This window comes from Dipodomys ordii, unplaced genomic scaffold (genome assembly GCF_000151885.1).
Source record: "Dipodomys ordii isolate 6190 unplaced genomic scaffold, Dord_2.0 Scaffold94, whole genome shotgun sequence".
Lineage (NCBI taxonomy): Eukaryota > Metazoa > Chordata > Mammalia > Rodentia > Heteromyidae > Dipodomys > Dipodomys ordii.
This window is the reverse complement of record NW_012267310.1, coordinates 9425764-9650160: the sequence shown is the minus strand read 5'-3', so window position 1 is coordinate 9650160 and position 224397 is coordinate 9425764. Positions and strand designations below refer to the sequence as shown.

The window sequence follows — 224397 nt, the reverse complement described above, 5'->3', positions numbered from 1 at the left end:
AGGGGAAAAAAAGGAGGAGGCTACAATGCTTGATAAGAAATGTACTCATTATCTTGCCCATGTAATTGTAACCCCTCTGTACAGTATTTTCACAATTAAACAAAAACAAAAACATCAAAAAGTTAGAAGTGGAGTGATTGCCTCAAACATTAGATTGCCAACCTTGAGTGAAAAAGTTATGGAAGAGTGTCCAGGCCCTGAGTTCAAGCCTCAGGAAGAGCACACACAAAACATGATGAATTATATGAGTTCATTTTAAAATACAAACTTTATACATGTATTTATCTTATGTTAAAAATACTCTAAAATGAAAGGAAAGAAAAGCAGAATGAGTGGCACTGTTTATTTTCCCCTCAAGTTATAGGAAATTATAAGTCTAAGAAAAGTCCAGAGTCAGGAATAGGGAAAGATAAAATAGTGATACATTTCCATGTTTAAAATTATGTAAGTTGTGTGTGTGTGTGTGTGTGTGTGTGTGTGTGTGTGTGTGTGTGTGTACGTGCTCATGTGCGTGTGCGCACACCTGTGCTGGTTACTGGGGCTTGAACTCAGCCTTGGTGTTGTCCCTTTTTCACTCAAGGCCGATACTGAACAACTTGAGCTACAGCTCCTCTTCCTGATATTGAGATAGCAGTGACTATTTAAGTACCATAAGTCATTTCTCTGATTTAACTCTTAAAATACTTTGTTCATTTTCTGATCCTTTGTCTCCCCATTTATGCTGTAAACTCCTTGAAAATAATTAGGTCTAATTGCTTTTCAACATCCTTAGAACTCATATGTCACATATAGAAATCATTGAAAAATAATTAATTCTTTGATTTTGATGAGCAAGCACTGGAAAATGAGCTGTGGTCCTAAAGGTATTATAAAGGAACAGACACTAACAGATTAGAACAGTTCCATATAATATTTTATCTTAGGTAATGCCATTGGGTTTATAAATGATTAAATTATATATTTTTGAAGCAATTTTCATTCAACAATTTGTTCATTTCATATAGTTTAGTTTGTTGAGAATAGAAAAATTCTTGATGAGATTGGTTGTCTTGGCTTAATTACCGAAGTTACTGTTTGAGAACAAGCATTTTAGGAGAATATATTCTTTTAGCAGCTTCTATTGACATAATTGTTGTCAAGCTTTCTTAGGAAAACATCTTCAAATCCTCTTTGTATTCAGACTCACAGACTACTTTCAAAAGCCAACATTGGATGAGTGAATATACATTTCTATCTATATCTTAATATTAAAATATTTGTAAACAAATTAGAGTAAGGTAGCTGGTTAATATTTGGTGTAGAAATAGATTACATAAAAAGTTAATATTGGTAAAAATAGCCAATTTTTCACATATAGTTTTGTGGGCTTTTTTGTAACTGACACAGTCATCTCATGACATTTTTTAAATAGACTTTGTTATGAAGAACCTTAGAGCTGTTTATCTAACTCATACTTCATGTACTCAGCTACTGAGTCATTTATTTTTACTGTAAGTACTACAGAATAGCAAAAAAAGCCATCCTTACATTGCTCAGGCTCGTTTATCATAAAAATGGCAATTATATTCCACATCCTTGAGTATATCGCTGTAGAAGATGTATAAACTGGAAAGGAGCAACTCAGTGTTGAAGTAGAAGTTTCGTCTTTCTATACTGCCTGGTAGATTTGAAACATACTAATCTTGTTTTCACTTGTAAACTGGAAAAATTTAACATGGATGGATAGAGAAAATGTGTTTTTACTAAAGCCATTTTTCCTGGAAAGTTATGTTACTTTGACTGTAATTATAACTATGAGGAAGCTCGAATGTAGAGTTTTTTTAAATCAGATCTAAAAATCCTGATGTCTAAATAGAATGTATAAAACTAACTACTTCTAAAGTATCTGGGATGAGCATAGACGTACTGAATAATATAATCTAATAGTTTTAGCCATACCTTCATAGTAGTTACTATGGTTTGGAAGATGTAGAATTAATTCAATAAACAATCAGAAAAAAGACAACATAAACATGAACTACTTTAATTTTAAAACACTAAATAAGAATAGGAAAAAAATCACTCAACAAATCAATATTACTTAGGAGAACTTGAATCCCAAACCAGCAATATTTTTATTCAAATACATTCTAGTTCTGTAGTAAACAAATACCTTTATCACCAAGTTTAATGAACAAGAGACTGAAGAAAAGAGTATTTAAGATTGTTAGGTAGATCCAAATTAGGAACTTTATTCATTATTTTATACTTGACTATACCAACTTCTACTGAATTTATTAATAGTATCTTGCCAATTTAGGATTTTTTGTGCTTACTGTACCCTAAATGTATAAATTATGAAATAAAAAATAAAGAAATGGTAGTATAATTACAAAGAATATTAAGTAATGGTGGTAGGTATAGCGAACAAATCATTGCTGTTTTGTAAAAAAAAATGATAGTTCTAAAAAAATCTGTGAGAAATTTAAGGGGAAACAAAAGAGGAGGCAACAATGCTTGATAAGAAATGTACTCATTACTTTGCCCATGTAATTGTAGCCCCTCTGTATGGTATTTTCACAATTAAAAATATAAAAATGCCACGATCAAGAAGGGGTGAAATAAAAAAATAGGAAAATAAGTTTAAGTATAAGGGTCCAACGGTATAAATTCTACAGATATTGTAAAATAATATGTATGTTCTTAAATAATTTTGTTGTACCCTGAACTTCATTACCCTTTGAAGTATGGGGGTGGGGAAATGCCGAACAAAACAGCATCAGTTCTACATATGAACCAATCAAAAGATATATAAATAATTCTTAATTGTGCTACCCTATTATTGTATGTTTTAAAGATCAAATTTAACCCAGATTTTTAATCCTTGAAAACTATTTCTACATAAACCCTCACTGGGAAATTCTCCAGTCTTTAACTTGATTATTATAGTAAATATGTTTTCTAATTTTCCAAGTTTAATGTATTCTTTCCAAAGAAGACAGTCTTTTAAAGTTCTAACTGCCTAGGACTTCCACATTGTCTTTCAATATAATTCAAGTATATAATAACAAGTAATTAAGTAAATAGGTCATTAAGGAAATTAAATAATAACAATCACCATGTTTGGCAAATAATGTTATATTTATATTCATTTTTGATGTTCACAGTGTAAAGTATATGTATTGCAAGATATTACTTTCAATTTTATTAAAAAGTAGCAAAGTATACAAGTGTGTAAAATAATAATTAATAATAATAATAATAATAAAGCCTATTGAAATTCAGTTCTGAATACTCCCAAAACCCCAAAGCGGAAAACCTTTGAGATGTAAATATTGATCTTTCTTTAAGCCCTAGGTAAATTCTGATAGACATTTTGCTTTTATTTTATGCTAGTGCTTTGTTATAGTACAGTTGAAGACCACACATAATTGACTCTTATGAGAAGAATGATCTTGGAGCATGTGAGTTGATTGAAGAAATAGGATGAGTCAAAAGAGAAGCAGGGAGACTAGTAAGATGTGTGATCTAGATAATGACAGCAATGGAGCTCACAGAAGTGATTGCATTTGGGGGATCGATATCATTTGAAAATAATCTACAGAACCAGCTGATGCTTTAGTGATTTGAGGGGCACAGCAAGGGAAATCCTAATGTCTCCTGGGCTTTGGGCTGCAGCAGGTACCTGAAAAGGATCAAGTTTGACAAGGAAAATCATTTTACTGATCTCTTGTATTACATGGTGACCACAGTTAATAATAATGTATATTTTAAGTTTTCTGAAAAAATAGATTGACACTCTTTCCACAAAATATAAGTTGGTATTGTCATAGAAATGTTCATTAGTTTTGTTGATTCTACAATGCATACATTGAACACATCACATTATGTGCCATATATACACAAATATTTGTCAATTAAAAAATAAATGAACACTAGTCATTGTATTTAGGAACTAGTATCTATCTTAGATCATTGAAAGCATGGGGGGGCAGATTGTAGAAATTTGGGGCTCCAGGCATGCTCATTAGCCACTCTTTATCCCCAGTAACAATAGTCAAACATTTGATCTAAATCTAAATATCAGCTTCCCGACTAAATAACCACTCCTCTCTACAGAATTCTTGTAGCTGTCTGGGTTTAGACTGGGGAAACTGGAAGCACCTATTGGTATACAAGTATGTAGCTCAGATTTTCAATCTGGAATTCAGGAAAGAAGATAGACCAAGAGCAATAAAATTTCGAGTCAGCAACATATACAGGATTCTTAGAGTCACAGGATGGGATGCCATCACATTGGAATGGGAGAGAAAATGCTAAAACTTCACAATATTAAGTATGTATCTGCTTTGCAACAGATAACTTTGGTATTTAATGTATTAGACTAACCAAACCACTTATCTGTTGTTACTATGCTAGTTTTTGTATAGTATGAACCAGAAATATGGTAAACATGCCTTCCTAGAATTGTTCCTCCTAACAGAGGAAAGAGACATGAAACAAATAGGGTCTGGGACCTAAAAAGTATCCAAGATGTAGGCAGGTGCTATTAACTTCCCTAATAAAAAAGAAATCATCTATTTCTGTAATGAATAAAACTGGCCAGACACTGGTAGCTCATACCTGTAATACTAGCTACTTAGGGGGCTGAGATCTGAGGAGCAAGGATCAAAGCCAGTCTGGGCAGAAAAGAGTACTTGGCTGAGGTATGGCTCAAGTAGTAGAGTACCACCCATAACAAGGAAGCCCAATGAGCATGAAGCACAGTACTAGCATACAAAGAAAAAAATGAATAAATTGATCATTTAAAATGCTTAATTTGCTTTCTGCAAAATGGAAATAATCTTGACAAAGAACTTAAGCACAAAAAGATGCTAAATGTCAGCAGTCACTCTGAACCAAAACCACAATGAAAGGCTGAGGGGGGATATCTCTTAATGGTAGAGCAAGGCCATGGTAGTCAATCCTTAGGGTGGGGGATGGGGGTGAAGAATCAACCACAATAATATACCATTTTAAAGCCAGTAGGATGCTGTTATGAAAATAAAACAAGAATTATGGAAAATAAGTGTTGATAAGGATGTAAATAAATTTGACTCTTTGTGCATAGCTGGTAGAAATATAAAATGGAACGGACACTGGGGAACTATTTGGTGGTTCTTCACAAAGTTCAATACAGAATTGTCATATGATCCAGCAACTTCATTTAGGTATCCGTTCAAAACAATGGGAAGCATGGATTCAAACAGATATCATTATTCACAATATCTAAAAGCTAGAGACAACCTGCTATCCAACAACAGATGACTTTATAAAACATAATAAATATTATTTACTCTTGAAAAAAAGAATAAAATTCTAACATATGCTATAACATAATTGAAACTTGAAGACATTCTTCCAAGTGAAATCAGCCAGGTACAAAAGGACAAATACTCTATTATTCTACTCATATGGGGGTCCTAAAAAAATCCAGTTCAGATATAGAAAGCAAATTAGTGGTTGCCTAGGGCTAGAATGAGGAGGAAATAGGGAGTTATAAAAGTTTCCATTTCAGATGTCAAAAAGTTTTGAAAGTGGATAATAGAGATGATTGTAAAATCCTACAAATGTACTTTACAGCATAACTGTAAATTTTATGGTTAAAATGGTAAATTTTGCTATGTGTTTTTTGCTATAAAAAATATACCCCCTAGGCTGGGAAGTTGGCTCAGTGATAGAGTGCTTGTCTCACATGCATGAGGCCCTGGGTTCAATTCCTCAGCACCACATAAGCAGAAAAAAGCCAGAAGTGGCACTGTGGCTCAAGTGGTAGGATGCTAGCCTTGAGCTGAAGAGCTGAGGGACAGCACCGAGGCACAGAATTCAGCCCTTACAACTGACAAAAAATTAATATATATACATATATATGTGTATATATACCGCCAATGTATGTGATGGCACATTCCTTTAATCACAGCACTTATGAGGCTGAAACAGGATTAGAAGTTTAAGGCCAGCCTAGGTGCAGAATGAGACTGTCTCAGAAAGACAAAACAAAAGTAAAGAATTGAGTTACAGATGTCGATAGTGTTTAAGTAAACGCTAAATTAATTATTTCTGTTTTATTTTAGTACTGTATTGAAGATGTATTTGGTGTCTATTAAAATGTATATAAGCAAAACCCAGGAAACAGAGTTTTTGCAAGAATTTTCTCTAAGCTTGTTGTGATTTAGATTCTTGAATTGGCCTGTAATAGAAGAAAACATTACCATTGCAGAGATTAATTAGTGTATTTGTGAACTGTTCTCAAATGCTAAAACAAAAGCATAAAACTATAAAATGCATTATTATTCATTGAAGAAACATAGTGTAAGGGTGTCTCTGATCATTGTTGAAGCATAAATGGCCAATTTCACCCATAATTAGCCAATTTAGCATGAAGTTATTTTTTACTTGGTATAGTTTGTTTAACTTCCATTATATTTGTAAAAACAGAAACTGCTTTTGGTTGCTGCTTTCACAATTTCTTACAAATGCTAAAATATTTTTAACTTAATTCACTTAAGATTCTTCTTGGCTAAGAAAATGTTCAAGTAGTTATCTCTTGACTGACAGATGAATTCGTTCTATAAATATTCGTGTATTACAACATGTGCTTGTCATAGGTTAGTAGATGCAGAGGATACATTTAATGAGCAACATGTATGATATCTCCCAAGCAGGCAACAGATAATAGAGTTGACAATAAGGATGAATTAATATCTCCTTACTCTTCCCTCCAAAAAGATCACGTGTCAAGTAATTTAGAAGGAAGAAACTTGTTCATAAAAGGCCATAAAAGGGACTAATATGAGAGTGAGCCTTGTATTTTAGGAAAGAACTCAAGAAAGCCTCCAGATGGTGGAAATAAATTGGATGAGGCCCAGCCCCACTGATCAAACACTTGAAGCTAGGTGAGAGATTGTGGTACTTGAACTAAAATAATGGTAGAATAGAGATGGTGAGAAACAGAAATGAGAGACATTTTATTAATTTTTTATGTATTTATTTATTGGTTGTGGGGCTTGAATTCAAGTCCTTTGCACTGAGCTTTTCTGCTCAAGACTAGTGCTCTACCACTTTGAGCCACAGCACCACTTCCATGGGAGACATTTTGAAGGTAAAAATCTTTAGGGTTTGCAGGTAGGTAACACAGGAAGGAAGGTACAAAGAGAATTTTTTTTAAATGTCAATATCACACCTCAATTTCTGGGCAGTGGACAATTGGTAATTCTTTACAGTGACATACGGGACAAATCTAGGGAAGCAGTTTGAGTTTGAGATGATTTGTGATACCCAAGAATTACTATCAAGTAAACAGATATTATTTGCTTAAAACCCAGAAGAGAGGTAGTTAGTCTGGACTAGATTTATAATTTAGATATCACCTTTGCAGAATTAGCAACTGAAATAATGAGCATTGATAGGGGAATTTTAAGATATATTTGTCTTTGTAGTACAGGCACAGTATTCAAACTAAAAAATGGCTGAAAAAAAAGTTAAAAATTTAAAGTTGAGAAAGCTACACATCACAATTATTATACTATTTATGATGTAGGGGTGGGCTTCAAAAAGAAACTAAGTTTCTATTTTATTTTATTTTTTTTGCCAGTCATGGGGCTCAAACTCAGGGGCCTTGAGCTTCCTTTCTTCAAGGCTAGTGCTCTACCACTTGAGCCACAGTGCCACTTCTGGCTTTTCTGTGTATGTTGTACTGAGGAATCAAACCCAGGGCTTCATGCATGCTAGGCAAGCACTCTACCACTAAGCCACATTCCAAGCCCCCTAACTTTCTTATTAAATATTTATTTATTTTTAAACCCCTCTTAGCAATAATAGGATTTTGCTTTTTTTGCCTCAGGGTCAGCTTTACACCATTATCCTCTCCTTTACAGTTTTCTGTACAGCTATGATCATAGTTTTCACAATGCCTTAGCTTGTTTCTGAGGCTGATCTCAAATTACAGTCTTCCCCACCTTCACCGAGGCTGAGATCCTGAGAATCACAATTTGAAGCCAGACTAGATAGGAAATACTGTGAGACTCTTATCTCCAATGAGCTACCAGAAAGCAGTGGAGCCGGGGCTCAAAGTGGTAGAAACTAGCCTTGAGCAAAAAAGCCCATATACCCCTTATAACAAAAGCAACAAATGTTCGCTGTGGAAAATAGAGAAAAAGATAAAGATTTTAAATCACCCATTACCACCCAAACAACTGCTATAGGCAGGTTGGTAATAGCTTTCTCCCTTTCTTTTCTTTTTTCAATCTCCTAATAAAATACTGAAGATACTGTTTATATAGCTTCACATCTTTTGTTGAGCAATGCAGGTTTAAACTTAAGTATAAAGACGCCCTAACTTCTTACCGTACCATTTCAAAGGTAGATGTCAGATGTCTTCCCAAGCAAAAATACTCTTACTTAATATCAGGAAGACAAGAAAGGCCACCACAGTTCAGCTTTCACCTAAATAACAGAGGTAATTTGATAGTTCTATAGACCCTACTATGTTGTTTGACTCTAGGCTCAGAAAATGATGGGAGTTTTCAAGAACTGCTCTAGAGAATGTGTAGAGTATTGGTGACATTCCTTTCATCATATCTCACCAAAGCCCACAGGTTTGAAACTCCCAAAAGATGATATTGTCTAGTACTGAAAAAATGTGTTTGTGCTCCTTTTTCATCCAATAAAAATACTATTAGTTTTTGGTTGACTGCACTAGTGACAAAAATGACTTCACTGACTAGGAGACAACCCTAAATGAGATTTTAGAGTGTCAAAAATAAAGCCACAAGCTGGTCATGGTGGCTTTACACCTGTCATCCTAGCTACTTGGAAGATCTTGGTTCAGGGCCAGTGGAGATTGGGAGAATGGCAATGCACAAATATTCTCAACCAATAGCTAAGTGGAATACCTGTTATTTCAGCTATAGGTAGAAACGTGAAATAACTATGCATCACACACACACACACACACACACACACACACACACACACACACAGAGCAAATGATGTGAACACAAATTTAAATATGGGATATATCCCTTTCAGTGCATCTTTAGATTTTACCACAAAATTTGTGCAGGTGGCACGTGGGGAAAAAAAAAACTTTGTTTTAAAGTAATACCATCTCTTACCATAGATGAAAATGCAACTATTTTTTATTTCCTTTTATTCCCAGTGGTTTTAAATGTTCTGTTCCCTTATGTGGACATATAAATATATCGAGCATGAAGATATTTGCCATATGTGGCACTTTTTCGTTAGTTATTTTCTAAATATTTAAACAACTTATCTTTGTCATCCCCCAGTTTCCTTTTAAAAATAGCAATTAGTTGGATTCTTTACAGTTCTTACTCAGTTAGAAGTATCTGACCCTTGCTTTTAACTTCTGTTTGGTGCTTCACAGTTTTTAGGCATAATCTAATGAAGATGTTCTCTTTTTTTAATCTTTAAATTTAAAAAGCTGTTGTTAATTCTTTTTTAAGTCAAAGTACAACTATTGTACTGTAAAGCTTCCTTTAAAAAAAATAGAACCAAAACCTCATCCATAGTAATTAATTTTGACAGTGTAGGCTCAGTAGCGATTCACAAACCTGTACTTTATGCATCAGCATTCCTTATTATTCTAATTAAAGTGGAACATTGTGCCCTCGCTAATCATTAATGGGTTTTCATTTTGTAAATGACATTTGCAGAAGTTAAAACAGGGAGTTCATGTGAAGTCCACAGGCAACAGTGTTGAAATTAGCATCACCATAGCAACAGTCTTCCACCATTAGCATTCAGGGCAACAGGAGGTGTTTTGTTGTGTTTTGTTTTCAAGTTAAAAAAAAAGAAAGAAAGAAATTCTTCAAAGGCAAAACCCACTGAAACTCGCTCCAAAGATATTTAGATTTCTTAGGTGAATGTGTACTGTCCTAGATCTCTAAATCGGTATTGAATTTGTTGAATTGCAATGTGGATCATCTGCTGTCCTGATGCGTGTTTTCCCAGTGTACTAGCTACATTTCATGATCTTTCTCCAGCTGTACACGTCTGACCTGCTGAGCAGCATTTACTCACCGCCAACATGCTGCTCACCAATACCATCTCCTACGTTGGTCCACAGAGTCTTTATTCATGAAAATATTTGACTCAATCTAAAAGTCATATGCAGTCATGCTTTTTTTTCATTTAATTCATGGGAAATTGACTTATACTATTAGATCCTTTTATGATTATTCAAATTCATCTTTAGATGAAATTTTAAAATGAGTCAAATAGAGTCCAACATTATCTCAGCTGAATCTCAAACAATGATGCCACTACGGTGAAACCTTAACAGTGACATAGCTAGCATTGTGTTTTTCTTCATACTAAAATACAGAAAAAGAGCACCATATTGACCTACCAGCTGCTTCTAATTCACACCAGTAGTAGGTAATTATGAAATTCAAATGAAGTTTCATTTTCGTTTATTATACAAAAATGTCATAGCTCAAGTCGAGAAGTGTTGCCCCAAGCTTAGCTATAGACTGGTATACATGCACCACTTTTCAAAGTGGATCATAGCTCTCTGCTCCATTACACATGGAAGGACTAGAAATTGTACATTCCACTCAGGTGCCTAAAGGCAGGTCTGTGCCGGCCCATGTTAACAAAACAAAATGGAGCAAGGACAGGACTCTCAGGGATACATGTGCTCTAGCATCAGTTCTTTCTCACAATTCTAAGTTTCTAGATGACTAGAGCTACTCAACCAATGGGCTGTGACTCAGTGATTCTACAGCACTGAAAGGCAGCAACCCCAGAAGCTACATCATCACAATCTGTGTTCCAGGACTGTAGGCCTATAGAACTTAGATGTATGCACACATTCATATGCTTCCCTAACTTCTCCAAATCTACTATCAGCCCATGGTTATGTCATGGCTCATCATCAAATAGCAAATGGTGACCAGAAAATAATTCTCCTCTTTTTTTTTCAGTACTGGGGTTTGCACTCAGGGACATGTACTCTACCACTTGAGCCATATCATACCTCAAGCCTTTTGCTTTAGTTACTTTTCAGCTAAAACCTCACATGTTTCTGCCCCACCTCCCAGGATCAGACCCAGATCATAATTATAGCTTTACTTCCCACATAGCTGGGATTACAGATATGTGCTACCATAACTGGCTTATTCATAAAATAGTCTTGCTCATATTTTTGCAAAGCTGGCCTCAAACTGTGATTCTCTCTATTGATGGGGAATAATACACTATACCCAATTTAGAAAATAATTCTTGTATTAAGTTCTCCATCAGTTAGATCTGGGTGCTTGTGGCTCACTCCTGTAATCCTATTCAGGAGGCTGAGATCTAAGGATCACAGTTCAAAGACAGCCCCAGGCAAGAAAGAACTATGAGACTCACATATCCAACTAACTACCAAAAAGCCAGAAGTGGAGCTGTAGCTCAAGTGGAAGAGTACTAGTCTTGAGCAAAAAAATATAAGGGACAGTGTACAAACCCTGAGATCAAGCCCCAGGACCAGCACTAAAAAAAAAGTTTTCCATCTGTCAGAATACAGTTAACAGAGACTACAGCTAATCAAATGTCTCTATTCATAACATGTACAATGTCTGGGTAACTCAAACCCATTAAGCAGAGATCTATAGCTCAATCTTATGAAAAATCCTTCCGATCTTACACTTCCAGCACCTACTTGCTTTGTTTTTCTGTTACCTAGTAGAAAGACTTCAAAATCAGTTTTCCATTCCAATACATGTTCTTCACAAGCTATAAACTAAATACTATCCTATGTAAATAAACTGTCAAATGTTATATCTTTTCTCTCAATATTCTGATGTTTTCTCTTATAAGTTTAAGCTACAGATATTGAAAGAATCCACACAGCAGATTTCTACCTTTCACTAGCAGTCACTTGTTTATGGTTTTCAGATTGCTTCTCCATTGCTTGCTCTTTCAACCCAGCTCTTCATTTTTAGGCTATGAAGAACTTCAGACATATTTAGTTTACCACAATGTGAAAACTATGATACAAAGTGATACCAATAGACCTGTTTGAGATGTAGTACATAATCATACATTTCGTTTTGAGAGGCATTCCTCACATTTCCTGTCTGTCAATTTCCCATTTGAACCATTCACATTTGTAAGTGATCAGTATACAAACAAGTGTCATCAGGGCAGGAAAGAAAGTACAAACTTTAGAAATGATTAATATTCTGAAGAGTAAATTATTCTGTAAATGCGAAAGCATGTGCTGTGATAGAGAAACTCAAACGATTAACTAGAAATAGTAATTTAGACATTTTTTCATGACGTTGGTTTGAACCAACTTAGAATTGTGCCAATCCATGTGTAGTGTATGAACCATAAATGATAACCAAAAGTCTGGGAATATGATGATTATAAAAAAAGTTTTGACAGTACTGTGAAAAGTGAGAGCATTGATGATTTGGCATCAGGAATCTTACGAGTAAAATTTGTCTGAGCAATGATTTTCCTTATGAGCCCTGTTATTTGATACTACTTGTCCGACAGTAATTCTTCCACTTAGCTCAAAATAGTTCTTTGTAACATTAAGACCCACTCGTCTGCCTTTAGATGGTGTTTCAAAAGATGCCTATAAAATAGTCTGTCCTGGAAATCAGACTCTTGACCCAACTGTAAAGGGAACAGTAAACAGTGTTTTCTCAGGGGAATCTTTCCATGTACTGCAAGTCTCCATAAAAATCTTTGTGACAAAATTGTCTTTGCTGAAGCTATCATCCATTGGGTTTAAAAATAGGTTGCCATTAATTTGTTGAAAATGGAAAAGCATGGGCCTTCTCAATGATAATTTCAGTAGTTTTTTTTACAACCACAAGCCCTTAAGCTATCAATCTTATTTTTAGATGTCATACTTATGGATAGTTATAGAATTTATAGACTATGGTTTAAAGGACTGTTCAATTGTGGTGGCAATCATTCAGTTTATTTCCATGGCAGAGAGAAACTGAAACCAGTCCAGATCAACAAGAACTTATTTTCTTTATTCTCTTCTGATTCTAAAAAGGAAATTTTTCTTATTTTTATGGATAATCTACATTCAATGTTTAATAACTCAGGAAGACCTTCTTTTGTTTTCTTTTTTGTGTCGGTGGTGGGGCTTGAACTCTGGCCCTGGGCACTGTCCCTCAGCTCTTCAGCTCAAGGCTAGCACTCTACTACTAGAGCTACAATGCCACTTCCAGCTTTTTCTGAGATAATCCAACCCAAACTCTTTATCTTACTGATAAGAAAATGGAAGTCCAAACTGGGCAAATGCTTTTAAAAATGTAACTAATGTGGTATAGAAAACCAGGCTTTTTAAAATATGTTTTTATTGTAAAAATACTGTACAGAGGGGTTTACAGTTATATGAGCAAGGTACTGAGTATATTTCCTATCAAGCATTGTTACCTCCTCCTTTGTTTTTCTCCTACCATCCCTTCCCTCCCACCTCCTCAACTACACTCCCCCCTTCTCCCTCCCCCACTCCCCACCTAAATTGTAAAGTTCATTTTTCAACATAGTGTCTTGTACATCTCATTGTTACAATGGGTCAACCTGTATCCCTATTTAAGCATTTTGTTTTTTTTTTCCCTTCCCCTCCCCAAATTAAAAAAGTGTATATACAAGATGCAGGGCACCGACATCAAAAACAGTGAAAACAGGGCTTATACCATGGGGGAGGAACATACAAAGAAACAAAATATCACATGGTACATTATAAATACGTTAGAAACAATAGCAAGAAAGAAAAAACCACTTGTGTCCCTATCTTGGGATTCATTTCACTTACATCATCTTATATGGCCATATGTACATAGCTTTTGACCTTTTCTGCTTGTCCCAGAAACCATGGGACCTATGTTTCTTTGGGCCTGGATTACTTCACTTAATATAATTTTTTCCAAGTCTTTCCATTTCCTAATAAATAAGGCAATGTCATATTTTCTGATGGAGGCATAGAATTCCATTATATATACGTATATATATTCATATATATACATAAATATACATATATACATATAATAATATGTATATATAAAATCTCACATTTTCTTGATCCATTCATCTACTGAGGGACATCTGGGTTGGTTCCATATTGTAGCTATGGTAAATAATGCTGCAATAAACATGGTTGTGTTGGTAGCTTTAGTATGGTCTTGTTCGTGACCATAAGTGGGATTGTTGGGTCATAGGGGAGCTCTATGTGGAGTCTTTTGAGGAACCTCCATACTGGTTTACAAAGTAGAAAACCAGATTTTTATAACTAGTCCTTTGGTTCTCCAATGTCAGGTTGTTGGAGTAGAACAACCCAACAATGCAAAAAGGAAATTTTAAGCAATCCCATGTGGGTAGAGCACTTTGTAAAATACTTTGATTTCCATTATTGTGTTTGTTATACTGTTACATGGAGCTTTTGTGATTATTCTCATTTTTACAGATATGGAAAGTAAAGTATCTTGATTTGCCTAGGATCAGTCACTTTTCTCTAGACTAAGTAATTGTTTAGTTGTGTCATATTGTTCATTCATTTGTGTAAGCAAACCAAAGTAAAACTTTTATAGTCATGTCCCTTTTTGAGACCACCAAAAAAGCCAATCGTTCTACTTTTCACCTAAGCTCTGGAAAATATATCCTTTGTTCTGACCCTCTGAAGATCAGAACAGTATTTTATGTAGTCACTTAACTGGTGGAGCCATATAATATCCACCCCATAATTCTATCAACCCCTGCAACCCTGCCCTGGGTCTCAACTATAACCTAAATAAAATCCTGTACTAAAAACTTCTTTTTAGTTGTATTTGAGAAACTGGGTCTTACTATGTAGCCCCAACTAATATTTCTCCTTCCTCTGATTTCCCAGTGCTGGGATCAAAAGTGTCTATTACCACATGCAGCCTAGATAAATTTTTAAAGCATCAAACATGCAAAACTTTTGATTCCCATATGATACAATAGCAAGTGTAGAGTATAGCTATGGAAGACAACCAGCAGGTGAGGCTGTGACATAATTTTAACCTAAGCCTCATTACCACACTAAGGTAATGTTGTTTAATAAATGAATCACAAAACATGGTAAAGTTTTCCATAAATGCTACCAAAATGACAGTCACAAAAATCTCATTAGGCAATTACAGTAATAAGTTGTATTGAATGCATTGTTTTCAAGGGCATTTTCAAACGAGTATGTTGATCAAATCAGTTTTATTTGAAGAAAAACACCTTTGGAAAGTATACAAATAATAGATGTTCAGCTCAGTGAAATTACCACAAAATGAACATACTCATGTTCACCAGCTAGTATGATAAATAAAACATTATCATTAGCCCTGAAAGAAACAGTAGCTGTATTGTGCTTCATCCTAAAGTTAAATACTGCCCTTCTTTTAACACTGTGGTTTAACTGTACCTGATTGTATTTATTTTTAATTTTTGAATTCAATAAACATGGATGTATATAAGCATTTGTGACTAAGATTGAACATTGGCTGGGTACCGTGGCTCATGTCTACAAGCTTAGCTACTGAGGAGGCTGAGTTCTAAGAGTCTGGATTCAAAGCCAGCCCAGGAGAACAAATCTAGGAGATTTTATCTCAATTAACCAACAAAAAGCTAGAAGTGTAGGTATGGCTCAGATGGTAGAGCACCAGCCCTGAGCAGAAAAAGCTAAGCTAAAATGTGAGGCCCAGAGTTAAAGTCCCAATAACCCTCCCACGAAAAGACCTGAACATTGTGTTAATGAGATTAGTACATTTTGTCACATATGGGTTATGAATTTCCATTACTATATGATATTCTCTTATAAATGTATATCATAATTTATTTATTCAATCCATTGTTGGTAGACTTTTTAGTCTTAGTTTGGAGGCATTGTGAATAATGTTCCTATGAATATTCTTTGGCATACACATGTGCATAGTACATATTTTGGACTTAAATATGTGCTTAGTACATATTTGGAATTAAAAATTAAGAATGTGTTAATATATGCTGATGCTCATCTTTAATAGATATTTTCCAACAGTTCTCCCCAGTTATTGTATCCATCTCCACTAGCAACATAGGAAAGTGCTAGTATCCCCACATCTCAATAATAGCTATCATCAGTCTTTTAAAATTTGGTCATTACATAAAATGATGCTCATTGAAATAAGCTCTAAGAAATGGAAACAAGAGGTTTTAATATTGTACTGTTTGCACTTATTTCTTTTTTCTTTCTTTTTTTCTCCTTTGGTTTATTCCCTTTTGTCACTGTTTTTTTATTTCTGTACCCTTTATCTTGTATATAAGCTTGTCTGATATGGAGAAGGGAAAGGGAATCACAGAAATAGTGGGTCCAAGTGTTAACCAATTCAGCAGTGATACTCACTAGACACTATGCTGGAAATGAGCTTTGCAACTAGGAGCTGGTGGAAGTGGGAGAAAATGAGGGAGGGGATGACACTGTTCAAAATGAAATGCACTCATTATCTGACTTATGTGACTGTTTCCCCCTCTGTACATCACCTTTACAATAAAATTTAAATTAAATAATTGGTCATTGTAATGAGTATATGGTAGAATCTTATTATCCCTGATTACATATGAGTTTGAATAGGTTTTCAATATCCCATTGTGAGCTAGACATGTCTCTTGTCCATTTTTTTAGAAAATGGACCCATCTCTCTTTTTCTTTTTCTTTTTATGCCAGCTCTGGGTCTTTAACTCAGGGTGTGGGTGCTGTCCTTGAACTTTAATGCTCAAGGATAGCACTCTACCACTTGAGCTACAGCTCCGTTTCTCGTTTTCTTTTGAAGTAAGAGTCCCACAGAGTTTCCTGTCTGGGCTCATATGGAACCATAATCCCCAGATCTCAGCCTCCTAGGTAACTTAGGGTTATAAGCATGAGCCATTGGCTCCCAGTGTTCATTTTTTTCTTATTGATCCACAGAGTTTCTTTTGTTTTTGTTTTTATTTTTGAATTGATTAAAATCTTCCACTAATCATGATATATGTCTTTAATATATTACCTGTATGTCACATTTATTGTATAAATAAAATATATAAATCTCTGATCTTAAATAAAAGAATGCAGATGCAGACATTTGCACAACATAACATACCCTTAAATATAAAGAACCATCAAGAATGGCATAAAGGCCATCAAACTAACTTAGAAAGCAGCCCTATTGCAAAAAAAGAAAAATACCTGTATGTGTGCATACTTAAAAGCAGATTTTATACACACACATACACACACATTTATCATCTTGAATTTGGCTAGTTTATATACTTACCATTTTAAGTATCCACAACTATTGGCAATATTGCTTTCTTCTACTAACTCATGTATTTTCTCCTTTAATTGTCTAAACTTTATTCTGGACTTGAAGTGTGACACTGGACACAGGATACCTGATTCAATATGTCCCAAGGGACCCAAAGTTTCTTGATTTTTTTTTTTTTTGCTTATGTGGTGCTGAGGAATCAAACCCTGGGCCTCATGCATGCATGGCAAGTGCTCTACCACTGAGCCACCTTCCCAGCCCCCAAAGTTTCTTTTCTTCACATTTCTTTTCAGATACATTTTGCATGTTATAGCCCTTTGTAAATTATATGTGTTGCAAATATTCTCTCCCATTGTGTAGCTTAACTTTTTGACTCATTCAATTGTATTCTTTGACTTAATCTTAACTTAGTGTAATGCAATATTTTTCCCTTATGCCATCTATAAGAAATGTATACTAACCCAAGATTAATAATATATTCTCTTGTGTTATCTTCTAGAAACTAACATATTTATTTATTTACTTCCTTGTTTGGTCAGTTGATTGGCTCAGTGCTAGAGATGGAACCCAGGGCCTTGAGCATGCTAAAGAAGTATACACCCAACCCAAATTTATTTTTTGAGCCTTCATATTTAGATACTTTTAGATATACAGTACATTTGAAATTGATTTTTCTCTATAATGTGCAATATAGTGACTGAATTACTTTTTAAATATAGGTTGGACTGAGGGCATACCTCAATTGTAGAGTGCGTACTGAGTGCATTCTGAAGCTTTGGGTATGTTCCATAGCATAAGAGAGAAAGAAGAGGGGAGAGGGGGAAGAGGATGGGAAGAGAAACAAACAAAAGGAAGGGCAATCTCAACAATAAAATGTGGAAATCCAGTTGGCCCAGGATTACCTCCCTTCTTGAAATAATCCCTACTTGGTTGTGATAGGTGAACCTAAGCCTTCATTACTTGATTTGATTGGATGGTATTTTCTTTATAATTATTGCACCCAAAAAATTAAAAAAATTATTGCACCCATGTTTATTAGTCATAATTGCCTCTAATGCTTGCCGAAATTGGTATTATCAGCTCTCTGATTTCATTAAAGGAAAGAGGAGAGTATTTCTTCTTCTAGTGACTGGAAGAGTTAAGATTGGCATTTCTGCTAGTGACATGAACCGGTGCTGGAGTTTTCCTTGAAGTTTATAATTAGAGTCCATTTTGTAAACAGTGTAGGGTCATTGTAATTTTCTCTTTCTTTATGTGCTGGTGTTAGTTGACTTAAAGCAGATGCAAATGCACTGAGATTGATATGGTCCAGCCCTGCTTATCTAACCAATATATACTAGATCACAAATGTAAATGAGCAAGGCTGACCACGTGTAGGGTAGGAGATGGTGGAGATTACAGGGTGCATGTCCATTTATCTGATTATTGGCTCTAGCCAATTATTATAAAAATTTTTATAAAGCACAGCAAGACCAAATAATTCCATTTAAGTAAAAAAGCAGAAGTTTGGGTTACTCTGTGAAAATATATCTGTGAATATTTAAATGTTGAGTAATACAAATTAAAAAAAAACTGTGTGGGCTAAACAAAACATGTGTGCATCCCAATTTAGCCTAAAGGCTGCTAGTTTGCAGCTTGTACTCCAAACTAATGAAAAACACAATAGAACAAATATAAATCTGTTTTCAAATAATAGAATCCATTTCTATTTGACATTTATTTATTTAAACCTACACTAGATGTGAGTTTGTTAATTTGTAATTTAATTTACCATATTAGATGGAAAGTTTGCGTTTAAAAATCTAAATCGGTAACAGCTGAAATATTTTATGTTCTTTTTTTTTACATTTGTTCTTTTCCTAGATCATTGATAGTACTTTTGCTGTCTTGTGAGCTTTGCAAAAGATTGACTTAAATGTTGCTATGGCTTGGGTGAAGTTAGTGTGTATCCCCCCCCCACATACACACACACTGTGACTGAAGATTGGTTTTGTAAGGTGGAGCGATTGGAAAGTGGCAGAACCTTTGGAAAATGGGGCCTAGAGGGAAGTCTTTGGATCCAAGAGAATGGGTAATGGGTAATACTCATCTGAGTACCCTACTCTTATCTCTATATTGCTGGCACTTAGAGCCTGAGGCTGGAGGACTGTGAATTCAAAGTCAGCATGGGCTACATTTGAGCAAGTTCTATATCTATTCTGGACTACATAGTAAGACACTATCAAGAAAAGGAAAGGGAAGGGAAGACAAGGCAAAGGAAGGGAAGACAAGGCAAGGTAAACAAGAAAAAAAAGTAATAGTTATTGGTAGTTTTCACAATAAGTATTGGTCTCACTCAACTGTTAATTGCTTCTTGTCTCACCATGTGCTTCTTTTTCTTTTTTTATTGTGAAAATACTGTACAGAGGGGTTACAATTACATGGGCAAGATAATGAGTACATTTCTTATTTTTCTGCACATTTAACATGATTTCCCATCCACCATGGGAACTTTGCTATATAGAATCTGAGCTATGTCATTTGGACTTCAGACTTCCAAAACTGTGACCTAACTAAAGCTCTTCTCTGTAAGTACCCTGTATTAGCTATTTTGTTCATAGTGATAGAAAGCTCACTAATACAAGTATTCTTAGTCCAAACTTTACAGTTATCTAGATCATTATCTGCCTTTCCTCAATCAATATTGGTAGTCTCAGTTTAGGTTACCAGGTTTTTCACCTTCCTGCATTTCAGTGATCTATATAGTAAAGGAATCACAGATTCACTCATAGTGTCTTCAGGAATTTAGATTGCTATTGATAAAGATTTTATGAATAACACAGACCCAGTAGAAGCAACGCCTTAGTATTATTTTCATTCATTAAATATGTATGTAAAGCCATTATACCAGGCAGGTGAGACCATAGAGATATATAAAGATTACTGTCTTCATAGTTTATAGTCTTGTAGTGTAATGAAGTATGTATGAGTATAAAATAGTACACTGAAAATGAAAGAAATTTGAACACTCAAATCATTTTCAAATTGTATTTATTTGGCTTATACCAATTTACATATTGGGTATCAATTTGTACTTAAAGTATTTTTGAGCTAGCTTTAGGATGACGTATTATGTTATTGCCACCACTATCACCAAAGGCATTACCTATTTATCTGCACTGCTAGCAAAAACTAAAGGAGTTAGAATAGAATAATGAAAAATTGCAGAAAAATTTAAAATAAAACATTTACCTGAGTGACTATATTTGATACATAAGCCCGGTCAAATAATGTCTTCATAGACTTTACTAAACTACAAAATAAAACCAATAAATTAATAGTTTTTTTATTTCAAACATATAAATGTTATACTGGGCTGTGGATGGTATTCAATGGCAGAGTGCTTGTTTAGTATGTATGAGTCCCTGGGCTCCACCCCAAGCACTACACAAAATTAATTTTAAAAGTGTAGCTGAGTGCTAGTGGCTCATACCTGTAATCCTAGCTACTCGAGAGGTGAGACCTGAGGATCGCTGTTCAAACCAGATTGGGCAGAAATGTATATGAGACTCTTATCTCCAATTAACCATCAAAAAGTAGAAGTGAGCCAAGCACTGGTGGCTCACGCCTGGTTCAAAGCCAGCCTGGGCAGGAAAGTCTGTGAGACTCTCATCTCCAATAAAAACCACCAGAAAACCGGAAGTGGTGCTATGGTTAAAGTGGTAGAGCACTTGCCTTGAACTGAATCTCTGAGAGACAGTGCCCAGGTCCAGAGTTCAAGCCCCATGACCGGAAAAAAAAAGTAGAAGTGAAGCAGCTGGGCACCCATGGCTCATTCCTGTATCGTAGCTACTGAGGAGGCTGAGATCTGAGGATTGTGGTTTGAAGTCAGCCCTGGAAGAAAAGTCCCCATGAAAGTCTTATCTCCAGTTAACCACTCAAAATCCAGAAGTGGCACTGTGGTTCAAGTGTTAGAGCACAAAAAGGCTCAGGGATAGTGCCCAGACCCTGAGTTCAAGTCCCACAACCCACAAAAAAGAAAAGTAGAAGTGAAGCTGTGGCTCAAGTGATAGAGGGCTAGCCTTGAACAAAAAAGGCCAGGGTCAGTGCCCAAAACCCTGAGTTCAAACCTCAGGATTAGAACCATAAAAAGGGTACATTTAGATGACAATACATATATTCTATTTAATCTTAACGAATACAACAAAATAGGTAGGATAGCTTCCTAGTTAAGAATCCACAATACTTTTAAACAGATTATATCTTGGTCTTAAACTTTAGCATCTAAAATACATCTTATTTTAATAGGTTCTGTTAAACCAATAAAGAAATAAAACATATCTTTAATCAGTCTACTTAATTTTAAAATTTAAGATATAACTAATAGAAACTCAACCTTGTTCTCTAGTTGGAAGTATCGAAACAACCAAATAATCAATATCAGTATTGTCAATTATGATCAACATGGAGTTATTATTATATATGGGAATTTTAAAGTTTTGTGACCTTATATTTCTTTGAGGAAAGCAACACAGTGGGCAAAGAGTGTTACATATCCAAAAAACTTAAATATAATATTTTAAAATTTTTATTACTCATTTGCTTATTTATTTAAATCTTAGACTGTTTGAATAAGAGCAGCATAAATTTGATTATTCCTCCAAAGTTGTCAGGTGTCAGTTAATCTTAACACATGAAATAGGATTTTAGGTAATAAAATTACCTGTCACTTCTGATAAAATGAGCAAACCACAGATAAAATCTCTTGTTCTATCCTATTGTCTCTGTGGCAGAGAATTGACCACATTATTCAGTTCCTTTGTCCTTTGCAGACAAAAGCCACCTCTATATGGCCCTATAAGTCTTCAATTCAAGGGTATAACTGTTATCTTAATGGGATTGTACTTGGTTATCTGATAAATTGTTGACAACCTACCCACATTACTTCCTTTAACTGACGTAAAATTCACTGGGCTGGAGCTGACAATTGACCAGCTTTATCTTGGAAGTGGTGATGAGAAGGACTTTCTTATTCCTGGTGAGTCTAGATTTCAAGCTTTTGAAAAAGATTAAAGATACCAATTGGCCTGCCTGTCCTAAGGAGATGATAGTACAAACTTAACTAGCCCAGTGCTGTCTAAGGTACACAGAATTTTCTATTTAGAAAAGAACAAAAACATTCATGTGTTCTGGTGATGTTCCAATCCGTTTCCAACTTAAGTCCAGGTTGAAATTATTATATGTCTTCTTACTATTTTCCTGTCTCTTACCTCTCATTTCTTTCTCTTTTTTTCTTTTGTTTCCACTATTCCCCCAATTGTTCTAAAGAAATCATTTTTCTCCTTTCAGCCAAGGTTGGGAATAGCATATTCAATTCATTGGTTTTGGAGACTGCTAATTGTTGTTTTTCACGGCAATCCTGACACTAACTTATTTTGAAGACTGCCTGGTTCAGATATTACTCTGTTAAGGAAAATCTTGAATTGGCATCTTTGATTTAAATATTTAAAGGAGTTTTTAAATGGAAATTTTAAGGCATCAGGAAAGCCACTTAGAGACTGACAGAACTCATGCTATGGAAAGGAGAAATATTTACCATTTGTTGTATGGTTAGTTGAAGCCTGATTGTATATGAGAATATATAACCTTAAAAATAAAAACTACAAAGCAACAAAGAAATCATCTTATAAATATGTTAGAAACAATTGCAAGAAAGAAAAAAACATTTGAATACTTATCTTGGGGTTCATTTCACCTAACATCAACTTATCTGACCTTTTCTGCTTGTCTCAGACATATACTAGTTATTGCAAATAAGGGAAACCATGGGACCTATGTTTCTTTGGGCCTGGCTTACTTGCTTTCATTGTATTTGATGTTGGTGTAATTTGTAGAGGGGAAAGGCAAAAACAAACCGTTTAAATAGGAATACAGGTGGACCCCCATTGCAACAATGAGATGTACAAGTCGTTATGTTGAAAAACGAACTTTACAACTTTGGCTGGGTGAGGGAAGGGATGGGAAGGGGAAACAAAGGAGGCAACAATGCTTGATAAGAAATGTACTCATTACCTTGCCCATGTAATTGTAACCCCTCTGTATGGTATTTTCACAATAAAAAATTTAAAAATAAATAAATAAAAATTAAATATCTGTAACTAGCAGAAAAAAGTAATGCTATCTAGGGGTACAGATTTGTTTTCTCTGCTGATTGAAGAATTAACAGGGAAGAAAATGTTCAGAGCAGACAAAGCAAATTTATTTGAAAGTGAAAGGAGAGCAGCAAAAAATCTCCCAAGAGAGGGATCCCAAAAAATGAGTCCAATGGAGTCCTTTCACAAAGCAGTTGTTACAGTTTGGGGCTCCTCCGATATCTCCATTCTTAGCCTTTTCACTGATTGCTTGAGGGCTTGTGCATGCAACTCCCTGGCTTTTTTATTGGTTAAGCAGGTACTTAGGGCATTATGGAAAGAAGTTGAGCAGAAACCCAAGGCACTTTGGGAACAAGAAACATCATGATGAGCCACAAGTTGTCTTCCACAGGTTTTATGTGCTATTTTTTTTAATATTTTAATTGTCAAAGTGATATATAGAGGGATTACAGTTACATTAATAAGGTAATAAGTGCATTTCTTGTCAAACTTGTTACCCCTTCCCTCATTTTTCTCCCACTTTCCCTCCCTCTCCCTTCCCTCTCCAGTTGTACAGATCATTTCCAACATATTGTCTCATGTATATCGCTGTTGCATTGTTTTTTGTCTTAACCATTCTGTCGTTCCCCTGCCCTTCCCTAACTCAAATAAACATATATACAATACCAGGGTACCAGAATCAAATACATGAACAACGGGGGATATGCCATAGGGGAGAAAAACATACAAAGGAAACAAAATATCTTTGAGACCTAACTCTCCCAAAAAGGTCACTAATCTAGCTTTCAATTTCTTTTTAATAGGACCTGGACACATGAGAAAGTGTGGAGAAGGGAGTTATATCTACCCTCCTATTGGTTAGACTTTTCAACCCCTAGTTTATTTAGTTACTTTATTATGTTTTCATTCCCGTTTTGAGGTTCATATTTGGCTTTCTTGTATCAGAGCTTTAATACTGAATCACAAGACTTCTTGGTCTCTCTGCAGTTGCTCCAAGTACATCTTTCAATTAGGGAATCCTCATCAACTTTTTAAGGTGTGCTACCTTGAGTAGATGCTATACAAAATGCCTACTGCCAATTGCTATCACTTCGAATGTGTGCCCTTCCTCTCTCCTTCTCCTTCTTCTCCTTACTCTCCCCTTTTCTGAATTTTACCACTGTGGGAATACAATTCCATTCTCAATTCCTTTCAGCAGACTAAGAAATTTTCAGGTCAGAGTCTAATTTTAAAAAAAGAAAAGAAAAAGCTGTTCCATTATACAGATGTACTGATGTCTTAATGTCATGATTCTTCCTGTAACATATTTATGTGAAACCTCCTCTTTATGTACAATCTATGTGTGGGCTGCACTTATACATAGTAGGCAAACCATAAGTATTAGTTGCTTTAGTGCTCAGACTTCCTAGGCTCTGGTTTATGCTAAAATGTCATATTCAAATTAAAGCCTTTGCAATACAATGTAAGTAAAGAAAGAGATATTCTGATTTAACATAGAGGAACATTGCTTCTTAAATTTTAAAATGTGGATGTATTGCCTAGGAATCCTGTTATATATCCAGATTCTTGCTGAGTGTAGTTTTCTTATAACCCTAACCCTCAGAAGGCTGAACTAGGAGATGTTAAGTTTGAGGCTACTTGCTTCCTAACCAGCCTGGGCTTTATAGCAAGACCCTATCTCAATGTACAAAGCACATGACAACTAACAACACCTAGATTCTGACTCAGTATGTCTCTAATGAGAAGTGATGCTCTGCATTTCTAACATTCTCTCCAGTGGTGATGATGATGCTTATCTGTGAATCATGCTTTAACCTGCAAGACTGCAAATTCTTTTTTACTTTTCATTCATTTGTTACAGTGATAACACTTTTTTTGGAGGGGTAGGGGAAGCTGTGCTCTGAATTCAAACCCAGGTCTCATTCATGCTGAAAACACTTTCTACCACTAAAGCTAAACTCCCATCCCATAATAACTCTTGAAAGAAACTGTTGACTTTAAATCAATTTAGAGCACCAAATACAGTTTATCATATGCCTCAATTCTTAACCTATCACTAAACAAAACTATTTGAAAAACTTTCCAGGTGTCTATTGTCATTTCAAATGATAACACCTGAGGAATAGGCCCAGACAAAACGACTTAATAATTAGGCTTTATTTTGTGTGTGTACCAAGACTAGGGCTTGAACTCGGGGCCTACATGTTCTCACTTGGCTTTTGCTCTGCCACTTGAGCCACACCTCCATTTCTAGCTTTTCTCTGGTCAATTGGTGATAAGAATCTCACAAGGTTTCTACCCGGACTGGCTTCAAATTGCCATCCACAGATCTTTACCTTCTGAGTAGCCACCAGCACTGGCTAATAATTTGGCTTCTTGGGAATTTATATTTCTACTTCTTGTGACAAAATTTATAGGTGCTTAAAGAACACACAGTGAGCCAATGACAGGAAAAGCCAATTACATCTGACATCTGAAGGTTTTTAGGTATAAGAGAGAACTTCTGTTCCTTGGTAACAAGCTATTGGGAATATTGGTGTTCAAAGCTGTATGTTCCCTGAGGTAAAAACAGCATCAAAATATAAAAAGCTTTTTACTGTTGGCATGAGTGATAAAGAGGCAGAACTGAGAAGATGATGAAAAAACTTAGCTGATGCTTCTAACGGCTAATTTTATATAAGTGTTCTTGTCCAGCTGTTCTTGGTAGGTCCAGCTGCTAGTTGAACAGGACAGGTGGTAATCCCTGTTCAGTGGCTCATTATCACCCAGATGCTTTGATCTGGCTAATACATAATCAATCAGGTCTGAATTTTAATATCCTTCCTATTTTCATTTCACTTGTTTTACCTACATTTATTTTCCAAAGTTCCAATGTGATTTTGTTTTTTAATAAGATTATTTTTGATCATTTATTTATTTTGACATAACTAGGCTTATGATATGCCAGCTGGAGTTTATTACACCCCTGAATCATAAACTTTTCTTCCCTCTTTGTCTCCTTACAAGATCCAAATTACAAAGTCTAAGGATAAAGTTTTTAATTTTGGAAGCCCAAAACAATCAAGTAAAAACATTTTAGAGGAAAGCATTCATGAAAATACATTTTTAAAAGTATGACTTTAAGGCTGTGAGCCTGTGGTTTATTCTTTTATAGTCTCTTCAGAGTTCTGATGTGCATAAATGAAGGACTAAGAAACATTTTTTAAGTCACAAATGTGACAGTTAACTTTTCAACTAGTCATGTATTCTATAGTACCTGTTTTGCTTATAAAGATAAAAATTGAGATATTTTCAATGTTTTTTTCTATTCATTATTTTATATAGCTATTAATGTTTATATATCCATCATACATTTTTCTATAGTTTTTTTTTTGCTTTGTTTTGTTTTGATTTTGTCGGTTGTGAGACTTGAACTCAGGGCCTGGGCACTGTCCCTGTACTGTTTTGCTCAAGGCTAGCACTCTATCACTTTGAGCCACAGAATTACTTCTGATTTTCTGGTGATTAATTGGAGATAAGAGTCTCATGGACTTTCCTGCCCTGGCTGGCTTCAAACCATGGTCCTCAGCTCTCAGCCTCCTGAGTAGCTAGGATTACAGGCATGAGCCACCAGCACCCAGCTTTCCCCTATAGTTTTAAACAGAAATATGTTTCTAAAACTGTAAGTATGAGCTATAATTTTTTTAAATTTATTTATTTTTTATTTGTGAACATACTGTACAGAGGGGTTACAATTACATGGGCAGGATAATGCGTACATTTCTTACCAAGCATTGCAGCCTCCTCCTTTGGTTTACCATCCCTTCCCAGCCTCCCCCCTCCCCCCCAATCCCAACCCTTCTCCACCCCCCTTCCCCCCCCCCACCGACGTTGTAAAGCTCGTTTTGGACATGACAACTTGTGCTTCTCGTTGTTGCATCAGGTCCACCTGTATCCTTAAACAACTGTTTTTTCCCTGAGCTATAATTTTTTATCATGTCCCTCCCAAGTATCTACTTGGTTAAGAAATCGCTTATTTTTATACAAATAAGATCTTCATATAAATAGGATCTTCACCTTTGGCACAATTTGGCTGGGGAGGAAGGGCCAGTAAAATACTAAGTCCCTCAAATAGACCAAGACAAAATAGGCCATCTCTAGAAGAAAGTTTACATTATCTCACCACTAACATTCCCTGGGAGCATTCAGTTTGTCTATGTGGGATCTACACTAAAATCGACAATGGTTTAATTCATATCAGCTTTGCACGCTTCCCTGTTATCTCAGAATTGCACCTCCATGGACAATGGAATGGTTGTGACAGCCTAAATATGGTAAGCTTCAAAAGCAGATGGCTTGGAGCCATTCTGCTTATTATATCATTGCTTTCAATAGTATAACTGTTCTTTTCCAATGGCCCTCTTTGTTTTTTTCTTCATTACTGGCACATTTCTTTAATATGTAATCTATAACATTAACATGAAAATGGCTCTCAAATACTATTACTTTCTCCATCTGTGACCCACTACTGTTTATCATCATCTAATGATCATTCTTATTGCAGATGGCCCTCTTTAAATGTTTCAGAACAGCATTTTAAAGACATTGAGGGTGTTTCCTACATAGATTGACAGACTGAATGGTTTCATATCAAAAATCTCTGTTTACAAAATGTGTGATAAATGACTGGAGATGCAAAGCACTAGTCAGTTCCATGGTAAGGTGTGATAGGGGAAAGAAAAGAGTGAGAATATGGGGGGCATTGGTTTTAATCTTTAATGATGCATTATCATTACAGAAGCATTATCTTTAAGCAGGCATGAAGTAGAAAGAACAGAACTTAACCATAAGATACAGTTCTGTACGACAATTCTGGAAGAAAGAGTTCATACTTTCTGACTCTTTACCATGACACTGTTAGAAAAGTAGTGATACCAAGCTGACCATTGAATTCTGTATGGCTTAATAAAAATTAAATATCTAAACTGTTTTCAGGCTCCTGAATCCACAGAGGTTTCTCTGGTTGGCTTCATTTTCCCGAAAGATACAATCCGCAAAGATTTTTTTGTCTTCATCTACTTTTTTTACTCTCTAGATTTCCCTTTGCTGAGAACTATAAAAATCAAGTATCTTAAGACCAACACTGGTGGCTCACACCTGCCATCCCAGCTTCTCAGGAGGCTGAGATCTGAGGATCACAGTGCAAAGCCAACCCAGGCAGAAAAGTCCTTCAGACTCTGATCTCAAAACCTAGAAGCGGAGTGTGGCTCAAGTTAAAGAGCATTAGCCTTAAGCAAAAAGCTCAGTGACTGTACCCAGGCCCTGAGTTCCAGCCCTGGACCAGCACATAAGTACCCGTGCGGCATGTGCACACACACATGCACGCACTTGCACACACACACACACACACACACACACACATACACACACACATCAAATATCTTGCTTACTAACAAAGGAACTTTGAAGCTGTTGTCTCAGATTAGGTGAGGAAAAGCCATTCCTTCTACATGGCTTGCATATCAGTACAGTGACAAGAGGATTCTATTGTAATTGTCACAGGCTGTTAATATATTAAGCATCCCCATAACTTGCTAACTTTTTGTATGAGTATTCTTGCAGTATTAAAAGAAAGATGATTGGAAATTTTTCAAACTTGAATATATGGATTGGAGCAAAAAGTAATGCTAACCATACTTCTGCCGATCAACAAACTAGAAGTCCAGCACATTGATCTTGAACGTGTCCATTTCATGGCTAGCCACTGTATTGGGGAGGAAGGTGTGATGACAATGCTATAAACAATACTTATCATTCCTAGATGAGACTAAGGTTTTCTCTCTCCGCATTATTCTTTAAAATTGTATTTCTTTTCTTTGTATATAAGCTCACCTCAAAATATAGCCCACACATTTTATGAATCGCACCATGATATTTATGGATCTTAACACTACTCTCATATCATAAAATAAGTCATGACTAAGATGAAATGTAGACCAAACCAAAGTAGTTACGAAAAACAATTTATCAATATGTGTGGTAATACAAAATTTTATCATTTAATTTTTATGTTTTTATTTTATTTTATTTTTGCCAGTCCTGGGACTTGAACTCAGGGCCTGGGCACTGTCCCTCAGCTCTTCAGCTCAAGGCTAGCACTCTACCACTTGAGCCACAGCGCCACTTCTGGCTTTTTCTGCCTATGTGGTACTGAGGAATCGAACCCAGGGCCTTATGCATGCAAGGTAAGCACTCTACCACTGAGCCACCTTCCCAGCCTCTTTTTACTTTTTTTTTATGTTTTTATAGAGTCTTTACTCCACTGTGCAGATTATTTGTTTGTTTGTTTGCAGTACTGGAGTTTAAACTCCAAACCCCATGCTTGTTAGGCTGGTACTTTAACACTTGAGCCACACCCACAGCCCTGTTTACCTTATTTGAGTTAATGTATCTGTATGTAGCACACGCTGGCGTAGAATTCACCATCATCCTGGCTCAGTCTCCAGAGTTTTGACATAAACAAGCATGCACCATCACACCTGGCTTAAAATTAAAATTATTTGTAAGTTGTTAGCACTTGCTTATGAGAGCTTACCTTAGAAAACAAAATTCTCTTGGCCTTAAAATATGATTTTAAAAACTAATCATTTAACTCAAAGGAGCAAACCTGGTCGACTGCATTTTGTGCTTTCTTCTTTACTAGGGTATGTTAATTTATATCCTAGGTTAAGTTTGTTGTGTTTATACATCAGTATAAACTTAATCTGTGAAACTGTAACTATTCTTACTGATGTATAGGATTTTTTCTATATTTACATTGTTATGTCTGTTCAATTTTATATAAAGAAATAAAATTATTTATTTCAGTAAGGTATATTGCCTAAAAATTCGTAAAATTTATCATTATTCAAGATGGTTGGAGTTTCTTTAATTTAGACAAGTTTAAAACACATGAGTTGCTAGATGGAGTCATACAGGAAGGTAAGGAATTTAAGAGGTAAACCAGTGAACCAGTTTTATTGAAAATAACTTAAAGATATTATGTACATCTGCCTTCATTTCTCAGAGTAATCTGATTTTTTTATTAAACTTGGAAATATTCTAAAATTAGAAATACGACTTCACTTGATGCAAAGAACATCTTTCTCTAGATAAGCCTTTTAATATAATGATTCAATCCATACCTTAGCACTTAATCCTCATGCATGATATTTTTTTGTTTTTCTCTTTCTCTCCTCTAACTGTCCTTTACAAAGATGAGAAGTTTCCTCTCAATACAAAATTCCCTTGATTATTTATTAGAAAGAAACTGGCACTTTGTAGAAAGGTTTAGGAAATGCTAATTTAAGTAAAACTTCTATGGAAACTGTGTTGCCAAAACATTCTGTATTTACAGATAATTAATAATAGATTTTTCTTTTACTATTTACATTTACTCTTCATTGAAACTCATAAATGACTTTATTAGTCTCCGGCGTCACATTTTATTTGCTGTGGAATAAGATACAGCCTCAGTAAACTGTTTGTTACTATAACATTCAAAATCTTAAAATACAACCAGTATCACCAAAGGGTAGAATAGAGGCAAGGATTAACCATTTCATCTCCCAGTGAATAGTCTAGTGTCAAATTCAATAATCCCATTTAATCTATAATGAGCACTTTGAGCAAATTCTGTCTTTTACATACTTTACACTACATTATATTAAAATTCATAATTATTTTACTTTAGTCACACCTGCCACAATGTAGGACATTTGTGTTTGATATGATGGAAGATTTGCACAGATTTATGGCATGATTTTAAAAAACTGTACTATCTTTGCTCTATGACTTAAAGGCACTAAGTATATTACCTTGTTTGCTCACCAAACCAAAATCCAACTATCAAAAAAAGTAAACTAAATCCTAACCATTTTAAGCCCATTATTGTGATTCTCACAAGTCAGAAACAAGAAACATTTCTATGATGAAGGCTATAAATCCATTTGAGATCTACAGAGAAGTCCAGGAATAACAATATAATCAGAACATTCAGTTTACTTTTTACGAAAATATCTTGAGCCAGGTGCTGGTGGCTCATGCCTATAATTCTGCTGCTACACAATAGACTGAAATCTGAGGTTTGCAGTTCAAAACCAGCCCATGCAGGAAAGTCAGTGCAACTCTTGTCTCCAATTAACCACCAAAAGCTGAAGTGGAGCTGTAGCCCACTTCCAGTATAGATAAATAGATAGACAGACAGATAGACAGACAGACAGACAGGCAGGCAGACAGACAGACAGACAGACAGACAGATAGATAGATAGATACATACATACATACATACATACACACACACACACACACACACACACACACACATACACACACATACACACACACATCCAGTACTACATATAATCAGATAGCTTAAACGCTAGTCCTGGATACTGTCCCTGAGCTTTTTTGCTCAAAACTGGCACTCAACCACTTGAGCTACAACTCCCCTTCCAGCTTTTAGGTGGTTAATTGGAGATTGAAGTCTCACAGACTTTCTTGCTAGGGATGGCTTCTAACCGTGATCCTCAGATCTCAACCTCCAGAATAGCTAAGATTACAAGCGTGAGCTACCAGTGCCTGGCTTAATATCATGGCTTTTAAAATGATGTAAACCCAGTCAAAATTTTATTAAAATTAAATAGGAACAAGAATTAGTCTCTAGACTTAGGAAGTTTTTAACTCATAAATTTTTGTTGTAAAATGAATAAAATCAACTCTGTGATCTAATTCCCTGTGTGATTCTAATGCCCAGCCTCTATTTGGGCTCACAGTCTCTCATTCTACTTAACAGAAGTGTGTTCTCCTTACCCAGTAGCAGTAAAACTTATTCCCGCTGTGAGCCCTGGCTGATAGGCTTAGAAAAAGGGTCACTGATGTGATACAAGAGAATAGGAAGGCACTGGTTTGATATTCAAAAATTTAAGGAGGGGTGGGTGCTGGTGGTTCACACCTGTAATTTTAGCTACTCAGGAGGCTGAGATCTGAGCATCACGGTTCAAAGCCAGCCCAGGGAGGAAAGTCCGTGAGATTCTTATCTCCAATAAACCACTAGAAAACCAGAAGTGGCACTGTGGCTCAAGTGGCTGAGAGCTCACCTTGAGCTGAAGAGCTGAGTTACAGCACCCAGGCCCAGAGTTCAAGCCTCACGATGGACTACTACTACTACTAATAATAATAATGATAATAATAATGAGGAAGAGGTTCAATTTTAAAGTTACAAACCAGTAAGCTATGCTTGATGTTGATGCAGAAGAAAATCCCAGAAAACATCCATTGAACAAATTTGAATAGATATTTCACAATAACATACTGGTTATCAATACAAGGCTCTTGAAATCTGTCATGCCACATTCACCTAATTTCCATTTTTGCTATGACTACTTGGTCATTGGATGTGAAGACTTATAGACTGTGTATGTTGTAAACATTTTTCTAGTTCTCTTTTGACATTCTTGGGTATAAGATGAAGATGCAACTGTGGGCAGGATAATAAGATAAATTTGCAGTTGGTTAAACAAAGACATCGAGAATGTGAATTGATAGATCTGGATTAACATTCACTAGAGTCTCTGTTCTTGGCCCTCCATGGGAAATATCCATGCTTTTGCACAGAGTGGTGTCTCCAGTTGTCTCAGCTTTTCCTCTTTGCCTGAAAGTGTTCAATGAGTAGTTTTTCACCAACATTTACCCACTTACCTAATTGTGATATTTGTTTATACATGCCAGTTGGGGACTTGAACTCAGGGCTTGGGTTTTTTCCCTTCAAAGCTGGTGCTCTACCACTTGAGCCACAGCTCCACTGTTCCAGTCTCTTTACTGTATTTGGCTATATTGGTAGCCTGATCTGCAATGTATTCTTATGTGTTGAAAGAATAAATATAGATATCAGAAGAACTTGAATGTAAAATTGAAAAAGGTTGTTAATGCTTTAAATGATAATAGTGCCAAAATTCTAATAGGTTTAAGTTAGGTACAAAAATGAGTTCTTAGAAGCTGGCTTGTATTTCAGCAATGAACATGCTTCAATGTACAAAGCCCTAGGTTCCATCCTCATTGCTCAGAGAGTAGGGGAAATGAGTTCTTATTACAAGTTGAACTTTCAAAGCATTTTAAAATAAGACATAACGTTCACATTTAGCCTTTAGCAATCAACTGTAAAAACACAGAAGGGAAGAGACCTTTATTAATATGAGATTGTATCTTAAGTCCCTTGGAGTTTTAGTAATCCAAAAATTCAGTATGAGCAAAAACTATGATATGACATTTATAAAATAAAAATGCTACAACCACTATAAACAACATTAAGAGTGGCAAAACTGCCCCACTTACTCAGTTTGGGATATCACATTTTCTGTTTCCCTCCCCCAAAAAATAGGAGGAAATTAAAGTATTTTTATTTAGATTGTGGGTCATTGGAATTAGGGAAAATACAATAGGAAGACCCAGACATTTATACAGTTAGAAGAGATCGATAATGTTTTAGCTGGGTTTTATATTTTGCTTGTTCTTAATGATTTTTCTTGCTTTACCCTGAGAATGGATTCTACTAGATATGTGAAAACTATAGAAGAACAAATGTAAACAGAATATAAAGAATATTTTGTAATTGTATTTTCCAAAAAGTAGAATCAACCTACCTTGAAAGACAGAACACTCTCTGTACTGTAGATATTCAAGACTGAAGTATGGTCTCGCCCCTCTGGGCAATTTCGGTATTAGATGAGAGGATGTAATTCATTAACCTTTAAGGTCACTTCTGAATCTAATGTTTTGATATTTTCTGAATTAATCAGAAGGGAACTGACAGCATGACCTAGATCTGTCCTGTATTTATATAAACATCCTGTGTGCTACATCTCTTTTTCTGTCCAATTGCATATATTTTTGAATGTTAAATTTGATTTTAGGGCAAATGCTTTTTTAAAAAAAACCTTTAAAAATCAACTTCATTAACAACTCATTTACACATAATAAACTGAATCATTCAGTTCACTGATCATTGACAGATACAGACAAGAAGCAACTATTATAATCAGGGTACCATATATATCTCCCCACAAAATTTCTTTGTGTCTCTTTGCAGGCAATATACCCCCTTGACCTGAGGCAACCACTGATCTACTTTCTGTTACTATATTTTTGTTTTCACTTTCTAGAATGTCTATAAATGGAACCATATCGTATTCTTGTTTATATTTGGCTGTTAACACTCACCATAACGATTTTGAATTGTAGGAGGTTGAGTTTGCTTCATATTAATAATAGGGTACTTTCCATTGCACGAATATACTTCCCTTGCTTTATATATTTACCTATTGGCAGACATTTGGGTTATTTATAGTTTGGGAATAGTATTAATGAAGTTGTTTAAAAAACTGCATAACTGTTGTTCTACCTACTCTTTAAAATATGTTTTGAAAGAACACTACAAAAATTAAGTTCAAAGGCTAGAATTTTACTATTCAAAAGTGGGATTGCTGGATGTATGATTTTGTCCTTTTTATTTTTTTCAGCTGTTAACATAGGTAACAAGCAATTAGAGGACAAGTTCCAAGTATAAAGTAACTAGATGTTAACTGAGTTCTATAAGTAAGACCTAGTTTCTAAAATGCTTCCTTGGGGTTAGATATGTATCAATTATCTTTTCCTGTGTCACAAATCACTTCAAAACTTACTCACCTAATACATTGACCAATGAACCTTTTCTATACAGAACCAGAGAGTAAATGTAAAACAAAATGCAAAAGAACTGGGGTTTGAACTCTTGGCCTCATGCTTGCTAGGGAGGTATTCTACTATTTGAGCTACACCTCCAGTCTTTTCCCCCTCTGCTTAGATAGGGTCTCATATTTTGCTTGAGAAGGACCATAATTCTTCCTATTCACTTTTCCTACCATAGTTGGGATGATAGGTGAAAAACACCACTCAGCTTTTTCTGTTGAGATGGGTCATTTATAGATCTTGTCTAGGATGGCCTCAAAACTCCATCCTTTCTGTCTCAACTTCCCAAGTAGTACGAACCATGGTACTAGACTTCTTTTTTAAAAAAAATTTAAAGCTGATTAATAGTATAAAATTTATACTTCACTGTGAGGCTATACAAAAAGAGAGTATAGACTAGATTTCGCCCATGAGCCATAGTTTACTGAACCTGTACAATCACAGCCATTCATTTACCTATTTGATGGGTGGACTGGCCATTTTTGTGGTGTGGATGACTTATATTATTATTTGGTAGTCTTGCTTATACATCTGTGGTCAGCTGGCCACTGGATGGGTTTTAGTGGTGTAACTCACATATCTGATGGTTAACAGGCTGTCATTTAGGAACAGATGCAATTACATGACAGACACATCATTCAGCATTCTAATCCAGCCATCATATGGAGATTTGTTAGCTTTTTGCATAAGTCCTGTTTGATGTTGCCTAGTGGCTGAAGGAAGTTATATCGTAGGGCCATCTCAAATACAAGGAGTAGGGAAAGTCTACACTGCTAGAAGCTAGATATCAGGAAAGGGGACTGTATCACAAGATATTGGAGAAAAGGTATAGGTACATTGTCATACAGACTAAAAAGACTATGGGATATGCTGGTAATATTTTTGGTTTGTTAGTAATCATCACTGGGTTAACAGTTGGTTTGTAGCTTTATAGCCAATGGTAGACATACATATCCGTAGTCTGGTAATTTTAAAATGTAAAAAAATTGATTAAAATATTATTATTAACAATTTATTACTCCAGAGAAGTTACTGAATGGTGTGATTAAATACTGAAGAAAGAATAATTGTGACTTCCTTTCTGGTTACTCTTACAGTTGGGCCCTCTCTTGCAAAGAACGTTTAATCACTGTATTTTAATTCAAAGACATGTGAAGCTAGAGGGGATTTCATTTTGGTATTTCCACACATGCACACAGTGTACTTTACACAAATACACTTCTTCCACTACATTCCCATCCCTCTCCTACTCTCTCCCCCTTTCTTAAAGCTGTTATTTTTGCCCAGGACCTGGGCATACTAGCAAGGGCTTCCAGTTAGGTCTAACTTCAGAGTGAGAGCAGAAGGATTATTTCTCAGTTTATGTTTTGAAGTGTAGTACTTAGACAGACAACATGCAGTTGTGTATAGTAATATGAGCTACTTGTTACTCCTCTTGACAATACTTTTAGCAGCAATGTTTTCTCCTTCTGCAATGTGACAATATTACCATGCCATTTGGAAGAACAAGAAAAGGCAGAGTGATTCCTATTTTACTCCTCAAATAGTCACCCAAACAAACAGCTGGTAGAGGAGACACCCCTGAAATTTGAAATATATTCTAATCCCCTGAAGTACCTCATGTGCCTATGACTTCAGAGTTGACGAACCCCTGCTCTACTTAAATCTTTGATTCCCACTCCAGTTTCTAACACTGCACCAGCCCTAAACAGGAAATCGGACTGGAAGCTGGGTATCCCTCACCTACTTCCAAATCTTAGTCTAGACAAATTATAATATATCTTACTATGTGGCAGGCACAGGGTTATTCATTAAACAATAGATTTTTCTCTCTTTTGACCCATTTACTGTAATGGTATATCTTATATCACTATCAGTACACATGGACGTGCACATGCATTATGTTTTCATATGCCATGTTCTTATGACTGAGTTTCACAAAGTATTGTTTACTCTTGCTATATAATACTCTCTCATATTTTCCATTCAATTCTTTTCCCTGAACAATACTACTAGTGATGATCTCCTCTGTAAAGTTTATGACCTATTAACTATTCATGATCTCCAGCACTGTGGCAGGATGACGGAGTGGTGGAGTCAGAGTAACCTTAGTTATTCAGTTCCCGAATGCCAATGTGCCTATTGTTAGTTTGGGATTCTTCAGAAAGTGTCTTCATTTCTTGATGCTGCAATATTCTCATCTGTATAATCACATCGAATAGAAATGTTATAGGTTTGTGTAAAGCACTGATAGTGTGTACAATGGAAGGGCTCAATAAACAGTAGGCGTTATTGTTACTGTTGTTGATACTAGTGTTAACTAAATTGGTATTGGTTAACTCCTGTCCACTTTATGGATTAAAATTTGCACTAATAAGCATTAAGGAGACAATAAAGTCATATACCTGGACATATTTTATTTTTCAATGTGAGCCATAATCATTTTGTAACTGTGTGATAACCTTCTGATAATTTAGCAAACATGAGTTGCATGTCAACCATGTATAATTTTCTTCTACTAAGTGCTGAGATAGTAGACATTCCCAAATGGACTTGTTACTTAGAAACTCACTATAACAGTACTTTTTTTCTCTACTTTAGTCTGGGCTATCAGGAAGCTACATTCTTGGGCCACTTTGCTTTGGCCCCCATCAAACTGCTTCAGCTTAGTCTATATTTTGTCATCACATCCTCTTCTATGTGAAAGGGTATTGCAAAGACAACTATTGATGGGATTTTGCTAAAAGTTGACATCATGAATTTCCTTTCTGAAAAGATCTCATTTTATTCAGTCTAAGTTATCCAGAACTTAGATTCTCCTTTGCTTTTTTAGACTTTTGCTTTGCTTAAAGAATTATCCTTTTCCCATTACCGACATTCAAAATAATAAAATAAATGATATCTCTATTTGTGTTTTTTTTTGTTTTGACATTCAGAAGGCTCATAGGCAAGTTATAGCATACTTGGCAGCACTGGGGTTGACCTCACACCTCACACTCTCAACCTTTTCAATTCACAGCTAGTACTCTACCACTTGAGTCAAACCTCTACTTTTGCCTTCTGCTGGTTCATTGGAGATGTCTTAGGATTTGTCCGCCTAGGCTGACTTTGAACTATGATCCTGAGATCCTCAGCCTGTTTTGTAGCTAGATGAGAGTCACTGATGCCTGGCTTATATGCTATTTATTTAAAAATCTTTATATTGAAGTATATTAGACCTATAGTAAAGATAGATATTGGCAAAAGGATATATTAAATTAGATAGAAAAATAAGTTTAACAGATGTGTTGTATAATAAGGAGACCATAGTTCATAATAACGTGCTATGTTTCTGAAATTTTCTAAGAGGCTTTGAATGTACTTACTGAAAATGTGTTAAGTATATGAAATATTGTTTATGTGACATTCATATTTCAAAATATTTTGTGCATAAGTATATACAATTATTATTTCCTAATTTAAAATATAAACACTATAAAATCAAAAGCCTTAAACTTCAATATACACTTCAATGAATTTTCTAAATCTGATTATATACATGTAACCAGCATCTAGATCAATAACTAGAACATTCTCAGCCTCCAGAGGTCTCATGACCCCCTTCCAATCATTATCTACCATCCAAGGTAACCACTCAGCTGAATTTGATAACCATGAATTATTTTGCCTATTTGTGTCCTTTACAGAAACAGAATCATAAAACAAATACTTTCTTATGTCTGGCTTCTTTAAAAGACTTCAACTGTACTATTTCATGAGGTAGTGCACTGTTCATTTTCATTGTTATACAATATTCCATTGTGTGAATGTGCTGTAATCTGTTATATCCTCTACTGCCGTTGGGGATGTAGCATGAACAATGATGCTATGGGGCTGGGAAGGTGGCTCAGTGGTAGAGTGCTTGCCTTGCATGCATGAGGCCCTGGGTTCAATTCCTCAGCACCACATATGCAGAAAAAGCCAGGAGTGGCGCTGTGGCTCAAGTGGTAGAGCACTAGCCTTGAGCTAAAGAGCTGAAGGACAGCACCCAGGCCCAGAGTTCAGGCCCACAACTACAAAAAAAAAAGGGATGCTATGAATGTCCTAAAATGTCATCAGTTGAAATACGTGTGTGTGTGTGTGTGTGTGTGTGTGTGTGTGTGTGTGTATCCCCTAGAAACTGTATTAAGGACTCGAATTTCTGGGCCATATGAAAAGCATATGCTCAGTTTTCATACAGTTTCCAAGCAGTTTTTGTCATAGTTGTACCAATATGCACGCCTATCAACAGAGCACGGGAGTTCTAATTGTCCCACATTTGTCCTAGTATTGTGTTGTCTTTCTTCTTCTGGTGGGTGTACATAGAAAAATTTAACACCTATGTCAAGCCCCTATTACTTTTGAATCTGTATTCTTTTTGTAGTTTCTTGAGATTTTATTCTATTTATGTTTATTTAATCCTAGACTTTCATCTGTTACTTTGTGATGTTGCTGAGCAAATGCACTTCCACTAAGCTGTGGCCTCCATTCCATATAGACCATTTCTATTTATTAAGTTTTGTGCTGGTCCTGGAGTTTGAACTCAGGGCCTGAGTGCTGTATCTTAGCTTTTTTGCTCAAGGCTAGCAATCTACCACTTGAGCTACCACTTCTGGCTTTTTTTGGTGGTTAATTGGAGACAAGACTATCATTCATATACATTTCTGTATATGATGTTGAACTGGCAGTCCTCAGATCTCAGCTTCCTGAGTAGCTAGGATTACAGGCCTGAGCCTGTAATTAATTAACTGTTAAATTATATGTTAGCTGTGCACCAGTGATTTATGTCTGAAATCCTAGCTACTCAAGGGGCTGTGATATGAGGATCTCTGTTCAAGGCCAGCCCTGGCAGGAAAGTCTGTGAGACTCTTATCTCCACTAAAACTACCCAAAAAACCAGAAATGGAACTGTGGCTCAAGTGGTAGATTGCTAGCCTTGAGCAAAATGAAGCTCAGGGAGTACACCCAGGCTCTGAGTACAAGCCTCAACACAAGCACTTCAAAAAACATTATACATTGAGTTGCCTAAAGCTCTTATAGAACAACATGAGGTGTAATCACATATTATATAAACAGATGAATCCATAGCTAATGGTGCCATTATCAAATATACTAGACTCTTCCCTTTCCTTCAGCTCTTACATCCAGTTGGTTGGAAAGCATCATTGATTTCATCCCCTAACCTGTCTTGAATTCAGCCTTTTCTTCTATCCTGCGTAATACCCTTTGTTTAAGCATTCATCTTATCTTAACTGTTCTAATACAATAGTGTGGACATACATTCCCATCCATATTGCTATTTTCTTTTTCATCATTGTTTCATCTCATCCCAACTTGAATTCTGTTTAAAGAGAAAGATACCCAGAAGCCTGGTGCCAGTGGCTCAAACTTGTAATGCCAGCTACTCAAGAGGCTGAGATCTGAGGGTCACAGTTCAAAACCAGTGCAGGCAGACAAATCTAAGAGACTCTTATCTCCAATTCACCACCATAAAGCTCCAAGTTGAGCTATGGCTCAAGTAGTCAGTCAGCTTTCAAATGATTACAAATAGGTCAAGATTTGTGGACCTAGATTCTCACACTAAGGTGTCAATATCAACTAAAGACTATGTTTTGAAAGCCATGTGGTGAAATACTATAGTCTCAGCACTCAGGGGGCTAGTACTATATTCCTGTGCCTTAAATCTAGGAGTTCAAGACCAACCCAAGCAACATAGTAAGACTTCACCTCCAAACAAAACAATAACAATACGCAGTGATTTGTTATCCTAATAGGGATGGTTAGTACTTTCTGCTGATTAGCATTCCCAAGATATAAAGCCCAATATTTCCAGATACTTTGACTTCCTAAAAAGCATAAACTAATGTTATAACACAGCAGTGTGTTAACATAAAAAAATCTGTGCCTTGTAAATTATTAATGGGAGAGATTAGCTCACAGAGTCAGTTTAAGAAAATTGCTTTAGTTTGTCATGCACTTACACAAATACAAATAAAGCCTAATGATTTAAGCCTAGTTAAGTCTTAATTGAAATGCATGATCCTTAATCCTAAGAGGTCAAATTAATCACCTTCTCCCTTCAACTTTTTTCTATTTCTGTATTTATTATAATTCCTGTGATATTTGGTTTGTTCACATGTGAATCTATCTCCCCTCTTAAAGACAAGCCTTATTTTCTTTGAATACCCCTACTACATGAACCTGATAAACCTGATAACAATGCAGAAATTCTTACTTATTCCCATGTGAATCTCCTATCATCTCCCAGATCTTACAAACCATAAAGCAAAGTGAGAAGGGTTTGATCTCTGAAGACATATACAAGTATTCCATAAGTGCATGGCAATTCCCACCATTTGAAGAAATTATCATAGTAGAAAATTTAGTGACAAAATTTATTCTGGGGCTAGCACTTGGAAAATATTTCTTTGATATTGTGAATAAGTCAAAATTCATATGTCCTTTTCATACATTAAAAATGCCTTGACAAAAATAAGTCAGGGCTGGACTACAAGATTCAGTCTCTGGTATATAATTAATTGGTAATGATTTTTGTCTCCTTTCCTACCTTTTGCTCATGTTTGTAGTGCTAGGGAGCAAATCCAAGGTCTCATGCATGTTAGGTAAGCACTTTGCAATTGACCTCTACTCTCAGTTTCTGTTTTTCCCCTTTCATGGATGTAAGACTTTGCATGAAATTCTGACCACATTCTGGCTGTTCAAAGCCTGCCACCAAGAGGCCTTCTCCATCAAGGAGAACTTTCTCTCCCACTGCACCCTACAAAATCAGTATTGATTTATTGTGATCTGCTATCTGAAAACATGAACACAAGTATATCTTTTTAAAATGCATGTGAATAATACCCATATATTAAGCACAATCTCAAAGAATAATATCAGATAGTGTGAAGTTTACATGGATCTTAGGCTATTGATTTCGTCTATGAAAAATCTTCCTTTTCCCAACTTGCTTTCCTTCTTAATTGTAAAAGAAAAACACAAAAGAGGAAAGACTGAAACTCTTGGACCTCTCATTTTTACTTGATACAATGATCTAAATCCCTCCCACCCCTCTCCTGGAGATAGGGTCTTGTATGTGGTCCAGGCTGCCCTCATCCCCAGCCTTCTAAGTATTACTATTACAGGTATGTACCACCATGCCTGGTTCTTGCTCTATTCTTAATAGCATTTGTTTCTAAGGACAGACTACTTTGCATTAACACAGTATTCCCTGGCTTTCAAATGCCATTCTGAGTCGTGTGATTCTGACCCATACTATGTCACTGTGCCTTACCATCCTTATTTCACAGATGAGTCAACAAAAGCAGTACCTTAGGAATTAAGCGATTCACCTCTAAGGGCAAAATTGTTGTGGCCCCTCCCCCTCACCTTAAAGCTGGTATATACAGCTATACTTGCTGATGATTAGGAAAGCAGCCTTTGACAGAATGAGTCTTGTTAGATATTCATCTCTGAGGGGAAAAAAACTGGTATCTTATCTGTAGCATTTGAATATTACATTTTTCTTATCTTTTTCCATTTAGGATGACTTCCTTGTTCACTTAATTGACTGGTAATTCCTTTGTTTATTTTTATTTTTTGCTCCGATCTCAAGAACTAAGTCATAAGTACTAATATTTCTTAGATTAGCATTTAACTCTTTTTTTTTAAAAAAAAATTCAAGTATTTTAGAAAGAGGTAATTTAGGCAGTCACATATATGTAGAACTTTGCATTTTAATTAAAAAGGCTCAAAATGAACCTCTGACAGTAACAGATGACTAGTTCTAAACGCTGCATTACTATTTGATATATGTTCAGTATTTTCTCATGGATAATAAGTCCTATGACTTGTTTCAAGAAAAGTGACAGGACTAAAACAATTTAAAAAAGACAAAGCTGTTCTTTTTTAATCATGTGCTCATAAATAAAACTGGGTTGTGAATTATTTCCAGAGAAGCGATTGACAAAGTCTAAGTAAATCACTCTGAGAGCTAGCGCTGTCCCAATTGTTTCGAATGTTCAAACCTCTATCCCTGTTCAATGATGAATTTCCTTTGACAAATAAATATTTACCAGGCATGAAATATAGACTTGTTGTACTTCCTAAGGCCAATGCTGACTGTTTAAACTAAAATTTAATATTTTTCTTCACCTCAAATACACCAAAATAAGAACATAACTTACAAGTAACTCTGGCTGCAGACTGCCCATTAATCATTTTTTAGATAATATTGACATTGTGAGTCTTCAGTTAGAAAGAAAAACTGTAATTTCTGGATTGATCAGAAAAATCTCAGAGCATTTGTGGGTTTGAAGAAAACAACCACATCTGGGGAAATAGGCTTTTCTTTAACTCCTATTATGAAGTCAAGAAAAAGCAGGTTTTCAACATTCTCCCATTGTCCAGTGAAAATTCTTCACTGGGGAAATGAAAGGGTTAATTTACTGGTGATTTGAGAAAAGACTATGACTTACCCTATTTTTTATTTTGGTAAACTATAGTGTGTGGGAGGAAGGTAGAAAGAGGCCCTAGAATGAATTCACTAATTGGGGTTTTCACCTGCTGTGAGTTTAATCGAATACAAAGCCTTATTTGTAGCTGAAGAGGAAGAGAGATTATGCAGAGTGTCAGAATTTCTGCCTAGTTTTGAAATTCCTGCAATTTGGCACAATCGTTTGGGAAAGGCAGACAAATAGTTACAGCTCTAAGCTGTTGTTAAGGTGGACCAGGAATGCTGTAGCTACATGCGCTTGAACTACCTTAACCAATTATCCATTTTTAACAGGAGTTGATGTGGTTCTAGTGGACTAGTAGTGCTGTGTAGCTGGCAGGCTAATAGGCAAGCTGAATTCTTTCCCACGAAGCAACTACTGGCCTGTGAGGTTAATGAAGTGTGGCTTTATTTTAGTGAAGAAGCTAAACTTCACATCTTTTTAGATGTTCAGCTTGATATAGGTGGCTCGGTGAAGCTTTGAGATATGGTATTAAATGAAAACTGCATGAGATTGAAGCAGAGTTCGACTTTATCTGGAACCTGTCTGGTGAAATCTTTGGTTTAAATGGCAGCTGGCTCAGAGAATGTTCCTCAGCCTGGCTTACCCTGCCTCCCTGCAGAGGAAGAGCCTGGAAAAATAGGCTTTTTGTGTGGGTGTGAAATGCTCTGTGTCTGAATGTAGAGGCTTCTTTGGTCGCTGGCTAATGTGAACTGGCTGGCGTTCATCTCCTATCCAGAAGATGTCGGTTTCAGGTTGATCTAGAGGCATTGTTATACATATTTTAATTAACGTGCCACAGTATTTGCCCTAACTGGCAATGATTCACAGTTATTGTAAGCATTTGTTAGATGTCTGATTCACTGTGCATGGCTAGTACTTGTACTATGCAAAGAGAAACATGGAGTTCTTATGTGTTTACCAGATACCCAGATGTTACCATTTTACTATCAAATATGTATCATATTACGTGAAGCAATACCTATACTTGGAATGGATTTTTTAAAATCAGATTATGTAGGTCGTACATAAGATTGTTTAGGGAGCAAAAAGCAATTCCTGTAGATTCTTGGAGCTAAAGGGGCTCTTGAATCCTTAGGGAGTAGGGTAAAATCCCTTGGGACCATCTTCTAGTAAGGGTGCAAACCATCCCTTTTTCTTATGCTGCTCCTTGTTTTTACACTGGTAGCATCAGACCAATATGGAAGCCAGAAGCAGCCTAGAAAGGGAAAAAAAGTGCTTGTGCAAAGTAGAAGCAGTGTGGCCTCTGCTTCTGTCCTTGGCCCTTTACTCCCTGCAGGTGAAGAAGGGCTCGTCCTAAACCAGGACACTTATAATACTGAAATGTCCAATCCATGGCTATAATCTAGACATTTTCCCTTTGAGCTCCACAGTGCCCTATCAATCTGCTTCCTGAATACAGCCACACTAATATCTTCAAGTCATTCGGTTGAAGAGTCAGTTCATCATGTCTTCCATGACCTTATTTTGTTATGCCCTGAAATCCTGGCTTAATGAGTGTTACTCACCCATTTTGGGAAAGTCACTCTGTGACAGTGGCTCAACTTTGGCTGTACATTAGAATTACCTGGGGAGCCTTAAGAATCCCAGAGTCCGAGACCAGTTGAATCAGAATGTCAGAGAGGGGTGGGACTCAGGTGTCTGAACTTTTAATCATTTCCCCGGGCAATTCCAATGTGCAGTAAGGACGATGACCTCAGGTCTTCCTCCTCTTCCATTCTTATAAGTAGTTAGTCGTCTCCTGTAATTACTACCTTATTTTACCCTTTGTACACCCCTCCTGCCACTGCCATAGTTCAGATACTTCTCACAGTACTGCTTTCAGGACTGGTCTCCTAAGTCTAGTCTGTTCTGTTCCAGCTCCCACACAACTATTCTACTGGTTCTTCTAAACACAAATATGGCAGAATCACACTCATGCTTAAGTTTCATCCTCTTCAAAAGGTTCTCCCATAGCATTTAGGATATAGGACACATTCTGAGTTTTCACACTAGATCCTTTTCATTTTGTTATCTTCTCTAATCCTTCCCTTAGTATTTTCTTCTGAAGGCTAAACAGATCACCCAGGCTCTAGGAAAGAACAAGGATCTTTACCATCGCATCTGTGCTTAACACCATTTGTAATTCTATCAGTTTTTTATTTCTTTGGTGGGTTGTGGGGCTTGAACTCAGGGCCTGAAATCTTTTGCTCAAGGCTGGTGTTGTACTACTTTAAGCCAGAGTGCCACTTCTAGTTTTTGAGTGGTTAATTGGATATAAGAGTCTCATAGGGACTTTTTTGGCCAGGCTGGCTTTGGACCACAATCCTCAGCTCTCAACCTCCTGATGACAGGCTTGAGCCAACAGTGCCTGGCAATTATTTTAACTATACTGAGGACTGAACCCAGAGCCTTGCACTTACTAGGCAACCACTTCTGCTACATCCCCCAACCTCTCATTCATGATTTTAATTAGGCTTTACCCCAACAGATCAGAGAAGTTCCGTGTGGCCCTACTGAAGAACCTACTATAAACATTTTTTCAGTGAATGAGTCTAATCTGTTTTCAGCTCTGTTGCCCCAGACGGTGGCTTTGGCTGAATGGGTCCCTGTTTGATGAAGTCTTAGGAGAAATAGATGGCACATTTGAAAGAGGTCCTTCAACAGAGTAGAATGGAAAGACTGTTTTCAAAGGGCTGCACAAATCAAGGGCAAGAATAAGGAGTTGCCAAATATTTATCCAAAAGCTCATGGAGAAGAAATGCTTTGGGGCACCTGCAGAACGTTGGGACTGTAGGAAAGGACTGCTTAATTTGAGTTGTAGCTGCAGGTCAAAGAACTTAACCACTGTCAGGCCAGTGGCCAGCAGGAGAGTGCCTGAGGATTAAATACCCAGCTACCACTGTCCTTCTGCCCTTTCATCTTCTTCTTTGAGCCTTTCATCATGGCCTCCCATTGGTTGAAAGCAAAAGCAAATCAAAGGGCAAGAGAACCTGATTGATGCCCTCCATAGAGGTCTTGCCTCCTGGGGGCTTGCAGCAGAGTAGAGAACAGAGAATAGAAATGGAAGGGACAATTGGGAAATAGAGAGCATAGTTTCTTAGGTCAGAGAAGTCTGTTTTCTTTAAGATTCCCACAAGGTTGAAATAATTTCAAAAGCTGGAATTGGAGCTGTAGGAAAATTTACTAGGTCACCTTTCTTGACCTCATGTCATCTCATTCATTTTTTTTAAAACCCATTTTTATCAAATTTGCTCTCTTAGACTCTTAGGCATCCGTTAGATTGCTTATGAGCACACAGAGAGAAAACAAAGGCTCTTCCCTCATGTGAAGATGCCATATTTTTCCATGGTAGTTTATCTATGTATCTAAGAACATGAGCCATAGAGTCAGACTCTCTAGTTCCAGTCCCTACCACTGTGTTTCAAATGTGATACTGGGGACAGTAGCTCACGATGGGTTCTGGAGTCAGGATTTCAATTTAACTTTGTTAGGATGGCAGAACTCCAAGTGCTTTTCATGTCTGTAATTCACATCAAAACAGTAATAATAACATTGACAATAATGATGGTGATGACAATAAAGGAGGCTTGGGCATGTGGACCAGTAGTAAAGCACCAGCTTAGCATGTGTGATGACATGGGTTCAGTCCCCAGCAGCACCAAAAAGTAATAATAAAGTGAAATAGTTACTATAAATAAGCAATCACTGTGTATATGACATTATTATATAATTTACATGTGAAATGAAGATGTGTCACTTCTATTCATTCTAAATATCTTTCCCTAATAAGCAAGACTCAGAATCTGACTGAAATTGACAACAAAACAGTGTGATGCCCATGTCATTTCTTAATAATACTTTTGGTATTTATTTTCTAAAATGACACCAAGATTTGGGAACAAGTCTTCAAGCCTAAAAAAGAACTTAAAGATGTATTTTTAAGGATTGCCATCTGTCAAATTAAAAAAAAATTCTGAATAGTGATTTCTTATTTTACATTCTTCCCTCCCTTCCCCCTGACAAATCATTCTTAGTAGTTTTCTAACTGAACATTGGGGATATATTTTAGAGAAGAATTTCAAAAACCCTTAAAGCTGGAGCAGGAAGTTTTCTTTTGTCAGCACTGAGATTTGAACATGGGGCCTCAGCTTGCCAGGTGAGCACTCACCCACTTGAGCCATGCCCCCCTCCAGTCCTTGAGGATGTTAAACAGGTAAAATCATCTAAACTACCAACAAAACATATGTTGGAAATTAACTATACAATTTGGGGGGGATTAAGAGGAGAGAAAGTGGGAGAAAAATGGGGGAGGGGGGAACAAGTTGGACAAGAAATGTACTCACTACCTTTCATATGTAACTATAACCCCTCTCTACATCACCTTGACAATAAAATTAAAACAAAGACTAACATCTCACCACACTGGTGTTGCAAATCCTTAGCTGATTGATTTCTAATATTTACAAATGTTTATGTTGTGAGATTCATATCTTTGTATTGAAGGAAAAAATATTTAAGTGATAAACCACATTGACTTAGAGATTGCTGTCATTGGTTAACTGCAAAAGCCAGTACTTCCTCATCACAGAGCACTAAGCCTTATTTTTACTCTAGAGGAAGCTAGGGGCAGACCTAGAATCTACTTTTAGACCAAGGGACACTCTCACTCAAAATGAATCCTAGTGTGCCCCCCTCAGTCGGCAATAGCAGCTGCTTCCATAGCCCACTAGCTCAAGCAAAAGGACAGCACAAGACTCAAGACTCGATTCTCAGGTGAATGTCAGAAGTGCTGTACTTGTTAAAATAGCAACAGCAGTCATACTTATATACACCTATCTTTAGTGGTAACGTTTATATTTTTATCTGGTTTGTCAGAAGAACTGGTATCTCTTTTGCCTTAAAAACACTTTTCTTTTTGCTTCTTTGCTGGGCTGTAGTATACAATAAAAGGGGATTGATGTCTCCGGTACTTTCATCTAGGGGAAAAAATGTTGAGCAAAGAAAAAAAAAAGAAAAGAGTATTTAAAAAGTAAAAAGGGAATGCATTCAAACTGTAGACTGAAATGGAATGAATCAACCAGAAATGAGAATAAGAAGCCAATGGTGGAAAGGAGATAAAAAGAACAAAAACGGGCCAACAAAATAAATAGACAAAGAGAGACAATGGAAACACTAAGGGGAGTTTATTAGAAGATCCCCTTTGTTTTGTATTTTAAGATATTAAGGAGAGATTGTGGCAAATTCTTGTGCTAATGAAGGCTTTCTTCTTTGGGAATATTTCCAAGCTTGAAGTAATTGTGTGTAGTTAACCTGTGTCATCATATTACACCCTCTTAAAGTGAGACACATTGAACTAACCAGGCCCTGGTAACTTCAGGAATAAAATGTTCTATTGGGGAAAAAGTTCCTTTTTGATTCTCCAGTGAAAGAATATTGCAAGACCAAACCATGCAGCACTCTTGGTTGCTATGTCTTATATTACCAGTTTATACTGGTACTTCTCAAACTTTTCTCACCTACTCAAGAGTTTGAGATTCAGGAGGTGTGGACAGAGACCCTGGGGAATTTTCTCTCAGGTGATTCTGAAACTGTTAGTCCAGGGACTACATACTGAGAACCACTGCTGTATCCCAAACATGAATGCTTCTTAAGAATCCTGTTTAATCCAGGAAGAGCCTAAAGCAAATTTCCGGTTCTAACAGCCCTATCGCTTTAATCTTCAATTGAGGTGGAAGGGAACTGGAGTAGGAGGAACTAGATTATGCATGTTTTTTTTTTGTTTCATTTTCTAAAAAACAAAAAAAAAACTCCAAACCTACACACTAATTATCAGAGATGAGGTCATTTGCACCTAGGTCATTTATTTAAGCAACAAGTAGTCTTGTCTGAGGTTTTAAGGAGGTGCTAGCAAAATGGTGTGTGGCTTCCAAGTTCCTAGGTCTACCTTAAATTTCTGTCCTCCTGCTTTCTTTTTTCTTTTTTCATTTGGAAAGCTCTAACTGCCTGGTCCTAGGGAGTCCTGGTTCCCAAGTCCCAAGGTGGGGGCGGAGCCCAGCACGGCCCCGCCCCGTCTGCCCGCAGCCACCCCTCCCCGGGCCAGCCCGCCAGCCCGCCCCGCCAGCCAGCGCCGGCTCCTCCGCAGTGCTTTCAGTGCTTTGAGCTGGGAGCCTGGGCGGCGGCGGCGCTCGACTTTCGGGGAGCCCGGCGGCTCTGGAAAGCTCACTCCTCAGCTCTCACCCGCTCCCTGCCGCGGAACCCTTGCAGCCATGAGGGAACAGCTGAAAGGGTAAGTGGAGTGTGGCCCCGGTTCCCTTCGATCGCCGCAATCGGAGCACTTGTAGCACTAAGCCCAGGGACGAGCTAAGGAAGCCAAAACTTGGACTGGCTCTGTAGCTGGACCCTGGCGGCGGCGGCGGCGGCGGCGGCGTCGAGGAACCTCTCCCGCAGATCCTGGCGGCGCCGCTGCAGGTGCGCCCCCGGGGTTACCACCCTAGCGCTGGCTCTCGGGGCACCCTCTTCCCGGGTGTTGGGACAGACTCAGAAATAAAAGGTTGATGTTTTCGCCCCGGTGCCGGGGGTGGGGGGGGCACAGAGCGAGCGAGTGAGCGGTCCTCACCAGGAGTTAGGGGCCAAGAGAGCTTTTAGCTCCTTTCTGGGCTGCCCGTGTGGACGTGAGCCAGACCGGTTGTTCGGAAATCCGCGCTCGGCCTCGCAGGAGGAAGGGGCGCGAGCGGCATTCCCTTCCATTGCATGGCAAGTGCCAAAAGGTCAACTTTCTGCCTGATTTCTTCCGTGGATTCCAACTGACATTTCCCGTGCTGGGTTTTCTCCAGTGCTTAGTGCATCCCTCCAGACTTGGAGAAATCAGGAAAGAAAATCCAACTAAAGCTTAGAAGTCAAGGATTTGACCGAGAGAATATTCAATGTTTTTTTGTTGTTGTTTGTTTGTTTTTGTTTGTTTGTTGGGTTAGTTGATTACTTGGGCTTCTTTTGCTTTTGGGGTTTCAGAGTGCAGTCATTTGTGTGTGTGTGGGGGTGTCCTCTTGTTTCTCCTGGTGTCTCTCGTCTTCAAGCAAAGTTTGCCATTCGCAATCTTTTAGGGCAATGAAAAGGGCAGGACACTTTGCTTATCTCAGTTAAATTGGAAGTTAAGTGTGCAGCTGAAATTGAAGGGGTTTCATTGCCTGAGGGAAGCCTAGTATTAATTATAACACCATGAAAAAAAAATCCACCCATCCGATGGAAAAATAAAACACCAGAGTTTGAAGTGAAATCTACATTCTTATTCCACCAATAAACTCTTCCTCTTCCTGGTCCCCATGGTACTTCATCCCTGCCAGCCTCTCCTTGTCACTCTCATCATCCTTTCTTTTTCTGCTAGACTTTTTTTATTTCCTGTTTCTACCCTTTTCCGGAGGAGACAGTTGCTCTCAGAGAAGAGAGAGGAGCAAATGCAACAACATGGTTAGAGGAAAGGTCCCTGACCCCTCATCACCATGGAATTGGTTTTAGTCATCATTGTTTGATCTTGGATTGGACACGACCCTGAAGTGAAATTGCTTTGGCCAAAGTTGAGGGTGGCTGGGAAGTAAGGCTTGAAAAGCAAATAGAGCAGAGGACTAGCAACAGCTGCAACAGCCGCAGAGACAGTCATCTTTGCCCTGGCTTGAGTCAAACAGAATAAAATGCTAAATATCTTAGGGAACAAGAAACGAGGAAACTAGAAATAGGATTTCTGATGCCTCATTTAACACTCAGCTCAGCTTCATGCCCTCCCCACAGTAGCAGAAACTTAGAAATATATTTTCCCATCCCACCCTGCTACTATTCCAGCAATGCCAGCCAAGTTCAACAATTGAGTATGCAAAATGCCAAGGTTCCTCTAGAAAAAGTGCCATCCCCACATTAAAGAAAAATCATTTGTGGGGGGAAGGGAGAATCAGGGGGCTCCAGATTATATTGGAAGCCAAAGTAATCCTCTGCAAATCACAAGAGAATGCTACCTTTTTATATCAATACATTGTGATTCGTTTCCTCCATGGAAAGTAGTGAAAAGAATATGCACAGATACTATATATTTATACATATATATTATGTGATATATATATATGTATTGAAAGGCAACTCTTTCGAATATTTCAACACCAAACAACAGAGGTGGCAGAAGAAATTTTATTTAAATTAGGCAAATGCCATTTTCTCAGGGAAAGCAGAGATACTTGTTACTTTTCACAAGTGGTTAATGTTTGTTTTTAACAACTAAAAAACCAGTTCCAATAAGTCTGATTATTCCAACACTGACAGCAAGAAATGCTCTAGGGTAGTTAAAATAACCTTGCACACTACTTGAAACTAAAGAAGGTGAGAGAAAATTTAAATTGTATGGTAGGAAATTAGGTCAGCCCTATGCTCTGTAGAGTAATGCTTTAATTTCTTGTTATTGACAAGTAGGTGTTGCTGAGGTCTTTTGTCATAGTCAGTGATTTTATATTTTAATTTGCATCATGGTCCCAGAAGAAAAAAAAAGAAATTATTGTGGTTTGTACAAATACAAAAAGGGGGGGTGGGTGGGAATCAGCTTGAAAGACTGCTCAAAGAAGCATATTTGATGCCAGGCTTTGGAATCACAAGGGCCAAAATCAATAACATTTTTTTCAAGATTTGAAGAGCCTTTTAAGGATTATTTATGAAGCCAATGTCTGTGTTAATGTACATACGGAATTGTGATCTGTGTTGGATATCATTGTTTTGGAGAATTCTGAACAAAGATGTACCCTCTACCGGGTGAACAGGTTTCAGAATTTGCCTTCTGGTTGCAAATGGTATAGGAAGAGTGTATTTCCAACGTGAAAGTAAAATGCACAGCATATTTTTCCATATTGTCTGCATATTCCAGGTTAATGTGAGCTGTCTGTCACGGAGTTATGGAGTTACTGAGAATTTTCTACAGTTTTGGAAAACAGGCACAGAATAAGAAGTACAGCTATAATACCAGAATTGATCCTACCATCCACCAATCAGTTTGTCTTGAAAGTTAGAATATAGATATGATTTGTTCAGATTTTTGCTTATCAGCCAGCTAGATTCATCTTTCCTGTATATTTGGGGGGTTCAGTATGTCCCAGTAGGGCTTCAGATTCACCACAGGTGAAATTTCCCACATCCAGTGAAATGAATATTTGCCTCGTCCAACAATTTGAACTCCTTTAAGCTATGCTGCCAAACATTTTTAGTACTAAATGGCTAAACATCTATTTTTTTTTCTAGTTTTTGGATTAGTCACACCCTTTTCTGATTTCCACTATGTCACTTCTGTCCTTTAGTGGAGGTTTGCAGTTGAAGTGAAGCTACTTGTTTTGCATTGCTTAAAAAGAAAAGGATTGTGTATTGGAGGGTACAAACATAGGGTGTGGGTAGGCTTTTGGAAGTAATTGACTAGTTCATGTACCTGAATTATTTAAATTCTTCAGAATCCAGGTATTGGGAAAATAGTACCTAATCTTAGCCCTTAAGTAAGGGATAGGATTGGGGCTGATGATTTCATCTTCTAGTAAAGAAAATTAAGGCATTATTGAAGACTGATGTATTAAAGAATAATTTCTAAGCTGGGCATCCTTGGCTCAGGCCTGGAGTCCTAGCTACTCAGGAAGCTGAGATCTGAGGATTGAGGTTGGAAGCCAAGCCCAGGCATAAAAGTCTGTGAGCATTTCATCTCCACTGAAAAACTGGAAGTGGGGTTGTTGCTTAAGTGGTAGGACACTAGCATTGAGTGAAAAACCTGAGGGAAAGAGCCCAGGCCCCGAGTTCAAGTCTCAGTGCTAATGCACACATACAAAAAATAATTTCTAAAATGTTATAAAGGTGGAAATGTAGACGTGTTGGCAGACATGAGATGTTTTTTCAGACAAGGGGAATCTCAAACAATCATTGTGTGAGATTCTCCTGTCCATTGTGTACATTACTGCTCAGTCCTTTTAGAATTACATTTGGTACAAGTTTGTTTCATTCCCAAGTTCCTCTGATTTGAAGTCCATTTCACATGGTATCTTTTCTGGGTGGTTTTCTGTCCCTGTAGAGTCAGGTTTATTAGCTCATCCAGTTCTCTGCAGAGCTGTTGTAGACTCTATAGTCCTACAAATGTCCTAGAGAGAGGGCATTGTTAGTACACACCATGTCTGCTAAGGGCCTATCTATAGGGGGGCAGGTGCCCTTTTCTTTCTTTTCTTCCTGATGTTCACATCTGCCTGGAATGACAGGAGGCCTGAATTTAGGGTGGCCTCACTCGTGTATGGAATTAGTGCATACAGTCAATTTTCCAAGCTCAAAAACATCCGAGAACCAGCAACACTTCTTCCATAAAGCTGCAACTGCAGCCTTCTTGTGCTGTGCATATAAAGTACCAGTCCTGCCCCCCCCCTTCTCCAGATCCTAAACCGGTTTGGTCATGGGGTTTTGTAAACCCCCTAAAGCATGGAGCACATCTCTTGCTCTTTTTACCTGTGAAGACTTCCATGTCACTTGGTTACATAAGCTCAACTGATAACCCCTGTTGGCATTCCTCAAATTCAGATTTTCTCTTTGGAGAAGTAAAACAGAAATGAATATATTTGGAAGAGAGGGAGACAGCCTTTCCCAAGTGAATATTTTCTTGCAAATTGATTTCAGTAGCCTTGACCATTCAATCACTGAAGGGTAAATATCACAGGGATGGTCTTTGAAGTGGTATGGTCTGGGTAATTTCCATATGTCCTTATGAGATTTACGATTATATTTATGAAACTAACTTTAAGTGTCTCTTTGCTTTTTACGTATTTTTCTAAGGCAAGGATAATACACAGGGAGTGTAGCTTTTATTCTCTAGGAAGGTTTTTCTTTTTCTTTTTAAGGTTTGACTAACTGCAGTTAGGTCCACATCAATACTGTAATCAACTCATAAAAGGTTTGCTTTTAATGGCTGGTAATTTGGGAACCACATGATAATAAAAATGAGCCCATATTGAGTATCAAAAGGTGCCCAGTCAATTAATCCTTTATCTAAATTAATCCTTTACCTTTTGCTCAAGTGAGGCGGCCTCTCCCAAATTTCATAGCCAGAGCCCTAACATTTTTTAAATGGACAGATCTAATGTTGTTTTTTTTCAAACTCCTTTTTTGTGTGTAATACCTCCCTTTGTGCTTTCTAATTCCCTGGAAATATCCAAATTTAAGCTATTTCTCCTCTCTCCATTTCCACTCCCCCCAAGATATTATGAATAGGCTCAGCACATGACTACTGAAATATTGTTCCAAGCTGCATTTTACTTATCAAAGCCCGTCATGTAATCCCTGAAAACTGGAAATATGATGCTATGGTGGTTTATGTAAAGGGCCAAAGTAAGGAAAAGTATATGTAGTTATCTTTCCTGGATTAATTCTTGTAATTGAATGAGGAACAAAGGTGTTTTGTTCCTTTCCCTTTTGTGATAGGAGCTGATAGCTGGCAAACATACTTCAAGAAATGGAGGAGAACTGTGAATGATTCATTCAGGTCCAAGTAAATATAGGGAGAAGTGGAGTGTTGTATAGAGTACTGAGTCAAAAAGACATTCTAAAAATAATGGAGAGAGGGAAGATATGATATATTAGTTGAGGGCAGTAGATACTTTAAGTTGAAATGAAATACAGGTGTCACAGATAGGCAATCTGGATATAGAGAAGAAAGAACAATGGAAAAAATAGACTGGGAAGGCAAATGAGAAGCTAGATAATTTATAGTTATGGAACTGTTGTCTGAAATCTCTTTTTGACAGATTGAATAACAATCAGTTGTCAATGTCCTTTCTGTATGTTCCATAATTGGACAGATGAGGGAATCTTGATCTTCAGTTATTGATCTTATAATGAGATCAATTTATTATAACTGAAGTGCAATCAATTTATGGGTGCAGAAAACAAATATTCTAGAACAAAATGATGCTCATATTGCTTTTCCCTTTGAAAATGAAAGCAGGGGCCTCTCTGCTTGCAAGATAAATAGTCTTCACTATTCTATGGAAGTCCTTGGAAGTAAAGATGCCGAATGATTCAAAAGTAAACCATTTTTCTTCCTTCCCCCCCCCCACTGCCCATTGTAAATTCTAAAATGCCTCTTTATGTTTTGTGTTTTAGCCATGAGACGCAAACAACTTGCTGGGACCATCCCAAAATGACAGAGCTCTACCAGTCTTTAGGTAAGGACATGACCATGTTTCCATGCAATTAAGTGACAGATGACATTCAATATAGTTTGTAGTGTACAAATCATTTGTTGTATAAATACATCACTAGGTTGTTTCAAGGCTGAAATCAATGGCACTATCTGGTAAAAATTGACAATCAGCTTGCTTTTTCTTTAGTGATTTCTTAAAAATAACTTTAAGAATTTGACTGATTGCTAAAAATTCAACATATCTAAAGGTCCTTGTTGTACTAGCGGCTGCCTGAAAGGTTAGAAAAACATTTGCAATTTATAGCAGGCCTTTTTTTTCTTACAAAGAAAGAAAACTGTTTCAAGTTATTCTTATTGATTTCTTCTGTGTGAAACCAAGATGACAGTTCTGCCGGACCACAAATGTTGTGTAAAGGTATTTTCTGCCATTTTTCTGGTGTTCACAATTCCCAAGGCCTGTCACATTGTGATCATTTAAATGATAGCTCCACCATGGCTTGCTTGGTGTTTGTGTGAGAATCTGCTACGGTTTTCTCCTCATAACTTGGAATTTTTTGGACAGGCACATAGCATACAAATAAGAGGAAGACACCAATCTCTTTAACACTCGATAGCTCATTCTGCCATTTAGCTTTGTAGGGATTAATCTGCAATGAATTCTCTGCAGTTTTTATATTGCTATTTTGTTTGTTTTTTTTTTTTTTGGTCCAGTCGTGGGCCTGAACTCTGGGCCTGGGAACTGTCCCTCAGCTCTTCAGCTCAAAGCTAGCGCTCTACCACTTGAGCCACAGTGCCACTTCCGCTTTTTTCTTTTTGCTTATGTGGTGCTGAGGAATCGAACCCAGGGCCTCGAGCATGCAAGGCAAGCGCTCTACCACTGAGCCACCTTCCCATCCCCTGCTATTTTGTTTTAATTAAAAAATGGCACTACTTCACTACTTTAAAGTATGCATTTTTGTGGGTGGATATATGTTTATATACTAATGCCCACAACATGATCTCTCGGTTTAAAGCTAATGTGATAAAGGCCAAGGGAATTGAAATGCTTAACCATAAATTTCATGTGTGTGTGTGTGTGTGTGTGTGTGTGTGTGTGTGTCTATTACCTCTTTTCTATTAGTAGGTGCTCATTGATTAAGGAATTGCAGCCATGGGACACTAAGGAAACTGTTAGTAAAAACAAAAAATCATTTTGTTAAACATTTTTCCTAATTATAAATTATATAAATTTCTTTTAGAAACCCTGGAAAATGCAAATATAAATTATGAAAAAGAGAAAAGAGTCAGTTATAATTCTAGTAGCCAGTATAACCAATACATTTCCAGTAATATGTCATTTCAGTTTAGCAGTGTGACAACTTTTAAAACTTTAGATCAGATAATCTCCAAGTACTATATTTTCAGCCCCTGCAGAATTTTTACTTTATATTACTGGACTGTTGATTCTCCAGTTGGCAAATTTGAATGCTTATATTTTGACAAATGAGAGAATGAAGTCTTAGGAAATACATAGCAGCTGTGCGGGGCCAGCTGATGTTTCTAACCCAGCATTCTCAGAACATCTGATTTTTCAAGAAGGAACTAGAAATCTGTCATCAAAGAACTGATTTAAACACTGTGCTTCCTGACTGTAACCTGAGGTTTACACAGGTTACCCATAACTTTTTCTCCACTTCTAGTTGGTATGATGTCAAGTTATGATATTGTAATTATCTTTTCAAGACAAGATCTTGCTATGTAGCCCAGGCTAATTTTAACTTCGTAATCGTTTTGTCCATGCTGTCTTTACAGTGGTCACCATACCTGGCTTATAATTTACCTTTAAAGTCATTATTATAGAATTAACATTTGTTAATTCTTAAGCTTAAAAATATAAATAAGCTAACAAAATAGAAGTAAAGGAAAGCCATCTAGTCAGTGTCTTTAAAAATTTCCTTAAAGAAATTCTTGGATTAGGGATGTAATTTAGTGGTAGAACATTTGTCTGACATTTTCAAGGCCCTGGGTTCCATTGTTAGCACCCCCCCACACACACATAATTTCTTTCTCTATGTACATTTAAATTTTAAGCATTATAATAACATATTTTTCCACTTAAAAGCAATGTACTATGGCCATATTTCCATTCGATTGCATATTGTTTCCTGCCACTTACTTTTAATTAGCCTATAACGAGAAATTATAAACATGGTTAAAGAACAAATTACATATTATCATATAGATGTCTATATCTGCAGCAAGAATTAAATACACATGTAATTATCAAATTTGTAAACTTCTCAGTAGTTTGAGTAGAGTGGTAAACTCAAAGCTAGGAATCTGCCATAGCTTTTGATTTTGGGCAAACGCCATTTTGGAATGTAATGGACTTTTATAGTTACAGGGGATTATACAGCTCCTATTGCAAACTCTCTTTATTAAATCAACTTTATTGATGTATAATTTGCATATAATAAACAGAGGCATGTAAATAAATGTATGATCAATTTCAAACTCCTTTGAAATTCTGTTTCTTTTTAGCCTAATAGCAAATATCTTGGCAAATGAACTAAATATTAAAATTGGCTTTTTAGCTTTTAGAACTGAAATTCCCAGTATGTTTCTTCCAATTAAATATTGATTGGACTAATTTTAATCCAAAATTTTAGTTATGGACTAATATTTTTCCTCCCTCCTTTCCTTTCCTTCCTTCCTTCCTTCCTTCCTTCCTTCCTCCCTCCCTCCCTCCCTCCCTCCCTCTCTCTCTCTCTCTCTCTCTCTCTCTCTCTCTCTCCTTTTTGTGTGTCAATCCTGGGGGCTTGAACTCTGGCCCTGGGCTCTATCTCTGAGTGTTTGTTTTTTTGTTTTACTCAAGGTTAGCACTCTACCATTTAACCCACAGCTCCACTTCTGGTTTGTTTTTTTGCTTTTTGTTTTTTTCTGTAGTTAGTTAGAAATGAGAATATCATGGACTTGCTTCAAACAGAGATTCTCAGATCTCAACCCCTTGAGTAGCTAGGATTACAGGAGTGAACCATTGGTGCCCAGCAGGCTTATCTTTTCTTCTTTGAATGGTGTCCCTTTAGGTCCAAGTTGCTGTTTTGAGCTTGCTGAAGTGGTTAGAAGTCTTCAGAAGCAGTCAGTTCATAAAGCTGTATTAGGCACTGGTATGTCAAGTATTTTAGCTCACATCTAGCTTGCTTTTTTTTGCAATAAAAGTAATAGAGTTGTTGAATGCTTGTAATCCTAGCTAATCCATAGGTTGAGATCTGTGGATCATAGTTTGAAGCTAGCAGGAACAGGAAATCTCTTAAGACTTTTATCTCCTATTAACCAGCAAAATGCTGGAGGTGGAGATGTGGCTCAAGTGGTAGAGCGATCTCCTTGATTGAAAAAGTCAAGTGGGAGCACAAAGGCCTTGAGTTCAAGTGGCCATGAGTTCAAGGCCCAATACCAGCACCAAAAAGTATAAAGATTCATTTGAGGTTATTCCCAATGGCATAATATGGCTTTTTAGAGTAGATTCTTTTAAACCAAATGTTAGTAATATTGATGTTTTCTCCTAAGTTTTAGGATATGTATGTGTATAAAAATTTCCAACTTATAAAATATTGTTAGGCTCCCACACAGTGCAATTACAATAAAGAAATAATTTAAATGCCTCCAATAGCAATCTGGCAGTCATTGGGAATTTGAGACTAGTAACTTTATATAACGTTAACAATGTTGCAAAAAAATGTCTTGGATTTTTACTGGGAAATTATGAGCTCATTTGAATGCATTTTTTGAGCATTTTTCTGTGATTACACATATTAGTTATAGAATAGTGATGGAGGGATGGACAATAGTAGAGTAAATGAGATGAGATATAAAACACAAAGGATCCCATATCTCTTTTTGATTGGCCTTGGTATCTAGTATCTTTATCTTTTTTTGTTTTTGTCTTAGGGCTGGAACTCAGGGCCTGAATGCTATTCCTGAAATTGTTTGCCTAAGGCTAGCAATCTACCACTTTGAGCCAAAGCACCACTTCCAGTTTCTTTCTCTTTAAAAAGAAGAAACTGCATAAAAATATTTGAGAAATTTTGTTTTTCTCTTACTTTGGCCTGAAGGAAGACAGACTATTTCCCTGAACTTGGTGGGATCATATCTTTCCAAGAGAGACATTTTGGCCTGATTTTTCAGATAAGTGGATTTCTAAAAGTTTAATCATTCCTGTTTTTTTTTTAAATGCATGTTCCAGGAAAACAAAAGTCAGGGAAAGATCATGCCATTCATTTTCTACAAGCTGTTATCCCTTTGGGAAGCTTTTGAGATATTTTCTTGTGGAAAATATCCCATTCAGTTGTTGAGAGGGTGTGTTCTTCCTGGTTTTGGAAAAGTAATTATATATTGCATTTGTATAGTGAATTTCAGGTTGCTATTAGCATTTTTTCCAAATGTAAAAGCCTGTTATTCTAATAGATTATCTTGGCAATTTAAAACCTAAAGCTCTGAGGAAACATAAAGGAGAATGATGGGAGGTAGTGAGTCAATGAAGGTACATTGCATGCATGTATGAAAATGTCACAACACGGCTGGATGTAGCTTAGTGGTGGAGTGCTTGCCTAGCATGAATGAAACCTTGGGTTTGATTCCTCAGTATCATGTAAACCAAAAAAAAAAAAAAAACAGAAGTGGAACTGTGCCTCAAGTGGTAGAGTAGTAACCTTGAGCAAGAGAAGCTCAGGGACAGTGCCCAGGCCCTGAGTTCGAGCCCCAGGACTGGCAAAGAAAAAAGAAAGAAAAGAAAATGTCACAACAAACACCCTCCTCCTTGTAAAACTAATGTATGCTAATACAAAAATGCTGGCACACACCCCACCCTTAAAGCTCCCTATGGCCAAAAAATACATATACAAATGCACTAGGTATTAGATGGTAGTGTACTCGAAATTTAAAATGCAAGGTTGTTGAAAGCCTGTCCTTTTCTCACAATTGACATTTAATTTCATTGCTGAAATTGTAAGAAAATATTTTCAAACATTTCCCCTCTCATGTAATAGGTACCACTTAAAATATTTTTAAAATATTTCATAGTTGGCCTTACTGGGAGGTATTTTAATGCTAAACACTAAAACCTGTGTACTGCCCTCAGCATGTTTTCCTAAAAAATACAGTATGAGTTATTTTGCATTAATGATGCCATCAATACAGTAGAGGAACAGCAGTGTACAGGAGACACATCAGTAAAATTAGGATAATATGAAGATAGAATCACTAAGGTTCAGAAAGTTAATTGACTCTATTTCAAACAGTTTAGTAATATCTAGATAGCATGTCTTGATATTACTTAATCCTTTTCCTTCACTGAGTCCTTGGAACCACCAGTGTTTTCTCACTGAGTATTAGGTTCTCTTCGTTTCCTGAAATAATCCAAGGATCTAGCATGTATTTTCTGTTGCCCAAGTTTTGAAACCCACTATCCAGAACGGTGCTCACTTGAATGGTAGGAAAGGCTTTAATGGCCAGAAATACTTATGGATGTTTTAGGAATTCTTACCTTGAGAGCGAGAGAGAACAATTTTAAGATAAAGAGTTAGGAACATTGCCATAGAAATCCCTGTATCTTATCAGTTTCCTCAGGAGGAAGGAATATTGTAAATGTTTGCACACTTTCCTTCTCTTTTGGTAGACTTTCTACATTCCATTAAGTATTCCCACCTGAGGATGCTCTTAGATTAGAAACTGCAGGATTCTGAATGGCTATGAATTCCTTTTATATTAGGCCCCTGTACCAATGCTTTTCTCAGCATATTTTGTAAACCAAACTGTTCTCCACCACATTTTTCAATTTTTAGGTTTCCTAGGCTCTTGTGTCCAGTTCTTTCACTGCTTCTAAGGTTTAAAAACTCAACCTTTAGTTTTTCTATTAACCTAATAGATTGAATTTGTAAGGCTATGTAGATTCACACCCACCCTTTCCTGTGACCTTGGACTGTTCTTTTAGTTTCTCCTGGTCTTAAACTTTCTGGTATACCAAGTTGGGCTTTAGTCTGCCATCTCTAAATGTCTGGTTTTCACTTAACTCCTAGCTTTACTAAAGCTTGGTTGTGGAAGTGGCGCTGTAGCTCAAGTGGTAGAGCGCTCACCTTGAGCTGAAGAGCTGAGGGACAGCGCCCAGGCCCAGAGTTCAAGCCCCACGACCGACCAAAAAAAAAAAAGTCAGAATTACTAAAGCTTGGTTGTATGAATGCTATTGGCATAACCATCCAATTTCTTTGTCATCATCAGCCTGGAGGATATGAATAATAGGATAATCATATTTATAATAATTATACTCTGATTGATGTAGCACTTTACACTTTTCAGAAATGACCATATTTAATATTTATACAGCTGTAATCCAACTGGCATTTCTACCAATAACTGGGTTTTCTAGCAATTTCTTTTAAGGATGTTTTGTCTTATTCTGCAGTATACTTGCTGTTTTTGATTTGGAAAATAATGCTATCATGTCAGTGGATGGAACAATTGGTTTTCCTATTTGGACTTGGGCTGGTTGAGTCCTATGACTTGATTTGAAATACTCACACTGATGTATGGGTAGAAGATAAGTGACCAAATCCAGAATACACATTTTATGGCTCCCAGTTCACTGTTCTCAAAGGAATGAATATCCATTACCCATAGCATGATTTATAAAACTGCTTTATCAGCATAATTAAGCTATGGAATCCCAAATGACATTTCTTTATCACGTAGCTGACAAAGTTAGCACTGGAGATTTACTCAGATTTACAAAATAGAATATATAAGAAATTAAAGCTGTTAAAAATATTCTTTCTTTACTGCTGTTGCCCTAACAAAAGAAAAAAAAAGAAATAATTAGCCCTTTCAGCATCGATTACGAAATTAATTTGCCCCATTTGTAAAATACAAATGGAATTTCCAAATCAAAATTTATGGCATCTTAATGGAAAATTCTATTATAACATTTTTACTTGTTCAAATAACTTGATTTAGAGCTACTAATTGAAGATTATAAACAGATACTTCAGATTTGCATTTCCTAAAACTTATTTTAGAAGGAAACTCAAGAAAGAATGGTCTCCAAAATTTTGACTGGCTTACAGTTTATAAGAGCTGCCAAGTTGGAGCTTAGTTGATCCAAGTAAGAGGAACATTAAGGTTACACCTGCAGCTGGGAGAAAAGTGCTTGATGTGTACAATTTTATGTAGCTGGGTCTGCAAAAGATGATTTTTGCACATGGAGAGAAGGCATCTAACAGACGTGTTTGCTGGTACTCAGACATTTCCAATATTTCTTTTTTAAGCACACAAGTCTGATTACCTCTGTGTCTCTTGGGAGCTGCAATTTTACTGGAAAGAGATGTAGAACAGTCAGAACACTCATCTAAAATGGATAGTGAGTTTTAAAGTCCATGCCCTCTTCAGTAGTAATAAAAAGACCTAAATATATTCTGAAAGACTCTTGTTTGACATAGTGGATGAATCATTAGCTTATTTAAGAATTGATGATATTCAGTGATGGTGTTTTTGAATTTGCCATTCCAATGTCTTGATTGCTTGCATAAATACCTCCAGGGAAGTCCTTTCGCCTCTTTATAAGTTGAAACATATAACTGGTGAAAATGTTGTAGGAGTGTGTGTTTGCATGTGTGCCAGCATGCATGTGCACACATATATTTACCTGTTTTTACTTGGTATTCATTTTGGCAACAGAATGATTGGTTGTACATTTTGCTCTCTGGTCCTCTGAAGAGATTGTCAGCTTTAGATCAATACTTCATAATCTAGTGAAGAGCAGTTTGGTTGTCTTTTAACATATGGCCCACCACAGAACTTTTAGATGGTCCTACTGAAACTGACTAGTGAACACTAGAAGACATATAACTCACTATGCACGTTCAGAATCAGTGGACCTATTTCATATCATCCTATGACGTGTGATGAACCCTTCATGTATTTGGATGTTATAGTGATGAGAAGTTGCTATAAATATGGTTTAATACACTCTCAGTTTTTAAGAAGGACCCTGTTTTTGAGTAGCATTATTCTAAATTTCAAAAGTATAAATGTAAACTCAAGTCAAGTAACGTTTGGACAGGGGTAGCTAACCAAACAAGAGCATAATGTATTTGAAAGACTGTGTTTTGCCCATTTTGCAGGGCAAAGAAGGCAGAACATAGTAATCATGCTTTTATAGGAAATGGCCAAGGATGAAGTGCTCATGATCCTCCTCTTTAGTTTAATGCCTGTACCATATACTATGATTCATTTCAAACACAAGCAAGCATGTTTCTATCTATTATATAAAATATGGTATGTGTGTGTGCACTATATGATGATTCAGTATGGAACTAATTGATTATTCTGTGACTTTCCTGTTGTCGTGTTATGAGTTTGGATTTGGAGGTAATGTTTTGTGACAGCAAGATGGATCATTGACTTAGAAGCTGGAAAGGCATAGACTTCGATTCTCTTCTGTAAGTTCTCTGGAGTCAGAGGAAGCTCTAAAGAGTTTGAGCCTCCGTTTCTTCATGTTTCAAGTAGTTGTCATGATACCTACATTGGGGAGATTATAAGGATTAAAAATAAGACATGTGGGCTGGGAAGGTGGCTCAGTGGTAGAGCGCTTGCCTTGCATGCATGAGGCCCTGGGTTCAATTCCTCAGCACCACATAAGCAAAAAGAAAAAAGCCGGAAGTGGCACTGTGGTTCAAGTGGTAGAGTGCTAGCCGTGAGTTGAAGAGCTGAGGGAGGACAGCACCCAGGCTCAGAGTTCAGGCCCCACGACCAACAACAACAACAAAAAATACATAAATAAAATAAAAATAATACATGTATAGGAACTGCTCAAGAAATAATCACTGCTATTAATGATATCATTTAGCATTATTATTGTCATTATTATATTCTAGTATCTTTTGTCCAAAACTCTGTTGAGTGATAGAGTTGGTAGCGTGCTTGCCTAGCATACCTTAGGTCTGAGATTCCATCCCCAGCACCACAAAACAACAAAAAATATATTGTGTTCCAGGTTTAGATCTTTAATTCTGACACTCAAAGAAGTGATTCACTTTTCTAAACATCACTTGATCACAATTTTTCCTAACTTCACGGTATATATACTAATTCTTATTTAAAATGCAAAATTATATAGGTTTTTAGAATCATAAAATCTAATATTAATTTTCCTTAAAATTTAATAAAATTATACTTATAATAATTATGTTATAAAATGTAAATCTATATTATAAAATTATAAACGAAAGTGCATACCACTTGGAATAGCAATGAATGCATGCCAACACCTTATATATGTGTTTGTCACTTTGTATTTTGTTGGTTCTGAGACAAGATGTCACTATGTAACTGAACCTGGCCTTGAAATAATTTTTCTATCTCAGCCTCACAAATGCTGTATTACAATATGTACCAAGTATTGTTATTTCAGTATGCACAACTCTGCCTGACTGTAACTTTCTATCTCCCTGTCTGCTATCTAAATAAACTAAAAAGTCATATATATATATATATATATATATATATATAAAACTGATAAATATGTTCAGTAATTCATAAGTATAAAGAAGAGAGAAGAATTCCTGACACATAGCACTGATGCCTAATAATAAATGGTGATGGGACTATGATAGTAGTGGAGTGGGCAGAGGAATGGCTCCAAAAGTACGAAGAAGTGAGACCAAAAAAGCCCTTTGTGATATGTTGAGGGTTTTAATGCAAAAACACTTGACTTGGAAACTGTTATTGATCACTGTAGTTACATTGAGCAGAGGGAATTCAGTGAAAGAAATTGCTCCACAGACAGCATGAAGCCTTTGCACACTTAGGGCTACAGAGACAGTGGCAAGGGGTGGTGTCATCAGAGTTCAGATGCCAGGGCCATCCATCTGGAGCTGGGATCACTTAGGGAGGAGATCATGACAGTGAGCTGATACCAGAAAGGAGACACAACTACAGCTAAACCTTTGACGGAACACAGAATGAGAAAAGAGAGAGAGCTTAGCTTCTTTTCACCCTCTAGTCTTCCAGTGAATCTTACTGGCCCAACTTACCTGGTAGCCAACTTTTTTGTAATAAATTATAGATCAGGGAAAGAACAGAGAGTAGATTTGAGAACCACAAAGAAAATGACTAAAATACAAGAGACATCACCAGTGGGGGCAATGTGTGTACAGGGAATAAGAAATGGAATAGCTTTCACAAGTTTTCTGAATTTCAGATAGTTTAGATAAGGCAATGTAGGAAACTGGGTTCAAAGGAACTTGCCTAAACAAAGGAAAAGGAAGTAGTAATAAAAAGTGATTCAGATGCTCAGGATGATCTCCCTGCATTTGTAATTGTTTATGTATAAGACTAAATAATAAAAATCTTTGAAATAGGAACTGTCTTCCTTACATCATGCTTGGTACATGGTAGCCTTGGAATAAATAAATATTCATTGAATGAAGCACAGTAGAACAAGAGAAAATGCTTTTGCTAAGAAAGAAGAGAAGTACTACTCAAGAAGATGGAAAGATATAGATGATGTTTTTCTGAAGCAGATTATTAAACTGGCAAGGTGAAACCAGAGAGAGGTGGAGTTCTCTAGAAAGTAGAAGATAAGGGCCGCCTAATAATAAAAATTGGAAAAATGTATTAATATGAATTTAGAATTAATATGGCAAAGGACAACCTCATTCATGTGTGGATAGCGCTTGCCTTGCATGCCTGAGGCCCTGGGTTCGATTCCTCAGCACCACATAAGCAAAAAGAAAAAAAGCCGGAAGTGGTGCTGTGGCTCAAGTGGTGGAGTGCTAGCCTTGAGCTGAAGAGCTGAGGGACAGCGCCCAGGCCCAGAGTTCAGGCCCCACAACCAGACCCCCTCCCCCCCCAAAAAAACAATTAGGAGTGTGCCAAGCATTGTGACTTCTAAGTTTTAGGGCAACAGGCTGAAAAATGTTAAAGAAAAGGCTTTAAATTATATCTGATCGCATTTTTCTTGAACATTAAAAATGCGTATCCTCATTCCAGAAACTTAAGAAGGAGAGTTATATATAAAATCAAAATGAAAATCACCTCACATTTTGGGCACCCAGAAATAGCCACTATTTTACATTTTAGAAAATTGCAGTCTTTTCTCTTGTGTATTTTTATATAGTTGCTTGAAGACAGTATTATGTTTATAATGATGTATCCTATCTTTTTCACCAAATATTACGTCTTCTCTTATTCTCAACAATAACTTAGGTTGTTATTCTCCCCCAACTTGCATTTTACTGGGGTGCCATTATGGAATAAGAAAAGCCAAAACCGTTTCCTGAGTTTTGACAATTAATTGGTGACAAAGAAACTTCAATTTTTGTTGAATTTATGGAAATAAATCCTTAAGATTTTGGAAGCTTGTTGCCAACAGGCTTCAAGAAGAAAGCCAAGTAAAGTGTTATGATGCCTTCTGTCTTAACAAGCTTCTTATGTATAAGTGATTTTACAGAATGAAGTCAGTATGGTCAAAAATAGCCTGTATCACAAAAGGTGATAAGGAGCATTTATGCTATGATAACTGTAGTTTATACATTTAAATAAACAGTCTTGCATCACTAGCATCTTAATGGATGAAATCTTCATTTATGATTACAAGGTGACAAGGGAGATAACTATGCTTGGAAACTTTCAATAGTATAGGAAAATCTTTACGCTTCTTACTCAGTAACTAGGTTTAGATAGCAACTCAGCTTTATGATGAGTCTTGGTACGTTTTAATTTTTTTTTTTTGATACTTGACAGGTAAATTCCGTTATTTTCAACTTCTCTTTCTAGAATGACAGCTAGTGAAGTGCTTTACATTGTGAAAACATTTGTGCCTGTGGTTTGGATGTTCTTTTCAGGGCTTGATTTTTTTTTTAAAGTTGTACTTGTCCATTAAGACATAGTTTTCAAGTACATTTTCTGGCCAAGTTGCAATTTAAAATTTTGAAGATGATAGTTCTTTCCATAGGGGTTTCCAATTTTTTTCAGTGCCCTCAGACTTGAGGAACGTCTTTGTGCATAGAGCTTTTCCATGTTTGATTCCTAGAAGTGGAACCATTTGAGTCAACAATAATTAATGTGTAAGACTTCTTGGTGTATCTTGCCTGAAGCTCTCTCAAAAGGTTGTACCTATTTACACTCCTAATAAATCATTGATAGTGCCCATTGAACTGTGTCTGTGCCAGCAGAGCATTATTTTTTACCTTTGCTGTGATCATAGTGACCATAAATATTATCTTGGAAATATTTGCTGTTTTTCTTCCTTTGTAGTGTAAACTTTTTTGTTGTTACGCTGAGAGAACCAAATGATGAGAGAATCCTGAGATATACTTTAATTTACTCTTCTTCAAGCTAAATAAGCTTAATGCTTTCATCCATTCCTGTTATCTACTATAATGTTAGATTTCCATATTCTCTAAAAAGTCTTGTTTCTTCACCTTAAAAAAATATAGATAGGGCTGAGTTGAAGCTCAGTGGTGAGCAGTTGCCTAAATGTACAAGACCCTGTGTTTGATACCTGGCATGGAGGGGCAGGGGTCAGGTTGAGTGTTGGATACACATACATATAATACATAAATATATATCCATGTATGTATCTATATATACATACAAATACAAAGCTATAATAGATCTCTTAATATAAGGTCATTCAGGTTGCTTTCTCTCTCCTGACTAATGGATATTCATCCATACCATAGATATGGACAGGTTACTTTTGTAACCCTGTGAAGCACTGGAATGTTGAGAATGTTCAAAGCCATTCTTTGACTACAAAAATCAGGATACCAGAGAAACATCTGACATGATCTCTGTTCATTATACCAGCTGGTGTGACCCTAGTTATGTAACAGACCTTCTGATGTCATAGAAGTCCTTTCCTACCTGGCACTGGTGGCTCATGCATGTAATCCTAGCTACTCAAGAGACTGAGATTTGAGGATCATGGTTCAAACCCAGTCCAGGTAGAAAAGTCCATGAGACTTATCTCCAATTAACCACCAGAAAACCAAAAGTGGAGCTGTGGCTGAAAGTGGTAGAGTACCAGCCTTGAACAGAAAAACGTGGGGACAGTGCCCAGGCCCTGAGTTTAAGCCCCATGACTGACAAAAAAAAAGGAAGTCCTTTCCTAGGAGAGTGGAGCAGATCTGCTTATGGCCAGTGAGGGAATGTTTAAATCATCTTAAAGTCTGTCTCTGGAACTCAGATAGCAACTGTTTTTCTAAACTTGTTTGATTAGCATGTATTAATTGTATAAAGTAACAGGATTTGGTATACTTTTTCTTGCTGGTATAGCTTATGAATGCCAACACACATGCCATACACCTGTTTTGCCTTTCAAAGAAGGCTAATTTGAATGACTGAAGGTTTATATGCATAAACTGCTCATGCCTATAATCCTAGCTACTCAGGAGGCTGAGATCTGAGGACCTTGATTCAAAGCCAGCCCGGGCAGGAACCTCCGTGAGACTTACCTCCAGTTAACCACCAGAAAAAACTGAAAGTGGCGCTGTGGCTCAATTGGTAGAGCGCTCACCTTGAGCTGAAGTGCTCAGGAACAACACCTAGGCCCAGAGTTCAAGCCCCATGACTAACAATAACAACAAAAAAAATTCCTGATAAAAAGCTTATGTGTGCTTTACAAAACACTTGGCTCTTACCATTGAAGAATTTAGTTGAGCTGTTTGAAATATTTAAATGTCAGAAGACTGTTTTTTTCTTGAACTGGGGCTTAAACTCAAGACCTTGCAGACTTAACTTTGCTTGTTTGCTGCATGGCTGTTATTCAGTCTCACCACCCTGGTGTCTTCATTGGAGATGAAATCTTGTGAACATTTTTGTCTGGGCTAATAATCCTTGGATCTTCCTCTCCTGAGTAGCTAGGATTACAGTCTAGATCCACCTCTACCCATTTAGAAGACCCTTTTTACACTAAGTTAAATAAGATTATGGTTAAATTCAGGTTATTTTATAGATAAGCAGAACAATATTGATTAGAGTTTTTTGAAGACGGTTCTTTGGATAACAAAACTTTTTTTTTCTGGAAAGGACTTTTCTAACAAATAAAGTAAAATGTAAAGCCAGGAAACAAAATATTGTTTAGGAGTTAGTGAAGACATTTTTCTGTGAGAGTCTGTTCCACATTTTTTTTGTCAGTTGTGGGGCTTGAACTCTGGGCCTGGGCACTGACCCTGAGCTCTTCAGCTCAAGGCTAATGCTCTACCACTTGAGCCACAGTGCCACTTCTGGCCTTTTCTGTTTATGTGGTGCTGAGGAATCGAACCCAGTGCCTCATGCTTGCAAGGCAAGCACTGTACCACTGAGCCACTTTCCCAGTCCCTATTCCACATTTTTGAAGAAAAAAATTCAGTACCACTAGGGTAAAGTGAGTGACTCAAAGAAATTTAAATGGCATTTGATTGGTACTTGGAAAATGAATTCTCAGAAAAAAAGATGATCAGCGTTGTGTTCTGTATTTAGAAATAGGAATTTGTTGAGATGTTTGAGGATGTGACCCCTTGATTGTGAATTTGCAAGAGTTCAGATTTATGATTCAGGTATGTTAAATTATACATATTCTGTTTTTTTCTCCTTTCTTTTTTTACTGCTGCTTTTGTATTTATTTATTTAACATTCGATATATTCCCCTGTAGTTTATAATAGAATTTTACCTAATAACTTACAGTCTTCAGAAAATCTTATTTAGATATGAACATATGGAGGGAAAGAAAGGGGACTGGTTAGGTAGATAGGGATAAAAGGTAGCAGACGTGGTGAATAATGCTGCAATAAACATAGTTGTGCTGGTAGCTTTAGTATGGCCTTGTTTGTAATTGTTTGGGTAAATGCCTAGAAAAAAAAAAGATAGAACACGGTTACTTTATGTAATTTATTTTATTTTATTTTTATTTTTTGTGGTAACTAAGGTCATAAGGATCTTAGGATAGCAGTGGGGGAAAGAAAAAGCAATAGTGACTCCAAAAGGTTTCTGATGAATGGAGAATTGCGCTCAGTGGTGGTGGCTCACAACTTTAATCCAAGTTTCTCAGGAAGCTGATACCTGGGGATCGCAGTTTGAAGCCAGCCTCAAAATGGAAGTCCATGAGACTCTGATCTCCAATTACCTACCCAAAAGTCACAAGTGTAAAGAAGCTCAGGGATAGCACCTAGGCCCAGAGTTCAAGCTCCAGGAGTAACATATGTGCACACGCGTATGCACGCGCGTGTGCACACACACACACTCACATGTGCACAAGAATTACCAGAAAGTGGTGACATATTGGATCTTTTTAAAAAAGAAATATTAAAGATGCCTTCTAGATTTGAAGGTTGGAGAATGACAGAACAGTAATACCATTGAGCAAAACAGGAAATTGCAAATTGCTGGCAATATGAGCTAGGAATTGTATTGGTTTATGTACATATTTATAGTTCATCTTCTTATAAAAATTTATTTTGGGGAGGAGGTGCTGGGAATGTGGCTCAGTGGTGGAGCACTTGCCCCATATCCCTGAGTCCCTGGGTTCAATTCCTCAGCACCACATACACAGTAAAAGCTGTGCTGTGGCTCAAGTAGTAGAGCTCTAGCCTTGAGCAAAAAGCAGCTCAGGCACAGTGCCCAGGCCCTGAGTTCAAGCCTCAGGACTGGCAAAAATTTTATTTTCGGCAGCTCATATAGATGTAGAAACTTGAATGGTATACTATAATAAGTGTGTATTTTCAGTAGTCTTCTCTGAAGTCCTATGAAGCATATTATTAGCTTAATTGTGCCAAGAAGCTAAGAGAAAATAGGTGATTTGCTCTTATACCATAGCTAGAATTTAAATGAACTTTTAAAACAATGGTTTAGTCCCTGAGGTATATATACTTTCTTCCTTAGGTGACTATCCTAAAGATACTTGAAAAGGGGAACTAAAGAAAGATATCAGAGCCATCAACACCATAAAAAAGATTTACTCTTTTTTAATTGCACTGTAGAATGAAGTACTTTCTTACTTTTCTGTTCTTTCTTACCTTCTGGAAGAAGGTAAGGTTCTTTCTTACCTTTTGTGGAACAAGTATGATATGGATAAGTCCTGCCTTTGAATTTATAAAGACTCTGTTTCTTATTTAGCATTGCGAAATTGACAGGAACAGGGACTGCTATTGTTGCCTTTAAAAATGGAGAAACTGAAACTTTAGGGAAGTTAAGGTCAATTTCTCAAGCATACTGGGAGACTAGAGTGATGAAGAGAAATAGACTTAGGATAATATGACTTTGAGTTTTACTCCTTAAACCTTAGAATGAACTGAAACAACAGTTTCAAAGATGGAGGTAACTACTTGTGGTTTGAATGGAAGGCCTTGAGTGCTTCCTCAGTTTGCTTGCTCACAGCTGGTATTCTGCCACTTGAGCCACACTTTCAGCTCTATCTATTTTGTGCTGATTAATTGGAGATTGAGTTTCACAGGCTTTGCTGCCCAGGCTGGCTTCACACATTGGTCCTCCAGTTCTTAGCCTTCTGATTAACTAGGATTACAGGTATGTAACCACCAGTATCCAGTTTATAAATTTACATACTGCTTACTAATATAGAGGAATGACTTAAGAAGTAATAACTATTATTATTATTATCATGACCAGAGTTTATCAGTTTCTGGTTACTGTGGTTTCTTAGAAAAGGACAAAAGAGGTACCAGCTGGGTCAGAGAAGAAAGTGAAGTTACTTATGCCTGCTTTGCTCGTTGCCTTTATAATATGTGCTGATTTTTTAAACACTCAAACATTAAAAGAAAGTAGCATGCAAACTTTCCTTCTCATCCTTGGTATCACTCCCTCAATTTTACACTTCATATGTTGCCTTTGGTTTGTGTTTTATGTGTAAACTGTTAGTTTTTTCAATACTAGCATTTGTACTCAGAGCTTTATGCTTGATAGACACATACTCTACCACTTGAACCATGCCTCTAGATCTTTTTGCTCTGGTTATTTTTCAGATAAAGTCTCATATTTTGCATATGCAAGCCTTGATATTTATCCTTCTATTTACAATTTCCACCCTTTGCCATTATACTCAGCATGCCCATAGTTTGCTATTTATATGGGGCCTTGTGAAGTTTTTTGCCTAGACTGGCCTATGACCATGATTCCCCAAATATGAGCCTCTTAAGTAGTTCAGATTACAGGTATTTGCCTAGCTATACCTTTTTAATGTTTTGATGGTATACCAGACACAATGTTCTGGTGTTCTGTTCTTTCATGCCATCACCTTTTTATATTATTAAACTGAAGCTTTTTCTTCTCCATTCAGACAGATTGTGAATAAAAACCTGGTCTACAGAAAGTTCTCTTAATATCTTCATTGGACAGAAACCTGGAAATAAATGTAGAAAGTCTAAAGTCTGCAACTAGTGGCCTTTAAATGAAACAGTACAACCAACGCTTTATAAATGGAAACTGGCTCTCATTACTTTAAAAACCAAACAAATCATTATGCAAATGAGAAATTAAAATTATCTAAAGCACAGAAAGGATGAATTATTTTATCTGCTGACACATTTAAGGTAGTGTCTAGGACTTGGCTTCTCAATTCAGAAATAAGCCTGCTTCTATATTTTATTGAATTCAGAAAGTTCACATCTTCCCTTTCTGACATCCTCCTATAACACAGTTTATTTCAAAACACCCATGGTAGGGTGGTTGAGGGAGGAGCTGAATCATAATAACTTAAGAAAATTCCAAGGTCTAGGAGTTACTCTAAGTGGTGGAAGATTAGGTCCTACTTGCTCTGGGAAAATTCTTTTTTCAGTCAGATGCTTGTCAAGGTTAAAGAAATTCCTGGGCTCACTGTTCAAATTGGAGCCCTTAAGCTGAAAGAGTAAGTTTGAAGTCCCGCTTAGAATGAGCCTTTGTATTTTGTTCTCTGGCTCTGTCAAAGGAGGGATGCTGCCCTAGGAGAAAGTCTTGGCTTCTACTCCGTGATTTTTTTTTTCCTTAGCTGATTAGAGAACCCAGAACAAGTTACTAAGAGCTTTTTAGCCTCTGCTTTGCCATTTGGAAGATGAAAATGCAGAATCAGAGATTTTTAGTTTTAAGGCTCTGCATATTCATTTTTTTTGTTTAATAAAAATTATAGATCTTGAAGTTATATGTTACTTATATAACATATACGTTTTACTAATGTAAAATATGTGTAAATTACACACTTAAATATATGAATATACATCTCAAAGAATACTCATGATAATAAAGAGATAACAACAAGTTAAAATACCCTAGGAATTTATGGTCCAGGAATCATTAATTCCCTCATCAGTTAAACAAGAACAACATTTCTTGCCTTAGGACAAGATTTAGGCCTTCTGAACTTACCCTCAGGCTGTGTTCCAAAACTTTAGTTGTGTATTATTATATATGTCATAGATGGTGGTTAGGTCCTCAAGTCAAAGAATTGTATTTAACCCTCAGAGTACCTGAGGTACTGTACCATGATAGAATAAAACTACATGTTTTGGGGCTGGGAAGGTGGCTCAGTGGTAGAGTTCTTGCCTTGCATGCATGAGGCCCTGGGTTCCATTCCTCAGCACCACATAAGCAGAAAAAGCTGGAAGTGGCGCTGTGGCTCAAGTGGTAAAGCACTAGCCTTGAGCTGAATCTCTGAGGGACAGCGCCCAGGCCCAGAGTTCAAGCCCCACGACCAGAATAAAACAAATAAAAATGTTTCTGTGGCAACAAAATACTTTTATATTAGAAATTATACAAACTCAAACTATAGGCATTGATTCTTCTATTGCAAAGTATCTCTGCAAAAGGACTGGATACTCTACTCACCTTGCTAGTCACCCCACCACTCTACTGACCATACATGCTTCTCTCTTTGTAGGATTCTTTGAACTTTTTGCATGTGCAGAGCTTCTTATGATGGCTGTTTTCCCACTATGTCCTTCATCTTTGCCCTCTGCCCTGAATTATGCTTTTTTCTTAGAGTCCTGCTCATCACCCTTCGTGCTCATTAGAATTACCAGCTATTATTAGTTCTCTTCTATAACAGAGTATCCACTATAACAGAATACTTGACTTAGGCTACTTATAAGGTAGAGAGATTGATTTGAGCTCACAGTTCTGAAAGTGCACAATTAGGAGTCTTCATGTATTTGAGCCTCTAGTCAAGGTGGGTCATTATGACTGCCAGAGCAATGATTATGAGGGAGGACAGATGAACTCTCTAATGCCCTTCGAAGGGATGCTTGCAATGACTTGGGCTTCAGCATTTCTAATTGGGCCATCTTGCAGATTAAGCCTTCCATTATGGACCTTTTGATACTACTCATCTAGACCATAGCACCAACATAATAGACAAGGAAAGACACATCTCCTACATCAGAGAAGTGAGGAAAGTTATCAAAAGCATTAGATATCTATGACCTTACATCTAGATTCTGGGTTGTAACTTAGGGAAATTATTCACTATTTCTGGGCCTTGTTTTACTTATCTTTAGTGAATCTAGTATTACAGGATGCAGGCTATTGTGACGACTCAATAGCATCAGGTGCATACACCATGTGCCCTCGTGTGAATGATATCATTCATGACATTGAACTCTTTGGGGATGATAAGAGTCTTGAGCTAGGGGTGCAGCTTAGTGATAGAGCAATTGCCTAGCATGTGCAAGGCCTTGGTTTCCATCCCAGCCCTGCAAAAATAAAGAGACAGGGGAAAGGAAGGAAGAAAAGAAGGAAAGCACATCTTTTTCCCATTAACATTGAGTATCCCATTTCTACGTTAAGTCTATTGTGCATACCTGAAGAAGGACAAACTTAGACACTTCATGTATCTTCGTTATTAAAAGCACCTTGAACTGGGTCAGAGGAAAGGACAGTCTAATATGTAATAAAGAACCATTGATTAATTTTATGGTAACTGGAGCTAAGTGATTGGTCTTTTTTTGTCCAATTTAGGGCCCTTAGCAGGGTCTAATTATTAGTATCTTGTCTCCAAAGAAAAATTCACATAACTCTTCAAAGAAAATATTGTGGTCTGTCACATAGCTCATTTTATAGGTTGGAGCCATTTCTTTCACTTGTTCTCTACCCCCAAAAGAGGACACAAAACACAAATAAGAGCATATTTTACTGTTTCTAGATGCTTACATATGTAGCACGTGTACTATCTTTGACTAATTATTCATACTTAAAGATTAAACAGATTTCCTTTCAACTCTCAACAACAATAATAAAACAAAAACAAAACCATTTATTTTTCTTAATATGACAAAAGTGTAAGTAGCAGCCTAAGGCAGAAATGTTGCAACTTTTTTTTCTTGCAAGGTGGTTAAATTTGTTTTATTTCCATGGGAATTAAGGTCAGATTTCCATTGTTGTTCTCTTGGCATCCATTTTATTCATGAAGATTTTATACAGGATAAAGAAGTAAATTTGAGTTTCAAGACATATCAATAGTTGAAGCTTCCAAAATTTAAAAAAAAAACAAAACTTATTTTGAGAGCTGAGTAAGGAGAGATGCTCCTGGGCCTCAAGGAGATTTTGCAGTAATGAAGAAATGAGTATATGAACATGTCCAAGAATGAACTAAAATTAGTTAACGGTAAGTGTTCTTACAAACCTACACATTAATTTCCAGAAGAAGAATGTACATGCTTTAAAGTTCTAATACTTATATTACATCTGAGCACTGTCAGACATGTGAATATCTTTTTTAAAACAAATGGAGCTCACTGCTAGAGATCCCTCTGCCTGTGTGAGGACCTGGGCCCCATATCTAGCACCACAAAGCAACAAATACGAAAACCAAACCCTCTGTATAGATCTATTCATATCTAGAAGAGTACCTTATCCGGAGAAAGCCTCTTGTTGCAAACATTTAATTAACTGTCATGTTAATCTGTCTCAGTGGTCCCACCTGGTAGCCAGACTGAGGTTACCCTGGGACCCAAGCTCTTCTCACTGCTGACTTCTTTTCTCCACCTCAAGGAGTATTACCGACATAAATGATGCTCCTTCTTCAACCTAATTGGCAGTCTAGAGACAGGCAGTAGACAGTGATGCTGCCAGCAGAGATGTGGGTTGCTGTCAATGCTGCTGTACCATTCATACAAAGTGATTTTTTTCTAGTGATAGAGATGGAATCCAGAGCCTTGTACATCCTCAGCAAGCACTAGGCCTATAAGCTACATCACTAGCCCTAGCAAGTGACTTGTGACCTCTTGGTTTCAGACAACTGAGGGAAAGAGAAAGAACTTGAGGTGGGAAACGTTTCCATTCAAATATCTTTGCAAGTATTAGCCAAAACTCTGTCTATATGGCAGCCTGAAGCGAAATGGGAGAATTGAGATTGCCTTGCCTTTGTAGTTGAGCAAGACCAGGGAATAAGAATTTGGGGAAGGGTATTGAGTGAGTTGACCTATAACATGTGTCACAGTTAATTACACCCGAGCTATTTTTCTTGCTAATTAACATTCTGTTTAGATTCTATTTCCCTTTGTTTATTCTTTTATTCTTTAGGATAGTCTTGATATCTTTCTTAGGTTTGTTTCCAAAAAGAAGCCCCAGTTCAGGCTGTCATGAATAGCCAAGTAAATAACCCTAGCGATTTGTCCATAATAGTGGAAAATTCTATTATGTGAAGAAAAATCAGATGTAAAATTGATGTCATCAACATGCCTTATGACTGGTAAAAGCAAGGAAGTTCATTTCACAGTTTTTTTTATATTCTAAACATGTTGAGTATTACCATTTATTGCCCTAAGTGCCAAGGGTTCAAATTAACCTAAGATAATCTCTTCAGAAGTCTTTATCTCCTTTACTCATACTTATTTTCCCCTCATATAGGAATGAAAGATAAACCTCTTTCTAATTACTTATATCACTTTTATCAGTATTGTTACATATTTAATTTTTATTATGTTTTCAGTATTTAAGCTTGCTTTAGATAAGCCTTTGTGGGCTTAGAAACTAATCATTGTTTTATAAGTAACATGACTTATATGGAAAAGTTTCATTTCCATTAACCTTTAGAATGTTCCCTGGAATATTGCCTACACTGTGGTGAAGACTACTTTTGTGTTTGATAGATTAAAAAGACGCATCAGTCTATTTACATGCTATACTTTTGAATGGATATAAGCGTGCTCATGACAAATATTCTTTGCTTTGTCAAACTTTAGTCAGACTTCTGATCTAAGTCTTCTCCATCCATTGGTGCCTTATAAAAATCTAGTTAAAAAATAAAAATAAAAATCTAGTTTGAGGAAGAATCCTGCAAAGTCAGTTTAGCAAGAATTCCCCATTCTCAGTATCTGATTACCCTCAATAGCCAACCTAGGCTGTCTTTTGCAAGAACTCTGGTAGGTAATTCTAGTAGTATCTAGTATCCTTTTTTATTCCTGGTGTTTCCCAGATAGTAATTTTCCATACTTTCAAAAGATTGCCACATCTTTGTTGTTATTCCAAGCTGAGCTTAGTTTTATCCTGAGGTCTCTTTTTCCCTATCCTAATAAAGTCCAGAATGAAGTATTTTTTAACCCCTTTCATTCCTGCCAGTTTTGATTTCTCTTTGACAGTCATATAAACAGAGTTTTGCATGTGTAGATTGTGTGACTCATCAGAAATATTCAGCTCCTATACTGATTTTATACAAATAAATCTACCTTCTTGGTTCTCCCTGCCCCCCCAGTAATTTAGATACCTGAGTCTTTAATCCATGAATTTAATAATAAACCCATAATAGTGTGTTGAGGATCGGAAATGTGTAATTGTCACTTAATGAAATGAGACTTGACAATGGTTTATTTATCTGCTTGACCATTTATTTTTGTACTGAAGCAGTATTTTGGAACCCAAAGAATTAATAGTTGGAAAGTTTGGGGGAAACCCTGTAACAAACTCTTTCCACAGTGTAATTTGAGTGAAAGCCAGATGATAGTTATTGGAAGAAAGGCACAGTTAAGAACTTTGACCTGCTCTGGAAAAGGTAAAATGTAAAGCTTTGGGGAGAATAAGGGAGTGGTCTGCCTGAGGTTAGAATCTAAAAAGAAAAGTCTCCTGGGGCTTTGCTGGAAATTTAAATCTAAACTGAAGGTGGCTTTTTGGAAACTGGGACAACCGGAAAAGCTCATGTTAGGCTTGAGGCTGATTATTGTCACACAAGAATGTGGGACCTTTCTATCCAGTCCAGAGCTACTAGACTACTAGTAATCACTAGATTTTAACTAATGGCAAATCATTAACACTTAAAAACAATTGGTCAGTTGAGCCTATTCCAGCCAACATCGTCAAAAACAAACAACAACAACAAATGAAATGTGCACACTAACTTCAGCCAGGTTCTCCAATCTGCCAGTTGCTCAGAAGTAAATTGAAAGAGATCAGAATGTTGGGAGAAAGATCCCATATTGAGATCTTGGGAGATAAGTATATAGAAATAACTAAGCTGAGGAAGTCAGGGCAAAGTTGGAATGTTAACATTTAGAAAAATGTAGTTGAAACTTCGTAAAACTAGAAAGGGAAAAAGATGAAGTTAGTATTAAAGGAGAGGCAGACATTTAACTGTTCAGTTTCATCATCAAAAGGTGTGTTTTCCACAAATTCCCCAAGTGTGGACAAAGTCCACATGATTGTGGCCTGTGTGGCTGGCTATACCTTGCCTATCAAAAGAGAAAATAGAAGGAAATTACTGATTTGTGTGGTTTTAAGTAGGACATGGAGGCAGTGACAGATAATGGTGGGGATGTGGTTCAGTAGGATTCCGTTGCTCCCTAGAGCTGTACAACAAAGACAGAAGACAAAAGGTCTAAATGACTAAATATGGAATCCGGGAGCAGGAGTTAAAGAAAAGGAATGATTTAACTTTTCTTTCAGTGTACTGGCTAGTAACTTGGCTCTCTGCTTTCTGTGTGTTTTCCTACACCTTTTTTTTTAAATTTAATTTTACTGGCTAGGTGATCTACAGAGGACTTACAGTTACATACATAAGGTAGTGAGTACATTTCTTGTGGACCATTGTTACCTTCTCCCTCATTTTTCTCCCACTTTCCCTCCTCCATCCTACCATTTTCCTACTCTTCAAGGTCTTTGCCCCTGATGCAAACAAAACTCTCCAGAGCTTAACTACTAGCTTTCTGTCAGGGCCAAGCAGCAAGTGGCTAAGGATGTGCTGCTTGGCATTGAAGAGAAGGAAATGTTCAGAGCTCTGATAACTGCCATCTAGGCTTCAGATTTTTCCCCATGTAGAGGAACCTGGAACAATTGATTTCTGAGACTTCTTAGTTGTTAGCTTCTTCCATTTGCTTGCCCCAACCTCCTTGTGTCTGCCTTCCTGCCCCCATTCATTAACTTGGGTTTCTCTGGTCTCTTCCCTTCATTACCAGCAGATCATTTTCCAAGATTCAGAAGCTCTGGTCTGTTCTCATCTCCTGTTTTATTTCTTTCTTTTGGATAAATGTCATTTTGAATTTCTGTTCTGTCATTGTCGTTTTGGAAATAATGAGAGAGAAATGAGCCTGTTCCATATGCTGTGTTTAACTAGACATTTCAAGACCTTCATTCCTTAATGTGTTGGGCAAGGACCTGACACTAGCTATTCCCTGCATACCTGTTAGACCTTTCCTGTGGCTACTCATCTCAGTCAACATTTCAGTAATATCAGCCTTTTAGGTTTTCTGTTCTCTCCTTCAGAGCTGTTCTTGTACAATCTGAACTCTTATCACTGTGCTTTGCTTACTCTTTAACTGGCTAGTTCCCATCATCCTTCAGCCCTTTGTGTCAACTTCTCAGAGAAACTTTCCATGTGTGTGCATGGCCTCCTTACTTCCAGTGTGTTTTCTTTACCGTTTCCCACAGTACACATGAATATTTGGTTACTAACCATTTCCTTCACTAGACTGTAGACTCAATAAAGGCAGATACCTGTTTTCAATACCTGTGTACTCCATGTATTTGGCATGTTTCTTGGCACAAAGTACATGCTCAGTAAATACTGAAAGGATAAACAAAAGGATTATGGTAGATGAACATCCAAACTGGCCAGCATGATAGTACACGAATATAATCTCAGTCTCCAGAGGCTAAAGCAAGAACACTGTGAGTTCAAGACTAGTCTGGACTATAGAGAGAGACTCTGGCTTAAAAGACAACCAGACATGTAAGTGTATATGTATAGTAAGTGAGTATTTTATGAAATAATTGACAATTGAGAAAGACTAATAGCAAAATTGCTTCTGAGCATTTTAAAAGGCATCCATCTACCCATAATCATCCTTATGGGGTGCATGTGTGTGTGTGTGTGTGTGTGTGTGTGTGTGTTTGTTTGTTTGTTTGTATGTGTATACATTCAAGTGTATATACTACTTGTTTTCTGAGAATTAATACCGTTTTTCCTGTTCCTCTCCTCTTTGCCCCCCCCCATTGTTTGGAGAATACTGTTAGTTTCTGTAATCAAACCCATGGAGATAAGATTTTACATATTTAATACAGTGCATTACCCTATACAAATAGCAAAATAAGTAGTCTCAACATTTCTAGACTAATACATCTATTAATTAATTTCTGTACAATGCCATTTCAACATGGTAAACTAGGATACTTTATTTCCAAAGTTGTCAACACAGCTAAAATTCAAGTTATAGATATCTATACACACACACACTCACGCACACACAGAAAAAAACAATAATGTCAGTATGCTATGGTTCAATAGCAGCAACAGCTTCTCCAGGTTCTACAATATCTGAACAAAACCTAGTTCCTTCTTTATTTGAAGACTGAGCAACAAGAACATGGTATAACACTGTCTCTATGTCAAATAGTCCCAGAAATGACCATAAAGTACAGATTCCCCCTCCCCCAGCAAAAATTATATTGCTGTTTGTTACAGAAGCTGGAACCACAAAGCATTTTATGAGAATGAGCTAACAATGAGCAAAACTCATTTGAATTTCAGCTATTAGTATTGCTCCGAAGTGGTGAGTAAGAGCAGGGAGCCAGAAGGCCTTAAAAACCCACAGCCAGCATTTTATACTAGCTTGTTATTTCAGTTACACTTCTTAAATATTTTGTTTATTTATAACCTATTTTTCTTTCCCTCAATTCTAAGGCTTCTACATTTTATGCTCCACTGGATACTTTCGTAGATGAATTTTGGAAAGTCACTAGAAGCAAATAAGTAATCACGTTTTACATCTGGAAACAACGTGACAATAATTAAACATCCACAGACCGAGGGGTCTGTAGTTCATGCCATTATGAATGCATAATTCCTACTCGCCTATATATGGGATTATTAGTTATTTTTTGCCTTTTAAATAAAGTTCTATGTTGATGATGAAGTTTTAAGGAGTTTAAAATTTAAAAGACCTCATATATAGCTAAAAAATATAGGTGGTGTGATGTGGTAATATTACTCTTTTCTAGTAATTCTTTAAAACTATGTTCTGGGATTCTTGATCTGTTCTTCAAGAGTTTCCCATATTTCTAATTCTGACACTTAGACATGTTGGCTTAATTTGCTTTTCCAAGCCAGACTTGATTTTAAGTTACTCAGTTTATCACAAGCCTTATTAAGATGTAGGTCTTTGTCCAGTCTGGTGAGTTTGACCTTGACTTGGTGAAAATACTATTTATCATGTAAAGAGTCCATTAGAACATTGTAGGAAGAAGGAGGCTGGGGAATCAGATAATTATATTTTAAAGTGTGTCACTTTCCTTTAATAGGAGTGTGGGGTACTCTGCCTTGTTTTGCCTTATTCAGAAAGTTCAGAAAATTATTTCAATAGACATACAGTACTGGTTAGTGCACATTGATTACTTAACATTGTATTTGGAACTCTACCAAAAATGGCATACTTTCTCTCCGTTTTATTTTTTACTCATGATCACCTGGAATATTTGGATAAAATTCATTCTGAGAAATAGAGATGATAGGAAAATACAAAGCCCACATCACTGATTTTTCTGTTGGAATAATCTTTAGCTATATAGTTCTTTCCACTCATTAAATTTATGAGGTCATTACCATTCTTTCTGCCTAAGAGATAAGCATACTGTAACTTTTGACCTTTCCAAAAAGGGTCCACAAGTCATTGGAAAGCAAGCACTCCTTGTTTTAAATTCTGGACTTCAGACTGTCAGAGATAGCTGGCTTTTGGCAGTATTATTAAACGGTGGGAAATAGCAGTACAGTTGAAGAGATTTCAGCTTTTCTTTCTAATACCTTCCATATTTTTCAGTGACTGTACTATGTTTAGATACTTCTAAATATGTTTACATGTTCATATCCCACTTGTGTAGATTTGTAACTAGAACTTAATCAGTTATTTTTCTTTACTGGTGACTTTGAGGGTTTCTACTACTACTTGCCACAGAGTGAAATAAAGAAAAAAAACAACCTAAAACAAATATTTCCCAAAGTCAAGAGAAATACATAGGCTAAACAAGGGGACAAATAAGCCTATTACTAGTTTTCTGTCTCCAAATAAAAGGTGAATGGACCATTTCTTCAATAAATGATGATTCAAGTTGAGAGGGTATATAGTTTGATATTTGCTCTTGTTCCTTAAGTTTCTGGAATATTCTCTATTTCTAGACTAGAACCAGCCATGGATAAAAGAATACAAGTTAGGAAGAGGAATGTGCAGTCCAGCAATTTTTATCCTTCTGAAGTGTGCTTTCTACCAGCTGCCATGGAAACATGGTGTAACTCATTTCTTGGATAGTTTCACTTCTCTCGAGTTCCGGCTGTGAAAGTTAGTGAGCTCATTACAACTTGGATCTGAGTTCTGGAAAGCAGCTCCCCAGGAAAATGGAGGGTAGTCACCCAAGGGAACATGAATATTTTCTCCATGCAGTCATCTCAAGCTTCAGCTGAGGACAGGTCACATTCTTTGCAGCTGCCTCCCCTCATGAGTTTTCTGTGTGCATCCTACACAGTTTCACAAATCCCTCTTAACTCCTTTAGCTGGAAGGGAGAGGGAGAAGAGGATGCTGTAGATTCCTTGCAACACATGCAGACCCAATCAAGGGAAATAGTTAACTCCTCCAGGGCACCAGGATTTGGTTACAATTCATTGATGATTACTGGATATGAACTCATATGACTCCTGGAGCATTGTATTAGAAACTAGCCATTTATCCTGCTTTGTTCTTTTGGTAAGTTTGATGTTGGTGCTTAGAAAAGTGGTAGCAGAAGGTTTGTTCTTTGCAGTGGGTTAGAGATGTGATGTAAGAGTCTCAGGGAGGGTTAACAGGAGGCAGAATATGTCATAATAAGAAGGAATTGGAGAAGAGGAGAAGTTTCAACTCCTTTAGGGAAGCTGAGAGCATTGCTAAGGCAAGAATGTTCCAGATGCTTGTCTCTCAATATTGTTCTCCAGAGATCCACACCCTGATCAAATTTGGATCATCTTTGCCTCTCACTTGGATCTCTCTCTAGTTCCTGGAGTTTGCCAGTCCTTGATTTGAACTGTGAGAGTTAGATGGAGTGTGTGACCTCATTTGGGCCATTTGTTCTGAATTCTGAATAGAACCAGGAAAATTTGAAAGAGGAAAGGAGTTGAAGTCATAAAAGAAGGTCCTTAGTTATACAAAACACGAAAGAGAGGAGGAAACTATGCCAATAAGCTAAGAAGCAGTGCAAACAAGGATTAGAAAGAAAAATGAAAAGAAGAGAAAACTTGAGCCAGTATCTTTTACCAAGATGTTTAGTTGGCATACAGCTCACACTCAATATTTTTGTAAAAGTAAATGAATAAAAGAAAATTTGGGGTTGAAACCTCATACTTCAGAAACTGCTCCTGACTATTGTTAATTGATCTGCATTTTTTTCATCCTAAAAATACATATTTTATCAAGAGCCTATGTGGCCAGGCACTGGTGGTTCGCACCTGTAATCCTAGCTGCTCAGGAGGCTGAGATCTGAGCATCTAGATTTAATGCCAGCCACAAAACCCTCTGAGACTCTTATCTCCAATTAACCAGTAAAAACCCAGAAGTAGAGCTGCAGCTAAAGGAATAGACCACCAATCTTGAGTGAAAAAGTTGAAGGACAGTGCTTAGGCCCTGAGTTCAAGCCCTAGTATTCACACACACTTCACACACACACACACACACACGCACACACACACACACACACACACACACACAGCCTTTGGGACTCAATTAGGAGTGTGAATGAAACATCTCTACACTAGCAGGAACACTGAGTGATTATACCCATCTGGAGAGGAGGACAAGAATTAAAAAAAATTGGTAGATTAATGCCACAAGACAACTTTTACCAGGAATTATTTGAGAGGACCCAACAAAGTTAAGCAGTGATGACTGAAAAAAGAGACAAATCAGGAGATAGCTAAAGTTTAGCTGCTTTCTTACCCCATCTGGGCCACCTGGTTATAGTGAAAGCCAGGCTCAGAATAAAGGTTATCACATACAAACATCTATTTTCCAGTGGGCACAAATAAGAATAGAGCCTAGAGGCACAGGAAAGTCACAGTCTGCCTTTATTTATTTATTTTTTAGTGCTCCATGTAACAAGATCACAATGTATACTTGCCACAGTCCTTTATCACAGTAATTCTCAAAGTTTGGTCCTTAGACCTTGCAGCATCAGTATCATTTGCAAACTTGTTAGAAATGCAGATGCTAAACTTCCTCCCCACCTTCAGAACATTTGGGTCTGGAACCATTTTGGAACTAGCCCTCCAGGTTGATGTCCATGTAGACTCACGTTTTAAAACCATTGATCTTTCCACAAGGATCTGCCGGTCATTTAATTGAATTCTAGCAACTGAGAATCCATTGAAACACAGCTGGCCAGTTTGGATTCCAGCCTAGGGCACCATTTCCAAAGCTATAGGACCTGCTAGAGTCTTCTTAGGCTCTGTTAATGTAAAGGCAAGGAATGTTTCCAAATCTTTTCAACAATCTTCATATTTTGCTAACCACTGATATCACCAACACAAGCCCATCTAACATTAATTAGGATAATTAATGAAACCCCTGGTGTAATACCAGCTAAATATAGCTGCAGTACTTACAGTGGCTGCCTCTGGAGTAAGGCTTTTTGATTAATTGCTAGCCAGCCACCCCTGGAGTGTGCATTCTTGATTAAGACAACTGACCGCCTCTACAGTGTACCTTAAGCTAACACACTCATACATCATATTGTGCTGTCCACGTGAGCATTTTTTTAAACTCTTAGAATCTACTTTATTAAGGCATAATTTAAACACTATAAAAGGCTTCCATTTTAAGTATGTAATTTGAGATTTGGCAAACATATATACTTATGCAACAGCCATACAAATCCAAGTACATATATTCCAGTCACTTAGAAATTACCTTTGTGTTACTTTCTGGTCTGTTATTCTCCCCCAAGCCACTCCGGGTTACCATTTTTCCCATAGATGAGTTTTGCCTGTACTACCATTTCATATAAATGGAATAACTAGATTCGTGATTTTAAAATGTGCTATCAGTGCATATAACCTTTCTTTGCAGAGTAATATTCATTGCATCACTATCACAATTGGTTTATCTATTGCTCTGATAGTTTGTTTCCAGTTTTTTATAATTACAAAAAATTGGTGTGGATGTTTATATACACACCATTTATGGATATGTGTTTTTATTTCTTTTGTGTAAATATTTATGACTTAAATATTTGGGTCATAAGGTAGATATATGTTTAATTTCATAAGAAACTGCTAAACTGAGTTTCCAAAGTTATCACGGTTTGCATTTTTATCAGCAGTGTACAAGAGTTCCAGTTGCTCTATCTTGCCATTATGTAGCATTGCCTCTGTGTGTGTGTGTGTGTGTGTGTGTGTGTGTTTGCACACACGCACACATGTGTGCTTGCCAGTCTTGGGGCATGAACTCAGGGCCTGGGTGCTGTCCCTGCTCTTTTTTGCTCAAGGCTAGTGCTCCATCACTTGAGCCACAGCTCTGCTTCTGAGTTTTTGATGGTTAATAGGTGCTAAGTGTCTCAGGGACTTTCCTGCTCAGGCTGGCTATGAATTGTGATCCTCTGAGCTCAGCCTCCTTGAGAAGATACCATGAGCCATAGGTACCAGCTGGTATTGCCAGTTTTTGAAAACAAAATTTATGCTGAGTAGTTTAAAATAAACAATGCTACACATAGTTTTTCTCTCCCTAATTTAAATCCAGACTTGTATGTTTGGTTTCTGCAAAGCCATAAAGCAAATAATGTTGATCAAGCGACTTGGATATGGATTAAAGTTTTTCTCTTTTTCTAATATAACATTGGGATTGGTCTTATGGGTACCTGTTGATTATATCAGTTGGTTGTGTTTTGTTTCATTCCTTTGTTCATTTATTCATTCTGCTTATCTGTCCCTCACCATATTAGATCTGAATTTTTAGAGAATACTTGTATATTAACTTATTGAGAATTAGGATAGAAGTAGGTGATGGGGCTCTTTAAGGAGCTTAAGGGAGCTGGGTTTCTGAAACATATATACACAGAAACAGAAAAGAAATTCAGCCTGGTGTATATCAAAGTACAGACTTGAATAAAAGCATCATCTAAATATAGCTTCATGCTGACTGACTTGAGTGGAGCCTTGACAGACACATGACTGTAGAAAACAGTTGAATAAACTATGGAGTTATTACACTTTACTGAATATTACAATTGTACCTTTGAATATGAAGCTTAGTTGATCAAAGAATACAAAATTACAGTTAGCAGAAATAAGTTCCAAATATCTATTCTGCAGCATAGTGAGCACAACCAATGATGGTGTATTTTATTCTTGAAAATGCTGAGGGTGGCTGTTAACTGTTCTCACCACAAAATGATCACTGTGCGAGGTAATGTTAATTATCTAGATTTAGCCATTCCTTTATGTATATATAAACCTTAAACATCATGTTGTACTTGCCAAATACATGTAATTTTATGTCCATTAGAAGAAATGTACATTGATTTTTAGATCCAATTGTATTTAAACACACACACATAATGTAAAAAATAAATGCTGACCGCCCTTCATGAATTTGGGAGGCAGAGGCAAAAGGAGGAGGATCCTAAATTCAAGGCCAGCCTGAGCTCCATAATAAGACCTTGTCTCAAAAAGAAAATAAATGTTAACAAGATAGATCTTATAAGATCACTGATGGTTTGTTTACACAATTTTATGTATTTTTTACTTTCTACATTTTCCACAGTGACCATGTATACCTTTTGTAATCAGCAAAGTTGTAATACTACTTACTATTTGAGTGTTTGCTAAGGTCTTAAAGCGATTTCAGTAATGTATCCTTTGTTCTTGTCAATCTTGCGTCGAAAAGATTCACTACAGTAGATCCAGATTGTAGTCTACAGAGAAAAACCGTGCCTGTCTTCCCTTTCCCCTTGAGAACCAGGGCTACATGAATGCCTGCAGGCTCTGCCACTGTAATCCCTTACAGAAGTGAGCTTTCCTGATTGTCAAGGGGCAAAAGGATTTTTTTTGTAACCCTAAATAAACAGTATTTCACCTCCCAAAGTTTGGAGCAAAGACACAAGAATTTTTTCGTAGTCTATTTTTGTGGTTGTTGCATTGGGGATTTTTGTCTGTGCTTTCTGATGAAATAACAAATGATCTTTGTTTCCTTCTTTATTTTTCAGCTGACCTGAATAATGTCAGGTTCTCAGCTTACAGGACTGCCATGAAACTCCGAAGACTACAGAAGGCCCTTTGCTGTAAGTATTAACAAGTACTTGAAGACATTCATAATTTTTCATTGCTTAAAAACCAAAGTTGAGGGGCTGGGAATGTGGCTTAGTGGTAGAGCGCTTGCCTAGCATGCATGAAGCCCTGGGTTTGATTCCTCAGCACCACATACACAGAAAAAGCTGGAAGTGGCACTGTGGCTCAAGTGGTAGAGTGCTAGCCTTGAGCACAGAGAAGCTCGGGGACAGAGCCCAGGCCCTGAGTTCAAGCCCTACGACTGGCAAAAAACAACACCAAAGTGGATTGGAGGTCTTTTCACTTGAATAGCTGTTACAAGTCCTATTGCGACACAGAATTCAGTTTTTAAAGTCTCTTTAGTATCTATCTAGACTATTACACTTAGCAATATAATGTTAATATTCTTTAGTTACTTATGTTAAATTGATAAGATAATGATAATTTTAATTTCCCAAAGAATATCACTGTGGTGTCTATAATTATCTTTATGAAGCTAGAATTATCTCCTCCCCATTCTCTTTGTTTCTTCTTCATATAAAGGATATTTAGTATTAGGAGATGAAGATTATTTTGTCAAAACCAACTTTATAGATGTGTGTGGTTTATTATTTAAATGCTAAGTTCAGATGAGTGAATGCTATAATAAAGAAAAATGACTGGATTGTTGTTGTTTTTTGAAGAAATCAAGTATCTGGGGAAATATTGAAGTGTTGTCAATAAAGTCTATTGTCAATAAAGTGAATTAGAGTATAGTATTGTTTGAGTGTGTCTCTAGGTATTCATGATATGATCATGAAAACATCAGGCATACCCCCTACTACGAAGGAACCCACAATCCAATAAGGGATATAAAACTGGACATGTAGGCAAAATACATACAACATAGTCGATTGGTAAAAACATAAAATGATATTTGTCTTTATGTTTTGGCTGAGGCACTTAGGAAAAGTGAAAAGCATAGTGCAGTGTCATGTATTTAGTTTTATGACAGTGGAAGAATGGGGTGCTGTATGACTATCTTCCTGTGTGGGGTGAGGGTCAAAGAAGGGTTTGCTTGAAGTATAAGCTAGGTGAGTCCAGAAGAGTAAGTAAATTTCCCTCTTGGAAAAGTGCTCCAAGTCACAAGCAAGACTATGATCTGAGGCCCAAATGCCAAAGAAAGCATGATGAACTCTGGAACTGAAAAGACTTCCACGTGGTTAAAGCACAGAATTCCAAGGAGGGCTATTGTGAAATATTAGGCTGGAGAGAGAAGCAGGAGACAGATTGTGAAAGGCTTTTTCAACCCAAGTTAAAGAATTTAGAGGTCAGTGGGGAGCCTTTCAAGAGATTTTGGCAAGGGGATGACATGATCCGATTTTCATTTAGAAAAATCATACTGGCTGTGAAACAAAGCCTGGGTTGAGGGGGGGTTATGTTGCTGACAGGGGAGAGGCCTGTTGCAGAAATCTAAACCAGCAATATGGTGGCCTGAATTAGCAAAATAGAAATAGAGATAAGTGGAGAGGGTTTAGAAATATTCATGAGATGGATTGTGCTATAGCTTGGTGATTAATTTGATGTAGAGGGTGAAGGGAAGTCAAGAAAAACAGACAGGTCCTTGGGGTGGGCTGCCCTGTGAATGGTGGACTTGGCTGGTAGAGTTGGGTTTGAAGCTGTGGTACTCAGGAGAAATATACAGACAGTATTTAGGAACCATCATCATGTAGATGCTGACTGTAATCAACTACAGAGGGGATGGGTGGCTTGGGAGGAGTGCAGATTGAAGAGTTATTTGCAATAGAGCCCAAGCAGCTTACAAAAAGGATTACAAAGGAATGGCCAGTAGGGGAGAGGGCAATTCCCAAGAGGTAGCACCAGTGCATTAGGAGAAAGAAGGACCTCTACTAGGGTCAAGGCCATGTGGGGCAGCAGAAGTTATGAGTTTGGTTGGAAGCCTGATAGTTAGAAGGAAGAGGGATCAAGGAGAGAAATGTTAAAGGGAGTTAGAAGAAGAGAGAGTGAGGGACCTGAAGGCCAAGAGTTGGGGTCAGAGAGAAGCATTGCTGAGAATTATTTCAAAGGTAGCCTGGTTCCAAGTGATCTGGATATGACCATGTAAGTAGGTGGCAAAGTAGATTAGGTGTGAATTTCCATGCAGAAATGATAGGAAGTTAAGCAACAGAGACTAGAGTGTTATATGAAGTATCCAGGTCAATGTAGAAATCACCCTAAAGTTAGGGCCAAACCTGAGGAAGAAAGAAAGTCCATGAACCTTGGCCACCATGTCTTCAGGAATGAAAGAGGTCAACTATGAGGGCTGCAGAGGAAGGTCGTGAGATAGTCAAGGAACCTCTGGTTCTGACACTGAGAAATGTCCTAGTAGTGAAATTATTTGAACGGAGAGAATAGGTCTTTCATCTTATTGATGTGCCCAATGCTTAACACGAAACAGGGCACAGAGTAGTGCTCAATCTGTTTTCATGGAATGAATGTATGAAAGTCAGTTGAGACTCCCATCTGCTTAACTTTATTGCCTGAAGTTATCATTTTTCAGGTATATAGCTGCCAAGTTTAAGTGGTTTATAAAAGGTTCCCCAGGCCTAGGATTTCCTTAGGGACCTGTTAATATACCATAGCCAGCACAAAGCAGTTGGGAGGGGAGGTAGAGTTAGGGGGCTGGATCGAAAGTCTGCTGTTTTTCTTCTCTGGACCATACCCCATCCCAGAAGTACTGCTTTCTTTTGATAAAAGGGGAATTAGGAACTGGTTATTAGAAAGTGCTATAGAATATTCTGATAAGGTCCTAAAAGTTCAGAAGAGAACTCTAGCTATTCTGAGTTATACCATGAAAATGCTCAGAAATAGACTATGTGTAAGGTCTACAATGTCTTGTGATTATAACTGTACCTTTCCATATTGTTTCTTGTAACCCTGGATTGGGGCATTATCTAGTTTTCCTGTTGTAAAAGAATTCTGTTCACTTAGGTGTTTTCTTCCATTTCAACTCATGTTAAAATTTTTGATAAATAATGCGAAAAATGGGGGAATTTGATACTGTGAAAAATGCTGGCCATTCGAAGGGAAAGCTTTGGGATAAAGTTAAGCTCTGAATATCGAGTGATTTCTTTAAATTTTCCCTTTTCAGCGGATTTGAAATTCTCAGCATTTCCTTTTGGAGTATAACTTTTCCCATAGTTGAAAGAAATTCAAGGATAGCAAAATAAGGATGTATTTATCTAAATTAGGCACTGAATTTTCAAGAATTAGAGGATGGTGAGCAGTAAGAATATAAAGTGAGACATTCTGCCAATCCTTTTTATTATTGAAAACCTGTGTGGTCCAATTACTTAGTAACTTCAATAAGTAATTTGAGAATTTCCTCTTAATTTTGTATTTGCTTAGGCTTAGCTTCTGGCATTTTGTTATTTCTGTGCCTGCAAAGCCATGATAAAGGGCTGTTGTTTGTGGTACATGCAAATAAATTTTGTCTTGGCTAGCTTTTCCTACCCAAATCTGCTTCTACTCTTATATTAATGGATATTAATGATGTTATCTCAGAGATTTCATGATGCCAGTGGAGTTTGAATTACAGATGCTTTAGAAAGTATGCACTGCCCCTTAAGCGCTTGATATTATTTTTTACTTTCGTGCCCCAACTTCTAAGATTGTGGAAAATCAGATAACACAATTTTCCAATACAAGAATTTGCTACCTAAGTCAAAAGCATCACCATTGGCCTTTAACAGCTCCAGTTTGTAACTGGTTTAAAGTTACATGACTCCATGGTGCCTTTGAACACATTGTGAATGGAAATTAAGCTTGACAGAAAGGAAAGACAAAAAAAATACCTTGGTAAGAGGGCTTTATAAGTTGGATCTTATGGCTAATACCCAACTGGAGGTTATGCAAATCATCTAAGCCTTTTTTCTCCTTGTGAGGCTCTAATAACATTCCATAAATGTGTGGTTTCAAAAATCCAAAGGATAGCCAACTTTTACAAGTAAAGTTACACTTAAAAATCAAATTAATTTATTACTATGGGGGGATTAGAAAGAGCTCAAGACATGGGGCTAAATTGATTCCAGTTGATAAGTATGATGAGTATTTTACATACAACAAGAAATCGGGAATAATCTGCTTCTGTTCAGCAATGCAATAACATGTTGTAGACATTTGGTATAGCCTAGAGTTGTCTGAATGAATTCAAAATTTCTAAACTAGTTTATTGCTGGTGGCTCACACCTGTAATCCTAGCTATGCAAGAGGCTGAAAACTGCAAGACTGCAGTTCAAACTAGCTTGGGCAAAAAAGTCTGCAAGACTCCATCTCAGTTAACCAGCAAAAAAGCAGAGCTGGAGGCATACCTCAAGTGGTAAAACATTAGCCAAGCAAGCAAGTCAAGCCAGAACTCCAGGACCTTGGGTTCAAGCACGAGTACAGGCACCAAGCCCCCCCCCCCACAAACAACCCAAACTTTTGAACATAACTAATGCTACAACAAAGTAAGTGAAAAACATAATGCCTTTCTTTCTACACAAATAGTGCATTATTAGTGGCTAAAGCAGGCATTAAATTGAATTTGGTTGTCAGTGAAGACTAAGAGGATCCATAAGGTCCCACAATTTCATGCATGGCCCCACAGCCTCAAGCTGCCTCACAAGGACTCCCCAGAGACAGTGTAATTATTTTGCACCTCCCCTCCAAAAATACAAAAAAATCCCTACATTATCTATTAGTTTTCACCATTCATCTTACTTCACAATTAAAATCATCTTGTGGGCACATCTTGAGGCCATTCACTTTTTCAGTTTATATTTATTGACAGATAGTCATGCCTTAAAGATAGGGGTCTTAAAACCCACCTGTCTTCCAGGGGAAATACTGTAGTCATTTAAAATGTCCTCAATGTTCATGAGTTGCACAGGAAGAAAAGAATGGTTGGCTCTCAATCATGATGTTGAGCTGGTAGAGAAAGCACCTTGTAGATTCCATCTTGCAGTAATCATTGATTTCATTTTCTAGCTATTCTGGTCAGCTTGCCATCGTTAACCTACCTTCTGGCATTGGATGCCTGCAAAGTGTGTTCTTCTTGTACTAAAAGGTCTTTTGCATCACTTTATCTTTTCTTGCTCACAGCAAATTCTACCTGGCCACGTATTTCTAGCTCACTTTTTGATTTTGCTAACTGAAGCTTGTTTTATTTCAGGTGGTCCAATGCTCCTTGTCCACCACACATGTGGTTGCTATTTAATATTATTAAGTTTAATATTATTATTATATTGGAAATAAATTTGAGACACAGTGATCTTGTGTTTCAGGATAAAGTCATATGACTAGTAGGCACTCCTAAATGGACTGTGGTTTGGGATGCCATAGAAATTCCCACTACCCTCCACATCAAACTTTGGGCTTTTCAATCTTAGGAAATTAAACTTACTTCTCTCTCAATGATTCATATATTCATCTTCTACCCACTTATGGATTTTCCCATACAGTAATGGGGCAGAAAGCAATTTTTTTACTTAAAATATTATGAAAGAAGAGACACATAAACCCGCTAACATATATCTAAAATTAAATCTTCAATTAGTGGCCACCATGTTCATTTACATTATTATAAATCATTGTTCTCCATAATTGACTAGGTAGACATTCCTATGAAATACTTTCAGCACAGTTGCTTACTAACTTAAATGCTGTGCAACAAGAACCAAAAGGCATAGGCACTTTATTATTGCCTCATGTAGTCGGTCACAGGATTCCCCTTCTCTTCATTCATTGTGCTCCATAGGTTGGCCAGTTGTGTCACTTCTTGCCTCTTTAGAGGGAGAACAGGTATTAACTCACAACATGTGAGTCAAAGCTACAGAAGTATTTTGCTCTTACAGACATTGTGTTCTATTTCCCCTGTGAACCCTACTTGGTGACTACCTTCCCATGAAGATTAACCACACACACCTTACTTCCTCTACTATTAATTTTAATCCAACCCCTTGGGTTCAGCCATTCATTGTTGGTAGCAAAATGGGACATTCCAGGCTTCCCATTAGCGTATTCCCAGTGGTATAAAGGAACAATCTGATTGTCCTATAGAGAAACTGGGCTATTCTGCCTTCTAGGCAACAAAAGGTTTATAATGACCAATTAGGCCAGATTGGGGGGGGCGGGGCACGGAAGGTGACTTAGTACATTGATCCCTGCGGAATTCTTGTGCTAACAAATAACCATAGTTTCTTATTTGGAAATATTGAAATTATAGCCCAGTCTGGGAATGACTAGGTCTTGTACTGACAAAGGAAAATTATAGCAAAGTGGGGAGCACCTGTACGTTTCCCAGTTGAATCTTTTTAATCTTTTCAAGTGTAATTGGTCTCACAGGTGTCCCATTTGTCCCAGTGATAGTTGCTCAGGTTCCTGTGGCTGGAACTCCACCTGCAGGCCAGAGAGGGCGAAGCTCAACAAAAGGAGATTCTGTTACTGGGCACCACCAAGGGATTACATTTTTATCAGCCTTACAATCAGTTTGCAGCTCCTTTCTAGTCCATTTTGGTGGCTTTTTGCATTCAGGTTCTATCATTCCCAGATTCTACTAGGAAGGTATATTATCAGTAACCAACTTCAAAGTCTGTCCTACTTCAAACCATTGGTAGCTTTGGGTGACCAACACCAGCAGTTCATTTTCATCCCTTTTATTAGAATTGTCTTTTTCTTTCTCAGTAATGCAAAGAATGAGTTAGGAGTCATGTAATTGTTTACATTTCTGGTGTTAACTACACTATTAGTGGAAGTTAGACAATTCACTTTCTAAAAATATTTATAGAGCCTAAATAGCAATGCTTATGTATCTACAGTTCATTTCAAGAACAGGATACAGTATTCCAACTACGCTGAAAGCACTGTACGCATGTAGCCACAGGAGACATCACCTTTCTAGAGGCTAAGTGTAAGATTCAATTGCCTTCAGTGTATAAGAACCATGCTATGATGCATTTTGTCTCTTGGCTCAAGAATCACTTGTGTTAGCACAAAAACCTTTGGAAACCAAAGCACAAATTAAAAGTTTCAACTAAACTTTCCCATGCCCAGTTAGAGCAACCTATGCATCTTCTTTCTATGTAGTCATGACCAAAGCCCATGGTATTCATGGGTCTCATCAAGATCAGATACAAATGATCATTGTTACTGTTAACAATAAGCAGTGGTGATAACCTATAAGCCATGGTCATATGTCAACCTAGTAAATCTCTTCATTGTTTTAACCATGGTGCTGTGTAGACATTTGAGCAAAAGTTCTCATATCAATGTCAGACGCTTTGGAATTAACCCTGACAGAACAGATAGCTCCACCCCAGTGCACTGGTCTTTTTAAAGTGCAAAGATTTACTTGGAAAGCCTTTCATCTTTAAGTAAAAGCTGCTCAGAGAATGGTGTGATTTCATTAGTAATCTTATCACACGTACCTTGCTTTCTGGACAGGAAAAATCAGCAGACGAATAGCAGTTCTTTGATCATTACCAGATATTGACACAGTGTCCAAGTTGTAAGCACCATAATCAACTTTACTTGTTTCTGAAGAATGGTATCTTCTGCAACCACTTTTTTTGGTGGTACCAAGGCTTGAACTCAGGACCTTGAGCTCTCTTGACTTGTTTGCTCATTGTTGGCACTCTATCACTTGAGCCACACCTACTCAGGCTTTTTGCTGTTTAACTTGGAAATAGAGTCTTAGGGACTTTTCTGCCCAGGCTGGCTTCAAAACACAGTCTTGAAAATCTCAGCCTCCTGAGTAGCTAGAATTATAGGTGTGATCCACTGCCAGCCAGCTCACCCACCTTTCTATAGACACCTCTATGGGAAAGCAGAAAACCTAGGTATTAGGCCATAATATCCAGAGCAAGTCTCCTTAACTTTGGTCAGGTTCTCAACTACAAACCTGATTTAAAGGTGCTTTCTAGTTCTAAAAGTTTATGGTGCTATAAAGGCCAAAAGAAAACAAAAAACCAAAACCACCTTTCTCAACATATCATTTGTGGCATCCTTATAAAGATCTTGAGTAAATAGAGAGGACAGTAGACACAAATGGCATCTCAGGAAACATTAATGGGATTCTTGTGCTAAGAGGACCTGCCTAGCAAGTGTAAGGCCCTGAGTTCAAATCCTAATTCCATCAAATACCAGAACAGCAAATATTTTAGAAATCAAGAGTATATTTCAGTACTTAGTTTTTAAATATTGCTTTAAAAAATATATCCCTTATTGGAGGAGATTGATGAAAGGGGTAATACCAATCAATATGCATTTTATTTATAAACTGACATGTTAAATGGTAAGCCCTTGTACAGCTACTTAAAGATTATATATGCATAAATATATACTTAAAGATTATATATAAAATATCACTTAGTGAATATATACACACATATGCACACACAATATGAGTTACATGTATTTTAAATGTAAATTCCTAGCTGAGGCAAAAGAATAGTCTCTCAAAACTGTCTACTGGTTGCATGTTGAAACTTCCAGAAAAGCTAATCAATATGTTTAAATTTTCACTTCAAAGTTGTTAACATATATTCTTTCATATGCTCATTTTGAGCAATATATGATCTGTGTCATAATTAAATTATCCCTATTGCTTTTGTCAAATCTTTTCAGGCCTATAGCATGCACTAAGTATAACTAAATAGATCCTTTTGAAAATTGCTCCATGAAAGTACAATTCTGTGTGATATATTTATCTTGAGAAATGTGTTCTTCAGTCTTCAGTGATGGATAGTTGTTGTGTTTAAGTGCATCCAGTTTTAGTGGAGTACACTGCATAGTATCTGTCTCCTGTGTCATCTTCTACTCTTGTTATTTTAGAGCAATTGCCTTGTTCCCCTCTGGAGTTATTTATACTCCAGATTTTCTTTTCTGTGTGTTGCCCATTCACCTGTGCAGAGATAAGAGTAGTCCCAATAAAATGAAATGCATGTAATTTTGCTTTGTTTCCATCACATGGGTATATTAGACTCTTCATAAAAAAGTGAGTCCAAAATTTCACACTTGCTCTTATATCCTTGAATCTAAAGCAAAATAGTTACAATGATTAAAAGGAAAGTAACAAAAAGAAAGTAATAGAAAAAGTTCAAAGTACCCATAACTTTCTTCTATATATTATGTTTGAAAATGTTGGTATATGGAAGAAACCCATCCCTCTCTTCCAATAACAGAACTGTCGTGCTGTATTTCTAAATGTCCTCATGACTTGTACTTGGAAATTTGCCCTCTGAGGAAGTAAGGTACACAGAAGAGAGAATAGAAGTTTCACTCATTTATCCCTATACCCTCTCTAGACTCCCATGCAGTCCCTATTCGACCTTCACCTTATAGCATCCAACCTGCCTACTTACACTGATACTATTTTATTCTTCATTCATTTTGCCACCTGGTTCTCAAATCAGACTCTCTATCTGCCAGTTTAACAATCTCAGCTTCTATGAAAAGAGAATATTTCTTTAGATTACAATCCTGCACTGCATAACAATATTTGGGCCAATAACAGACCATACATATGATACTGGTCCTCATAAGATTTTATCACTTGGTGATGGTACAGCCATCGTCATTTGTGTAAATACACTTTGTGATATTCACACAATGATGGAAATCACCTACTGTCATTTTTTTCTCAGAATATGTTCCCTTCATTAAGCAGCACATGACTGTATTTTAAAACAAAAGAGGCTACGTGTGTAATTTAATGCTACACTGCTTGTCTATCATGTCTGAGACTCTGGGTTCTGCATTAGACAGACAGACAGATACTAGAGCCTTTATTTCCATCAACTGGATGGTAGTCTCGGACATTACAGAGAAACTGGTCAATGGGAATACAGTTTTACTGGGAGAAAGGGGAGATGAGACAAAAGTCCTTGTATCCCTTCTGCTTCCACCACCAGAACTCCTTCATGCCCCCAGGCTCCTCCACCATTCAAAAAAGGGGGAAAAATGTGTACTATAATAGGCACTAACCTACATAGATGTTAGCTAATGTATTTGTGTTATAAAGCAAAATGCTTTATAACCTTAAATGGACATTCTTTATTATTGGGAAAGCTGTTTACTGACTAGAATGACTTTTGTTTATCTGAAGTTGTATTTATAATTGTAGCCCCACTTCCCCCTAATTGTGGAAGAGGGAGGTACTTAATTATCATTGATTCTTTGTCTCAAAGGAAGGAGAATTCTGACCAGAGCTTAGGTGTTTAAGACCATATAAAAGCAATGTTGTTGCATTTCCAATTTGGCTAATAAATTGGCTTTAGAGAAATGCATCTTTTCATGTCACTTGGGAATAAAGTTTGTGATTTGCTGATGTTGGACAAGGTTGAAGTTTCATTATGATTAAATTTGATCTTTTAGCATATGATTAAATGCTATCTCAGATCAAAGGACTCCACCCTGCCCCCAGCTTTAGAAGGTTGGAAAGCTTTGGAGAGTTTGGAAAGTACATTGTAAAATAGAGCTTGAAGGTGAAAGGAGAAATAAATGAGTGTGGAGCCTGGATACTGGATAGATTATGCATTTCTTCTGTTTGCCTATTGAAAATTTTAGGGAAGTTGATTCTTTTCGTTGCCTGTTGTCAAGACAGCAGAGAGATGCTGAGGTCTCTGCTGTTTCAAGGAGAGAAACACTCAGTGACTATAAATGCATAGCCAGAAATTGAGTTTACACAACCCTAGGCATACAGATTAATCTAACTGACCTCTTCTAATTCTAATACAAGAAAGTGTTGTCAGGATCACTTTCCAGATCTACTATAACATTTTTTTTCTTACAGAAGTGAGAGTATTTGCATTCACATAGACCAGATAAGGTTTCCCTTAACTCTCACATACACCAGAGAAGAGAACTGTCTCTGCCCACATCTTTACCCAATGCTATTGAGACTTGGGAACCACATCTCATCCTGACTACTGATCAAATGCACTAGCATAGAGCTGAGAGCAGAAAACCAAAGGCCTTGAGCGAATGTAGAGTGCTGGGTACTGATGGTTCACACTTTGAATCCTAGCTGCTCAGGAGGCTAAGATCTGAAGATCAATGATCCAAAGTCAGCCCAGGCAGATACATCCTTTATCTCCAGTTCAGCTACAGCAAAAAAACTGGAAGTGGAGAAGATGTACCTCAAGTGGTACAGAATCAGCCTTGACTGAAAAAGCCAAGTAAGAGCTTAAGGCCCTGAGTTCAAGCCCTAATACCAGAATAAGAAAAAAAGAAGAAATAAAGATGGTGGAGTTCTAGTTTGCTGTACCCCTAAAGAGCAGGAGATAACCAGGATTCTGGAAGGAAAAGGAAGAATAGTGAAAGGGGATTTTGTGCTTTGAGTCATTTGTGATTTTCTGTTTTTGCAGTGGATCTTTTGAGCCTGTCAGCTGCATGTGATGCATTGGACCAGCACAATCTTAAGCAAAATGATCAGCCCATGGATATACTGCAGATCATTAATTGTTTGACCACTATTTATGATCGCCTGGAGCAAGAGCACAACAATTTGGTCAATGTCCCTCTCTGCGTGGATATGTGTCTTAACTGGCTGCTAAATGTTTATGATACGTAAGTACTGTAGGACTTTGTGTATGTGTGCGTGCTCACATGTATGTGTACAAACACGCATGTGCTATATCAGAGGGAATCTAGCTTACAGAACAGTGACAGTGTGATTAGCATGACAATAGGGCCACAGAAGCTATGGCCCTGTTTAGGTGATAAATCATTTGTGCATTTATGTGATTTGAAAATTCTTTTGATAAGCTAGGAGAGGTAAGAGATAGAACATTCTAAATTTGAAAACAAAACCCTGACATACTCATTTTTCAACTCGTAGAATGAATCAATGGGTATCCATGGTTCTTTCCTTCTCTCACCTGTGTATTTTGGAATTTCTCCATCTACTTTGGAGTGGTCTCTCTCATTGGCAGGAATAACTGTGCTCTTGGAGAGGCTGGCACACCTGTCACCAGATTAGAGTGGTCTTAGCAGATACCTGGTAGAATTTCACAGGAGAGAATGAACTGATAAGCCAAACAAAATGAAAATAAGCCCTTACTGCAGCAAACACATCTCTTCAAACCAAGGAAGATTATTTTGTGCTTTTTTTTTTTAATAAGGTTGTCCAAAGTTTTAGTTTAGCACTTCAGTTTGTATTCTCTCTTAGAGAACAGTTGCTTATTTCCTTTGGATTGCACACAGGAGATAGATCCAGTTCTAATTTTTGTCTTGAGCTTAATGAACACAATTGAGGAAGGAAGCCAATGGAATTGGTGTTGATTTTCACTGAATTCTTCTTAGACCTCAAAATTATTACATGCCTCATTTCACACATCAATGAGAACATATTCCCATTGGAAATCTGGGAAGATTTTACTGAAAGTAATTGCATATCTAGTTTGCCTTTGTTGTAGACTTCTGTCATCTCCTTCATTAAAATTTATGCTGTTTTCTTAGTTATTTTGATAAGGCATTGCTTTTTAAGTTTCAAGATCACCTGGCTATTGAAATGAAAATATGACTTCCATTCTACTTGCCTGAAAAAAATGATTGGGGAATCATTTTAGCTCCTTAAAGACCTGAGTTATTTGAGGGAAGTAGATAAGGAAATCTTATCTATAATGGTAGAATTCTGTTACTGTATTAGGTTCCAAGATCTTTCTTTAATTGAAAGATTTAGTTGTGTGTGTGGGGGGGAATTGTTTTTGTTTTTGTTTTGTTAGTCACTGGGCTTGAACCCCAGGCCTAGCCACTGCCCCTGAACTCTTTTTGCTCAAGGCTAGAGCTCTACCACTTTGAGCCACAGCTCCACTTTCGGTTTTCTGGTGGTTACTTGGAGATAAAAGTGGCAGAGACTTTCTTGCCCAGACTGGCTTTGAATTGTGATCCTCAGATCTCAGACTCCTGAGTAGCTAGGATTACAGGCGTGAGCCACCAATGCCCCCCTTCCCCTTTTGCCACACTTGGGCTTAAACTCAGGGCCTTGTGCTCTCACTTGTCTTTCTCTATTGAAGGTTTAGAGCTCTACCATTTTAGCCATACCTCTACTTCTGGCTTTGCTGATTAATTGGAGGCAAATTTCTCCCAGATTTTTCTGCCCAAGCTGGCTTTGAACCTCAGTCTTTAGATATTAGCTTTTTGAAAAGCTAGGGTAATGGGTGAGAGCCACCAGTGCCTAGCTTAGGATTTAGTAAATTTTACTTTTGAAAACTGAGCATATTGTTCACCCCAAATATCCATATCTAAGGTAAAGTTAATTTCTATAATAAAACAAAAAAACCTGGAGAATTATTGAAAGCCATTTTTCTACCAAATGGGAAGCTTTTCATTCTTATTTTTCCCCATTGGTAAAATAAGCTTGTGAGTAAATTTGTTATATGAAATGCTTGATTTCAGCTTTCTGTATAATAGAACATTGATATAGTAACAGGCTACTTATAAATTTCCCTTTTGGAACATATATTTGATTGTTCTCTAATAGTGTGCCATGAGCTTTTGGGATATAAATCTTTATATTTCATATTTTGTGGCTTATACCAGTGCACATGTACATGGGCACACGTGTACCAGTAGTGGAGCTTAAACTCAGGGTCTTGCACTCTGGATGGGCTTTTTCTGCTCACAGCTGGCACTCTACCACTTGAGCCATACTTCTAGTCCCAATTAATATTCTTAATAAGGGGAAATTTGATGAACATCTGTGAGTGGGTTAAGAGAACAGAGCAGTTTGTTAGTAATTTCAGGGGTTTTGTAACCAAAATAGAGGACTGTGGGCATAGCTCAAGTGGTTAAATGCCAGCTTAGGAAACATGAGGCCCTGAGTTCAAGCCCCAGTACTGCCTAAATAATTATATATTTGGTCAATATTGATTTAATCTAGTTCAAATTTGAAGTCATGAGCCAAATAGATCAACATATTCAGAAAAGTTCTCACTAATCTAACAAACAATGGTCAATTCACTTCCCATATCCAAGCTGTTTATTTCATCCCTCGGTGTTTTTAGCCTCTAGTAGAATGTAATTGTTTTGTTTTGATTCTTCCTAACAGGGGACGAACCGGGAGGATCCGTGTCCTGTCTTTTAAAACTGGCATCATTTCTCTGTGTAAAGCACATTTGGAAGACAAGTACAGATGTAAGTCATGTATATTAACTCTGTATTCTTTTATTGATGTTGGCTAATTACCCTAGTTCTAAACAGGAAATGACATACTGTTCTTGTTTGACAGCAGGTTTCTCATGTTAAGATGTAGAACTGCTTTTAAAGTGTCATAAAATTTGGTTTGTACTGTTCCTGTCACACATTAAATTGCAGGTATTTAAATCGAAAATGCGGATTAGCGTCTCCAGTCCGAGTATTATTTTATATTACATTGACTGTGTCGGAGTAAGACACATGTTTCTGGGGGATAAAGTCTGATTTGCCAACCCCTTTGTGTATGTCAGCTACATAAATGTGAAGGTTTAATCTCTGTATTTGCCTTGTCTTTGGATTCTTCTTTAAAGAATACTATCTGGCATTCATGCTCAAGGAACATTGTTTAGTTTATAATCACCTTACTGCAAGTTCCTTTGAAACATGCAATTCCTTGACGTGACTAACATTGTATTATTGGAGAGAGGGGTAGCTTGCTATGCTTAAATGGTACATACAGCCCTACACAATTTCCTTTTGGTTAGCTATTGGCTTCTTCTGCATAGAGAAGTATAAATCTTAATGAAAGGCAAATACTAGAGGACTAGGGCAGATGGCTTGGCTCAGTTGCCATCCATTCCCATTGTAAAGGGAGTACATTTTTCTCCTTTAAATGATCATAAGAAATATTTTCAGGTGGAACATTAAACAAGTCCAGCCTATCTTGTCTTTTCCTTGTCCCCTAAGGCTTAGCCACACACAGAGATGAGGAGATAAGCTAAGCTTAAGGACAAGCAAGAGACAAAAGAGATTAAATTTCTCCAAAGCCTTTCTGAGCCATAGCTCTCTTTTCTCCTCTAAGAATAAGCCAAAGAATACACAAACCATTTAAACTCTTACTTTTATGGAGTTTTGACTTGAACTTTTTTATCTTAAGAAAACAAAACAACCAAACAGCTTTCATTAACTTTTTAAAACTTATTTTGAATAAAGTGATATTTCTATGAGTTTAAATAGTATATTTACTGATTAGAAGTTACGTTTGTTCAGGAAGTGGCGCTGTAGCTCAAGTGGTAGAGTGCTCGCCTTGAGCTGAAGAGCTGAGGGACAGCGCCCAGGCCTAGAGTTCAAGCCCCACAGCCGACCAAAAAAAAAAAAGTTTGTTCAAAAGCCTGGAGTGCTGCCATGTTGTCCAGGCAGATCTGAAACTCCAAAGCTCCAGCAATCCTTCTGCCTCAGTTTCCCAAAAGTTAGTTTCTGATCAAATCACATCAGTAGCATAATACCATCATATTGTAAATTGACTGGTACTTATTATTTTTACAGTGTTAGTTTTGAGGTATTTCAGGCATTCACTAACAGGTAACATATTTTGAGGTTGGTAAAAACAAAAATAGTTAAATCAAAGCAAGATATGTTAAGGGACTGGGCATGGTAGTTCATGTCTTCTTGCCTGTAATCATAGCTATTGGGAGGCATGGGTAGGAAGATTGAGATCCAGGCCAGCCCTGGCAAAAAACATAAAACTTGATGTGAAAAATAACCAAAGAAGAGATAAGGATGTGGCTCAACAGTAGATTATCTGCCTACCAAGTATGAGTCCTTGATTTCAAAACTCAATACAGGGTAACATTGGCCCGAAAGAATTGTACTCATTACCTCACTTATGGAATGGTAATCCCACTGTACAACACCCTAATAATAACAATACAATTATATTTAAAAATTCAATATAGCTGAAAAAGAAGGGAAAAATTTAGGCATTTAAAAACACTTCATAAATACAAAAAAGCAGTGTGTTTTGGAGGTAAAAAGATGTGCACGTGGTTGCAGTTTTCTTATGACCATCTTAAAATCTTGTTAAAATATTTAAGTTCTTAACATTTGAAGTATGCTCATAGATAGGAAAGGATTTATTGAACTTATTTCTTATTGGCAACTTCCAGGTGAATATGAGGTAAGTTTGGTGATTTACACCTGTAATCTCAGCACTTGGAAAGCTAAGTAGGAGTTCTAGACCAGCCTAGGCTACATAGCTAGACTGTGTCAAACAAGGAAACAAACAAGTAAAAGGACAAGCACATTCCATCAATTACAGGATAATACAATAGAAGCTAGATGTATAAATACATGAATATATAAATAAGAAAAACATCCTGAGTGAGCGAGCACATGAATGGTGTGATCCGATGACTCCTTAAAGAAGTCCCAATTTTGCTACTTTTTTCAATCTCAAGGGATGGTGCTTTTGGCTAGTTGTGTGGCTCTTAGTGCTATAACTTTTATGGTCGTGTTTATAGTGTGTGTGTGTGTGTGTGTGTGTGTGTGTGTGTGTGTGTGTGTGTGTTTGTATATTATTTCCCAAAGGAGTATTTCTGCCTTAGAAAAATCTGTGTTAAGATTACATGTAAACTTGCATTTCCTACAGGGTTGTAGTTTATTTAAAATTTATCATACTTCATATATACATAGTGATGGAACATAGTCTATAAAAATATATCTGGATTAGCATGACTTAGAAATAAAGTCCTCAGTGGGAATGCTGATCACTCCTGAGAAATAGTACTGGAATTGACTTGGAACTTAGGTTCTCGTTGCTGTGATTTGGTGCTGTATTTGATCGTTGCAATTCTCTTCTTCCTTTTGCAGACCTTTTCAAGCAAGTGGCAAGTTCAACAGGATTTTGTGACCAGCGCAGACTGGGCCTCCTTCTGCATGATTCTATCCAAATTCCAAGACAACTGGGTGAAGTTGCATCCTTTGGGGGCAGTAACATTGAACCAAGTGTCAGGAGCTGTTTCCAGTTTGTAAGTTATTTACCTTTTTCTTTCTTTCTATCCAGTGTTACTGGGTGTCAAACCCAGGGTAGTTCCCTTGTTAGGCAAGTGCTCTACCACTGAGCACTTTTGCTTTACATCCCCAGTCTTGGTATTTTTTTGTGGTGAGTGGGACAGAAAGGGATATTTCTGAAGATGGAACTGACAGTCCCAAGCAAGTGCTCTGACCATTGAGCCACCCCTCCCCAGCTTACTCCAAAGTCATAATAATGATATCTTGACTTCTGTATTCTCTTAACAGCTTTTACAACACACTACCACTTAACGTTAGTTACTTTGCTTGTCACTTGGACAAAATTCCTGCGAGAACAACGGAAGGGAGGAATTAACTTATTTTGTTTTATGGTATTTTTGGTTCATGGTGTTAGATGGTTCAGTCCATGGTTGCTTGACCCCATACACTCAGGCAGAACTATCATATTAGTGGAAATGTTTGGCTGAAGAGTTTCTCCATGGCAGATGGGATGTGGAGAGGAATCTAGGAAGGGACCAGTGCAAGATACAGTCCTAATGACACACCTCCTCCATTTCCAGCCAGGTCTATCTCCTAATGTTTCCTAAACATTTTAAAATAGCACTACCAGCTGGAGACTAAGTTTTAACACATGAGCTTGGTGGGGGATATTTGTATTCAAATCCCAATACTGTGCTTGTCTAGTCTGTCTTGTCTTGTTCTGTTGCTTTTTCTCTGTCCTCTCTTTTCTATACCCTCTTCTTTCCAATGCCTGAGCACTCCCACTGATAGCCATTTAGGTTGTTTCTATTTTTTGGTAAGACAGGTAATGCTACAGTGAGCATCTTCGTGCTTTAGATCTTTTCTATGAAGTTTGTTTCTTAGGATAAATTTTCTAGGACTATAAAGTCCAGTCTAAAGGACATACATATTTTCATGGGTTTTGATACCTTTTACCAGATGGCTTTTCTTTAAAAAATTGCTTCTGATTGTAAAGCTGCTTGCCCTAAAAATAAGATATTTGCAGTACCACATTATTCCTAGCATTTTTATGCTTATTTTAAATGCTAAGAGCTTTGCTTCTTTTATAAAGTCCCTCAATCAGGTCTAATCCCATTTATGACTTAAGATTTGCAGAATGGAAGTAGCTATAGAAATGACTGTATTAGACCTGAATCTTTTCCTCAGAACAGAATGAACCATAGGAAGTTTTCTAGGTATAACCTTCTGAATAGATACATGGACAATCTGTTTACTTAATAGTTAATTGGGCAGATTCACTGTATGCAGATAAAATAAGCCCATGCATATACAGAGGTATATATTACTTGAATTATTTTGCCAAAATGATGGCAAATTATCTGCAAATATAAAAAAGATGTAGAGAAATAAATGCATTTCACCTCATATACAACCTGAAGCGTGAATAATACAGACTTTGAGTACCTAGATTTGAACTCACAGCCTTATGCCTGTGTAACTCCCTTGTTCTTGGCTAGCTCTCTATCACTTGCATCAGGTCTCCAGCACAGCTTTTTTCTAGTTGTTTTGGAGATGGGCATCTTGCAGACTTTTCTTCCAAGGTCAGCTTTGAACCTTGATCCTCTAGATCTCAGTCTCCTGAGCAGCTAGGATTACAGGCATGAGCCACCAGTATCTAGTGTGTGGATGAAATTTCTTACATGTTGTTAAATAAATATTGCTACTCCAGAATGTAAGCATAAGCAACTTTCATATTATATATATATGTATATTAATGGCCACAAATAACTGATCAATTTTGCTTTTTATATCTGATTATACAACTTGCAGTGACATGAGATTTGTTTTTTTCATTTACTCAAGTTGTAATTAGAGTTCTAATTGTAAAATATGCACACATATTCATGCATAAGTTTATATATACATATATATGCATGTATATGTGTGTGTATGTGTGTGTTGTATCTTCTAGGGTAAGAGCCAGAACACAAAACTGTTGAAAGTCATCTTAATTCACTGATGATCTCTGCTTCAAAGAACGCTGAGCTGTGTTTACAGCTGTCTAGGATCCTTTGTGACCTCTGATTCTACTGTAGTGATGTGTTAGGCAGCCATTGCCACTTCAGCTTCTGTTCTTGAATTTGGTTGTCAGGACAGGGGGCCTACTGGACACAGGAGGAGATAAATACATTTCACCTTTCCCTATCATAGATGCCCCCTCTTCCCTTACTCCATATCTCCTGCTTGGTTACTTCCTTGTTTCTGTAATAGCAACATTCTTTTCAGTATTAGCTTTGAACCCAGTCCATCTCACATATTTATCAAATTCCTCCCAGCTCTTGGAAATATCTTGTAAGAGACTTAGAAGTTGGTCAAGAGATGAACACTAGTAACAGATGTTTTCTTCTTTTCTTTCTACTGGTTTATATTTTCTGAATTTCCTTCATTGAATATTTATGAGTAGAAAAGAATTGTAAATGGCCATTGTTTTGGTTAAGGAAAAGAAGCATGTTCAATCTGATTCTTTGCCATTGACACTTCACTGGTTTCAGGTCTGCTCATCACATGAATATATCATTGCACTATTTGCCTTAGGATTCCTCCACACTAATACTCTTGCCCTTTTCTTTGCTCTCACTGCCCTGTTACTGGTTTATGTTACTTCCCATGTGACACCATCATTAAACATCTCTAGTTCCTTTCTATCATCTACTAAAGTAATCCCTAGTTTCTCTGGGTAGCCCTCAGACCTTCGCTAATCTGGTTTCATAACCACTTACTTTGAAGTATTACTTCCACTGTCACAAAACAGTTACCATTTACCATGATTATAAAGTCATGCCATTACTATTGTCACTTTCAAAACGTTGCTTTTGTTCACACGAACCCTTGCATTTCTTCCTTACCAATTCTGTGAGAAAAATAGACTTAGGTAGACTTTGAAGGTGGTGGTATTTGAACAATTTATCTTTGCCCTTAACTTCTCTCAGTGGGTGGCATACTTCGATTCACAGTTCACATTGGCCTCCTCAAATCGTTTCTGCTACTTCTACTTCCCAGCCTGGGACTTGGGTCCAGTAAGAGATGCCTTTGCAAAACAAAGAACATAGGACAGACAATAGGAGTTGAGGAAAAGAGACCTAAGTTAGAAGTGGCATCAGATGAGGCTTACATTACTTAGACTTAGGGAGCCTCTCCACCTGTAGTGATTTGCAGTCAGATTGAATGGCTCAGTTGTGAATGCTTACTTTTGAATGCACGTCCTGGCCCTAGTTTGCTTTTCCTTAGCCAGGTGCTCTGGCAGTCACCTTGCCTTTCATTGTGCAACGGGCATGAAAATACAATGTTTGCTGTAGGGAAAGATAACAGCAGTGAAAATGCCCTCTGCCCTCTGTTTGAAGTGTAAGACCTTGGGAATGGACCATACAGACTCAAAAGCAGCTTTTTCTACCAGTCCCAAGAAAGGGCAGTCAAGTACTTACTTTTCCTACAAATGCATTCATGCATTGATGCATTTCACAAGTTGACCTCGCACAATAGGCTTTTTCTTCCTCTGTTTCTCCTCACCAGCCAGGGAAAACTGTTTTTCAAGTTGCTACAGTCACAGAAGTACTGAAGTGTCTGATTCTGACAAGGGCAGGAAGAGAGGTATGTTTTGATGGGCCATGCTCTCAGGCTGATCTTTTCAAAGTTCTCACAATCCATATCCCTCCCCAATAACAACTTTAAAAACGGAATTGGGTAAGCCCAGCTACTTAGGAAGCTAAGATCTGAGGATTGCAGTTCAAAGCCAGTTCAGGCAGGAAAGTCTGTGAGACTCTTATCTCTAATTAACCACCAAAAAGCCACAAGTGGAGCTGTGGCTCAAGTGGTAGAACATTAATCTTGAGCCCAAAAAAGCTCAGGGGTAGCACCCAGGCCCTGAGTTCCTGTGCCTGTTTCTACTGGCACAAAAAAAAAAAAGAGAAAAATTCAAGATAGATTCTTCATTCATTCTACATGAGCCATCAGGCTAAGCAGTGGCATACTGCTGTGAATATGTGCACTGGGTAATCCACTTGTTTTGGTAGTGGCAGAAGAAACATTTTTAAACTTAGTTTGGTTTAGAAATACAGCTTCAACAAATGTTGTTGGTCAAAGGATGTGGGTGCTTTCTTCTTCGTGGCCCATAAAACTAGTACTGCAAAGAGAGTAGATTGATTTCTCTGAGTTCTTTCTGGTAGAAGCCAAACTTGCCCTGGCAATCAGTCACAGTCACATAGACTGCCCAAAGGAGCCTTTGGGATTATCCACATGTTTCCTTTTTCAGATGAGAAAATGAGGTCCAGGGAGACAGAATGAATATATTCTGTACCATGCAACTATACTGTTGTGCCTTTAACCTAACCAGTTCAGATACTACACTGAACTAAGTGTCAATATGTTAATGTCTGAATTTTACATTGAAAAGTGATGAAGTCTCTTCCCCCCAAACACACACACACACACACACACACACTTTTAATTTACAATAAATATTCTAACCTATTGTATAAAAAATATTTGAGGAGGAATATTAGAGGAGGTTTATTCAAAGTACATTAGCTATATCATAGAAATATCACAACGAAACCATTTTGTATACTTAATACATGCTAATAAAAACACTCTAATCCTATTTTCAAGTGTCTGGAATATTTTCAGATAAAACCAAGTAATACTAATGGGTAGAAACTATATTTTTAAGTGACTTCAGAAAAGAGTCATCTATCTGCAAATAGTATTTGGCAGAGCTCTGAGAAGGGTTCTCCCTTTCCACCAAGAGTCTTTCTAGTATTTTCTTCTGTTACCACTTTAAGGGCGTTATTATTTAGATAGAATTGAGTATACCAACTTTATATTCAATATGCTTCACCTACAAGAGCTACAGTGTCAAAATCTGTTTATTCTACATCTGTTTTCTGCCTCCTGTTGTATTCATGCATTCAAAATGAATACGTTGCTTTCATGTCTTCTGAATTTTTCTATTCACATGACAAAAATGAATATCATCTATGTACAGGTGCTATAATGTAGAATGATAGGGAAATGAGAATACATTACAACCTCAGCTGTCGAGAACAAGTATATTTAGATATGTATGTCAAATAAATTATTCCAGAATATCTGCAAGAGTGAGTGGCAGGGTGGTTAAGCACCTAAGCCCTGAAGCCTGACTGACTAAGTCCAATATCCTGCTCTGCTGTTGGCTAGATATGTGAATGGGACTCCATTTCTGAACCTTCCTAGTTCCTAAACTGTATTGTTGGTGGCATTAGGATTAGAGTTGCCTACTTAGTATGATTACTCATAATTAGCTTAAAGTATGGTAATATGAGAAAATCCCTTTGCCTGTAACCAAATATCTGTAGATTCTATGTGAGTCTTCTTCTGATTCTTCTCTACAAGTATTGAGATGACATATTAGGAGACTTTTTTTTTGATGGGGAAACAGTACTGTGGTTTGAACTCAGAGCCTTGTGCTTGCTTTTAGTGTTTGCTCAGCTGGTCCTCCACCACTTTCGCCACTCTTAAGCTTTTGTTGGTTATTTTTAGAGCTGCAGGCTCATGAACCTTGCTTCCTTTCCCAGGCTTGCTTCAAAACATGATTCTCCAGATGTCAGCCTCATGAGTATCTAGGATTGCAACCATGAACTACTGGTGCTTAGCTTGAGGAAACTTTTTAATTTGTTAGACAGCATTACTCAGGCCCAGTTGATCACATTTTACATTCTGAATACAAATAACTCCTAAAAATCTTACTTTACTATAATTTCCTTTGGATACCATAAGACATTCCTTTTACACACCTTTTGGACTATTGGAAACTTCTTAGTAACTAAGTCATTAGCAATAGTTACTACAATTTAGTATTCATACTAGTAACCTTTCTTAGAATTGCCTTCCATAAAGAGGGCAGGATGTTGTAGAAAGCTGTCCTATTGGGCAGTTCTTTAAAATCTTTCAATTTTTAGGAAAGATTTTTTTATCCAACTTATCTGCATTGTCTTGAGTTTGACTACTGGTTTTCAGTTGCTGCTATTTCTTAAAATTATAAGCTACCATGGAGTTAGCTTCATGATTATCTGATTTGTTCTAGTTTCCCTGGTTATCATTTCAATGTGAAGTGGTATATATTTTGTTCACCAGTACTTTGAAAGGTAGGTTTGTGGTGTAGTTAAAACATGCTTTCTTCATATACTTACTGCTAAGGTAAAACACATGGAATTCTGTTTCTAGTCTTCATCTTTCTAAAGTATCACTTTATTGGGTTGGGAGTATAGCTCAATATTATAGAACTGGCTTAGCATTCAGGAGGCTCTGGGTTCAACTCTTAGCACCAACAAATATCTCATAAAAATAAAATAACATATAGCCATGAGAAAAATCCATCTATATATTTTCCTGCTTTCCTACCTTTCCCTTTCTTTCCTAGAAAAATTAAAGTAGAGGTAGTAAAAAAAAAAGTCCACATTTTTTTTGGGGGGGGGTCTGGTTGTGGGGCCTGAACTCTGAGCCTGGGCGCTGTCCCTCAGCTCTTCAGCTCAAGGCTAGCGCTCTACCACTTGAGCCACAGCGCCACTTACGGCTTTTTTCTTTTCGCTTATATGGTGCTGAGGAATCGAACCCAGGGCCTCATGCATGCAAGGCAAGCGCTCTACCGCTGAGCCACTTCCCAGCCCAAGTCCACATTTTTTAATAGGCATGTTTATAGTTGGATGAATACTTCGGGCTCCTATTTATAAGTTCACCATTATTACACATTTATAATGAAACTCTTCCTCTCCCCCCCCAAATTTACATGTGAATGAAAAAAAATGAGTTCAACATGTATTGTCTTCATTAATTCTGTTTATCACTATATATTTAAATGAGGCATTCTTTTTACAAAGATTATTTCTTCATTTAACAGCTAAGGTTTTTTTGTTGTGTTTTGTTTGCATTTCATAAAATAATTTTTTTCTTTTTCTTTATCTTGATTCTTTCTTAAAAGCCTACACTTTGTTATACACAGTAAAATTTATTCTTGGTGTTCAGGTCTATGAGGTTAGACATATACTTGTTCATGGTACTACCCACAGTCAACACATGGAACATTCCTATCACCCCTAAAGTTCTCTCCGGTTTATTGCCATCAGATTCCTCTGCCTTCATTCTTGTCATTTTTCCTTTTCCCTCATTGGATTTTAAACAATTGTAAAAGAAATGGTAGTGGAAGACTTAGCTTTATGTCTTTCTTTTTTCTTTTTTTCCCCTTACTTTTTGGTTGATCATGGGACCTGAGCTCTGGGCTTGGGCACTCTACCAGTTGAGTCACAGCGCCACTTCTGGCCTTTTCTGCTTATGTGGTACTGAGGAATGGAACCCAGGGCCTCATGCATGCAAGGCAAGCACTCTACCACTGAGCCACTTCCCAGCCCTGCATTTTTCTTTTTTGTTTGCATGAAATGTCCTGCTCCATACTTGAGAAAGTATACTGCATGTATCTATAGTACCTACTTTACTATGTGTGTGTAAAAACTTTTCCATTAAATAAGAACTCTGTAGCCAACATTAATAACTTCGAATATACTAAGGGATTTGCATAGATTTAAAATTGTGCTTACATTCCCAAGGGCCAGGGTGTTAATTGGTTTATTAGTCAGGTGGAGTGGAGAGCCTGAGGTCAGGACAGTTGTCCTTGAATATGTAAATGAAGAATAGATAATCACTATGTGTTATTGTTTGGGCTGATTTTATCTTTAATGGCTGATTCAGAGTCCCGATTAATATTTAGAGCACTGACTGTTGGCCTCCAAACCCCTCATTATCTTCAGAACTTTAAATAAAATACTCCATTTCTACCTAAAACTGCAGTTATGGGAAGGAAGCCTTTTACTTCTTGTTTCTTGAAGACAACCTTTGACCTCTCAATCCTTGCTTCAAGAAAAAAATCAGTAGATATGAAGCATCTTAAATTCATTTTCATAATTAGAGATTCACATTAGGATATCAGGAAAGCCAGAGGAAGCAGAAAGTATGAGAGATGCTTTAGGAGCCAAACAAGGGGAAGACAAAGTGTAAGTCAGCTTTGTGAGGTTTTTGTTTTTGTTTTTGTCAATGTTGGAGCTTAGGTGCTGTCCCTGAGCTCTTTTGCTCAAGGCTAATGGTCTACCATTTTGAGCCACAGTGCAACTCCCGCCACTTCCAGTTTTCTGGTGGTTAATTGGAGATGAGTCTCACAGACTTCTCCTGTCTCAGCTGACTTCAAGCTGCAATCCTCAGACCTCAGCCTCCTGAGTAGCTAGGATTGCAGGCTTGAGCCATGAGCGCCTGGCTAGCTTTGTGGATTAAAAAAACACCACCACCTTGAGGAGCTTTTCCTAGTTTATAACATTTCCTCTTCTCCATCACTCTTACTCATGTTCCTTCCTTGCCTTCTCCATATAGGAGTGACTTAAGGGGAAACAATAGTTCCCAAGTAGTCTTTTATTTTAGAAATATGTTAAACATAAAGGAAAGTTGAACAAGTAGTATGATGAAGACCTATGCCACCTCTATCCAGCTCTTTAAAAGCCCTCTCTCCCTTTCCCACCCTCCTAGCCATCAGTGTATATGTACTGTATTCTTTTTTTTTTTGTCAGTCGTGGGGCTTGAACTCTGGGCTTGGGCGCTGTCCCTCAGCTCTTTAGCTCAAGGCGAGCGCTCTACCACTTGAGCTACAGCACCACTTCCGGTTTTCTGGTGGTTTATTGGAGATAGGAGTCTCACGGTCTCTCCTGCCCAGGCTGGCTTTGAACCGCGATCCTCAGATCTCAGCCTCCTGAGTAGCTAGGATTACAGGCGTGAGCCACCAGCGCCCGGCTCTGTACTGTATTCTATGTATACCCATGCAGACATATATTTCACCCTTTACTATTTTAAAGTAAAAAGGCATCACTACCTAAATCCCTAAATAAACACATTTACTATACATATTTTTCTTTTGAGTTTATTCCCTTCCAATAGGAAATAGGAATTGAGTGTTTACCATGTTTAAATCTTTTTCATGTTTATTACTGCATTCAGAATTGTGGTGCTGTCATCCTACAGAATTTCACATCAATTTAGTAATACATCTAATACCCAGTCCACATTGCAAATTTCCCATTGCTTTAGAATGTTCCTTTTAGCTGGCTATTTTCTTCTAGTATCCAACCCAGGGGTTTGTATTGGATTTTCTTTTCATGCCTCTGTACTTTTTTTAGTCTTGGATACTCTCCTTGCATTTTTTTTGTTATTTATGTTCCAGTTTTTTCTTTCAAAAGATTGACATTTTTGAAGAGTCCAAGTCTGTTTTCTTGAAGAATGTCTCATGTTCTGGATTTTTCAGACTGTTTACTCATGATTAAAGTTAAAATTTTTGGCAAGAGGACCATAGAAGTGCCACTGCTGCATTCCTCCCACTGCATCACATTGGGAGGAAAAAAAAATAACAGTTTGCTCTTATTGGCAACACTAATCATGCTAAGGTGGTATCTGTCAGATATTACCATTATGAAAGTACCTTTTTCTCTTTTGTCATTACAAAGTAATTTTTGTGATATATTGAGACCCCGTGGACTTTCTTAACAACTACTGTATGGTAATAGCATCTATTGATGATCCATATCTAATTCAGTTATTATATTGAGGATGGCATATAGCGATTTTCTAATTCTGCCATTCTTTCTGGATGTTTCAGCTATTGGTTTTTTTTTGTTTTGTTTTGTTTTTTGTTTTTTTCCTATGAAGAACAGCACCCAGCTTTGCTCCATGTTTCCTTGAGTATCATTGTGAACATCCCAGGTGGTTTTGAATGTGCAAAATGTAGTACCCCGGTTTCCCCACAAGACACCCCAACACCCAGTCAATTAGGCTGGGAGTCTTTATTGCCACACAGGGTCTGCAGAGCGAAGGAATGCAGTCCCGATATGCAGATCTTCTGGGTACTTAAGGACACAAGCCACACGCAGGTGGCAGGTGGCGTTTTTTTGCAATAGGCCAGAGCAAGCAAGCTGGGAAATTATGCAGTTAGCAGGAATTTGGCACTGGGGATACAGAAGCGAGAATTATGGTTGGATTCCCTCTCACCCATTTCTCGGATTCTGCAGGGATCAGGCTTGATTCCGGTTATTCAGGTCACTGTGCCTTCTGCATCGCCCCTGGCCTGAAGAGTCCCCATAGCGGATACTGATTGTTTTACTACTACCTACTGAATTCCAATAACCTGGTGTTTAACTCACCAATTTACTTCAAGTCTTTATCTTTGGGATTTTTCCTTTTAATGACTATCCTGGAGTTTTTCTCTACAGGGAGATTCTACCCTTCAAGTTGGGCCTTTTCTTAATAATCAATAATTTTGTTCTGTTTCTAATTTCACATTTTATATTCTTGGGGGGGGGAGAAATCATCACACAAAGCATGATACTTCTCCTGTCTGAACCATCTTTTGACATATATTGTTTAAAATAGCAGTACATAATATGGCAGTCCTTTCTCCCCATGGGAACACAAATAGGTCCAATAAGTATATTTCTATATTTACCAACTCTTTTATGGGAAAAGAAAGTTGGTACAGCCAAAATATGTAACAAAGGGTGGGCTAATAAGGATGAAGAAGCCCATAGGTATTTGGGGTTCTATTTTTTCCTTTAGCTACTTTAATATGTTTGGTATTCACCTGTCAGTCTATGTAGCTCAAATATGCCATAGCATCTTATGGTATGAAAGATGTGTAATGCAAAACAAAACAAAACAAAACAGGGAGAAAGGAGGTGATAAGTATGTTTTTTATCAGTGTTTTAGGACATTCACTTGTATTTCAGAAATACTTCTACATGGTTTTCAATTCACTTTAAAGTTTAGTACTTGGGCATTGTATTTATCACTTGCTTTTCAGTATTAGAGAATCAAAGGATTCAAAGGATTTTTGAGTTCAGCATGCTTGTCCTCCTAGGAAATCCCTTTTGTCTTTCCTTCTTAATACTACTTTAAGCATCTGTTGCTACTGTTGAAATGGTGAAGCTGAGTCTAAGAAACTTCTTACAGACTTCCTGGTGCCTCTTGCTGGGTGGAGGGAATTCTTCACCCAGGGCTGAAAAGCCTAGAGGTGAGAGAGGCCATTCATTGAATGCTGATGCTCAAGGTGAGCTAAGAGGGCTCTGCTTCAGAGAAATTCAGATGTTATAGCCTTAGGAAAGCATTGCATAAAGAATGCTCTGACTCTGCCTTGATTACCTCCCTAAATGGCTTGAATCACTCACCTTTGAGTAGAGGCTAAGATTTCCCATATATGGAAGGTTGAGGCATTTTCTTCCCTAAGTATCTGCTTACATACCTGAGCTTGTATCTGAGTATATACAAATATGGTCTGTTTTTGTTAAGGCTTGGTCTCCACCCCAAGCATGTGGTTTTTGTATTTAAAAACTTTGTATAGACTCTGTGCAGGGCTGCTGGTCTTTGAGACTGGAGTCCACCATGAAGTTGCTGGCCTTCTAATAATAAAGACTCCTGATTCAATCTTTCAAAATGTGGCTTCTCTTTTCTCATGCCTGGACTTGTATCTGACTTACTTTACAAGGTGTTAAAAGAATAGATAATGATGAGCTGTTTTCTTAACTTCTCAGGACTCTCATCACTGACATGATATCTTGTTACTTATCCCCAAGTTTCATTTTGATTGTCTAAATGTTATAATGGCAGAAAGGAAAATGGATTATTGCACTTATTTGAAATCTTTGCCATTATCAGGCAAATCTTACATGATCTTCTGTTTAATAACTCTTGTAGCAGAGTTATAAGGTACAGGAAATAGTCTTGTATTGTACATAGATTGTGGCCTTTTGCATGAGACAGACTGTTCTCTCTGAACAGAAGTAGCATAGATTAAGAGCAAGATGTAGAAAAAGTACTGCTTGGCAACTCATATAAATGACCCCTTGTGTCCCTACACTACTTTGCTCAACAACTCAAAGGGAAAACACAAGTATCTGTTTCTAGGAGGATGAAAATGTCACCTTCCTTCTGTTTTATTTGTTACATGCAGGTTTTATAGAGATTTTTTTATCACTCATTTGATTTTCATAAAAATTGGGATTGTTTGGAAGAAGAGTCATTAATATTCTTTACAACTTGTTCTTGTTCTGCCTTTTATGTTCGTTGCTAGTATAGACTTCTCTCTTATGTAAAATATTCCACTGATGCCCTTGGTACATTTAGAGGTTGTTAAAGAAATTGTAATAACAGCTCATGGAACAGTCAAGAAGGAACTGCTTGTCCTATAGTGTCTGACCCTGACTAGCCAATCTCCTTGCAGTTTTGAATCTTTGTGTACAGACTTTAATCCACAAGACAGTTTTTTAAAAATCAATTTAAATTCAGTAAATCTTTCCAGATGCTATGGCTTTTTGGAATCAGGTCCAGAAAAGATGCATTGTTGATTATTCATGCCATTACCTGTTCAAAGTGGCAGTGATGTTTAAATGGTTATTTGGATTTATGAAAGGAACATCTTACGAATGAAAATAACAAATGAAAATGACCAGGAAGAAGAGATTAGCTTTTTTTTTTTAACCCTGCATTTGTTTCTAGTGTCATAAATTCATCCTTTTCTGTCAATAGAAATGCTCGGACATTCTGCTCATATGTATGTAAGCATTCAATTTTTGTGTATTTAGTCATTAGTTTTACTCTAAATGGGTAGTGTAAGGTATATTAAATAGGTAGGTTTCATTAGGTAGCGGATGAAGAGAACACCTCACCAAATTCAGGCAGGAAAAGAATGTTTACTGAACTGCTGCCCAAGCTGAGCTAGGTGGAGAGGCCTGGCCTGAAGAGGTGACCCACCTCTGGGCCAGGACTTATCTAGGCCAGGGACAGAAAGAGGTGTGGCCTGGGTGGGGAGAAGGTGTAGCCACACTGGATCTGGATGTGACCTTAGGGTATGGAACCCTCCTGTGGTCAGATGGGAGGCCCAGGATGTGACCTAGCAGGAGGGGGAGGTGACTGCTTCCAGGTTGTGCCAGTTACCTAGGTAACACAGATATTGGACTACTTGGCAGAAACTTAGCCAAGAGGTAGGGAGGTATCTACACAGGGCCTGCATGGCCCAGGGCAGATCTTATATGAACTCCAATAAATAAAAGGAAGGCCTCTGCTCACATACAAGTCTGTGTGTGTGTGTGTGTGTGTGTGTGTGTGTGTGTGTGTAGAAATATGCACACACAGACACAGACTTGTCCTAGCACATTTGCTTACATTGCATGAGATAATTACATACCATGATTAAATAAATAATCAGGATCTACAACTTTATCATGTTTCTTTGTGACTTCTAGTTTGAGATCTTTTTATTCACTAGCCTTTTCACAATATGAACTGGTGTGGCATTTTTCTTACAGCTACCAATTGAACATATCCATCCCAACTTCCCAGTTTCTATTTTCCAGAAGATAGCTGTCTTCCTGGTAGATACCCTGAGGGACTCCTAGGGAAGTCTGCTGTTCAGTTACTGGTAATGAACAAACAATGTTGCTTTCCTACTTCGGACAATGAGCTATAGTTAGGTAAGATGTTAAGATTAAGAGCAGAGGTTTCTCAGCCTTCACTCTACTGGCACTTTGCCTGGGATACTCACAAACTTTGTTGTAAGGACCTGGCCTGTGCATTATAGGCTGTTTAGCAAGAACCTGGTCCTTGTCTACTAGATGCTAGTAGCACCTTATCCCACCCCAATGTCATGATAACCCAAAATGTCTCCAAACATTGTCATATGTCATCCACCTATCTCCAAACATTGTCATGTCACCCAGGGTACATCATCATCCCTGCTAAAGAACTACTGACATAGAACATTACTTAGCCATTTAACGAGGTTCCTTTTAAGTCAGTCAATGTGAATTTTTAGTATTCCTAATGTGGACATTGGAAAGAGCTGAAATATTGTTTTTATGTGTACATGCTGTGGATGAGGAAAAGGGAGACACTTTTCTTGTCAGTTGTGGGGCTTGAATTCAGGGCCTGGGCACTGTCCCAGAGCTTTCTCACTCAAGGCGAGCACTTTACCATTGAACCACAGCTTCAATTCTGGTTTTTGCCTGGTTAATTGCAGATAAAAGTCTCACAGATTTTCCTGGCTAGGCTGGCTGTGATCCTCAGATTTCAGCCTCACTAGTAGCTAGGATTACAGGCATGACCCACCAGCACCTGGCTAGAGATAATTTTTTTTTTTGTCGGTCATGGGGCAAGTGCTCAAGGCTAGTGCTCTACCGGTTGAGCCACAGCGCCACTTCCGGTTTTCTGGTGGTTACTTGGCGATAAGAGTCTCACAGACTTTCCTGTCCAGGCTGGCTTTGAACTGCAATCCTCAGATCTCAGCTTCCCAAGTAGCTAGGATTACAGGCCTGAGATCTCAGCCTCCTAAGTGGCTAGGATTATAGATGTGAGCCACTGCTACCCCATATCTGCCTGGTTTTTAATTCATCCCTTTATTGCCAGACAAAAGGAGAGGGAATATAGCACTAGGATACAGAAGGAGAGGAATGTAGCACTAGGATACAGAATGGTTTGTCATAAAAATGAAAGATAGAAACACAGTGAGAATGTGAATCCCTGTGTCTTGTCTTCAGTACTGTCAGTGGGCCTAGGCAAGCAGTTTTAAAAGAGCCAAAATGATGGATCTTGCATCTTAGGAACTGGAAAGAAACTTGAAAATTTCCAACCTTGAAGCACAAGACAATCTATAGGATTTTGAAAGAGAACATTCTACAGTGTCCTTTGGTAATTCACACCAATGCTGTAACAACTTTCAGCATCAAGAAATTCTTCCGTATGAGTTACAGCCCAAATTCTTCATGCTGTTTAAGCTTGTTTCTTCTTGTTTTGTCCTCAGTAGAGGGATTGAACAGCTGGTCCCAGGCTCCTATGCAAGAGCCATTCACATAATTGAAAACTGTTATTAAATAGTCCCTTCAGCCACTCTTTTTTGCTCATTCTCTCTCTTCCTCCCCCTCTTTTCTTTTCATGGCTAAATAATCCCAATTCCCTTAAGCTGTCCTCAGGTCTTTCAAACCCCTTAATTATCATTGTGTCTTTCTGCCAAGCCCGCTCTATGTCATGGGTCAGTTGTAGCCATCAGAATTAGACACTGTTCTATAAAGGGTTTAAACAGTGGTGAAGATTAGAGGTAATTTCTTATGCTATACTTTCACAGGCATATTTCTTTCATTTCTTTTTTTTTTATCATTAGTAGCTTTGCCATGGTGGGAAGGAAATCTAGAGCTTTACACAAGCCAAACAAGTGCTATAGCATCGAGTTATATCTGGTTCCTTTCTTTTACTTTTGTTTTTTAATACTGAAATTTGTTGCTGATTCATAGTCTCTTTTTCTCTTCGTTTTGGAATGAACAGACACTTCATTATTATATATTTTGCATTCAGTATGAATTCTTACCCTGCAGCATGTCTTTTAAATGCATCATTAAACATTTTATCATTTAAACGTAAGTCAGAACAAATATATAAGTTCTGATTAAGCACCAATGAATCTATAATTTACATATGCCTGAATTACTGCATTTTTGTTGCGGGTTATCTCCTAGCTAGAAAGGGTTATTTTGCTAAAGTTGGTTTCTAGACCATTGGAGCAGGAGATTGTTACAGGACATGTGGTAGTGAAGCACTTGCAATTCTTTTGACAAAGTCTCTCATTGTGTTTGTACACATGATGGAGGAATGTGCACAAAAGAGACTAGATAGTAATGTCACTGGGAGAATGGTAGTTCATGAACCAGACAGGAAAGAATCCTAGATTTGGATTGATCAGATGTAAGTTATAATGAGTATGGCTCATCTTTGCCCTTGGTCCCAGTGACTTTTTGATATGAAGACAATACATATTTTCAAATGTAACATATAAAAATGGCCTAAAGTCAGGAAGAATGACCAAATATTTGCTAGAAAATCACAATCTTTAAAGCCATGGATAAGAGTTTACAGTGGGCTCCAACTAACATTAGAAGTCCTTGAAAGACATGATATTTCAATTTGACAATCATAGAGTGAAAGTATCAGGAGAAATAGCAATGAACAACATTGTTCATAATGCCCAACATGGTAATAATACCTTTTGGTGTTCATAGGCCTCAGCAACTTTTTAAAAAAAAGGTAATGATCTTAGGATCATTGAATAAGAAATGGGATTCTGAGGTCAAACAAAGTGTAACATGTTTCTTCACTGACAGCCTTCTCAGCTTTTAATATGTTAACACCCATTAAGAATTTTAAAATGCAGATATAATATGCAATGTTTCATTAATTAATTTGACCTTCTTTTTGTGAAGCATTTTGTTGGATGACTGATCTGCAGGATGCACTGGGAAATACTGACTAAAAGATTTTAGTAGAGTAAAAACCTGATGTGAGCCTGTAGTCCAGAGCAAAGAAAAGCAATCTTATTTTACTCAGGGAAATGCAAGTGCCATTTTCAGTAGATGATATTTGGAGAAGAGTTTTCTAATGGACAGTGAGCCATTAGAGGAATAGAGATGGTTAAGACAGGACTGGTTAAAATATTTAAAGGGTTGAGTGAAGGCTGAGAACTTCTGGGTTTCTAGTCAGATGGATGATAGTAATGATGATAACCATGGCAAATACGCTGTGTGCCAAACATTGTTTCAAGTTCCTTTTACTTGTTAACACACCGAGGCTTAGAACAACCCTGTGACGTAGGTGCTGTTAATATTTCCATTTCTTAACAGAGGAAAGTTCAGACACCGAGAGATAACGTTCTTTTCCCGAGGTCACTCAGGCAGTGAGTATGCAAGCTAGGATTTGAACCCTAGTGGTTTGACTCTGGAGTTTCTACTCTTATCCTCTGCTTACTCAGTGTGATTTCAGTTCAGTGCAGTAAAGTGCTTTTGACAGGCCTCTCTGACAAAGATGTCCAAGGTCAGCCTTCAAGGGTGATTGCTCCCTCACCTGGGTGATATTTACATAGTGGCTGTAGCATATGTACAGGCATTGGGAAAGAAGTTTAGACTTAATGAGTGCTAAAGGCTTTAGAGCTCTGCTGCTAGTCTGAAAGAGTGGATTTACTTCCATGGTCCCTTTCATCTTTACATTCTGTAATTCTTTTTAACAAATTCCACATCTACCTCTGTGTTGGCTGTCTACAAAGAGAAAAATGCTCAACAAATGTTTTTAATCAGTAGTTCGATACCATTTTGCAGCTAGAAAATCCAAGGTTAAATAGCTCATTATATAATACTGTTAAATTTATCATCGAGGTAATGATTGAAGTGCACCTGAAGTAGCCAGTGTTACCAGGCAGATGACCTGTCATTTCAAATCCTGCTACCTTCCTGTCTGAGATGAGCATAGATCCTTTATTAGAAAACCACATTCTAAGAGAGGCAATATAGGTTTGCAATTCAAATACACATTACTCATATGAAACTAAAGATCCCATGTCACATATTCAGTTTAAAATTGATCTGGGAATAAGTAATGCCCCTTGGTTCTTGGCAAAAGCAAATGAAAAATAGTCTATGGTGAAGGTACTGTAATTCCAGGGTTCAAAGTATCTCCAGAAAAATATTTTTTTAAGGTCAAGGTAGTACATTGAAAAAACATTAACAATTAATCACACAAGAAATCTGGGAGAGTGAGAACCTGTGAAAATAGCATACTAGAGAAGCATACCCATAATACTTCCATAGTTTAGAATTATTGGACACATTTTTAAAATGATGCCTATGGAAAAACAAAAGACAATATTGAAAAGCACAAGGTATTGCATACTTTATACGTGACCTTAAAAATGACCAAATTTGGGAAGAGGGAAAAGGGGTAGAGAAAGTAATAAGAGCTAGTAAAATTGATTGAGATGCATTGTAAACAATGTGTGGAAATGTAACAATGAAACATTCTTCCCCTCTGTAACTGATATAAGCTAATAAAAATGACCAAAAAGAAATGCTAGATATTTCAAAGTACAATAACCAGAGCTAGGGACATAGCTCAGTGGTAGAGCACTTTAGCATGCTTGAAGCTCATGGTTCCATCTCTAGCACCACAAACAATAAATACAGTAGAATAATTCAAATTGAAAACTTTATGCATTCACAAAAGACTGGATGGAGCCAAGGAGAGAAATAGATATAGTTGTGCAGAAGGAATTATTAGGAATGAATGCACAGAAAGACTACAAAGGGGAGAACAATCTAAGGACAACGTATTCAGAAAGTTGGAAATTGTGCAAGTCTAACATTCATCTAATGGGGTTTTAGAAGCAGAAAAGAGGATTTGGGAAGAAGCACTGTTTGTTGATAATCTTGACTGAGACGATTCCAGAGCCAATTAAAGACTAAGCCATGTGTTCAAGAAGCCCAGTGAATTTTAAGCAATATAAATAAACCCATAAAACCATAGGAATACAACGTGAGACAGGAAAAAGAAAGATTACCTTCAAGGGAATAACAATCAGCTTTACTACCGAAATCCCAGCAGTAGCAATACAGAACATGAGATAAAAGTAGAATAATATTTCATTATAGTAAAGTAAAATAAAAACAAATCCATTAAAAAATTCTATACTGGGACTGGGAAGGTGGCTCAGTGGTAGAGTGCTTGCCTTGAGCTAAAGAGCTGAGGGACAGTGCCCAGGCCCAGAGTTCAGGGCCCATGACCGACACAAAATATATAAATAAATAAAAATTCTATACCCAGAAGATAGCTATGAAGAATATGAATTTTATTTTTCAAATTTTATTGTCAAGGTACAGAGGGTTTATAATTACATACATAAGGTGTGAGTACATTGCTTGTCAAACATTCTTTTTCCCCAACTTTCCCTCCCTCCCAACTCTCAAGAATATGGAATTTGAAAGTAAGTATTCTCAGAAAAACAAAACCTGGAAAATTCTCCACCAACAGACAAAGAAAGAAACTCTAAAGTCTATGGTTTAGACAGAACTGATCCTTAGTGGAATATTTGAGATTAAAGAAAAAATAAAGGCTAAAAAAAATGATGTATGAGTCAATCTGTCTAACAATGTGAGAAATTAAAACCAAATCTTAAATTAAAATGCCTGATTACAGTAACATTGTCAAGTGATGGGCAAATACATCTTGAGCATTTTAAGACAACTGTATTGTTTGCAATGAATGGTATTGATTAAATTTAGTCTTTTAAAAGAAAAACAGAGACCCAATAGGGCACCATGGAAACAGTACTAGACCAGGAGTTTTAGATCCTGAAATTTGCTTTGTGATAACCAGTTACTTGTATGGCCTTTGAAAGCTATTTTTCTGATCCATATCTCAAGGGGTGTGTGTGTGTGTGTGTGTGTGTGTGTGTGTGTGTGTGTGTGTGTGTGTGTGTGTGTGTGTGTGTGTGTGTGCGCGCGCGCGCGTGCATGCACATGTGTGTGTGCGCATGCGCGTGTGTATGTGTGCATGGGCGTGTGCGTACGTGTGTGCTCACGCACCTGCGCACATGTAAAATATGAAGCTTTGATGCCAGCTGAAATTTAAAAGGTCCTCATTATAAGTCTGTAATAAGTATATCTGATTGAAGGAAAAAGGATCAGCAATTGAAGTGGTTTTCTCTTCACCATTGAAATCTGATCAAGAACACTTATTTTAAGTTTGGGCTAATTTTTAAATATCTGTTAAAAATGAGAGGGAAACAGTTTTCTATAGGTGTGGATTTTACCCTGTTTTCCCCATTTGTGGGTTTGTGTTGTAGTCATATAGTAGCCAGAAAGAGGAGTGGCAGTTTACTAAGCCTAGGGGGTGGGTGTTAGGAATATCAAGGGAACATATGCCGAAAGAAGCTGTGAATAGAGTGCCTCACTGTGCAACTATTTTTTTTTCTTTTTGATTTGTTATCTGAACTGACACATCTCCTTTACTTTCTCACTTTCTCTTCTTGTATTCTTTTACCCTCTTTCCTATTCCCTCTTGTCTTTGCAGGCCAATAATAAGCCTGAGATTGAAGCAGCCCTCTTCCTAGACTGGATGCGACTGGAACCCCAGTCCATGGTGTGGCTGCCTGTCCTCCACAGAGTGGCTGCTGCAGAAACTGCCAAGCACCAGGCCAAGTGTAACATCTGCAAGGAGTGTCCAATCATTGGATTCAGGTATTGGGAACAAACAAACAAAAAGTCATCATCGTGTCTCACCTTTTCCTGACTCACTCTTAATCTCTTTTGCTTCTTTCTGTTAGTTTGTTCCTATCTGAACTGGGAGAGAAGGTGATCGAGCTGGAACATTGATCACTCTTGTTACTCCCCTGATTACTGGGTTATTTTGGGGGAAATGACTCATTAGGCAGATGTCTCTTTCTACCTTCACTCTTCAGTTCTTCAAAGCAACAATCTTGGTTGAACAGGACTGACTACCTGTCTCCCCAGAGATATTGGTCTGTCAAGGGCATACAGATTAACTGTAACTCCTTTTTCCTGGAACCAAAACATTTGTATCCTCGCTCTTTTTTGCCAGGCCTTTCTGTTTGTAGCAACTCTCCAAGAATCAGTTATAAAACTAAGAGATGATCTATTCTGGGAAGAACTGAATTATCATGGTAGCTCAGGCTCTTGTTCGCTTGACAGCATTTTTCCCCCTTTAAGTAACAAGAATTGTTTCAGACATCTTAGAATTTATTTTGAGTCTATTTACATTCTTTGCATAGTATCCTAATGAACTTATAAGGGAATAAAAATTATGCAAGTAAATGAAAGATGCACAAAGCAGCTGAACAAAAGAAAACATTCCTTATAAACTTAAGGGCAAAAGAAGTAGAAGCATAGCAGTATTAAAATGTAGTGGGAACTAGAAGCGAGGTTCAAGTGATAGAGCATCAGCCGTGAGTGAAAAAGCCAAGCAGGAACACAAGGCCCTTGAGTTCAAGCCACAGTACTACCACGAAAAAAATATAATAAAATATACTAAAATGTCATGGGAATGATGCTTAAATTTTAAACCTGTTCACCTTTTTCGGGAAAAAAGATTTTAAGAGTTTCTTTATTAGCTTATATTAGTTGTACAAAGGAAGTTTCATTGTGGTATTTCCATATGTGCATACAATGTGCCCAGACCAAACTGACTTCTTCACCATCCTCCCTCCCGCACCCCACTTGAAACAATTGCAACAGATCTCATTGACACGGGATATTTTTAAATGAATTCATCACATTAAACAATCATCTTAAATCCTAATTCTGCAAAGATGATGTAGTTAAACATCTGGAAGAACATCAAGGTTTCCATAACAACAACAAAAAGCTATAAACTTGTAAACTACCTATATAGTCTATGCTCATTCAGAATCCATGTAGATAAATGGATACTTTTTTCCTAGTTAAGGGGTAAAAGCCTACCCATTAACACTTCATAGTATTTTTGTGTTTTTTATTTACAGTGATTTTTTTTTTAGCTATTGGTGTTTATCCTTTATGCTATGTACAAAGAGGTCTGTAGAGGTTGGTTTCTAAATCCTAGCTAGGCAACAGTGAGCAAATACTTCTTATTTACAAAGGATGTCCCTTTCCTTCAGTAAACTTATTCCCAGTAGCTTGGGAAGCTCAGAGAGTGACTGCATTACCTTTTTTCTCTTTCCATCTCAGCTTCCCAAGCTACTGGGATTTGTATACTACAGAGGAAAAGTTTATAAAATAGATAAAGAAAATGTTTTGGAGTATCAAAAAAAGAATAAGTTTACCTTCCATTCTTTTGCATGTATCAAATTAGCTTATTTTGAGAATTAGTCTTTCTCTTTACTTCCCTCCCCTTTCCTTCTCTTGAAAGGTGACTAACTGTATCTAAAAATGTAATATTACTTTTTACTTTCCCCTATCTGACAAAATATAGTATGTTTGAATTGGCTAAGGTTCTTATCTGAGAATATAGAAGATGGGAGGTTTGCAAAGCAGTAAACCTTGGGACCCAGAGGCGGGGGAGGGGGGAGGGGGGATTGGAGGGGGCAGTAAGTACTAACCAGTACTTACAAAGCAGAAATTCATCCAATCCAAATTTTATCTTTTCTTAGGGCTTTACTTACGATTTGTGGGTAATGTGGTAGACTATTGATCAAGAGATTACAGATTGCCCAAGTAACTATGAAGAAGAATCATGACAGCCAATATGAAAATACAATTTAAGCAAGATATAGTTTAATTGGAGTTCTTGTTTAATTTTTCTTATAAGACTTTTTTCCATGTTTTGTTTGTTTTGTTTTTTTAATTTTATTTTATTGTAAAGATGCTGTACAGAGGGGTTACAGTTACATGAGTAAGGTAATAAGTACATTTCTTGTAGAGCATTGTTACACCTTCCCTTATTGTTCTCCCACTATCTAAGACTGTCTTTTTAAGTTTTAGAAAACTATGATTGTTTCAGAAAACTTTGTCCCCTGGATGGAGAGGAGCATGCAATACAGCAACCTTGTCTCTTCTGGATATTCTTTCATATTTCAATATTTGGTGTTTTAAAGACTGGACACTGCCGGTACTATCCTATTTCATCCAAAGATCTCCTAATGGAGTTTAAGTAAAATCTAGGTTTTCCGTTCTGCCATATGTTTCTAGGATAATCTTTCTGCTAGACTGGTTTAATACTGTAGGAGAAGCACCAGAAAAATTAGAGGTAGGAAGTTAATCACTTACCTTGTGGTTCTAATGAACATTTCATTCTGTTCATAGGATTAGGACAATATGGTAGAAGGTTTATTATTTTGTTTTCTCTGGGAATTTGCTTTAATGAAGCACATATGTGTTTGTTTGTTTTTCTTTTCCAGGTACAGAAGTCTAAAGCACTTCAATTATGACATCTGCCAAAGCTGCTTTTTTTCGGGTAGAGTTGCAAAAGGCCATAAGATGCACTATCCTATGGTGGAATATTGTACTCCAGTAAGTGAGAGTCTTCTTGCTGTGAGACAGTTCATCTGTGATAAATTTCACTTTTGTATAATATCTCAGATCATATTTAATGCTGTGATTTATAAGGTCCCCAGATGTTTCCCCAACAAATGTGTATCTAATTACCCTATTCGTAAAGCCTAAGGCAATGACCGACACACATGGAGCACAATAGACACCCAGTGAATATTGTTGGATGAATAAATAGGTTTTCTTCTTTTTGCATGGTTGCAGACAGGACATCTCACATTCCTTTTGCACCGTTTTAGAGATTGTATTGGGAGGTCATGTAGTGATATGCAGATTCCTCAAAATGCACACCTTGTAACTGTTTATCAATATTCATGTTTTATTTCTGAGATATTAACAGCTAATGCTTTTAGTACTGTTATACTAATACTTAAATACTTAGTTAAAGGCCAGGCAGTTCCCTTTTAAACTGCATCATATGAAGTAGGTTTTATTATTTTTATCCTCTTTTGATAGGATGAGGACTCTGAGGTTCTAAGGTCAAATAATTTGCTCGTGGTTCTCTAAGAGGGAGAGACCTCTCCTAATGTATTATGAACATTTTCAGTGGCCAGTAGGTTTGTGAACAGTCCCTGGCAAAATGGCCAGGGCATAAGCCTGGGTATGAAACTTAGGTTCTTTAAACTCTAATACATACCATTCAATGTGTGGCTTGTTTAACACCAATGTTGACATTACCTGGGTGCATATACAAAATCTATCCCCGAAGGCCCTAAACCCCTGACTTTGTACATCAAAATCTGTTTTAGCAAGCTCTTCAGGGTACTCTTAAATATGTCAATGTGAGAAGCTCTCTTTTGGAGCACATCTTTCTTCCATGATCAGACGAGCCAACCCAGGCCTTTGGTTACCTTTCTCATTACCATTTCTCTTACAAAGGTAGTCAGTGATGAAGAACCTAGCATGCCATGAATATTGAATGGATGAAGAGCAATATTAATGTACCTAAAGTAGCTTTTTAATATACTGTAAAGGGTGGTAAATTGTAAGATGAAGTAGCATGCTAGCTTGTATGCTTTATGTTTTCCTCATACAACTTGTTAGTCTTACCATCATTTTATAGATAGTCAAGCGTTTCAGGGAGGCAAGTAACCCATCTAAGTTACTAAACACTGAGATAATTTTTAAGTTCCACTCAAATGATTTCACATTCTTTGGTTATGGATTATAATTAATTGTAAAGCAAGTGCTCTGTGGCTATAGACCAGAGTCATTTTGAAATTGGGCTTTCCTAAGCCTGATCTCACTGATTTCTCTTTCAGACTACATCAGGAGAAGATGTCCGTGATTTTGCCAAGGTACTAAAAAACAAATTTCGAACCAAAAGGTATTTTGCGAAGCATCCCCGCATGGGCTACCTGCCAGTGCAGACTGTTTTAGAGGGGGACAACATGGAAACGTGAGTAGTGGCAGATGTATATTTGAACTTCTCCCAGTTGAATACCTTCTCTCACTCCCAAATGCAAACAGTCTCTTCTGTTTATCTCCTTGAAATTATTTTAGCTGAAAAAAGAACAAAACAAGCTGATGTTCAATTACCATTTTCCAATGTCTCTTGACAATTACTCTCTCCAAAAATTAAACCATTTCACAGGAAAACGAAACAGTGTAGTCACTAATTACCTTTAAGTCTTAAGAAATATGGGACTGTTTACAAATGAGTGATGCCAATATTTCATTTTGATACTCCTCCCTCACAAATCAGTAGATGTGTGTCTTTTTGTATCTGATTGTGTGGTCATATGTACTCATTCCCCCCCCCCCACTGGAGAGAAAATATGGTCACAGGAAATTCCTTCACAGTAAGTAGTGATGATGTTCTTTGATCCAGCTGATGTCTTCTTGACTGCTTTTAAACCTCCTCCTTGTATGTTTCTGTAACTGACAACAAGCACACAACTATGCGTTTTTCTTTTAATTTACTTTCCACCTTTATTTGGCTGTTGCTTTCCATGGTTCATACTTAATTGGTTGAATTTTCTTTATTTTTGACCTCTCAGTAATTTTTGTTGTGGCTGATTTGCTTGTGTCTCTCTTCACCACCTCATTTTTTGTTTTGCAGTCCCGTTACTCTGATCAACTTCTGGCCAGTAGATTCTGCGTGAGTACTTTTGCTGAAGGGCGCTGCTACCACCCACACATTTGCTTGCTTGATTTTTAAAGTTTTTGTTTGTTTCATTCTGCTTTTATTTAAATGCATATTAATTTCCTGTCTTTTCACTTCAGTTTTTTCCCCCTTTCTCTTGATAAAGTTTTGAAAGTCTGATCTACCACAGATCAGGAGAATCACAGTAGAGTGTGCAGGAGCTCTACCTGGTTTCTGATCAACAGAAATTCTGGATTGAGTTCAAATTAAAATCAAAGGGATTGTAGACATTTTAGTTGTCTTCTGGGAGATATGTTTTTATATTTCCTCAAAAGCAAGGAAGAGCTTCCTGGTTATAGAATTACTTTCTTTATAGCCCTTATTTCTGGAGAGTCAATGATTTAGGACTGTCAAAAGGGTGGTGGATTTTTCTTAGGGCCCTTTATAAGCCAACTATTAAAAGATTTACTTTAGAACACGGTGCTGAGTTGGGTTGAATATTTTCAGTGATGCCTATTGACTTTTATCAAGTTCTGTCATGTTGTTTGACCGAGTTTTATATATGTAAATTCTCATGTTTAAACTCATACTCCTCCAAACTAATTATTCAGCTTATAAATAGTTATACATTTTACTGGAAGGAAAGAGTACTGTAGCCTCTGGTGTATATTAATAATACTACTAATAAATGCTAACAGAGTTCACAATTTATAATGTTAGAAACTTCTTTGGGGGCTTGGTGTGATGAAATGCACCTGTAATCCTAGCTACCTGGGATGCTGAAGAGGAAGGATCACTTGAGTCCAGGAGTTTGAGGCCAGCTGCACAACATAGTGAAATTTCGCTTCAAAAAATTATGAGACATAACTTCTAGAAACTTGTGACTTGTGTATTCGCAGGCATGTATGCCTGTTTTAAAATTAGCTGGTGTGAGCTTTTGAAGACAATTCTGGTGTTTCACAGTAGTCTTTGTCAAACTACAGTTAAATACCTCTACTATAGGTAAAGGGGAAATGACCAGATTATAAGAATTAAATTTATTTTTGTTTTAAAAGATTATTCTACTGTGTAATTTGAACTAGATCCTTAAAAATGTCATATAGTGGTAACTATATACTACTACTTAAGATTTACTTTAACTCTTCATTGCCTTAAAAGTAATAGAATGTTTCCCTTAAAAATGCATATTGTGCCCCTTTACCTTTCTATAATGGGGTTGGATTTCAGGGATTATGCTCCTCCACTGGCTTGTTTGCTCAGCTGGTGCTCTACCTCTTGACCCACACATTCAGCCATGCTTTTTGCTGATTATTTTTGGAAATGGAATCTCACATTCCTGTTCATGCTGGCTTTCAAATATGATCTCCTGAGTAGCTAGGATTATAGGCATGAACCATCAGTGCCTGACTATGCCCCTTAATGGTAGCTATAAGTAGTGAGAAGTCTAATTTCTTTAATTTACATGCTTATAAAACTTGAGAGTTACTTATTTAGATTCAGTTACTTTTCCTTCCTATTAGTGATTTGGTTTCCATTGCTTTTGATAAAAGTTAGAACCTTTCATAAATATGAAACCTTACAGCATGTCTTACTAAATCCCCAAGCCTGATTAAATCCTAAGAGAATAGGTTTACTCTGTGTCAGAGTAAGTTTAGCCAAGGAAGATATCCAGGAGACAAGTATGTTGAAGAACAATTTTTTAGAACACACCTAAACATAGTATAAAAATGATAAGCCAAGAGGAACTAACAGTTTTTGAGGGAAAGAAATTACTCATAAGCTAATGAGAAGAAATACAGCAAGCAGTCAGTTTAAAGTAAGTGAAGTAGAGGACATTGTCTTAAACTTTCAAGCACTTTAAAGTTAATACCATTTTATATTAAAAATTCTTTCTAACAACTGAAATATATTCCCAGTTTGCTTTTGCATGAAAAGTTGGTTAGATTATTTAGGAAGTGTGAGAAGTTCTAATTTTAAGAGGAAAAAAACTGCAGTCTGTGTTTTCTTTAATACCATAATTTTATTAAAGTCTTTACTCATAGGATTATAAATAAAATATAAAATCTACTGTAAACCTGTCCAATCAAGCTGAACCAGGTCCTGACATGCTTTATTTAATAAAAATTCTACTTGATGTTATCCAATCTTATGATGATGACAGTGTTTCATCTGTTTAATAAGCATCACAGAATTGGAAAGTTTTTTGAGATACAGACCTTTTGCTTTTCCTTAGTCAAAACCCCTTTGCTTGTGCTTGTCATATTATTTTAAATGGAATCTAGCCATAGACCTTTTATATTATGTGTCTATAGTCAGGCAGTCCAGGGGTGTTCTCTGAACTCTTCTAGTTTGAAATCTTAATGAATGAAGCCCTATGAATGGAGTTTTCATAAAGAGAAAATGGAGGTGGATGAGATGGCATTGGCCAAATGGGTTTTTAGTGCTAATAGGAAGTAATTCTTCTTGGTATATGGCTTTGTATTTGTGAAGTGGGATGTGGGAACTGTATTATTTTCTTCCTTTGGAAATGATTTTGAAGAATTTGCATTTAGTTTTATTTCTGGGTTAAGTAGTTTTGTTATTTTGTTAATTCTTAGCTGTCCAATGAAGTGATTTTTTTTCCCAACCAGCACTTTCTTCTGGCTCATTTTTTTGGTTGAACAAGTATTTATTTTAGTGCACATTTTTAAAAGAATTCTAGCTATTATGAGTTCTTGTACTTATTCATGCTGTGATAGGTGCTATGTACATTAATAAGAAATAACAGAATTATCCTTGGGCTACGAATTAAAGCTCTGTATGATTTTTTTGTATAAGATGTATTAATGTGCTCTAGATTTATATGTCTACTTTCCTTGGGGTACTTTTCTTTCAATATCTCATGTTTTCTTTCTTCTGTGTACTACTACAGAAACAACTATTGTCATGGAAAACACTAGTAACATTTTCATAGTGGGCTTTTAGCTTATAAAACATGTAACTGAAAGACTGATTTGTTCAAGAACATAATGTTTATTTTTTAAAAACTCAAGTATTAAGTTTTTTCAAATCTACGATGAAGATTTCAAAACAAACCATAGCATTTTTCTAATAATGGACTATTCTAAGATTCTAGAAAATAAGCAGAATAACTTTCTAAAACTATACTGAGTATTCACATGGAAACCTTTGGATTACCCACTACATTAAACAGCCTCCTTTTGTTTCCTTGTGAAAATTTAAACATCTTCTATAATTGACCTGGACCACATCATACTGGTTTCATGGTTTCATAAATATAATCCCTCCCCCTCTCCCTCTCCCTCTCCCTTCCCCCTCTCTCTCCCAGATTTCTGGTTCTCTAGTTATTTCATATAGTGTGTTGTAATTATGTTATAATTAATCTTCATTAAGAAATGGGAATACCTGGCACAGTTCCTACATAAACCCAACTATAAGTGCCTTCATTGTTTCTTTTTCTTTTTAATGTAAGAGAAAACAAACATATTCTTTTTAGTATTCAGACCAAATCCTTGAATTCTGCTTGGATATTAGGCTAAAACCAGAGCCTGCACTGGCTATGTCACTGTTGACTTCTAGGTTCATGCATTTACCTAGGGGCTTTCTGGGTCAGGAGAGAAGTGGAAGAGACCTTTTGTCCTATTCCAATTAAAACACAAGTCCAAACTGTTTTTCAGAACAGATTTTCCCCCTAAGGTTAATCTAAAAGATACTACTATAACTTCTAGCATAATTAATAGGCCAAATATGAAAGTACAAAAAATTGGTTAACTCTACCGAGATTCTAGTAAAAAAAGCTAAGACAGAGTATATACTTATATAGCAAAAGTAAGTGGATTTTCCATGCTAATTCTTTCCCATTATCCACCTATATTTGTGAATATGATATCCCTAATAAGAAATATATCTACTATTTTGACATCCTATTGAATTGAGTCATTCTTTTTGAAAAGATAAGATAATCTTAGGCCTTTTGGTTTTTTATTTGTTTCTGTAAAGTACTAGTATAGTCCTGCTGTTAAATTGGTAGACATGTTCCTTCTTTAGAAAATTGCACACACCAAGACATCTTGATACGTGAAATCTTAAGAAGTCTTGGACCTAGAGTAGCCTCTTTGAGGCTAAAATTATTGACAATAAATGTACTACACAAATGTATACTTTCCATTGAATAAAAAGGTGGCTAGAAAATGGCATAGGTATAAACTGTTTGAAAATTTTAAATCATATACTGCTGACACAATTTCCGAACTATGTGAAAAATTACAAGCTAGCAGGACAATAGTCTCTATAGAAAATTTCTCCCTTCACTTTTTCTGTGATTGAAACTCTCCAGAGCAGGTTTGATCTCTATGGCTTTGGAGATAACAAAAAGTGGGAAATCAGCTGTCAGATCTGGATTTAAAATACTTGATGCTCTCTAGGATATAGGAACAGCCAAATATACATTATCCGTAAAATTAGAATAAAATCGTTTTAGGCCATGTATATAACCTAACTGTATGGTGGGTTTTTTTTTTCTCCATTAATGGATGGTGTCTGTAACTAATCACATTTTCTGCCTTATAGGCCTGCCTCGTCCCCTCAACTCTCACACGATGATACTCATTCACGCATTGAACATTATGCTAGCAGGTATGAGACTAGTTGAATGCTAGGCAAATATTGATTGAAATAACTAACCAAGGAAAGCTAACCTATAATAATTTTAAACAAATCTTTTCTTTCTTCCTCAATCTTGTCTGCTTTCTACTAATCAACTTGCCCTCTAACGTGCATGCCTTCCACTGCATGTTGTCTTTGGACACCAATGAGAGCATGGGTCCAGAACAATCTTATTTAACCTTGGCCTTGAAACATTTCTGATAGCCTTGTTGTGACTTGTATACTGAGGACATTTACTAAATTGGCTTACAAGTCTTCCAACTTTCTTTAAAATCTGTTAGACTAGCTACTAATCTGCAAATGATACTGTGTGACATGGAGAATATGAAACTACAAGTTTTCTGTTTGTGTGTTTATTTTACATGATATACTGTAAAGATGGGAATAATTAATTTTCCTAATCCTTGGACCTTTTCTATCCTTCCTTCTTTGTGTTTGAGATCATTTTATACTTAAAAATACAGAATTACTAATTATAAGATATCTTGTGCTTGTTAAATAACTCTGTATAAGCATTTGATTAACTATTTTTAGTTATCAGAAGACTTATTTTCTGAAGTAAAGCTTAAAATTAATGGCAGAACATAGAGCTTACTGTGAATACATCTTTTAACAATATTCTGACTGCTGGGCATGCCTATCAGTTGTGGAGAACATTAACTAGTTTATTTGCATCTGTCATCAGTGGAAGGCATTAATTGTTTTGAAAAGGGGGCAGTATAGAAGGTATGGTGTGCATTTATTGTTAGGGAAACTTTTCTTCTGAAAACAAAGACCTGTTTTCAGTAAAAGGAAGATCAAACTGTGGAACAAAACAAAACAGCAACAATATACAAGTTCCCTTAGAATTTATATCAGAAATGTAAAGCTGCTAAACTAGCTGTGGTCTACCATACAGGGCCTCAAATGGTTAAGCCAACACACACATCCTTTAATTTGAAGGATTCCTTTCTCCTCTTGCCATGATTTATCCTTTAGTTTTCAGGAATGTTCGATTAGGTCTTGAATAGATTCTAAGAAGTCACATAAGTTTTAATGAGCTTTTACGTTTTTTATCAGGCTAGCAGAAATGGAAAACAGCAATGGATCTTATCTAAATGATAGCATCTCTCCTAATGAGAGCATGTAAGTATCCCATCTCTTTTTACAAAATGTTCCTGACAATGAAATTGCTTTGAAGGATTTAGAGGTAGGATAGTACAGGATATAGGAATTAGCATCATATTCATTTGATCTTTCAAAGAGCCATTCATTTGCTTTTTTTCTTTAATTCTTTAACAGCCTGGCACAGAATGAGCTCATCCAAATTCAGACATGATCACTATTCTTAATAACAAAATCATTTTTGCTTTATTCTTACTTAGACCTATTTAATACCATATCATTACAAATTGCTGAGTCCTAAATACTTAACTTCAAATGCTTAATCTTTGACCACACCTACCGACTAGTTAAAGGGATAACATATTATTTTAAAGTAATGGCTAGCTTACATTTTCTCCACTCATACGGAGTGGAAATGAGATCTTGATACAGAACTGTTATCCCCCTTATGCTATATTATTTGGGTATTTTCCTTCAGAAATGAACAGAGTAAGATTTTTTGTGATTTAGCATCTCCTCAAGAAACTAAGCGTAGTCTTGTGGAGGGTTTTCAGAGCAGATAATACAAATACAGGTCTTATTCATCAGTAGGATGAGAAAGTAGCCCTAATAAACTTGAGAGAAGACTGAGTGGTGCTAAAAGTATTCAAGGACCTGGATATGACAGGATCACACAGGCTTAAATCATAGAGTAAGGCAGTTTTCGCAGTATGGAGCTTAGAACATTCCCATGAACTCAATAGGTTATGGAGGAAATATGAAGGAAAAAAATAAGAATCCACCAACCGAATAAAGTGTTGAGAGAAGCGATCTAGCCAAACTACAATGATTCTTTAACTTTGATAAGATATGATATCTTGTCATCTTAGCATGGAGAATACAGGCAAAGGGAAGAATGGTAAATTTATCCAACATAGTAGGTATAGCAACCCAAAGTCTTGTACAGATGAAGAAAGGACTTCATAGAGATTAAATGTAAGGAAACGGTGCCATCCTGATATTTATATATAACTAGTTCTTGATTATACAAGAATAAATCATCTCATCTAGTCCATAAAAGAGATCAAGGTATTAATAATCAAGCCAACAGTCAGTCATTTGTTTATGACTTTGTTACTTCAAACAGTTTTCCCAATCATAACTGTCATATATTCTTCTTCATAGTTATGGGGAAATACATTAATGATATCCATGCATAAAAATTTTGATACGAAAATAAATGGCAAAAGAATCAGTCAAATGTAAATGGCTTGAATGATGTGCTTCTTTGGCTCACTGGTGCTATAACACATTCAAATTAATTCAAATTGTATCCAGATGACAGTGACTGCCATCCATGAACTGGCTAGGAGAACAGTAAGAAAAACTTAATTACAACTATATTTTGCTTAAAACAAATAGAAGGCTTAGCAGTAAAATATTAGAATTTGAGAAGAATAACAAATAGGTGGCAAAACCACTTGTTTTTAAGCAAGACCGCTTTAGCTCATTCTGAGGACATGTACTCCATTTTCACTCAGTGTTATGTGATTCAAGAATCCTGGTATTTATGGGCAGGTTGGGGAAGAGATTTAGTGATTTGTTTGCTTCACTTAAGTGTTTCTTTTTAATATACAATTATTATTATTATTACTATTTTTGTGGTCCCCAGGACCACACATATGCTAGGAAAATACTATACCACTGAGCTATGCCTCCAAATACTTATTTTTAGTTGACTAGACATATCTCTACTAGTTATTTGACTTGATGGACCAAAAAAATTTAAACCAGGAAGACATTTTCCTAAATATTAGCTTTTTTTCAACTTAAAACTAAGTACTTATTAGCTGGGTGCTGGTGGCTCACACCTGTAATCCTAGGTACTCATGAGGCTAAGATATGAGGATTGCGGTTCAAAGCCAGCCTGGGCAGGAAAGTCTGTGAGACTCTTATCTCCATTTAACCACCAGAAAACTGGAACTGGATCTGTGGCTCAAAGTGGTAGAGTGCTAGCCTTGAGCAAGAGAGCTCAGGGACAGCGCCCAGGCCCTCAGGTCAAGCCTCATGATTGACAAAACAAAATTAAGTAGGTATAGGGTGCTGGACATGATGGTATATGCAGGTAATACCAACCCTTGGGAAGCTGAGGCAGGAAGATCATAAGCTTGAGAGCATCCTGGGCTATCCAACAAGATTCTTTCTCAAGAAAAAAAAAATGTGGAGAGCTGGTTGCCTGTAATCCTAGCTACTCAGGAGGCTGAGATCTAAGGATCATGTTTCAAAGGCAGCCCAGGCAGGAAAGTCTGTGAGACTCTTTATCTCCAGTTAGCCACCAGAAAGCCAGAAGTGGCACTGTGTCTCTACCGGTAGAGCGTTCACCTTGAGCTGAAGAGTGCAGGGACAGCGCCCAAGCCCAGAGTTCAAGCCCCACAACTGACAAAAGAAAAAAAATGTGGGTATGGTGAAAGGAATATGAAAGTATCATCTTAATGATATCTAACCAGAAACAAAGAGCTTTCACATCTCATTAAGAACAGAATGAAATTCTTATAACTTAGAGTTATAGGTTTTTCAGGAACCAAGAGCAATTTATTCTGAAAATAATTTCTCCTGGGTATTAGAAATTTCCTAGTTTCCAGGAAAGATTGCAGCTGGCTCCCCAAATATGCTTTTTACCTCTTTTTCCTCCAAGATTAGTCCTTAAGACCTGCTCTTAGGAGCACATTGGTCTGTCTTCTTTAATCATTCACCTGAGTGACTGACTTTTCCCCCTCACTTTTGTGTTTCTGTCTAAACAGTAATTGCGTGAAACAATCATTTATCTCTAGTTTAATTATTTTTTTACCATCTTGCCTTCATGACTTTTAGAAGTTAAAATTAACTGACCAAGCAATACTTTTGGTTAAGTTGCCTTCCACTTAAGAATTATTCACTAAAATATTTTAAGGACTGCTGTGGGGTTTTTTCCCCTAAATATTATCCACAATAGCATGGGTTAGTGAACAGATTATCTTGACAGGCTTAGTAGTGAAAGCATAGAACAGCCATCAGCATGCCTTTTAATATTTATTAACTATTGGCTACCCTGTAGCTTTAGAGTCCCAATATTTTTGTGATTTGGGTTTTTTTAAATTACTCCATGTAAATAGGCCAATCAATTTCATCTGAAAATTTGATTTAAAAAAACCTCTGAATTGTCATCAGTAGGATGGTACACCACAACCTCCACAGTATCTAAATGTCTTAGAAGCCAAAAAAAATTGTCTAGTTAATTGTTAAGAGCAAGTAAATGTTTCTATTTTCAAATACACACCGAATCCTTCACCCCCAAAGCCAAATAAGGGGGGAGCCAAAACCAAAACCTTTGATTTTATTTTCCAGAGATGATGAACATTTGTTAATCCAGCATTACTGCCAAAGTTTGAACCAGGACTCCCCCTTGAGCCAGCCTCGTAGTCCTGCCCAGATCTTGATTTCCTTAGAGAGTGAGGAAAGAGGGGAGCTAGAGAGAATCCTAGCAGATCTTGAGGAAGAAAACAGGTGAGTTTTCTCTCTAGCTTTGTCATTGTTAAGCAGAGTGCATACAATTGCACACACAGAAAAGCGTCAGGAATCTTCACTTAGAGTCATTCTATGTCTAATTGTTTGCTAAAATAATCTGTTTAGCTCCTTTTGCAGATTTTCTTTCTTTTTTTTGTTACTGAAAGAAGAAAATGAATGTAATCAAATGATTAAGAATTTCACTTTTAGGCACGAAAGGATTAATGCTGATTTAGTGCATGTGCTTTTGGAGGCTTTGATTTTATATTTGAGAATAGAATTTAAGGGGAAAAGGCAGGTCATTTGTTTTTCTGCTTATATAATTTTTACATGTGTTTGGCTATATTATCTCAAACATTTAAGGAAGTAGGTTTATCCGCTTGCTCATATTGGGGAACAAATTATTTCTTCTTATTTTTTCACCATCAAATACACTACTTAAGCTCACTGTCATAGCAGACTAGGGGCACAATTTCAATTAGCCATCACCTGTTAATGGTGTTCACAGAAAAAGAGCCGAAACTAAACCAAAAAAAGGCTAAAGAAAATTCCCAATGACTGCAGGGAGAATCAAGTTGGAAAAGTCTCTCGTATTGTGTGGTGTCAGGATAATGCAAATCATTGGCCTTTTACTTTTGTATTAAATTTATTATATCTCAGGTCCCTTGGTTAAGAAAGCCTTTACACATAATCATTTCTCACAGTGTGCCTTCTTTTGACAAATGCCACTAGGCAAGTCTTTAAAGGAGAAATTGCTCAAATTTGTCACACTTAAGTACTTTCATCTCCTTGGTTTAGCCCAAGGCACCCAGACCTCTTAATCAAGGCAACACACTGTGTCTGAGAACCAGTGCCCTCAGGGAGGATGTCACCTCCAGATGAAAAAGCAAACTGCCATTCATCCAGTCCTTTCTCTGCTACTACCTGCCTTCTAGCTCTTAAGACCTCTCTGACCTCTGGGCATAGTTCCTTATCTAGTTGTTTTCCCTTTAGTTTCTTTCCCACCCTTAAAATAAATCCTACATATAGTATCTTCCCAGAACCAAGACCCATCATGACGTTCTTCCTTTATTGGATTTCTATGTCTTCTAGTTTCTCTGCTGGGCATTAAAACCTTCCACAATTTTCTCTTGACCTGCTTTTTTAACTTCAGCTTCTTTTGTGCTTCCTGGGTTCTGGCCATGCTGGTATTTCAGAATACATCCTGCTATCATCCACTTTGTAAATCAAGTTCAATCTTGCTTCTCAGCCTTGCTGCTAAACCCTAACCCTCAACAATCTAGTCTGACAAAGGAATCCTGCCCACCCTTCCTAACCTTGTTCAAAATAGCTTTCCCTGCCTAGAGCCCTGCAGTTGGATGTAATCTGTCTTTTGCTATTATTACTGGAACACCTTGGACTTTTCTCTAAGAACTCCTTGACAGTTGGCCTTTTTATCAATTACTATTAGCACCTCCCTTTAATGAAATAGCTGAATTGCCTTTGAGGCAAGGCCTATGCCTTAATCATCTTCATGCTCCCCATAGTACCTATAGTGTGAAAATTAAATGAATACTTAAGAAACATTTGGTTAAATAAAACTGGAGAATACAGCAGGCATTTCACATCTAGGGGGGGTAATATCAAATATTTTCAGACGAAAGAAGTTCAAAGATACTTTGTTTTTAGTCTTGTATATAAGATTATCTATGAACAAAAGCTATGGTTGATGAAACATTTGCCTCTATGTTTGAGAATAGCCATTAGTTATGATTAGTGGTAATAATAATTGGCAATGACCATTAGTATTTATTTGTGTTCAATCTTTAACCAAGTCAGATAGGAAGAAAAAGTCAGGATTGACATTGTAAATAGAATTTGGTATTATTAAGGAGTAATTTTTTTTCTACTATATGATTTTTGCCATTATACAATGTAACTTTTTAAGCTAATTGATCATGAATTCTACCTTGTTTGTTGTTAGCATACTCACCAACCATCCCATGACAACCAGGACAAAGAGTTTTAGTAAAGATTACTGGTAGCTATCATTCGTATATCACTTTCAGAGCCCTTTGGAGGAGAGGGTGTCTGAGAATGGAACCCAGGACCTGTTACTAAGCTCCAAACCCAGTACTTCCTTTTCAGAGTACCTTGAATCTGAAAATAAAGAGGAGTCTTTCTATGTATGGAAATAAGGAAGAAGCATTCTATGAAAATATCGCTTACATAAAATTGTGTCTTATTCCCCAGAACGTAACTTAACTTGAGAGATTTGTAAAGAACAAATGTCCCTGAATGGACTAGTTTGTCTGTTTGTGGTATAGTGACAGCCACTTTACCCTGAAAGATACTGAAAGATATCCAAGATCACTCTTCAATAAGAGGATGGTTTGTTCTCTGAAAGAAAGAAGAGAATTGTACAAGGGATTCACCGAGCTCCAAAATGAGGAATCGGGTGTTGGTACAAGTCTTTCTGTAAGTTATCTTGACATTCAAGAAAAGGTCAAGATGAAACTCTTCCTTTCTCCCTCCACTTTTCACCTCTTACAAATTCACATTTGTCACTTTTCAGCTCTTACCAAATCCAGAGCCACCATCCCTCCAGATCTCCTCCCATTCTGAAAACAACTGTACAGTTTTCTTTGTTCTCTCCTCCTTTAGCTTCTTGCAGTTCTCAAGAAACTTCCGAGCCATCCCTCCTGACCTCTGAATTCAGTGTTGTTTAAGAAGCCTTTAATTGACATTTCCTGTCCTTCCCTAAGAAAACCCAGGAAGTGATTAGATGTCCTCCCAGTGTGCCTGGCAGCTGCTATTTCCCAAGTCAGAATTAGGCTATATCATTGACAAATATGAGATACATTTAGAGAAAATGAGAAAACATATTTGAAATTCAGTGGTAGTCTCAAGTGTTTTGGCTGTGGACTTAGTATATCACTTTGTGTTGTGTTTCTTTATTCTACAGTTATAACTTATTTCCAAATAAAAACATAGGAGAAAGACATAGAGACTCCATTCCTGACTAGATATATTAATTCTCTTAATTATCCTTATTCATGACACTTCCCCACAAGCTTCCAGGAAAACAAGATGGCTATGTTAGAAGGGTCTCGGGGGTGTCTTATCTCTGTCATTAGATTTCCTTTTTCTTCTGATTATTGCATATAACATTCAGTAAATATTTGTAGAGTAAATGAATTACAATGAAGCTGAATCTATTTTGGTTGTAACACACATGCATGTGCATTTGATGAAAATTCATCCACAAACCAAATTTTACAAAGAAACACCATTCATAGGCTTTTTTCCCCTGCTCACTTTTCAAAATACTTCCTTTATACAACTGTCTTGATTAGCAGTAAACATTGCTTTGTCATAAACTTAGAATGTTAAAAATCCATTTTCCAAATCCCAGGTGCTAAATGTCTTTCCCATTAGCATCCTGTAATTCTTGGTTTATACTACAAAAATAAAGATAAAGCTCACTCTGACTGAATTTTTCTGAGTGTCTCTCATACGTTTGGGGGACTAGTGACATTAGTGAGATACTTAATCTTTAATGTTTTATTTCTGTGTAATATCTCTCATGACCACAGATAATTCAGATTCATCTTTATTTGGTAGAGGCCAGTTCAGGGGTAAAATTTCACTTTCATGTGTATCCCTAAAGTTGTAAACTCAAAGTTTACTTTGACTGTAATCTTTTATCTGATTTAATCTGTAGTGTTTAAACCCCAACATGTTTTTTTTTATTCTGCACTGTCTCCGAGGCTTGCTCTGAAATACAAGGTATGATCCTACCAATATAAAGTAGCCTTTACAGGAAACATTCATTGTCATCCATGGACAATTAATTAGATTGTTCCTCAGTCTAAAAGGTGGGTAAATACTGACCTGAGTCACTGTGAAGCCTAAAGTTAAAGTTATTAATATCATATGACAATAGGGAACTATGGATTCTTAGGACCTACTCAGTACTTTTCAGATGCCTTATTAGGTAACCATTACCTCATTAGGTAGCCTAAATTTGACTTTTTCACTTGATCCTTTTCATTCCTCCCCATGATCACACAAGATTATTTATGTTATTTTCGAAGAAATTTTACAGATTGGTCACTCATATCACTGAATTTGAAGTAACTAAAATCATGCACCTGTCCCTTGCCCTATAAGTGACTTGATCATGGCAGGCCCTGTTCTAGAAGTTAGCAGTCTTCTTTGACTCCAACATCTGCATCTCATGTTCTTTTGGTCTTTGTGTGAGTCTGAAATGGTGGTGAGATGGCAAGCTAAAGGAGCTGAAAGGGATCAGGAGTAAGCATTTCCAGCCAGGGATGCATTTCGTGTCCAGATAAATAGCAGAATATATTTGGATAAGGAGGTAAAGAATGGCAGGTGATAGTTCTGGCCATTTGGTCAAGGCCATGTGGAGAACTATATGGTGCCATACTGAAGAGTTTATTATATTCCCCTGAAAAAGGATAGAGAGCCCCTTCAGGGTATCAGCCAGGAGCAAGGCCCTAGATGACCGCTTATTAACATCTCTCTTGTACAACAAGCAGCATATGTGCGTATACAGATTCATATAGCTGTGTGCAGAGTGACTTTTTGAAAAGAACTATCTGGAAGTAGAAAACCAGGTTTGGAGCCCAAGCAAGAGATCGTTAGAGTCTCAAGTAAGGTAGCTGAAATCAAGAGAACAGACCAAACCTGAATTCTACTTGAAGGAGAAAGGAGAGTGGTTAGATTTGGTGGTTTGTTGGGTCTGGAAAAAGTAAGGATGTTTCTCAGGTCTGGTGGGTATGCAGCAAGTTATTTGCATCTGAAGCTGACATTTCCGGGAGAATAGTCTGCCCTTTAATTCAGCAGTATTTATAGAGGTCCTTCCTCAAGGGCTCAGTCGCTAGAAGGTGATGTATAGGGAATGGGAAAGGTTGTGTTGAGGTCCTGATGACCTCCCCATATGTAAATGTCTAGGAGTCTATAAGAAATAAAACTTGGAAGCTTACAGGACAGATGTAGGACTAACAATTAAAGCCTGTGAGTCACTAGCAGAAAGATATCACTGAGTTTGGTAGACCTCTGCAAGATGTGGATATTATTTATTTAATGTTTTATTCTTTGAAAAGAAAATGTATGCATTTACACAAAACCCACAGGGTTTAGCAAGAAAAAAACAGTCATTTTCTAACCTTACCTTTGTATTGTGGTCTTTTCTGTTCCTTCATTGTTTTCTTGTGTGCACTAAAGAGTTTCTATACATGCAAGTATTTGAAAATGTATTTGAGGTCATTGGGATTATTTCACAGTCTGTTGTGTTCACTCAGGTCTTGTCTTTTTTATTTAAAACTCCTACTTTCCAATAGGGTGGAAAATTTTTCCATAGGTGAGGAGGAAAGCTTGGGAATAATAATTTGCCCAGGGGCTGGGCAAATGTGGCTCAGTGGTAAGAGTGCTTGCCTAGCATGCATGAAGCCTGTGTTTGATTCCTCAGTACCACATAAACAGAAAAGGTCAGAAGTGGCACTGTGGTTCAAGTGGTAGAATGCTAGCCTTGAGCACAAAAGAAGCTCAGGGACAGTGGTCAGGCCCTGAGTTCAAGCCCCAGGACTGGCAATAAAAATAAAAAAATAAAAATACTAATTTTCCCAGAAGAGGCAAGAAGGAGAGGGGTTAAGGGCACATAGGCATAAGAAGAGACTTGGCCTTGAATTGGAGGACTAACTCTGAAGACAATACGATACATAAGGAATTTAGGGTGAGGAGAAAGGGGAGGGAAGTCAATGAAATGAATGCTAAAATGTCTAGTAGAGCCAGACACTGTCTGTAATCCTACTTACCCAGGAAACTGAGATCCAGAGGGTCATAAATTCAAAGCTAGTCCAGGCAGAAAAATCTATGAGCATATAGGCATATCTCAAGTGGTAGAGTGCCAGCCAAGCAAGGAAGCGGAGTGTGAGAACCAGAGTTCAAAAATTCAGGACCAGCAAAAAATAATGTCCAGTAGAGATCACTAGAAATTAAGAGAGACTGATTGCTGCATTTGTTTAAATTAGAAATGGTATATGAGAAAGCTAATGAAACTAGACATTCATGTTACTTGGCAATATGAGCCCCAAAACAAAGGGCTACAGAGCTGTTTTTAGATAAAAGAAGCTAGTCTGACCACATATTTAGACAGCTAAGACCTTTTATGGCAAGGATAAAGAAGGGCTGAAAAGTATACATGATATATTGTAAAAGCGGTATAAAAAATTGGGTCAGCCATCTCAACTCTACTGAGGAAGCATCAGCACATGTTGGGGAGGTAGAGCCCCCATAATTCAGAGGTTCAATTTCTCAAAAGCAGGTCCAGTATCACTGCATGTTCTGTAGTTTATCCTGAGGTAATTGAAGTCTGAGCGGACTGAGTTTTGTGACATCTAGTTTCTGGAAGTGAATGGATAAACCCAGAATGACAATTTATTTCTCCCTTTCTCTAATTAGCTTTTTAATTGGCTTGTAATAATAGTACTAAGGTTGCTTTAAAGATTTTTGTTGTCGCTGTTTAACAGTGTGGAGTTTAAATACAAATACCAGATCTAATCAAATGGAGTACTCCAGAGACTGGGGTTGACACACTAGAATAGTTGACATACTAGAATAGTATGCTGGGTCTTAAAATCTGACATCCTAGAAATCAGAATGAAAATCAAATTGGACAAGTCATGAAGATTGTTTTCATACTACTAAAAAGCTGAAATAACCCTCTAATGATTAGAATGTTCACATCTTATAGGTCTTGCTATTATCTCCTCAGGATAGGATTTGTAAAGGTTGATGTTCATACAATTCACTATTCTGCTTGAAATTTTCCATGAAGACCCTTCTGCTTGTGGCCTTCATAACCAGATCATGCTGTTACAAAGAATCACTTATAGTCCTGACTTCAGTAACTTTCCACACCTGAAGATATAATTACATTTAATTCCACAGATACTGAATGTTTGATATTTTTTAAACTACAGGAGACTACAAAGATGAATAAGCCTTGGTTCTTACTTTCCTGGAACTCAAAATGTAATAAAATATATTAAAATGTAAACTAATTAATAACCTCGTGAACAAGTGTGTGCTGGGAGGCACAGGTGTGAGTGAATAATTCTGACTGAGAGGTGGAGAGTTCTTCACAAAGCAAGGTTAAGGTTGAAAACTGTAGTTTCCCAGGCTGAGAGAGGAGGAGATGATGAATTTTCCCCACTGATGGAGAAGTGAGAAATGTGTAGCCTGGTATTAGGGAAGAGAGCATGGAGTGCTAGGCAGAGACTGCTCTTTAAAGAATTTTGACACCATACTAAGAAGTTTAGGTTTATTCTATCAGGAGTTGAACAGTGAAGAGTGTTTGGGTTTTTTTTAAGAAAGGAAAGATTGTAAACAACTGTAAACAGGAATCTAAAGCCTTGGAGATTGGTAGAAACACAGTGGTACAGCCTGTTGGAATAGGATCAGCTTCTGAACTAAGAATGTCTTAGATGAGTGAAAAAGAAATAGAGAAATTGGAAGGTCACCGAAAGAATAAAGCTGGGGGAGAAGGCAGAGGGAAGAATTAGGTAATAAGGAATTTCTAAACTACAGGACTTGAAAATGCTCATTAAAATAAAAAAAAATATACTACATGCTGGTAAAAAAAAACCTACTAATGTGCAGAAACTCAATAGAAGAAAAGCAAAGATGTATATATGAAAATTGTTAAGTTATATTTGCCCAAGGATATTCAAGTGGAAATTTCCTGTGTTGACTTTTATGGGTTCACTTTCCCAACAGAATTTTTTAAAGAAAAGATAACAATAAGATTCTTGCAGTATACATAATAGATCCATGAGCCTAGTAGGGATTAGCAGGGTGGAGCTTCAAATTTAGTTACAATTTTCTTGTAGCCTGGGAGATAAGAAGAAACGAAGATTTATCTATTTTTCTCACATTTTAAATTTGCATCAATTAGTTGTACAAGGGGATGTTATTTGCTATTGCCTTATATATACAATGTACCTTGATCAAACTCACTGTCCATCACTCTCCCTCTTCTCCCTGCCCCCTTCCCAAACCACTCTCAAGCTTTATTGTTCCATTTGTTCACATGCACATAAAGTATTTTGACCATAGTTAGCCTCCTTCACTCTTTATGCTCTTCCACTGGTACCCACTTCCCAGATAGGACCTATTTTACATTCCTGGTATTCATTTTTGTCATGTATAATAATTCTTTAAAAGCTTTTCACCTTGGTATTTCACACATCCATGCAAAATATTTTAACCAGAATGACCTCATCTGCTTTCACTTTCCCTCTCTATGCAATAGCTGTCAGTGAGTTTCATTTATTTTCTCTCTCTTCTCACTCTCTTTTCTCCCTCTCCCACTCCCTGGGTTGGAAATTGAGGCCACAAATCCAACCTTGTTTTTACTTGCTACTGTGGATATGGAGTCTAGCAAACTTTTGTCCCCTGACTGGCTTTGAACTGTGATTCTTCTCGTCTTAGTTTCCTAACTAGCTAGGATTACAGGCACGAGTCACTAGCACCCAGCTTTCATTTTGCTATATCTTAAAATTGGATAGAGGAAACATGCAACATTCTAATTTCCTAATTTGCCTGATGCTTCAGAAGACCACCACCAAAAATGAGTGACAGTCCTTTGAGTGCTTGTTAGGAGCAGGAACTCTTCTTAGTACATGTAATATCAAATTTAATTCTTAAAACCAGAAGTGGCGCTGTGGCTCAAGTGGTAGAGTGCTAGCCTTGAGCTGAAGAGCTGAGGGACAACACCCAGGCTCAGAGTTCAAGCCCCATGACTGAAAAAAATAATAATAATTCTTAGAACAATCATGAAAAGTAGAGGCTATATCTAAAAAAATATGGCAACACAGTATCTGAAGGACAACCCACAAAGCTAGCATGTAGATGCAAACTCAAACATTTAACCAGTGTTACACTGATGCCATTATTAGTTAGTGTCCTTACCAACATTTTTATACCCAAACCCAAGGAGAATGTTAAGTGGCTTTTTGATGGTGACTTTTGATAATTATAGGAACCTAAAACTTGGAAGACCAAAGAAATGATGACAGTTTTCAGAGAATAAAGGTTACTGTTGCTCAATTGTGCATCCCACAGAATGCCTTTGAAATACTGTGATGAAAAAAAAAGAATTCCAAAGACAAATACCCTTTGGAAACGGTTATCCTAAAGAAACCTGATTCACTTTATTTAACCCAATGACACTATACATATTTGACCTTAAGCCCAATTTTAATGTTACATGGAATATAATGTGGCAAAGAAATTCAAGTCTTTCCTAAACTGTGAAACCAGCCAAAGGGACAGGATAATTGGCTTTCCACTGTATGTGTTGAGAAGTCTAACCATTGACTTTTTAAGGATAACAAAGGACATAGCTATAAAAGATATCTGTGGATGAAGACTAAATTTTTCTCACTCCAGTAACTTTTGATGTGTTGCAGTAGTGAAGCAATTGCCCTGTAGACCCAGAAATATGTGGTCTGTAAAAAACCAAAGATAGCTGTTAAATGATCTTCCATGACCATAGAAAATCCTTTGCACCGTTTTTGTGCAGTGTCTCACTGAATAACCTGGCTTTTCAGTAGAACCAGCAACAAGAATTTCCACTGATATTTGACACGCTGAACTTCTTGTTTGGAGTTCTTCACTGATTGACCTTCCAAAGATGCTTACCAGAGATGGATATTTCTGTTTCTATCACAGTTACTTACAAATCTTTGAAAGCAAGGGCCAGCTGTTTGAGACAGCTCCTAAATCTTGATTTGAAGGTGTATTATCACAGGAGTGGCAGATATTTCTTCCTCTTTATCTTATAACAGAAATGCAGGTATGTCTTTCAACTCCAAGGGAGATTTGTATATAGTTTAAACAATGTATAGGTATTATATTACTCCTGTGCTACTTAATGAATAGTTTCCCTTCCTAGGTCAGGTTTTGTTTTGCTTTGCTTTGCTTTTTGGTAGTATTGGGGTTTGAATTCAGTCCTTACTGGAAGGATCTCTTCTACTCAAGCCATGTTTCCAGACCAAGGGATGACAATGTTAAAGAAAATGATCAATGTATAAATCTTGTTTGACTTGGTGCTTAGCAAGTTCCAGTTCACAGATCCCATGGCTAACAAGTCATACAGGCAAACACATGGAAGATAGCTCTGGAGTTTAAAAGAAACGTCTGGATTGAGGAGCAATTCATTGTAGTAGAAGATCATCATAGTCTTAGGGAGAGAGGATAGAGTCTTTTTGGGTAGAAATCCTCTTATATAAGAGGAAAAATACCAAAGACCTCTTGCTGTACTTGCTTGTGGTTGAGGATACCCTCTTCCCCCAAGTAAGTATTAGAAGTGGTTTCCTGGTATGTATCCATCATATAGACAGATGGATGGCTTCTGTCAATGGCTAACCTCATCCATTTTACCTTTACTGTTTTAATAATTTAAAAACTGACTTCCCTGTGTCCTCAAATTCTGGGTTATTTTGTGGCACCATTCAGTTTGCTGTATGTATAGGTCATAAGTAAATCCATATGATCCGGGGCAGGGAAGGTGGCTCAGTGGTAGAGCGCTTGCCTTGCATGCATGAGGCCCTGGGTTCGATTCCTCAGCACCACATAAGAAAAAAGAAAAAAGCCGGAAATGGCTCTGTGGCTCAGGTGGTAGAGCGCTAGCCTTGAGCTGAAGAGCTGAGGGACAGCGCCCAGGCCCAGAGTTCAGGCCCCACAACCGGATCCCCCCCAAAAAAAATCCATTTATTTTATTTTATTTTTTTGGGTTCAGTCGTGGGGCCTGAACTCTGGGCCTGGGCGCTGTCCCTCAGCTCTTCAGCTCAAGGTTAGCACTCTACCACTTGAGCCACAGCACCACTTCCAGATTTTTCTTTTTGCTTATGTGGTGCTTGAGGAATCGAACCCAGGGCCTCAAGGATGCAAGGCAAGTGCTCTACCACTGAGCCACCTTCTCAGCCCTGATCCTTTATTTTCTATACTTTTCCTAGTAACTCAATGTGACAATTTCAAGGACGGAAATAAGCTGTATTTTTTTAGCTTTAGCAGTAAACATATTTCACAGCTGTTCTGCATTCACTTAAAGGTTTATTATTATGGTGGAACTAAAGAATATTCCACAAAATGCCTCTTTAAGGGTAAGGAACAATACCTTATGTATCCTTATCTCCACAGTCCTGGGTGAATGAAATGTGTTTATTTAACAGTGAAATGTGTTCTATAAATGAGTGGATGAATATCCTTTGAAGTATTCATGTTACCTGATAGCTTGGGTGGGGGTTGATTTTCAGCTATCTTCCTTATTGTACTTCTTTCTTAAATTATTATTTCCCAGTTTCCTTATTATACCTATCTAGGTTGTGTTATCACATTCCATTAGGCTGAAAATATCTAAGTTGTTTAGGTTAGCCAAGACCTGGGCCTTTTCAGGCTCATTTGGGGGCTTTTTAAAATTCATCAGTATTGTGTTTGCATAAATAATTTTACAGGTATATACACACCATTTTTATTTTAGGTACATGGATTAAAGCTTGGTCCTCCTTAAAAATTACTGTCTCACTAAGGAATTCTCTTCTGTGCTATGACAAATAGGACATTGAATCCAGAACTTAATTTTCATAAGAGCTTTATTGAGGCATCTTTCATATGTCATGCAATTGTCTGTACACATTGAATATATAAAATTTATTGGTTGTTATAATGTTCACATGAATTGTACAGCCATCATCACCCGTTCAACTTTAGAATATTTTTCTTACCCCCCCAAATAAGGCCTTCCTTTCTCCAGAAACTATCCATCATCCCTTGCCACAATTGCTAATTTACTTTTTGTCTCTGTGGATTTGCTCATTCTGTACCTCTCATGTAAATAGACTCACACACTCCTATCATAAAGTGATATCAATGGTGAAACATATAGCCGTACTTTAGTTTTTCTTACACTGAATAATATTCCATTGTATGACTATACTCTTCTTTTTTCTTTTTTAAAGATGTCTTAAATAAGCATATGTTAATTGCACAAAGGGCATTTCATTGTGACATCTCCATATATGGATACTCCATCAAACCCCTTCTACCACTCTCTTCTCCTTAAAAAATAATAGTCCATTGTAAGATGTACCACTTGTTAAAATCCATTCATTGATTGGTAGACATTTGGGCTATTTCCACGTATTGGCTACTGTGGATAATGCTACTATGAATATTCATGTTCAAATACTAGGATTTATTTTAAAGAAATGATTCTGCAGTTTCTGTCCTAATAGAGGAGGCCCTAGCATCAGATATGGCAAGAGTGTTTAGCACTGCAGGCCAAGAAGTGAAAAATAGCCCATCATGTTGAATTTATTGGGAGAACTTAACACCAAGTCTAACTATACATGAGGGACTCAAGTTTGAACACACAAAGCTTAAAATTATGATTCTCCTAGAGGCTGTTATAGCTTTTTGCTGACCACAGACAATGGAAGTTTTATCTTTTGCTATATTTGGCTGAAATTGAAACATACTTTTTTCCCCTAGTGATACTATTCCTATGAACTGGACTAACTTACCTCTACCATCTCTCTAATCTAGTTAGCCTTTGGAATGGCAAAGCCCAGCTACTGCCATCTTTTTTTTCTTTTGGCTTGGTTTTGTTTTATTCCCTGGTAAAATAGGATTTCTTTTCTGTTTTTTTTTTCTTTGTGTGCAGGTACTGGGGCCTGGGTGCTGTCCCTTAGCTTTTTTGCCATTTGAGCCACAGATGTACTTCTAACTTTTTGCTACTTAATTAGAGATAAGCATCTCATGAAGTTTCCTGGCTGGGATAATTTTTAACGGTGATCCTCAGATCCCATCTGAGGAGCTGAGATTACAAGTGTCACACACTGGCACCTGACTAATTAGAATTTCTCTCTCTTTTTTTTTTGTTGGTCATGGGGCCTGAACTCTGGGCCTGGGCACTGTCCCTCAGCTCTTCAACTCAAGGCTAACACTCTACCACTTGAGCCACAGCGCCACTTCCGGCTTTTTCTGCTTGTATGGTGCTGAGGAATGGAACCCAGGGCCTCGTGCATGCAAGGCAAGCACTCTACCACTGAGCCACCTTCCAAACCCCTAATTAGGATTTCTTATGACTTCTCTTGGCTGAACTTTCGATTAGTAACTTTCTGCTACAGACAATAACATGTTAGTCCATCAAACAGGAATTTTTGAAAGATATCTGAGTCAGTGAAGTTTTCTCTTTTGGAATTTGAGCAAGATGTGTTATCAAGAGCATTTACAGAAAACAGAGCATACCCAGAAACATTGATCCAGTTGACTTGGTTCAAACATTTTATTCTAGCAGAAATCTGGAGTTGGCAATTACACCATGTGCCTAGTACATTTATTAAAATCTAAGGAAAATTCATTGTAATGATTTTAACTCAGTCATTTCATTTTGCCCAGATGCTCAGCTGTGAAAAATTTACTGATCTACAGCTGATGGGAGATATATAATAATTCCAAAATTTGAGGGGAGCTACAACATGGCTAGAGGCCAGAACTCAAGGACATATAGGGTAAATTTTAAATGATGAATCACTTTCCAGGCAATATGTATGTATATTTTTGGCCAAGCTCAGTAAGTCTTAATAGATTGCTTTCATTTCACATAATTGAAGTATTGTCAATAGGGAATTTTCAACAATCTGATGTTCCAAATGTGAAGTTAAAAAAAATGGAAGAAATAAGAATAGCAACCACAACAATATTAGTAACTAACACTTATTGAACAACAATATTAGGAAGAAGTATTGAATATATAATATGGGCTAAGCTTGCTTCTAAGTAAGTTTTACATACAGAATATAGACCATACTACTCATTAATCCTCATAATGGGATTAGCTCGTAAATCAGTTGCCTAGTCTCAGCAAGGATTAAGTCAAGGTCTGTCTGAATTCCAAGATCATCTCTCAAACCTTGCTTTAATTCCTTAGAACAGGTATGGGTGGTAGAAAGCATCGAAAAGGTGATGTGACAAAAAAAAAACTATTACTCAGTATTTTTCCTGGGACAAAGGGTTGTTCCCCCTTTGCACACTTTGACATCCTTTTTTACAATGCAGATATCACTGGGAGAAATAGCACATTTTTATAAAATCCCAGTAATTTAAAAATGTCTGATGCAAGCTTTTATACTAATCAAGTTTCAATAGAAAGGGGTTGGAATTGAGAGCTCTCAGTGGTTGAAAGAGGGGACAGTGTTAAGAAAAAAAGATTAGAAAAAAAGAGCTTGGGGGGTTCCTGCCATTTTTACTGTTTTGCTTAGGGCAGATCTAAAATATGCATACCCTTACTTCCCATTCTGTGCAATTCTCTTTAATTAACACTGGTAATGCCAAAGCACATGAATATCTTTTCCTACCTAACTGAGGGATATTTTTGACTTGGTGCCCAAGGAAGTTTTTCATTATAGCTTTAAATATTTTCATTGTTATCACAAAGGTTCTGTGCACTTTCTAAGTATTAAAATATACCATGCTGACAGAATAATTTGTCTTTTTCTAAAAGAAATGGTAAATTGCTAAGTGTATAGTTACTAGAATAGTTTTACTACGTTTGCCTGAATTTAGATTTGGGTGGATATGATTTTATTACTTTTGATTTTATATCAGAGTAAAGCTGGATTTCTCTGGTCCTATTCCTTTTAGATGCAGACTTCTGTACTTGTTCCACTTTGTGAAACAGACTGCATGTGCTTATTCTTTTTTTATTTTAATTTTATTGTCAAGGTGATATACAGAGGGTTACAGTTACATAAGTAAGGTAGTGAGTACATTTTGCTTATTCTTTTATATAAAGTTTGACACGTAATTGCAGTTTAAGAAGCATTGATCATAAAAAAAACCATTGATCACTGAAAAGTGACCTTCATTTCTTTATGAGATTTTCAAAAATACCATGTTACTACTACGGAATTATTCATAGTAGGGAAGTTCCATTTAATGAGGAGGTGACCTAGGTTGAAATCACTTGATTTCTGTGCATGAAATTACAAAATGATTTTTGTCAGTTCTATATCATACATTGTCATTATGATTGTCATAACTACAATGACAAGCATAAGTCATTGCTAAAAGGGTCACGTGCTTCCACATTTTTATCAGGAAGCAGTAAAGTAATAAGCTTTACAAATGTGATTTATCTCTTCTGTCCATTAGTTGGTTGGAAATTTGTTAAAATGTAAATTTGTATCTGGACAACTACGTTTATGTACTTTATGATATAAAATTAATCAGATATAGCTACATAGTTATAGAATGGAAGGATGTTTTAGCTCTATGGAGAATAAGAAATTAATAATGGATGGAACACTTTTTTTAGGATGACTGGCTGCAGGAAGAAATTGTAGTGACAGAAGCCACGTGCAGTGAATTTGAATTAGTGTTCCTTAGGGAGCTACCAGAGAAATATAATTTACAAGATAATCAAGAATGTAAATAGATTCTCTGTGGAGTCATTGTCTGATCTCTGACATACATTTATCTGTATTGAAATGAACTCTGTAGCTACATTCTAGCAATTAGAGAATCAGTAGGGGTGAGATGTGCAACTTCAAGGAAAGCAAAATATATATTGGTTAACAACTTGAATTGATAGCCAATTGTTCAAATGGGTAAATTATGTACTTGTGTCTGAACTTTTAAACAACTTTTTTTGAAACAGTGGTAGTGGTATCTTATCAATCACTTATAAAACTGATAAACCCTTACAAGCCCTGTAAATATTGGAACTAAAAAAAATCTAGAATCATATTATATTTAGAGAGGTACTTGCAGATTTCTTATATTAAGGGAAAAACTAGATTTTTAACTATAAGAAAAGAGCTTAATTTATAAAATACAAAACAAAATGAGCCCATTTCCCAAGGTAACAAAATAATATCCTAGCACAGCTCTATGACTACATTTATTAGATGTTTAGTGAAACTCATTTGCAGATCAGTCCCTGAGCATCAGATTCTCTTAGTAATCCTCATGAACATTTATAAATACCCCAAAAGAGAATTTAAACTCATATAAATGAACTTTGTGATTTACTTGGTTGTTGGCCAAGATACTTTTCTTGAGCCATTTCTAGCTTTCACACTTTGGCATAGCAACTTGTCTTCCTGCAGAGCCTCAGGAGAGAAAACTAGTCCCTCACAGTCAAGCTGGTTACTGAGCTTACTAGAAAGCTTATGTTTGTCACATGTTTGTTTACAAGAAAATTATTTCCTGGTCTCATTTCACCCTGGGCTAGTGAAGTAAAGTTTGAATTAATACTGAGGAAACCTTGGCAATACATCTACAAAATCAATGTATCCTGGTAGCCTCTGATTAAGATAAGATTACCTCTTGCTTTAAGGCATCTGCTTCTGCTTCTGTCATTTATCTAGTGGTAGATAATATGTACAATGGAAAACATGCAGGTGGACTTTAAAATGAGATGAACAATTTCTGTGGGGACTGGAGCAAATAAGTCATGGCGATTAATAAGTGTGCTAACATTGTGGCTTTGGGCTCCTAGTATCATAAGAAAGATTAAAAGTATCTGTGTAACATGGTAGGGGTGGGACTCAGAGCAAGGATTATTATTTGAAATCTGGGTCCCACAAAAAAAACATGTCTGAGAGATCCATACAAAAAATACATGAACAAGAGTAATTTTGACTGCTGGGTTAACCTTGAGCCTAATGCATAGAGTCTGGGAGAAAGAGAGCATCATTACCTTGAAACTAGGATCTATGCCAGTCTGCCTATTGCCCAGTGGTGAAATTTGTGTTAACTTCCGCATCACTAAGTGTAGAAGATGAAAATGACCAACTCAAGATCTAGTTCTAGGCTATAGGCTCTGAGTGATGAGTGGGAGCAATTACAAAACCACTACAGAAATAAAGGCAATGTAAAGGAAACCACACACACACACACACACACACACACACACACACACTCTTTCAAAATGAAACCACACACACACAAACACACACTCTCTCTCTCTCTCTCTTTCAAAATGTATCTCCAAACCAGAATCCATAGCTCTAAAGAACTGAGATTATGCCTGTCCTTCAAAAGTCAACATCAGAAAAAAATTAAGTCTAGCTGAAAGTAAAACAATAGAACACCACCATAAAGACTGTTTTGTTTGAGTATGTTCAGAATGCTCAAAAACAAATAAAGGAGCACTATTCACTAAAATAACAAGAACTAATTAACTTTGCAAATAAAACTTTAATCATTGAAGTTCCTAAATTTAATATAGACAGGATAAATTATAGACTAATAGTTAAAGAAGGTAAGGGAATCTGAAAGATGAAGTCAAGGTCTTTACTATGCGTAGCATTAAAAGCAAAAGGAAATATGTATGTATATATACATACACATATATGTACATATATTTAACAAGAGAAATGGAGAAATGACCATAAAGTTTTAAAATATGCATACTAGGTATACTTTGAGGATCTGTTTAGAGACATATTTGAGGGGGCTTCAGAAAAGAATGGAGGAAGTGGCAGAGAAGCAATATGCAAAGCTATAATAGCTTAGAATCTTCCCAAATTGATGAAGGATGTGAGTCTTTTAAGGAAATGGTCTCCCAAGAGAAATTTTGAACATCTGGAAAGGAAAAAAAGGCCTACATAGAGATATTGGTATTCTTTATAGCTCAGCGTTAAGAAGCCCTGCCTGATTAAAATGAGCCTTTTCTGTTTTTTCACTGGAAAACACAAAAACAGAAATATAATGTGTTGTATATACTAAACCATGTTTTCTGAAGAAAGACACTTCTTATAAATCACTCATAGAAGGAGAGCTTCCTGGACAACTAGACCCATAGGATCAGAATGCCAAGAAAAATTTCTCTAAAAAAAGGCAGTCTCCTCTCAGTGCCTTACTGATGAGTAAGGTGAGAAGACAGTAATGGTTTGTTGTACTATCCTGAAGTCTGAAACACTATTTTCAAAAGGAAGTGCATAAATAACCCAATGTAGTAGAAAGAAGAGACTTGGGTTGACAGAACGTTTCAGTGAAGGTAGTTTTCTTTTAGCTAATTTCTGCAAGGGGAAAAAAATAGAAGGTACTTCTTGTGGAATGAGCCTCTGTGAGTTTTGGATGTCTCTTCATGTTCACAGAAACAGCTGATTGCTTGTTAAGTGGTCACAAATTAGACTTAATTAATGTGGACAACTGCATACATTGGTTCAGACCCAGAGGACAAATGTGTAGTCTGGAGAAAGGTAAACTTATTGAAATAAATCTCTTTTGTCAGAGATTTTTTTTGTCAAAAAAAATCTGTTTTGTCAAAGCAGATTGCTATGAAACAAAGTAGACAAATAGTTGTCCTTAAAGATTGATAACAATAGAAATTCAGTAAGCACTGATTGGAGATTGTGTTTCTTATACATCAACAAGCCTATACATGGATTTCCTGCATGACTTGAAATAAGTTCTTATGTTGCTTGTAATATTAGGTACAGGGTAAAACCAGTAATAAACAAAGAGTGTATACAATTTCATTTCTGCTTCAGTGTAGACACGTGGAACCTGAAAGTTCACCTTTTGGAAGAAATATCAACCCTTCCAGATAAGGAAAAACAGAAAATAGCTCTGTAATGGAAACATAGTCAGGAGATTATTTTACTTTTTCATAATGGACATTGAAAAAACTTTTGCCTCCTTATTTCTCAAGACTCATGTCTTTGCTCATAAATATAAATCTTTCATATTTGTGGAGAGGTTTTTTTCCCACTTGATCAAGTATCATCTAGGAACAACTGAAATCTGTCATCTTATTTGGTATTTATTACAACTGGGTATCAAGTATCAGAAGTATACTCAATTGGAATTGTATTTTCAGTAAATCTTATAGCATCTTGAACCTTTGTTGGCTAATGCTGCTTATATTTTTGGGGCAATAATCAACTATAGCCAGAGGAAGTAGAATGGTCATAGAAATATGAAATGAAATTCATGGCAGTAAACAATATTGGGAACAAAATTGTATATTATATAAGAATACTTTTTATAATATTTCTTATATAAGAAAAAGTGCAAAAGCAATCAAGGTTTATTACTGAATCTCACCAGCATTGACACCCTTTCAAACAAAGTGAATTAGAACAGAATTAAAAGGAGAAACTAAAAAATCCATTCTATTTCAACATTCCTCTAAAATAAGTTGAAGGATATGAGGAATAAAAAATAAGTAAACATACAGGCAATTCAAACTTAATTAGCACACTAGATATGTATTTTGAGATTGCCTTTCACATGTAAAAATACATATATTTCTAAGGTTCATTTTTAGAAAGTAACTATGAATGAGATAACAAAAAATAAGTATTAGTAAATTTCAAAGTATCATTATCATACAGATATTCTCTCATTACAAGGCAAAGAAGTTAGATGAGTAAAACAAAAATGATAGTGAAAAAATGTTTGTAAATTAAAAATTGCACTTCTAATGACTGTCTTAATTTTTTAAAATCTCAATACAGATTATAAAACATAAACAACTGAATTCAATCAAGTGATATCTATCCAAACTTGTGATACATAAAGTGACACCAGGAAGGAAAACTAAAATCCATCATATGCTCATTTTTAAAAGTACAGATATTCAATAATTTAAGCATCCATTTTGAAAATCATCAAGAACAAAATAGTAAAATACAAAATATATTGGTAGACATAAAATGATACAGAATAGGTGAGTAATTCCACTCCATTCCTAGAGATCCAGACTCAATATGAACTCAGTTCTTCACCATTTAATCACTAAATTTAATATATTTTCATTAAAAAATTCAAGAAGCATTTTCATAATATATAAAAATTTGATTCTAAAGTCACAGAGAAAATCAAAGAGAGGGGCTGGGGAGGTGGCTCAGTGGTAGAGCACTTGCCTTGCATGCCTGAGTCCCTGGGTTCGATTCTTCAGTACCACATAAGCAAAAAGAAAAAAGCCGGAAGTGGCGCTGTGGCTCAAGTGGTAGAGTGCTAGCCTTGAGCTGAAGAGCTGAGGGACAGCGCCCAGGCCCAGAGTTCAGGCCCCATGACCAGACCCCCCCCCAAAAAAATCAAAGAAATCAGAATAGCACAGACAGTTTTGAGGAAAAAGAAAAAACCCCATCAGACACCTATTGATTAAAAGCTACACAGACAATCACAATCAGAAGAGAAGAGAGAGCTTAGAAGTACAGCTGTTTATTTCTGGACACTTGCTGGATTGCAGAGACATCAAAATTACTAGGAAAATAAATGAACTAGCAATAAATGGGTTTGGCTTAATTGTTTATAAAGGAAATGTAAAATTAGTTTAGATGTTTGTATCAACAATAAAAGCAGACTTGGGAAAAGTTAGAGCCTTAAATATGAAAAGCAAAATTTTCAACTTTAAAATGTATGTGGAAACAAGATTGTCTTTAACAAAACATAAAAGTAGAAAACACAAAGAAATATGTTGAAATTTAAATTTGAATAATATGTAATGATGGACATGAGATTCATGAACAAAGTTAAGGAAAGGCAGGAAATATTTTCCATGAGCATAGCTGACAAAGGATAAACATCTAGAATATATAAACAATTTTCATAGGAAGAAGACAAACACAGCAGGAAAATGGGTTAGGAAAACATGAAAAGCAAGTTAACTTGAAAGAAACTTTGAGTCCCCAGTAATTATGGTTATATAGATTGGCAAAAATGTGAATGTCCAATACCACCCAAGTTTTGATAAGAATGAATCCAGATAGAACACTCCATTCATTACTGATGAGAGAATAAATTAGTAAAAGCCACTAAGGAGAGTATTTGGTGATATGTAAGGAGATTGAAGATGTTACTAGAACCTAACAATTCCACATGAAGATGTATTCTGAGGGGCTGGGAAGGTGTGGCTCAGTGGTAGAGTGCTTGCCTTGCATGCATGAGGCCCTGGGTTCAATTCCTCAGCACAACATAAGCCAAAAGTGGTGCTGTGGCTCAAGTGGTAGAGCGCCAGCCTTGCTCTGAAGAGCTGAGGGACAGAGCCCAGGTCCAGAGTTCAGGCCTCACCACCGACAAAAAAAAAAAGATGTATTCTGAATATTATGTTAAATGCAATGTTAGGCTCAGCGAGGAAAATGATGCATGTTTTCTCTCATGTGGAAGTTAGATCTAAAATACAAACATACATGAAAACATACAGAGTTATATGCATACACACACATTGATTAAAGGATGGTATACTTAGGGGAGGAGTCCAATGGTGTAACTCCTGAACAACTAACAAACCCTTTCACAAAAAATAAATATCAAGAAGTTGAAACTTGCTTTGTTGGGGGTGGGGAGAGTGGAATCACATGGAGGGAGGAAGGAAGGGTGAGCAAATGCATTCAATGTACATTATGTGAAAATTGAACTACATAACTTGAGGGTAGAGATGGGATGGGGGAAAGGGGAAGAATGGAAGAGGTAACAACATTGATTAAGATGTATTCTACTCATAACCTCATTCTGGAATTGAAATGTATAACTACTTAATAAGTAATAGTAAGAATGTGATAAGGTTAATTAAAAAAAGAATGTATTCTATTACAGAATGTCTTAAGCAAGTTCTCCAAAAGGCAATTTATTCCATCATGATTTGTCATAGAAAGATGTCGTTGGCATATTAAAGCAGCAAAATAATAATACCTTATAATAGTAAAGTAGCAACCCCTTATGTCCTAACATGGATATGTCTTCAAAAGCAATGTTGAAGGCAAAGGGAAGCTCTTAGGATTGTATGTACATTCTTACACATAAGAGTCTTAAATATGAACATGCAAAATAACGCTGTTAGATTGAATTACAGAAGTGGCTACTTTTGTAAATAAAAAAGCATCTTTATTAAGTTCAAGGTAACGTGTGGATACATGCATGGTAATGATGGATTTGGGGTTCAATATGGCATCGCCTTGGGAGTTATGGTGAGAAGGCATGTATTGAGCAGGGCATGTTGGTGGGGAGAGCTTCAGCTTTAGCTGCCATACTTTGTTTCTTTTTAAAAAAAAAAAAAACAGGAGCTGGGGGTTTAGCCCAGCAGAAGGGCAGCCACCCGGCATGCGCAAGGCCCTGGGTTCGGTCCTCAGCCCTGAGCGGGGGTCAGGAAGCAGGGGCTGGAAGATAAAGAGATATTAAAGAGATAATTAGGAGCAGGACTCCAGGGAAGCCCGAAGGGGGGGGGGCGAGGGGAGGGGGGGGAAACAGTTGGAACATGCAAGGTCCTGGGTTTGATCACCAGCACCAAAAATATTTTTTTTAATGATGGCAAATATTTATTAAGACAAGGTGGTGGGGATATGAGTATAGTTTTTGTATATTCCTATACATTTGTGTTAAATTTGTTTGATTTTTTTTTAGAAAACACACCTAAGTGTTAATAGAGGTATAAAAATTTTTATCTCACAAAATTATAAAGAAGTATTTACAAAATGTTTAAATCTTTTGATGCTTACTTACGGGAACATAGCACTCATGAGGTTTTTAATATAACATAAAAATTAAAAAGTATTTCCCTTACACTCCAGTCACAGCTTCACATTTTTTTTTGTTCTTTTAACATTGGTAAGATCACCATCATCATCAACACCATTCATTAATGCATCGCTTGCTTGCTCTTGTTTGGTATGATGGTCAGATTCATTTATCTGCAGTGTTATTTGAAATCTGGCAATGATATTAAATGTTCTTGTTTTTTTTTCCTCTTTCTTTCTTTACACCTTTGCTATCAATAGGAATCTGCAAGCAGAATATGACCGTCTAAAGCAGCAGCATGAACATAAAGGCCTGTCCCCACTGCCATCTCCTCCTGAAATGATGCCCACTTCACCTCAGAGTCCACGGGATGCTGAGCTCATTGCGGAGGCCAAGCTATTGCGTCAACACAAAGGCCGCCTGGAAGCCAGGATGCAAATCCTGGAAGATCATAATAAACAGCTGGAGTCACAGTTACACAGGCTTAGGCAGCTGCTGGAACAAGTGAGGCTTGCATCTCTCAAATGCATGATAGTTGCAAATGTTCACTTTCACCCCCTTAAACAAAACCAAAATACTAAAGTCATAGAGTCCTTACCAGGACTACCACAAACTTCAATTCATATGTGCTATGCATCAGTAGGTATATAATAGGAGAAAATGGAGTGTACCTTTTTATATCTGCTCAATTGTTTTCCCACCAATTTTTTTTTTGACCCATTTGAAATGTACCTGGGGCAAAAATGCCAAAAGATTTTAGTAGTTTCCTGTAAGGGAAAATTTTACCACTTGTAATGAACTTCTTTTGTCTGAAATTACTGATGTGTTCTGGTATACTTTTGGGCTTTTTCTTCTAATCCTTAGCCCATAATGTTTAAACCTCCAATGGAAATGTAGCAAGATAATAAGTTGTAATAGATCTGATCTGGACATTGTCCTACAGTTCCGGGAATTTTAAGTTTTGAGATTCATTCTCTCAATCACATAACATAATACTTCCCCAACATATAAATTATCCATTACATTTTGAGGTTTCATGTGGTCTCACCATTCCTACCTGGCCTTCTGCAATTTTCAGTCTTTTAGTCTAATGATTTGTATATTTTGTCCCACAAAAGTTCTGATTTCTTTCTGATTTTTATATGGGGACATAATTAAGATATAAAGATAATATCCATGGATTCTTTCAACAGTAAAATATCCCCAATTCATAATCTCTAGATGGATTCAAAGGAGAGAAGGTCCTTATTTCTCAGTCCTTGAGTGTCTATAATATTTTTATTTTTATATAATTTTTGAATGTGTTTTGTGGAAAAGTAATTCTGTTTTCTTTCGCGTGCCTTAGCCCCAGGCAGAGGCCAAAGTGAATGGTACCACCTTGTCCTCGCCTTCTACCTCTCTGCAGAGGTCAGACAGCAGTCAGCCTATGCTACTCAGAGTGGTTGGCAGTCAAACTTCAGAATCTATGGGTAAGTTTCTTAACTACTCTTAGATTCTACTTTTAGGGTATGGAAAATGTGTAATGGTTGCTAGCAATCTGAATCATTAGCTAAATTGTCTAATATCAATTTTAGACAGAGTTACCATCACAAGTGCCTTAGGGGATATACAGTGACCCAAGTCTGCAGCTATCCTATTCAGGATAGAGAAAAATGGTTATATATTTTCCTTCAATTTGGAAGCCAGATATTTTACTGATATTTGTGAAGACTTCCAAAAGATGGAGTTAGGATTCAAAATACCCTGCATTAAGAAAACAGAACTGAACATATAGAGATGACGAACTTGGACCGAGGGTAGGAAACAGTTGTCCAAGGTGGAGACAGAAGACAGGAAGGTTGTAGAGGAAGGTGGGAGTCACACTGTAGTGATATGAAAATTGGACAGAGGCGATTGAATCATTTTGATAAGTGTTAGGGAGCTACTGAAAATCACATTTATGTGGGAGTATCTGAAAAGAAATTATCTTAAAGGGTATATGCTGACATCTATATATGGCCCAAAGTAAAACTTGTATAGAAAATTTTAATTACACACTAGAAGGCAGTTACAAAGGCCAAGAGGCCTTGAGTTCTGTACCCTGTATTTGAGAAATGTGGGAAGAGATGACCATGAGATGATTTCATGAAAATAGTTTTCTGAAGACAGAGCAAGATGTGTGAGGGAAGGAAAGAAGAAAAGGGAGGGTGTGACTGGAAAGAGAGACTAAAACTTTGGATTTAGGACATAATGTGCTTGAGGAACTGGCAGGTTTTCTAAGCCATGTTCAAAAAGAAATTAAGGTACAATTCTATCCCTAAGTAAGAGAGTAGTCTGTGGAATATTTAAGATCGGGTTCTGTAGAATTGATTACTGAAGAATTTGAGATGAGAAACAGCTAACAAAGTTGCTTGGATAGGGCCTCAGGGAATGCGGTGGTAAAAGACTGAGTAGTAATGGGTTCATAGAAGGTGTAGTGGTCGAAGGTCAAATGCTAAGTAGAGCTTAATGGAAATGAAAAGAAATCACAGCCTATTGGATCACTGTAAATGCACTGGCCATTTCAGAGAAATCATTTTCTGAGAAAAAAAGTTGGAACACTTGTGACCCCTTTCAATGAAATAAAAGGCCACATGGTCTATAAAATGAGTGAGAATTAAAGTGAAGACACTTTTAGAACAATACCAAGTGAGAATGAGGGCTCAGGTTAAAAAGGAGATGAATGTGTTAAGGAAATGGTTGCTATAATCTGATGTCATTCTTCAGAAAGGTTCTCTGCCTAGGCCTGTGTTCTAACAAAGCTACAGTTGATGAGGCATACATGATCAAAGCAGGTCAAAATTAGCATTTTACAGTGCTTGTGAATGGTTGGGACAGGAGGTGCCAGCCAGGTGCTCATTGGTTTCCTGCTGTGATAAGTTAGGCAATAGTGTTTTATGAAGATCACAAATATTTGGCCCATCCTCTCCACTTCCACTCTTTGAAAACCAAGTAAACATGAGTCATCCCCATGACTCCATCCCTCTTTTTCCTTGAGTACTGAATTGGTTATACTTGACTCAGTGTTACTGTACAAAGCCCAGCTCAGTGGTACACAATTGTAGTCCTAGATAGTCTGGAAACTAGGCCAGAGGATCACACAAGCCCAAGAATTCAGGAGTACTCAAGAAGCTGAGATCCACAGAATTACAGTTGGAAACCAACCCCAAAATAAAAGTCCTATAAAGACACTATCTCCAAAATAACCAGCAAAAAGCTAGGCTAGAAATGTGGCTGAGGTGGTAGCATGTAGCTAGGTAAGCAAGCTGAGAAAGCATGAAACTCTTAAGTTCAAACACCAACACCAAGTAGATAAACACAAAAGCACTATTACCTCACAAAAATGTAGAGACTGGTGGTTCACATTCGAAATTCTGTTGGCTTTTAATATGTGGTGGTCAGGAATCCATTTTATACCTGGCATCATTCATGAAGTAGAATAAAGAGAAGCCAAGTGGCTACCCCTAATCAATAGGACAGAAAGGAAAGATCACAAGTGAGCATGAGTTTTATGGCAGAAGGTGAGGAACTCAAGGTCCAAAACGTTCACAAGCTGGACATCATGCAAATAAATGCTTTCAAGTAACTTCCCAGTGCCCTGCAGAAGAAGAGATCATTGAGGAATTAAGGGAAATGTTCCTTGATTGCTAAGTCTAGAGTTGCGGGCTCATCCACAGGTTGGTGAAGTCCTTGGGATGAGAATGCTAGCTGACCAAGCTAAGGAAGTTATTGAAAAGGACTCTGAGGAGATGACCAACTCTGATATGGTTAAAGTACATATGATGATATTCAAGAATCTACCGCACTGAGGAGGAATACAGCCTCTTCTCGAGCAGTCCAAACCATGTAAGAAAGTCAAGTTTCAATTGCTTGGAGAAGGAAAAGGATATGTGTGAGATTGTTTTCCTGGTTTTACTATACCTCAGTGATTTCAGGCAATCTCTGTGTCAGCTTCTCTTTCTTCACACGAGAAAGAGAATACAGCTGAATACAGCTAATGGACTGTTGGGACTGTCAATGATAGCGTATCACATGAAAAAAATAGGGCATGCCTTTGAAAAGCCTATAAATTCTGAAAATAACTGAGCTTTAGTACCTCTGTTGTTGTTTGCAACTTCGGGGTTTTCTTTCTTTTCTTTTTTGAAGTAAGTAAAGCATGTGAAATAAAGTTGCATATTTTCACAGTGAGATTCAGAGCCCTAGGTGTTTAGAGGCATTAATTATTTAGGTTGTCAACATTGGTGAAAAGGCAGAAACGTGCCTGGTAAAGCACCCAAATCAAAGTATTCATCAGGCTATGGTCCTGATGATTTGTGGAAACAAGAAGATTGTGGCCAAACCAAATATATGGACAAAAGTCTGTATTTCTGTGGCTGAGTGAGACTCAGATAACTTGCCTGTGTGAAATGGATAGGCTATGTTGTTATTTTTTCCTCTGAAAGATATGCATGGATTCAAAGATCCTTTTTTTTATTTGAACTGCATAAGCCAAGTTCATTTCAAAAAGGAAGAAAAGCACTGTGTTCTTTTGAAGGCTGTTCACAGGTGTGTTTAAATAACTTGCAGTATGTGCCCTTGTGTGTTGAAGATTTTTGATGTGATAAGGCTAGGATTTGCTTGAACCACAGTCTACATAAAGAGTGGTATTCTTTAAATATGCAACCCCGGTGATTTTAAGAGAAATGTGGAAGCAGTTATACACGGTGATCTGTCTAAAGACATGGATTGCACTTGACCCTCCATCCCTGAGGTTTTGTATCATTGGATTCAGTCAACCACAGTTGGAAATTATTCCAGGCAGAAAGTAGGAGGGCAGGGTTCATTCATACTGAGCATATAACAGACTTTTTCTTGCCATTATTCCCTAAATACATTCCAGCAACTATTGACATAGTATCCACACAATATTAAGTATTATACGTAAGCAGAGGTAATTTAAAGCATATGGAAGGATTATGTTGATTCTATACAAATACTACACCAGTTTACATAAGAGATTTTGGACATCCATAGACTTCGGTATCTGAGGATCCTGGAACCAATTCCCCACAGATGCGGCAAGTGTACTGTTCTTCCTCAAACCATGAAGTACTTAAAACTGATAAGTCTCTGGGTACCACATGTGTTCTTTACATCTTTTACTGGGACAGTGTGCTAAGGAAGCTTACGTTTTATTGGAGAAGACAGAAATAGAATGTCTCTTCATCTTCCACTTAACTCATTCTGACCTTCTTTGATCTACTCCCCCAGTCTTTACATCTTTCTTGACACTGATGCTTTACAAGAAGTCAGAGTGGATGCATACTATTGGTGTATTACTGGATTGAGGTCTCAAAGTATACAAGTCAGCTATATTATTATTTATTTTTGTGGTGCCAGTACTGGGGCTTGAACTTGGTGCTTTGTGCTCTTGCTTGGCTTTTTCCCCCAAGGCTAGTGTTCTAACCACTTGAGCCACACTTCCACTTCCACCTTTTTTGGGGGGGGGCAGTTAATTGGAGATATGAGGTTCACAGACCTATCTTCCTATGCTGGCTTTGTGAACTGTGTTCCACAGATCTCAGCCTCAGTAGCTAGGATTACAGCTATCAGTGTCCAGCTTAATTTTTATTATAAAGATACAATATATTTTTTCCACAGTATAAGTAATGCACACGTACAATGTGGAATGATCAAGTTGAGTTATTAGCACTTATGTCCCCTTCGAACCCTCTGTCATGTGTTGATGTGTTATAAATAACTACAAAATTGTCCCTTGCTCCTCCTCTAACAATGTTTATCAGCACTGATATAGCTGTGTCCTTGTTTATTTGTTTAATATGTGTACCCCAAGAAGCATGAGGAGTTACATAGAGACAGGGTAATTTATAGCTGTACCACCAGTACTTTAAACAATACCTGGCATGAAATTGAATTATTATTTCTGAGAATGCTAGAGTATCAGCGGTTGCTTGACTTGCTCTTTGTCACTGAGTCATGCCTCCAGCAAGGATTTTTGCTAGTTGTCTTCTGAGATGTACCTGTGAGAACTTTTCTGACCAGACTTGCTTTAAGCTATAATCCTCTGGCTCTTATCCTCCTGGGTATAGCGAGATTTACAGGCATGAGCCATTGCACCCAGCTAATTTATCTCCTGAATGAATAAATTAATCTTATTGTTTTAAATTGTTATTTTTTAAAGGACATTAAAAAATCTAGTCCATTATCTAATAGCACAGTGGTGTCACTTTAAGGGTTTTTTGTTGTTGTTTGGTTGGTTGGGTTTTTGTCAGTTGTAGGGCTTGAACTCTGGGCCTGGACGCTGTCTCTGAGCTCTTCAGCTCAAGGCAAGCACTCTACCACTTGAGCTACAGCACCACTTCCGGTCTTCTGGTGAGTTTATTGGAGATAAATCTCACCGACTTTCCTGACTGGGCTGGTTTTCAACCTGGACCCTCAGCTCTCAGCTTCCTGAATAGCTAGGAATACAGGCATGAGCCACTAGCGCCCGGCTTAAATTCAGTTTGTAATGTAATTTTTAACTTTTTCAGTATAATCTGACATTAGAAATATTGCACCTCAACGCATCTTTCAGTCATACTCAGTCATATGTGATAAATCTGATTTCTGTTCTTAGAAAGAGATAAGTTAAAGCTGTCTTGAGAAATCTAGAGAATATTGACAAAAGAAAAAAAAACAAGATTATACTTGTTTATGTACTACCTAGGATGTATTAGATACAAAAAATATTTGATCAAGACCTGGTGGTATAGCTGGGTGTTAGTATGGCTTAGCCAGTGTGAGACCCTGTATTTAAATCTTAGTACCCCTAAAGAAATTTGAATGGATATAGTACAGTTATCACTACCATGAAAGTTTTATATTAAACTTGAGGAAAGTGGCTTGCACCTGTAATCCTAGCTACATAGAAGGTGCTGATAGAAGGCTTGAAGTTGAAGGTCATCCTGGGAAAAACAAGTTAACGAACCCCTACCTCAGCTAAAAAGTCAGACATGGTGGTGCATGGCTGTAATACCAGCAATGAAGCAATGAAGATCTGAGGCCTGCCTAGGTAAGAAAAGACAAAAATAAAGCAAAAATGACCAGAGGTTTAAGCACACTTGCCTAGGAAGCATATGGTCCTCACTTCAAAATCCTAATACTTCCACAAATAGAAAGCCTTCACTTAAAACAAGCCATTTTACATCTGTATTTATACATGCAGCCAATTTTGCATCTGTACTTGGATGCCCCTATTTGAGACACATAGATGATAAATTATCTGTAAAGATGAACTTGGTTGACATCATTTTCTTTATACTTTATAATTTGATCCTTGAAATTTCAAGGATAGGAGTGCCAATCACATAACTAACTGATTGTGTACCTGAGTCTTAACACAGCACAATTGAGTTCCTAGAGCTCTAGTGTGGTGTAATTAAACTGTCAGAAATATTAACATCACTGTTCATGAATGTCTCTGTGGGCTCTGATTTATTCTATAAAACACAGTGTCATGAAAGTGGACTTGCTGCCATTAAAATTGACTTGTGTTTCTCCATTCAGCAAAAATTTCCATCAGTAATAGAATGAAGAGATGTAATGGGCCCTGCAGTTGTCAAAATCCTGTAGTATTTCATTCATATCATCTTTGCTAGATAATGGCTAAAAACTGCAAGAAAAGAGAAACTAAAAATATCAAGCATCCTTTTTTATTTCTTTTCTGAAGGCATAAATTTAAGCAAATCGTGTGTGTGTGTGTGTGTGTGTGTGAGCATGAGCGTCTGAGTGTATATATAGAGAGAAAGTTCTGCTTTGTGATCTTACTTCTTTACCTGTACTTAGTATTTCCGTGGTTTCCAATGCTATGATATGGATGTTACCATGAGACTCACAGAGTCACACTTTATCTCCCTTAGTTTCTTAGCCCTCCATTCTAACAACGACATTCACCTAGGATATGATTGTATGTTAATGGTTAGCACTGGCAATAATTCTTTTTGCTTCTTTAAAAAAAAAACCAAGGATGAGAATGCAGGAATGAATGCAGGCTTATAATCTTACATGAAAATCCAGGTGACATACACCACAGATATATAGAATTCATTTTATCACTAATTGGCCATCATTCCTAAGTCACTTGGGAACCTGAGCTTGTCCTTTGGCATGCTCACTATTGTCCACTGGAAGTGACAAGTTGCTGAAAAAATAGTGCTTTCAAAGAACTTCTTTTCTTGACTGGAGATGACTGCTATGAGGGAAGATATGTTTCAAAGAATCTTCAAAATTCAAGTGAATCTGGTTTGTAGCTAAGAAACTTGTCCCTTACTGCAAACGTTGATTGAGGTATATTTTTTAAATAAATGAATACACAATGGACACTGATTCATGAAATCTACAAGGAGACTCCCTTGCCCAGCCCAGCCGATATAGTCCTAAAACTGTTTTTTTGTTGTTTTCTTCAAATAGTTGTACAAAAGGGTTTCAACTTAACATGTCAATTTTATGTGTACAGTGTATCTTGGTTAGTCACCCCTTGTATAATTCTCCCCACCCCCATCTGTCCCAGCCCCAGACATCTCGTTTCCTAATTCAGTATCCATATATGAATTGAGTATTATGGATATATTAACCCATCATTGCTCTTTTAATCCATCTATTCTCCTCCTTTTAACCCCCACTCCAATCAAGGCATCCTAACAATGCCTTTACTTCCTAGCCATCGTTTTCTCCTTACATTAATTCTCAGAATTACAAAAAAAAAAATTCCTCTCTAAGCTGGGCATTAATGGCTCACTTCTGTAATGCTAGCTACTCAAGAATTCAGACCTGGAGGTTCTTGGTACAAAGTGAGCCTATGCAAAAATGTCTGTAAAACTCCATGTATGGTTAATCAACAAAAATCTGGATTGGAGGGGTAGTCCAAGTGGTTGAATACCAGCCATGAGCAAGCAAGCTAAATGAGAGAACAAGTCCTTGAGTTTAAACCCTGATAGTAGCACAAAAAAAGAATTCCTCTCCATAAAGTATTTAAATATTCTGATAATGTAGTCCCAAGTAATAAACAGGAAAGGCACCTAATGTCCAAGTATACCCTATATCTATACTGTCCTTAGAAATAGTAATTTAGTCCCGATATAGATAATGTACATATTTTTTTGTCAGTCATGGGCTTGAACTTGGGGCCTGGGCACTGGCTCTGAGCTCTTTTGCTGAAGACTACTGCTCTACCACTTGGAAACACTGCTCCACTTCCAGTTTTTCAATGGTTAATTGGAGATAAGTCTCATAGACTTTCCTGCCCCAGCTGGCTTCAAACTATGATCCTCAGAGCTCAGCCTCCTAACTAGCTAGGATTACAGGCATGAGCCACTGGTACCTAGCTAATGTATATCCTTTTTTTTTCATCTCTCTTACACTGCACTTTAAAGGTACTTGAGTTTTGTTTGTAATTTTGGCTAAATATGAAATAAAAGAGTGAAAAAAGGAACTCTCTTGCCTTCATGAATTAAATACATATAGGCACATTCTTATTTCTTATCTTGAGATTTCATAAGAATTTAATTAATTGTTTAATTAATCACATTTGCTAATGGACCGTAAGAAAAGAGGTTTGTCAATTTTATCTTCACTTCTAAATAGTTTTTTTCTCAAGGAGAGTAACAAAGATAAATTACCACATGGAATTCTTCACTTTAAAGGATTTTAAAGAATTGTTCCAGCTGGGTACAGTTGGTCACACCTATCTATAATCCTAGCTGTTCAGGAGGCTGAGGTCAAAATTATGGTCCAAAGCTAGCCCAAGCAGATTCTTTTTCTTTTCTTTTTTTTTCTTTTTTTTTGGGGGGGGGGTCAGTCATGGGGCTTAAACTCTGGGCCTGGGCGCTGTCCCTCAGCTCTTCAGCTCATGGTGAACACTCCACTGCTTGAGCAACAGCACCACTTCTGGTTTTCTGATGGTTATTCGGAGATAAGAATCTCACGGACCTTCCTGCCTGAGCTGGCTTTGAACCAGAATCCTCAAATCTCAGCCTCCTGAGTAGCTAGGATTACAGGCTTGAGCCATCTAAGCTACTGGCACCCAGTGCCTAGCGATGAGATTCTTATCTCTAATTAACCACCAAAAGACAAATCTGGAAATGGAGCTGTGGTTCAAATGGCAGTGCTTTAGCCTTGAGCAAAAGAAGCTCATGGACAGTGCAAAGGCCCTGAGTTCAAGCTCCAGGCCCTGCAACAACAACAACAAAAAAGAATTGTTCCTTAATTATCAAGCTAGTGATGTTTATGGTGCTATTTATGAGCAAGTAAGATGAGTTGATAATGCATTTGAAAATGTGATCCTGGCCTTTTGCTCTAGAGCCTCTACATTTTGCTACAATTAATTAGCCATTTTTTTTTTTTGCTTCCACTAAGGTGAGGAAGATCTTCTGAGTCCTCCCCAGGACACAAGCACAGGGTTAGAAGAAGTGATGGAGCAACTCAACAACTCCTTTCCAAGTTCGAGAGGTAAGTGCCAGTGCCCAGGAGAGACTCAGACCTCCAGGAAGCAGGCCACTTACTTCCATATCCAGCTGAGGTGTGTTTGTCCATCTGGAAAGCAACATATGCTGTCAGAATGGGAATCTGGATCCATGGTGACTAGGTTTTATTTTTAGTATGAATTTTAGCATGGTTTAGAGTATGCTACATTCCAATATCTATGTAATGATGAGATTTCTTGTGAAATAAGGGTGCTACCATATGTGTATCAAATATTGTACTTCTTTCACACATCTGGAGTGCCTTTTTTCTTGAGATGGATTATTATGGAAGTTTTATATGTGAGAAAATCCATGTCCTTGGAACATCTTTGCCAGGGACACATGGCTCTATGATGATACAGTCTAGAACACGTCTTGCAAGGGGTGGTTGGGGGCATTCAGATTTATAAGCTTATGCCCTTCATATTTAAAAGTTGTATTATACTCCATCATTTAAACATAGGCATAATGAGATCTTCATAGATAAGTTTGCTAATATTTTTTTCACTTTCATAATTACACTAAAGCTTTGCAGAGTGGTATCATTATTTTTCTTTTTCTCCATCACTTTCACTTATATGGTTGACCTCTTATTCAAACGTAGCATTTTAGCTCACAGAATCTTCCCACGGCCCTTATGAGCTTCAGCTTTCTTGCTCCATCCAAAGAGCTCTTTTGCCCCTGTTGTTAGTTTCTGAGGATGTTTGTTTTGGTTTATTGCCCTGATGTAAAACAAAGTCATTGACCCATCTCCCTTCAACAAATAAAAAGAATAAGAATGTTAGCAGTCACCTGTGATGAATAAGATGTAAAAACTAGAACAGCAGAAAACACAAGATTTTTATGGCTAGTGCTTGATACTCTAAATGGGCAACCTGGGAAGAAAGAAAGGATGGAAGATGACAGAAAATCTGGACTATTTGTTTCTCTCCATATGTATAATGAAGAGGATGTTTTGAATAGTATGTTTTTCCTATCTTTTCACTCAGTGTCAGTTAACAATGGTCATTTCCTAGCTATTGGATGTGCAAATGAGCATTGTGTGTGCACATTAAAAGCAATCATGTTCTGGTAGACCGTTGCTAAGGAACACTCAGGGGAAGCTAATTTTGAATGTCTGTAGCAGCCATCTTTTTACTGCTGAGCACCACTAATGGATAAAGATCTTATCTGTCTTCCACTCACCCCAACACTCCCATACTAAGTCTATTAGGTATCTCTTTTTCCAAGATGTCATGATGTGTAAGAAGACCATACACAGGCTTGGTAGAAGCCAAATATCACCTCTATTCTCATTATTTTGCCCAATATATTAAACTACTAGGGATTCAGAAAAGAAATAGAAAGTTCCTTGCCCTCGAGGAACTGTAGTCCAATAGAGACTCAGAATTCCAAAGAAGTTCAAATCCTAATGCCATGATTTGATTGCCTGGAATGGGCCACAGTGGGGTATCTTTTGACACAAAGGAATCACTGAAACACCCTGATAGGAAGGAATTACTCTAGGTAGACATTTTCTTTTTCAAGGTTACATGGAAGCTAATGGATCTGGATTTTGGCCCCAAGTCTAGCACACATTTTATCAGTGCCAAGTTTTCCTTGAAGGTCATAGACATTCGTCTTATCTCAGTGCCTTAAACTGGTGTTTTATTTGCCTGATCTGTATGAACTTGATAAGATGCTCTATTGGTACCCTTGGGCATTTCTTCCAGGCAGCAGTGAGGCTTACCTTCCTTTTTATACCCAGGGCCCTGGTCCACCTAATTAGCTTTCAAGTAAAATCCTTTGTACCATCTCTTTGCATTCTCTTTTTAAAATTCTTGAATCTAGACAGTACAGAAGAAGCCACCTGAGAAGCTAAAAATGCACCTCCTCTACAAAGATATTTACAGTTAGCATCTCTGTTATTGGATTTCCTTCTGTGATAGTGAGTTACTTATATGAGACCCTGGGAAATTGTGTTGAGGCTGTCTGGATAGAATTTCCTAAATTAGTGCTTAAGGAAGAATGCCATCCCCTACGTGTTCATTCAAGTCCTCAAATGTGGGAAAAGGAGACCTTATCTGATACCAGTTTTGTTTACTATGTTTTTGCCTGCTTTGTCATGATAACCTGATGGTCTGAAAAAATTAATTCATATTCTTAAAAAATATACAACAAGAGAATCATTAAGGTTGTGGGGGATTTGGCTGGTCTTTCTGTGTAGCTATGACTTTGGTATTATTGGTGGTTGTAGTTGTCTGTTTTCTGCTAAACCAAACATTGTAGGCACATTTCTCCTCATTCAAATGGATAAATGTTGCATCATTGTAAAAAAATAAGCGGATTGCTGATATACCGTACAAAGAATTTGGGGATGCTTTATTGATAACTGAAAGTCCTTTAGCATTTTTTGAATAGAGGTCATCTACACATGTATGTGGAAGGAAGGAGAGAGGGAGAAAGAGAGAGAGAGAGGGAGAGAGAAGAGAAGAGAATATATAATGGGTTAGATAGGAACATCTTACAAGTAGGTTGATACTACATAGAAGTTCTCAGACTTCTAGGCTCTCCCAAATGGCAGGGCCTTAATAGGTCCTATAAACATCCTTGATGTTTAGAACAGTGCTCACCAATGTGATTCAATGATTCCTGTATGCTAGAGAAATAGTTTATATCACATATCACATTGGGATAAAGATACATGTATTTACATACTGTATACCATATGTATACACACATATGTGTATAGTCATATGTATAATATACAAAGATCAGAAACAAAAATTTCATAAAGCAGTACCTTCCATACTACATATAATGAATTCTATTTATGTTTTATTTAAAAATAAAGGTTTTAAACTCTCTAAATTGATTTCTGGATCCAGTGGTTAAAAGAAAAACATTATAACTGATCTCAGATATTGTTTCCAAGAAAAATTAACAAAAATTTTTGCCGTGAAGGTTTCTGTCAAGAACTGGCTAATATCCTGGAGGAAATTTTAGCTTTATTCTAAATCTTCCATCCTCTTTTCTATTGTTATGTTGCAAAAAAAATGTTCATGGCTGCTACAGCTGTTTCAGACAGCTGTTTGAGTAACTCAAAACAGATGCCAGAGCCAGAGGTCTGACATTTAATGGAAATGTACTATTAAATACCACCTCATGGCTTATTTAACCCTACTAGTTAATTGCCTACTGAGGAAAACCATTTTTAATTTTTTTATAAATATGTAAGGTAGAGAGATGAGTTATTGCATATTTTCAGTTTGCAAGCTTTTTTTTTTTACCCTCTTGCCACAGTTTTGACTTCAAATTGAACCCTAAGGTAACCAGCTCATCTTTATCTTTCAGTGACAGAATATCTAGAAGTACAAAGAAGTTAGATTCCAGCAAATGGCCATTCAGCAAGTTAAATTAGGTTTCTGATTTTATCTCAATGGCCTTACTAAACTGTTATCCAAATTAATAAAGGGCTACATGCTTCTTCACATAGTGACAAACCACCACTATCCCCCATAATAGGTAATATAAACTTCAGAGTGTCCAAACTGTGAATGTGTGCACATTTAGCCTTGGTGATCTTATCTTTCCTGATTAATTTCTTGATATACTTAATTGTTCACTAGTCACTTGGGGGCACAGTGTATATTTAGATATGAAACATTACCCAATTTCTAGCCATTCAGTCTACCTATAGCCTTTTCTTCTTTCAGTAAATACATGTGCAAGTTGACTTGTAATGTAATGAAAAGGCCGTATGTATTTTTAACACATTTTCTAAAACCCCAGCATTATTCTATAGTAGCATTATATAGGTAGAACAACCAGTAAGCATAATTTGGGAATAAACTAAGCAAATAATACCAGAGTCTCTGATCATTTAGCAGTGTACATGTATATTTTTATATGTATAATATGTGCATTGATTAAAGAAATGCTTTCCTAGTTAGTCATGTGGTATTGGGCTCACTAAAAGGAAGCACCACTTTATATAGATGTTTAATGAATAGTAAGATCCAAGATAAGCTCTTAGTGTATTAAGGCAATCTAGAAAGCAGTGGGCAGTGCTGTGTGAGGATTTCTGCTGCCCATACAATGTCTTGCCTATTGACCTGTGTCATAGAATTTTTCTCTCCAACAGTCTATTCCCTCCTGCCTCTCTTATATCATCACCTCCCAAATAAGCTCACACACATTCTGCCAAATGTCCCTAAACTACCAACCTAACAGCTTTGTAAACCCTACCATCTTTTAAAATTCAATCCTTGTCCCCTGGTTCATCTATGGAAGAATAACATAAGAACAAAGACAGGGCTGAGGCTGTAACTCAGTGCTAGAACATGTGCTTAGCATGCATGAGGCCCTGGGTTTCATCCCCAGTACCAGAATAAAAATGAGACAGATGAATCACGTACCTCTTTCAGACACCATCCTGTTTTCCATCTGCTTCCGCAAAGGATGTGCTCAATTACCATTTATACAAGGGACCAGCAAACTAAAATCCAGGGGCCAAACCTACCCTTAATCCATTTATAGAAATAGTTTGATTAGAACACAGCCGCACCCACTCATTTACATGTTGCCCAAGGTTACTTTCTTACTACAAGGGCAGAGTAGTTGCTATGGATACTGTGTGGCTCACAACCCTTAAAATATATACTTCCTGGTCCTTTATTAGAACATTTGCCAGTCCCTGCTTTGGACTATTATTTTGTGTCTATTCAGATTCATTCCATGTATACAGTCATAGGCTTCAGTGCTGTTCAATTGGTCACCAACACTGAATTGATTTGGACATTTATATCCATGTTCACCAAAGAGCTTAAATGTTCAGTATTTAAAGTGTAGCCATCAGAATCATGTTTAGCTTGTAATGAAACAATCCCTAAAAGAGAACATACCCTCTTCTAAATTTTAAACCATTAGTGAACTAAGAGAGTTAAAGGCACCTGGAAAACAGTCAGGTCCTACAATTGAGAGTCTGAAATAGTGAATTACAATTTAACTGAAAATCTCAAACTTTTGCTGCCTCAGGAAACTAGACTTCTCCAGACTTGGCCAGGCCCTTTATTTTCACTCTACACTGCTCCACACACTTCCCTTTTCTCTTGATTCACTTCCTGACAGGATATTACATTTCCAGGTGCACAGCCCCATTGAAAGTCTGAAGAAATTCATTTCCAAAGAATGTATTTATGAAATAAAATTTTCATCTGGCACTTCATTTAACTTATCAGCCAAGGACTTCTGAAAATATTGCAACCAAGTAGCTTCTTTTTCAGTGTAGAACTATTAACACAATAGAAAACATTAGGTGGTTTGGGGAACTTTTTTTTTTAGAGGAGAAAAGACCTACATTTTTGTACTATGTTTTTTTGCACTTGGGACCCAAGTAACAATACTCTTCTGCCTAAAATTGGGATGTTTGTTTTGTTTCTTTCTTTCTTTTTTGTCAGTTGTGGGGCTTGATCTCTGGGCCTGGGCACTGTCCCTCAGCTCTTCAGCTCAAGGCCAGCGTTCTACCATTTGAGCCACAGTGCCACTTCAGGTTTTCTGGTGTGTTTATTGAAGATAATATAGTCTCATGGAGTTTCCTGGCCAGGCTGGCTTTGAACTGTGATCCTCCTGAGTAGCTAGGATTACTGATATGAGCCACTGGCACCTGGCTTGTTTCATTTTTTTAAAGACCAAAATTGCAAGTTACAAACCATTACAAGTTAACATCTGTTGGTATCCAAGCTAAAGGGTAGTACTCAAACCAGGTTGCTTGTAACACACACACACACACACACACACACACACACAGAGTCTCTTAGCCATAGTCTGTTACTTCACCAATTTAGTTCAGCCAGCATTTATCAAGTACCAACGGTGTCTAGACACAGCACAAAGAGATGAAATGGAGAGATGGGTGAGAAACATGTGGGCTTGCCAAATACTGGTAGCTCCTGCCTGTAATCCTAGCAACTAACAAAGCTGAGACTTGAGGATTCCAATTCAAAGCAGATAAGGCAGGGAAGTCCCTGAGACTCTCCAGTTGATCAGCAAAAGCTGGATGGAGGTAGAGCTGTGGTTCAAGTGGTAGAGTGTTAGATTTGAGCAGAAAAACTAATGGACAGCGCCCAGCCCAGGTCCTGAGTTCAAGCGCTAGTAATGGCACCAAAAAAGAGAGAAAGAAATGTGTAGGTTCTACCCTCAAAGAGCCTATGGGCAAGAGGTCTGGTATCAAACAGTTTAGCCATGAATTTAGAGAGAAATCATAGACTTACTTTTAAAGAATTAAAACAAACAAAAAAACTTACCTTGCCAAAGGAATTCAGAGGAAAAGGTGAGTAATTCTTATTGGGTGTATATTTGAGCTAATAAGGATAAGGTGACATTCTCTTCCCCTTCGCTTAGAGACCATCATAAATACACAATCCTTCCCAGCGTCAAGCTGCAGTTTTGCACTTTTAAGAAATCACAGAATTGCTTAGGAAAATTCTGAAGGAAGAAGACCAGAAGAGAAGGGTGGAAAAGTTATACTTAGTAAATCTTTAAGATGGTTCTAGAAGTTTGAGCCTTAAACTTGAGTAGAGAAAGGTTTCTTTTGTAGTTTTATAACTTTTCATTCTAGACTGGTACTTCTGAGATTGTTTCAAGCAATTTGGGTCTTCTTGGAACCCTGGAGCATAGTGGAGAGAAGGGAGTGATAATGTACAGGCTCACTTACAACTAGTTCTGCTTTTTTAAAAATCAGTTGTGGGGGTTGAACTCTGGGCCTGGGCACTATCCCTGAGCTCTTCAGCTCAAGGTGAGCACCCTACCACTTGAGCCACTGCATCACTTCTGGTCTTCTGGTGGTTAATTGGAGATAAGAGTCTCACAGACTTTCCTGCCTGAGCTGGCTTTGAACCATGATCCTCAGATCTCAGTTTCCTGAGTAGCTAGGATCACAGGTGTGAGCCCAGCTCAGCTCTGCTTTTATCCACTCAAAATGTTGGAATTCTCTGGAAGATTGTGTTAGGAAATGTCCCATTGCTAAAGTCAAATGGTTTGAAAGTCAGTATTTTACTTTTGAAGGACCCATAGATAAGAGGAAACCTTTCCCCCTTTCTGCCTGCTCACACATTCCCAGGCCTATCCTATACATGCATACCTTCTGCCTTGTTGAACTAAATATCCCAAGAGAATGGAGTCCATTGTTAATGTGCAGATTTGAAGACTATCGAACCTAAAGCTTGAGATTCTACAGTATTTGAAAACCATGCTCAACTTGTCCAATTTTTATTCTGTGCCAGTTTTCATTGAGTTGAATGTGTGAACTCTATTGGATTCTATAAATGATGTCTTTAGGGTCATGTTATTTGTTTACACTGAATTTTAAGTGTATGTAAAGATGATTTGACTAGGTATGTCTTGGATTCTTTTTTTGTTTTTTCTTTCTGTTTCTGGTTTGTTGGGGGGGTACTTTTGTTTGCTTGTTTGTCCCCCTCCCCCCCCGCCAGAAAGAAGTAAATGAATTGTTATCTCAATATGTGTTTGATAAAAGAAGCAAATTGGTATAATACTGTATATTTATGCATGTTTTTTTTTCCTTTCTGATATCTCTGCCTCTTCCTCTCTCTATTATTAAAGGAAGAAATACCTCTGGAAAGCCAATGAGAGAGGTTAGTGAGACTCAGGCTCACAGCCATGGCTTCTGTCTGTCTCATCCTGCTTTCTATGTTTGCCCTTTGTGTTAAGAATTGTGTGTGCACGCGCATATGTGTATTACACATTGTGTCATCATGGAAGGATGGTAGTCACCTTTCCACTTTCAGCTCATGAGGAACATTCCTAATGTTTGCTGCAGTTGTCATCACCACGACGACAAGACCAGGGGCTGGGGGAGCAGGAATCTCTAAAACATGGCAATCCTTTCTAGCTCTTAGGTCGGAGTCCTGCAGCTCATCATCAGTTGCCATTTGCAACACAAAATCTTCAAAAGAAATTCACCTTTGAAATATAATTAACAAATCATAAAGCTTCCTTCCACTTCCAGGACTTTAGCATTTTATGTGAATGCCCTTAGTTTTTATTTTTCTGCGATGACTTCATTTTGTTTTTATTTTCTTTTTACCTGGTTCCTACACTGTTTCCATCCACATTTTATCTAACATTTTTGAGCAATGTGCCAAGCACTGTTCTGAACACTTACCATTTTTTTCATCATATAATCTTCATGATACACCTATGAGGTAGGTATTTTTCTCAACCCCATTTTATCGATAAAGAAACTGAGTCAAGAGTCACAGAGCCAGAATTGACTCTTGAACCACACTCTAACTCTTGTGCTATACTGATGCCTCAGAAAAGCATTGAAAGGTATACATGATTTCAGCTTGCCCTTTAAAAGACACACTCTTTCATTTGGCAGTTTAAACTAAATAGAATAATGGGCAACAGAATAATAACTAATTAGGTTATATATGTGTGTGTGTATATATATATATGTATGTATATACATGCATATATATGTATATATATGTATGAATATACATACATACATATATATATATGAATGTTGGAGTATTAGGGATATTTAATGCCTCTTTATGGTTTGAAAGAGGTAAAGTGTAGCATTATCACTGAATGTGGTTTGAGGTTTTACAATGAAGGATGCTTGCTACTCCTATTACCAAGAATATTATCTAAACGTTGAATTACCTAATGAAGTGATTATTGGGTGACAGAGTATGGAATGAATGACAGCATAAGTGAAACAAGAGCGAAGTGAAAGAAGGGAGAAGAAATAAATGGTTTTCCAAAGGATGATACTAGTACGTACTGTTCAGGAAGACAGGCTGGATGGGTACGGAGTTTTTATGAGAAGATCTTGGATCCTTAGCAAGGGATGAATGGCCCCTGACTCATTTAAACACAAAAGTCAAACTAGAAATTCTGCTATCTCCATGCCTTATAAGTGTAATGAACTTAATGACCTGCAGTGTATATGTATTCATGCTCCCTTCCATGGCTTTGGGACAGTGGAGTCCAGGGGAGGGATCAATAGACTGGGAGAGAAAGAAATTTGAATCACTGATGCATTGAATACTCCTGTCTCATGTACTTTGCCTGTGAGATTTTTTGGGTTCATTCTTATGGTAAGTGCCTCGTAAAATTTACTTTAACGTCTTGTGAAAAAAAATCTCATCATAATTTTGAGCCCCTCAGACATGATTCACTCATGAATGGAGTTTGTAAAGGCCAGAACATGTAATTGAATCAAAGAGTATTACCTGAGGTGTATTATAGACAGATAAGTTTCCAGAAGCCAGAGAATCAAAACAATGACTTTTAACGCTATGAAAAAATATACCCTAAATGCATACTAGACCGGATATTTTTTCAGCGATTAAATTATAGAGAAGAAAAGATAAACACACTTCACTGCTGTATTCTGGCTTTGCTTTGGACAAGTGAGTGCTAACCATTTATTTGGAAATTGTATTTTTTAAAAAAATAGAGTGCCAGATTGCTATTGAGGTCTTGGATCATTGCCAGAAAGTCTCAATTCCAATCACTGCAGAAAACAACTCCCTTAGGCAGTGGTGGCGTGTGAGACTAAATGTGTTGCAGTGAGTGCCAACTTGGAAAAACATAAAACTGCCCTAATGTTCAATGCATGGTGCCTTTGTGTTCAATAATCCTTGCTTTAAGAATGGATTAAATTAATACTTTCTGTAGACATATTTTTGTGTCAAATTTTGCCTGAAGCTGATTGCAAATGCCTGAATCCTGGCTGCTTTACAGTGCCTCTTGCATTTAAAGTATGAGATTTAAATTTTGACGTTAGAAGATTCTATCAGGTAAAATTAAAGACCTCCCTAACATTCTTTCTTAATAAAACTATGATACAAATCTGTTTTCTGTGTCCATCCATAGTTTTTCCCATCTCCTGGATCTTTGGGGGCAGTATTTTGTCAAAGGGAGAAAACTTCTTTTAGATTTCACTCAAAGCTCCATGAAAAAAAAATTGCAATGATTGTTCTGGTGAAATAGGGATTTATAAACAAGGTAATCAAAAATATGATGTAGAGGGGCTGGGAAGGTGGCTCAGTGGTAGAACGCTTGCCTTGCATGCATGAGGCCCTGGGTTCGATTCTTCAGCACCACATAAGCAAAAGGAAAAAAAGCCGGAAGTGGCGCTGTGGCTCAAGTGGTAGAGCGCTAGCCTTGAGCTGAAGAGCTGAGGGACAGTGCCCAGGCCCAGAGTTCAGGCCCCGCGACCGGACCCAAAAAAAAAAAAAAAACCTTGTGTTTGTTGTAGCATACAATAAATGTTATTTTTCAAAACTGAAAAAAAAATATGATGTAGACACATTTTTATAGCCTAATGGTGGCTGTGGAATCATTTGTGAATGTCAGATGGTCTAATCAGGTTAAAGCCCCTAACATTTTGTGGACGTAGGTATCGTATGTTAAAAATAGTGAACCTTTATTTTCCCCAGCTGATTTTTAAACAGGAGATAATCCCTAGAACTTACACCTTTTGAGACACTCCAGATTTTTCCTTCTATGTGAGAACTAAACATTTCAAAATATAGAAGGACCACTTGCATATCTAATTTATAAATGTCATTCCTTCTTTTACTATCTTTTGAATTGTATTCATGTCCCCTTAGTCCACAGTCTGAAAGGCATCTTTGATTATGAATAAGTTAACAGGAAAAATTGAGCCCTTCCCTTTGTTGCTTATGTTTTATAATGCATGCTGTAGCTATCAGGGAATTGATCTATATTGATGAATTATATTCATATATCAGATTATAAGAGGGATGTGTTCTGTTTTTACTGGCTTTGCCAAGAGCTGTTAAAATTGCTAGTAATTCATAACTTGCAGTTAGTCTATTCAATTTTATACATGAATGATTTGCACATTTCTTGGGATGCTGTACATTTAAAATAAATATAGCAAGGTTGGAGGGCATAGCGCAGGTGGTAGAGCACCAGCCAGTGAGCATAAGTGTCAGATACCCAGTTCAATTCCCAGTCTCAGACAAAAATCATACATATAGTGAAGACCCTCAACCTGGTGGTCGTTAATAAGTGCTGTGAGCTCTAATGAATAGCAAAGGATACACTGTGTCTTCCTGTGTATATGTTTATGTTGGCTTTTTTCTTTTCTTTCTCTTGTTTTTAATCAGGGTCTTATCATATAGACCCAAGCTGACCAGAAACTTGTGATCCTTCTTGTGTCCACCTCCTGAGTGCTAGGGTTACAGGCATGTACGAAACACCTAGCCTTCCTTATGGCATAGAAAAGCCAAAGATGACTCCAGTTCTTCAGTGAGGTTGCTTGTGGCCCATTTTATGAATAGTACATATGTCCTGTTAAAAAATTGTTAAGTTTTGCCTGGCACCGGTGGCTCACGCCTGTAATCCTAGCTACTCAGGAGGCTGAGATCTGAGGATCGCAGTTCTAAGCCAACCCGGGAAGGAAAGACCGTGAAACTCTTATCTCCAATAAACCACCAGAAAACCAAAGTGGCGCTGTAGCTCAAGTGGTAGAGCGCTAGCCTTGAGCTGAAGAGCTGAGGGACAGCGCCCAGGCCCAGAGTTCAAGCCCCATGACTGACCAAAAAAAAATTGTTAAGTTTTTGTATTTGCAGTCTCAACCACAATCTAACGTAATTTTTAATGTCATTAGCTCTCACTGAAACCCTTTGTGCTAATAAAGCCTGGAAAGATTTATAAATTTGATCACTTTAATATATGTACCTAAATAGCATTACACTTTTAATAAGTCTTAAATTGATCTAATGTCATCACTGTGTAAGTGGCTGCCCATGAATCCTATTCCAATCCTCATAAAACAAGGAAGATGTCTCTTCAAAGAAGTATTAGGGCAGAATAGTTGCTCTGGCCTGTCTTTAATTTTCAAATAATTATGTGTGGGTGTGTGTGTGTGAGAGAGAGAGAGACAGAGACAGAGATAACCATCCTGGGGCTTGAACTCATGGCCTGGGTGATGTCCCAGAGCTTTATTGCTCAGGGCTGGCACTCTATAGAGCCACAGCTCTACTTCTGGCTCTTCAGTAATTAATGGAATACCAGAGTCTCATCAATTTTCCTGCCTGGGCTGTCTTCAAAGCACAATCCTCAGATCTCAGCCTCCTGAGTAGCTAGAATTACAGGCAATTCCATAATGCTGATACATGGCAAGTTAGTAATGACACAGTAAAATTTTCAATTCCAAAAGAAGTACTTGGAGAGTAGGAGGACTTACTAATGTCCAAGAATGAAAATATGGGGCCTAATGAAAAGGAAGAGGGACATTGTGCTGCTCCTGTGTTCCATGGTAAAGGATTAGTGGTAGGCTATACCACATATTGATCAAAAGGCAGTTCTCTTAGTGAAACTTACTTAGAAAGGAAGCAAAAGTGGAGGTCACAGGATCCCCAATCTATACTTTACGTGTGGGTCCTGTTATAATTAGGTTCTGGAGTAATTTGGAATGAAGAATGGTCATTATTCTGTAACTTTGTAATTCAAATAGTGTATACAAAATAGTCACTTTCACAGTTTATTTTTTCACCCAATTACAAGCAGAGAGAACATGGTCAGCTTCACCATAGTACCACTCACCTTCACAAATTGAAACAGCCTGGCAATGGAGATTTCATATAGTGGTCATGGCAGCCATGATGTGATGATAAAGGTGGTGGTGGTAGAAGTTGTAAGATTAGTAGTGGTTTGTTAGTTGATAGATAGATACATACATACATACATACATCATAGATACATACATAGATGATAGATAGATAGATCATCCCATCATGAAATGCTTCATGTTATGACAGGAAATCTGTGCATATCCGTGAGATCCTCTTCAAATCTAATCATTATATTGGGAAGATGAATGCAGCATTTGACTTTTTTTTTTTGTTGGTCTGGGGCTTGAACTCTGGGCCTGGGTCCTGTCCCTCAGCTCTTCAACTCAAGGCTAGCACTCTACCACTTGAGCCACAGCACCACTTCTGGCTTTTTCCGTTTATGTGGCGCTGAGAAACCAAACCCAGGGCTTCATGCATGTGAGGCAAGCACTGTACCACTGAGCCACCTTCCCAGCCCTTGACTTTTTCATTTAAATGATACCTATGGTATAATAGACTCTATGGAGAGCTCAAATTGTATAATCTTTTTTAAAAGACTGTTGAGTCAAAGCCCAGCAAAATCAACACCAGGAAAGGGTATATCCAACAGGAGGGGGGCCAAGGGGGAAGAATAGATAGATAAAAGTGGGGAAGGGAGGGAGAATACAGTCAAGAATTCCCTGTATATACCACACAATTTAGCAAAGTAAGGCAAGGGGTAGGTTGAAGTAAGGGCTGAGAAGGTTGAAGGCTCAAGATACACTGTATTCAGAAACTGCTTTGGCACCTAAAAATATTTAAAAAATATAAATAATACCTGTAGCCTGATTCAATATTAAGCTGCTACTAACAACATGTAATGCTTCATTAACAAGGCTTTGCTTCTTCCTGGAAGCTGGTGAAAACCAAACACCGTTGTGTACACTTTCAATGCAGCTTCTGTCTTGTCTTCACCCAAATTGGGGAATGGTTTCCACCATGGCAAGGAATCAGGATGATGATAAACTGTGCCTTTTGTAAAGTCTGCTTTCTCTTTGTTTTCCAGGACCCAATGTAGGAAGCCTGTTCCACATGGCCGATGATCTGGGCAGAGCGATGGAGTCCTTAGTTTCAGTCATGACAGATGAAGAAGTGGCAGAATAAATGTTTTACAACTCCTGATTCCCGCATGGTTTTTATAATATTCATACAACAAAGAGGATTAGACAGTAAGAGTTTACAAGAAATAAAAATCTATATTTTTGTGAAGGGTAGTGGTACTATAATGTAGATTTCAGTAGTTTCTAAGTCTGTTATTGTTTTGTTAACAATGGCAGGTTTTACACGTCTATGCAATTGTACAAAAAAAAGTTATAAGAAAACTACATGTAAAATCTTGATAGCTAAATAACTTGCCATTTCTTTATATGGAACGCATTTTGGGTTGTTTAAAAATTTATAACAGTTATAAAGAAAGATTGTAAACTAAAGTGTGCTTTATAAAAAAAAGTTGTTTATAAAATCCCCCTAAAAACAAACACATACACATACTAGACACACACACACGCACACGCACACACACACACACACTAACTGAGGCAGCACATCATTTTGCATTGTTTTAGTGTGATATTCATATGAAATTCATGGCTTTTTATTTTCTTGCATATTAAAATTAGGACTTCTAACACCACCAAGTGACTACTTCATGTTGCTATTTTGGGAATTGTTGACTACGTGGGGCTAGCTACAGGCTTTCGTTTCATACATCTATATATCTATAAGTATACAAATACTATAGATGTATAGTAGATAGATACGAATTTCTACAGACTTTTAAATTTCTTCTTCAAATGTTCCTGCCATTTCCTAACAGGAAAAAAAAATACTTCTAGTTATTCAGGCTTACCTGCTTGGGCAAGAATGAATTTTCACTGGAGCCTGAAGCCAGGAGGAAAGTACCACACTAAAATATTGTCTAGGCTTCCAGATGTTTCTCATTTTAAACTTTCCACTGACAACTAGAGTATTGAATTTTTTTAAAGGTGCATGTGAATGAATACACAGGACTTATTAGATCAGAGTAATCTGTCAGTTGATATATTCAGCTTCCTGCTTCTGGCTATGGCCACAATTTCGATTTAATGATGCTTCTGTGATGAAGCAGTCTACTCTTGAAGCAAAGGGTTGGATGAATGAATGTTCATAACTATACAAACATAATCTTTATTACTACAAGAAAATTATACTGCCCTGTTCTCACAGTCAAACTGAAGTGGGTGGTTTTGTTGTTCTTGTTGTTTCTTTTTTTTAAATTTTTTTTCCCAATTGTGATGGTTTTTCAATGCTACAGACTTAGTTTAAAATAACCTGTAGGAAAATGTGTAAGACAGTAGCCCCATCCCATTGTGATACTGGTAAATATCTATCTAGAAGCTCATGAACTGTGTTTGCCTCCTTTGCATTTCTCTGTAAGTAATTCCACACAGGATTATAAGGGGGATGGCACATTAACTCAAATGTTCCAAAAGCAAAAGCTTCTCCAACCCCTTTTGGTGAATTGGGCATGTTAAATATATAAATAAACACAAATTGTTCAAAAGAGGAGAAACAAAATGAAGAGGAAAAGCTAAGGACTCATAGGGAAAAGCTTTACTCTTTCATGTCATTTTATTACTCTTTCATTTGAAGAAATCATTTGTTCAATAGAAATCACTATGTGTCCTATTATTTTGCAAATCTGTTACCTCTGACATCAAGTGTAATTAACTTTTGGAGAATGAGTTTGTCTATTGTTTTATTAATGATAATTAACATCAAACACAGCTTCTCATGCTATTTCTACCTCACTTTGGTTTTGGGGTGTTCCTGGTAATTGTGCACACCTGATTTCACAGCTTCACCACTTGTCTGTTGTGTGAACATTTTTCTTCATTTTCTTTTTCCTTTATAATTTTCAACAGAAAACTCAAAGTTCTAAGGTAACAAACTCCATGGAGATTTGAGTTTAGTCTTGCATTTTGGCCTTTATGTGACGCTGGATTTTTTTTTCTTTATTCAAGGATTTGTTTTAACCAAGATTTAAAATTAAGAGTTAATTTACATCCTACTAAGAGGTTTTAAGTTTCATTCTAAAATCAGAGGTAGATAGAATGCATAATTTTGATTTAATCTTTTTGTTTTATCTTTTAGACATTAGTTCTGGAGTGAGTCTATCAAAATATTTGAATAAAAACTGAGAGCTTTATTGCTGAGTTTAAGCATAATTTGGACATTATTTCTTGTTCTTTATAACCACTAAGTATTAAACTGTAAATCATAATCAATGTAACTGAAGCATAAACATCATATGGCATGTTATGTCATTTGTTTTCAGGTACTGGGTTCTTACTTGAGTATCATAATCTATTGTGTTTTAACACCCAACACTGTAACATTTACTAACTATTTTTTTAAACTTCAGTTTTACTTCATTTTCACAACATATCAGACTTCACCAAATATATGCCTTACTATTGTATTATATTACTGCTTTACTGTGTATCTCAATAAAGCACGCAGTTATGTTACAAAAAGTGTAACTGGCCTTATACTTTTGAATTCTTTCATTTATAATTTTGAGATCGAGTGTCACTATGTTGCCCAGGCTGGATTTTTTTGTTCTTCTGATTAAGCCATCTTCCTATCTCAGCCTCCCAAGGAGTTGGGACACTGTCATTGCTGAATATGTCATACACACATAGGGCTGAAGAAAGAATATCTAGAAAGGTAAAAGTGAAGTCTTCTAACCAACATAGGTCTGATCCTACATCATCCTCACTGCCTTCTGAGTAAACACTTTTAAAGTGTCTTTGGAAACATGTAAGCATTTTCAAACAGATGACCCCACCTTTTTCTTTTTATTTCACAGAAGATAACAGTGTCTGTATCCAATTACATATCTTGCTTTTTTATACTTAAAAATTCATTCAGGGGATCATTCCATTTCAAAATATAAAATGTTTTCTCCCTTTTCATAAATGTAATATGTGATATGTAGCTCATTTCATGGGATATGTAGGTTTTCATCCATTGTTATGACAAATAATATTGCACACCTTTTATTTCATTATTTCACTTGGGCATAAATATATCTGTGGCCCATTTGTAGAAATAAGAATGCTGGGTCAAAGAGTAACTGACCATTTGTAATCTTGTAGAGGGATACTCAGAGATTGTTTTGTTTGAAAATACATGGGTTCAACCAATTTGCAATTTGTACTTTGCTTCCCATATGACTTCTCATTGCTGGAGGTATCAGACCTCAGAGTCTGATGTGTGAGCAGGAGGAAAGGGACCAAAAACAATGCTTCAGAGCCAGTTCTGGTGTGGGCTCCCCAACTAGTTTTAAGCTATCACCATAGAAGAAGACCTTCCAGCTGGGTGCCAGTGCCTCACCCCTGTAATCCTAGCTACTCAGAAGGTTAGATCTGAGGATTATGGTTCAAAGCAAGCCCAGGCCAGAAAGACCTTGAGGCTCATCTTCAATAAACCACCAGAAAACCGAAGTGGTGCTGTGGCTTAAATAGTAGAGTGCTTAACTTGGGCTGAAGAGCTGAGGGACAGCAACCAGGCCCAGAGTTCAAGCCCCACGACCAACAAAAAAGAAAATGAAGACCATCCATTCCCATTGTATTTCTTGCTCTGGCAGTGGAGGCAGGGAGGATGTGTCATCCTATCAGCTACATTTGCAACCAACCAGTCAGGTAGAGGGTTCTCCAATAGGGGTCAGATGCTTGTGAGCAAATAAATAACAAAAGTCTACTAGGAACTGCCTATACTACTGATTTGGAAATAACAGGAGATGATGGAGTACAAGAGTACAGTTCATGGGTATAGCATTTCTGATAAAAATTAGCATTGCTAATTTTTTGAGAGTAGGGTGATGATGTCCATGTTTTATGAAAATCTATAGTGAAAAAGTATCCTGACATCTACATATACAAAGAACAATTGCCTATTTCAGTAAATAAATTATGTATCCCTCTCACCATTTCCTAACATGGCCTTCATTAAAACACTCAGATTGGCCATTTTGACAGCATTTAACTTGCTAACAGGATTCTTCAACCCTTTACCACATGTGAAACGACTGTTCTGATGACTCTGAGGAGGGCAATTGACATTTTGTTCCATATTTGGCACATGCTTGAGGGGACAGAATAAAGTTAAGAATTCAAATGCATCAAGCTGTATGGGTGTTGATTGTGTGCCAGCAAGCAACGTGTGTTTGGGAAAAGCACCAAGACGAATGGGTGTGTTCAATGGAATTTCCCTCCATTTGTAATGGTCTAATAATGGAATGAATACAAAGTTAGGTGCTGGCACACATGGACAATTTTGCCTTCAGATTAAGCAAAGGAAATACAGGAATCGAATTATTTGTAACAGTAGCTACTAGAGTAGGAACCACAAACAAATTCTACATCACTGTTTGGAATTAAGGGTTCTGCCATCTCCCTGACTACTTGACAATATGAGAGCAACAACATGACAGGCATCTCATAACATAAATACCCAATGTCTACTGTGTGAGTGTGTGAAGTTGGGGATGTCTGGAAGTTGCATTTGTCTGTAGAAACCATTGTATAGTAACTTGAGACTTACATACTATACATACAAACAGGCTTTTATATGCATTTAGGATATGTTTTGAGTGCTCCTGTAACTTTATTTTTAAATGAGTCAAACTTTAGAGGAAAAAAAATTTAAGTGCCAAGAACTCCTAGATACCCTTTTGTCAAGATGAACCAATTGTTTCCATTTGTCTCATTGACAGTCTGGATGATAGATAATGGGGTTTTGCTGAGCCATTTTGAAAATACGTTACAGATAACCTGCCCCTTTACATTTAAATACGTCATGTATATTTATAATTAATAGGAATTCCCTTGTACACTCCCAGAATTGTTAAAGAAATTGCCAAGCATTGGTGGCTCACACCTATAATCCTAGCTACTGAGGTGGCTGAGATCTAAGGATAGCAATTCCAAGCCAGCTCAGGTAAGAAAGTCACTAAGACTCATATCTCCATTTTGCCAGCCAAAGGCTAGAAGTGGAGACGTGGCTTAAGTGGTAGGGTGCCAGCCTTGAATGAAAAAGCCAAGTGAAAGCATAAGGCCGAGTTCAAATCCCAGTACTGACACCAAAAAAGGTTTATATATAAAAAGATCACTTCTCCACAGCCCATACTCAAATGCCAATTGTGCCAATATCTTATTCTATGTGTTTCCTTAGTCTAGCATCTAATTGACAGTTTGATAACATTTAGCTGTTGTATCTCTTCACTCTCCTTTGATCTGGAACAGTATCTCTGTCTTACCCTGCCTTCAAAGACCTGGACATTTTTAAGAGTACAAGCCAGCTACTTTCTAAGATGTGCCTAATATGGGTTTATCTGATTGGTCCCCAGAATTAGATTTGGGGTGTTCATTCTTGGCAGTAACATTACACAAGCAGTGGTCTAATCTCACCTCCTCACACTAGGAGGCATGTAACCGGTCTGGCCTGTTTTGACTGTCGTTAACTTTGATCTCTTGATAAAGGTGAAGATGTTTGCCAGCTTTCTTTATTTGGTGTATATTTTACAACCTACTTTTTCCCTTAGAAATGTTATTCTCCTGTGTATAAATAGAGAAAGTTGAGATAAATCTCCTTCAGTGACTAGACATCCAAATTGAGCAGTCTGAATTCTCCTGTGGTAAAGTGCATTTACACATGTAATGTACTTTATATCCAAGCCTGTCTTCCAGGGAAGAGCAATAATACCAACCAACAAAATGTGCCTATATCTTAAATCACATATATCTAAACTAAGCTATAAATATAGCAAAGTTCAAGTCTGTGAAATGCCCCTAGAACCAATATATTATAAGGACTGAGTCCAATTTTCTTAAACCATTCTTTTGAAATCACATATAACAGGACACAGACTCAAATCTAAGACAGATCTCTCCAATTTGTTAGTGGGCCAATTTGCCACAAACATTTGAAATCTTTAAGTGAACACAAATTACTTGTAAATTCAATATCAAAGTATTAAAACCATGGATTTGGGCTAGAGGTGTAGCTTGGTGGTAGAGTACTTGCTGGTCATACACAAGGCCCTGGGTTCTATCTCTGGCTTCACACAATTTAATTAATTTTTAATTTAGGAATCATGGCTTATGTTTATTTCAGTATCACTTAGAATCCTAAAATTTCCTAGGTTTTCAAGACATAATTGCTAAGGCAGGGGTTTCCCCATGGTAGAGTCCCAGTACATCCCAAGACTGCTGACATATTAGAATCTTGGAGTCTTGGGAGTGGCCTGTCACTTTCAGCCTCCCCCAGTTAACCAAAAATGTCCCAGAAATGACTAATTTTTTTCTGTGCCAAGCCATGTAAACTTTTGGGTAGTAGCACGGCACCAAAGAAATAAATGTAGTACCACCAGGGTTGAGATCAGTGATAGAACAGTTTCTATCCATGGTAAAATGAAACATGCTAGGCTTGTTGATGACAACCATCTCACCCCTCCTTTTAAAGTGAACATGACATGACAATTGGGGGAATCCAAACCTTCATGTTTCAGACAGGATTCATATCACACCCTTGTGCCTGGGTTTCATTTGCTGCTTCACCTGTGTGGGTAGCTGCAAACCTGTCTGCTAGGGCGTCCATTAGCCCTAGCTTTGCCTGTATCATTCATGCTTTATACCTGTTCTTCTTCGCATCATTATTAATAGCATCCTTTCCTTCTCAAAATGGAAGTAAGCACCTAACTTCTCCCATTCACAGTGTTTCTCAATAGAGTTATTTGCATTTGGGTTGGGACAGTTCTTCATTATGCACAACCATCCCTCACTTTGTAGTTCTCCCAGTCATTGTGGTGACAAAGCAGCCTCAACACATTTCCAAATGCTTCCTAGGAAAGCAGTAGAAAATTACTCATTCTCTTTATTGCCTGAATGCAGGCTGTATTCTTTTCATAGTTTCCCTAACTGGCTGGCTTCAGTTCTTTCAAGAGATTTTAATAACATTACTTCTTGCATACTCTTCCTAATTTGTTCAGCCCTCTGGTCACTTTTTTTAAAGTAATTTAAGGTCTATCAAAGTGGAAAATGTTGACCATGTGATAAAAGGCAGCAAATAAAGGGATGAGTTTTCCCAGAGGGGCGAAAGAAGCTATTCCCATTTATTTGCATTCATTTCAATGCAACATCAAGCCTCAATGCATTTGCAGTTTGCAGATGCTGGTAGTGGATACTGAAGCACCCTGACCACACCCTCTCTTGTCTTCAGGGTAGCCACACTTCAGCTGCTGGACTAAAGCCTGCTGATGGTTCACAGCTGTGTCCCTGAGTCCCTCTCTGGCATTGCCTTCAGCCTCAGAGAACAGACTTGCCAGAAGTAAACAATAACGCCTCTTCCAGGGGAACAGCCTGGGCCAATGACTGGCAGATGATGTAGCAAAACAAACCACCAACCTTGCTTCAATTTGAGACAATTCTGAAGGCCTTCCTGGTGCCAAAGCACCCTGTGGGGCTCAGTGATGCCTTAGTATTACAGCACAGTTGTTTCTCTCCTGCCCAACTGGTCTGTTATGAACAGTCTGGAGTCAATGTACTGCCCCTCCGTACTGTGACTGTGGAACCTGCCTATTCTAAAGCCTTGCCTTTAGTTTCATTAGAAAATAAAGCTAGGAAACAAGAGAAAGGAAGCCTGAACTATCTCTCCATCCAGCTTAGCAACCAGCCTAATTGTTTTCACTTACTGCTGTATTAACCACCATCAAGGTCTTATCTTAAAGGTCATTTTCCACGCAGATGCAAGCTTTCCTTCCTCAACACTCCTCTCCAAAGTTTACTAGCTCATGCTTGCTTCCACCAAAATGTCTAAGTGTGATATTTGCATATATGTTGGGATTTTTTTTTTTTACAAACGATTCACCCACAGACCTTTTAACACTAGTGTTCTCCAAGGCTTATCTCTTGGAATGCTTTCCTTTGGCCACATGTGCTATGGATTAGATCACTATCTCCCAAACATACAGGTGTTCAAGGCTTGGTCTCTGATCAATGACTATGCGGACATAGTGGATCCTTTATGAGAGAGGGCCCACCTGGAGGAAGTAAGATTATTATGGGTGTTACTTGAAGGGTATTTAAGGACCCTGGACCCGCCCTCTATCTTTGCTTCCTGGCTGCCTGACAGAAGCAGCTCTCTGTACTCCGACTATGATGTATTGCCTGGATTCTTCCCCAAAGCAGACTACCTATGGGCTGTGAGACCTCTTAAACTGTGAGGCAAAACATTTCCTCTTTAAATGGTGATTATCTCAGGTATCTTGTTACACTAAATTGAAATCTAACAAAACCACCTAGGTAGAAAGTTTTGTTACTGTGCAAACCTATAAGTACACACACCTTCTATATCGTGGCAACTCTGGGATTTAAATCTATAGCCAGGATTTTGCCCATGAACTCCAGACTTGTAGATCTAGAGCTGTGTCCTCACCCTGTTCATGTGTAGGCCTAATGGCCTTCTCTAACATGTCTAAGAGGAAGCAGTGTTTCTACCTGATGCTATTACCCTGTCACTAAAATGTTAACTGCCTCCCCCACTGTGAATGGGAACTATGTCATTCCAGTTGCTTGAACCCCAATCCTTGAAGTGACTCAAGAGTCCTTTTCTTTCACATCTCAAGTCATTTTATTCTATTAGCAAATTTCATTCGCTTGAAAATATATCTGAACCCTGATCCTTTTCCCCAATCTCTACTTCTACTGTCCAAGATAAGCACAATCACTCACGCTGCTTCTTCATTACAGTGGGCTTCAGCCGGTCTCTCACCTTCTCCACTTGCTCCTCTAAAAATCCTTCACACAGCAGCCAGGATTCTCTTATTAAGGCACAATCAAGATCTTATCATTCCTGGGCTTAAAAACCTACAAATGATTTCTCATGCCCAAGTAAAAGCCAAAGTCCATCAAGAGGCCTACCAGGCCCTACACTACCTAACTTGCACCCATCTGCCTTTATGCCTGGTCTCCTTTCCTTCCCCTTTACTTTGCTCCACTCATTTTTCTGTTATTTCTCATCACATCCTCTTGCAGTTTGCCCAATATGCTCTGCCCTAGCTGTATATTTTGGCAACTTCAATTCCTTGAGGTCTTTATGAAAGCATAAGCTTTCTAGTCAAACTCTCAACCATTAGCTTTCTGTTACCCTGTTTGATTTTTTTTCTACTTTACATTTACTATCAGCCGGCAGATTATGATTTTTCTATTTAGTTTCGTATCATTTTCTCCCCTGAATAGAAGGTAAATTTGTGAGGGTATATATGTGGGTCAATTTTTGTTTGCTACAATATCCCAGAGCATCTAGGGACTCCTGGTGCCAAGAATGTTCTCAGAGTGAATAAATGAATGAGGGAGAAGACAGACAATAAAGTGCATAAGTGGAATTTAGGGATTTCATAGAGAAGCTTTTCTTTCCTGGGCATTCATCATTTTCTTTATACAAGTGGTGGTGTTCAGCTCCAGGATGAAAGAGAAAGCCCGGCAACATTCCAGCAGAGAGTCATGAGTATTTAAGAAAGAAAAACATAGGACAGAATTTTCACAGAGAAGGAAAAGATAAAAATGACAGGTGATTTAACATGGTACAAAGAAAGTGATAATCAGCTATTCTCATTTCATTAAAAGGAGAACTAAAGAACAGGGGTTTAAATAATAGCTTCAAGAATTTGGGATGATATACAAGGAGGGATTCAGTAATCACTACTGTGGCTAAATATTGATGGTAGTAGCTTCATCTTACTCTGGAAGTTGTTTGTTGGTCGTGGTTTTTTTAAGGAGGATAGATTTCCCCCTTAAAGTCTGGTCAGATTTGGTAGCAGTGTAGACAAAAAAAAAGGCTATCATAAATATTTCTTCCTCCTGACTCTCTGGCTTATCTTTTTTTTTAATTTTTTTATTGTAAAGATACTATACAGAGGGTTACAGTTACATGAGTGAGGTAATGAGTACACTTCCTCTTGAACATTGTTACCCCCTCCATTGTTTTCCCCCTACCATCCCCTCCCTCCCTTCCCCGAGGTTCTTTTTTTTTTTTGATTGTGATTAAGTGATTACATAATTTCCGGAAATTCACAGTATTGTGGAATAATGATGCTCATTTAAAGTCACAAGTTCATTCTAACTTTCCTGGAGCAAATTGTCTATCACAGTCTGTAATATATAACAGTGCTCACATGTTATATACCATATATGTGATCAACAGCATGGGGATATTTAGTAGTGGTTCAACCAGAAGAGTGGGAGTTCTTTGTTTCTTAAGTCCTGTTAGTTTTGTCATATCACCTAACATTTTGGATTTAGCATCCACTTATCAGGGAGACCATGTACCGTTTGTCTCTTCGCTCTTGGCTTACCTCGCTCAACATGATTCCTTCTAGCTCCATCCATTTCCCTGCAAATGCCATTATTTTGTCATTTCTAATGGCTGCATAATATTCCATTGTGTATAGATACCACAATTTTTGGATCCATTCATCTGTGGTGGGGCATCTGGGTTGTTTCCATATCCTAGCTATTGTGAACAGTGCTACAATAAACATGGAGGTGCACGTGTCCTTGTATATTGGTTCCTGTTGTTCAGGGTAGATGCCTAGAAGTGGTATGACTGGGTCGTAAGGGAGGTCAATCTTTAGCTTTCTAAGAACCCTCCAGAATGCTTTCCAAAGTGGTTGTATAAGTGTACATTCCCACCAGCAGTGTAATAGGGTTCCTCTTTCTCCACATCCCCTCCAGCATTTGTCGTTGGCTGATTTGTGGATGTGGGACATTCTGACTGGGGTAAGGTGGTATCTCAGGGTTGTCTTTATATGCATTTCCTTCACCACCAGGGATGATGAACATTTCCTCATGTGTTTCTTTGCTATTTGTATTTCTTCATTTGAGAAGTCCCTCTTTAGTTCCCTTGCCCATTTAGTAATTGGTTTGTTAGGTTTGGGAGGGATTAGTTTCTTGAGTTCCCTGTATATACAGGATGTTAACCCCTTGTCTGATATATTGCTGGTAAATATTTTTTCCCAATTAGTTGGTTGTCTTCTAGCTTGGTTGCGATAGCTTTATCTGTGCAGAAGCTTTTTATTTTAAGGTAGTCCCATTTGTCGAGTCTCTCTCCAACTTGTTGTGACCCTGGGACTCTGTTCAGGAAGTTCCTTCCTGTGCCTATTAGTTCAAGTGTCTCTCCTACTCTGTCCTGCAGTAGTTTCAGAGATTCAGGTTTAATGTTAAGGTCTTTAATCCATTTTGAGTTGATGTTGGTGCATGGTGATAGGCTGGGGTCCACTTTTAGTTTTCTGCATGTGGCTGCCCAGTTTTCCCAGCACCAGCGGTTGAAGAGGCTGTGTTTCTTCCATTGTATGTCTTTGGCTCCTTTGTCGAATATCAGCTGGCTGTAGGCCTGTGGATTTATTTCTGGATCTTCTATTCTGTTCCATTGGTCTTCGGGTCTGTTTTTGTGCCAGTACCATGCTGTCTTTGTTATTATAGCTCTGTAGTAGAGTTTGAAGTTCGGCATGGATAGCCCTCCCATATTGTCTTTATCCCCTAGAATTGTTTTGGCTATTCTAGGTCTTTTGTTGTTCCATATGAATTTTTGGACTGTTTTCTGTATTTCAGTGATGTACGTCATTGGGATTTTAATAGGAATTGCATTGAATTTGTATATTAGTTTTGGAAGTATTACCATCTTTACTATATTAAGTCGGCCTATCCAGGAGCATGGGAGGTCTTTCCATTTCCTAGTGTCTTCTGCAATTTCTTTCTTTAACTTTTTATAGTTCTCATTAAATAGTTCTTTTACATCTTTGGTTAGGTTAATTCCTAAATATTTTATTTTGGGGGAGGTTATTGTGAATGGGGTTGCTCCCTTTATTTCCCTCTCTTCCTGTACATTATCAGTGTATAGGAAGGCAACTGATTTTTGTGGGTTTATTTTGTATCCTGCTATTTTGCCCAAGTGATTTATGATTTCTAAGAGTTTGGGGATGGAGTTTTTGGGATCGTGGAGGTATAGTATCATGTCGTCTGCAAAAAGGGATAGTTTAACTTCTTCTTTCCCTATGCAGATCCCTTTAATGTCTTTTTCTTGCCTTATTCTCTGGCTTATCTTTTGCTGACTAGTTTGGCTGAATATCTCATTTAAGCCTGACTTTTGTTACACAGGCCCTCCTGCACTAGGTTACATAATAAATAGTACCCAATGGCTTGTTCTGGCATTTTGCTCAAATACAGGTCAAAATGTATACTCTTCTAAAGTGATGTGTCTTCCTTAAAGCTGTCCTTGGGCTGGGAATGTGGCTTAGTGGTAGGGTGTTTGCCTAGCATTCCTGAATCCCTGGGTTCAAATCCTCAGTACCACATACACAGAAAAAGCCAGAAGTGGTGCTGTAGCTCAAATGGTGGAGTGATAGCCTTGAGCAAGGAATTCAGGGACAATGCCCAGGCCCTGAGTTCAAGCACCAGGGCTGGCAAAAAAAAAAAAAGCCTGTCCTCTACTCCCCCACTCTCATACCAGATTTTTCTCAAACATCTTTAACATCCTAAAATGCAACACAATACCCTGCCATAGTGACATAAAATGTAACCTATTTATATATGTATGGCATGTACAATTCATTTAAAATTATAACTGCAAAATAGCTATGTTTAACGAGTTATCTAAGTCTAAAATCACATCTATACAATAGTATTAATATTTATAATACAAATATATACTAGGATCCAACTTTAGGCCAAGCACTTAGGATATGAAGTTAAGAGGAGGATGAAAGAGAGGGTCTATGCATGCTAGAAGACATCCTAAAGTCTGCTAGAGAAGCTACTGAGAGATACTTATGAGTGATCACAACACAAGGCTCTTACAAACTAAAGTGATAGCACAAAGAGGATAAATTAATCAAATAGGGGGAAATCAGGCAAACTTTCAAGGAGAAGATTCCCTACCTACACTGGATCAAATACATTTGCAAGCACTACTTTGATATTCTTTCATGTATTTTGTTTGGAAAAGGCCTTTCCCATTAATTTGATCTTCAGAATAAATTAATTTTCCCCATCGTATATGATGGTCATGAAAAGACCCTATATGGATTTGGCAGCCAGATGTCTAATAAAGCAATATTGAGCCCAAGGATTATAATTGCCAATAAAAAATTCCACATTTCTGGTCATATTTAGGAAAGATTATTTAACAGATGAACATTATTACAAGCCAAATGACTCCACCAACATCCCTACCTGAATACAAACCAAAACCAGCATTGAAAATATAACAAAACATACATAGTCCTAATTAATTTTTGGTTGGATTTAATTCATACCTAAAAGAATCAACAAATTAAACATATATTCATGTGCTTGAAAGATTTGTGTAATCCCACTTTTTAATCAAGACAGTGGATCTGAGCTTTCTATTAAATGTAGCAGATTGCTAAACTATAAAAAAACAAGAAATGAAAGATTCATATTAATAGTAAGAATTGTTATGCTAATTGTGAGTCATTTGTGCTCTGTACTATTTTTGCTTTCTACTGAATAGTCATTATCTTACTCCATGTTTCTCTTTCAAATCATTTGGAAAATACAAAATGAAGAAGCTGAATAAGGAGATATGCTTCAACATCTGCATTCTGGAGTGTCAAAATGACCATGGAAATCCTGTCCAATTCAAAGCTAAGCAGACTTAAAAAGTTTCTTTGGAAGATGATGCACCCAGGAGAAGCTAAGCTGTGCAGTAATAACCACAGACCACAACATTTCAATCACTAAGCCCAATACCAACCAGTTTATATCTCATCCATATCACATATCAGGGCCAGCCTCCTCTTGTCTGTTATTTCCATCAATTCAAAGGCCTTTACATTCAGCCACATGGATCAGAATGAGAATATATAGAAAGAGCACTGGTAAGAAGGAAAGATCAATTCTAAGTCATCCCACCAGAAAGAATTTAGCCATAATGTTCTAACCTAATGAGAGGAAGGCTATAGAATATACTATCTTTCTAGATGCCTAGGAAAAAGAAATAGACATGCCCATAGAGCTAGTTTTTGACACCTTTAAAATTCAAACCAGGTTGCATATTATAATTGCTTTCCTTCCTCAACTCGCCCCAAATGCAACTGAAGAACTGTGTTAGTAGCTTTAACATCTCAATGAATTTAATGTCACCTTTCTGGCTATTGTAAACAGTTAACAGTTAGAATAGAACCTTTGCATTCCAGCTATTCATTCATCTTTCACTTAGCAAATGTTTTGCCTGCCAGTGGTAAACACCATCCTGGGCACCTAGAAACAAAGATAAGATCTAGTTCTTGGATCTTATCAATGACAATGATAAGACTCTTAACTGGACCAAAATAAAAACCAAGCCAGCCAGGCACTGGTAATTTGCACCTGTAATCCTACCTACTTAGGAGGCTGAGATTTGAGGATCATGGGTCAAAGCCAGCTGGGATAGAAAAGTCCCCATTTATCTCGAATTAACCACTCAAAATCCAGAAGTGGAGCTTTGGCTCAAGTGATAGAGTACACTAGACTTGAGCAAAATGGCTCAGAGACCGCACCCAGGCCCTGAGTTCGAGCCCCAGGAAGAGGACAAATACAATAAAAAACGTAAAATGGAGGCCAAGGAGCTTCCACAAAGTGTCAATAGCTATGCTGTAAATTTAGCAAAACATATACAGGGTCCAAGGACCAATATACATGGTGGAGAGTAGATCCCAAAAGGCCCATGTGCCATTATAATAAGTAGGCCTTAAATGGAAGCACACTGAAAATATTTAAGCCAAAGAGCATTGAGGCTAGATGGATGTCTTTGGAATATTATTCAGACTGCCTACTGCATGGGAAATGAAGTAATAAGACCAAAGGAGAAAGCTGAGGTGGTTAAAAGACTGCCATTGTTTTGCCATCAAGAACATTTTGATGTAGCCACTTTAACCTGGACACTTTGGCATAGGGTGATTATGAGACAATCTGAAAAAGCAAATGATTCCCTTCTCATTTTCAAAACAAGGTGTCTTATTTTTCTTCTTCTCATTTTATGCTCATTGCTAGATATTAAAAAATACATGGAGATAAAAGAAAAGTAAAAATTACCCATAAGCATTGTGAAAAATGCTATTAGCACATTCTGTATACACTGCCATAACTTTCCTTTTGCTTACTTTTTCTAAGCAAAATATAATACCATAACTGCAGGTGTAACCTGCTTTATTTAGCAATACATTCTGAACATTTTTCTCACAAGCAGTGCATATAGCTTGGCATTACAACATATCTTTTTTTGTCAGTTGTGGGACTTGAACTCTCAGCTCCTCAGCTCAAGACAAGCGCTCTACCACTTGAGCCAAAGCAACACTTCTGGTTTTCTGGTGGCTTATTGGAGGTAAGTGTCTCATGGACTTTCCTGCCTAGGCTGGCTTTGAACCTTGATCCTCAGATCCTCGCCTCCTAAGTAGCTAGGATTACAGATGTGCACCACTGGCGCCCATCTTAGAACATTTTTTCTACCAATCCTGGTACTTGAATGTATGGCCTGGGTGCTGTCCCTTAGCTTTTTCACTCAAGGATGTATTAGGTAAACTAAATAGGTAGGTTTAATTAGGTAGCTGATTATGAGAACACCAAGTGGTATTCAGGCAGGAAGAGGAGTTTATTCAGAACTGCCTGCTCCCACGCTGTCGTGCATGGTGGAGAAGAATGGCTGAAAGGGCCCAGTGCTGCTTTTCCCAGTCTTAACTAGGGAAGGGTTGGGGGAGAAGGTGTGGCCAGGTAAGGGAAGGTGTGGTACCACGGAATGCCTATGTGACCTGCGAGCCTGGGACCCTCCCACCATCCAATGGAAGGTGTGGGGCGGGGAGTGGCCCAGGATGTGACTTCAGAGGAGGGGGAGGTGCCTGCCTCCAGGTGTGCCAATCACCTAGGTGACACAGGTACTGGACAGAGACTTAACCAAGTAGAGGGAGGAGTCTGCCTTGCCTTCCCAGGGCTTACAGGCTGGTGCTCTACTTGTGAACCACATTTCCATCTCTAGATGTCTGCTGGTTAATTGGAAATAAGGGTCTCATGGACTTTCCTGCCCAGGCTAGCTTCAAACAGAGATCCTCACATCTCAGCCTTCTATGTAGCTAGGATTGTAGGTGTGAACCCCTGACACTCAGGTCTGGTCCTATAACTGTTAACACACACAGAATATTTCTTTGATTGGATGTTTCATGAGATATTATAGGTTAGTGGTCAAGAGCTTAAGCTCTAAATTCAAATTGGATCCATGATTCAAACTGGATTCATGATTCAAATTAGATTCATAGCCAGGGTTCAACACACTTTTTTTTTTCCTGAAAGGTGAAATAAGAAATGCTTTAGACTTGTAGGCTACATGTCAGGATTTTTCATAGAAACGAAACCAACTTTGTAGGGAGAGAGGTTTGGGAAGACTGAGATTAAGGAATTCAATTTTGTGATTGAAGAGGCTAGAAAAATCCAGCATCCACAGAGTGGGCTGACAGGGTGGAGACCTAATGAAGAGTTGCAAGTCAAGTCTAAAATCAGTCTTCTGGCAGAATTTCCTCTTTCTCTGGGGGAGGTCAGTCTTTTTCTCTTAAGACCTTCATGTGATTGAATAAGAACTCTACATACCATGCTTTACTCAAAGTCAACTAATTTAATGACAATCTCACCTAGAAACGACCTTCATAGAAATATCAATATTTGACCCTATCTGAAAAAATGAAAGAGTTTTTTTTAGGGGGGGGGCTGCAGTCAGTCATGGGACTTGAACTGTGGACCTGAGCACTGTCCTTAGCTCAAGGTGAGCACTATACCACTTGAGCCACAACACCACTTTTGGTTTTCTGGTGGCTTATTGTCAATAAGAGTCTCAAGGGCTTTTCTACTCCAGCTGGCTTTGAAGCACCATCCTCAGATCTCAGCCTCCTAAGTAGCTAGGATTACAGGTGTGAGCCACTGGTGCCCAGCTTGTAGAGTGCTTTTATAGCAAGCACAAGGCCCTGAATTTGAACCCTAGAACCACCAAAACAAAATCCTTTTATTAGTATTTATTTATCTATTGACAAAACTGTTTTAATCTACCACATTAAAGTATAATTCACACACAACAAATTGCATATACTTCAAGTGTATAATTCAAAGTGGTTTCACATATCTTGCCATGAAATCATCACTACAAACAGTGAATATATTTATCACACAAAGATTTCCTGTTGGCTCTCTGTAAACCTGCCCTCCATCCCTTCTACCCCTCCCCAATACCTACCTCTCCCACCTCTAAGCAACCACAGATCTGTTTTATGTCATTATTCTATCAACAGAATTCTGATTGTTTTGCAACTCTGTACTATTAAAAAAGATGCAGCCATGTATGCACACGATCTTTTCATATGTGTTCAATTACTTAGGACAAGATGTCACAAGTGAGACTTTGATCTGTACATGTGAGACTGATTTTGAGAAAGGTGCCAATGTGTGATGGCTGTTTCTTCACACTTCTTTTTGGCTGTTGTATTGACAGCATGGTAACTGTGTGCTCCAGTTATGAGTGTGAGTGGTTTCACGGTTGAAGTATTACAAGACAGTTAAATGCATTTGATGGGTCCTAACCGAGACAACTTCAGTGGTCCTGACCTAGCACTTAAAATAGGAACAAAAAGAAAGCCATTTACTGGTGGGATAAGTGGTACTGAAGGGAGATGACTGGCTAGGAAAGACAAATAGGCTCTACCACACTTGTATAAACAAGGTATTAGATGCCAGCACAGGAACCTAGTTTCACGGAAGCAGTGTTCTGGCTCTAGACTCCTATTGAGCCTACCAGATCAACAAGACACTGTCATCCAATTCATTTACCAAACCAGTACCAAGAATAGAGAAGTATCTACCACAGAATAATCTTTCTTCCTATTTTGTACTTGCTTACTAATAAATGTTTGTATGCTTGAGAGAAATTTGGAGAATTGGTCCGGCCTTTCATTTTAGAGTAATAAAGTAACCACTAGCAAGGTTGTGGTTGTATTATAACTACCACCCAGCTTTAACATGTTCACTAAAAGATCTTGACATTGGCTAGACTACCAAATTAGATTATTTGTTTGCTAGTCTAAAAGGGAGGTAAGCATGCCATATTGCTTTTATTTGCATTGTAATTGATAGGGTGGTTGAATGTTTTCACAAAGCCTTTGAACACTTGTCTTTCTTCCTTGATGAATTAACTTGTTGCTAGATTATGTCTGTCTTTCTACTTACAATTTTTGCTTGTCTGTGAGATATCTTGTTATATGTAACAATATTAATCTTTTGTCATATGAGTGGCAACATCTTCCTATTTTTGTAGTGTTACTTTCCTGATGTAGTAAAGATTGTTAACATTTTTCTTTATGGTTCTGGCTTTGAAATCATACTTAGAAAGTTGTCTCCTAAGATTCTATAAATAATCACCTAAGATTTCTTCTAACAGTAGCTATCTGTTCTACCTTCTTCAGGGGGAAATAGGTTTAACTGAAAGTTTAATAGTTTGTAAAATGCACTTGAAGGGTCTACAGTTACCTCTCTGGTGAGATAATAAAGAAGTAAATGGTGGGCTGGGAAAGTGGTTTAGTCGTAGAATGCTTGCCTAGCATATGTGAGGCCCTGGATTTGATTCCTCAGCACCACATAAACAGAAAAAGCCACAAGTGCCGCTGTGGCTCAAGTGGTAGAGTGCTAGCCTGGAGCAAAAGAAGCTCAGGGACAATTCCCAAGCCCTGAATTCAAGCCCCAGGACTGGCAAAACAAAAAGCAAAAAAAAAAATCCCAAAAAACACAAACTGAAGTAAATGGTTTGGGTTGTAATTTCTGAAATTTGATCACGTTGATTTTCTCTCCCTTTCTCCCTACCTCCTCTTCTTCCTCTTTTTTCTCATCTTCTTTCCTCCTTAATTCTTCTCAACTCCCAATTCAAAATAGAAGGGGAGATGAGTTCATAGGCTAAGAAAAGACAAGGGCACAAGGATATAGACAAGATTAATCTTCACACTTAATCTTCACACTTATATCACCTTCTGAAGCAGAAAGTAACCACTCTAGAGAGTAAGTGAGGATAGTTGATGTAACTTATTTGCATGTATAAAACCAGAACAATAAAATCTATTTGGAATTTTTTTTTAATTTTTTATCTATATTTTGTCCGTTGTGGGGCTTGACCTCTGGGCCTGTGTGCGGTTCCTGAGCTCTTCAGCTCTCTGCCACTTGAGCCACAGCATCACTTCTGGTTTTCTGGTGATTAATTGGAGATAAGAGTCTCAAGGACTTTCCTGCCCTGGCTGGCTTTGAACTGCGATCCTCAGATCTCAGCCTCCTGAGTAGCTAGGATTACAGGCGTGAGCCACTGGTAACCAGCTGGAATTATTTTAATAAGGGGAAGTAGGATGGGAGAGTGACAGAGGGCGTGAGATAGATTAGGATATATTGTATACATTTGTGGAAATATTATAACTAAACTCCTCTGTATGACTACTAGATGGTAGTAAAACAAAAAAAAAAAGAAATTAATGACTTGAAGAAGCTGGCAATGCCTGGTCTCCATTGCTTAATGGGCAGCAGCAAATATCCCCGGTTTCCAGAGGCATTACAAGAAGAGTTCTTAGCAGTTGTGTTCAGTGCCTGGCATCCATGAGTTGATCGATGCTACTTATCAAGGAACAGTAAAAGTATTGTGTCTGCTAGCCTAGGTCTGCTGGAATAGCCAAGCTCCACTGATAATCATGTGGACTTTCTCATATGCCTGAGAGAATTTCTTTTTCTACTTCAACTAGCAAGAGGGGTTGGGCGCTGCTGTTTGTAACTAAGAAATGTGACTAACAGAGAAATGGCACCAAAAATGGCTATGGAAAATAATAACCTCAATGTAAAGGGTATCTGGGTTTGATTTTGCTGGCCTGGTAAACTTGAAAGTAGCCCTTGTTTAAGAGGGTTTTTTTTGTTTGTTTGTTTTTTGCCAGTCCTGGGGCTTGAACTCAGGGCCCGGGCATGGTCCCTGAGCTTTTTTTTGCTCAAGGCTAGCACTCTACCACTTGAGCCACAGTGCCACTTCTGACTTTTTCTGTGTATGTGGTACTGAGGACTCAAACCCAGTGCTTCATGCATGCTGGGCAAGCACTCTACCACTAAGCCACATTCTTAGCCCTAAGAGCTTTCAAATAGTGGTCTTTATTGTGTTTGATAGCAAAAACAGCTAAATCTCACCTTTAAAGCCATACCTTTAATCCTCCAAAACAGATCCATGTATAAATGGTCCAATACAATGAAGCTTATTAGTTACATGTTAGGAGAAGGAGAAATTAGCATATTTTGTCAAAGTTGAAGTTGCAGCAGCAGTCAGAATAGCAGGAATTGTGTGTCTTTGTACCTGAGTAAGAAAAAAAGTCAAATACATGGTTTCTTTTACATTAGAACATTCCATACATTTCTAAAAATGACTTGGGGTTCCTGCCTCTAAACCTGCATTTTGCCTGTGATCGTGGAAGACATTGAGGCCACTTGTATCCAGGGAACTGGGATTCAAATATAAAACTTGCCAGAACATGCTCACACAATAGAAAATTAAGACATCTGTTTTCCTTATGTTGAAACTATGACTTATCCTTTCAGCCTCAGTGTATTCCTTTAACTAGGGCTTGTTCCAAAGTGCAATTTGTTAGCAGAGAAATTTCTTAAAAGGTAGTAAGGGAACATTTATGAAAAACATGTGAAAATTAATGATTTTGTCTCAACAGGCAGACTTTGCCTATTCACAGCTAATCACAATACATATTAGATGTTGGGGAAAAACTCTTGAGAAGGTTCTTTTCTAATGGAAGCTGTATTTAGCCTCTCCTATCTCTAGGAAATTGAGGTAATACCTTGGGTAAACAACTTAGGAAGTCTCTCCAAATTGCTCAAAAGTGCTTTGCAGACATGAGCTAATTCAGCCTCGTAAATAAGTTTGTGTAATTGGATTCATGTCCACTATTCCCTTTGAAACCATCCCATGGGAGACAGTTGGCTAAGGAAAAGGTGTCTGTGGATAATGCAGGCCGATCCCCAACCTCAGGGCACCTTTGGAGACTTTTCTCTTGCCAGACCTTCTGGTTTTCTCATAACATCTGCCTGTGTCAGCCTCCTGGGGCTCCAAAATGAGGAAACAGCTGTGGAGGAAGGCATGTGGGAGAAACACCTCAAGGGAAAGGAGGAGGAGGATTATTATGGTTCTTTTACAAACATCCTGAGACCACCCAAATTTTGGTGATATCAGCCTTTTGCCTCCTTTGAACTTCAGCACTCCTGAGTAACACTAGGTATTAAGCTAAGTGGAGATGATTGCTTCAACTAGGTCCTCTCAGGACAACTCCAGTCTATTCTCATAGCATCTCACTTTGAGATGACTGCTAGCCCCTGTGGTAGGCAGTCATCCTTCCAGCTACTAGCAGTGTTGGTTCATGCTGATAGACACCTCAGACTCTCTTTGGAAATTACACTCATTCAATGACTGGTCAATGAGGAGTAGATAATAGGCCCAGACCCTCACTCCAATTCAAAATGATCCTGAAGGGCCATCTGAGCCCTAGATCTCATTGTGAAATCAGCCCAGAGGTCTGTGTTACAGTTCAATCTCACCCTCCATCCAGCCCTGCTTCCTTCAGTCCCTCATAGGACTGTCTAGAGTATACTCCTTAGTGAACTTCCTGCACACTCTTTTCCATCTCCCAGTCTGTTTCCAGGGAACCCAACCTAAGAAACACCCACTTTAATATAAGGCTGCTTCTGAAGGAGTCAGAATGAAAATTGTACAGGCTTACCTAATTTAATTCTTTTAACATTTTATTACCTGTAATTAAGTCCCTTTGAGGGGAGTACTGACTTGCCTTGGCCTTTGACTCATGATTATAGCAGACTAGGCCTGATGCCAAAATGAAGTATCAGGGATAGCCATTATCTAACGAAAGCAAGGCCAGCAGGTTTAGAATAGAACACAAAGGTTTGTTCATGCATTAACTCCCATGGTAATTAATAACAAATGAAACATGAAGGAGGAGAAATGCAAAGAAAACGATGGATAGATAATTCATGAATTCATATTGAGCACCTACAGTGTAAACAGAACGGAGAAAATGAGAATAAAACAGAATAAAACAGTATGGCTGCTCCCTCATGGAACCCACAAGTCTAGCTGAGAAAAGGAAGTATGGTAAGTTAAAGTGGGGAAAATATAGAATGCCATGACAGTAAACAGCAGGAATCCTTAAACTTGACAAGTATAAGGTTGAGACAGAAGGGATAACAAAGATATTTGTACAAGGATTAGAATAAACGAGTAATGGACAGGAAAAATGAGTCATTAAGGAAGTTAATCCAAGGCAGTTATAATCTACAAGGCAAAAGAAGGAATTTGCAGAGAGATGTTCTATTTATAATGCTGGAAAACTGGAAATAACCCAAATGTTCAACAATAGGGGAATGATAATAATAGGACATTACAAAGTAGTTAAAAGAATGACGATCACATCCATTTGTGGAAATGTGATGTGAAATCACATTAAATGAGAAAAGCAGAAATAGTACACATTCACTGGGTTATAAGAATATGAAAATATGAGTCTTTGTAAACAATGATTTTTAAAAGTATGCACCAAAAAGAACAGGAATTGAATGTCTCATGTTTCCATTCTCTTTCTGTCTCTTTGGTTGATTATGTCACCTTTTTGGCCTGATTTCTGTAAAGCCTTTTTTTTCTGTTAGAAAAGCCTTATATGTGCAAGCACCAATCTAAAACACTTTAAAAATATTTCAGATATACTCAGATATCTTTGCTTTTTATTCCAATGGCAAAAATGGCAATATTAGCTGAGGGAAAGAACACCACCTTAGAATGTATATCTTTTATTTGAAAATACTATAAACAATATATATATAGGTATATATATGTTAATAAAACAGTTACAACCTTTTTGGAAAGTCTTTTTGTTAATGGCTTTTGTCACTGGCTTTCAAAAATATATATAGTTTTTTATTCACTAACTCCACTTCTAAGGTTTCTCTAGGGTTGCGGTAGAAAAACTAGATACCTGGGGAATGGGGTATGTCTTGAATTAGTACTACTTGCCAATTAGCATGATGCAAATACTCCCATCGTGGGCAATTCCAGGTTAACATTGGGACCTCCAGAAACATGAAAACAGAGCTGGGAAGGTGGCTCAGTGGTAGAGTGCTTGCCTTGAATGCATGAGTCCCTGGGTTCCATTCCTCAGCATAAACAGAAAAGGCAGGAAGTGGTGCTGTGGCTCAAGTGGTAGAGCTCTAGCCTTGAGCTGAAGAGCTCAGGGACAGTGCCCAGGCCCAGAGTTTAAGCCCCATGACCGACCAAAAAAAAATACAAAAGAAACATGGAAGCAAGTTAAGGTGTGGATCAGTGGCAGCACACCTGTCTATAGCAAATGTGAGGCCCTGAATTTAGACCCCAGTACTGACAAAAAGATACATGAAAACAACAGCCACACAAAGACTTGTATGCAAATGCTCATAGAAGTGTTATTTAAAGTCGCCCTAAAGTAGAAATTATTCAAATGTCCATCCTCCAGAGAATGGCTAAACAATGGAATTATTCCCAGAAATAAAAGTGGGTGAACTGCTGATACACTAAACAACATCGATGGATCTCAAAATAATCATGTTGAAGGAGAGAATGAGACAAAATTACATCATATATAATATGATTCTCTTTATATGCAATTCTAGAAGATGTGAGTTACTGTGACAGAAGGCTGATCAGTGGTTGCTTAGGGATGCAAGGGCACAGATGGAGAATTACAAAAGGGCAGGAGAAAACTGTTGGAAGCCATAGTTATGTTCATTTCTTTTTGCCTTTCCTCTTCCTTTTATTTATTTATTTTTGATGTGGGGGGAGGGAAGTCTCACTATGTAGTCTAGGCTCACCCTAACTTTGAAATCTTCCTGCCTTGGTCCCCAAGTGCTGGAATTATAGTTGTATACTATCACACCCAGTTATAGTTTTTTCTTGATTGGGGTGATGGATTCATAGCTACATTCATATTTTTAAACTTATAAAATTGTACCTTTTAAAATGTTCAGCTTTTTAGGTCACCTATATCTCAGTAAGGCTTATTTTTAACAAAGCGAGTCAGTATGTTCTGCTCATATCCCCTCCAACCTTAAATTTTTACTACACTCAGCCTAATTTCCAATGTCTAACACCCCCATCTTTCCTTTTTTAAAATTTTTTGCCAGTATATGGGCTTGAACTCAGGGCCTAGGCACTGTGCCTGAGTGTCTTTTGCTCAAGGCTAGTGTTCTACCCCTTGAGCCATAGCACCACTTCTAGCATTTTCTTCTTTATGTAGTACTGAAGAATCGAATCCATGCATGCAAGGCAAGCACTCTACCACTGAGCTACCTTCCCAACCTCCGCATCTTTCTTAGCTTGCCCTTGGGTTGCCAAAACTCATGTCCTACAAGCTGGGGGAATACCTAAGACTCAACAACTTTCACCTCTCCTGCTCCCACTCCGTCCCTGGAAAGCCTTTAGTGATTGACACCATAGTTTCTGAAACCAGCTATTAATACTTGTGTGATTCAATTCTAGCTGACCCTGATGGTAACTAGTCTAATAATGAATATATCAATGGACTCTTTCCTTTATCATTTCTCCATTTCTTCAGCTATGTTTTTATGCTTTATTCCTTGTCCTGAAGTCAGCTTCTAGGGGAAGCTAATCCACATAGTATCAAAGCTTTGGTGAGAGTTTTGTCTAGAAATTGGAAGAGCTTGTTCTAAGGATTTGAGCGCACAGGCACTTGCTTCTTCTAAATTTAACATCTTATATAAGAGATGTTTCACAAAGATGGACAGGTCATTAAAAGCAGGCATTAAACTATGATCATCCTGTTGCCTTAAGAGTGGGAGAGATGGACAAGTTACAGGAAGAAGAAATGTCCAGATGGCTGTGTAGGTTGAAACAGAACTTCTCATATTGCTTCTTCCTGTACTGATATGCAGCAAACAACTGGTTTTATCAGTCATTTCAGCCAGAAACTCTTCTCTATCTTTGGAAAATGGAATTGGAGGTAGATAGCATCTTTGGTCATACAGAACGTAGACTTTAATAGAAGGAAACAAGTGATTATAGTAAGCACAGAGAGTTATTTTCAGACAGTTAAAATTGGATGAAATGAAAATAAGGGCTAATATTGTGGCTACTTCAGTTTGGATGGATAGTATGGTGGATTCATTTGTTCAGGGAAAGTGCCGTTCCTCTTCCCATTCATGTGAACTTAATTTGGTCACTGCATGTGTGTGGGGGGGAGGGGGAATGAAGGGTGGAGAAGTGGATGAAAGAACAGTGAATGTCTTAATTCTCACTTTTGGCCTGAAGGGAACTATGAATTTTCTTTTTCTTTTTTTTTTTTGTCTTTGCCAGTCCTGGGGCTTGAACTCAGGGCCCAGGCACTGTCCCTGAGCTTCTTTTGTTCAAAGCTAATACTCTACCACTTGAAACACAGCACCACTTCTGGCCTTTTCTGTGTATGTGGTACTGAGGAATCAAACCCAGGGCTTCATGCATACTAGGCAAGCACTCTACCACTGAGCCACATTCCCAGCCCCAGCTGAGGATTTTCATTTGCTCATCTGGGAGGTAATTCTGATCTTCAACTGATATGCAAGAAGGACTGACCAAGAAACCATTCTGCAGGCATATGCATATAGGAGCAAATACATATTGCTTTAAGCTCCTGGACTGTGCGGTAGCTTATTATGAAACATTATCACAATATCTGGCTGATCCACATAGTCAGGGAAGTCTCTCTGAGGAGATGATATTTAAGTTGAGACCTGAATGATAAGAAGCCAGTCCTATGAAGATCATTCCAGTCATAAAGAACAACCCAGATTTCTTTAATGCAAAGACAAGAATTGGCTTGATATCTTACTGGACCTGAAAGACAATCTATGAAGCTGTGAAGCTATGTAAGTGACTGAATGAGTGAATAATATTAGCTGAGAATTTAGGGGGACTCGAGAAGAGGCTAGTGTATGTATATGTATATATATATACACTATATATATATTTTATATACACTATGTATATACTATGCATATATGTGTGAACTTAATTTGGTCACTGCAGGTTTAGGAGGAAGAGGATGAAAGTACAGTGAATGTCTCAATTTTCACTTTCCCTTGAGGCCAAAAGTGAAAATTGAGACATTCACTGTACTTTCATATATATATATATATATATATATATATATATATATATATATAATACATGCATATACTATATAATATATATAAACTATACTATATATATCCTACATATTATATATACTATATATACATGGTATTTTGAGTATATATAGAGGGGTTTGTAAAATAGAATAAGGAGTTTTAAAGATAGCACTGGATGCTGTGTGGAAAATAGATTAAATAAGGGACATGCATACTTTTCTGCTAAACCAGATGTGGCAGTCTGAGAATTCTCCTCAGCAGAGTTCCTGGAGTTTGAAACAGATCTAAAACCAATAGGTCAATGGAAACCCCTTTGTACAAATACTTAAAGAATAATAAAAAATATAATTAAAATTGGTTTAAAATAAAAGAATAAAACCTAGATGCCACATTAAATTAGGGAGATAGTAGACAACTAGAAAAATATACCCACAAATATAACTGTGGTCCTGTTTCAGTCATATGTAACAATCTATCCCAATGCTTAATGATGTAAAACAATAACACTTCATTTGCAGATAAAATTTCCAGTTTGTTCCAATCTTGGTGGGGACACTTTGTCTCTGTCCCATGGGCATCATCAGAGGAAGCTCAATTAGTAATTCAAGGCTTCACTTGAATGAGATACCCTCATTCGTAAGGTAGCTGGTAAGGCAAAGCTAGCTGGCTGTTGGACAGGTTCCTTGCTGTCATATCGACTCCACACATGGCTCTTTGCATTTTTCTCAGTTTGAGGACAAATCCTAATGTGCAAGCCATATTAAAATCCACTGATTTTAAGAAAAATGCTTGTAACTATTAACAGGAAGAAGGTCTTTATATTCTTAATATGTTCATTTTGTCAAAATCACTGAGTTTTAAATAACTACACACTTTTTTTGCACCTGTGACATCTACTTTTTAAAGTAGATTACATTCCTAGTTATATGTATATATGATGTAAATACTCATCATGATATAAATGAGAAACAGGGTATAAGAGTGATTCATTTTCAAAAAGTTGGAAAAAAGGAAGATATAAGCCAGGCATGAATGGCTCATGCCTCTATTCCTAGCTACTCAGGAGACTGAGATCTGAGGTTTAAAGCCAGCCAGAGCAAACAAATCTGAGAGACTCTTAGCTCCAATTAACCAGAAAAAAGCTACAAGTGAGGGAAACCATGCAACTTACATTTCTTTGAGTCTGTCTTACTTCACTTAATATAATTTTTCCCAGTCTTTCCATATTCTTATGAATGGTACAATATCATTATTCTTTCTGGTGGATGAGTAGAATTCCATTTGGTATATATTCCACATTTTCTTATAAACACACTGAATATATATAATTTACATATACATATATACATACACTGCATTGTGATAAATCATATAGGTCTCTGGATATTCACACACCGAGGTCAAAGGAAGATTTGCAGAGGAGCAGATGACAAAGGCTCAATAGCTATGTTCAGATGATCATATAAAATAATAGTTTATGACATGACCTCCAAGAAAAGGAAACAAGGGATTTAAAAAAAAAACTACGAGTGTATGTGTGGTTCAAGTAGTGGAGCACCAGCCTTAAACAAAATAGCTAAGAGCACAAGACACTAAGTTTAAACCCCAGTAAAGTTGGGACACTTAGGATCAATTTCCTCTGAAACAACTGCCCAAGATAGTTAGATTTATAAATCTAATATCTTGCATTTAGTCTTTGTTTTTTAAAGTTAAAAATATTTGCATATTCCAAAGCATAGATTTAAATTTACAGCTTCTCTCTCTCTCTCTCTCTCTCTCTCTCTCTCTCTCTCTCTCTCTGTGCGCGTATGTGTGTGCATGCTTGTGCTTGTGCTTGTATGTGTTTGTGCCACTCCTAGGGCTTGAACTGAGGTCCTGGGTGCTGTCCCTGAGCTTTCTTGCTCTGCCACTTGACTTTTCTGCTCAGGCTGGCTTTGAACCACATGAGTCAGCTTGACGACTTTTAATTTCACTAAAACCATCATACCAAGCAAATCATAGAATGTTTCCTTCACCTTAGTAGGTTCCTTTGTATCTCTTTCTAGTCTGTTCTACACTCAGAGGTAACCATTTGCTGACTTCTATCACCATAGATAACCTTAGCAAGTTCTCAAACTTGATACAAATGGAATTGTAATTTTCTATGTTTGCCTCAGCCTTCTTTCTCTCAATATATTATTTTTAAGATTCCTGCATGTTACTGAGTATATCAATGGCTCATTCCCATTTTACCAGGCAATAAAATAATCACCTTCCATTTTAGTTTTATTTTGAATGGACAATAATTATAGGTGTTTCTATACATATATACATAATGGTACGAACAAACTAATCTGTATATCTGTCCCCCTCAACTATTATTTGTGATGAGAATGTTAAAAAGTTTTCCTTATAGCTATTTTAAAATATACATTACTAACTATACACTTTGTGCAGCACAACAGAATATAGGAACTTATCTAACAAACATTCTACCCATTGTACCCATTGACCAACCTCTTACCTTTCCCATTACCTCCACCACATCATACCCCAGGTTCTAGGAGTCACCATTCCACTCCTCTATTTTTCAAATGAATTCAACTTTTTGGGACTCTGAATTCAAGTGGGGTAATACATTTTTTGTATCTTTGGGCCAGCCTTATTTTATTTTTTAATGTTTTTATTGTAAAAATACTGTACAGAGGGGTTACAGTTACATGAGTAAGGTAATGAGTACATTTCCTATTGAGCATTGTTACCTCCTCCCTTGTTTTTCCCCTACCATCCCTTCCCTCTCTGCCTCCCCACAGCATTATTTTATTAACATAATTTTCTCTGGATGTATCCATGATGTCACCAATAAATTTCCTGAATAACTTTTAATTTTTTTTGTAGTGTTGGAGATCAAGCCAGGGAGACATGCATGGTAGGCAAACACTGCACTATTGCGCTGTTTCCTAAACACTTCCATTATTTTCAAAGGGCGAATAGCATTCCATTGTGTATACTTACCACATTTTCAGTATATTTATATATTTATGTATTTTTGCTATTGTGAATATTGATGCAATTAACATAGGAGCGCAGATGTCTCTTTGGCAAACTTCTTTCCTTTTTATTGCTAAGTGATATTCAATTATATGAATACACTAGAAGTTGTCCATTTATTTTCACATTAGGGCCATAGTAAGGTTTTATGAGTGAAGTTTTCATGAAAACTCATGTATAAATCATTTTATATATTTGCATTCTGTTTCCACATAATTAAAGTGAGATTTTGGACCATAAAATCCATATTAAACCTATCCTTATTGTTTCCAAAGTAACTATACCATTTTCTATTTTCATTACATCCTAGCAAATGCTTCCCATTGTATTTTAGTCATTATAAAGCTACAATCCTGTCTCACTGAGGATACACTGCATCTTTACCTGAAAAAAGTCCATGTAGACAAGATGTTGGAAGCAAAAAAGAATGCCAGTCCAAACTCTTTCCATTTAACCTGGACATGGATACAGACCCACAGATATACTAAACTCACTGAACCAGCATCACCATGATATTCCATTAAGGAAACACTATGGAAAATTCATATCAAACTATAAGCTGAATAACTGAGGTACATCACATGATAAAATCTCTTCTACACTAAATGTTGAAGCAAATATTTATCTACATATATGCAACTAATAAATAATCAGAGCCTAAATGATATTTGTCGGTCATGGGACTTGAACTCAGGGCCCGGGTGGTGTCCCTGAGCTTTTGTGCTCAAGACTAGTGCTTTAACACATTAAGCCACAGCACCACTTCTGATGAAAGCAATTTCAGAGTATTGTCCACAACAGCAACAACAACACCAACACAACACTGCAAAGTAATTACTGACATGCAATCCACAGAGTTAACACTACAAGAAAAGCTACTGCTCAGGTGAAAACTACCAAAGACTGGTGCAACTTGGTCCTCATTATATCAGCCACTCATTGTATCCAAACCTCTTAATCAGCCAATGCTCTTGTGCTCATCTATAAAAAGGGGTATGCTAAATCTGAGAAGAAGTATTTAGTGAGAACTAATTAAGAATGAAAATGATCAAAACTTCCATGAAAAAGATTTACTATAAAATAGAAGCCTGTTATTATTTTTAATTGGTTTACAATGGTGTTTTGAGTTCTTTTAAAACAAGCAGAGACCACTGATTCTGCCTTTTCATTCCATAGTTTTCCATTTTTGTCTAGATGCTATTTCAGGATGCTACAAGCTAATAATAATATCCATTGACTAAGTGTCTTCATTCCTCTCTTAAGTGATGACACTGAATAGGATAGCATCTTCTTTGCAAGATATATCCCAAAGTTTCCTGGAGCCAAATAGTAAATAACAGAAAAGAGAGAAATTGAGAAGTGGAGAAAAGAGTTGTACTTTTTTTTCAGGTGAGATTTGACAAGTCTTGGTAAGTAGAATTGCTCATATGGCTATACTAGGAAGAGGTCAACTTTGCTGTAGGGCTAGTAGTCTCTTACTATTGTGAAAGACCTATTCTCAGCTGAGTATGTGAGGTGAAAGAAGCACTTCCTTTCTAAGAAGTCTCCTATCCACCTATAAGCAGTTATAACCCACTAGTTACCTATCTCCAGAATTCATTACAATTACAGGTTGTGAGACCTGTGGCATAGTACTATAAGCTCAGTGTTCCACAGACTTCTGTGCTAGCAAACTTGGAAATGTAGAAATGCAAATAATCTGAGGTTTTCACCAAATACCTTCAGCTCTCCACTTTCCAAACACACGATGAGATTGTAGTTCTCCATCCACTTGAAGTTAAGTCACATATTTCTTGGAACAATATTATGAAATATTATGTATCCCTTCTAGTGGAAACTTAAAAAAACGGCATACAATTTGCTAAATTAAGTCTCATTGTTTCAATGAGCAGGAAGTATGAGTGGAGAGAATGTCCTATCCATTTGGATTAATACTGATAGTGTTAATGCTGGTCAATACTGTCAATAATGAATACACTTACTGATACACATAAGCAAGACCTGTGTTTTTATAGCCATGAGAATGGGTGCCTCCTTAAATTTTGTGCCCTAGGCATTTCATTGGCCTCACCCTAGTTGTGGTCCTCAGAAATAACTGAGAAATAACTAGGCTGCAGTTACAAGGAGACACTGAGATGTTGGAAGAGTTGTTATGCTTTAGCCCATTCTCCATTGGACCATGCGAAGAGAACAGAAAAACTATAGCCATAATGGTTCTAATGGGTCTGAGCTTTCCCTGATCTGGAGACTCCAGCTCTGAAATCACTTCTTTTGTTTTTGAGTAAGCCGAGACATTTGGGGAAAATATAATCCTATTAAGAAATACAATTAAGTAAACTTGAAAATATGACTGTGCTTGATTGCAACGGTCAGAACACAAAAAAGTGAGCATGTTAATGAAGTAATTGAGTTACGTCCCAGAGTAGAGTGATTGTACATAAATGGAAAATAGTAGGTTAAACAGACTGCTCAAGATTCAAATCAAATGGGGGCTGCCTTTCTCAGATCCCATTAAAAGTAGTAAAATACCAGTTACTACATACACAAATTACCTGCTGGGGTCAAATCAAACTTTCCTTATACAGAGTAATGCATATAAGCAACTCTGTCATCATAACACAGAAAACCTGTAAAACTCCTTATTGTAGTCCTTTAGATAACTGCTTAAAAGTACTCCCATTTGTCTTTGAAATAATTACCAAGTTAAGTATTATGTGGTACCAAGTTGGATTCTTTGCCATCCCTTCCTCCTGATGAGCTGTCAAGCCTTTACTAGAAAATCAAAATAATTTCCCGTTGCTACAAACCTTTGGATGCCTCACTTTATTAGGATCATGGAGCTTGATGCTGGGAGATTACTCAGGGGCTTAGAGAATGGGTGTAATGAAGCTAAGCTAGAGATAAAGCCCATGTGGGCCTGTTAGGTTCATGCAGAGAAAAAAAAATCTTTCATAGCCATGAACTATACCCACAATTGTAATCTGTAACATTAGCCACAAAGGAACCAGAATAAGCATATAGATAGCTACTTATGACACATTACTGGTAATGGGAAAACAAGTCCTAATACCACCTCTTCTGGTTACATCATCTCTCCAGGGACCTGACTACTTACATGACATCTTTCAGACATGCTCTTCCCTAATCTATTACTTTGCAATGAAATAAATGTGTACAAAGGAGATTCATTTTTCCCACACGTTCTCGACAACTTTCTTGAAATTAATCAAGCTCTCTCCCCTGAATTCTGAACCCACTAGTCACTTTTCTATAAGGTATCTTTTCTTGAATGACCCAGGACACAAAGCCTCGATTATTATATTCTTCTCCCTATCTGCTTGGCCTTCCGCATTGCCAGTGTCAAAGAATGGCAAAGTAAAGCCTGAGTTGTGAGAACCCAGGATTTTTCTCTTTCCTTCATTACCCACAGCTGTCTTCAACTTTTGTTTTGCACCTCAATGAGACTTGTACCAATTCTTCCTCTGCCTTGCCCTTACCACACCCTATTCTTCATATCCCATCTTCTCTCCCTGGATTATTGCAGAAGTCTCCTGACTACTATTTCGCTCTTCAGCCCCTCTAATCTGTTTCTCATTTGTGGGAGAATTGACAGAAATCTTTTGTGCTCTAATTTAGAAAGACTCAAGTGCCCCTACTGGTTAAGAACTAAATCTCAGGATTGGGCTCCTGAGTTTTCAGATTTTTTTCTGAAGACAGTTGACCTCTCCCTTTAATCACATACCATTCATCCCAAACTGTATACATGCCTCATACTTTTACACCACTATTTTTCTTCATGTAGGATCACTCACTGAAAGCTTTTCTTCACCCTTCTCCCTCCCCTAGTTGTGACAGGAGAATGATATACTCATCAGTTCAATGTCACCTCTTTCAGGGGATTCCTGACTTCTTCATCCATTTCCTTCCTTTGTGGGACCATTATACTGATAAAAATGTAGAGTTGAGTTTCAATGACCTTTGGCTGCCTAGCAACCCCTTCCCCTCACAAAACTTACTAGTTTAAAACAAACACCATTTTATTAGTCATAATCATATGCTAGCATCACATCAGTGGGTATTTTCTCTTTGTGGTATTAGATGGGGCTGCAGTCATTTCACATGGCTGGCAGTTGGTATTGCCTATTGTCTAAGTACTTCTTCCCTGTTTGTTTTTCTCATTGCTATTTCATGTGGTTTGATCTCACAGTATGGTAACTAGATTCAAATGAGAAGGGGCCCAGGAGAAAAACTTCTAAATAGGATTTAGAAGTTTTCCTCTTGGAAATCCCAGACTGCTACTTCTATCACTTTTTATTAGCAAGGCAGTCACTGTTAGGCAAAATCAGTAAAAAATACAGAAATAATAAAGGAGCATTCCTACACAGGTAGACAAAGGCTGAGCATGATGCTACTCACTTGTAATTACAGCATTCAGGAAGCTGAAACAGTAAGATTATGAGTTCTATTCCAGCCTGGGCTACATAATAAGGCATAAAGACAGGTAAAATAAAACAAAACAAAATCAAGAAGGGAGGAAATGTGGGTCATCTCTAGAGACTGGCTTGCTATGTAGCCTAAACTGGTATCAAACTTACAATCTTCCCACCTGTCTACCAAGTGCTGAGATTATACATGTGGGTAATTACACATAGCTCTAGAGAGGAACATGTTTTCATTTCATTGTGGTTTTTTTTTTTCCTCCGTGGGCTTGCAGTTAGAACCTTGAACTCTCACTTGGCTTTTTCTCTCAAGGCTGGTTGTTTACTACTTGAGCCACAGCTCCACTTCTAACTTTTTGGTGATTAATTGGAAATAAGAAGCACAAGGACTTCTCTGCTCAGGGGGCTTTTGAACTGTGATCCTCAGATCTCAGCTTCCTGAGTTCCCAAGATTACATTTGTAAGCCACTGGTGCCTGGCTTGTTTTATTTTTAATGTTCTGGAAATGGTGCTGCCAGGTTTGCTGTGGAAACTCAGCCCTCATGTCTGACCCATAGCCTTTGACTCTTCCCTCAGAAGGATTGTTGGTATAGAAGTTGAAGTCACTGAAAACTGCTATTCAAATAATGCTTTATGATATTTTAAATTCGACACCACGAAAGCACTGCCTTTAATGAAAAATCACATGTTGACAGTTTGATAACTTACTAAAAGAAACCAAGCAGGTGATTAACTTTTAAAAAAAATGTGTATTTTGCCTTATTTACTTATGTTGCTGGTACTAGGACTTGATGAGGCTTCTTGCTCTTGAGTTTTTCCACTCAAGGTTGATGCTCTATCACTTGAGCCACCACTCAATTTCCAGCCAGCTTTTTAGATAGTTAATTAGAGATAAGGGTCTCATTCAGTTTGTTGCCTGGGCTGGCTTTGAACAATGATCCTCAAATTTCAGTCCACCAAGTGGCTAAGATTACAAGCATGAGCCATGGGGCACTCTGCAGAAAAGGTTTGTATTTTATTTATTTATAACTTTGACAATATCATGTAGGTCAAACAGTGGTGTCAGTCACTTGGATTGTGCCAGAAACTTAGCATTCAGGATTTGCCCTTTGACCTTCTTCCCTCAGCCAAATTCCTTGAAGCCCACCATTGCCTACTTCCGGTCTGCAATTGTTATTTCCTACCTCTATTGTCCACTTCCGGTGACGCAACAGAGTTACTCTAGGGCAACGGGCCCAGAGTCCACAGGCGTTCGTTGTCCATTGGGTCGCCATGGCTTTCCCAAGAGGACGGAGGCGGCGCCGGCGCCATCGCTGCCCACCCCGAAGCCCGAGGATGCTTCCTGTCTTCGCCTTTGTGCTCGCACCTGTTCCCATCATTGCCTTGCCGCCGCCGCCGGCGCAGGTCCGGCAGAATTACCACCGTGACTGCGAGATCGCAGTCAATAACCTGATCCAACTGCAGCTGTACGCCTCCTACGTGTACCTGTCTTTGGCCTTCTACTGCGATCGTCACGATGTGAACTTGAAAAACTTCTCCCGTTTCTTCCTGCGCCGCTCCCACGAGTGGACCGATGCCACCGAAAAGCTTCTGTGGATGCAGAACGAGCGTGGAGGCCGCTTTGCCCTTCGCCGCATTACCAAGCCAGACCGTGATGACTGGCACTGCGGCCTCATGGCCATGGAGTGCTCCTTGTACCTGGAGATGACCATCACTGAGAGCTTCGTGGAGCTGTACCAACTGGCCATCAGCAAGAGCGACCCGCACCTGTACAACTTCGTGAAACGCCACTGCCTGCGGCCGCAGATGAAGAACGTGGAGCAGGCGGCTAACTTCCTAACAGAACTGCGGGAAAAGAAGAATGGGATGAATGAGTACCTCTTTGATAAGCATGTTCTTGGCAACATGAATGAGGACTGAGTTGGGACTGTCCCCCAGCCAAGGACTCATATTGCCTGAGAGCACATTTACTACTTCTCCCTTATTTACATATTGCTTCCAATAAAATTACTTTATTCTGTGCATTTTCAAAGTGTTCAGTTAATTTGTGGGCACTAAACTTTTACCTTTGAAATAAAAGAAGGAGGAACATCCTCATGGACTTTTTTGTGACGGTCTTGGGCTTGAACTCAGGGTCTGGGTGCTGTCCCTAAGCGTCATTTGTTCTACCACTTGAGTGATAGCTCCATCACAGGCTTTTTTGGTACCTCAGTGGAGGTAAGAGTCTCACAGACTTTCCACCTTGGCTGACTTAGAACAGTGATTCTCAGACCTCATCCTCCTGAATAGCTAAGATTGCAGGCATGAGCCACCAGCACACGGCTCCCATGCAATTTTTAAATGGTTATTCAGGCATTTCTCTACGCCAGTGTCCCATTTCTTGCAGACCTATCCTCTTGGAGCTCAGGATCTCCAGTGGGCATGAATGCGAAGGCAATCTGTACGCCTCTGGGATACTCCAAATTATCCTACCCCTTCATTATAATCAAGATGGGTATGGGTGGTGAGGTAGGGAGGGGTATAATAGGATGGGTGGTCTGGGTCCCTAGTGTCTGAATGATGTCAGACATGGTGTGTCTCTAGGACACTGGAGAAAGAAATGAGATTGGGCAGAGATTAAGGGAACGGGGATCTAGGTTGGATGCTCTTGGCTCATGCTTGTAATTCTAGTTCCTCAGGCTGAGATCTAAGGATCAGTGTTCACAGTTGAAAACCAACCTAGGCAGAAAAGTCCATGAGACTCTTATTTTTAACCAGCACAAAATTGGAAGCAGAGTTGTGGCTCAAATGGCAAAGCACTAGTCTTGAAAAAAGCAAGTGACAATGTGAGCCCCTAAGTTGCCCCCCAGTAAAGGCAGGGAGTGGGGGTGGGGAAGAGAGAGAGAGAGAGAGAGAGAGAGAGAGAGAGAGAGAGACTGTACCTACAAAATTGGTTTACCAAGACACAAAGACCTTAATATTCATTGATTCTAGGTGGTAAGATGAAAGTCCTGCAAGAGGACATGGCAGAGGACTTTTTTGACCATCTCACCCTGACCCCAGTGATGAAATCAGACTTAGTCTGCCTCCCCCATGCCACTGAGGTTGACAAGGTTAAAATTATTTAAAAAAAACAGTGGCACTTTTCAAATCCAGGTTTTTATTTACATTAATGTGTTCTATTTCCTTAAGAACCTCAGGAAGCAGGAAGGGCAGGTGTTTGTATCTATCAATGATGAGGACAGGTAGGCCACACAGGCGAGAAGGTAGGGAATTGGGATAAGAATGTAGATCTTCTGATGCCATGTTCCATTTGCTTTGTTACCCTAAAGGCATATCAACAAGGTAAGAAAGATTATGTGGGTAGACTGGGAATTCAGCCAGATAACCAGTCCCCCCAGAAGGGAGGGAAATCCCCACCACTCTTAAACACAGCCTTCATCACTGTAGTCTTTCACCTAATTATAGGTATGCCTCCCAGCCTAGGGTGGGGATAGAGCTTTAAAAGCTCAGCCAAAATCCCTTTCATATGAAAGAAGCCTTCAGAATTAGCAAGACTATGTAAGAGGTTGCAAGGCACCTCCCAGGAAGTTAACCAACACCTGTACATGCTTTCTTCCCCACACAGGCAGCAACACTATAAACTGAGTTGGCACTAAATGCCTGGGAAGACATTTCCATCTGGAAATCCCCAGAAAGTGCACCATCATCCAGATAATCTTCACTGGGAGATGCATCTTTTCAGGTACAATAGACCAAAGAAGTGGATGTAAAACACATATTGTTCCTAAAAATGTGGTTCATTTGAAAGCCTGGTCAGAGCAGCTTGCATGTTTGCTGTGTACTCTGTACTGGGACTTACCTTTTCACTGGTCTCAACCCCATACTGGTTCTCTATTTGTCAATGGGCCCCCTCTTCCTCCTATCTTTCCCATTTCTGTGATTCAGAAGGATGCTCTAGGATAGAGCTAAGAAAGTCCAATAGAACTATCGCTTTTTTTTAAATTTTATTTTATTTTATTTGTGAACAAACTGTACAGAGGGGTTACAATTGCATGGGCAGGATAATGCGTACATTTCTTACCAAGCATTGCAGCCTCGTCCTTTGTTTACCCTTCC

The 224397-nt window shown here is 37.5% G+C and overlaps 1 protein-coding gene and 1 pseudogene across 4 annotated transcripts; both read left to right on the top strand.

Annotated features, from left to right (window-relative positions):
• The first annotated feature begins 49829 nt into the window (after nt 1-49829).
• Nucleotides 49830-189040, top strand: Dmd (dystrophin). Of its 4 annotated transcripts, XM_013026521.1 has the most exons (18): nt 49830-49960; nt 55822-55883; nt 88498-88572; nt 99943-100144; nt 102627-102712; nt 105362-105519; nt 125477-125643; nt 128298-128409; nt 129711-129847; nt 130511-130549; nt 135104-135169; nt 136259-136324; nt 139667-139825; nt 162625-162868; nt 163710-163833; nt 172775-172867; nt 180481-180512; nt 186526-189040. In XM_013026521.1, the coding sequence occupies exons 1-18, from the start codon at nt 49941-49943 to the stop codon at nt 186535-186537; spliced, it is 1854 nt and encodes a 617-aa protein (XP_012881975.1). In that variant the 5' UTR covers nt 49830-49940; the 3' UTR covers nt 186538-189040. The 4 variants fall into 4 exon arrangements, with proteins under 4 accessions (XP_012881975.1, XP_012881973.1, XP_012881976.1 ...); XM_013026519.1 differs by lacking the exon at nt 180481-180512; XM_013026522.1 differs by lacking the exon at nt 130511-130549 and having other exon boundaries at nt 186526-186635.
• A 32531-nt stretch (nt 189041-221571) lies between these two features.
• On the top strand, nt 221572-222219 carry LOC105993286 (annotated as a pseudogene).
• Nucleotides 222220-224397: the final 2178 nt, after the last annotated feature.

Excerpts from the sequence above, each read along its gene's own strand:
- Dmd (XM_013026519.1), top strand. The coding sequence starts at position 49,941 with ATGAGGGAACAGCTGAAAGG. Across the intron at positions 100,145-102,626 it reads CTGCTAAATGTTTATGATAC|GGGACGAACCGGGAGGATCC; the intron begins GTAAGTACTGTA and ends TCTTCCTAACAG. Across the intron at positions 162,869-163,709 it reads TTAGGCAGCTGCTGGAACAA|CCCCAGGCAGAGGCCAAAGT; the intron begins GTGAGGCTTGCA and ends CGCGTGCCTTAG.